Source organism: Corvus cornix, chromosome 2, assembly GCF_000738735.6.
Source record: "Corvus cornix cornix isolate S_Up_H32 chromosome 2, ASM73873v5, whole genome shotgun sequence".
Taxonomy (NCBI): Eukaryota; Metazoa; Chordata; class Aves; order Passeriformes; family Corvidae; genus Corvus; species Corvus cornix.
In genome coordinates this window covers 52,374,955-52,663,312 of record NC_046333.1, presented here as the reverse complement: position 1 = coordinate 52,663,312, position 288,358 = coordinate 52,374,955, and the positions used below count along the sequence as shown (strand labels likewise).

General features: G+C 37.0%; 3 protein-coding genes and 1 long non-coding RNA gene across 8 annotated transcripts; 1 reads left to right on the top strand and 3 right to left on the bottom strand.

The window, feature by feature from the left end:
- Positions 1–81,619: 81,619 nt before the first annotated feature.
- Positions 81,620–83,670, bottom strand: LOC120411721. Its single transcript, XM_039569415.1, has 2 exons — positions 83,626–83,670; positions 81,620–82,850 (listed from the first exon to the last, which is right to left on the bottom strand). The coding sequence occupies exon 2, from the start codon at positions 82,304–82,306 to the stop codon at positions 81,620–81,622; it is 687 nt and encodes a 228-aa protein (XP_039425349.1). The 5' UTR covers positions 82,307–82,850; positions 83,626–83,670.
- Positions 83,671–96,951: 13,281 nt separating this feature from the next.
- Positions 96,952–101,111, bottom strand: NDUFA4 (NDUFA4 mitochondrial complex associated). Its single transcript, XM_039549928.1, has 4 exons — positions 100,738–101,111; positions 100,022–100,110; positions 99,634–99,694; positions 96,952–97,171 (listed from the first exon to the last, which is right to left on the bottom strand). The coding sequence occupies exons 1-4, from the start codon at positions 100,780–100,782 to the stop codon at positions 97,115–97,117; spliced, it is 252 nt and encodes an 83-aa protein (XP_039405862.1). The 5' UTR covers positions 100,783–101,111; the 3' UTR covers positions 96,952–97,114.
- Positions 101,112–112,373: 11,262 nt separating this feature from the next.
- Positions 112,374–123,070, bottom strand: LOC120409641. The gene is made up of 3 exons (XR_005601367.1): positions 123,015–123,070; positions 115,547–115,764; positions 112,374–112,762 (listed from the first exon to the last, which is right to left on the bottom strand). It is a non-coding gene; the product is annotated as an uncharacterized LOC120409641 (long non-coding RNA).
- Positions 122,559–287,079, top strand: PHF14 (PHD finger protein 14). Of its 5 annotated transcripts, XM_039548155.1 has the most exons (20): positions 122,559–122,679; positions 123,180–123,290; positions 135,752–136,401; positions 140,711–140,855; positions 150,941–151,100; positions 156,455–156,566; positions 158,787–158,924; positions 160,796–160,942; positions 163,541–163,811; positions 164,368–164,474; positions 165,824–165,919; positions 167,465–167,568; positions 168,942–169,073; positions 177,310–177,478; positions 192,279–192,329; positions 192,483–192,604; positions 232,294–232,411; positions 253,196–253,309; positions 254,949–255,031; positions 286,260–286,332. In XM_039548155.1, coding segments are annotated over exons 1-19 (2,820 nt in total). In that variant the 5' UTR covers positions 122,559–122,678; the 3' UTR covers positions 255,021–255,031; positions 286,260–286,332. The 5 variants fall into 5 exon arrangements, with proteins under 5 accessions (XP_039404089.1, XP_039404088.1, XP_039404090.1 ...); XM_039548154.1 differs by lacking the exon at positions 254,949–255,031 and having other exon boundaries at positions 286,260–287,079; XM_039548156.1 differs by lacking the exons at positions 253,196–253,309; positions 254,949–255,031 and having other exon boundaries at positions 286,260–287,079.
- The last annotated feature ends 1,279 nt before the right edge of the window (positions 287,080–288,358 follow it).

The window sequence follows — 288,358 nt, the reverse complement described above, 5'->3', positions numbered from 1 at the left end:
TTCTTTTCTTTTTTCTTTCCTTTCCTTTCCTTTCCTTTCCTTTCCTTTCCTTTCCTTTCCTTTCCTTTCCTTTCCTTTCCTTTCCTTTCCTTTCCTTTCCTTTCCTTTCCTTTCCTTTCCTTTCCTTTCCTTTCCTTTCCTTCCTTTCCTTCCTTTCCTTTCCTTTCCTTTCCTTTCCTTCCTTTCCTTTCCTTTCCTTTCTTTTCTTTCCTTTCCTTTCCTTTCCTTTCCTTTCCTTTCCTTTCCTTTCCTTTCCGTTCCCCTTCCCCTTCCCCTTCCCCTTCCCTTTCCTTTTCTCTCCAGCAATTTGCAGTAGATTTAGTGCCTGACAGTAGTAAACTGACAATGCTGCCAGGCAAAATTATTCTGAGACTTTCAAGGGGCTTTGTTTATCACATTTTTCAATTAACCTCTGCATTTTAACTTCATCATAATGCCTGTGCCAATTCACACCAAAGAACAAACAAAAATTTTTGTTTCCTGTCATTATTTCCTAACGTCATAAAATCAAGGGGCTTGGGTATTTTTGCCTTTTCTCCCTCTTATTTAGCAAAGGGAGAAAAAGGACATAAATTTCAGATTACAGAAGACCACCATAAGCGGCAAAGGGTTTGATATAAATTACATTTCTACATTAACCTTTCTTTCCTTTTCTGCTTTTGAAGTGAGAAAAGTGATTTCCATACAAAAAGCATGTTCTACAAGTTTTGAAGTTTAACCTGAGGAACTTGAAGTAGATACACATTTCATTACTAAACTAAACTCAAGTTTTAGGAATGCAGTCCCAAAGAGAAAATCATAATTCTATAGCTCTAAACCTCTTTGCATGGCAAGAGAAGCACTACGTGTCTAAGAATTCTGGCATTGCATTCAGATCAGCCATAATTTTAAACATTAGCTACACAAGTCTAGTTGTAAGGTATTACTGAAATCTCATAGCTACAACTCAGATATGTTTAACTACATGGAATAATATTCCTTTTTTCTGCTTTGTCCCCTTTATCTCTTCCCAAATCGGTGCTGACCATCCATATCTAGAACAGAAAGGAATGTAACTGTGCCCGAACTCAAGCGCTTTGCATTGCATGTGTGATACTTTCTGTCCAAACTGGGATTACCGACCTGTTCACACAATAGGCCTGTTTGTAACAAATTCACAGACACTTTTCCACATCTGTTAAATAATACTATTTGTGTGGGATGGACTCAAATCATTTAATGCTTGATATCTGTCTGCTTACAAGGAAGCTTGGATGCTAGTCCCCCTCGGCTCCCTTTCAGGTCAATGGAGAGTAATGAGCACTTTCAAGGTTTGATTCATTTCACTTCTCTTAGACAGCTGCTTTAGGATGAGACAAATTGCACTTCAGACTCTACTCACTGTATTGACTACATCTCCACTGACTATGAATGGAGGCCAGGGCACAAATATTACCCTTGATGAATCCAATCTTTTCTATTTTTTTCCATCGTCTGCTCCGTGTACATCAACTAAGAGATCACTGACTATATTCAGCAAGTTAGTGATTATTAAACATGCAGTAAGACTGATAGACAATAAGCAAATTTTAGAGAAAGAGAACTGAGGTCAGAATTTGGAGTGAGATTTGGGGGACTGCACTGAACTTTTGTACACTGATTTTTATTTTTTTCCCCTTGCTAGCACCTCCCTCATGAGTGCTGAGTGCCAAACAAATTGTTAATTCTCAATAGCTTCTTTTTTTTTCCAAGCCACAGGTACATGAATTCTCACCTATTCACTAATAATAAATCATTTTAAAATCTGTGAGGTTTTCACTGCATGGGCAGGCATATGACAACTTGTAAAGTAGGAGCTAAGCATGACTGATACTGAGGAACACTGTTGTCCAATGTTTAATCTGGGCAGCAGCTGCATAAAAACTGAAGAAATTTGAAATAAGCCTATATCAAACTGAGAATGGGAGGAGGGGTTGGACTAGTGTTAGATTCATCAATTCAAGTATATTTACATAGTCTCCAAAGCCAGGAGAGAACTTGCCTTGCTGTACAGTCTTTAAAAGGCATAGCAAACATTAGGATCTGGACAACAGGGGACTTAAGTCCAGACTCAGAATTATGAGCATGAAGAGGACCAGGCCAAGGCATGTATTTTAGACCACGTCAGTAGTAGTGCATGTGCGTGCATGCCTCACTAAGCAGGAGAGCTGGCCGACAGTCAAGACTTTTAAGGTTGGTTGCAGTCCTATATAAAAATAAATATCTCATTTAGAGCATACAAGTATCTCAGAGTCACTCACTATGTGTACCAGGCGTGCTTGAACTACTCTATGTACCATGTTTACAAACTTTTTTGTTTGTAAACTTAGCACCTGGATAAAGCTAGATGTCCATCATTTTCCAAGAACCACAGCTATAAACCATCTCCTGAGGTTATTAAATGAAATCAGGTCAGACCTTTCAAGAAAGGAGAAAAAGTAAACAGCATCACTGCCCCATTTTCTTGCCTCTTTATTAACTCAATAAATACCCCTAAGTTAGTACAGCCTTTGGGGATTTGGGAGATCCAGGCTTAAACCCTTTTTTGTCTCCATTGACTATAAATCACACCTCTTGCCTACCAGCCCAAGTGTGCCCTAACCACAGAAGTATAGATTATTTATAAGTGACAACTCTGTTTCTCTCCTGTGAGGTAGATTAATACAGGCCAATACAGGGCTTGGCATAGAATGGGCTGCAAGTGTTTGTATAACCTGCTCTTAGAGCGTTCTTTTCCCAAAGCAGATGTGGATCTCAGAACCTGCTCCACATACTAGATAAGAGCATAGGTTCCACCAAACAGCAATTAAGGTTGGAAGGGAATGCTGATATAAAGCATATTGTGAGTCACTAAATTCCTTGTAGTAAACATAGGAGTATAGCTCTATTAAATACTTCAGGCCTCAAAAATAAATGAAGAGCAAAGGTAAAATTAGAAATGTTTATGTAAAGCAATATTCCATCAATACAGAAGATAGAAAGGCAGCTCCTTCAACTTCATAGGCAAATGCAAATGTTTCCCTCCTAAAAACCTGCAAGTTCGGTTTGCATTAGAACTTAAAAGCTTTAAAAGAGTGTAATCTTCACAGGGTACATATTAAGTAAATGATTCTGACAAGAATTGACTGAAAAATTTCTCCTGGCAGCATCTTTCTTTATATTCTCCTTGAATGTAGCAAATCCAAAGTGCTTGAAAATTCTGGTAGGACAAAGTTTTCAGCTAGTGGTAAAAGATCTATAATCTCTACTTTGTAGATTGTATCAACTTGATTGGAAGAAAAAGAGCCATAGTTAGCAGATCTAAAAACAAAGCTACGCATGGACTGGTGATCAAACAGGACAGAAAAAAGTACATAAAGGACAAAAAAAATTTCTCATACACAAAAAGAAATTTACATCAAAGTTCAGAAACTTGAATGAGTGGATTCATTCAGATATCTCAGAATTAGCATCACAAAGGAAAGTCTGAAGCAGAAATCAAAAGTAGAATTGCTTTTGCAATATCAGTATTTGCAAAGTTCAGCATAACCTGACGAGACAAGGATATCTCAAGTGCATCAAAGATAAAACTCAGAATAACAGAGAATGCCATAGGCTTAAAAATACATGAAACCTGGACTCCAGCAGCATGCATCAAATGACACATTCAGGTCTTTACATTCAAAGGCCTCCAAATAAACACACACTGCATAGGAATAACAACTCTATTAGAATGAACATTTCTGAAATAACTGCATCCCATGAGTCTGTGCAAGCAACTGAAAAAAGAGACAGCTGGTGGGCTGTGAGGAAAGCAACAGGCCTTGCAAACACAACACAACAGACAGAAGTCAAAAAGTAGAGAAAAAAAAAGGCTCCCAGTGGCCATACTCAGAGATGCCAGCATGAAAAATGTCCATTTGGACAAGGAAATTAAGACAATCAGACAGTTTCTCCACGCTAATAAGAATTACCTCAAAGGCCAGTAAGTACTTGAAAATAATAAATCTATGATAATGTAAGTCACAAAAAAAGGCTGCAGGTTTTTTCACTGGGCTAAAAGGAGCAGCTTCATGTGTAAATTCCACCAACTTTATCCTTAACACTTTGATGCAGAGGTCCAGCATATAAGGAGTGTACACTCTGGATGGCTTCATTGGTACTTTGTGGTGCGGCAGTGTTAGACTCTGTCCAGAAATGGGCTTAGCATTTCATCAGTAATGGTTTCTAAGGTCATATTTTAAGGTGATCCAGCATCAGTTATTACTTAAACACATTCGTTACACAAATAAACTTCTGTATTAGTTTAAACATATCTTGTAGCTTAACTGTTGCTATACCTAAATACATATTTCCCCCATAAATATTAAAGCCTGGGGGTCAACCGGCCTACCCCTGAGTTTGTGCAGAACAGTAAGTTGTGCATGATCTCAGTTTACTAAGTCGTGGAATTTTGCTTCTCTCTTAAGTTTCTGTAGCAGGGTCGGACCAGATGACCCCACCAGATGACCCCACCTTTGTCCCTTCCAACCTTACCCATTGCTGAGCAGTCATCTGTCCTGAAGGAGGTGGAACACTCCTTTGAAAAAGTGCAACTGTTAAAAATATTGTTTATTTTCTAACAATGGTTTTAAAAGAAAAACTTAGTGCAAAAACTTCAAGCACAAAGATAACAGAACAAAGATACTTTGCAAAAGCCAGACTTCACAGGTCCTGTTCGTAGTGTTCCTATTCATTTCCCTCAGAAGTTTTTGTCTGTAAACTGTTGAGTATTTTAAGAACAGACACATCCAGTGCTGAACCATATATGTTGCTCAGGACAGTGTGGGCCATAAATAAGCCGTTAGAAACCAGTGAAGGAATGTTTTCCCGAACTAAATACATAGTCCACATAATCAACTACAGAAGAAGGCATGGGCATGTTGTGCTTCAGTCAAATTAGACTCATTTGGGATAAGCTTTTCCCATGACTGAAGGAGTTTGCATAAATCTGAGCAGAAAGATTGAATGGAAAGAATATGTATGGCTTCAGGGTAGAATCCAAAAAAATCCAGTTTACCAGAGACAGAAAAAGATCTAGCTTATAACTGAATTAATTAATCTGGAAGTTGTGAGAATAAAGGAACATAATATATTTTTTCAATACTGTATTTTGACAGTCTTCTTTCCTTTGAAGAAAAAGAACTGAAGCCTTCCTGAATGGTAGGAAATATGTTTATTTAAAAAAAAAGAAAAACCTAAAAACTTTAAAAACCTTTTAATAACATATTCAAGGTATTTATTGAGTATAAATATTAATGGTATAAATTATATAAATTTAATTGCTGTATAAATTTAATTCAAAATATTTTAATCAGTTATAAACTTAAATACTTATGTCTTTTAGGGATTTTTATACTTTTTAAGGTCTTCGCAAAGGTAAGATGCTAGCAGTTCAGCAGTCTATTACACAATCTCTGTAAATAAGAAGATAACCAGACTTTCATGACCCAGATCTACCTTTCGATGTGAATACATGGACTAATTCTGTGGTGCATAGATGTTGCTTTAGTTATGTCAAAGGAAATCTACCTACTTTCCTTCGATACAGGCTTTTGGATGATTGCAGCAATAGGCTGAACATAACTATGATAATTTCTTTGTGTGTTGATTTTAGCGCACAAATTAAATCCTAGTGAATTATTCACTCAGTTCATAATGGAATAATTCTACTCAAATCAATGGAACTAAACAATATAACCCAACTGGGAATCTATCCAATGGTGTTCCTACAGTTATTTTAACTTGCTTTAGTAAAATAGCTTGTGATATCATTTTCCTTTTTTCTATTAGTGCAACATTATCATTCTGTTGTGTATCATATACGTTCAAAATGTTAGTTTTACAAAATCTTTCCGTTGGAGTATGAGGCCAGATTTTTTCCTTTTAAGTTAGTGCATTTTATATGAATACAGATTAGTGTGCATGTATTTTCCACACGTTTGTGCATCCATCTGGTAATCTACCAGGTCATAACAAGTGAAGCTCCACGGGCTTCTCAGGAAAGATACTGCAAGCTGCAATCATCGCAATAATTTATCTAGTATGCCCCTTCTCCCCACCCTACAGAGGAGAGTCTGGAAGGTTCTGTGCATTGGTTTGGTTACATGAGGCAGCCTGTGCCCAAGTCCCTCCTTCCATTGTCAAGGCATTCCACTGACCCTTCAGGTAGAATCTGGGGAGTGGAATGTGCTTTGTGTATGTACATGTACAGTGAAGTAAGTGATTTAGGCAGGTACAGTAAAGCCAACAATGCCAGCAAGCATGGACTTGATACATCTGTGCAGATGAGCTGAAACTTGAGATGGAGATATCATTGGTTTGGGGTTTTACTGCAGGTCAGACACCATTCAGTTAATGCCTTTTGGTATTTTTAAACCACACATGAGATGTCCAGTCTGTTCTCACCAGTTCCCTATGGTTTTTACCGTGTTACTGAGAGCAGCATTTGATAAAGGAAGAAAGATTTATTTCAACAGTGAAAATGGTTTCCCAGACTTGTCCTGCTATGTCTGAATTTCTGATGCTCTGGTAAGGAGTACTATGAATCTACATAACACTTTGAAAGAACAACTCTGTCCAACAATATTTCCCACTTAAATAGATTGGGTAAGTTATTTATGGCCTCACAGACTCCTGTCATGGGTAATGTCAGTGATTAGCTGAGATGATCCCTTGGTAGTCTAGCAACAGGTCTGACTGCTTAATAGGAAAGCATTCAAATCTGTGGCATGGACATTGATTCTGTCACTTCAGAACGAGCTTTCACAGCTTCAAAGTATTCCCCATTGCCAGAACACTGCCACTTTGTCCAGAAAATTGACTACCTCATGATTTACTCTTCTCAACAATGATCAGCTCCTTTGGGCCTGACCTGTACTGCCAACATATGTGAACAATATTAAAGATCATGTTATGGAGAAATAAGGACACAGATGCACTAGCTACAATGTTCTTTTTAGCATTCAACAGGGATTCCATGCTGGGCAGCTAAAAATCTCTGCAACATAGGTTCCAGAGGTTTGAGACTCAGCATCAAGCTCTCACACCACATTGTCTCATAACATCTCACATACAATCTACCCGTAATTCACAACGGTAGAAGCTTATAGGACTGTAGCCATCAACGCACAGAAAATCTGAGGAGGAAAATAGAGCTTTAAATAAACAAGAAATAAGTCATGCAAAACAAAGACTACATTCCCAATTTTTCCACTGTCACCTGGATACAGATATAAAGGCAAGGGATTTTCGTGTGAAATGCTAATGAATTTCCTAGGAACTTAGCTTCAACAAAGCTGAGAAGCATCTGTTCAGTTTCAGTGAGGCTTGAATACACCAGGTAACCTCTTGAGAACTCCCGATAACATCTTTGGTATGGCTAAAAGAGAAGAAAAGGAAACCTGAAGGACTCAGCTAGACTACTAAATATTTTTATGCACCTGTTTTAAAATCCCGAAACCTTTCTGAGTTATGAAAAAGACAATCTGTTAGTCTGACCTGCACTAAACTGATCATTTTTAGGGCTCATTGATATAAACATTCTCAAGTGTTAATTGGCATCCACATTGGACCTATTCAGTAGCTAGGGAATGCTGCACCATAGGACAATTCCCCATCATGTCTAATTTTATACAAGTCCACCATCTCACACCACAATTAAATATACAAAAATTACACAACTACATTGGGTAGAAGAACTTACATGTTTCCATTCCTAGAGAGGAAAAGTAACATTTTCTTCAGGGACAGACTACACGAAATAAAAACACTGCCAGAAAGTCAGAAAATAGAGCAGTGTATGCTCTCGAAGGACCTTGAGCTACCAAGGTTTTTGACAATATAAGAGTAGTCAGGTGCCAAGGCTCAGCAGGACTAGTCATATCTTGGATAAATTCCATCTGGCTCCAAGAAAAAGGCACTAAGACTCAAACATCTGTATGCATGAAAATGAAACTAAGCATTTGGCAATACTGAGAATATATCCAGTATAAAAAGTGATTTAATTAATTTCTAAACAAGTCAGTGAAAGTGTATGCATAAGCCAGAAGACCAAATATATGTCTGTAGCTTCCTGTTAATAACTCATGGTGAGGTACAACCACTTGACCCAAGGAAAAGCCTTTTGTAGATATGCTTGTTCCCATCGAAGGGCAGACTGACACATCACCTTCTGTGCATTATGACATCAGTTACTTTGCCAAAGGAAGTCCAAAGCAGCTATGTCCTATATATTTCTCTAGGAGAATTTTCATATGTGTAGAGCCTTGTCCCAGCTATTCAAATAATGGGAGTCTGTGCCAGTTATTGTGACATGGATAACACTTAATTCTTTAGGAAAATGCTGGACTCTTTTTTTTTTTGTTGGCCTTTTGACAGAGGACAAAAGGAAGTTAAAAAAAGCTGCTCTGTGTGAGCTCTCCTTCACCCAACTGGTTACAAATATAAGGGCATAATTGACACCTTACTTGCTTAATTTAGTAAGAATTGTGCTATACAGAAAAGAGGAGGAAGAATAGTATCAGTTGTAGTGATAGATTAAGGTATCATCCTTCATTTTAGACAGTCACAAGAAGCCATTTTCTGACATAAAGCAAATATAGCAAACAAAATGTCTGTTTATGTGACATGAACCGGCAGCAAGAGACGGGAAAGGCAGTTTTCTTCTTCATACCCTTACCAAACAACACATATAACATTAATTAAAGCAGTCTAGTTCAATAATATGGCTTGTGCCAGTATTGTTCCAGAGATTCTGAGATTCAGAACATATGAAAATATCAAGTGACCACTCATGCAGAAGCAAACCACCTCTCAGTATAACCAAAAAATCTCCACTGTTTGTGATCTGTTTGCCCAGTAGGACTGACAAGAACCCCAAAAACAGAGCACATGGCTTCCCAAAGAACAACTAAAGTCAATTGCATTGTGTCCCAAAACCTAACTCTGAAGGAGCCTCCCTAAGAAATGCCAGGAAAGATTATTCAGAGCGGGGGGCAATGGTAAGAAGGTGTTTTGAGAGAAACTCTGGTTCAAAGGATAAAAGCATGGGATTTTAGACAAGAGGTTAAGTAACTGAAAAGTTATCCAGCTACCAAGTACTTAAATTTTTGTTTCTAAAATTCTTTTCGGGTTTGTACACACAGCATTGTTACATAAACTTTAATTTTGTTTCAATGCTAAACCTAGATGATATTAGAGCAAGAAAATCATAGTGCAAAGATTTAAGCTCAAGATGCACTAACTCCACAGAGCTGGCACATATAAAATTATATGTTTAGAGCCCAGCAGTACAGAATCCAGCAGCATTATTCAAAAATCAGAGTCTCTTTCCTATAAAGCTGAAAGAAGGAAAACATCAGGACCCATTGTTTTTAGAAAGGGGATCTTTACAGCAACATTATCTAGAGCCTCTCCTGAAAAAAAAATCAGTAATGAGATAGCCTCAGGATTCAGGCAGTCACCCAAGCATCACAAGTAAGAGTTAAGTTTGCACAGGTCTCTATAAGAGAAACAGAAGGAAGGCAGGGGAAAAAAAAAAAAAAGAGCCAAGAAAGACCAGGAAAGCACATAAAAAAAATCACTAGAAAAAAACTTTAGAGAAAAACACAGATAGTTTCCTGTTTGAAACTTTCCAATTCAGAGAAACAATAGACTGTTTAAAAAACTCCTCTATCAATTTCTCCACCAAACTGAGACTATCAAGAGGCCAGATTAGTCAACTATCACAGGACAGAATGGACAGCTAAACAACATTGTTATTACTTGTAATACTGCTAATGCTGCCCAGTCATGATTCTGATTCATACGTGCTGTGAAAGAGACAGTTTCTCTCCCCAAGAAATTAACATCTAAGTTATCTCCAACTGATTGCTGGATGGCTGCATGGGACCATAGAAATATTTTCCAAACCTCACTTCCAACCCGCTCCCTCATCAACAATGATCCCAACAATCAATGTTTCCACAACATCTGAGCCAAATGTCATCTACTACTAGAAGATGTTTCAGCAACGTGATGGAACATATTTTGTATTTATCTTCAATGAAATTAGTTTCAATTTCTTCAATTTTCTTCAATTAATTTCTGAAAGGAAGTATACTTTTAATAGTGTACTCACACAGGCTTATAGCCACACATATTATTAAATTAAGGAAGAACAACTCTGAGATGCACAATTTTTCTCTTTCACATAGATGCTCAATAAAAATGCTTGCAGTTATCTTCCACCAGTTCTGCCCTCTCAGACAATCTTCTATCATCAGACAAAGCACTTCTAAATATTAGCAGGGACTACATCCTAGTGCCAAATCTGCCAGGACCTTCCTCACTCCATGGTCACAGTTGAGAACACTTCACCTACCCCAACCACTGCACTTTTGTCCACTGACCCTTTATTCTCTGATTATAAATGGGCAATAGAATACTTGAAAATAATCTGCAGTAAGTTCTCCTCTCCAAGCGTAAAAGAACTGGCTGAAGCATCCTTAATACCTGCCTCTGTGGGTGCAAGACCATGCAAAAGACTAGAGAAATAAAGGCAGTAACACTTCTTTCAGGAAGCACTAAATGGAGATGGTGTTTTGGTAGCCAAGCACTAAAAATTCCTATTTGTTCCAGAAATACAAATTTGTTCCTGATTTCCATGTTGCATAGGAATGGATAATACATGATCTCTGCAGCAGTTCAACCAGTTTAACAGAAAAAAGCTCTCAACCTACTGTGACCGCTGTAACATGCAGTATATCCTTCTGAAGTGCAGCTTATACCAATATGTCCACACTATTCTTCATTAAAATGTCCATTATGCCTCATTAAAAAAAGTGTTTTCTCACCCATGCACACTAAATAATAACAATTAACTAAATACCTAAATTTAATTTAAATATAATAAGAATCATTATGTCTGCAAATAGTCACTAGCAGTCATTTTCAAACAAAAAATAAAAAAAGTATAAAATAATGGAAATGAAGACCCAAAGAGACAGCATGATCTTAGGATGTTATCCTTACATTGACATCTTTTGTATATACAATTTTGTTGTACCTCATCCGTTACAGAAGCAAAGTAAATGTGATAGGAAAACATTCTGGTTATTGTTATTACAATTACAGTCACACCAGGGATGAGCTCTAACTGAAGTTAGTTGCATACTTGCTGTGTGTGACTTCTGTAAGGACATCAAACAAGCCAAAGTCATTCTACAAACTGGTAAAAATAGAAACACACCTAGTGCTGATGTTATTTTGCAACATGGTATTTTACTCCTATCCTTAACATCCCTCAATACATCTACTGACATCTATAGAAAAAAAAATAAATAAAAACAATTTTCTGTATTTAGTATTTATTGGCACTGAGACATATGCACTATACAACACTGAGGTCCCTACAGTGTTAATACTTGTTTCTTGGAGCAATAGAGTTCCTATCAGGGAAAAAAAAATCAACCCACACTACTTTTGATTAGAACAGTTTAATCCTAATCCCTTTTCTCTGATCTTGGCAGAGGATTTTAAGCAAGTAACTATATTTAAATAACTACCCAGAATTAATCCTTTTGGTTGCTCAAGGCATGAAGGGAAAGCAGTCAGAAACAAAGAATCCAGAAACATGTTGCAGCTGTTTCTTAGAATTCACTATTTATAATTGAAAACATTCTTTTTTTCTATTCTTTTTTTTCTTCTCTTTGTGTGTGTGTGTGTGTGCGGGTGGTGTCTTGTCCTTTCCTTTTCACAATAGCAAATATCAAGAGAGGAACAGAGCAGGTATAAAACATTTCAGCATGAACTTAAGTGTTTCTGACAGTTTACAGCATTCTGCACAAGGCTGTATATAGAAAGAAGATTCTTTCTTCCATATAGCTTCGGTTGATTTAATAAAACTGGGGGGAAATTCCCATTTTTAGTCTCAGGAATAATTGGTTGAAAGCATCAAGCTTATTCCTAGTTTTCAAAAACAGGAATTGTATGTACTGAAAAGGAATTTGATGTGTAGCTGTAGTCCCTCTGATCCTACCTTTCTTTCTTAATATTTGGTCCTTTCCAGATACAGTGGACAAATTTAACACAAGAACCCCATCTAAGGTGTAAATAAATCTTTTTAGACCCATTTTAAATAGCAAAAATTGAGCCCAAAAGTACATAATGCACATGAATATATGTTACAATGAAATACTGTTATACTGAGTAACTACTTTTTAGCACATGAGTGTATATGCTTTGTTCAGGGACTGAATCCTTATAGTAGGTTTTGTTTTACAGAGAGCTAGGAAGTGAGTCTGTTCTCAGAATCTCTTAATCTGCAGCACGTGTTTTAAAACATACAAAAGTACAATTCAAAACATACAAAATAGAATGAGGAGTGTTGGGAGGATGGACTATCTGGGCACTCCAACAATACCATTGACTTCTGTGAATCTGCCAATTTGTAGGTAGAAGAGAGAAGCTGGTTTTGTTTGGGGTTTTTTAGAGGGGTTACTTTTCTAAGACGGCATTAGCAAAGATGGTTAAAGAGTGGGAAGAACTAAAACATTGCATAAATTAACTTTCATCGTTAATAATGTTAACATTTTTAACAAGAGTTAAATAGTATTTTTTCATCCACCGAGTGAGCTGTATTGGCACATGTAACCCATTATTATAACATTTCAACAATTCACCAACAATCTTTACCTTACTACTAAGCATATGCCCCTTAGACCTTAGGAATCAGAATATTAAATCCAGAAAAAATTAAATTGTTCAAGGTCACACAAGCAGCTAGGGGCAACAGTAGACTTTTCCTAGCCTTAGGTCTGAAACCCCGCTTCTCGAACCAATATAAAAATTATTAGCTTAGTTAAGAATTTATGAAATAGGAAAGTTTTTAAAAATTATTCTAAAGAAGTTAAGTTTCCTTGTCTAAAAGAAATAGCAAGTTCCTATATCTTGGTGATTAATGAGACTTTAATAATTTTTTTCTACTGTGTTTTCTCATTTTTCTTGAAATGGATCTCTTTTATATGGACTAGTCCTCATTTGCCTTTCCTTGAACTGTTCCTTGAACACTTATGTAAATGTCTTAGATGTCAATAACACAGACCCCTTTATAAGAGATTCCATTATAATTCTTTCATCAGATCACTTTCATAGTCCTTGGGCCATAGTTCTTACATTTGCATTGTATATTCATATCTCTCTAATTGACAGATTTTCTATTTTGCACAGTTTTATATCCTTTGTCCTGATTACATTAGAAAAACTCCACATCCAATTTTAAAGCATTTCTTTAATTCAGAAGTAGGTCATTTTCTCAAATTTCCAAAGCACTTTCAAATGCTTGGACAGAGAAGAAGATCAGGATTCTTTAATTCTTCTGTGTTTTGAAGAAAGATATACAGTGAACTTGAGAATATGGTAATATCAGTTCAGAAACCAGTCTCACCTTTAACCTGTGGGTTAACAGTCTAGATGCAACATATCAGTAAAAGTAATAACACTGTTGCTCAGGGAAAAAACACTCATTTTGTGATATGCGCAAAATGCAAATATTTCAGATATTTTCAGTGTTATCAGCATGCTTCCAGTCTTCTGCTTACAATTTAGATGTAGAAGCTGAAAGCTCCTCCATCCCTCAATTTATATGATTTTTATATCATTAATAAGACTTCCAGTAGTGGCTAAAAGAAGTCAAAGAAGTACAGTCAGCAAGCGCATGAAGAGTATCCAAGGAAAATTCATGCTCTTCCCAAACCAAGCAATTACCAGAATCTTGCACTGTTAAACATAAATATTTTGCCAGATCAATTGTCACTGCAGGGAAGTTACACAATTTCTTTCACACATCATATAATCTGTGGGTCCCACAAACATGGCAGAGAGAGACCAGTGATGGCAGCAGCAAAGTAAACTTATACCTATGGTAGAGGGTTTAGAAAAATTATTAAAAAACCCCAGCTAATAATTGTGAATATAAAGCTGCTAACTGCTTTGTCTGCATGCATTATTTCAGAGTATACCACGAGTTTTAATCCATTATAGTTATAATAAAACATTGTCTCTATATAGTTAAAAATGACACTCAGAAATAGATCTCCTCTCTTTTTTTGCCTTCTGCAACCATGTGGCATTGCTAATGCAGAGGAGAAATAAAATCCAGATACCAAAGTCATGCTTTGTAGTCAATTAAAGCCCAGCTGTCGGCCAGAGTTAAGGAAATTATTGTGCTGTTTGTGCCATTTCTAATTAATAACTAAGGATTAATAAAGCAATTTGGAAAAAGAATGTACCAGGTAAGGATTTATAGGTAGATGAAAGTAATTTTATTGTAAATAATCATGGATAAAATTAAATGGGAGCTAAGACATTTTATGGTGCAGCAAAAAAAAAAAAAAGTTTCACATATTTTTCAAGCTCTGCTTTGCTTAGAAGCATATTAATAGAGGTGAAGGTACTGGAAAGTCACAATTTCATCCCTGACAAATAGTTAGCTCAGAGACATCTGCAATGTTTAACAGTTCTCTGCATTGTTGCAAAAAGCATGAAAACTGATCTTAAAGGGAGACTTGTCTCTGTTTATTGTGTATTAAGGGTCTTAGAGGCTTCACAGTTTGATGGGCGACTGACCACACTGCTGAGAGAGAAATTTTTTAGGCTTTACAGGAGCCAGCCCCAGGAACTGCACTCAGGAGCTGGACAAGACCTACTGCAGGTTTATTAGGTTTTCTAGCAGAAAAAAATAATAAAGTCCAGTTACACTGGTCATGAATTTTTCTGCCCATAAATGAAGGAAAGAGCAATTCCTCATTCACCTTCCAAGGCAGCTCAGCATGCACAAGTATGAAAATATTCAGTTCTAGGGCAGTGTGTGCCACTGTCTCCTGAAGCCCATCCCACCCCACAGACCTTGTGCAGGCTGCTGTTTCTGACATCCGTACTCCGAACATGGGTCTTAACACACCCTTGATCCACAGGGTGACGTGTCCTTATGGCTGACACACAGTACCAGCTCAGCCTGGGTGCCTGAATTAAACTCACCTCGCACTTGTCACCTGTGGAATCCTGCGGCTCCTCTCCAGGAGGGAAGCATCAGCTGCTTTCAAACCCCTGAGAATGGAGACTGTCCTCCCACAGCACTGGCACCCTGGCAGGCCGTGGTGGGGGGACTGGGGGAGTGGAGGGGAGTCCATGAACTGCCCCAGCTGCCAGAGGGGAACAGCTGTGGAGCAAGGAGTGACCACCCTGTTGTGGGGACCTGACCCCTCAGGTGCAGAGACTGAGGGCTTTGGGGCTGTGGGAGAGTAACACCTTCATGTTGGGTGCATCAGGAGCCTAATCTGATGATGAGTGTAACACTTTGAGCCCAGCCATGGGCACAGTCTGAGCTATGAACAAAGAGAACTTGGTAAATCCTTTGGTCTTGCTCTTAAATTCTCTTCAATCTCAGACCAGACAGAGCTCAAGTCTGCAGCCCCTGTCACACCCCAGTTTCTTCTCTTGCTCTGCCAGATAGTCTCTAGCTCTCCAAAATAGTTATGGAACAGTGGAGTCAGAAATTTCTTTGTAGTCACTGAAAAACATGTAAATTTTGATGGCAATTATGTGTACTGATCAGGGCTACTGTAGCCTAATAGTGCCCTCAGGAGCCTGACAGGTATATTGTGGCTGGGAGTTCAGGCTGCAAGAATCCCTCTATTGCAACTCTTACTCTGAGTTTCTCATTAGATATTGTCTTCTTTCATGGTATATACTGCCTTAATCATATATTGCCCTACTGGAAAAAAATCAGGCATGAATTTGGTGAAAAAAATACAAAACCAATAGAGCTTACAGAACAGAGTGCATGACAGTATGGAGCTACTTCTCAAAACCTTCCTAGTCTGTCTGTGCTAGGGCCCTAATTTCCTTCTGGATGTACAGTTCTATACCTTTCACTGGTACTTAGATAGCTTACAACAGCATCCGAGTGCCAAAAAAGAGGTTTTACAAGCATCTATGCATTTCTCTGCCACACCTTGGAAATGGGATCATATTCTCCAGACTGTGAAAATGTTTGTTTTTATACATCTCACTTCTTTAAAAAAACAAAAATTATATATTTTTTAAAAAGCACACACATCTGGCCTACTGACTGCCAAGGAGTTTTGGAACATTTAGTCTTTAGAACAGTGAGCCCTAGTTTCTTCTGTGGTTTATTTATATATTTATATATTTACATCCATACAAAAACATAAACATATGCACAGAATAAGAGACCCTTGTACCTAGGAGACTGAACAGTTCCAGTTTGAATAACAAAAATATAATGCTTCAGGAAGGATTAAGAGAAGAGTTCAGATTGGCTTTATCAGTGTATATTCATATGTCCACTGTGCAGAACTGGGACACAGGTATTCATTGCTACTACTCTCAGGTTTCTGGGATTATTTTCACTAGGGAGGGAAGTTTTATGTAACTTAAAGGTGAGTTTTTACATATGAGAAATGTTGGCCATGAACAAATAATAAAGAGCACTAATAAATCTGCTCAGATGTAAATTTTTTTTTTAAACCTTGAAACTTGAGGGAATACATTGCTGTTTAAGTTACTCCATTTTTCAGGGACAGTTGTAATTGTGTTATTGTGGTTTTTGTCTTTTTCCTTGATTTCCCCATTTACAAAGTAAATTCTCAGAGTGTCAGCTGCTTGCATTAATTCTTTACAGGGCAGCAGGATAAGAATCAAAGCAGTTTCTTTCTTTGATTTGCCATATACCAAACACAGCTGTAGTTCTACCTTCTGATTATCTCCCTGCTTCAATTTCATTTGGAGGATAACTTGTGTTAAAAAGAGAATAGATCACTTTATCTCGATACTGCACATTATTTTTGTCTTTTAGAAATAGATACTAATTCTTTGCATAAAACCACCCAAGTATCAAGTATAGGATTAAAGGATAGTTTGGAAGGGAATAGTGTGATCAGTTTAAGTAAGATTGATATTTGTCTTATTAAATTTATTATCCTGCATGCCATCTTGAGTATATTTCAAAATGTAGGTCAAGTAAACTCTTTCTTAATCTTTATATACCAGTTCACAGAATCTTAGAATTGTAGAATCAAAGAATGGCTGAAGTTGGAAGGGACATCTGGAGGCCATCTTATCTAATACCACTTCTTAAGCAGGACACATAGACTGTGTCTAGGTTCCTTTTGAATATCTTCAACAATGGAGATATTCATTTTCTCAGAGAAACCTGTTGCAGTGCCCAATCACCCTCACAGGACTTTCAGGTTAGCTTTGAATATGGAACCAACATTCTTGGGCCCCTGTTCCCTCCACAGCCTTATGCCATGGAAGCCTTCCAAGCACATCCTTAAAGAGGCCAAAGTCTGCTCTCTGAACTTTAGGGTTGTGAACTTGCTTTTTGCTCTACTCCCTCTTCTCTGAATCCCAAACTCCAACACCTCATGGTCACCACAGCCAAGGCTGCCTCCAACCTTTGCAATTCCAATGAGCCCTTGTTTGTGAGCATGAGATCCAGAAGAGCATCTCAACTCGTCAGCTTCTTTGTCACTTGGGTTAGGAAGCTGTCATGGATTCCCTCCAGAAGCATCCTTGATTGATGAGTTTTCCTTCAGCAGGTGCCAGGGTGGCTGAAGTCACCCGTGAGGTCCTGTGGTCTCGGCCACTTATTTTTTCTTATCAGGTGGCTTTAGCAGATATTACATCCATCTTGATCTTCTCTTTAATCCTTAACCATAAGCTTTCTGTTGGCCTATCAATCCTGAGGCAGAGCTCCATGCATTCCAGCTGTTCTCTCACATAAAGGCCCATTGCTCCTGAAAACCATATATCCCTCCATTGCAGCACTCCAGCCACAGAAGACATCCCACTAAGCTTCTGTGATCCAAACAGGATTGTACCCCTACAGCCGCACACAGATCCCCTCATATTTGTTCCCCATGCTGTACGCATTAGTGTGCAGGCACTTCAGAGGGGCACCCCAGCATGCTGGTTTGTTAGAAAGGGTTGGGACAGTAGTGGTGTTTGCCCCAGAACAGGCACTTCCTTGCTTGCATGGAAGTGCAGGAGGTGGCTCACTGGAGTTCGATCTTGGTGATTTCGTGTTCACCTCACTCCAATCCTTCGCTTGTCAGCCCAGTCACTCACCCCCTCACAGGTCTGCTGTTAACTCACTCTTGATTATCCTACCCTGTACATTTAGAGAAACAAATTTGCAAAATTACATACACAGACCAGTTAGAACTACCTGGATTTTATTTACTCATTTTACTATTTGTTTTCAATTTAATTAATTCTAATAGAAATTGTACTAATCTGTACAGAGTGACTTTTAAAAGCAGTTACTACTTTGAGCCTCATCTTGTTTCATAAAACACCAAGAAAACATAAATGGTAATAAGAGAAACACCATTAGTCTGTCACTTCTTTTACAAAGCAAAATCTTGGACCAGACATTCAGGTAGGCAAAGCAGAAGAACTATTCCGTTTATTTTATCTAGGGAATTATAACCATGGACAGCAGTAGAGTTCTACAAATTTAAACTAGCCAAAAAATCAGTCTGATTTTCATACCCCTTTCACCCTAAGATTCTCACTGTTTTTCTCTCACTATTTACAGAAAAATTTTCCAGCCCTTTAAAGAGTGAACAAAGTTAGGTGCTGATAGAATTATGCCTTGTGCAGGAAAATGAAGAGACATGCATGCAGTTTACTCCATTAGGAAAATGCACAGGCCAGTTTCCAGCTTTGGGATGATTCTTCAAGCAGCTGTAACAAGTAAGGTAGAAAGGGTCTCCCATTCAGTAGGACTTCATGGTAATTTCAGCTCAGGACGCAGGCTAACAAAATACCCCTTAAAACTGAAAGAGGGTAGATTCAGATTAGATGTTAGGAAGAAATTCTTTACTGTGATGGTGATCAGGCACTGGAACAGGTTGCCAGAGAAGCTGTGGATGCCCCATCCCTGGAAAAATTCAAGGCCAGGTTGGATGGGGCTTTGAGCAACCTGGTCTAGAGGAAGGTTCATGACTGCGGGGTTGGGACTAGATAATCTTTAATGTCTCTTCCCACAGAAACCATTCCATGATTCTTTTTCTGTGAATTCCACGTGTCTTTTGCTGACTTGCACGATGGGGAAACATTTCGCTTGGAATAAGAAAGTAAACAAAATATTATAGAAATTGGATATTTGTTTTTCACACTTTTCATTCTAAACTTGTCAGAACTTCCTTATCATCAATATGTTAAACAGATATACTACACACTGTAGAAAAGCAGCATTTCTGCAAGAATTCATCTGAATTGCAAATGATACTACACCAAGCCAATTTTTTTTAGCAGTAGAGAAGACATTTTGATAAAGAGTAAACGTGAAAGCCAAATACAAACCACATTTTTCTGTGAGAGAATCGGTTTCTATTCATACACAGGTAAATAAGGAGTGCATAATAACTCTCTTCATTTGGGATTTTTAAAATGTTATTATAGTTAATTGCTATGAACATGCATTTTAGTGTGAAAAAGGTAGAGCATTGTTTGCTATAAGACACAAGGGAAGAGGGAGCAGAAATTAAGAATTTGAACCTTAACAGTCTGTTCTTGAAGAAAATTCGATCTATATGATCTTTCCAAACTTGCCTATATTGGAAGTATCCCACTCATCTGAATAACAGCTATAGTTAAATAACAACTCTGGTACTTGTTGAAATGTTTGTAAGATCTACTTCATGTGACCAAAGGAAGTAAAATCATCATAATTTGCCAAGTACTGGATAATTTTCTTTCTTACTGAAAATAATATAACTCTACAAAAAATGTAATTTGAATTGTTAAAAATGAATTATTTTGTAACATAAATAAATTTCCCCAGAGCATCCTTTCATATATATGCTGTTATACTATATAAGTGGATTACCAAAAAAATTAATCCTTCCAGGTATTTCATGGCCTGTCTGTGGCATGCAGTATGCTTTCAAGATAAGCATTTCCCTGATAAAGCATTAGCAGTAAGGTCTGTGCTAAATTTATGCTGTTGGCCCAGTTTCCACAAAGGTTTATTTTACAAAAACTAGAACTCAGGTGCTGCTGCTCTACAACACTTCTATAACATTAATGTGGGTCACTGACATGATGACAGAAAACTATGATTTCATGTCAGTAGGGTTAAAATTTCAGACTTGGATAAAATGTTTCAGTCAGAAGGGACAATACTGTCAATGAACAAAAAGACATTTCCATTTATCTTATCTGATGGTAGAAAACATACAGAATAAGAAAGTACTACAGGAGCACTTGCTAGCACCATTACAGCTAAAGAAGACTTTCACACTGGGGAATGCTTTAAGTATTTTACTTCTTACATGGATTCATTTCCCTTGCAATTACCTTTAGGTGTTCTATTATTTGGGCTGCTTCCAGTAGCTGCTTCTACTAATGCATGCCCTCTGCTTCTCTTAGTCTACCTTGCAATTACATTAAAATATGTGTTTTAATAGCATCAGAGACATTACTTGATATATTCTGATGTCAAAATTAAGCCTTTGTTCTATTAAAAAAAACATATAAATAAGAAGTACTTGAACAGGTTTTTCATTCTGAATATTTTTAAAAGAAGTTAATAATATATCTTTGCTGAAGATACAAAACAGAAACAAATGAGATCTATAGGTAAGTTATCTATAACTTGCAAAATTTATTTTAAATTTTTAAATTTTTAAAATAAAATTTTGTTTTAAAATTTTGCTCAGTGAAATTATTCCTAACTAAATCTTTGTATATTCACCCTTAGCACCTAAATGACAATTTTTTTTACTGTATTATCTCTGCCCCAGCCCGATGGAGATGTTTATAGATTACTCAGTTGCTTCCAATTAAGAGTGGATATAAAGCTCAACTTTCTACTTTGTTACTCCTTATTTTCGCTCATAGATTCACAATCAGAAAAAGAAAAAACTCAGAAAATTTTGCAGAGGAGAATTATATATATAAAAAAAAATGATGGTAAAATTTAGGAATGCAAACCTTAAACTGTGTTTAGGTTTTCCAATGTAAAATAAGGATGGAAAAGTTTCCCGGAGTCTGTGTCTAGAACTCATATTTTTTCTCCTCTCATGTATGTATTGTAAGCTGCTATTTCACCTAAATCAATTTGCTTAGACACACTTCTAACCTTAATTAGAATGTCAGCATGAGCTGCTGAAAATATTAACAGCATTGCAAACCCAAGCCTTCACAAATCATATACAACTTGACCTAAAATTTGCTAGGTTTAAAAAGTATCACGTGTGGACTGATTTTTTTTTTCATTCATTGTTGGGTTTTGAGAATTAGTATAACTTTACAAATACTATTTATATTTTATCAGTTTGTTTTTGCTGTGCTTACCATGTCCTCTCCCACCAGAGAAAGTGTTCTTGGCTTATATGCAGACTCTAAATCTACAAAAGGAGAAGGACAGCCTGCTAAAACTAGATATTCTTCCTTCCTGGGTTTTGCAGGAGACATCAGTCCAGTTTGCTTTACTGCCTTAGGAGAAAACTTAGATTTGAACCCGACCTTCTGAAAAGTTGCAGTGATGATATTAATAAGATTGGTCTTGGTGATGTTGGTGACAATGGAAGGCAGAAGTCACTTTTGTCTCTTTTAACAGAGAGATGACAATGGCAGGCATGTAAGTTATCTTGGCCAAAGTGGAATCCGGCACATGCAATCTTCTGCGGCATTCCTTATTGGTAGTGGCAAACCGCTCGTGAGAAGGAATGTTCTTGCAGGCAGGAGAAGAAAGGCTGCAAAAATAGGGAAAGACAAGTTTTCAGCAGGACAGACTTTTTGCTGGCAAGATCTTGATCCTGCTGTCACCTACACTCAGAGACGTGTCTGTAGAGCTATCAGAGTATGACTGAAAGAGATTCACAATTCAGAACAAGTTCATTTTTGATACTTATGGTAGGTTACAAGAAATGCTGGGAATGCCTTATTAACAGATCTGTCTGATAGTTGACAGTGACACCATTAAATCTCTCTTGTACAAATGAAAAATTTGGTCTTAATTGCAGAAAGTTCAGGTATGAGCGGCAGTGAAGCCATTCAGACTTGGCTGTAAGCCATAGCAATTAGGGATTCAGCTTCTGGGTAAGTACAAGCAACATCTTGTGCCATGTCCACTGCAAATTCACTGGTGAAAGGAAAAATGCTGTCAAACATTGCCAAAAGAACTCCTGAAAAATTAGAACATTTCCCTGTGAAATGTTCTCAATTCAGCTGTTTTCAACTTTCTGTTGAACAGAATGTTACCAAATTTAAGATAACTAAATTCAAGATAGAGTTTTGGTTACCTTCAGATGACCGTATCTTTTCTAAAGGCCTTCAGAACAAGATGAAGCATTAAAGACTTAAAAAATTTTTAAAAATACCGCTTCCAAGGTCAGTTCTGTATGGCGATTTTTACTGCATTGGAGTCACACTTTAACAAACTCTCACTTTGTGAAAAAAGTCTTTAGCACATGCCACAGAGCAGGTAAGAGATATGGTCCAGCTGCTCTGACAAGGTTATGTATTCATGAATTGCTGAGTCACATTCAAAGATAAACTGCCATTCCCTGAAATCTGTAATTGGAAAGCTAACATGAGATCCATAGTAAGTGAGAAAAGACCAGTCTGAACAACAAAGAGATAAATTGTAAACCTAATGCCATTAAATGCAGCATAAATACTCAGATAATTTAAGACAGGTAAACCATCTTTTGTATGGTTTACAGTGCTATCAGTACTAACTATATGAATTCTGGAGAGCTTACACCGGCTACACCATGGTCATTACATCTGTAGCATCTTTATTTTTATGGCTTACCTCAAATACTATCATCACATTTTAGCTTCATGTGGCAATCTATTAACCATTTATATGCCTGATGATGTTGAATGATTATAGTCAAATTATCTGTCAAAACTGACTAAATTGAAGCCATTTGCTCCTTTGGTCTGAGAGGAAACTGAAGGAAACAGTCAAGGTAATTCCATGTTTGTTCTGGTAGAAATACTACCGGCAAAAAATAAGATCCTGTTGAGTCCTCTATTTCATAATAGACGTAAACAATTTCTGTCTTTGCAATTGTGAGTTTTTCAGCAAAAACATGAGTCAGGTTGCAAAATTTCAGCAATTTGTATTACTTTAAAAAATCAAGATTCTGGAAAAGGCACACTTTTCCACCACTGTTTCCAGGATGGAAATGTCCTATGCCTTGCATCACAGTGACAGTTATAAGATCTGGGGACTTTGGCCCCAGAATCTGTTCTCTGATTGCTTTGAACATACTCTGCAGGGCACCACAGCCTCTGTCACCCTGCAGCTGCTTGTGGCAGACTCAGCTGTGGCTGACAGCATTTAGCAGATGGGGGAAGTGAGATGGAAGCTGTGGGAGTGCAAGATAGTAGTTCTGTCTGATGACTCTTCTTGTGTAAGGTTTCCACACTGCTTGAGCAAGAGCGGGTTTTTTTCACACAAAACTCAGATGCTCTCAGATGGTGTCACTGACCATTGAGTATGCAATGGTAGTCTAAACAAAGTTTCAAGAATCTGAACAATTAATGGATGGGCTAATTAGAGACTACTCATTTGTGACACAGCCAATAAGTGGTTCATAGCTAGCTAGTAGAAATAAATGGATTTCTGAAGGGCTAATATTGTGTTTAGCAGAAGAGCAAACAACAAGAGAAAGAGCTCAAGAGCCTATAATTACAAGTGTCATAATGACAAAATACAAGAGTAAACAAAAATTGAGATCAGATATGTTTGCAATAAGCGTTGAAATAATCACAGCAGAAAATAAAGGTACAAGAGGTTCAGAGTTGTTTATTCAATAAAATTTCTTCTGATATACTTGAAAACATAAACACACAGATTAGTTGTAATGTACTCCAGTGCAGCTGTGCAGACCCACTTTGATTTTGCCACAGCCCCAGTATACATCACCAAATCATATTGAACCACCAAATCCTACTGTACTGATGAGCCTGGAGAGTGACTTATCAGCACTTTTTTATTCTTTCTTCTCCCATGATTATGAAAATTCACTCTGCTCAAGACTTTCACTCATGTTTCTCCCTCACACCTTTCCTCTCAGAACTACATTCTTATATGATTTATTCTACACATTTTCATGTTTATTCTGCTCCACTTAATTTCTTTCCAACATTCTCTGGTACTGCAGCCACTTCTCATTTTAAAGAGCCAGTTTTCCTCTCACACCTTGCCTCCTAAAGCTTCCAAATGATCTTGGTAAGGGTGGTTTCCTTAAAGGTTGTGTCAAATAGCCTCCAATTTAATAAGTCCAGCAGAACCTTTGTATTTAGAAATCTGTTTGAGTATGTGCTTTAAGATGCTAAGATTTTCCTTAGCAATAATTTTGTGTCAGACTTTGCATTAGTCTTATAATTAATACTTGCCTACATGATTGAGTAACTGTGCCTCCTCATGGCAGTAGCAGAGGCAAGGCCAGACCTTGGTCTGACAGAATGGCATGAGTGTTTTCTTTCCACAATTCAGTAGATAAGGGTCAGTTATCTTGAGATCTGAAGGGGCACAGCATATTTATTCCTTGTATTTCTATATGCAAGGTAGAAAGTTTGTATCCTTAATCTTCCAGTCTTATAAAAATATTTTTATTCCTTCTTTACCTTTCAAGTTTTTCCTTAGTTCTACTTACTTTCATTTTGATATGACAATAAGAGACAACATACTGTAAGTTTCAGCTCTCATTTTTTTCAGCGGGCTTAACCTTAAATGCATCTTAGTGACTAAATCCTCACTTTTGAGAGGGCAGAAGCATAAGCACTAATAACATACAGAAGATGCTGCTTCTCTTTACAGGGGCACAACTCAGTGGCTTCTCCCAAGTAAAGGAAGAAGTTTGGTCCATTTCATTCATTTCATACTTGTTGATTGAATTAATTTGTTAGGCCTATACATGGTGGTAGATTTTCCCTTTTCAGGAAGGACAAGTACATGCAGTAAGTGTGCTCTTCATTTAGTAAAACGGATCATTAACAATTGATGCAAAATGGCATAATAGATATTGCTGTTTTTCTTTTGCATCTAGTGCTGGTGCCAGCTGGGGATTAAATTGCCTCATATCCCACACATTAATAATTTCTAGGGTTGACATTTACGAGCATAGAATAAAGGATATTTGAGGCTTTCAGATTAATGTAATTTCAGAGATTCTGGATTAGATGTTTACATGCTCGTGTGGCTGCTCATAATTAAATTGAACTTTAGTTATTGGCTGTACAGATTTCAAAACTCCTTAGGTAAACATTAATAAGGTATACATAATACCCATGTCATGTATATATAGGATGTCCATAATATCTTTTAGGCTAGGTTTATCAGCAATAAACAAAATGTTTCTGTACTCTCTAGTGTAAATTCACATTAGACAAAAACATTATCTACTACTTATTTTAGTGTTTTTAAAAACCACAGTGGATCCCAGTTTCTTCCTGCAGAGGGGATACAGATTGTCTTCTTTCGTAATGGAATGGAAAGTAATGATGCATTCCAACAAAGGCATAATTCTTTCTTTTGGTTATTATGATCAACTTCCCTAAATAGAGCAAAGGACTAAGATCAGAGTATACTGCATGAATCCTCAAGTAGCTGAGATGGACATGATTTTGTCTAAAGAGATATCAGCAAGTGTAAAACTATTTCTGCAGGCCGTAAAGCTTTGTGTTACACTAATCAACTGCACAGTTTCTGCTGAGATCCACAATGCTATGTATCCATGTTGTAGGCTTTGGGTGAAGTATTGCCCTTTCTGCCACCACCTCATGAGACCACAGTTTCAAATTCTGTCTGGTTTAGGTTCATTTTCCAATTTCTTTGCTGCTTGGCATTGGCCTGTTCCTTGTATCTATCAAGCATGGCCTGGAACATTTACTTTTCCTTACAGCATCTGTGGTTTAGCTACTCAGCAAAAGAAGTTTTGATTCCAGAGCAGGTCAGTGTAAGTGATGTAGGTGTAATCTTGCCTGTGGGTGTGCTGGGATCAAGACTGAACCTCCTCAGTACTCAGATTCCCAGTTATGCATTGCAAAACTTTCATGGAAGCTGAGCTGCCATGTATTCATTTTCTACGCTTAAACAAACTAGATTAGAGCTACCTCTGGTGTAGCATTTCTTCTGGTATCTCTTAAAGATTGTGCACCTGTTTGATGGCAGCTGGGCAAGAAGCTACTCTCTTTAAATAGGAATTCTCTGGTTTACTGTAAATGATATAATATTGTTTTCATCACTATATGTTCTCTTTTTCCTTCTGGTTATTTATCTCTGGACTCACAATATTGAAGCTGTCTGAGGATACTCCATAGGAAGAGTGGCACTGCATTGCTGCAGACATTTGATCTGGAAAATAACTTGTAATTTCAGTATATTCATGTAGAGGAGAATCAGGGTAAACAAACCCTAAATGTGGTCAGTAAATTATATGTATATAGTAAGAACAATACCAATAACGTGTCATGAAAGAAAGGAGGACACTTGGGATTTTAAGAGGCTGTTGATAAAAGAACAACCCAACTAAAATAGTAGTTTTTAACACCCTCCGAGTGACAAATTGACAGATGTTGTGCAAAAAAAGGACAAGCAGGAACCAAAAAATGCCAGAATGAAATATGCTTTCAATTACAGGCTTACAACACCTAAAGTATACTCTTACTGCTCTAATTTAAGAGGTAACACCAAAATTCCTATAAAGATGGGCATAGCTATAGAGGAGGGAAATCTCTAACAGACCTCATTAAAACAATTTTTAAAAGTTTTTAGGAATTAACAGTGCCATCTTGAAATTATTCTACAAATATGGGCAGCAAATTTAGAGAGTGCTGGTAGGGGGTTGTGGTATCAGAGATGCTCAGATAAAGAAATGAACATGTTTCTGCATTCCAAGGAGCTGCAGGGAACAGAAAAGCCTGCATAATCTATTAGAGATTTATAGTAAACATGCCTTTTGATCACAAAGCACATATTGCTGTTGCAAGGTTAACAACCAGAGAAATAAAGTCAAGGTGTTTTCTTGGCATTTTTTTAAATTGGGTGGAGATGTTGCTTTTTTCTACTAGAACTGCTACATTGTTATACATGAGAGGAGTTTTTTTCTAAACAATGCTAGGGTTTTGGTGGTTTGGAGGATTTTTTCCCTGCCAAAAAAAAAAAAAAGAATTTCTCCTTCTACTTAATTTAACTAAATTAAAAGGAAGAAATTAGAAATTTCAGGAGTTGCTCAGTGGCTCTATGGCCATAGCCAGTTTGGAGCAGAGTACTTTCAACACATTTTTTCTGTGATAGCTGTTCTCAAAGGTGCCAAGGATGATATGGTCAGAGTATACGTGAGACATCATGAACATCAACAGTAAAGACTTCGTTAGAAATATAGTCACAGATAGTGGTTTTTTTACAGCCTTGATGTCTGAAGTTATGTGAAGGTGCAAGATCTTAATTTCTTTGAGAAAGAAATAATCTAAAATGAGTTTTCCATGCCTTTTTGCTACAGAGAAGAACTTCACAATCTAAAGATTCAAAAAACAGAGCATAAGTGCTAAAAAAAAAAAAAAAAAGGACAGATTTTTATCCTTATTTTTGCCTATACTTATTATTTTTTTAAAACTTGGGATTTGGCTATACTGTTAATGTGTAAACACATAAAAACTTGCAATTATTATCCAAAAGGTACAAAAAGGAAACAGAAGCCCAGGAAACAGAAGCCCAGGCAGTTCAATGGATTTGTTCAGATTTTCGCAGAAAGCTGTAGTTTGACTCTAAATCTCAATCCCCCAGACCATAAGCCAATCACTTATTCATGAGACTATCTTTACAATTTAGGTAATGCTTACATAGAAAGAAAACTAATAAAAACAACTGTGTGTCGAAACTAAAGCTTCTGGGAATATTTATTTTAGATAAAAAATACTTACAGTTATATATGCAGTAAAACAAAGAGTCAATAATAACCTGTTAATCCTCAGTGTTAGCAAGGGAAATTTAGAAAAGCTTGCAGAGGAAAGCTCAGGAACATGTCTCAAGATGTTATTTAATTTTAAAACACGAAGTATCTATCTACATTCACCCTCAAACTAAAACAAAGTGCTTTCCATTTTTTTAAGCCTCTCTATTCAGAAGGCAGATAGAAAAGAGATCATATTAACAGAAAGTTTGATTTTTTTTGATTTCAGTGAGTTTTGCACTGTTAACATCTACATTTGAAACACATGAGGGCAGTTAGGGGAAAATCAGTGTACAGAACATGGTGTGAAAATGTATTTCTTAATATTACCTACAAAAATCCAGAATGAAATGTAGCAGGAGGCAGACGAACTTGCAGAGATTATGTAAAGGTACTCAAAATCCCTATGTTAATGAATTCTTGCTAAGCCCTCTTTAATATCTCCTATCTGAATATCTTCACAAGGAATTGTCTTTTCTGATTACACGACCACAGCTACTACTGTAGGTAAACTGGTGAAAGGTATATTACAAACAAAGAGTATGGAAAGGGCTGAGTTCAGGAACAAAAGTAGGTTTACATAGCATGTACTCAGGATTTATAGCACAATTGTCTTTTCAGAGAGGGTCACTTTGCAATACAATAATTGTTTCATTTATCTTGTGCTGAGTTACAATAGAGAGCAGACTCAAAGTTGATTAAAAATTAAAATGCACTTTATTCAATATAATGGTAAAGTGATGCTGTGTAAATGGAATGGTCTTTTCCATTTCTCTCATCATAGTCTGCTCTCTGGTTTCTTTTCACATGCTGATATTCTTAAATGCCAGATATTTTCTGCAAATTTAAATGTTAAGGATTGAAAGAGATAATTGCTCCCCAGGCTAATGGCCACTATTACATGGAGCATGACTGGACCATTCTTCTGCTTCATTTGGTTCACTGATATTCCCTTCAGGAGGTCACCTGCTGTACTCTTATGGTATAGAAATACAATGAAATTATTTCTTACTCCATAGATTTCATAGAAATATATGATAGAGATATATTTGTATTGCATAGAAAATGTTGGGTCCCAGCACATGAAAATTTCCAGAGCCGGACTTCACAGGACTTCATCTTTAATGATAGTAATAATTTTATTTGTTACTAAAGAAGATTCCTTTTTTTGGTCCTCAGATTAATTCTTGACATTTCATAGTGTAACCACAGTTACACAAGATACAGCAAGTCATAGACAATTAATGACTACTAAGACCATTTTCTCACAGGATTATGTAATCAGCATAATTTCTCACATGCAAATTTCTCAAAAGCCCAGCTAATTTCTCAGTCCTATACTTACACTCAGGTTCTTTGATAATCCTATTCATTCTAAGTTACGTAAGTAAAGCACTTAACTGGTATTTTCACCCAGGACAAATGTAAATATCTACCTCCTCAGGTGATGGTTCTTTTACATAGTATAATTGCATTACCTAGATGTCCAGGTTCCCTGTCCAGGACACGGTTAGTTTTTGCAGTAGCCAGGGGTATGGCTAGGAATAGGAATTCTATACCGCCTCACATCATTTTCTAGGAGCGGGGTAAGGGGTCCCTTCCAGGTCAGGGTAGTGTGACAGCATTTGGCCATTGTCAGAGACAGTGGTGAGCACTTGCCTTTCTCGTACACTTTTGTTGTTAATATTGTTGCTGTTACTGTTCGTTTTCTTACCACACTGCTGTTTCCAGTAAATTGTTCTTATCTCCACCCATGATCTTTACCTTTTCTGTCTCTAATTCTCCTCTCCAGCTCACCACAGGGGAAGGCAGGGTGGGAGTGGGAAGTAAGCCAGCAGCACATGGTTTCACCGAATCCCAGCTTCACAAAGTACTCTGAATTGGACAGGACCTATTCTTAAATATTATCATCAAATCTACTGCCTGTAGCATCTTTTGACAAAAAACAGATTCCTGCTGGTCACAAATTTCACGTGCCTTGGATTTTTTGATCACTATTGTTTTTCATAATATGAATATCTACTTCCTACCTTCAGAATCATCTTATTAAACATAATTAAAATCTCACCATTTTGGTTTTTCTTCTACTCTACATTGTTGCTAGTTTTTTTAATATTGTATGGGAAATGAAGCTGTTAATTGATATTGATTAGTTGTTAATATTTATTTCTATATAAAAAAGAAAGATACTGTTAGGTGTTTTTATTGTTTTCTCATGAGACTATCACTAAAAAAGGTCATGACTTTTCCAGATAGCAAAGGAACTACGTAAGGCATATTACATTAACATGGACTAAGGCCACAGGATATCCAAGGTTAGCCCTCTTTCTATGTCCCCTTTACCAAAGCCTTGTTTTTCAGGTTGGCCATGGCACAATGTTTAAGGTCAGAACACTTGTTAGCTCATTAAGTGAAACCAACTTCAGTTTGGAAAGGCCTGTAAATCACACTTTTTCAGCACAGCCTCTGTTAAAAGTCAGAACTTTATAACAGAGTGGAGGAGAATCCTCACTTGATGAGGGTGGTAACAGTTCTGAAAATTAGCAATATCCACAAGTATTGATAATAAGCATAAGTATCAGAAAAGAATAAAATTAGTCTTGAGTCTAGTTAGAGTCAGTGGAAAACACAGATGACAAAACAACAAGCAAAAAAACCCCTAAACCCAACAATGTGTGTCCTTACACATTCTGCAGTCTCTCACATTATTCTCTCTCATATGTTATGGAGCTGAAAACTCAAGTTTTCATACTCTTTCCACTGAAGCTCATTTTCCATTTTTTTTTTTTTTTTTTTTTTTTTTTTTACTCCTCCCTCCTCCATGCAGTTATCCTTATGTACAATGAATTATGTATTGGAGTGACCTATCTTTGTCTTGCCTCTGGGATTGTCTTGGATGGGCTTATTTTACACCGTGCTTTGGCTTCTCAGTTGCTTTTACTGTTCACTTTACAGCTTAGCAGCCTGTGCCACCTGGGAGAACTCTTGTTTATTTGGACATATCTGTGTGGGAATAAAGTAGAGAATAGCCATTTATTATTAAATTTTTGTATATTTTCAAAATTTTACCTGTGGGCTCTCACATCCATCTGCCTAATGGTTCCATTGTGTCAAAGGCTTCATATAAGGATGTACTTCACTGTTTTATCCTCTTATTTAGGATCACAGTATTTATTAAGTCTTTGGCACTTTCTAGGGTGACTGTGCAAAATTTGTGCTGTTCATTTATTAACAATTCCACTTTTTTGCTCCTTTTGTATTGTAAATCTTGGTTTCTTTTTCTACATTCCTTTTTACCCCTTGATTTGTTCAGTAAACCAGTTCAGTTCTTAATTTCATCTTTAAAACCAAACCAACAATCCAGCTTTCTTAGTGACCATTGTATATGCCCCCTTAATCTCATTCCAAAAAAAGCAAGGACTGTGCACTGAAGCCACCAGCCTCTTCATTACTGTTTTTGCATTACATGGTCAAGGCCACACAGCCACTAAGCATCTACCTCCATCAAACTCTGTTCTCACTGGGGAAGAAGCGCCTTGTTTATGTTCAGTCTCACAGAGGAACATGAATTCAGACAACTGTGGGTACAACAGTGTGCAGACATCGGATGACACACAGCCACGGGATGGGTAGTGGTATACAATAAAGGAGGTGTTTACACCACAGAGCTGGTATTGGGCACAAATGCTGAGATCTGTGCAACAGAAGGCCAGGGAACAGTAAAGAATGAGACAGGACAAGGAGGAAAAGAAGAGAAAAAAGAAGATATGGAAGAAAAAGAAGAAAAAAGTATTCTGAAAATAGTCAGGAGACCTAGATGAGACAAAACACCTGGTGCTTAAGTCTCCAGAAAATGAGAATAGATTTCCCTAAAATGGACTTCAGCTTGGAGCTTCTCAGACCCCTTTATTTAATACCAATGGCTAACTAGTCTGGAACTATACTAAAGAAAATAAAGGAACTGATTTTTAGTCTTTCCAAAACCATGTTAACCTTCCCAAATTAATAAGCATGTGTTCTCTTTTGAGAGCTTTCTAAATAGTTCTCTGGCTAGGATGACTTAAACTACAGCACTATAAAATGGGATTTGCAGAGAGATCAGTGAATATAAATAAGAGTGGAAGGCAGTGCATATTGCATGGAGTGCTGCCATCTTTTGGTTATAACAAATTAGGATTATTTCAAGAGAGCTCTGAATATGTTTAAGAAAGATGAATACAGTCTGAAAGCATAATATGTAAACAAAGTATTATTAAATATAATTATTATTGTTACTGAAAAGACTAAATTTTTTATTACAGACAGTCCAAAATGTGAGATTGCTGCTTAAAAAAATGTGTCCTTTCATTTAGACTACTGTTTTAACTTTTTGCTCTTTCAGAGATCTGGGTAAGCAGAGTAATGAAATATTTCTTTTTCTCTTGTTGCGGAAATTGAGCATTTAAAGCGTATAACACATAAAGAATGTAAAAATTAGTAATTAATAAAAAAACCCCATCTTTTTGTAGGAGATTTCCATCAGTTTGGTTTTGCCTTTTTCTTTCCACATAAGGATGATATTTTTTCTTTCTGTGTGTAATGAATTGGAGTTGATCATATGCTCAAATTCCACCTTCATCAGAAACATGTCTGCATAAGTGACTATTATATTGCTCTTTTTCTTTCATATAATCTTTATAGATTGAAAAACTGCATGCATAGAGCATTTATTTAGCTTTAGTGGAGCCTAGAATTTGATGGGGGGCTGGGTATTCTTGTTTTGAAGGAAGAGAGTCATTGGCCCTTGAGCAGAATATTCTAATTTTGATTTTTCTTTAAATTTTTCAAATATTTCGTTACGGTCATGTTAAATTTCTGAATTCATGGCTAATAGTAAAAGTTTGAAAATGTGGTTTGAAAGGCAGGAAAGCCAATAGCCAATATCAGAGTTAAATACAGATTATTTTCTCTGGAGCCTTTTGAATACTGAGATTTATAAGTATACGATTTTAATTCTCTGAAAATGTATGTACTTGTCCTCAGATTTATTTGCTTCCTCACAGCTACAATGGCAAAAGAAACAAAATTTTTAAACATTTTAAAAACCCAAACCTACTACCTGCTGTAGTGGCTTTCTGTCATTTTCTGTGCAAAAAAGGTGCTTATGGTGCTAATAATGATATTCCTCACTTCTTCAAAGTGTTTTGTTTACCTAGTAAGAGAACCAGTGGAACATCTCATCTAAGGCTGTTTCTTCCATTGCCTTTACAAGACTCCAGCTGATTTAGGTTTCTTTTTCTTACATGAGTGTGTTTGCTTGGTGCAAAGACATTGGCATTCACTATTCCACATTGTGTATGTTTTGTCGTTTTCTGGTTCTGCTGATGCAGTAATATGTTTTCTGTCAAAAGCGTTTTACAGGCACATTACCCTGCTTGACAGAAACAGCGAGCTACAAGGATTTCCTGAGGAGAAACTTCCAGATGCAGTGTGTGAGATTTCTCATCTCCCAACTACATTAATTACATTATCTCCCTGAAACAACATTCTAAATGAAATCATTCCCTGAAAGTCTTACACACAGTCCAGCTGTCTGGACTTCTCTGATGTTTCTGTCATCTATAAATAAATCACAGAAAGCCAACTGGGAGACTGCATACTCATTTTCTGCTCTCTCAATATCTGCCAGTCATAGGTAAGGAAAGATTTTCAACCTGGAAGCTGTGGGGAGATAGAAGTTTACCAATTTCAAGTCTTCAAAAAAATCTCAAGTGTGGTTTTAATAAAAAATAAAATTGGCTTTAAAAAATGAAAGAATTTTAAAATAGATTTTTTAAATATTTTATCTCTTCTTATTTATTTTGAAGTTCACTGAGGTCCTATTTTCACACACTATTATAACCAAGAGGACAATAATTTTAGTTTGAAAGCAAAAAAAAAAAAAAAAAAAAGTGATTTCTACATAGCCATTCATTTTTGGAAGCTGGAGCTTCAAAAAAAAAAAAAAGGTAAGGAAAACCATGAGAGCTGGAATAAAATCATAACAACACTACTACAGAAAAGTTCTTAACTTGAAAAGATGGTGCAGTCTATGAGAACAGAACAATACAATTGCTTCCATAGGCAAAAAATCATATATACTGCTGTACTTAATAGTTAAATAACATGGATGAAGTGTGATATGTACAAACCCTGAGACTATAGCTAAGAGGACAGGTTATTTTGTTTTATATCTGCTTTTTTTTCACATTAATGGGGGGGGGGGGGCGGAATAAATATGTCATCGCTAATAATTCCAGCCAAAAGATTAAGAGGCTAAACTCAGATATGGCATAATTGAATTTGTACTTAATTTCACCAGTTACAGATTTGGCTCATTATTTGTATTTTCATGTTGCTTCAAGTGGCAAAAATACTTTTTGACCTTGTGATCAAAGGGAAAAATGCTCACAATTTGCCTTTGAAAGACAAACAGGATATGCAGCTTTCTGAGTCATCTTTTTTATAGTTACATCCTACAAACTTTGATTATAATAATGGGAATTTTGCCTGATGATTATAGTATTGGACCAATCATAGGCCTAATTTAGCTCAAAATTCATACAACTCCAATGAAAACAATTGGTTGAATCTGTTTACACTCAAACTGATTTTGGATCAGTTCCTTTGAGAGACTGTATTTCCCTTCAGCTATTAGAAACTTGTCTCCCAAAGGTAGAAACATTATCATATCATTTGCACAAAGGAACAACATCAAATGCTGCATACATAAGAACAGAAAATTAAGTTTTAAAAGAGCTGCGTGCCTCTTTCTTTAAGGACTTTGAGGAAGAAAGTATACAAGTGTGACCTTATACTCCAGTACCTATGGGATGCTTCATGGAATGAGTAGATTCCAGTTTTTCACATTTTTGTTCTCCTTACTGTAGTCAGCTAACATCGCTCCACACATTCTCACTTAAAACAGATCAAAAGTTGGTAGCACCTGCAATGATAGTAGTACTTCAACATGTTCTTAAAATTGCTGCAGAAAAAAAACAATCTTTTTGTAAAAAACACAATATCTGCTCTAACTGTCATGTCATGGTAGACATTTTTCTGCATCCTGAAATTGTGTTGGGATTTTTTCTCTCTTCTTCATTGTCTTGTTACAGGTATTGTTTTCCTGTTTCCTGTAGAGCTGAAATGAGTAGAGTGTACCAAAGAGCTGGTCGATGAGAGTGAGAATACAGCAATAATAGCAATAATAAAAGCTGAATGCCAGTTCAAAGAAAACAGAAGTATCTCATAGTATTCTTGAGAATAGAATTGAAGAAACAAGATTCATTTAGAGTCTTGACAGGATTAATTTGCTAACAAATATCACCTTTATCATCTCAATGCCGTTATGAGATAGTCTGAGAACCAGCCATTTGGTGCTTGAATCAGTGATCAGTTTCTGCATATACAGCAGTATTATTATTACTTTTTACTCTCACATGGTAAAGTCTCACAATCCATTCGAAGCTAAGATTTTAATTTTTTTAAATTATGATGATACTTTCAATTAGACACAATATGTCATGAATATGCCCCCAAATATGCCTTGATGGAACGTGATACTTTGTGGTGCATCCCTTTTAGAATATGAGGTCAGATTTGCATGTTTTATCTCTCCTGAAAGCATGAGTTACTCTTTAGAAGAAATATGTGTGATCAGTCATGATCATCTGTCCATAATTAAGTCTGAAGTTTGAAGAGTTGGATTAAAGGGATAACAATGGTCCCAGAAAATTCTTATCTGCATAGGTGCCATAGATATGCTTCCATCATTTTGATTTAAAGCCGTTACAAAGATTTTGATGAGTGGCCAGTATTGGGACTGGCACATTTTAACATTTTTGTTGGTGATATGGACAGTGGGACTGACAATATGAAGCTGTGCAGTGCTGACAACAAATTGAAGGGAAAGGTTGCCATCCAAACAGACCTTGACAGGCTTGAGTGGTGAGCCTGTGGGAGCGTCAAAAAGTTCAAAAAGGCCAAGTGCAAGGTCCTGCACCTGACTTGGCACAAGTACAGGCTGGGCAGAGAATAGATTGAGACTATCCCTGGGAAAAAGAACTTGTGGGTTTTCATGGACTCAACATGACTCATCAATGTGCTGTCACAGCCCAGAGAGCCAACTGCATCCTGGGCTGCACCAAAACCAGCAGGTCAGGGGAGGTGATTCTTCTCCCTCTACTCTGCTCTTGTGAGACTTCACCTGGAGTACTGCATCTAGCTCAGGGGCCCACAACACAAGAGGAACATGGACCTCTTGGATCGAGTGCAGAGGAGGGCCACTAAGTTGATCACAGGTCTGGACATTTGTCCTATAAGGAAAGGCTTAGAGTGTTAGGGCTGTTTTCACCCAGGAGCGGAGAAGGGTTTGGGGACACCTCAGAACAGCCTTCCAGAACTTAAAGGGGACTTACAAGGAGGCTGGAGAGGGATTTTTCACAAGGGCATATAGTGACAGAACAAGGGGGGATTACTTCAAACTGAAAGAGAGTATGTTTAGATTAGATACTAGGAAAAAAATTATTTACTGCGAGTGTGATGAGGCACCCAATCAAGTTGCCCAGAGAGTTAGTGGAGGCCCCACCCCTGGAAGTGCTCAAGACTAGGCTGGATGGAGCTCTCAACCTAGTTGAGTGAAAGGTTCCCTGCCTATGGCAAGGGGGTTGGAACTAGATGATCTTTAGGATCCCTTCCAATTCAAACCATTTTATGATTCTTTCATTTTGGCTGGAAAATAAATTTTATTTCCTTCTATTACTCTCAATGGCTAAACAAAATATGGCTTCAGTCAAAAAATCCACAAAGTAATAACAATTAAAAATCACAAGATTATAAGCAGTATTATGACACTTGATTGACAGAATTATTCTTAAAAATATAATTCTTATCATAAAATCTCTCAAATAACAAGTTTTTAGACTGTGCTGTTGAGCACTTGTCAAAATGGCATAGATCCTACATATAGTATTGTCTTTAAAGAATGTAAGTGTTGGGCTTCAGGAGGAAATAAAGATTTTTCTCCCAGTACTGGCAAGGTTAGCGTTTATGTAATATAAGATGAATTGTGGCATTCTTCCTTTCTCTGTCAGCGCTTATGGATCTCTTCTTTCTTCTTTTGTCTCTCTTTCAGTTAAAATTCTCAAAATCTATAATCACTTCCTGAAAGGAGCATTTTCCATTCTTTTTGATATGTGCTGTGTATTTAGGTATTTAGGTCAACCAGAACATGATGCACAGTGATCTCACATATGGAAAAAAATAGCAATCTTAAAAATTTCCATAAAAATTATAACAAACAAGTCTAGCATAGATGGTGAATGTTGCGGCAAAGCACGGCCAACACCAGGATCAGCCGAATTAAGTGGACCAAAAGGTCCATTGGTTTGATGCCTCCACAGCCCAAAAGCCTTGAACTCACAGGGAGTACCCAAAAGGCTGTGAAAAATATGTAGATCCATGCCTTACCATCGGCTGCTGCCCTCCCCTCCCCTTATTTCTCATATTTGGTTGTCTTTCCAGAGAGTTCCATGTTCCTCGGTAGTTGATTGGCCCTTGCTACTCCTCCCCCCCCACTCCTTCTTCTATTTGCAACAATTCCTTTTCCCCGCCTTTGTAGCGCCCCCTAGCTGGTGTATTATTGGTTACTGGGTGTTTTCCACGCCCACTCTGTAGGGGTATAAAACCCCATGTCAGTCCCATTTTCTCGGCTTCTCCATGGTTTTCCTGTGTTCTTGAATAAACCCTCTCCCCCACAAAGAAGTTCCTCCGCTTCTTTCCTGCCTCCTTCGCACACCTTGGCCCTCGGTGGGCAAGGCGAACCCAACCAGGAGCTTCACCTGCCCTCCTGCGCTGTGATCGGCCTCTGTCCTCCCCTTCGGAGCAGGCAGAAGATTGGCCGCTGCTCGGGGTAGTGCGCTAGCCAGCAACGGGCTCGTGGAAGTTGAACATAAAATGTCTTTCCTTTTGCTGTCTTATTCTTCATTTCCTTATCATTAAGAAAAGTTTCTTCAAAGAAATGCTTGTTAGGCATTGGAACAGGATGGCCAGAGAAATGGTCGAGTCACTATCCCTCTAGGGTTTCTTTAAAAGTGTAGCTGTATCACTTAGAGACATGGTTTAGTGGTGGATGTGTCAGTGCTCAGTAAATGATTAGCGATCTTTTCCAACTTAAATGATCCTATGATTCTATGATTCTGTTCTATCATGCTTAAATATCTAAAGCTGGACAATCAAGTCTATCAGATGCAATGTAACAAGGGACACTGGATGAATTTGTTTTTAACTTCTGAAACAAGTGATATGATTCCGTTCTATCATGCTTAAATATCTAAAGCTGTACAGTCAAGTCTATCAGATGCAATGTAACAAGGGACCCTGGACGAATTTGTTTTTAACTTCTGAAACAAGTGATCTAAAATGAAGACTTTGACACCAAAAATAGTCATAACATGCACTTCTTGCACCATGTGCCAAAAATATGTTTCTAAAGCCTTTGTTTAATATCTTTCCGTCTCAAATCATCCCCAAATCTCACTAAGCAACTGGTTAGATTAAAAAGTTCTCTGGACAGCAGGATTCTGCTTTTGTACTTGCACTAAATTATTCTAGTAATATATAATCATATATAATCTAGACATCTAGATCCTTTCAAAAAGCCAAAGCTGGAAGCTTCTCAGAAGGGCAGCAAAGTACTTAGCAGTTTCAAGCCCATGGAAATATTCAATGGAAACATACCACATAATGGGTAAGACCTATGCCAAAATGTAATAGTAGTAAAGCATTTGGTTAAAATACTTCTTTAAAAAAGAGAGTAAGAATAAATTCATATTTTTTTATTAATAGACAAGTTTATTTCAAGTTAACCCTCATGAATTGCATCAGCTCTAAATCTTTCCATCAAGATTTTGAAGTCTTAATGAAGCTAAATACTATTGTCTCATCTATTGCACTATTCAACTCTTTAATGAATATTATTTTAAAAATCAAACCTCAGACCAAGGACTAACTCTAGGACAACAGATGCTTTCTCATTTTGCTAAAAATGATCATTGAGCCTTACTCTTCTTTCTTGTCTGCCAAAAAAATCAGAATAATTTTTCCTTTTATCTCACATCATCAAACACAATGAATGTCTATATGGGGTCTCTTCAGTTCTATTTTCTCTCTTTTCTCTCCAATTTGTAAATTAACTTGAATAATTTAATTTACCTCACTCATTTTCTTTGTACCATTTGCTACTGATTTCTATAATTCCTCCTCTTTACAAGAGATTAATATCTCCCATTTTGAAAGCATCAGCCGAAGTTTCTATATAAGATTAGCAACAACAGGCTACATAGCTCATATGCAGATGAAATAATATGGTGCCCTAACTACATCCAAAAGTGAAAATTCATCTCCTCTGCATCAAATATATTTTTCTGAGTTCTTAATGCATCAGGATGTATCATAATGGTACTAGCTCTGTACCTGGACTGCTGCATTAAGTGTTCGGGCACAATGCAGCACCAACAGGGACACCTGTTTATGGCTCCAATCAAGGGCTTTGTGTCTGCCTATCATGTATGTCAAACACCCACAGCTGTGGGTGTAGCCAGATTTTGCTCCAAAGCTACTCCGAAGTAGAGTCTATTCTGTTCATCCTTTGTGATGCATCAATTAAAGCCAAATATGACTTGGATTATCTGGAAATGATCTAATGCTAAACTTTCTGTTACCACATTAATATTCCAACTTGAAATACCAGGATCTGCTACATATGTCAATATGCTGACATATTAATTTATATTAAACTAAATTATCATATGTGAACTAAAAGCCTTACTATGCTGTATTTCTCTCTTTCGAAAGACAAAATTAATAAAATTAACTTATATAGAGTCTTAACTAAATGGAGGTTAACAAACTTCAGAGATCTCAGAGGTAGTCTTAGAAATAGTTTCATTTCTTTTTCTCTTTAGAATCTGAAATTATGTTTTATGTCTTCTGAATCTTTTTTCTGCCTTTATCTGTCTGTTCATAATTTAGATGAAGTGAAATGCAGATCCAGAAAATATGTACATATGTAATCTATATCTTTCTCCTTTACTTCATCATCACTGACCTATTATATAGATCCTTTCCTTTTCTTCTTTTCCTTTGTTTCTGGCTTTGGATCTTGTGAATGGCTGTGCAATTTCCTTTGCTATATTAAAACTTGCCTTTTTTTTCCCCCCTTAGTACAGCACAACCAAACAAAGGACAGTACAAGGACACAGAAACCATCATGCAATGCCTTTTATTTCACAGCTCTTTTCATCTGCTTAACAAATAACAGAAACCACGGTTAATCGTTGCACACTTCTGGTTCCCTGGGCACTCATGGAGCTCTCCATATGGTCTGTTCAAAATGGAGGCACTTGCATATATCAGATCTAAATTATGCAAAAAAATATGATCATACAGTGGAACAGAGTAATAATAGAAAAGATATCTACTCAAGAAAAACAGAAACCTAGCTAATAATCACTCTACATTTCCAACTCCCAGGGTAGGAGAACGTTGTACTAAATACATAAATCTACATTCTGACATTAATTTCATAATATTTAAAACATATTCACTCTTTGTTTCTTCATGCAAGAAACCCAATAGCACAATTAATTATTTTGTTTTCTTCATTCCTCTCCTCTTTTTGCCTTTTATTTTTTCACCTTGCTCTTGATATGGCCAAGCTCTTTTAGGTCCTCTTCTTTTTATTTACCATTTATTTTGCTTTCCATTCTTATTATTTTCTTCATACTTTACTATTTTACCACTTTTTTTTTTTAACGAGCATGCCCTAGGATAAGCAAGGAGTCTAAGCAAAGAGAATAACGATTATTGTCTACAGAGAAAAGTTAAAAAAAAATTTACTCATGTGCTATAGGCCTTGCATTGAACAACCTCTGGGGAAGGTTACAGATGCACATTATTGGTGAGCAAAAGTGGTTACAATTAAATTTTTTTGCTTCAACTTTGCTTTGCTTCAGGTTTTGAGATGGTACATTGGTATTTTGAACCAGGGATACTATTAAGCAAAGAGGGCAGGACAGAACAAATACAGGAGTCCATTCCTAGTTGGCAGAAGGAGACCAGACTCTTAACTGGTGTAAAGAAGCATCCAGTCACTCTGAATGCAACTGCACAATTGGATACCAGGCATTGTTAACATGGGCAACTGACAGATGCAATCACTGCAATAGATTTGCCTGTTCAGGTGAAAGGAAAGTACTACAGAGAAAAGGAACATGGAAGAGTATTCTGACTAAAGATTCAGAAATCAAGAAATGACAAACTACGTTTTCCTTAGTTTTCTTAATTTAGCCTGCATGTGCTGTAGACTTAACACTTAGCCTGGTAAGTGTCAGTGCCTACCTCAGCTGCAGGACACTGTCAGCTGAAAAGGTGTGTAGAAATATTTTATGTACCTTAATCTGGAAAGTAGCATAGACTAAATTTTCCTATAGAGATGACAGACAACATGTGATATTACACAGTCTTAAATTGGGTAACCGCATTCGATTTTCCCATGGGAACTAAGCCTTATTCAAAATACGAGATGGACAGTTGCCTGCACATGAACCAGACCTGCGTAGTAGGAAGAAGAAAAAATAAGTGAATATGGCTAAGCCTTGTGCCAAATCCAGCAGATGAGCTGGTGCTTTCAGATTTAAAGGTCTAGAAAAAGCAAGGATAAAAACAGCAGTTGTTCAGCTACAGACTTACCATTGAATACCTACTCTACACTGACAAAGTGAATGCCAGAGCTGGCTGCTGACAAGATTCATTCTGATACATTTTGAAGATGTTATATATGTGTTTCAACAGGGTAGAATCTCCTATTGTATTAGAACCAGCAAGGTTAGCTTGTCACTTTTGCCAGTGGGTTGGACCAACTTTGTACTAAATGAGACTAGGCAAATTCCCTGTTTTTCATTCCTGTGGCCGTGTACGGAGACGCCAATCACCCGATGAGTGGTAATAGTTTATGCTGCTCTACCCACTTTCAAGAACTGGGAATGAAGTTTCTGAAACATCTCTCAAATTGGTTTTAATATTGCTTTAATAGAAAAGATACTAAATTGTGCATTCTTGTTTTGCAATACTCATAGATTTCCTTTTGTTTTAAAACTCCGTGTTAGAAAGGTAGACTTTATTTTAAATAAGTTGATTTTGGACTCAAAGCTCTAAATCATAGTGTAATTTTTTTCATCACCCAAGTTTCTTGATAATGGAAGATATGAACTTAGGGTTATGTATTATTAAATAGTAGATTCATTTAGTAGACTTATATAGTAGATTTGAGCCCTTATATAGGCTAGTACCTGTATTCAGGAAATACCCAGGTAATTTTCTTTCCCTTAGACAGCTTTTAATGTGAAACTTTTCTTGGTATTTCCAGATAAAGAATTACCTAATTGAATGCATGCATGCATTGGTCTGTGTTCTGATGGAAACTCATGATTTCAGGAATCTAGAATCAGTTTTGAGACTTATCTCTCACAGTATCCCCTCTTCCAATAGAGAATGGAAGAAAGACCTGTCCTGCTTCTATATTGGATGCATTCTGCAATTCAGACTCTTACTAGAAAACTCTATAGCCTTGCAATGCACTGGAATATACTATCATCAGCTGCACCTGTATGATGTGTTCTGTGTTTAACGTGTCCAAATAATTTAATACATGTTTAATTTTAAGCTTAATTATTATTGGCACTAAGCACAGATAAGACAATTCAGTTAAGACTTTAACAAAGTAGGTCTAAACATGCAAGGGACTTAATTTTTTTTCATTTGGATTTGGTTCTTCAGCATTCAAATGAAGATTTGAATTTTATATCCTCTGCTTGGTACAATGCATCTTTTCCTCTCAGGGAAGTTTATATTAACTTAATTAGACAAAAAACTGTATTCTCATGAACATGAAAGTAATGTTGTCACATTTTTCCAGTCCAAGAGTAACATATAAAGAACAAGCCTGCCTACTAGTACTGCTGGTTCTACCAAGTATACTATTAGTACAGTCTGCTAAATGCAATTATGTCTCCTGGACAAGGGATTGTCATATAGCTTAACCAGAAGCTAGCCCTTTTGCCTTAAAATATGACTAAATGAACTGTATCCAGTCTTTGTAAATTGTTTTCACTTCAATTTTCCCTATGTACAGCTACCGCCCTTTGTGTGTGAGCAGAGGAACACAGGAACCATGTTCCCATGAGTGACTGCACACACAGACACACAGGCACAAGCACATACATGCACACACCCTTCATAACACCTACAAGAATGTGGAAACAGAGAGACATCATGGCACTCCACAGTCATTCCTCACCTCTTCTCACTGGCTGGAGCTGAAGCCCACTTACAACACTATCTTTCCTCTCATCTTCCTTCTTTCTCACTTACAAGTCTCTATTTATCTATTTGAGGTTGATTGCTTCTAAGCCATTTTAGGAAATTACTTTTTATTCTTTTTCGAAAACTTCCTATGGGGATGTTCCTCTGACCCAACATGGTTAAAAAGTGGATATTGTTTCCCACCTGTTTTTAACCCTATGACTCTATTTTAGGGGTCCAGATGTTTCTCTGCATGAAAATAGTCTTGGAAAGACATTGATTTCCTAATTGCTCTGTGCATTTTGTTTCAAACTTCTGAACTGGACATGGCAATCCTAAAGAATCAGCATGGAGCTGAATTCATTAGAGATATGCTGATATATACTGTCAAGGACTGCAAATTGCTGCATTACAACTGAGTAGGCATTTTAGCCAAAAATTTACTTGGAAGGTGTTTTAAAGATATTTTTGTAATATTTTCTTTATTAACAGAAGGAAGTGTGTTTTATTAGCAAAAGAAATATAAGTCTAAGGTTCTCAGATATGAATTTTAAGAAAGGCTATGGCTAGGAGGGGAGAAAACACAAATGACTAATTCAAGGTGAAAAAACCCAGGCATACGGAGCCATATGGAGGATGGCCTAGATAAGAACAAGAGAAAAATTCAAAGCAATTAGTTGTGAAGCTCTGGGAGAACAGCATGGATATGAATTTATGAATGTTGCTTGTCTCAATCTCAATTTGAATTCAATTTATCCCTTATCCCCTTCTCTTCCTACTTGCTTTAGTAGTGCAGAATAATAAAAAGAAATAAATCTTCCCACTCTTTTTCTATTTTGAATAGGAATTAATCAAATCGACTGGTTGTTCTGCATAATACATTTTGTTGTGACTATTTTCGCCAACACATGCGGATTTGATGCATTGTGTGATTACTGGTTCTGCAAAACTCAGACACCTAATCATTTCTTTCCTTACATATAGTGAGAAGAGATAAGATTCAACTGGAGTCCTAAGAAAAGTATGTGAACTTGAGCACATTTGGTGCAATGCTTCAATAATGTACATACACATCCTATACATATGTGAGATGCTTCACTGGAAAAGGGGCCTGAAACTTCTTGTACTGTTAAATTGATGTCAGGGAAAGCTTTTGTTGAGCTGAATTTGAGAGAAGTGCCAAAACTTGCCTATAGGTTATCAAAATATTGTAGTGAAATGATACATATCCTAAGATAGAAGTTTTTCATATTGGCTTAAAAAACCTAATTTTGATTGAAAAAAAGCCCAAAACAGTGTATACACTTTTGCATTGAAACAATTAAATCAGTTTAAATTCACAACCTTTGCAATTTCCATCATGAGTTTGACAAGCTCTAAATCTAAACACAACAAAAACCAGGCTAAAGGAAGTGGAATACTACCAGGAAGGGTACAAGTTCAGTTTCCAGGTATCTTAAAAACTAACTGTGTGGTCTCAAAAATATGCATAACTATATGGTGCTTTCTCAGTCAGTCCTCTGTTACCCCAAGCAATTGTGTCATTTGATGCCTATGACACGCTAGGTGATGATTTTTGCCTCTCATTTTGTCTACAAATAAACCTAAATAACTATGTCTACAAACATGTCAAAAGGTTTAAATAAAATCTGAAAATGTTTTGAGGTCCAAGATTACAGATACTAAGGAAGTCCAGAACATTTAGGAGTTGTAATAATGTTGTATTTATCAGTGTTTTTCTCTTGTACTTTGATCTTCACAGTCACTTTCCATTTCAAAGCAATAAAATATTGAACAATTCCCTCAGATGGTGGTTTCTGCATAAGAATTCTCAGTTCTTTCTGAGACACCCTGCATGACAGCCAGCACTGGGATAAGAAATGGCAGATGGCTGAATTGTGAAGAATCAGAATTGTATAAATGAAATTAAAACTATGACAACTGAGTTCCTTATGTGCTCTGTATAAAGTCACAGTTAAGCAAATAGCTTGCATTTCTTCTTACCCAAAATGGGATTTGACCAGGGGTATAAAGCTAAATATCTGTTTAATTGCTTGGCTAAGCAAGACATTAGGTATATAGCACAATAAAAAACAATAAAGCTGTACAACAACATGCCTACATTTCCCTTTGTATTTATTAGCCTCCATATAAACTTACAGTTTACCAAAGACCTCTTGTTTTTGATTCCCAGACAATGGTTGTGAGGAATTCACTAAAAGACCAAATGTCACTCATTGTTATTACCTGTGTAGCTCCATTAATTTAAGTGGACCCACTTACATATGTAACGTAAGAAGCATTTGGCCCATAAACTGCTTACGTTCAGTACAATAAATCCTTAATTTTCCAGGAGTAGCTCTGCTAACACACAGAAAAGAGAGAGTTGTATTCAGATCTAATATTTGCATACTATGTAATATATTTGTATATGTTCATTTTTAGCTCCATAGATAGCAAAAATAAAGATGCATGTTGCCATAACAGTGGCAGTATTGGAATATTTCTCCAGCCTGCTACAATGTCTATATTAAAATGCAGAGGAGAAGTGTCATAAGTACACTTCTTGAAATAGAATGGCACATCAGTAACAGTGTTTAAAGAGCCTCTGTTCCAAAAATGAAATGTTCATTTCATTTACACTAAACCTGAGGTAGGTTTTTTTTTTTTGTTAGGAGGGAGGGGGAGAAGAGGGAATGTTGCCAAGTGAGAGAAGATGGGGATGGTTGCAAAGAAACATTTAGTCAGTAAAACACCATGCTTTCTCATAATGTCATGCATCTCACTCACAATAATTCTTTCTTATTAACTGCTTGGGAACAATTTATTTTCCTCTCAGGCTATGAAGGCAAGTGCAAGTGTAGCAGACTCTGGTTGGAGCTGATAAGCCATCCTATAGAAGCAACACTGCTGGCATGATGAGATTTGTTAAAAGGACAATATCCCATTGGCTCAGACAAACCATGCTGTGTATCAAACCTATCAACAATAATATCTGCAAAATAATGCCTTTATGTATCTGCCAACTGCCACAGAAGGCTCTCCGGCATTCCTTTGGAAATGTGGTTTGATTTTTTAATTTTTGTTTTGTTTGGGCCATTGACGTATACAACAGCTGAAGGCTCACCTAGTTTCACTTAAATTTTACAGTATTTTAAAACCCATCCTCTAAACACACTAAGCAGAAAACTGCACTAAATAAACCAGAAAATGATCTATCACTGATATAAAAAAAATCAGTGCTTATGATAAAAACATAAGCAAAATAAACCAAACATCTCTGCATTGTTAAATTATTGCTGTATCACTGTTTAGAATGTTTTTACTGAACTGCAGGATCTTAAAAGAGCATAAATAAAACAAATAACTTTTAACCTCATGATTAACACTCTATCTCCTTTTTCATCATCATTGGTTTTGAAATATTATTTTTTTCTTTTCAAGTGATTCTGTTTGCTATTTATAAAACTGTTTCAGATGTCAAATGTTCAAACACTGTCCTGTTTAGATTTTTTTATATTAAAAGAACATCCTCAAACTGTTTCTAATGAAAATTTGTGTTGGTCAAGGTCAGTGGGGAAATATAGTTTTATTTTGGGAAAACTACTATCAAAGACAGTAGAAGCTTGATGATAGGAAATAAATTTGCATCTCAAAGAGTTCTAAAAGACGGAAAATAAAACTTAAAGTTATCTAAAACTACAGGCAGAAGATTACTTTTATGTCCTCAATATTCACATTCTGGCAGGAAGAATAAAGATCTCATAAAACTTCCAAGAGAGTTTTTCCAGTTAAATCTGTTGGTAAGTCTCAAGTTGAACAGTTCAATAATTGTTTGAGTGGCAATGTCATGAACAATGCAGACGGAAATTCTATTTCTCCTCAACTCATTTCATTACAAATATTTCTAGGAGATCAGTACCTATCTGAGTGGACTGCTCAGCTTAGATCATAAATGCTGGACTCCCTGAAGAGATTAAATTGTGCAAAAATAAATTCCTTACTGCAAATTTTGCTTTCCAGTGTGAAGGGCAGCTTTCATATCTGTAAAAGGGCAACATGAGTATTTTTGCACTAGAGGATAGAGAGGGTGGATGTGAGAATTCAAGTATTGGATACAGGAAGAGTTTGTCTCATAAGAGCAATGTGCAGGCAGATGGACAAGCAGGCAGGTACCTCCTGTTGCAATGAAAATTAAATAATATTTCATTCTTCTTCAGACACAGTTTTCCTGGGGTGAGCTGAAGGTGTCTGTCATGACAATACCTAAATCCTTGTTACACTACTGTAGCCTCTCTCCATTCCCCAGATGTCCCCTGACAAAACTCATCAATCAGAGTGAATCTGCAACTACTTGGATTTATGTAAACAGGGCATGAGAAGGTGGGGATTACTGAGGAAGCAGGACTAAACCCACTCCTCAGCTGAAATCCCATGTTGCTGGAACAACTATTATCATGTCATCATTCACACATGGAACTATCTGTGCTCCTGTACTTCACCAGTCATCACTGTGGAAGTCAGCCACACGGACAAGGGCTCAACTAAACCAGGGCTCAGAGACTGTGTATGCAAGCTGCTCTTGCACCATGTGTGGAGAATACCCAAATACACACATGCACAGGAGTGGAAGATGGATTAGTTCCAGTAGACAGTCACTGCAACAATTTTCCTAGAAGATAAATACTTCCTTTTTTTCTTTTTTTTTTAATTTAAAAACTGGTAGACATCTCCATGGTTACAGTTCACTGTCAGTCATCTGCCTTTAGCCTTTTGATGCCAATCCTTTCAAACACTGGAAGCACCTCTAGCGCTTTCTTATTTTTCCTCCAGCTCCACGTATGCAGGGCTGTTTTATGCATGGAAGAGCAGCAGACATGTATACTATTGTCTCAGCCTTGCAGAACATGATGATAGCTGCTTGCATGGAGCCTGCATGCCCGCAGACTCAAGCAAAATATAGTCTGTTCTTTCCAGTTGTCACAGACAACAGGTTTTGACCACTGGCTCAAATGGATATGATCCATTTAATCATGATGCATAAGGCCTGAGGCACTCAGCTACACCCCCGAAGTGTGAAAAAGGAAAAAAGAAGAAACAATGCTCCATGAAGTTCAACAGTTATGCTGGTTCAAAAGCTGTTTGTTCTGCTTCTCCTCAGATATCCAACACTCAACACATAATGGAGCATTAGGCAGCTCCACCTCCTCCTAGTGAGATCTACTTGTTAGAAGCAGTTAAGAAGCTTTTAGCTCCTCTCTATATTTGGGCTGTGATCTGCCATCCTCTTTACATGGGCCACTCAGAGGGAATAGGTTTTTTTATTTAACTTAATAAATAAATGCAGTCTTTTCCAAAAATGAAGCTTAGCTACTAATTAACACTTTTTGATTAATGCAAGCAATTTATGAAGATTATACTCACAGTGTTCAGTTCAACAAAACACTTAAACTCATGCCAAACTTCAAATTCATCTCTAGTAAAACATCTTAAGAACATAATTTCCTTCCTGTAGCAAAGCTGATACCAAGAAGGGAAAGCAAAACTCCCTCTTTTAAAGGACACTCCACACTGCAGGAATATTATTGATAGCAAGAAAACAGTTTATGAGCAGATTGAAATTTATCTGTATAAAGAGATAACAAAAATGTTAACTAGCAAAATATTTTTTTGACAATCACAGCTTTGTGTCACTCGTTGCACTGCAGCCTAAGTTATCAGCTGGACAAAATGGCATTGGGAGCTGGTCTGGAATACTTGTAGCCGAAATAATGTACTGAATTCCTTTCATAAAAGTATAGCTCATGCATTTAGCTTCTGAAGAAAATATTATGAATATTCTTGGACCCCAAACTTGTGTTTTGAGTTGCTTGCACTCTCATAGAATGTTTCACACTGTCCACAAAATGCAAACTATCCTTCTGGCAACTACTGCTCCTAAAATCTTTCTTAGTTTTCACTACTTGTCCATAACGTCTTTGGCATTTATGTCAGTAAGTAAAAATCCCAAGAAGAGGCCGGCATTGACATCTTCATAACATCCAAGCAATGACTCCTGCAGAAGAAATTATATTTTAGTGTCATGCTCAAGCTGCCCACCTAATTGTATCTCCAGTTTATCCCAAGACCCAAAAAATTGGCATACAACACTGCTAACAGGCATACTGCCATACTGACAGATGAGTTAAAGCAGCCAAAAGATGGGATATGATCTCCAATGTTCATTTCAAGTGTTGCTTTCCCAACCAGGAATATCATATCTGCAGCTTGTTCACAGGGTTTACGCCTATGGCTGAGGGCATAAACCTGCACTAGGTCAGCTCTGAGGTATATTCATTCAGAAAATTAATGTCTGTTGTCCCTGGCATGAGACATGGTTTCAGAAATCTACTATTGGCTTTGTTGTTAAGTCTCTATCAGTGGGTTCCATTGATTTGTCTGGTAGAACCTACAGTACATTGACCAAGAGTGTGAGAAAGGTGTCCAGAAGCATTAACAACATAAAATTGAGTTTTGAAGCAAATGTTGTTATTGAGCCAAAGCTCTGAATGAATGGTGCAATCCAAAATCCTTAATATGCCATCAAATCACCAGGAATCACACAGAACGTTTTAGGATTGAACAGATATCTTGAGACCACCTAGTTCAACCCCCCTGCTTAAACAGAATTAAGTAGAGAAGGTAGCCTAGTACTATGTCCAGACAGCTTCTGACTGTCTCCACATTGTGTCTGGGCAAACTGTTCCAGTGTTTGACCAGACTCACAAAAAAAGCTTTTTCTAGTGTTCAGATGGAATTTCATGTTTCTTAATTTTGTCCATTGCTTCTTGTCCTCTTGCTGAGTGCTGCTGAGAAGAGTTTGGCTTCCTCCTCTACATTGTCTTATATCAGTTATTTTGCACATTGACAATATCCTTGAACCTTCCCTTCTCTAGGCTAAACAGTTCCAGCTCCCTCAGCCTTTCCTCACAGCAGAGATGCTGCAGTCCTGTCATCATCTTTGTGGCACTTCACTGGATTCTCTCCAGCATATCCATGTCTCTCTTGTACTAAGGAGAGCAGAACAGGAACCAGAGCTTGGTCTGTTTCCTCACCAGTGCTGAGTAGAGGGAAAGGATCACCTCCATCGACCAGCTGGCAACACTCCTACTAATGCAGCCCAGGATGCTGTTGGTTTTCTTTGCCATGAGTATGCAGTGCTGGCTCACAGACAGATTGTTTTCCACCATGATCCCAAGTTCCTTCTCTGCAGAGCTGCTTGCAAGCTGGTGGCCCCAACACACGATGGTACACATTCTACCACAGATGCAGAAATTGGCATTTCTCTCTGTTGAACTTCAAAAGGTTCCTGTCAGCCCAGTTCACCAGCCTGTTGAGGTCCCTCCAGATCACAGCACTACTTTCTGCTGTATTATCCACTCATCCCAGATTTGTTTTATATACTAACTTGCTGAGGGTTCACGCTGCCCCATCCTTCACATCACTGATGAAGACGTCCCACAGCACTGGTCCCAGTACCAATCCCTGTGGTACACCACTAGTGCCTGGCCTCCCCTGGCCTGACCGTTCAACCAGGTTTTATATCTAATGTCCACATATTTCCAGTGAAGTCTTTTAGAAGCATGTTCCTACACTCTCCATAGAAATTTATTTAGTTGTGGGTTTTTCTGGCTGCAGTGTATGCATCATCAGAATTCAAGCTTTACTACTGAGTCCAAGCAATGCATAATAACATAATTGTGCCAAGATGTATCTTTATAGAAATAATTAATTTAATTCCTAGTTTGTAGTTATGCTAATTCTGGTCTTTCTTTTCACATACAATTGTGCCAAAGTAGGTGGTAACTGGGTGTGATTTAACTTTTCATCCACACATGAGAGTAAACCAGAGCAACCAGTTTCATCCCACAGAATTTGGATTCAGCTGCCAAACACAAGTGGAAAATTGTGAAATGTGATTTACTAAAACAATTTCAGTAGAAAAAGATTAATTACATGCAAAATGAAATGTCTGATGGCTCCCACTAATTAAGTCTCAACCAAAGTGTTATTGTAGCTCCCATTAACTTGTCATCTTTCTCTTTCAAATTTAAACTGAAGTAGATAATTTAGGTGAATTTTAAGAAAATAAGGTTTTTTTCACCAAGCAAATCACAGTTTAATTAGAAGGATAATATGTACTCAGCAATGCTGCCATACATATCACTAATTTTTAAGTAACCCATCAAAATGTAAAATTTAATACTGCTACCTTATGCTTCGGCCATGAGTTGGTTTCTTGGGTACTTTTTTCCTGAAGCTGAATTCATGAATGCTCTCTGAAACAGCACTGTTTATTTTCAACTCTCTGCATCTCTGGATCACTAGTTTAATACTCTGCACTGCTTTAATAGGAATCCACATCAAAGTGGTAAGCTTCCTTCTGCTGCACCACACAATAGAGTTGCTAAACGTTAACAATGCCCCCTGGGAAGGAAGGGAAAACACATTCCTAAACCCTTGTAAGTCAGAGCAAAATTGTAACATTCTCTGTATTTGAAGGCAGAATAACATCAAGAAAAATTGTTGGAAAGGGACTTGTCAGATACCAAACACAAAATTCAAGTTATCAGGATAAGAAAAAGTTTTATTTCTATTTGTTACAATTTCAAAGTAAATAGCTCCACAGGGTTAAGAAAAACAGCAACTTTTAAGTGGGAGAAGAAGACCCTGTATTTGGCAAGTGAGGGTAATTCTTTTTTCACATTATCCTCTGTAACCCATTTGTATAAACAGTGTTGTAAACACATAGATTTGTCAAATTGTATCTATCAAAGCAGTCAAAATAGTCCTCCATATAGGTTTATAAAATGATAACACATTGTAGAGTTATAGTATTTCTTAAATATAGCAAAAGACACTTTTCAGTATTTTTTTCTGCTATACATTTTACTGAACGAACAGCTCTTAATATTGGAGGAAAGCCTTACAAAAGACAAAGCTGCAAGAGAAGCTATAGATTCCCAGAACCCTTTGTCCATCTTTTAAGCTTTCAACTTTCTATTTCTTTTTTTTTTTCTCAGATGAAATGAAATGTATCAAACCCAGTTCAGTTTCTGCCTTTTAAAATACTGAAGGTGAAAAACCTGTGGGAAGATGTGGATAATGTGGTAAGCAAAAAAAAAGCTCTGTGAGAAGGCAGTCTTTGTTCTGTATCAGCCATTGCCAGATTAGAGAAGCAGATGTTCAAAAAGAGAAATGAGAGACTACATTTTCCTTTTAAATATAAGGGACAATAAGGTCTACAAACATATATGTGTGATATGCAGATCTGCAGTGAAAATGTCTTGTAACAGAGGCAGGGAATAGAGGTGACAATGGTTATGGTGATAGAACAAAGGCAGAATATTGCTCAAGGATACACACATCAGTGTCAGTTGATTGGACAGTACCAAAAAATTACTTAGAAACGACATCCGAGGATGAAATATCATGGATATTTTGCCAAGCACCCAGCAGTATTTGAGTCACTGGCTAGATTTTTGCTAAGATCAGCTCTTCTGTGTTTGGCTGCTACCCTCACATTCATTTCCTCTCTCAAGGAAGCTCCCTTGCTAGAGAAGACTCCCCGTATGAATCTGGGCATTTGCTGCAGCCCCCTCCCTCATCAGCCTGACCTTTCTTACTGTTGGTCATTCACATTCACTGCTTTTAGATATTGTCCTGTTCTCCAGCCTACTCTTCAATGAACAATGTGTTCAATTACCCTCATAAGACCCTATCTAAAGTCACTTACCTAAACTCTCTTCAATATTCCAGCTAGGTTGGGTTCTGCTTTTTTTGGCTTTGTGTGGATTTGCATCGATTTCCTATCACTTCATATTAGAACTTTGTCTCCCCATATTGACTTAGCAGATGAAAAAATCAAGTCCCTTTTTTTTTCATGTACTTGCCTGTATTGTTTTTTCTTAGCAAAATGACCAAGTCCTGTTCATATGAAATACCTGGCCAGGCACAATTGAAATAGTGCCTTTCTTAGTATTTAAATAGAGCTATAATTCTCCACAGGCAGAGAATGAGAAGAATTCTAGGTCTTTATCCATGCTTAAACTTTCTGCCTCACCAATTTTTATAAGTAATTAATAGTAATTAATAGAAAACTATCTCAGTATTGAAAATGGCGGGCATGATCATATATTTAGGCTTGTCCATAATTTGACAACCAGCCATAAACCAGAAAGGTTTTTCCTTGCTTTTGCAGCCTTTTTCTGAGCCAAAAATGCACAACCATCTCAATTTAATCGCTTTATTACATGCCTCTAAATTATTTTTTTGTATGTCATGAGTCACTGCATGGAACCTCACCACCTGTTTCTGAAAATGATGTAATAATATGTGCAAATTCTGGTTATACTCACTGTTCTCAAGTAGTTACTGAGTTTGAACATCTTCTGCTGGAATTCAGATTAAATTTACAGTGTTATGACATGTTGCCTTTCTAGGATGAACTACTCAGTGTAAAAGGACCTCAGAGAATGGCTGTTATTGAGCATAAGCAGGAATTGAATACCTTCCCACTTCTTCCCTTTTATCTTCCCTTTTTCAAAACTGAGTGTATAGCCACTTCTTTTTGAAAAGTCCTCTGGTTTATTCTCAAACCTCCAAAAGGCATAAAATCAATGTGTAGAGAGTTTGTTTGACTTCTTCCTTTGTGTGTTTAATACTTTTGTGGCATTCAGTGGATTGATACCAGAAACTTTGTTGTTTGAACATCCCTGATGCCTCTTGGAATTTGTCAAAATTCGGTTCCTCAACACAGAGCTCAACAAATGGTTGTTCACCCTTACTGAGCTCTTCATTACAGCACTCGTTAAAATACTGCACCATCTATCTATCTAACACCATTCTGTGTAAATGTGTATTCTATTCATGTGATAATTCTATTTTTGTCCTTTATCAAGTTTTGTTATTTTTAATAGTCTTGCCTCCATACGGTGACATCCTCATAGAATGACCTTACCTTATTAGTGTTTCTGCTCCATCTGCTTTACCAAGCTAGGCAAGTGTTGTCGTTTGCATTGTTCTATCAGTCTCTTGGCATTTGTTTTATCTTGATCATATTCCTCAGCAGGAATCTGACTCCCATCCTGAACACATGCTGTTCTTACACTGTTGGCAGACAGTGTACATAATTAACCTTTTTGCCATTCAGTTTTGCCCACGAAAACGGTTTCAGAAGGCATTTACTCTGTTTTATTTTACACTTGCACAGAGCACAGAAATCACAGACTGGATCTCTCTGTTGACCTTCTCACAAGGAGGTACCAGTCACACTGGAATAAACCAAAGTTTCATCCATCAGCCTGATCACAGAGCAAAGGCTTGATGGGCTTCATGAGGGACCCAGAATCCAGGCAATGCTTAGTGTGAGTTTTATCCCTCCTTCTATTTTCAAATCTTAAGCAGAGAAGCAGCTGAGTAATTTTTGACCAACTGTACCTTCCACAGGTATCCTTCTGTTTAAGTACAGTGCAGTTTAAAGTAGACAATAAACCCTTCATCTGCTCATACATAGACCTATTAAGTAACACAATTTTCTGCTCTTCCACAGTATTTCCATGTAATTAGATTCTGGAACTAAGGATGCAACATGGTTTTCCCTAAGTAGAGAGTGATCTTCACATGGGATACTAAAGCAGCACAGTTCTGCTGACACCACTTACGTCAGCTGAGAATCTGGCCGCTGATTCTTTATTGAGACGTGAGTATAATCAGTGCCATTAATATCTTGCCAGAAGGCATTAAACCTTCTTTTACAGTTTATTGTTTTTGTAACTTTTTTCAATTGTCTTTACTGCTGATTGGAAGAGGATGTTTGCATTATTGATTGCAATAAGGCTTAGGGGAATAAGGATGCAACAAAACAGGCTCACATGTGGACATGCTTCTGAATTTATAGTATATTTGTTGGTTCATCTCATCTACATTTGGGAGGGTGAATTGGTCAGTAATTTGGGGTAGTTCTATCAGCCATTTTGTGCCATGAATGATTGTTCTATATAAAAGTAGAAAGCTCTTCTCCACTCATTTAATTTAATAGGCAAAAGTAGTCAAATGAGGAAAAAGTCCAAATGAAATAATTTTTTTAAAAAACAGGTTATTATTCAATAAACAAGTTAACAGATGAACATTATCTAAGCACAAATATTGTAGAGTAACACAAAGATGCTGCTGAGTAAGAAATACTTGTTTTATGGAGAGAGTTGTGTTCTGTGTTGTTCTGCAGTTCCCTGGCCTTAATTCTTCCCTTTTTCCTTCCTGTCTCTAATCTGACTTTCCTTATGTAAAGGGTGGATAAGACCCATGTTGCTTCTTTAGTTTTTTCTCTACTTTTCTTTTTCTTCCATCAAAACTGAGTATATAGCTCAATTTATCTTTCAAGTGTAAGCACTTTTTTAATGCCTACTTTTTATCCGTATGGTGACATTTTCAGTCTCAAACAAATGAGGTTACAGTTACACTACAAGGCTATTGTGTGAAGTAGGAAACTAAAGATGACAAGTCCTAAGAGCAAGATAGGAAAACCAGCAGGCTCTCATAGAATCTGTTGCACTCAGAAGAGATGAAATAGCTGAATTTACTGACTTTGTATAAAAGCAAGGTCCTGAGCACGCATATTTCCCTTCCCACATCCTACAGCGCCCATGCTTAGAAAACATGGCACACACATGTAATGAAAAGATGCATAATGTTCCTACTAACAAGGTCACCAGTTTCAATCAGTTTGAGCTCTGGATCTCCCAGATTTTATCCATGACATACAGACTGCTAGCCAGAATCAGGAAACATTTTTTCCCTACTGTGGACTATACCCAGTAATACCCAGCACAAACCCCTGGGCCAATGGCTACCTTGTTAAAGTACTAGGGAAAGCAACGTGTCACCCAGCCCACTTTCTTGAGGAATGCTGTGAATTCCTGCAGAAGCCAGTGAGGACCTTTCACTAGTATTTAATTAATTTCTCGGTTTGGTGAAATGGGGCAAACGGTCAACAATTTGATTCAGCTGTGATACCTTTGATGGATGCAGAGGCTGATACATGGGACACTACATTATTTCATGATTAATAGGTTTCTTCCTAGTCAGTGCGGTGCTGAGTGTGTCCAGCTCTGAAAGGAGAGAAAATGTATATCACCTCTGGGTACAGCTGAATTTTACTCCCAGCAGCGCCCTGGCAGTAGGACATCGGACGAGTTCTGTCAAAACATGTTTTCACAGAGATGCTGTGGGACTTAGAAGAAAGAAAGATTGTTGCATGCTATCAGTTGAGGCTCACTGAGAAAGCAGCTACCTAGACACCAGACAAATAAAAAACAAACTCTATATAAAATTTCCAGCTATTTTTATAGCCTAACTCAAAATGAGAAAAAACAGAGTTTAAACTGCCACTTCATCTTTAATTTATATTTTTCTCTGTCTTTCCCTAGAGGTCTGAAGAACAGTAGAGGAATGGAATAAACTAATGATATGGCATGAAAATAGGATGAGCATTTAAAAAAAAAACCAATCCCTGAACCCCAAAAAGCCACATGACACTTAAAATAAAACACAATATTTACTGACTTAAAGGTATTTCAAGGAGGCATTGAGATTTGCTGGGGGTTTTTACTTAAGGATGTAATAGTAGGGTCTTCAATATATTTTCAATGTCATTGTAAATTGAGAGACATATCCATTGATTTATCTCAGATGTTAACAATGTAAAATTGTGAAGGATTTTTTCAAAAATCATATACACAAATATATATGACACAATAAATGACACCTGCCTAATTCATCTTCTAAGTGCTCTGTTAGGAACACCGTGCCTCTCCCCTTTGATTTAATGGAAATTAGTTTCAGTGACGTACAGTGAAGTGGAGATGCCAGGTTCTTTCTTAAATTGGGGAAAATATGAGCCCCGTTACCTTTACATTTTATGAGTTCGTTGCTCTTTAGTGTTTGGCAAGACAAATAGAGTTACATACTGTGAGTGACTCAGAAAAGAACTTCACTATCAATCACCTGCCTGACTCTGCACAAATTCTGTAGGGCATTCAGGACATTTTGCTGCCTATGAATATTTCAGACAAGATGAATCCCTAACAGCTTCCTGATGGATTAATACTGGAAAGCAGGACTTTTTCTTGGTTTATAGCAGTTTGTCAAAATACTATTGCCACTAAAGCTCTGCAGTAGCATGTCTCTTTAAATGAAGAAACTAACCCAGGGGAGTATCATTGACTCCCTTTATCACAAGTCATTTGAAGAAATTACATTTAATATATTAATATTTCATGAACTGCAACAGCAGAAAATGGAGAGTTATTGCTCCATTGTTATGGAGTTTGTTTTAGCTTCTAAGTCTTTAATATGGCACTAATGAAAATGAACTACAGAGGGTGCTTTAATAAAGCCACCTCCCAGCCAGAGTCATCCAAAGGTGTAGGCTATGGGCCTGGATCTCTTCTAAACCTCCAAAGGTTCCCCAGTGCTGTGGGAGGAGAGTCTCTAACCCTGAGAAAACTGTGGTTCTTGACTGTTTTTTCATAATGACAAGCCATCTTTCACTGCCAGAAACTCTGGAAAGGGACTATTCTGTATAGAGGGCTGACTCTGATAACTACAACACACATGCTCATCATTCCAAATTGCATATTATGCAGAATTGCTCTGTGAACATATTTACCTGCCCAAAGATCTCCAGTCACTACTGCAAACAAGGCCTCCAAATTGTTTAAGGTACCTCTATCAGTAGTGATCTTATGATAGGAAATTACCTTATTTTTATTTTTTTATTGGCATCTTATTATTTAAGCACAAAGATGACAGCTTAATTTTAAATACATATTAATTCTGCTCCTCTAGGCATCTTTAAGAGACTTTTGTAAAACTAGTGGAATAGATTTGTTGTGATTTGTGGTTCTTATCTCACATTAGGGAAATCAGAAGTACCTATTAAGTGCACAATTTTTATCAAAATACAATTTCATTTGCATTTGTTTAATTAATTGTATGTCCATCGAAGTACATAGAAGGCATCTATTAGTTGTCTATTTTTCTAATCAACCTACAACAAAATACAGTTATCATAAGCCACGTATATGAAATCATGATACAGTCAAGAGAGGATTCAACCTAATGTCCACCTTCAACTAACCTTCAATTCCCTACTTTTATTACAGAAATTTCCTCTTGATTTTAGCTCATCTCCAGCCTTAATCTGTGCTTCCACCTCCTGTTAAACAGCTGCTACTTGCCAGTCCAAGGACAGCTGCATTTCAATTCATGTGAAAAAAATCTTTTATCTCCCATGACTACTTCTCCAGGTTGTAAGTATTAATTAAATTTTGCAGAAGGCTTTGAGACATTTGGATGCCTGCAAATTGTTATTAATTACAAAAAAATTAGAACCTCATGCTAAAAGCAGGTATCTTCAGACTTACACAAATAAAGTCATATGTGCCTAAGCATTCTTGAACTTTGCAGTATTCACAAAAAAGATATGAAATTTGGAGGTCGGGTTTACTTTGAGTCAGAACATGAGCCTCTGCAGAATGGAAAGAAAATATGCCAATTTTTCTCATTTCAGACTTTGTCAAAAGACAGAATATTTTTCTTTATTAGCACAAATATTAAACATGATCTGACTAATATCACTGCGGTACATCTGTTGTTGTAATGGATATGAATTTGCCAAGCTATTCTCTCATTTTGTTGTAGTAAGAATAAAAAGCCCAGCCCATTAACAAGAACAGGGTAAATGATCTCACTTCATCATTTTCTAAGGGACTGATGGAATATGAAATGAGTTTCATGGTAGTAAAGCATCACAGTATTACAGAATTGCTTGAAATTACATAGATAAATGGACAGATAGCTGCAAAGCAGTCTCTTGAATATTTTTATATATACATATTTACTTATGTCTGCATGTATGTACAAATGTGTGTTTATATTTACATTTTAATACAGAATTAGAAGAGTATTGTTTAACTTTTATTATTTATACTTGTGACACTGTATATATCCTTACCAGACACATACTCATCCTGTGACAAGCCAGGTTGGTATAATTTTGGTTTTAATCTGCTTAGGATCTGGCACTGCATGTGTGCATGTATGTATGTCTACATATAGATATAGGTGATATAGATACACATGCATCTACAGCTACATGTATACCAGAAGATAAGGAAACTTGGAGTGAGAGCAGCTTAGGTTATCTTTTTCCCTTATAAAGTATTCTATGCCCTTTTTATGCCTTCTAGCTCCTTTGATGCAACATGCAAACATCAAGAAAGCAAAGAGAAAATCCTTAAAAAAAAAAAAAAAGACGGAGATTGCTAAAAAATAACATGAATCTTTAGCTCGGTTTATTTCTTTATTTATTGAACATGGTTAAAATCAGGGTTTGCCCTGCAATGGCTAGATTCCTCATAAAAACTTTAGGCCATCTTCCCAAAAAATGTTCCAGAAATGGTCCCCTCATGATGTGCTATACCAGAGATGCCATGAACTGATGGAGGTTGTACAGTACTTCAGGACAAAAACCCAGGCTTGTTATCCTTTCAGAAAAATTTCATTTTTTTTAGATTTAAAGTGATAAAAGTGCCTATTTAGGTTCTGGGCATCCTAACATATTTCTTGCAAAAGTACAGTGAAATGCTAACTTTCCCTTGGCACATGGTTGAAATGCTGAAACTCAGCCCAAATGGGTCACAGCTTTCAAGCTCACAGCCAAATGAGGAAAAATAGGATTTTGGACTGCTTTGAAGTCTTTCCTTTTAGAAAACTAAAAAATAACACTTAAGTTCTGCTGTAAACAATGGAGGGTTAGTTTTAAAAATCACAGTTTCACGTGTAACAAGTGCTAAATGTGAACTTTCTTCTTTATGTAAAAATCTAGTGATGGCTTAATCAATTTTACATTATTTTTACATAATACTTTGTCGTTCTTCCATGCACAATTTGGTCACACAGGGAAGGGGAATGAGGCTTACAGAAGCAGCTAAATATCTTAGTGCATCCCAATTTCCATTAACATGATTCTGCAAACCTAAATAATTTTAAATAATTTTTCCCATAGCCTTACATGTTCCACAGCATAAATGCCTCTCACATCATGACTTTCTCCTGGCACCCTGTCCCTCAGGGAGCAGCTGGCCCTCGCTGTGCCCTGGAAAAAGGGTATTGATAGCTGTGAAACTGGGATGGATGCCTCTGGCAAAAGCCATCCTGAGCTATAAAGGTCATCAAAGAAGAATTACATTCAGATTCTCTTATTTGATAATCAGGCAAAAATACTTGTATTTGAGTAATAAAAGTACTTTTCAGTTAAATCTGTTATCTTTGTTCAACTCAGATTCCCATGGAACTCAATGAAAATATGGAGATTTTCAAGAAATATGGCCAAAGAAAGGAAAGGGAAAAAAATTGTTATTAATAACTAATTATAATTAACACTTTAATGTTAAGACAAGAAACTTAGTAAACATCTTCAGACTGATGGAAAATAATGTTAAAATTTTAGACAGGTATGCATCAATTTTCAAGATGCAGACTGTAATCTACCAGGTGTAAATGTGAAATGATCCCCTATTTCCTAAGAATCTTAGCTATTCATTGCAACATATTTCATCCCATGTAATATGTTTTCTAATATTTTGCAAAATAAATGTATGAATACATATCCCAAGTTGTACTGTTGAAGGTGTGAAATTATTCCTCTACACACACGTGGTTTTGATTGTTGGGGATTTAGAATATCCTGAAGCTTAGCTAGGAAAAAATTGCTACAGTTGAATATATTATTGTTGAAGTAATTATTCAACTGAATTTGAAGTAATCCATATAGAACAAGAATAAAATAAAACAGATTTTTTACAAAATCTACCATTTAAAAATAAACAGTGGATTTTTTTTAATGCTGTTTTGGGGATTTAATGGATTTTAAAAAAACCTTTGTTTTAGGCACTAAACATGGTAGTGCGTTTCAGTTCTCATAGCCTCTGAGCCTCCTTCACATTGCAGTTATCACAAATTCTCTATAATAACAAGATTATTTTGTTTACAAAACCACAATATTGCAAAATATTTGCATCACTAATGTAATTAAGTACTTGTGCACATGCTAATGTGTTCTACCTAATCTTAGGTTTGCAAATTTTCAATTCTGTGTAAGGGATAGAATTATAATTTTTTCCTTTTAGTAAATGCTTCAGGGTTTAATGACAAAAATTAACTGGATAGCATTAGTGTATTCCAGGAGACAAAGAAAACTATGCTGCAGGAAATTATCCCAAAATTTTCCCATGTAAATTTTATGTGACTAATACTAAGCATGCATTGAGCTTTCAAGCAATTAAAATGTTGTGCTATGTTATACCATCATTTCGTGCCCCAAACCCAGATAAAGAGAATAACTGCTGATCAAATACTCCTAATACAAAGCTGATTGATGTCACTGGAAACATTGTACATATCTGGCATCCTATGAAAGTGTAAAGAGCTCTCTAAATGCATAGGCTAAAACAGAACTCCATTTGAAATGCTCTTATTGAGACTAGGTGCTGTCTGTTAGAACAAATTACTTTTAGTCATCTGTGCTACACCCTAAGGTGGAATACCTACTCATTGTTATATTAAAAGCTCACGATTCCTAAATAGATCTTTCATTAATTACCGCCTAAGAAAACAATTGGCCTGAGCCAGAGAAAATGCAGATTAATTATCACTGCTCAGTCACTCATAGGACTGGATCCTCAATCTCAATATGGCTATATAATACACTGCTAATGAGGCTTCATTAGAAAGCACCCTCTCCCAGTCTAAATAATTCTTTTATCACATTTATTAGAAAATAAAACCCCATTTCTTTGTTTTTCAGAGTAAGTCCTTTCCACGATTTTACCTATGAAAATCCTAAATGTCCTGCTTATTTCTGCACATTTATTTATTTCTGCACACTTAAAATAGCTGTAATTTATCACACAGCGTCATTAAGAAGAAATTGATTACTTGTCCATATCTTCTTTGTCTTATAATCAAGAATTTCCAGAGTAGGTACAGCAGTCATATAACTAAAATATGATAAACATATTTGCAGAAAGTAGAAGAAAGGAGAAATCTTAACTCTTCCTCTATGGTCAAGCTCTAATCCATGCAAGGAGTGAAGAAACAGAATTTAAAATACAATAAACACAACTTCAGGCCACCTCTAACATTTCTTGTTTTACAACCTAATCAGAAATATGTCCCAGCGCTTAGCCCAGCTGGGCTGGAGATCAAATGACTGGGTTTACATCTCTTCAAGGTGCTCACAGTATCTGAGTAGCCAGAAGGTAACTTGGAAGTCCTATCTTCTCACGGACTTACGGTCTTCTATTCATGAAGTTACAGTGACAATTACTGCCACTTTTACTGTTTCTGAAGAATTTTAGTGCCAGGTCCTAGGCAAGCGAGCTCCTAGTGATTTAATGCTTCTGAAGATGAAAAGGTTATCTAATAGCTAGATTTAGAGATTAAATATTAAAAAGCCATATTCATAAGAATTTTTGAAAACTCTCACGGTCCTGAACATAACATTGATTTTTCATTAGTCGCTAGAAGTGAACACTTTGTGAACAGTTTTTTTCCTGGTGTGTTTGCTTGCTCCTGGTACAAAGCCTCAAATCCACATTCAGATGTCACTCATGAACCAGGATGGTCTCCTAATTACTGAATATTCATTACCTGAATCTATTTTCTTTCTTGTGGTTAAAGTGGTACCTAATTCACGTGCAAAACCACTATCACTTAACTTGAAAAATTGGCTAAAATTCTACAATGAATATTAGCAGTGCACATGACTGAACTGTGTTGAGTTTATTAGTCATTATTTTAATTTCCAGAGACTGCTGAAGCAATAGATCATAGTATCACTGCTCACTGATAGAAAAAGCAACTACTCAATTGCTGTTGGAACCCTGAGTTCTAAGAATTTCTGTCTTTCAGTGCTAACAGGCAATGATCTTCAAAAGCACACTGCATTTGACCTGAGGCCTTGGGAAAGGCTTCCCAAATTGTGTGATAACACTGAGGTTGTTGCTGTGTAATTAAAGTTATATCAATGGGTGGAATATATAGAGATGTAGAAATATTAGGTTTATGGGATACAGTAATAATATGGAGGATTTTGGGTGTGGATTAGTTCTTCTTCTTTCCTACTTCTTCTTCACAAATCTGGGTGTTCTGGTATTGCTTCAAAAACCCACAGTGTGGAACATGAATAATTAGTTATTGGATTATAAGTAAAAATAAATTAGTTGGCATTCCATAATTGGATAGATTGGGCTTTAAAAGACCTTGGAAGTTAGAACTTGGGGCCATTTTCCACCTTGTTAACTTAGAAGGCACACTCTGTGCAGCTATGCCATAGATAAGAATTAATAAACATCAATTAGGAGAAGAACCCTGTGTCTCTTGCGTTTTAATCCGAACTCTGAGTACAAGAACTCATGAAACAGAGGCAAAGAAGAAAAGAAATGAAACAGAGGAAATTTACAAATTGCTTAATAAGTGGCTAACAGCAGAAAGGGGGATAAATCCTGTTGCACACTGGAGTGTCTTTACTTTCAAGCACTTGGCTTTATAATCTCAGCATTGTTGTCTTAACATCTTTTTTTTTTCCTGTACTAAAACCTGATCTAAATATTCTTACTTAATATTTAGAGCTTGTCATATCCACTTAGAGCATACTTAGGTATACTTCAGGCCACAGTGAAGCTATATTCATCACACTCTAGAAGTGGAAGACAAGTACTTAAGATTCAGTAGAAGCAAAGCATTATAAAACTGCCACTTTTAAGAAGTCCATATGAAAGGAAAAAATTTTGATATCGTTTATATATTAGTAAAAGTTGTTCTAATAAAAGATGTATCTATTCTTATGAGCTTAATTTAAATAAAAATAAATTAGATAATATAATTATTTGATACGGAAGTAGGAAAGTAACCCTCAAATAAGACACCAAAAATATACTACTACACCAACATCAGCATTTCATTGTTCCACTTCCCCATGCAGTGACATTAATAAAGAATAGATTTGTGTTCATAAAATGAAGTTCAATGTTCCCTTAGTTTCTCTGATGCATGCAGTTAGCAATCAGTGCCAAATTAAGACATGCTTCCAGCCTGTTTTTTTCCATTGATTGCTGGAAACCAAGTACCACTGTTATCTTCTACTGCTTTGCGCTATTCACCATAGCTGCAATTTTCCTATATGTACCTTCACAAAAGGAAAAAGGAATGAAAATTTATAATGTTTCCAAAATGAAACTCCAGTGGCCAGTTCTTATTTGCTCTCCTCCCTCCTGTTGTTCTTGTTTACACTCTCTCTGTCACGCATGACTTTGGCAACCTGGTGAAAGATATCACTCCTCTTCAGCTTTCTGCCACAGCCCTTGGAAAAGTTTTCATCTCCCTGCAGAAAGGAAAAGGTCTCTAACTACAGCAGACAGAGAAAACCAGCAGGTTCAAACTGGATCTTGGGCAGGGAGAGAGCAACACAGAGAAAATGAAAGGCTGCATAGGAAAGCACTTGTGCAGACAGAGCAGGAGACATGTGCGTACACTGAGCATGGCTGGTGTGGGCTGACCATACACCGAGCCTGGACGTGTACATGAACAGCAACACGATAGGTCTTAAAAATGACAAATCCCCCTAATTAATGTTGTTTGCTTTATATTTTTTGATAACAGAAACATGTTAAAGAAACTAAGAGCTCTTGCTTTATGCCTCAGCTGTTATGTATGGCTTTAATTATTCACTGGAGCTTGAAATTCCTGTGCCAGCCCCTTCAGGATTGTCTCTGCCTTTTAGAGCAAAGAAAAAGCAATGCTAGTTGTAAAAAAACTTTGGTTATTCAGACATCCATGTAGAAGTTGATTTATTTTTAATAGAACTGCTGTACTTTAGGTTTAAATCATATTAATGTAAAAGCATGTTTCCTAGCCCATTAAAGCTTAAATTGTGCAGATTAATATACTACATCTACTGCTGCTCTGTTTTGGAAAGCAACCAAATTGAAAATGCAGTTCAGTCTGAAGCAAACATATTTTTATTATTATCTTTGATATAACTGGTCTTGCTACAAACTATATATTGTCAGTGTAATTTGAGGCAATTGAAACAAATGAGAGTATAGTTATGCCAGATAAAATATAAGACCATTTCATTTCCTCTGTGAAATGTCAAAGTTTATGATTCTGATGTCTAGAATAGAATAGAGTTGAGATAACCACAACCCACACACCAGTTTCATTTGTGGATTGCAGACACTTCTTGATCTGTGCCAATAGATTACAGTAGTATGTTTTTAAAGAGCTCATCATTTATATAAGAAGACAAGAGTTGAAATGAAAATGTGTAGACGAAAACAGCCTTCATAAAGTGAAAGAAGCCCAAGATAGCTGTAAGGTGACATAACATCTATCAGTGAAATAGAACAGCTGTCTCAGGCAAGACAGATAAAAGTAAATGACTTCAAAGCAGAGGAGGAAAGTCAGGACCAACCCTGGATTCCTCAATCCAGAGGGAGGTCCATAATGGAGAAGAATGTTTGAGTATTAAACATAGGATTTTAATACTTCTCCATATTTGGCAGTGGCAGGACAAGTATTGGAGTAGATTGTGCATTACAGGGATTCAACATGGTAATTTTTGTCATTCTTTGTGGGTTTGGTATGCATATGACAAATCAGATCAATTAGAGAGGAATTTGAAATTTTCTAAAGCATCACTCAATCACGTCAAAAATTTCTGAAAGTATGTTTTCACCTCAAAAAACCCTGTGTTAGAGACAGAACAATATGAAAAAAATATTCATTATCTGTCTTGAACAACATAAGTCATTATGAAAATTTGAAAATTACTGCTGAAATTTGAAATGTTTAAATACTACAGAGTTGCAAATATTGTCATTCCAATTAAATGAAAATTAGTGCCTGTTTCTGTAGAGACTCCCTTGAAATTAAGCAAGTGAACAAGAACTAATGCAGTCTAGCCTGGAAGGAAATACAATTTTTAATACCCTGCAGCTGATCAAGCAAAATATTCCTATTTCAAACATAATGTCATTTGAGTTGATTGGGATGATTAATTTTGATTGGGCAAAAAATTGCCTAACACCAAAGTTAATTATCTCTTCAGAAGGAATAAAAAGGAAAGAGATTTTAAATTGTTGTAGGGTGTTGGGTACTATTTTTATGTAAAATGAAAACTGTGCACTTAAAACCATATTTTATGTTTCTCATTATGCTAAGTCTTGCTTCCCTACATTTGCATGTGAACTCGAATTTCTGAACAAAGTTCTGAACACCCACAGATGAACAGGTCCATCACAGCATGTATTAATAAAAGTGAAGGTGCTTGAACTCTCCATAACGGTAAGAAAGATACAATTAGAACTGCTGTGTAATGCCCCAGCAGGAGTCTGATCGACTGTGAGGTAACAACACAAGTATTTTTCCTGTAAACAGGCCACCAGATCACTGGAAACAGTAGTTAAAATTGAAAGACTTTGTTTACTCTATTCTATTCTTGCATTTGTGCTGGAGGTGGGTTTTGCAAACTAAATTTGCTCGCCAGCTATTCATAAATACAAATGTAATTTGCAATTTTCAAGCAGTGTGATACATTCATATAAAGGAAAATTACTAAAATAATGCCAAGAGAAATACTTAAAAGGCAAGCTGCTGTAGCAGAATAGCCCATTTTGCTAAAAACTGTCTTGCACATGAAGAAATTATTATTTAAGACAAGACAACTGACACAGCAGTAGAAAATTGTGTCTACAAACCAAAGGCCCCATGCTTATGGACTAGTACATGCTAGTGCTGTGACATTGCCAGTGAGGTTCAAGGGCCTTCATCTGTGAGACTGGCAACAGACAATTACTGCTTTTTTTTCCAATCTCCACCCTTGACTGACTTGATTGGACCTTCACTCATGTGAGGAAGATAGTGATGATGATGATGATGATGATGATCATCATCATCATCATCATCATTAAAACACGACTGTTCGAAAAGAGGCAGCAAGAGAGCTCACTGTGGAAGGTTTACTTCAGGCAGTATGTTTCATAGACCAAGCAGCTGCTCTGTCTCCATGCAGCCAGCTTCCAAAAATCCTGTTGGCAATCCTGCTGATGCTCCTCCAGCCTTGCCATCTTCTGTGAGGAATACTGTCTCCATCAGATAAAAGACTGTATATTTGCCATCATCTTGCTTGCTAATGTCTTTGATATCCTGAAGGACAATTCATTGTTTTAATGTATGATGTAGTGCAATTCATCATGCAGAAGAACAATGCTAATCCCCCTTCCTGTTTGCATCAGCCCCTATTGTATCTGAATCAATCTGAGCTCATTTATATTAATCATGAGTTGTTCATATAGAAAAAAAGCCACTTGCAAATTGTATGCACAGGTACCATACAGATGAGAAATCGAGAGAGAGTATTAGAGAAGATAAAAAGAGGAAATGAAAAGTGTGTTTGATTTTTTATGTTTATAAAGCAAATAAAAAGGTTAAGCAAACAGCATATAAACAGACATTGCAGAAAAATAATATTCAGGAAATAGAATGTGGAAATGCAGATAAGCTCATTTAAAGGAGAATGAAGAAGAACTTTCAAACTGCCAGAAGACTTAAAATTCCCTTGCAGTTTGCACTCTCAAAGAACTGCCACACGAACACAACGTGGTGTTGCAGATACCTTGTTAAAGGTATAGTCTCTCAGGTACAGTTCTGTACCAAGTTGAATATTTTTGCACTGAGATTTATCAATCTCCTCTCCTAAGTATGCAAGCTGACATTGATTTATTGTCATTTCCATTATTAAGGGTTTCTTAGGTGGTGCATCAGCCACTAGAATGAATGCAGTATGCTATTACTTGTAAAAAAAGATTGGCTTTGAGTCTTCAGTTTACAGTTAAGCCTAAATATAATTGATTATTGCATTTGTTTTTTAAAAATGCATTTATTTGTTACAAATGTATGCCTAATTTTTGTAAAATAATATATAAAATAATTTTTCATCCAAAACAGTAACATTGAAGCTAGCTGTGCCGTCAGAATTGAACTATATTCTTAAGTAATTCTCTGACTCATACCTATCATGCTTTTCCATGGACATAATATGTCACAAACCAGTGTATTTTAAAGCTGAGAGTACAAAATAATCCTACATAGTATTTCATATTAATATTCTCAAGGCACAGTAAAAAGCCTTGGTGTAAGGATGCTATCTCATTTAGAATTTACTAAGTCAGAATTCTTATTTTTCTCTTTAGCTCTTAATATTTATTAACCTGTCAACTTGGACGCAAGCCAAAGATGATTTCCCTATTTCTAGTAATGACTAAAAAATTTTCTTTTCTGGTTTTAAACCATATAATTGAATATCTCATACAGAGCAGTTTCAGACAAATATTGGAGCAATCTAAAAGTACAGTTGAGCTACAGCCATGCTTTTTACATCATCGGTCCTGCTCCAAAGGATCAGTTCCCCCAGAGTATTCATAAAATTCCACATAAGGTTAATGTCCCTTAGAAAATAGGTAACTAATGGGGGAATATAAGCAATCTTGATATCCAGGCAATATTTTTCAGAAATCTAGTCCAATAAATGGCAAAATATTAGCATTAAAATAATTTCAAGGAACAGAAGAAAGAAAATGCACAATTTAAGTCATTGGCTGATGTTTTGGTAACCAGATCTGGTAATGGTGTCACTCTGAGTGCCATGAAGATGCCTTGATTCTTTGGTGGGGGGCGGGGTGGGTATTCACTAAATGGTCACAAGATACAGCTACTTCAAATATATTAAAATCTTAAAATTTTACCTGCTAATGCTCAAATACATGATGCAAGTAAGATAAGGACTCAGACTGGGTAAACAACCAGAACCCATTCATACTGAAAAATTCCTGGTACTGCAAGGATTGTACTTTTGTGTAAACTACTTTATGAATTATTCATGATGTGTTTGTTTGCTTTTTGGTGGTTTTTAATACAGAGAGAAAATAAGAGGCTGTTTCATTACTGTGGTACATGTGAAGCTGAAGAAATTATGTTGGCAACTGCCCTCAAAATGAAGTAAATAAGAGTGTTATCACCAACAGTGTGGTTACACTGGGCTTCATCAGGCTGAGAATTTCAAGAAAACAGTAATAAAGGCATTTAAGATGCAGCTATAGTCTCATCTACAGGTTTCCCAGCATGACTTACGGTATGTAACAGAGAATTAATTCACGCCCTGGACTTTTTCATAAAAACAAAATATCATAAATATTCAGGCAAAAAAGGCCTGGTCTGAGAGGTATTGGTATTGATAGGAATTATTTAACACACAGGCAAACCGCTAGATTATTACAAGATACAAGAAAGTCTTTAAAGGATTCATCCATCTGAAACAGGATCAGAAAAATATTGCTGAAGACATACTTTTTGAGCTGGATATATGTTCTGCAATATGATTTATGAAATAGGAATTCCATCATCCTCTTTATTGTACTGCTAGCTAAGAAAAAATACTTTAAAATGGCAGTTTTCTTCCAAAATTAAGATTTATTGAAGAGATAATCAGAAAGATTAGACTTGTCAATGTCTGCTGGATATATGGTTTAAGCAACTCATTTTTCATTTTGCTAAACAATGCTTTAAGATTATAACAAGTTTTCTAAAAAACACCCTTCTTTGCATGAAGCTTTATTTCAGTAACTTTTTTTAAGAGAGTAACGAGGCAACCACCAGGTTTCTAAGCCATCAGAAGCAATCCAAGACTCCTCAGTGTTCTTATGTTGCTTCTAGTATTATAATATGAAAACTTTGTCCCTTATTTCTAGCTACTCCTTTATTCAATAGCTTTATGTAAATATATATAAGAAGCCTTGATAAAAATACATGTTATATTTCTCAAGTAGAATGAAATTCTACTGGTATCCCCACTGTTTGATGCATTGCATTAATTAATAAGTCTTGTCACATAGTAGCAGCCCTGAAACATGACAGGAAAGTAAATTCCTCATTGTAATTAGTGGCAGGATATTTACATATTTATCCATTTTTTTTCCTCTCATCTACAAATATTAGTGGTTTACATGAATTTTTTAGTTTACAACTTGCACATAGTGTTTCTGCCTGAATATCAGATAAAAGCTTAAAGGAAGGCTTGGTCTTTTAAAGGAAATCTCTTTTCTCACTTCATTCATCCATTCATCATCTAAGCCTAGGGCCTCCTGAAAGCTGCTGCAAAGAAAAGGGTGGATGCTCTGTTTTTTCCCTTGCTTTCTGGCTGTCATTTATTTTATTAGCAACACTACAGGGGGCCAATTATACAAAAAATAAACAAGATATCTATTTGGGTTTTTCATTATTTGACTGCTGCAGCTCCTTTTCCTCTATTAGAGATTTTAAGGAGAAAACACCCCATGGTTTTTCCTATAAACAGGATTTTGCGAACATACTTAGAGTAATAGTATTCACTGGTGCAGAATAAACACAATCATAATGTTAAAATTATTAAAAATGTCTCTGGATTTGTTTCTGCACAATTGCAAGCTTCAGTGTGAATTTCAGTCTGGCTGCACCTTACACTACCTTTAAAAGAATAATAGCAATGCTGCCTTGTTTCAAAAACTTTGCCAGAAAAGAACAGCTTTAGCCAGTGGTCCCCTGCAGAGCATTCAGGAGATGTACTTGAGTTAAATAATAGCCGTGCCCATGTGTGTAGGTCAATGTTGTCAAATTTACAACCTCTGTCAAAGGCAAGGCCAAGTCTTGGCTTTGTTGGCCCATATGACTTACGACTTACCTTGTATATCCTTATGGCTTACAGTATTTGTCCTACTATAATAACCTTGGCAAAGAAGAAAACCACACAACGCACTCAAAGAAAGGAGTTTATACCACATTAAGCCACTAGCTAGTGATTGGACAGGAAAGTTTGGAGAACGGACCACAAAAATGAATTATTTGTTCCTTTGACACTCAAAACACATGCTGGATGCAATCCCAAGGTTTGCTCGTGCCAGATATATTTTTGATGATTGTGATTTCAGACACAATTTTCTATTAAAGCCCAAATATTTAATACCATACGGACAAGAACTGAAACTGAGGGCAACTACTCACACATCTATTCACACTAATTAACACTTACAAGATCTGTGAGACCCTTTGAGTAAAACTCTTCATTTTTACTTTCATCATTATTTTTAATTTTTTATTAAGTTTTCTTGCTTTTAATGCTTATAGGCTTCCTGAGTTAATTTGTCTCACAGCTGCCTCATGTTTCACTAAGTCTGTGAAATATCTTCCTTGCCTCTATATGTAGAATTATTTCTTCTAGAAGACCAAAGAAACACCAGCCTACTTATCACATGAGTATCAAAAAACAATAACAACATTCATATTAAATGTCAATAGTAATGTGAAGAGTAGGATAAGATACTGTCCTTGTTAAATGTAATTTCATATCCCTCATATGTATTTTATATAGATTATAAATCTTCTGGGCATGAACCCTTCCTCTGTCTGAAAAAGAGTGAAGAGTTGTAGCTGCATATTTTGGGTAAACGTAGGGCAAGGATAACAGTGAGAATGGTGCTGTGGATGTAGTCTGCACATCACATTTTTTGAGTATAACTTGAGAGCTGATGGTTTTGTTATGGTGTGTATGTCAGAGTGGACATATGCGTACACAATATTACCAGTGTAGGATGCCAGAATCTGTGCTGAAAATTGTGCATGGAATGATGATGGCCTTGAGGTATTTCAGAATATTTAGCTGCTATTGAGCTCTGCACTTGCTTGAAAATACCTGTTTCTTTCCAGCTTATTTTAGACTATTAAAATAATATTTTTTCATAGAAGCTTCAATACAAAGAAGCATTTCTATGTTACTTATTTTTTGTTAAGTAGACTTCACATTTATATTGCACAATCTCTACAATCGCTATACTTGGTGAAAAGCATGAAGGAGTACAACGATTCTGTTTCAAATCCATTTGAAATTCAATCCAGCATTGAATTTCACCCAATAGCTCTTAATAAGTTTATGAGTGGGCTTAGGGAGTTAAAAACTACCTGATCATGGTATTACCACACATATTGGTGAAGTCCTCTCTGTGACTACTTGAAGGGAGGTTGTAGCAAGGTAGGAGTCTAATTCCAGATCTAAATTGCACTTTTCCCTGATGTTTTTCATTATTTCTGTAAAGAAGAAGGAGGCTAGAAGGATCAAAAGCTCTTAGCTGCTTTGAGGATGACATTCTGCAGTCCTTCATCCTGAAAGATGCCACATTGGATATGTTTTATATTGTACTTAGAGAGAAGACCTTTGTACAAAAAATTAATCAAGGAATTCCCTGAACAATGACAACAAAAAAATCTCTATTTGTAGTTTGAGCACAGACTAAACACTGATATTTTGGTAAAGGAATTAAAATGATCAGAAGATCAATTATTTCAGTACCACTTTGACACGCAATAGAATGCTTGGTAGCAATGATCCATCAGAATACAATAAAGAACATTTTGCTGATGCAGGAAATGTATTTTTCTCTGATGTAACTCTTCAAAAATATGTTGGTCTGATGCCTCACGTATGGCATCGTGATTCAATTAAAATCAGGGATCTCCAGGAAAACAGCTAATAGATTATGAGCAGTATAATGCTACACCAATTTCTGAAAGCTGAATGAATGACAAATGACTCCAGGTAAAGGCCCATTGGGGAAAAAACTCTGTGAAATACCAAGTTATCCTCCCATAAAGCAAATCCCACACAGCAATATGTTCTTATTACTATTACTACTTTAAAATCTAAATCTAGTAGACTCTCCCCACTGCTGGGAAGCATTTTGTTATGCTTACAGTGCTTAAGAAGTACTATCATGCTTGATTCAACTTAAAATGTGCCTAAATAAATAAAATCTTTCTGGTAATCGCTTGTGCTTTTTTTCCTAACCAGCTTTTGGAATAAGTTAAGGGTTTTTTATGCAAAATAAATTAAGACTTTGTTTCCATCTCTTCTTCCCTACCAATATGTAGATCTGTTGATCCACTTTTACAAGACTGAACACTGGTTTAAGTTTCTGCAGTGATTAGATTACTAAAAACTTCATGAAAACCATCAGCTGGAAGGAGGAGACCCAAACAAGCATCTCTGATGTAAGGGAGACAGGAATTCAGACAGAAGGAGACAGTTATTGACTATGGCTGGAACCTGACAGATGGCCGCACAAGCACGCATCTAGGACCCTGGCTAGCCACAGTACGTGCTTCTGGTGCATGTCATGAGATGATGGAAAACTTGGGCTCACTTTTCTTGGAAGAGTTAGGGGACAGCATTAAAATCTGTAGGAAACAAGTTATTAATAATTCTACAACCCACAAAATAACTTGCTTTTATTTTGTTTATTCGTGCACTTGAAAGTTCAAAAACTTTAGGGAGCTTTTTATTTAAACATGAATATTTGTTTTAAATGTATAGTAAACAAATAAATTGTTCCTGGAATAAGTGGACTTCAATGGGATACTTTCAGAATCACAGAAAAAGTAATTTCTAACAGTGAGCAGAGAATTGTATTAGAGAACAGAAGATGTTATTTTGCCAGAAACTAATTCTCCATCTTCTTGTCTCACTGCAGAGCTTCTGATTGTAACTTTTCCCATACCTCCTTCTCTCTAGTTCCTTACAACAATCTTAACAGAGAGAGTCAGGCTGATCCTTTTGTTTGACATAAAAATCTTTTTATATAAACACTGAATTAAAGAAAAAAAGAGAAAACTTTTGAGTGGCAAGTTTTTTTGACTATTATTATTACTATTATTATTATTACTACTGTTACTGCTCTTATAGCTGCTTCGTGCTTTTTAAGAGCTAAATAAATAGTAAGGCAATTTCTGGGAAGAAAAAGTAGCATCCCCTATTAAATGGGGGCTTTTCCAAATTATTATACCATTTCTTATGTGGCTTTAATACCAATACATATGGAACATCTACCTACTCATATAGGACCAGGAAATTCATCTATATGTTGCAGCTCTGACTTATTTCCTTTCTTCCTTCCAAAATGCTGAGACTGGCGATGAAGCTACCGCTGTCTCCCTAATGTGTTCCAGTACAATCACCCCTCACGATGAGGATATCTCACATAATTGCTGAACTTCCAAGGAGTTGCTTGGGATTTAGAAACACTGCTCTCACTGACTTTAACAAGATTAGTGAGACTCTACTGCACACAAAGATTTGAAAATTTAGGTGGAACCACTAAACATTAATGATTACAATGGTTACACTCAAATAAATTAAAACAATTGAAATAATATTACTGTAGTGTGTCACCAGAATTTTATGACAGTTTTTCAAAAAATAATTCATCAAGGAATTTTACTTTTTCTTTTCTTCAAATATGCTTTTTGATGTCAGCCATGACATAAAATTCCTACAGTAGTGCTATTGACTCTATTAGTGCTGTGGAAATGGGTAAGAATTCTTTTGTTTTCTGTTGTTCATAGAGAAATGCAAGTGTTTTAGAGCTCTTATAAGCTATTGCTTAAGTGTTTGTCATTGTGGTATTCCAGTCAGTTCCAGAATATATATGTCTATATATATATATATATATATATATATATATACATACATATATCTTGAACTTTGAGGAGATAGAAAAATAATGAAGGAAAAATGAAAATTGGTGAATGAGTTCTAAAAACACAATATTTGTCTTAATGTTACAATGCATTATAGGGATGGTATTGGGAAAATTGGTGGAGAGAGAGTACTAATTTTTTTGATAAAAGGAAATAATGACAAAAAGAGTAAACTGGGGTGAAAAGCCACAGTGTAAAACATTGAAAAATAAATGTCAGCCTTTACCATGATAACTGAGAGAACAGAGCACCATAGCCACTAGGAAGTCTGGAATCAGAGATTTTGTATGCAGGGCAATGGGAATTCTGCAGCGAGATGCAGACCTCTGACTGCAACACGGAATGAAGTAATATGGACCTCAATACAGAGCTAGCGAGGGACACATAAAAACAAGGTCAGTGTCCATCTTCTTTTCTGCTCATCTCTGCCTGCTGAAACCAAAGCAACTGTGCTTTAATTTGGTCAGAAAACTAAGTGAAAAACAGTAACTTCACTATAGATTTTAATACAAGCTGCTAATTACAATTCCCAATGTTCCAGTGCAAGTCAGCTAACTTGAGTTAAGCAAATCCATTTAGAATGAATCATTATTATAGTTCTTTAAGTGCATCTGAGAGGCTGGAGTCCATTGGGCTCATCACCCCATTTTTAGGCTACTCATTCTCAGTTTACTTCATGCCAGAAGAATGTGCCTGCTCCGACTTGGCTTTAAACTTCAAGACAGGAGCCTTTTAAGGCTTTAAAGCACCTCCAAACCTTTAATGCTGACCCTTCAGAGCACTCGTATTCCTTCAGATCTGTGTTAGGCTTATCAGAGAAAGGTCTGAATGCATCTGAGCAGTGTGGGTATTTGGTGTGGTTGGCAAGGAGAGGAAATTGCACTGAGAAAAATCAAGATGCAGAAGGATGGGAAGTTGTGTTATCCCAAGTATGAAAGATAGAAAAGAAAAAAAATTCTCACTAAGGAGTCAGCAACTTGTTTTATTTAATGTCATCTTATCCCTTCAGACAAAATTCTACTAGTTCTATCCATTTCCAGAACAGAGGCTCACCTGAACCTCAGCTAACTGCACATATCCAGGGCCCCAAATGTTGTATGCACAATGTATTCATTGATGGCAATATATGTGTATATATTTTTTACCTAGTATTCTAAACAGAAGGTTAATAGAATACATTTGCCATTTTCATAAATGGTATTCCTAATATCAGAAGTGAAATTATAAAGTGAATTCCTTTCACTGACTGGATTGACCTTGGAGGTATTTAGTAGATCTGCAAGTTTCAAAATTTTAAGCTGAGTAATGTTTTATTGAGCCACACTAACCTGTGCAAACATAGAGTGAACTGAACACTGTTAAGGCATCCACACAAAAACTGACCCAGGCAACTACAGTTCACAGGATACTCATATAGCCAAGTAATAAACATCAGTAAGTTCTGGAAACTAAAAAGAACCAAAATTATTGAGTTCCTTAATAAATTTACTTACAGTAATTGGTTACATTTTAGTGCAACTACTATAAAAAAAGAGCACAATTACTTTTAGTATCTAACTATTTTGGTTTGAATCACAGTTAAAACAACACATTTCTGACAATTTTGTAAGTTTGTGCGCTAAAATTACCTTATTTCCTGTTTTGCCTAATGCATGGTATAAAATGGACTGCTTTAAAATACCAAAATAAATTATCAGAAGTGTAAGTTTTATATTCCCCTAAGTTTATCAGGAAGAAGTATATCTAAACTCACTGCTTAATTAGAATTCAATATATGATTCCTTGAGGTTTCACTTAAAGGAGTAAAAACTCACCATGAAGCTTTAAGTTTTTCCATTTCTCTCACAAAGAGTCATTGAACAAAAATTTATTGCACTTTTCCCCACCTTGACAGCCACTGGAGATGGAAAGCAAGCCCTTGAGCCTGGCCAGGTATCCAACAGCTCTGCTTATCATGCAGTTTTCTCCTCAGTTCCCCCTTCCAACAGTGGATAAGGGCAAAGACTATCCGCATGCAATTACAAATTTTTGGATGTCTCACAGTGACTTTGGTTTTATGTACCTTGTTTAAGGTACATAAGGCTAGTGGAAAAACAATCAACTTCCTGTTTCTATTGGACCCTTGATAAATGATTCTCAGCTTTACCCACAATTTATTAGCTACTCCAGTTTATACTTAGTAAGTGGTACAGTCACGACAAGAAATGTTTTGAATCTTTTTCTTAGCCAGAAGGCTTTTTTACAACTTCATATTCAAGGATGTTCCGGTTTGGCCAAATTTAGAAATATATATATACTCTGAGAGAAGGCACAACCACCCCTCCCCCCACCAGGTTCGGGAAAAAAAATAAATTTTCCTCGAAGGAAAGTGAAGAAGATAAAACTATTTATTTAACAAGCACACGGGAAAGGAAAATAATGTTAAATGGTAAAATCTTTCGCTGTAGAGGAAAAACCTGGGAAAGTGTTTCGAGTCCTCCCTTTGGTCTCCTCGGAGCTGGGGCTTGGGCCGGGGCCAGGCCCTCTGTGCCCGGTGGAAAGTCCTCCCGATGTGCTCTGATGTTACAGCAATCAGGCAGTCCAGTAGAAAAGGGAGAAAATCCGAAATTCCAGAGAAGGAAAAGTTCAGCTCTCAGCCTCTCTCCAGAGAACAAGGAACTGCCGAAAAAACTGGCCAAAGCTGACTGGAAAAAAACTGCCAGCCTGGGTGCTTCCTCGCTCCCCCCCCTGCCCCAGCTGGAAAAAAAACCTGCTATCTTTATGTGACCTTGAACAAGTTTCAAACTGCTTTGAGAAAGTTTTGCTCAGTTTTTTCTTCCCCCTCTCAGGCTCAGTTCAGAGGCATAGAAAGGCCAATAATTAATTTCTGGGCATAGGCAGCGATATGGGATACACATCATACGGTCACCCCAAGACATTCCACCCCTTATCCCATATTGTTGGCTCAATGTCCAAACTAAGATATTCTAATTCTCCACACACATTAATACATATGTAAATATATATATGCAGCTATGTACAAACAGTGACAGTGACAATCAGCAAGCAGGGGTATACTGGCATTTCACACTACGGGTGGTTTTCACACAACAATCAGATCTCCCTGTGGTACACAACGTGTTGTGCCATCTTTCTGCATTACCCACCATGTGCAACCAGGTCCCTGAGCAAAGACAACCCCACGGATGGGTTTGTCTGTACTCGAGGCAGAATTAATCCAAACAGTCTTTCCTAACAGACCTCTGACATGCACTACTGGGACCTTATCTCCATCTGTTGTATGCAGGGATTCAGATTGGGCTGGACCAGCTCTATTGGTGGAACCTCGGGTGTTAACTAACCAGGTGGCCTTTGCTAGATTCTGTTCCCAATTTTTGAAAGTTCCCCCACCCAGTGCCTTCAAAGTGGTTTTCAACAATCCATTGCACCGTTCCACTTTGCCTGCAGCTGGTGCATGGTAAGGGATGTGGTACACCCACTCTATGCCATGTTCTCTAGCCCAGGTATTAATAAGGCTATTCTTAAAATGAGTCCCATTGTCAGACTCAATTCTCTCAGGGGTGCCATGCCTCCAAAGGACTTGCTTTTCAAGGCCCAGGATGGTGTTCCGGGCAGTAGCATGAGGCACAGGATAGGTCTCCCAGCCATCCAGTGGTGGCTTCTACCATTGTGAGCACATAGCGCTTGCCTTGGCGGGTTTGAGGCAGTGTGATGTAATCAATCTGCCAGGCCTCCCCATACTTGTATTTGGACCATCGCCCACCGTACCACAGGGGCTTCACCCGCTTGGCCTGCTTGATCGCAGCGCATGTCTCACAGTCATGGATAACCTGGGAGATACTGTCCCATGGTTAGATCCACCCCTCGGTCTCGTGCCCATTTATAGGTGGCATCTCTGCCCTGATGGCCTGAGGCATCATGGGCCCATCGAGCTAAGAACAACTCTCCCTTGTGTTTCCAGTCCAAGTCTACCTGTGACACTTCTATCTTTGCAGCCTGATCTACCTGCTTGTTGTTTTGGTGTTCCTCATTAGCCCTACTCTTGGGGACGTGAGCATCTACATGGCGGACTTTCACAACCAGCTTTCTTACTCGGGCAGCGATGTTTTTCCACTCTGCAGCAGCCCAGATTGGTTTTCCCCTACGCTGCCAATTAGCTTTTTCCCACTTTTCCAGCCATCCCCACAGAGCATTGGCTACCATCCATGAATCAGTGTAGAGGTAGAGCTTTGGCCACTTCTCCCTTTCAGCAATGTCCAGGGCTAGTTGAACAGCTTTGAGTTCAGCGAGTTGGCTTGATCCACCTTCTCCTTCAGTAGCTTCTGCAACCCGTCGTGTGGGGCTCCATACGGCTGCTTTCCACTTTCGTTTCATCCCTATGATGCGACAAGAACCATCGTGAAAAGAGCGTAGCGTGTGTCTTCTGATGGCAGTTGGTTGTACGGTGGAGCTTCTTCAGCGCGTATCACTTGTTCTTCATCAGCAAGACCAAAGTTTCACCTTCAGGCCAGTTGGTAATTATTTCCAAAATCCCAGGGCGATTCAGTTTTCCGATTCGGGCGCGCTGTGTGATGAGAGCAATCCATTTGCTCCATGTGGCATTGGTGGCATGGTGGGTAGAGGGAACCTCTGCTTTGAACATCCACCCCAGCACCGGTAGTCGGGGTGCCAGGAGGAGTTGTGCCTCAGTGCCAATTACCTCTGAGACAGCTTGGATTCCTTCATAGGCTGCCAAGATCTCCTTTTCTGTTGGGGTGTAGTTGGCCTCAGACCCTCTGTAGCTTCGGCTCCAGAATCCCAGTGGTCGACCTCGAGTCTCACCAGGCACCTTCTGCCAGAGGCTCCAGGACAGGCCATGGCTTCCAGCTGCAGAATAGAGCACGTTCTTCACTTCGGGTCCTGTCCTAACTGGGCCAAGGGCTACCGCATGAGCGATTTCCTGCTTGATTTGGGCAAAAGCTTGTTGCTGTTCAGGGCCCCAATGGAAATCGTTCTTCTTGCGGGTAACCAGGTAAAGAGGACTCACAATCTGGCTGTACTCAGGAATGTGCATCCTCCAGAAACCTATAGCGCCTAGGAAAGCTTGTGTTTCCTTCTTGTTGGTTGGTGGAGACATTACTGTGATCTTATTGATGGACCCTCAGTGGGAATCTGACGCCGTCCATCTTGCCATTTCACTCCTAGGAACTGGATCTCTCGGGCAGGTCCCTTGACTTTGCTCTTCTTAATGGCGAAACCAGCTTCCAGGAGAATGTGGATAACTTTCTCTCCTTTCTCAAACACTTCTGTTGCAGTGTTCCCCCACACAATGATGTCATCAATGTACTGCAGATGTTCTGGAGCCTCACCCTTTTCCAGTGCAGCCTGGATCAGTCCATGGCAGATGGTGGGACTGTGCTTCCACCCCTGGGGCAGTCGGTTCCAGGTGTATTGCACACCCCTCCAGGTGAAAGCAAACTGAGGCCTGCACTCTGCTGCCAGAGGAATGGAGAAAAATGCATTGGCAATGTCAATAGTGGCATACCACTTTGCTGCTTTGGACTCCAGCTCATACTGGAGCTCCAACATGTCCGGCACAGCAAGCGCTCAGCGGTTGGAGTCACTTCATCCAGGGCACGATAGTCCACAGTCAATCTCCATTCTCCGTTCCGATTTGCGCACAGGCCAGATGGGGCTGTTGAAGGGTGAGTGGGTCTTGCTGACCACCCCTTGGGTCTCCAGCTTCACGGATCATCTTGTGGATGGGGAATCACAGCATCTCGAGTTGTCCGGTACTGTCGGCGATGCACTGTCGAGGTAGCAATTGGTACTCTTTGTTCTTCCACTTCAGAAGGCCGACTGCAAACGGGTTCTCTGATAGCCCAGGCAAAGTGTTCCAATTGCTTAATGCCCTCTGTCTCCACAGCAGCTATTCCAAAAGCCCACCTGAGTCCCTTTGGGTCTCTAAAATACCCGTTCCGGAGGAAGTCTAATGCCCAAAATGCACGGGGCCTCTGGGGCCAGTCACAATGAGATGTCTCTTCCACTCATTTCCAGTCAGGCTCACCTCAGCTTCCACCAAGGTCAAATTTTGTGAGTCCACCTGTTACACCAGAAATAGAAACAGATTCTACCCCCACATGCTGCGATGGAATATTGTACACTGCACACCAGTGTTCAACCAAGGCATCATATTTTTGTGGTTCTGATGTACCAGGCCAACGAATCCACACAGTCCAAAAAACACGGTTTTCCCCGACCTCTACCTGGCTAGAGGCAGGGCCCCTCTATGCCTGGTTATCCTTCTTTCCCTGGGCCTGTATCTTAGAAGTTCCTTCATGGGAATTGGACATGCCGTCGTCTTTTCCATCATTTCCGGCAATTTGGCTACAGGCAACTGGAGCTACTTCCTTTTTGGTAGATCCCCCTTTCTGAGACTTGCGCTCCTTCAATTCACTCACTCGTGCTGCCAGAGCAGAAGTGGGTGTCCACCCCACTTCCTCATGTTTTCCCCACTGTCACACAGGAAATTCCACAGCTCCACTTCGTGGGATGTACCTTCTCTCTGGGGAACGTCCGCGGAGAAGGCACTCTTTAATCTCCTGGAGACTCTTTTTCATTTCATCTTCCATTTTCTGCATATGTGTTTCCACAGCTGCGATTCTTGCATGTGTTGGGCCATGCACAGAGTCTGCATATGCTCTGAGCTTCACTGCCATATCCCACACGGTCTCATTCGCACCGTAGTCCGGTTTCATTATTGCTAAAGCAGAAGCGTATTCTGGTGGCCCAAGATGTATGAGTTTTCGCCACATGTATGGAATAACTCTGGCCCGGTCTGGACTCCTCAATCCTGGGTCATTGTTGAAGACAACCTCTACCACCCCTAGTTCTCTCAGGCGTTGGATCCCTTGTTCTATGGTCTTCCACGGGGTTTGCTGCATGTAGAGATCATCTCCACACATATATCTTTCCATCACGCCTGTCAAAACTCGTCTCCAGAGACTGGTAGAGTTAGCCTCCCTTTTCATCTCTTGGTCGATCACTGGATCTTGTGACAGGGATCCCAAATGCCTCGCTTCAGCACCATCCAGCATCACATCATCACGTGCCGCATCCCAAATACGGACCATCCAACTTATTATGGATTCATCGGACCGTCGGGTGTAATCCTTTCTTAGGCTGTGAAGGTCCTTTATGGACATGGACTCAGTAATGGTTTCTGTGCCTGAGTCCGCTGGTGGTTTTGAGGTTCCTTCCCCTGTATCTTTTGAGGTTCCTTCCCCTGCATCATCATCATCTTTCACTGGGCGATCAGTTTTGGTTGTGTGCTTTTTCCTCGTGACAGGAGCCACTGTCAGTGGCTTAGACTCTCCATCTGTTTTGGGCTGGCTGTCTGGTTTATCTGCAGCCTGAGTGACTGGGGTGTCTGCAGGCTTTGCTGATTGATCTTCTTGCCTCTCTACCTTTACTTGCTGCTGCAGTGTGCGATAGGCATATGCCAAAGCCCAACATATTGCAAGGAGCTTGTTCTCATTAGAATTGTCATTGTATCTCTCTTTCAGATATTTCCCACCTCAGCTGGTTTCTGAATTTTGTTCAGATGGGAAATCCCAAACTATCGGGTCAGAGAATTTCTTTAGGGTTTGGCCGATGTCCTCCCATTCCCCACACCACTCAGGATTTTCCACCTCTGGGTCAGGTGTCTCAGCAGTCACCCTGGAAATCTGAGCTCTTATTCTAGAGAAGCTGTGAATCATATAGAGGAAGATTACCAGATTAAATACCAGGAGGGTGGTCTCTTTAACATCCAGGGGATAGTGAACATTCTCAAAAGATAACCTATCAAATTTAAAGGCAAGGGGAAACCCCATCTCCTCCTCCTCTAACAATCTGTGTGCAATTACTAATAAATTCCCAAAACAGGCTACTGAAGCTAGGACTGGGGTTAGGACGGAGAAACCACTTATCATACACACCTCGAACAGCTACTTGTACCTCTATCAACTTCTTATAAATCATTATCACTGAGCACAGCAAAATAGAAATCCTGATTCGTCTCCCTTCTCTGTAAAATTTACATATCAAGGACAAGATTGGAGCAAGTTGTGGATAGGCAAACAACCCTAGGGACCAAAAAAGCACTAGTACCTCAATGAAGCCTAAGGACCAGAAAGACATGAGTACATCAAGCCAGAGAGACATTATGAACTCAGCCAGCATGGTGACTACTTTACTCCAACACAGAATAAGTAAATTCAACCCAAAATGTAATTAGCACAAGTTTTTTCACTTTCCTTCGAGCCCCACGTTGGGCGCCACTAAATTTGTTCCGGTTTGGCCAAATTTAGAAATATATATATACTCTGAGAGAAGGCACAACCACCCCTCCCCCCACCAGGTTCGGGAAAAAAAATAAATTTTCCTCGAAGGAAAGTGAAGAAGATAAAACTATTTATTTAACAAGCACACGGGAAAGGAAAATAATGTTAAATGGTAAAATCTTTCGCTGTAGAGGAAAAACCTGGGAAAGTGTTCGAGTCCTCCCTTTGGTCTCCTCGGAGCTGGGGCTTGGGCCGGGGCCAGGCCCTCTGTGCCCGGTGGAAAGTCCTCCCGATGTGCTCTGATGTTACAGCAATCAGGCAGTCCAGTAGAAAAGGGAGAAAATCCGAAATTCCAGAGAAGGAAAAGTTCAGCTCTCAGCCTCTCTCCAGAGAACAAGGAACTGCCGAAAAAACTGGCCAAAAGCTGACTGGAAAAAAACTGCCAGCCTGGGTGCTTCCTCGCTCCCCCCCCTGCCCCAGCTGGAAAAAAAAACCTGCTATCTTTATGTGACCTTGAACAAGTTTCAAACTGCTTTGAGAAAGTTTTGCTCAGTTTTTTCTTCCCCCTCTCAGGCTCAGTTCAGAGGCATAGAAAGGCCAATAATTAATTTCTGGGCATAGGCAGCGATATGGGATACACATCATACGGTCACCCCAAGACAAAGGACTATGTGTTTTTCCTGTTTCTGCAATAGTAACTAGATTTCTCTATAATATAACAATGCAGTTCTGGTTATTGCCTGAACATTTTGTGCTCAACTAGATACAATAGCTTACTTTTTCCTCCCAGAAAGAGTTGCTTGGGATAGGAAATAATGCAACACCAGAAGAGGAAGTCTATATGAGCCTTGTACAGGATTAAACACTGTGCAAGGGTAGTGCTGAGCATAATCTTCACAGAGAAGTGCTCTTCACAGCCCCAGTTTCTTGAATAGAGTCTCTTTTTATTCCTCGGCAGGTCTAGAAACCTTTTTTCAACATCTATGCTACCAGCTGGATTTTTGTTGTTCAGTAATTAAGAAACTGCTTAAAATCAAGTGCAAAATAATAAAATACTCATTTCTTCCTTCCCCCCACCCCTTCACTTCACTACACCTGCCTCTATATATAATCTATTTAATTTATCTTTCCTACTCTTTTTATTCACCCTATGTCCACAATGCTGAGTTTAGGATTGAGGTAATTTTACAAATGTTTATCAGTTCCAATGTTAAAAATAAATTGGACCAACTTGGTGTTTTGAGCTGTCAGAGTTCAAAAGTGAGAATTATAACCATCCATGCTGGAAACCAGAGATTTGGTGAACTCTAAGCTTTTCTTCAGGCAGAGGAAGCTACACTCATGCTTGTCAAGGAGATTAACGAGAAATCTGATTGAGTCTGGAAGACTATTGCTGCAGTGGATTACAAGTTTGATCTTCTCTTTTTTCAGGGATAAACAACCTCAAGGGCTAGGACACTGGCACAGAAAAGCAGATAATATCACTGGCTGTGAAGAAAAAGTGTGCCCATATGGCAGGCCCAATAAATGAAAGCAAATGAAAGTGAAGCAATCCATTCAACAAAAGTGTGGCTGTGTGCTGTTGTACAGAATTGTCACTTTTATTTTTGTACTTGTAGATTAACGTGCACTCTTTCTCCAGTTCCTTTCTATCTTATTTATTCAGACTGTATACTCTTTTGGAAAGGTCAGTCTAGTATTAGGACTGTGCATTGGATCCTGGAGCTGTCACAGTGCAAATGTTTAAAATTGAGTCTTTGAATAATAGATTGAATAAACACAGGGATAAAGATTTGTAGCTGCTGGTAGAGTGTGGAATTTCAAAAACTGCATAGTACACCACATAAAAAGGAGGGAAATTAAGGAGAATCTAGCAGCTGACAAAAAAGACATGCCCTCTAACTCTTTGATCTCAAGGACAACATGTGTATTCAAAGAACACTTAACAACTAAAAGAATCATCCAAAAATTGAGATTGAGATTGTCAGAACTGGACACTTCCTTGTAGACTGCATGTTTTTTAAACAGGTCTTATCTGTGAATATAAAAGTAAACAAAATTCCCACCAACCAAACAACAACAAAAAGATAATGATAAAAAAGCAGGATTTCAAAGTTCTCCTTTGTAGTATTTATTGTATTCAAAAGCTATGGCAAGATAAAACATCACACATACATGTATATATATGTATGTGCTATGTATATACTTATTTGCAAAAATAGGGCTATCCTAGAACAACCAATAAGTAAAGTAAACCACAGTAACACCCAACAGCATTAATTTCAGCGATAGCACATCTGCACTAAAAGCAGCTTTCTCACTTCTCAGTTTATGCTTTCTGAGCAAGATCAAGAAAGGATTCTGATGGTTTTAACTCTATCCTAAAGCAAGATGATCACTAAATCAGATAAACCATTAATCTGTTTAAAGCTTGTCACTCCTGTTTTGCCAAGGCTGAGATGCTTTGCTGCAAAAAAACCAGCCAGAACTCTTCCTGCCAAGAATCAGACATCTCATGCATGTTTCATAAATGTTTCTCCACTGAAAACTCAAGGATTAAGCAAACACTAATTCAGTTTGCAAAAGCTTCCACTAATGATTTTCAAATAACGCCAAAAGAAATCTTGGTCCCATTTAAAGCAACAGTAAATTTTACCTCTAACTTTTAGCCACAGTACAAACCCTTTCAATTTTAGATGTCATCCCAGTGCACTGAATATGCTGATTACTATTTTTTATACACTTCTTAGACTCCTAAATACCTAGATAGATGGCTTTTTACTATTAAGTAAAATCTCCTTAAAATTTATGTAGATAAATCCACACTTATGCCTGCTTTGACTGTTCATAGAAAATACGCACTTTAAGAAACTAGATTTCACAATAAAGCTTTGCCATTTATAACATAACATCACCACATCCCAAAATTTTGTGTGAAATAGATCAGTTCTCAAGTAAGAACCTTTTATAGGAAGATGAAAAACATTTCAACAGAATAGCAACATTGTGTCTAAAAGAATGTTGATAAAGAGTTCTCTTAGAAAATCATAAATTTTATGCAAGAATGAAGAAATTATAATAAACACCATCAAGATTTTCTTTTCAAGTATGCTGGAATACCAACATGGAATATTAAAACACGCTAAGAAATAGGCTTATCACCTGATATGCTTTATGAGCATAATCACTGTCATTGCACCTTACACACCTCACATAACTGGGAACTCAGTAGAGAGAAGATAAAGAGAAATTTTCCTTTCCAGGCAGTAAAATGGCAAGAGAGCTGCTCACAAACAGCCACTGGGTGACTGCAGTAGCCTCTGCTGCTCTAATGATGCACAGATGTAGGTGCAGCTGGAAGGGCTTGAAGGGCTGGCGCAACGCAGCGCTCGGTGGACCACTTCCAGCGCCGGAAACACAGAGCTCAACTGAGAAATCCTGCCTTCTGCTTCCCCAACATGAGTGACTCTCCTTTAAGAACTGATATCCCTATAGAGATTCAGCTGCAAAAGGACACACCACGCTCATGAAGGAGAGAAGACCATATGCCATTTAACTATCACAGGATATGTAAGCTCTGCACTGCTGTGTGAATGTCACCATATTAATGTGGAACATATCACCTGAAGTGCAAATATTAAAAAGTATTTCATGTGTGTGTACTATACTGATATATATCACGTACTGTGTGCATATATGTGCACACTTTGGTAGAAAGTATTTTGAACTCACAGATGTACAAAAGAATCACTCACTTTAATGTATGTTCTTTGTCCAAACAGGACATTTTGTAGTTTGCAAGCACAAAACCACAGAATTCCCATGGTTCTTTTTTCATTAAATGGTCTAAATCCCTCAGTCTTGCCTTTTAAAATCACAACTATGTTCCAGACCACATAAATTCACAAGACAGAGGGCAACGCTGCACTATAGTAATTGAGATGGCTCTTAGCAAGCCTGGACACCAGCAGCTGTGGTCTCACGGCAGTGTGAGGTACCTCTGCTAGCTTGAACAGATGCCACGTGCTATGGTCATGGCTGGACTGCTGCTAGTGTGAAAAAACAGGCTTGTTTTCCCAAAGTCACACTGCTGTGGGGCACAGGAGTCTGCTGAACAAGTTTCCTTAAGGCTTAGGGTGTACTTGAAAGTGGGCCGTATGGTCCTTTAACTGACAGCATTAGCCAGAACATCCAAGTACACCTCTCACTAGAAATCAGAAGTTAATTTTTCTTCTCTGTTGGAAGTTGCATGCATTAATTAGTCCCAAGAAAATTAATATAGTCAATTGCTTAAAAAAAGCAAGGTCTATTTGGCTTAGGAAACAGAGATAAAATGCAAAATAGTATGCATTCTACAGAATTAAAGTCACTGAGTCAAAAAATTGTGTGACAGCTGAACTTGCTAAATTTAAATGTATTTGTGTGCATGTACAAAATAGTAAGTATAAGAAGTAGCTTTAAGAGTTCTCTCTGACACCTTGGATTTGTAAAGCAGCTTTTATGAACCACCTCTACCTATCATGATTTAACCCCAGCTGGCAACCAAGTCCCACACATCTGCTCTCTCATTTTCCCTCGGTGGGACAGGGAGAGAATCAGAAGAGTAAAAATGAGAAAACTCATGGGTTGAGATACAGACAGTGTAACAGATAGAACAGAAGTCACAAACAAGGAATTCATTCACTGCTTCCTTGGGCAGGTAGGTATTCAACCATCCCACAAAAGCAGAGCTTGTCACACCTAACCATTACTTGGGAAAACAAACACCATCACTCCAAATGTCCCACTCTTTCTGCTTCTTCCCAAGCTTTACATGCTGGGTATGATGCCATATGGTGTGGAATATCCTTTTGGTCAGTTCAGATCAGCTGTCCCAGCTCTGTCCCCTCCCAGCTCCTTGTGCATCCCCCAGCTCACTGGTGGGATGAGGAGCAGAAAAGGCCTTGACCCTGTGCAAGCCCTGCTCAGCCACAGCTAAAACATCCCTGTTATCAACATTGTTTCCAGCACAGATTCAGCACACAGCTTCATTCTATCTACTATGAAGAAAACTGACTGTATCCCCACCAAACTCTACTGAAAATCCAGTCCTAAAGGGAAATGTTGATCTCATTATAAGCAATCACAAAATTTCACAGTGACATGAAAATATCATCATGGACATTCCTTCCTTCCCCACAGAACATAAAATAGGCAACAAGCTCTTAATACAAAGCCTGTTGTAGCTGATGGGGAACTCTTAATTTCAACAGGTACCTTGTACAGTAATATAGAATCTGGTTTGAAGCAAGTAACACCATATGTGTCCCTTCTGGATCTACAAAGATCTCTACCTGAAATATTAACAATATTTCAGTAGAAAACAAAACAATACAAAATACAAATACCTTTGTGTCCTTTACAGTTGCACTTTTAAGTTGAATATTCACTACATTCTTTCTGTATGTGGCACTAAATATATTTCATTTTATGCTACCAAATAACACACTCATACAGTCTTGAAAGAGGTAACAATATTTTATCTATTTAATGTACAGTGATATTGTTCTGCCCAGGATATGAGATCCTTTCTTTTTCAGAGAGATTGGGCTTCCATCAGATCATCTATTTGTTGGTAAACATTTTGATGCCAAGTGAGGTTTCTATTGCAAATTCTAAAAAGTTTTACTTGGATCAGTTAACTTTTCTGCTTACTTGGAAACCTGGTGACACAGCTGTAATGAGATGTTGATGGGGAAACATGTTATTTCTTTTTAACACGAAAGTACCAGTGATTCCAGCATGTCAGGAAATAGCATAGCCTCACAGAAGGAAAGCTCCTGACAAGAGGAAGATATATGAGTGAAGTGGATTTCTCAGGCTAGTAAGCAGAAACCCTGGCTATCTAGCTGAGGAGAGGATGAGAGAATAAAGTCTGAAGACAAGAAAAATGGAGACCTTAAGCAACATACCTATACACATTTATATACTGCTGTCACTGAGCTTTTCTCATTTTCAATAAATGCAACATACAAACAAACAAAAAAATCCATCCAATTTTCTGTGTCAGAATTCATGTACAAAAACATTTCCCTGTGACAATAATTTGTAAGGGAGGAATTCATTATACTTCCACTGCACATTTTACATCCTCTGCTTTCCTATGCCTGAGTGAGTAGGCTGCTTGTTTCTGTCTCTCCATTCTCCTTGCTTTGGATGTAACAAATCTCTTTTTCTGGGGTCTCCAAAAGCTCATTCTTCTTTCACATAAAAGCTCTCTGTAATGAGTGAAAAACAGTAAAACACATCCAAATAGAATTTCAGATACACTACTGGACTGTTTATTTTGCATTTAATGTGCACACAGGTAGATAATGGAATATTAAGCTCCATTCAGAAGAGCTCCACTCTTCCTGAAGCAGACTGTTCAAGCTCCATGAGCCAGTAAATGCAGCTACATGGCTCATTCGACTGCTGGGGCAAGCACCTACACTTCAGGATTAGGAGGTCTACTGCTATATACAATATAATCATGTCTACTGCCTGACCACTGCATACTGTGCTCTGTGGTGGAAATAGTTATTTGGCAAAATACTCTAAATTTGAGGATCTCATTTTACCTTTGCCCATGGTTTTCTATGCATTATCAGCCCAAGCGCAGCTTAATAAACTGTAGAATTTGTAAAAACTCAACTAATCTTTGCTCCAGCTACCAGGCCAGATGAGAAAGATTTGCTTTGATATGGGAAACAGGAAAGGTTTGAGTCATCTTTTTTATCCTCACTCTGTAAACACTGCATGGCAGTCTCGATCACTTTTAAGTACTCAGCTGTTGTAGTCTGGGCCATTAGTCAACTCCTGACTTTATTCCCCTTTGCCAGGGATTGACAAAAGCAAACATTCACCAGGGACCTGGATAAAAAGCAGGTCAGGTGGTGGTTCTTCATAATCCATCCATCTATCCAACCATGAAAAAAAGTTCTTTCATATTTAGGTGTTATGCCACCAGCATAAAACAGCTCCCAGAAATTTTGTCTCCCCTTATTTTGGGGAGAGTCATATCCAACTGCCTACTATGCTACACTTCATTACAGAAAAAGTGACAGGGTACCTGCTCCAATGCTTTGAGTAACAATCTGCTGAAAAACTCTTTCTGGTGACACAAGTGTTTAATTTTCATAGATAAAAATAAAATTAGATTTAAGATGAAAGATCTTCTAAAACCCTTTTCCAGTTTGAAAGCATAAGACAAGTTTTGTTCAGAGACAGTAACATAGGCTGAGACATAAAATACTATGAGCTTAAACTAATATAAATGGTTACTGACAATGAAGTCATTAAAAGAAAGCATAAATTAAAATACATGCAGTTCAAACACAGTTCACATGTTTATTTTACAATGTCGGAATGTTTTAGAAACTGTGCTGTTATGAGGCAATGCAGAAAGAAAGAATATTATTTTCAAAATTAGCCATAAAATTGTTTTTATTTTTATTTCACACTATGGCACTAATACAAACTTGTCATTAGTACTCTAAATTCAGAAGGCAATGCACCAGATCTTCTTCTGCAGTTATTCTGCTACTGCTTTTTTATTTTGCAGAGTAATTTAAAGCCATTGGAGTATCATGCTTTTGTCTTTACTCTCAGACTAATTCTCACTGCATCCTAATAGGCCAGGCAGTCATGGCAGGTGTAACAAACAACTTCTGCATTGCCAAATATATGCAGAAATTGAAGGACATAAACTAAGAAAGCTCCTGCACTAGATCCAAGAACTTACTGTAATTGGTGTAAAACCTGATGCAGCTCCATCTGCCTATTCCATCACATGTCTGTTGCTCTTTTTTTTTCTCCCAGTATACTTCCTGAACTTACCTGGACTTTCATAAAGGGGTAGGAGAGATGATTATCACATGCAAAAAAAAAAAAAAAAAGCTTCAATGATCCCTGGTCATTTTAAGCACATTATTGCTGGCCTGAATTTTCCTCCCCTAAGCTTCCAAAAAAGCTAGGAAGTTAAATTTGTTTGACACAACATGAAGATAAGAACATCTGAAGCAAATTATCCTCTTAACACTCTAACAAAATCCTAGAGATTATCATGAAGTGTAAGTGGAACTAGAGCAGGAAGTTTGAAACTGGGATGAAATTCCTCTTTCTTCGTGTTAATAATGAGTTCTGCTATCTTCCTGCGCTCAGTGTAGGGAAATAAAAAGCTATCAGTACTGAGGGAATCTTATTAGATTCAACTCTATTTTTAAACAGCTAGGATCAAAATCTTCATTCAGACACACTGGTGCCACTCCATTAAATTCCAGCAGTGGCACCACTGGTAGAAAAAGAATGGCACTCAGATTTTTCACCATTAAGTAATCTGTTTTCATTACCTTCTCAGCAGTTTGTTTCATTTGCCTGCAGTAGAGAAACTAAAATTAGAAAACATTTCATGTTCATAGTTAGCTTGCTTCCAACGTGAAAAAAACAAGTCTATAAATTTGTCTATTGGATTATGGCTTGTGCAGTTCTCTTGTAAAGTTGTCTTTACATTATAGTGATGAACTGTAAATGGTGTAGTGCATTATTTTGTCCAAAGTAATTCAAATTAATGACCCTAGAAATATTATTTTAGGTGACTGTTATAAAGCATTGACAATACCCATGAATATTGCCAGCAGAATTTCTTTTCTTCTTTGTAATGTAGGCATTGCCATGTGTTAATAAACAATTTTCTGATCATCTTCAGAACTTGCTGCTCTTGCAAGAGTTCCACTTGCCAGTCTTGTGTCTGTTCTAGTAGCAAATGAATGTCAGGTAAATGCTGATAGCAAATTATCAAAAGTCTGAGTACATTTGTCTTGCCTTTACTTGCATACACATATTCACATTTCACATTACCTAAAGCATCACTGATTCTGACTAAAAATAGAAAAAAAAATTGAACAAGTGTGGTGATCTCTTAGGTTCTTCACTTTGTACCTGTGAAAATAATGTTAGCTTAGAAAGTCTAAAAATTACTTTGTTGTTTCATTTAAATGAAACTTTCAAAAAGGAAAAAAAGAAAAAATGCAAATGATTGTCCTGGTTCAGATAAATGTTACTCTGGATGCTAAAAATGCATTTGCTTCTCAAGAATGGAAATGGTGTGTAATTTTTTTGCAGTGTACTGGTTCATGTCATCCTTACTAAGAAAGTGTTAAGCCTTACCAACCACAGACAGCAGCATTTTGAAATTATTTGAAAAAACCCCCAAATTTCTTCCAAACAGCACAGCACCAAAATTAGCACACATTTGGGAAATATGCCATCATAGCAGTGTCCAGAGGCACTCTTAAGAAGCTTAAAGATCAGAGGAGGATATGAAATGATTTGCGCTTCAGAGAAACTTCTCGTGACTAAATACTGATGTCAAGACCACATCTAAGGAAAAGTGAATGGATCACAACAGCATGGAGTCAACCAACTTCTGGATTTCAAAAGAGAGAACTGAAGAGTAAGTTTTCTATTAAGCAATATTAATAAAACCCTACTGTGGCAATGATGCTAGTGAACACCGGTTTTCTGTAGTTGTCACAGACCTGTTGTGCTTCACTTTGTCCTGAAGAAATGGTTCTGTAGCTCATCCAATCGCTTTCATAGTAAGGCTGGCCAGTCAGCAGAAACAATAACTTTGCCTGCACTTGCACATTTCTAATTATTTTCAATTAACTCATTCAAAACATATTTTTAAAATTCTTGTAATAACTTCTCAATCCTTCTTCCTGACAAAGTATTACAAGCAAATCAGCATCAAACATACATTTCCTTATTTTAGAGGTCATTCAATAGTCACACTCCAAACTAACTTTAAAGGTAAAGCAGCGCTTGAAAACAGATCTGAAATTCCTTCCTCAGATGACATTTGGCTACAAATCCCACAAAAAATTTTAATTATTCTTTTAATATCAGGCACACCCTTCTAATTTCTTAGAGGCAGATAGTTATTTTATACCCACAAGGAGCTTTTCTTACTGCAGGCAAACAACAAATTTTTCAACATGCTGCATGGAGTATGTGTTCATGTAACAGAACGACAGAAACCTGTAAATCTTTTTATCCTAGATGGGCAGAGTTAATTTCAAATTTAATCACCATGCTGCATGTAATAAATGAATCGGTTTCGGGGTGTGGATTGTTACTATTTGGACGAGATATAAAAGAGGGGAGTTCATAGTTGAATAAATGGGCATGTTAACTGAGGATATTTTGAGACTGTCCAGGTGTAATATCAGAGTGTTAGCACAAGGTGGAGACGCAATTGGGGATGTGATGATGTGATGGACTAGAAAATTACCTCATGCAGGCGATGTCAACATCTTGGGCCTCTACTGGGAAAAGGATTATCCAATCATTCGATGCCCTCAGGAAATGATTGGACAAAAATGCATCTTGATAAAGACCAATAGAACCCCTGGAAGCAAGCCAATGAGAAGAAGGATCCAAAATCCACCAATTGTGAATGGACAAAGGGCATAAGAACGGACCTGGGACTTTATCTGGGGTCCTCCTGCAGAACTTGGGGTCCAAGGGCGCACCCAGTGGGTCACACTGTCCTTTTTTGTGTGTTGGTTTACTCTAGCTTGTCGTGCAGAGCCTGGGCTTATCCTGGGTTCCCGCTCTCAGTCATTAATAAATAAACAAGTTGGCTTTTCTTTTTAAAAAAGTCTCAGCCTCGTTTACAACACTGCATATCAGGACCACTGATAAGGAGGCAGAGAATAACTGTTAAGGAAAATCTGACAGTGGCAGGCACAATGTTGCACTGCAAAAATAAGAGATGAATCTTCTGTATGTGGCTCGTGAAAAGGACATGAAGACCAGGTCCACACTAACCATTCCAAAAACATCTGCCACGAACAGGAATCGAGCGGCTATATCCATCTCAGTTGAAACCTAAGACAGCACAACATCAGTCTCTTCTCAGATAACACATCTGATCAAACAAAATGACAAGCCACGGCATTAATAAAGGATTTTGCTTTTCCTACTAATGATGGGATTTCCTTGTCTCATAAAAGTTAATAGCCAAAGATAAATGTAAGAAGATGGAATCCTAAGAATCCAAACTGCAGTCATTTCTTCATGCTGTCCTCAGGGAATAATACCATCTTTGGCTTCATGAAGAAAGAGGTAGATGATGGTTTTGAAGGAGCAGTTTTTAAGATTCTTGTCAAGAGTTTTAAGTTTGGCAAGTAATGGTGACTATTATCCCCTACATTTAACACAGGACAAAAGTATACCCCTAAAAGAAAAAGAAAGAAGTGTCCCCTCAGGATAATGACTTCTAGAATAAATAAACTTAGAAGACTTTAAGTTTGGTGTATTTTCAGGAGCAAGTATGCTGTAATGAGCAAAACCAAGTAGTATCACTAGCCCATGCTCTCTGCGGCTTCTGTGCCGTAGCTTGGGGTGCAGCGGTCTTCCAAGAGCATCTCCTTAGCAAAGCTGCTCGGCAGGATCAGCCACACACTCACACACGCGTGCATGCACAAACTCATGGGTAGCTTAGTAATGTGGATTGACAGCAAAGAGGCAGGAAGGATCTCTGCATAGTGTTCCACAGGAGCAGTGTATTGTTTCCACATGATGAAGGATTCCAGGGGCAAAGAGAGAGAGCAATGAAGAGTCCAGATTTAAGTAAGGGAGCGGCGAGAGCACCAGGGACCAAGGATCTGAGGGCACGGGGCAGTACAAAGACAGGACTAGGGAATGGGAGCCAATGGAGAGGCTCTGGGGGAGTGGCGAGGGGCAAAGGCCAATGGGGGGAACCTGGAGTGGAGAACTTTCTGGGACATGAAACATAAAAGGTAGCAAGGGGGCTAGGTGGCCAACAGCCAACCAGGAATGCAGAACTGGGGTACGTTACCATAACAGAACAAAGCATTCTGGGAGAGGCTTCCCTTCTCACCCTAACCTGACAGAAGTTTCTGGTGCTTGGAACTGTCTTAGCACAGAACTCTTCCTCCCTTGTACCACAGGCTGACCAGCCACCACAAAGTAACATTGAATTAATTGTCTTTTGTTTTCTAGTCAACCTGTATTTAAAGATTTAAATAGCTTAAGTGCTTGTTAAATATAATTGAAATATGCATTTAAGTGCCTTTATTAAGAAAGACATGATCCCATGCTTTAGTCAGCTGTGGACAAAAGGAATAATAACCTTGTGTCACCTAAGAACTGGGTTTACTTCCTGGTTATTGGTCCTTCTTAACGTCCAGAGAATCTGCATTTGAAGAGGTAAAATCCAAACAAAGTGCCAGCTTTCAAGTTATAACACACTCTTCCCATTTTTACACAACATACTTTTAAAACTGAATTAAAGTGTTGCAACAGAACATTCTGTTTGGATCCAGAGAGCAACCATTCCCCAAGGACACCTACAGGCTTTGCCCACCACTGTAACCATGTCTTTTGTAACACACATTCTCTTATTCAGACTTCTTGAGAACCTCTCAAACAAGCAAATAAAAACTGAGTGAATCCACCTGTTCAGTACATAATGAAGGGTTAATCTGAACTGCTACCAAATAAACATCATCCATGCACCTACAAGATTTTTCCATATAAAATACGAAGTCTTTGCAAATATCTGTTACTTTGCAATTACCACAGAATAGTCTTTCTTCTCCAATAAAAGTTCTTGCTGCTTGATTTATTACTTGTAATAGTTGCTCTAGTCATCTACATTCTTGGAGTCTACTTTAAGCAGAGTATCAAGTAAGAACAGCTGTACTCTGTCATGGTCCAGAATTAATGTCCCTTATCCAAGGAAATGCCAGATGTTCACAGTAAAGCACAAAGAACCTACCATAAGTTACAGACTTGCAAAAATATTTTCTTTTAGTCTTCCCATAGTAAGACTCAGCCAAGTACTAAAGTGTAAGATTTTGTCCTTTCTAAAAGGTATTTTTGTTCTTACATGAATAGCTAATTATGTCCCAAAACCTGTACCTTCTTCTATGTGCTTCCCTTCCTTAAAACTGTGATCCACAGGAAATGTTGAGAATGTTCATAGAATTTTATTTTTTAAATATTGAAACTTGTCTTTCTGTTTATTAAAAAAACCTGCTTGATTTGAAAAGAAAAAACAAAAGAACAGAAACAAAACCTTTTGGAGAGGTCAGTCTGGCTTTTTTTTTCCTTCTCTCCAGCAACATATGGCAACATCTGCTGCCTCCCTGATGGATAATGACTTGTTGGCATTGACTTTTCTGCAACCACTTAAAGTGGCAAGTAGATAAATTCAGGTGCAATTAAAAAAAATATACATGCACACATATAAATACATGCCTTCAAGTTCTTGAAGTTTGGTGTAACTGCATGTCGCAGTTTTACATTGCATGAGCATGTAGTTATTATTCTGAGATCAACACACTGAGCATAAAGCCCATCACAACTTTGTTTTCTTGTCCAGGAAACATAAACTGGCTTTTGCTAAGTGACAAACCATACAGCAGAAACTGTTAAAAGGAGGATATTGTCATTTTGCAAAATGAAGGAGCAGACACTTCAAGTTTTAAACATTTATTAAGCCTCATCAAAACAGTTTCGAACACATGACCTAGTGCTGTGTGAGGCAAATTTGAGTATTTCCTGGATGATTAAGCATGACACTTGTGCGGACGGCTTCTGGAAGATCTTTCTGTGCAGCTTATGGACATGAGTGTGTTTTCAGAAGTCAGGACGGTCCTTTTTCAGTCTACTGTAGTCCACATTAACCGAGTAGAACTAGGAAAGAGAAAGGAAAAAATATTAAGAAGCTTGACTACACATTTTCCCTGGTATTTACTAAAAATATGCATCATTCAACTCAGGAAACTGAAATAATATTTTGAGTCTGTGAACTGGACAATAATAAATTAAAACTTTTGATAAGCAGTAACTTTTTAATATTAATTCTACACCCAGTATTAGAAGCTCTGCACTTAAAATGAAGCAGTGCTCATGTCTTCCACTACAGAAAACCCACAGTTCCTCTTCTTAACCCTCAGAATTATAAGTCCATTCAGATGAACTTTTTACAGTACTGCTGAGTTTATCCATTTTTCTCAAAATCTATGGCTCCTGTATACTGAAGGCAAAAGCCAGCTTGCCGAGTGGCACAAAGCACAGTGTCTGTGAACAGACAGTGGCACAAAGGAACATTTTTACTGCAGTGCTGCAAAAGCCAAGTTTGGTTTAAGTAGTTGCATCTAGAACTGCGAAGGATGACAAGGAGGAATGAAAGCAAGAACAGATCCTCCAACACACTCAGTTTATATTATTATCATTGGATCCTGTTACAAGCAATCCAGAACAACCCGAAAAATGACTGAGGACAATGAGTTTACAGACTAACAGCATATTTTGGCATCCCAGCCTGACTTGACATCAAGCACATAGATGTTTTTCTTAAAAAAACAAAAGAAAGAAAAACACGTAACTATTAGCTTGATTATTTTTAGTTATACCCAATTTTTAATTTTTTTTAACTTTCTCAAAGGAAACAAAACAGCCTACAGCACATTCAAATTACAGCTTTCTGTGCAACTCCTACAGTAATGATCAGGTCTTCAACTCTTTCTTTGGAAAAAGACGTAGTTAATATGACAAAAAGAAGTTTACAATAGAAAAAACCTCATCAAAAGCTAAGACTAACAAGAACTTTTTACTAAAGAGTCATCCTCAAATTAGAGTATACATCCTTTTCATTTCCCACAGTGTAGATTTGGAAAAGAATGTCCCCAATGATACACACACCCAAATATGGCAAACCCCGAGGCTGTGCCTGCATGTTAAGGCAGAAGGGGAGTGCTACAGAAGTCATGCACTCTTTAAAAGAATTTGTGCTGTGCACTATGCTGGATTTGCCAAGTTTAGATATTTACAAACCAGCAACATTCCAGAATCGGCAATGAAAACAAAGAATGAAATGTTCTTCATGGACTCTTAAGGGAACTGCAACCTGTTTTACTTTGGAACTGTGGGGTTTTTCTACTTATTTTAAGGACTGGAATAGTAGCATATGGTACTGAACAAGACGCTAGCTTGCTTTCTTGTACGTTCCCTTCAGGTAGGCAAACATAGTAAGTTTGCCTTTTTTGTAGCTTGAGAATAATCTTAAAATATTCTTAACAGCAATTCACTAAAACAGCACTTCTGTAAAACATGATTAAAACATGATTCGTGTTCAGAGAAGGGCAATGAAGCTGGTGAAGGGTATTGAGAGTAAGTCATATGAGGCATGTCTGAGGGAGCTGTTGTTGTTCAGCCTCGAGAACAGGAAGCTCAGGGGAGACTATCACTCTCTACAACTCCCTGAAAGGAGGGTGTAGCCAGGTAGGGGTTGGCCTCTTCTCCCAGGCAACCAGCAACACGATGAGAGGACACAGCCTCAAGCTGCATCAGGGGAGGATCAGGTTGGACATCAGGAAGAATTTAATCACTGGAAGGACTGTCAAACATTGAAATAGATTGCCCTGGGTGAGGATGGAGCCACCATCACTGAAGCGTAGAAGAAATGACTGGACATGGCACTTAGTGCTGCGGTCTAGGTGACAACATGGTGTTCAGTCAAAGGTTGAAATCAATAATCTTGGAGGTCTTTGCCAACATAAATGATTCTACGATGCTAGGATTTCTGTAAACTATCCAATGTTTTAGACATCTTTGCATGCTTCCTCATTAGTTCAATGAAATTAGCTGAGTATCAGCTAAAGAACATTTCTATTGCATCCAGTTACTCACAATACTGTTTTGTGCTCAAAAAATCAACTGCAGAACTGAATTCATGGTTATGTTAAACACTGACATTTTCCTGCAGTGCTTCTCATGAGTATAGGCCACCAGCTTATAGAGCTTAGAAAACTGTAGTTCACAACTTTTGGGGTTTTGTCTTTCTCCCTTTAGTTTATTTCTGAGTATTATGAGCCAGTAAATTCTTCCTCTCATACATAGTTCCTCTTTTCCTTACAGTGCAGTAGATATGACTGTTTTCATATAGACTCCTTTCATCCCATTATCAAGCATCATTAGGAAAGTTTTAAATCTCGAACTCAGCCATCTCTGCTCAGGGTTCTAGATAGAAACAAATGCTGCACAGAACAAATACATCACTCATTCAACTACTTTCCCTATATAATCAAACATCCTAAAGCAGTAGGCTACACCTAATATTATGCTTCCTAAAAAATCTGTATTTCTCATTTTACCTTGTACTGGTCACTGGGAGACAATTTGTTCCAAGGTTCTGGGTTATTTTTCTTGTCCCAGCTATTGAGAGAAATGCAAGACGTGAGAGAATATTAACATTATCTTCAAAATTTTAAAAAAATATATTCATATACGTATTGTGGTTATTAGGTCATGGAGTGACCCATCCAAGAAGTTTTCACAGCAAAAGGCATCGTCCTTTGCCAGCAGTCTCGAAATATCATGGTAAACAAATCAACAAATCACCAAATCAAGGAAGATTCCACACACTTCATGTCAGGTGATACTGGATCAAGACATTAAGGCCTCCAGGAACATAAAAGCCAAGGCAGTGGAGTGTAACACATGCAGCAAGAGGACTGGCATTGGGGATTACTGTATACATACCAGACATCAGGGTTGAACATCGCCAAACGCATGAGATACAGGCCTGCACCAACACCTCCAGATCCAATGATCACAAACAGAGGGATCAACTGGAGTAACAACAAAAAAATTTAGTATCATACTATGATACAGCAAAATAGTATTCATACATAGCACTTCTGACTGCAGCTATGGCAAACCAAAAAACAATCTTACAGACTTTGAGCCACAAAAGCGTGGCCCTCTAAACCCCTGGCATGACCTTCCTGTTTGCAGGACATCCCTGGGGTCATTGAGGAACCAGCAGCTATGAAGAGGCAGATGTAAAAAACCACTACTGCTTCAAGAGAAAGCAAACCCAAACCAAAAATCCCGTCACCACGCGTTTCTGAGACACACATCCTTCCCTCCACTGCCAAAACAGCTCCTACCGTCCGTACTCAGATTACAAACCGAAAACATCAGAGTGGGACTGTGGGGGCAAATTGATGCGCAAGAAGAACAGAAGGGCCACCTCGAGCCTTGCAGCACAAGCAAGGCCGCAGAGACCAGAGGAAAAAGGGGACCGGACCGTGGCTGCTGAACCAGCTCTGGCCGGTCCAGGGGCCCGGCATGCACAGGAATGCCAAGGGACGGATGGGCGAGGACGAGGCGACCGGCGCGGCTGGGGGCACCGAGCGGCGGCAGGGGAGGGCGGGCGCGGGGCCGGGGCCGGGTACTCGCGCCCAGGTACTCACAGCCGGGTGCTTCTTCGCGTGGGTGAAGATAACGCGTAGCACCATGGCGGTGGTGGCGGTGCGGTGGTGGCGGGTTGGTGGCGGCGGGTGCGGGCGAAAGTCTCACTCTCTGCGGGCTCCGCAGCGCTGCCTCCCCCTTCAACCACCGAGCCCCAATGTCACCGAGGCCCCCGCCGCGGCAGGTGCCGCCGCCGCAGCCCGGATGTAGCAGCTCCGGCGTTCGCCTGCTCGCCCTCCGCCGATCTGCGCCGGCCGCCGCGCCGCCGCCCCGCCCCGCTCCCGTCCCGCCGCGCTCCCCGGCCTGCGTGGTCCCCGCACCAGCGCGGCCCCGTCCCGCCGGCAGCGCGGGCACCGGGAGCGGCAGCAGGCACCGGCCCGGGCACCCCGGGGCAGCCGGGCAGCCCCGCCCCGCCCGCTGCCGCGCGGGCAGCGCCTGCGCCCCGGCTGCCCGCGGCGAGCAGGGCCCGGCAGCCTCGGCCGCCCGGCCGTGGGGGCCGCCCGCCTGCCGTCCCTCGCACAGAACGGGTCAGGTTGGACGGGACCTCACTGGGTCATCTGGTCCAACCTCCGTGCCCAAACAGGGTCATCTTAAAGCACATGGCACAAGATTGCATCTCGACGGTTCTGGAGTATCTCCAGTGAGAGGGACTCCACAACCTCTCTGGACAGTCTGTTCCAGTGCGCGGTCAACTGCACAGTAAAGAAGTTTTTCCTCGCATTCAGGTGGAACTTCCTTGTGCATCAGTTTCTGCCCGTTGCTTCATATTCGACTGCACGGCACTACCAAGGAGAGCCTAACTGCATCCTCTTGACATCCGCCCACTTTAGATATTTATAGGTATCAATAAAGTCTGCTTTCAGTCGTTTTCTGTCGAGGCTGAACAGGCCCAGCTCCCCCAACCTTCCCTCTTAAGAGAGATGCTGCCCTAATTGTCCTCGTAACCCTCCACAGGGCCTGTTCCAGGAACTACCTGTCTTGTTCTGTGGAGTGTAGAACTGGACACAGCACTCCAGGTGCAGCCTCACCAGGGCTGAATAGAGGGGCAGGATCATCTTCCTCAACCTGCTGGCAATGCTCTTCTTAATGCACCCCAGGATACCACTGGCATCCTTGGGCACATGGGCATGCTGCTGGCTCATTGACAGCTTGTTGTCCACCAGGACTTTCTTGGCACGGCCCTCACACCGCCTGAGAGCTGCTGCCACAGAGACGTAGGGCAGAGCCTGCCACGGCCTTCCTGAGAGGCGCCTACTGCTCCCTGTGGCATCGGGACTGCTGGGAAGGTGTGTGGTGGTGGTGGGTACTGGGTACGTGCACACCCGTGTCTGCCTCTCAGCTGGGCTCCCCTCACAGGAGAGGCCTGAGCACTCACCAACCCGGGTTAAAAGTCGAAGGGATTTGTGGAATATGGGGTTATATCTGTTGAAGTGGTCGAGGCTCACCGCCACCAGAAGGCCCAGCAGGAAATGCACAGCTGCGGGCGGGACGAAGTCGGTTGAGGGCTGAGAGGCACTTGGGGCGAGGAGAGAGTCGGTTGAGTGACAGTTGGAAGTGAGACTGTGATTGGATGGCAGAACGCGTGGATGGCATGTGAGCGGGAAGCTGATTGGGTGATAGGACGCGTGGACAGCAGCACCGCAGCTGTGCCAGCCAATGGGTGCCCTTCTGCTATTAAGTTCTGTCAGGCTTCGCTTTGGTTCCGGTTGAGATCGAGGGTGGGAAGAGGGGGCGATTGTTGGCAATAAATGGATCTTCTTGGGACATGCGAGAGGGTCCGTCGTCTTTGTTCCCCATTGCTACAGGGGTTGTTTAAAGGTGAGGCAAAAGAGTTAAGAGTTTCATTGTCCTGAAAAGGATACAGGGAATGAAATCCATCATAAAACTGCCAACTTAATTATTCTGCTACGGTCAGGTTGGTAGAAGTTGGGTGCATACGTGGCACTGAGACAGCCCTTTGATTTTCAGAAGGGGTTTATAGTGATATATTACATACAGGTGATTCTCCCTGTCTACTCCACCTGGAGCACTGCATCCAACTCTGGGGTCCCCATTGCAGGAGAGACATGGATCTGCTGGAGCAAGCCCAGAAGAGGCCACAAAGGTGATCAGAGGGATGGAGGAAAGGCTGAGAGAGTGGGCGTTGTTCAGTGTGGAAAGGAGAAGGGTTATGGGGTGACCCGTTTGCAGCCTTCCAGTACCTGAAGGGAACGTACAAGAAAGCAAGAGGACTTTTTACAAGGACACGTAGTGACAGGACATGGGGGAATGGCTTTAAACTTACAGAGGGTAGGAAGAAATTCTTTACTTAGACGGTGGTGAGGCACTGGAACAGGTGGTGCAGAGAAACTGTAGATACCTCATCCCTGCAAGTGCTCAAGGCCAGGTTGGATGGGGCTCTGAGCGACCTGGTCTAGTGGAAGGTATCCCTGCCCATGGCAGGGGGTTGGATCTAGATGACCTTTGAGGTCCCTTCCAACCTGATCCATTCTATGATTCTATAATATTTTGGCCAAGGTTGCTTTAATTATTTAAATATGGCTTGAATTTAGTTACTTTTCTAGTTACATAATTTTAAATGAGCAGCATGGCTATTTATTGTATAGTACTGTGTCCAAGTGCTGCCCTATTTTTTTCTCCGTTACTGTGTATCTTGTATAGAATTGGGAATTTAATCCCTATTTTTGGATAGTATCACCAGCCACTTTGATGTGTGATTTCTTTCACAAAAGGTAGCCCAAAAAGTAGATTTGTCCCCCAGGCATTAAAAAATTCATTATTAGGTAAAAGGAATCATCATGCTACTAACCTAAGACAGAAGTAGTCCTTTTCCTAGGTTAGAAGCAAAACAACTTTTCATGAATGCTCTTAGTTTCTGTGGCCATATAACAAAGAAAAATTCTGAAGTAAAAAATAACAAAGTGGCAGAGAATACATGGATGGCTACTATTTCACTCACTAGTTCCACAGACTGGCTTCTGCTTATTTTCAAACATTGTCTCAAATTGTCTCTGTTATGATATATTCTTAAAAAAAAAAAAAAAAGTCATATTCCTTGCACATCATTCAAAAGTCCTTTTTTTTTTTCAGATTGCCAGAGCCAGTTTAACCTGGGTAATAGCTAAGTTTGGTAACTTGTACAGATGCATTTGACAAGTTATTGGGTGGCACAAGAAAAAAATTGTTACAACAATGTTTTCTTTGGAGCAATGCAATCCTATTGCTTGTCTCCCTCATTTGTTTCAGAGTTGATAAACTGAAAAAAAGCATAGTTATTGTGCTCCAGGAGTCTGTTAACTGTTCCAGTATTCACTATGTCATAAAGACACTAATTTTCCATTTTTTTTCAAAATGGAAAGAACAATTTCCCTGTGTTAAAAGTATGGAAAATAATAGCATTGCTGCTATTCTCCTATAAAAGAGAAACCTCTAAGAGTAATTTGGAAGGTTACAGTGCTCACCCTCTAGTACAGTAGTTGAACTTTTCACCATATACTTGGATTGCAGGAGATGCCAGTTGCCAAAGCAGCTTCAGGAAAACCAGGGAGCAACCGAAGGGTAGATAGCCACAAACCATGTGGGGCTGCTCAGCAAAACTCTGCTCAGACTGAAACAGTCTGCTTCCTTATGCACAGCCAACACACGGCTAAGTGCAAAAATTTGGAGACTTCAAGTATCCTGTTTCTACTAAGGAAAGATCATCTGAGATACATTATTTCCACTAGGCTATTTCTTGGGCACATATCTTTAGGAAAGATATCATGATTTTTGTATGTTTCTCAGTATAATTTTTTTCACAATGATTTATAGTTTTTGCTGTCATCGTACGCTTTTATGAATTTAAAGAGGCATAGTACCTGATCAATTTGCAAAATTTGTCACGCATTTCATGGGCTTTCATAAATTTTCATCGTGTACATCAGCTTTTATTGCCTGGATCTGTATGGCTCAGCTGCTTCATTGTTCATAAACCTGTCTTATTATTTATAATGCTTGGAATTTTGTGTATGGAAATGAATTTTGCAGACATAAAAAAATTAAAGTTTGAAAACAATCAGAAATCAGATTTTTTCATTCTAATTTTGAAAACTGCAAGTTAATATTTTTAAATTTCACACAATGCAGCATTGCAAAAAATGCAACCCCTCACTTGCGTCACTTGGCAAAATTCTGAGTATAAACTCAAGCCACCTCATGGCATCTTGATGATGGATCCGTGGTTCTGAGAAATACCTACTTAGCTGCCAAGTTTGAGTGCTTGTACTATGCTAGTTATATAAATTATATGTGTTAATTTATAGTAATACTGTCAATATATTGGCCATACTTGAAGACTAACCATTTTCTGTAACTTATCAACCCATTCCCAGGAAGACAGTAAACACTGGATAAAGGTAAATAATTTTGCTGCTCTTGTATCTGTTGCTTAGCTACTCAAGCTGAAGGTAAACACATTTATTCCCTCTTGAGGTTTGGTGTCTTTGTGTTCACACCTGACAATTACATTTATAAACCTTTAGTTAGACATGTCACTTCTTTTAATCTGAGGAAAGTTATTTTTGTGTAGGTTTCTGCTTTTTAAATAAGTGAATGCATAAATCCTTCAGGTATTTTGGCAAGTTTTTGTGATGAACCAGTCCATTAAGAACTAGGAGCTGGACTTGCAGTAGTGCTCAGCACTGCTGAAAAGTCAAGTCCTCAGATTATTCTGGTGCTTTGTCATTTATTTTTTCCTCCTGTCTTTTGTCGTCCTGTACAGCCTCACCTTATGGCCTCTGTCTCTCACTGTGCCTCTTTGATTGTTATTGTACCTTGTTCCTGTCCTTAGGCTCATTTGAGCTTTTGATTTCAGAAACTTTTCTTCTATTCCAGATGTTTTGTTTTAGTTTTTGGAGGCCTTCCTGTTTCTAAAGTCTTTATTCCTCAAATCTTACCTGTCAATATGAATTGATTCAAAGAAATCTGCAGATTTCTAATTTGTTCAACATCAATTATGGTGTACTTCATTTTTTTTTTATTTAAAGCAACTGATTTTAGCTACAGATATAATGAGGTCTGATCTCCTAAAGAACAAGAATCAGAAGTCATAATAAAATCAGGTTATTTGAAGAATTGCGCTCTTAAGGTTTCACAAAGTCAGTTCATTAAAAAAGAAAAAAAGAAACAGACAAAATTATAGTTAATTTGAAGTTACTTATTTTACTTGGAGGAAAATAGGAAGGAAAGATTACTAGATTTGGGGATGTTCCAACTGGTCACTGATCAAGAAACTAAATTAATTGTGAATTGTCCTATAGCATCAGGACATTTCTCTGTTAATCAGAAGAATGTGTAAACCGAGGATTTTCTGTAGGTGTCATCAGAGTTGGTGAAAAGGCAATGACTTTTAAAAATAATTCTTAGCAGAGAAAAAGAGGAGAGCAAAGGAGCTTTCCTTGCTGTCTCTAGAAGAGCAAAATATATGAAAAAACTTTAAAAAAAATATGTAAAAATGTAAAGCCCGGCTTACATGCAACAAATACATTGGGATTTTTTGTCATTTATTTTATTTTACTGTTTCTTGTTCCCATTTATAGGTCTGTTCCCTCTGTTGTACGTCCTTGTATTCCTTTCTCTGTACTTAGCAGGGGGCAACAGCAGAACAGGATATACGTGTGCAGACCTCTGCCATGCCCATTTGGAGTAGTTCACTTACATCTTCCTTAACATCTGACTTGTATTTGGCTCTAACTCTGTGAAATGGAGTGGCTGCAGATTCTATTCCTGCATCCCTGGTATAACGGCAGTAAGGAAACATGGGGATCTGAGGTGGACGGATAGGGACAGTAACATTTCAATATAGCAGCTTGTGATTAAGTGTAAACATCGTGGTTGTTCTGCAAAACAAAAAGCCTTAAGAATTTCATGATTAGTTAGAGTTAGTTAAGTCAAATGCTATGCTTATAGAGGAAAAAAAAAGTAGAAAGAAAAAAAATTAATGTTAGAAACCAGACTTTTTTTTTTAACTGCAACAAAAATATGTCTAGCATTTAAGAAAGTATGGTGAAAGGAAGTAAATGACTGGAAATTTGAAAACTAACAGCACAAGGGCTATAACAAAGAAGAAATTAAAAATTAATGGTACTGAAATGTATAGTATGGAAATATTCTACTTCTCTCATTTGTGTCTGTCAAAAATACACATTGATAAAGGTTCCTGTCTCAATATATCCATTAAAAGTACACAATAATTTTATACAATTCAGGGACATGTTAAGAAGCATAACTTGCTATCAGTCATAAAAGCAAAATTTTTGTTAAATAGGCCTCCTAGAGATTTGGAAATGAAAAAAAACCTTGGCAAAAGTGGCTGTATGTTCTATCCCTAAGGGAAGAATTGTTTTATAGCATTTATAATCTGCTCAGAAAGTCAAAGAAAAATACTCTATTGGGACAGAAAAGTTTTTTAGTTCACTTGCACTTAAGTATGTAACTTATAATTATTCATTTATATTGCAAATACAAATTGTGTCCTGGGTTTTTACAGTGCTATTTGTAAACTTCAAGTTATGAGCCCAAATGTGCAGATTTTCTGTAATATTATGCTTTTATTAAGCATACGGTTATACACACTGCTGTAGCATTAAAGTAATTATAATTGCTTTAAAGCAGATAAATCCTTACTGTAAAATAAAGGCTTTTATTTTAAAAAGAAGATAAATACACTCCAGACGAGAGTGACTGCATGAATATGTGCTATTTAGCAAAAGTGAAATTAGCAGTAATAAAATGAAGCATTAATTTTTCTTTCCTGAACTGAAGCATCTTCTGACAAAATGTTCATGTATTCGCAAGTATTTAAAATTTTGTCCTTGAATATGATTTTTATAAAATCCCTGTTCCTCAGCTTTCATATTTGTTATTATTGAATCTGCATAAAAGATCTAGAGGGAAGTTCTTTGTTTGTCCATACGGAATATAAAAAGAACCTGTTCCATGCATAGGAAACCTATTGAGGTGTATATTTCACAGTGACCCAGGTGGCTGTGTGAGTTGTTCATAATGGAAAATTGAGGGTTTGTATCTTCCAGTAAACAGATATAAATCTGGCTCAGTACATTTTCTCTAGAGATTTTGGAGCAGCATGGACTGAGACAGTGGGCAGAACCTCAGGTAACAGATCACCAGCAAGAGTTTCTCTTATTGACAGAAAATAAATGTTTTCATTTGAATGACTTCAGTAGTTATGGGAGAGAACCAGAAACAAAATATTAAGACATTCCAAATGGATGAAAATATTCAGGTTCAAATACTAATAATTATAAAGTATATGGGGGGGGTAGGGGGGGTGGGGTTAAATGCAGTATCATTCCATGACTAATAGGAAAAGAAAGTAAGAAGAATGACAGGGCAAAAGCATAACAGCTGAGGATCAAGTACTTAAAATGAAATTAATTGTGGTCCCTGTACGTGCTTCTGCATGCTTCCTTTCTAGGTTCAAAAGAGCAAATGAAAACTGCTGGTCTTTATATTTAAAATATAGTTTGTTCTAAGTTATATAATCTGCCAAAACGTAGGATGCAGAAATACAGCTTTCACCCAACTGGATGGCTTGAATCTGACCAGAAGACCACAAGAAGTTACTGGAATGATTCCCCCTAAGAACAATGCTGATCCAGTGCCCTTTAACAGATAAACTCTTTCATGGAATTGCATCCATAGCATCCCTGTAAGCTGCTCTTGTGTTTGATTTAAAAAACTATCTGAACTCCATAAATAAAAGATAAGTTTAATGGATCAATAGAAATTGAAAATATTCGCTAAAAATGTAAGCAGGACTGGTACCTGAAACTGTTTTTAACTAGATGCTGCTTCAGCTATTCAGCAACAACTTACTGGAGACAAATTAAAGGTGCTTCTGTTTCTATGCCGGTAATTGTCTCAAGGCTTTTGATCTTTCATCTTAATATAGAAGGTTAAAGTATGCTTTTTAGTTTCTGCTATGGAGTAAGGAGAAACACGCTTGAAAAATACTTCCAGGAGCATTCTGTGTCATTTCTTTTACATATGCTGGGGAAGAAATAGATAGTTCTTATCAGTCTTCTGCTCTGATGTTCAAATTTAAGCTAGCCTTTGGTTAATCTTTTGTTTGCACATGGTTTTAGCAAAATGTACTCACATCTCAGCTGATTTTTTTTTTTTTTTTTTTTTTTTTTTTTTTATGCTGGGAATTATACCAACTGAGACAAGTCATGGATTTCCAGGTCTGGCATGACAGTTGAAGTCACACTAGCAAAAACTATCATATTTCATCAGCTATTGGCTAATTATTTATAAAACTTGGCTGTCTGATTAAAGCTGTTCTCCTTTATCAGAAAATAATAGTTTGGTATTGACAGCCCTTTCCAGGACATATTGCTGCTTAGGAGAAACTGCCGCAGCTGCCACAGGAGTGACTCAAGCAGACAGTCTGGGAACAGAGCAAACTGCTCGTAGGCAGCTTCTGAAATGTAGAAACACACACACACACACACACACACACACACACATAGTATAATTGGCTGTGCAGCAGCTGTAAAGAATGATACACGAGATCTCACGTTCACTATGCATTCCAAATATTAAAGAGAACAATATAGTAATAACGAAGCAACATGAAAACTGTGCATGTTTATTAAGTATAGTCTTATTGCTGTGGCATTATCTGCAAAAGCTGTGCCAACAAAGGATTACTCAGAATAGTATAAATAGATTTTGTATTCTAATTTATTTTTCTGTATTTTTTAATTCCATGAAGAATGCCAGTATTTTAATAGAACCACAATTTGCAGAAAGAATAAGGCTTCCAAATCTAACAGTTTCAATAAGCCAAAACTTGTTCTCATTTAAGACAGTGATAGAGCCTTTAGAGGACAGGATGAGACATAATTCTGATCAAGCTATTTTCCACAAACCTAGGCTGGAGAAAAAACCTCATTTGTCTTCCCCTAACAAGAGCCGTATGCTTTTGTTTTCTTTATGGAAAAGGTAACAAGGGATTCTTGCGATTTATGAACAGGACAGATACAGCTATTTTGGAAGTAAGAGTGTTACTCATGTACTTTCCAGAGAAAATATTATTTGCCTTTCTAGTCTGCTGTAGTTTTTAGAGGAAGGTTAGTATTTGTGAAGAAGAAAGGACTACTGAATAGAAATTGCAAAAGAATGTTTTTAAGGTAGTTGAGAAATCCAGTATGTTTTATGCATCACAGAAAGAAGAGATACATCATTCCAGCTGCTAATACCAGATGACAGAATTATTATTGATTGTTTTAGGAGTCTTTGGATAATGTTGCAGATCCTGGCACTGTTGGGTAACATGGAGCCACCTGAAAAGGATAGGTGTGGAGTGTGTTTTGCATGTGTTTCAGTGAATGACGGTGCACTGGGGGCAATACATTCCACAGAAGTTTAGAAATGCGAAAGTTAGGAGTTTAGTTTATGCAAGTCTTGCTTCTGAAGTCTGTAGAAAGATATGGGTGGTTTGCAGAGGCAATCTAAGATATAGCTAGAATAAATCACTCTTTCAGGATGTCATATTTGGCCTTTGCCAAAATGACTGGAGATAAAAGCTGATGCACAGGGATAGACTTCGGTTGCATTTGAGAAGGTGTTTCTGGATAAATCCCATGCTTCAGAGCAAAACCAAGATATCTGCAGTATCCTGATATGAACCTGGTGAGACCTGGAGTGCTTGTGCAGAACATCTAATAATATCTGTTTCTTGCTATTTTCACATGGTTCATGCTGTGCAAAACCATTGATTTTGGGGTTCCTCCTACGAGGGCTATGACATCGCACACTGCAAGGGCTGATGAGTTTTGTAAGCAGCCTGATTTAACAGACAGTGGCACATAACTGGGGATATGAAATCGATATATTAGCAATGGTTTAAACATTTCCGGAGCTTTGCCAGATGAAGTATAATTCAGACATAAACAAAACTGACATGGGAGGGCAGTGACAGGTTCTTGTAAAGAACCTCTAAGCCACTGTCCTTTTGCAATATCTCAAATTACTACATTTGTTTGAATCATTAGTACTTTATGCAGATAATTTCTAGCATAGTGGAACATGAAATACAGCTTGTTTCCTTTCTGGGTAAATAATAAATAAATATGCTGTACTCTCTCTATTTGGGAGAAGAGAGCTAGACCATGTTTCAGCCTGGATGCAGATTAAAGTGCTTCATCTACACATTTTAAAGAACGACATTTTTTGTCTATGCTTTTGTCTAGATTAGTACAAAACTTAATGTTCTGTTCTTAAGAATACAAAGTATTAAAGATATCTGTCTTTAATAAATCACAAAAGCTTTATCGAAAAGTGCATGAAAGTAATTGTTTCGGTTACTCTTGAGTTTTACTAAGTCTTTTTTGAAATTTCTACTCGGTTAAAAATTTTGTGATGTACCACTTATCGAGAAGTAGCATTCCCATGCTATTCTTTCTTTAAATACAGCTTCATTTCAATGTAGGGAATTGTATTATTATATTTATGGGAAAAGGATAATAACGTGCTTTGATGTGGGACTGAGCTCATCCTTCTCCTTTGAATAATATATACAGCATATCTGTAAGATTCACATTGTGTGATTGCATGAAATACATAACGGTAGTCAGACTTCTGAGGAGGAATTTATTTTATTTGAACAGCAGACTCCTGACTGAAATAAAAATTATGTGAAGGGGAAAACTACAGCATGTCTTGATATTTCTTCTTGTATGTACTAAGACATCAAAATTTTTCTTTGAGAACTGGCATAACATAAGAGTTAGCACATTTAATTAAAAATGAGTTTCATAGCATACTTTCTTTTTTTTCTGTAGAAGGCTGTTTTCTCCTTACATTACACAAGAAACCAGATTAAAGACAACAGAATATTTTGTTTACTTGCTGGTTTCAGAACATACTTGGTCCAAAACAGTTGACTCCTGTCTTTCACTAACCTATTTGTCTAACTAACTTACAAGCTTGTATACTTTGAGATATTACTCCATTGATGCTGTCTTTGCCCATCTGTTTTTCCACTTTGGGACTTGCCCCTAAGAAACACCTCTTCAGGCTGCCATCCCTATTTATGGAGACATAAGCAGAACAGTAGCACTTGTGTGAAAGAGCTGTCTTAACAAACCCATGTAGTACTCCTAAAGTGTTCAAGCACCCAGTACTCTTGTCTTTGTGGAATGCAAAACAGATGCAGATGAAATGAATAAATTTTAAAACTGGTATCTTCTGCAAGCATAATTTAAAATGCTAGAGCTCTGATAAGTAACATCCTTGTCAAAAATATAGGGGGGTATATTTATACAACCTCTTCACAGCAGAAGCATTACGAATTAAAAAAAAAAGAATTTAAAAGTCCTGCAAGAGGCCAGTCTGGAGATGAACTAGCTTTTTTTTTAACTAAAACAAATACATCTTTACAAGAATGATCTGTCTAATCAAACTTGAAGTCAGTGTATTTGTGCAAAACAAGCTTTCATTAAAAGTTGGCCAAATTGAAATAACTTGCGATTTTAAAATCAGAACATTCTAGTGCAATGAGTTTTAAAAGAAGTAATCCACATTGCATGTTAAAAGAAAAAAATCAGTACAGTGGGAATTTTTGCTCCCTGTCTCTACCTCTCTGCTCTCTTATTTGATTTGGAAGGGGAGGTAGCATGATTTTCGAGGTTGTATTTTTTTTAGATTGATTTGTTCTGCAGTTTCACTACTGCAGAATCTGGAACAGAGAGAAGAGTCTTTTGAGGAGCAACAGAAAAGACTGTGCACTGTGGATTCCACAAATTTCTTTAGAGGCACCTTGAGTCACAGAATACAAATAAATAACAGTGAGAACACAGGTATGCTTTTATTACGTGGAACAGTAAAGGATGTAATGAATAGGTTAGGCCAAAATAGCACAGTCATTTTAATTCACAGTAAGCTTAAAGTGGTACTTGGAGATACAGTTTTATCCATCCTTCGACCTTGGGTACTCGTGATTCAGCACCAGTTCACATAAGGCTGTGCAAAAGAGATGAAAAAAAAGATTTTATATGGACCAGTTCCAGGTCAGTGCTAATTGCAAGGGTAAAGGATGTAATTGCAGAAAACATGCAGGAGAAGTGAATAGGAGAGGGGAGATGGGGTCATGCTGTCTCACTCCAGGCCCAGCTGATCTGACCATAGAGCCGCCAGCAGCTGTGTGTCACACCTGATCTGATATGGGCTGCTGTTGAGCTGGGCACTCATGCCTGCTTCCCTCTCTCCCTCATGTTCCTGACCCTGTGTCCCTGCCCCTGGCTTGCACTGGATCACTTGGCCTTAGAACCACAGGGCTTCTTGGTAGGGTAGGTTTCTGTCAGATCAGAAACTGGCTCAGTATGTGGTTTGATAATTGCACAATTTGGTATAAGTACTGAGAATGGAAGATGGCAGACTTCATATGAAAAGGCAGCCTGCCATCAGTGGGACTAAGATGACACCTTTGTGGCTGGACATCCTCATTAAAGAAAAAAAAAAATTATTAATCATGCCAGTGTAATTGAAAAGAACCTTTCTATTTTAATTTTTGCAGCATTTCTCAACTCTGAGAAATAATTAAAGCAATCTGGAAATCAATTCCATTCCCTATAATTGTCATGGGTACTAAATCTGTACAAGCATAGAAATGACCATTGCTATTTGCTAGAAGTCTTGTCCAAGTTTGGGACTGAAGACGTTCAAGTCTCTGCTTTATAAACCATCAAAATTACAGTAGATTCCCCCTCCATTCAATACGACTAAACCCTTCAAAACTGAGTACTGCCAAGCTAATTTCAAATAATGAAAAATAAGTCTATTTTTTACATCAAATGGGTCATCACTCTTAATGTCTGGTTCAACCAGTATGACAGTATGGAAGAAAATCTGGGTTTTTTTTCAGAAGTTCTGCAGGTGCACGACTTCATCCCAGTTCTCAAGAAAAACTTGAGACCAACCTGTAAAAATATTAAATTATTGTATTATTTATAATAAAATTGTTGCTATTATTATTATTATTCGAGTAGTAATTCTTAAACATTTGTCTGCATTTATATGCTATTGTTTCTTAAACATTTATACCTTGAGAGTTTTATTTCCCAGTAGTACATAAAACAGAATTACATAGAGAATTCTGAAGGTCCTGTTCTAGCATGGACTGTTCTGGGGGCTCTGCCATCACTTAGGAAGGTAAAATCTCTTTCTCTTTCACCTTCCCAGATCTGTTTTCAGGAACCTGTGCTTCTTGCCAAGCAACTGATGGTCGCAGGCTGTAAAAGAGTGGCCTTCACTGTAATCTATTTTCTCCCCAGCTACAGAATAAGATCAGATCTATCAGTTCTTGCTACATTTTCCAGGCAAGGTGCCAGTAACTTTGCCATATGCTGCCAGCAGGGAACCTTAACAAAGACATGTCTTGGCGATTGCTTTTCCTTTTTAAAAGACAAAGGAAACTGTATGTCTAGATGAAGGGGAGCTCTGGCATAACTGAATGTCTTTTCTTTTGCAATAAACTGGATCTTAAATCAGCTCAAATTCTTAAAATACAATTTTTCAAGAAAAAAAGACACAATTTGGCAAAACCAGATTAAAAACAGATTAGATGCTATAAAATCTGTTATAATAAAAGACATCTTCTGTGTCTTTGCTAAACATTGTGCTAATCAGTGATACAATGAATATTAGAAAAACCAGCAAATTGATTCCTAAATGTCACAATTACATTTTAACAGAGGACATTAAAAGCAGTTATTTCCTTTCTTGATTGCTCAGAGGTTTTATTATTTCATTATAATTTATCACACAAATCCAAACCAGGCCAGCTCAGCTTCTTTGTTTACAGATAATAAATAAATAGAACTTAAAAGGAAGCTATAGAAACCCCTTCAGTAGAATTTATTTTATAGCAATTCACAAAGATTTTTGTCAGAACAACTGAAGCATTTTTTGTCATCAAGACCAAAACAAAATTGTTTTGGAAAAGCTTTATGTGAGAAGGGCCATTGGCATTCACATTCAAAGTAATTATTCTTGTAAAATTAATTAACTTTTTTTTTTTTTTTAATCCAAGCCCTTAGAATACTTCCCATTAGTAACAGCAGGTCTGTGCTTTTTATGTTCATTGTGGCAGATGTTCTTTACATCCCAGATTTCCTCAGAACAACAGAATGGTTTGATGGATGAAAGACTACATCTGGAAAAAGTGTATCAGTCAGCGTCATTAAAATAAAAGCCTGAGCCAGAGCCCACTGAAATCAGTGGGAATTCCTGGCTTATGTTCACATTTTTCATATCTTGTTAAGAGGGAGTAAGTCTTGATTATTAAAAAATAATGGACTGACATTCTTTACTTGTACTGCATGTAATTTCTTTCTCCATCAGTGAGGAAGAGAAAGGTTGTATTGGCAGAAGAATATGTCATGGCACTTATGGATAGCTGGGCTTGGGGTCCCATGAGACTTTCAGGTTTGCACAGTGCTACCAGCTGGCACCCAAGACACCCTTGGGGAGTCTGCAAAGGCTCCTAAGAGATGCTGGGAAGGTGTAACTGGCTGTGGTGTACCAGTACTACTGACAAAAGGGAAGAGTATTTAAGCAAACAAGAAGCTAAAGACTCAGGTTTTTATGACAGCATTTTGGCCAGGCCAGGGCTAGTTTTTGCAGTAGCCAGGAGGAGGTATGGCTAGGACCTGAAGGTTATTCTATACCACCTCACTTCCGTGTTAGGGGAGTATGGCATGGTCAGGTTGGGTTCTGTGGTGAATGTTTTGCATGTGAATCACTCACCTCTCTCTTGTACACTTCTGTTACTGATATTGTTGCTGTTACTGTTCATTTTCTTATTTCGTTGTTGTTGCCAGTGAATTGTTCTTATCTCAACCCCGATCTTTACTTTTTGTGCCTCCAATTCCCCTCTCCAAGAATAGTCCAAGGAATTAAATTCTGATGGGCATGTGAGCTACTGGACAACACTATACCAGAATTGCAGCATTAGTGTTTATCACCTATGGAAATGGAAGAGAAAATACAAAAGGAATCTGAAATCACTTTTCAGCAAAGTTAGGGAGACTACCACAAACAGGAAGGAATCCTTCAAATTGTATTTAAAACAAGAAAATAAAAAGTATAATATGATTTAATTTATTAAATTTCATAATATGATCAATTTGGCAGCATGGAAAAAGAATTTGAGAATTGACAAAATAAAAGCATCAAAATTAGTAATAAGATATATTTGAAACAGAAAAAACATGCCAGCAGCCATTGGCCCAGCAGATCATTTGTATGGAATGTATTCAGAGAGATGCATTTTCTCCATCAGTATTTTCTATGAAAAATAAATGAAGATGCTCCCATGCTAAAGTACAGTTCTCTGGGGGGAGAGGGCTCAGTGGACACAATCTGTCTGAATTTGAAGTTATTGTGGAAGCAGCTACAGATAAAATATTAGAAAGATAAAATGGTCTGATAAAATACATAGAAACCAGCACTTTCCCAAAAATTCTAAAAGAGTTCAGGTATGAAACGGTTCAACTACTAATGGTGTAAATTCTTACTTGACTGGACAGTAAATAAAATAGCAGATGAAATTCAATAGAGATAAAGGCAAAGGAAGTGAAATGCAGTATAGATAAATGTAAAGAAATCTATGCTTCTGAAGGCAAGAAATCCTAGCTTTGTACATAAACCAATGGACTCTGAGTTGACTGCTTTGACTCGGAACAAGACCTTGGGATTATGATAGTTTTATGGAAGTGTTATTTCTGTACAGTCAATGTTCACTTCATGCCCCAAGAAAAAAAGAATCTTAAAAATCACATGAAAGAAATAGAGAATAAAAAATAGAGAACAAAAGAGAAAACAGTATTATTCAACTGAATAAATGCACTATTTGCCTGTACTTCAGTGCTGTCCTCTCACTACAGAAAGGCTGTCTATAAAAATGGGAAAAGTTCATTGAAGTGAAACAAGGGGCATTTGAGAAATTGAAGTCTATCTCAGGCACAGTATCAGAGCCCTGATAGTCATCTCTGTGATGATGACTGTGTCAGCTGGGATTCTTTAGCTTGGGAAACAGATGACTTGGGAGGTATAGCAGAACATAAGCCAGATTCAAAGCAAACAAAATAATGTTTTCCTACATAAGGTAGTAGATGTGTGGAATTCTGTGTAATAATATTGAGGTATTAAAGAACTCTACATGGGTTACAAGGGAGAATGGACAAATTCTTAGGAGAAAGACCCATTATAGGCCACTAAATGGACAAATGACAACAGGATCAAGAAACCCACAACACTGAAAATAACTGGAAGTTGGGAAATGACTGTATAATATCATATATACTTGCTCTGTTCCTCCTTTCCTTTGGCTGTCCTCTTAGGCTAGATATACCTTAATCTGAATAAGAAAAACACCTCTATAAGCTAAAATTTTCATAATATGTTGTTATTTAGTATTATAATTTCTTTGTACAGTGTCCCAAAGTATATGTATTTTTAAAACAAAATGGATGAGTTACTGGATGAGTTCATTGTCTGAAAGTCACATGATAAAATTATTAATATTCCTCTTGTAGCTTTAATGTCTGGGAGCTTTAATCACGACTCAAAATTCTGCCATGTCTGATATAAATCATAGAAAAACAATGCAAAAATGGAAATACTAAGTCTGCCCCAAATGGTTTGGTAATACATACATAGAACAAGAACCAAAACCAGAGACAGCTATAGCAGCATATACTTGCTATACTGCTATACTTGTATAACAGCTATACAAATAAACTATGAGACAACACAAGACAAAATATTCATTTGATTGTACAAAATTTTTAGGGAGCATGGTGGTAGAAGGGTATTTGTGAGGAAAAATGAACCCAGTTTGCAGGTATTTACATGAAATACATTTTAAGTATGAAGGATGCCTGGAAAAAAGCCCTCAAATTTGTCTGAAAATTCAACAGCAAACTAGAGGCCAATACATTGTGTTAAACAAATTTGTATGGCGAATTTCATCTGCTACAAAGAAATGGCAGATGAAAGAAAGAGTAATCTATGAAATGTACTGAAATCAAACTCAAGAAGTTTATGACTGATGCAGCAGACGCAAATTCACTGGAAAGATCAAAATGGAAAAGGAACATGGTAGAAGCTGAGGAGAATCATTACAATAGATATGGCAACATCAGAGCTGCATTTTTGAAAACCAGAGAAAGAGAAGATTGATGGAAATGAGAAGGGACATGAGCCTAGACAAGAATTTTAGCTGGATGGGGAGATAGGAAAGCTGCATGTGAGCTATGCTTTACATTGAATATTTTGGACATAACTTCAGTGGCAGAATCTGCAGTGAGGTTTGAGTTGAGGATGATGTCCTTTTCATGGTTATGAGTGACAGGGGGTGGTCTCATAGTGGCTAAGTAGGTAGGCATATACAGCCTGGGTAATGGTGGGAATAGATATGCAAATATATGTATATAGTTCAAAAAGCTCTTCTACTGAAGACACATACTGTTGTTTTTTACTGTTGTTTTTCACTTTTCCTGGACTCTTTTACAATATGTGTACCATGTAATCAAAAACCCCCCATAATTAATTGACTGAGGTTGAGCATGACCTTACGGATGCAAGAAATCTCTCAATGTCCGATGGGAACTTTCCCTGGCAGCATTTGACTGCACTAGCCCTTGTAGCAGTCTGCACTTTATTTCAAAGTCTTATTGTTCAGAGACCATTCATACTGAATTTTCTCCCCTTTGTATTTAAAAAAGCAAGGACATCTGATTCAGTCTTTTTCTCTTTATATTTTACCATATAATACTAGACAAGAGAGATCACTGAGAAGAGTTTGCTGTAATGGCACAATTAAAGAGTAAAAGCAGGAAGATTTCTCTTTGGAAAGTTATTTGAAGAGGTCAGTCTCCACACTAAGGATGGTGATGTTTGGATAGACAAAAAAAGAGTCTGCCATTTGGATTCAGAGAGGTAGGTCATAGCTTTAACTGTCTGCTCACTGACAGGAAAAAAAGTAGATACGAGATTTCATACTATTATTCTCCATTTACAGTTGGCAGATAAGTTAGAAACATACTCTTGAGTTTATTCCTTACTTAAGGAAATATTGCACTTCTTCCTTTGAAAACTCACCAGTTTCATTAAACTAAGAATGATATTTTTAAGGCAATTTATTTGAGTGTGACTATATTCTCTGCTGCTTTGCTATTGTTTAAGTCCTTCTAAAATGGTCTTTACAGAGCCACAATGAAGATTTTTTTTTCTTAGGGCAAAAGTACAGGCAGAAGATATTGTTTTCTCTGCTTCTCCAGCAGTTGAAGAGCAGCACTGAAATGGAGATTCACACACCTCTAATCTTGCAGTTAGGCTGTGTACTGAAGGCTTAGCCTGAGGAGAACCGAGAATGGAACCGAGAACCGAGAATGGAATGCCGAGATAATTCAAAGACCTGATGTGCTTGACATGACCTGAAATACTGAAATATTTCTAGGCAGTTTTTTAGGTATTATGTTAGTGATGGAGCTGCCATGACATTTTCGTACTAGATGTACTATTTCAGCTCTTCACAATTTTTCTCCAAAAATGACCTTTCAGGATGATTTTTTGTATGTGCATGAGGGTAGTACTTAAAGGTGCTAAACTGACAACACTTAGAATCTATTTAATGGCTATAGCAAATACAGTACAGTGCCCAGCTCCCAACAGTGTGCCAGTAATACCACCTTTCTTCTACCAAAAAGGCAACTGAACATTTCAACATTCTTGGTTTTCCGCTGAGACTGGCAAAGGCCTTGCAGAAATAAGGGGATCAGACATTCTGAAGGTTTCTTTCATTTGGAGCATGAATTCTCCTTTCTTTTCCCCTTACTTGAAATAATCTGACTCTACTGGAAGAGGTTAGCAACTACTAAGGGGGAAATACCTTTTAACAGATGTTTTAGTAGCCAGAAACTTCCAAAGAATGATGATCAAAAGATAAACTGGTAGTTCTACTTAATTTCTGTGTTGTTATGTTTTATTTACTTCTATTTACTACATTTGGAGGATTTGTTTGTAAGCACTATCTTTGCAGTGCCTAGAAGGTTAGAGAAACAGTGAATAAATTTCAGGCACTTCACAGTTCTTTTCATTTTATTGATGTGGGGTTTTTTCCTGTTGAGGAATGAGGGCAAAGTATGCAAACTGAGTACAGAAGATAACAGAATGTGTGCATGTTATTTTCAGAAATGAAAGTGTGAATATTCCTTTGGAGAGGGGAAAAAAGGAGAGGGAAAATAAAAGATTTGGGACAAGAAAGAATAAGACAGAAGGGCTAAGAGGGCTTGAGTCATGGGACAGAGTACAAAAGAGAAAAGGAGGAAGGAGCAGTTGAGGAATGTGAAGTGCTAATGAGGAGCAGGGGCAGGCAGCCATTAATTAACTTCTGTTTGATCACCTATTCCTTCCAGGACTATGTAGGTAGAGACAATCCTAGCATTGCAGCCTGTCCCAGAGGGCTGAACTGCAAGTCAGACAGTCCATACATCTGCCTTGGCATTCTTATTTAAAGGATTCATAAATTCCTCTATTGTTCTACAGGGTGCTCCTCTCCCCTTGTCTGTGCTGAAAGCTCTCATTCTTCGAAGCTGTCTGCGCCGCTCAGCCTGACCTTCTATTTGGGCCAAACTTGGGGGCAGTTCTTTTTACTGTTCCTTCCTGTTATATATGATTTGGGCTGTCCTGACAATCACTGTGTATGGGACAAGATCAGGGACTTGCCCATTGGCAGGGAGAAGGTTTGGCAGAACCTGTTCCTGCACGTTATCATGGATCTGCAGTCTCAACGAAGGGATCTGAGCCCTGCCACTTGTCTTTTAAGACTGAAATAGTGTGTGAATGGAAAGTAGGATGGGGATTGCCAGTCAAAAGGAAAAAGTGAAAAGCTGACATACACAATTCCTCATTGAACAGGGAAGCTGATCAGAATTTGGAAGAAAACACTAGAGTACATGAGCTGATAGCATATTTGGGTAGGGCTGGCAAAAACAGATTCAGGAAAAGAATTCACTTTGCAGTCACACCACCTGTGTAGCCAAAGAATTGATGGAGGAAACAGGAGCAGTCAGCATGAACACATCAACTATGGATGTGATAACATGCTACAAAAACCCTAGGAAATTCAAGCACAGAATTAAAACAGAATTCACACTTACCTTTGGAATTTTCTGTCCTTCCAAAATACTCAAAATCAGAAACACAGAAAATTATTGTTGAAAGTGTTTCAGCTGTGTAATTATATACCAACCAGCCATCTCTGTGCTCTATTTATAAACATACATGCCAATAACTACCTATCTATCTTTGCAATGCCAGGAGGAGTTTTGGCTCTGGGAAGGTCTGTGTGGGTGCTACATGCAGCACTATGCTAAATGTAGCACAGGCTCTGGCCACAGTATGTAGACTTGCCAAACTTTATTTCTCCTCCACACTTCACCATGATACTGAAGATGAGTTCTAATGTCTTTACAAACAATTCCGTCGTTGAAGATATGGGTTTTAATGTCTTTGAAATGGGTCTTAATAGCTCTAGTAACTTTGGGCAGCAGGTTTGTTACAGAGCCCAGACAGCCTGACTCCTGAAACAGGCAAGTGAATCTGCACAAGTCTGAGTTTCTGAACTTTGGGGTAAAATGACAAGTTCAAGGGGGGGAAATATATGGTAGGCGGTTTGGGAAGGCTGTACCTTTCTAGTACCTCAGCCAATGGGGAAAGGAAGAGGGCAACAGGAGGAGGGATAAAAGGAGGCTGTGCACTCAGGACCCTCAAGAGAGCAAGTTCTACGGGCATGTGCCCCAGTGGACTCTCCCTTTATTCAAATCAAGTTGCAGGATTCCTCTGTCTCCTTTTTGGACACTGGCTTTTCATAGCGTGATTTTCTGTACAACCATAGAACAAGTTTGGCCCTACACTTATCCATCATTAAACACATATTTTCCAGTTTTAAAGCCCTTACAATCCTGTTGGAAGCTTTCATGTTTAGCATTATTCTCAAGCTCTTAAAGCCGTCCCTTTTAAAGATTTTGTGCAGGTGGCCGATTTTGGTGGTGTGGGGACGAGATGAGAAGAGACTCTGGTAAAACAGCCCAGGCAACCGAGGCAAAGCTGGGACTCTTGCAAAGGCAATGGCCCAGCATTGCTCTCCTTCTCTGTCCATCTGTCACCATTGGGTTTTGTGCTTTTGAGCTCCCAGACTTGTGTGATGTGGTCAAACAATAACCCCTGGGATTTGTACTATCACAGACTGGTGCGGGGTTGAAGGGCACGTTGAAGGTCACCTAGTTCCAACCCCTGGCCGTGGGCTGGGACACCTTCAATTAAGACCAGGTTGCTCAGTGCCCCATCCCACCTGGCCTTGAACATCTCTTCCCAAATTTCTTCTTTTTTTTTTTTTTTTTTCCTCCAATGCTATGGGTTACGGTTCCTCAGAACTGCAGGAATGAGCTTGACAATCCAACAGAATCCACGAGAAACGCATCTCTTCGAGCAGGGGTTAAATGAGAACAGCTTTGTAACGCTTTCTCGCTTCCACCCGGGGAAATGGAAAAGTGCCAGGGTGGTTTTTTAAGCTGCTCTTTACCAGCAGTCCCCTGAGAATGAGCGGTTCTGCGCTGAGAGTTTGCGACCAGCGCCGGTCACGGCAGGAGCCTCCCCGCCGGGCCCTGCAGGGCCGCGGGCAGCGCCGCTCCCCGGCTTCCCCTCGCCGTGCGCACGCGCGCGGCCGGCGCCTGCGCGGCGGGGCGGGCGGAGGGGCGGGCGCGGGTCTGCATCCGGGTCGCCGCCGTGCCCATTGTCTGGGGAAGGGGCCCGGGGCTCGGCGGCGCTGCACCCGAGGGCCCCTGCCCGCCCGCCGCCCACCCGCGCAGGCTTTAGTAAGTGATCCGCAGCGGTTCTGCCGGTCCTGCTCCGCGGGGGTGCCGCTGTGCCCGCGGAGCGCCCCCGCCCCCGGCGAGCGGGCGCATCGCTGTCCCTTGGGCGTCCCACGGTCCCGGCTGCGCGTCCCCCCTGCGTCTGGTCGCTGGCGGATCACGCCAGGGCGCGTCCTCGGGGGATGCTGGCTGCTCCGGGGATGTCTGGCGGCCCCAGTGCCCACCCAGCCCTCCCGGGGCTGCGGGCAGCCCGCGGTGCGCAGTGCCGTGCGGTTCCCGGCGCCTGCAGGGAGCACCAGCGCTCCGCCGGGCGGGCGTCGGACCCTGCCCTGCCTCACCTGTGGGAGCGGGTGTGCCCCGGATCCCGATGCGGCTGCATCTGCCGGCTGCTCTCGGGACTGCCCCTGCCTGTCACGCCCGTTCTGCCTTGTAATTTGAATGCCCTTAGCGATGCTGAATTCTCTTTATGCTACCCAGTAACAACACTGTTTTTTTTCCTGCAGTGGACCGCAGTTCGAAGAGGAGACAGGTGAAGCCTTTGGCAGCTTCGCTGCTGGAAGCTTTAGATTATGATAGCTCTGATGACAGTGATTTTAAAGTTGGAGATGCTTCAGGTAAATATGCTTTCTCATCTCCTCAGTTCAGAATTATCTCATTTTTGGTTTATGGTTGCTCATTTGATATCATATAGGAGGCAGAATGCTTGTAGCGAGTCTGCTGGGACTTGGAGCCCCTTGAAGGGAGTGACTTGATTGGATAACTGGGAATCAGTACTTAAAATTGTGATTATTCTTTTTTCAACAGAAATCTCATGACTGTGAAACAAGTTTTGGTAGAAACATTTGAGTACCTTTTGTGCAGACTGCCTTAACTGTATTTATTGCTTTTGAGTTCTTCAGTGTAGAGATAATTTTTGGAATATTCACTGTATTTAGTATTGAAATAAGAAGAATCTAAAGCCATTTTGTTTTGAACAAGTCTGGATAATAGTTTGTTGTGGACTTATGAACTTGCCTTTTTCTCAAGGTTAATTGTACTTGGTGAGTAAGAACCTAAAGCAAAAAGATAATCTGTTCAGGTTTTTATTGTTTTTTACAGCAGACAAACTTAAGGTGTCCATTCAGATAGAAATATGCAGAGAAGTGTACACACTTCATACTAGAAGGAAGTCCTTGCCACAGAGTTTTGTTGCTTTGCAGTCTTTTCTATATATGCAGATTCCTTTATCTGCAGTGAACATCCACAGAAACTGAAAATAGACAAGATGGCCAAAATAAAATTAGTGAATTCAAGTATATTGAAGGAAAGGGAAAGAAGGGATAGGACCATGTTGGTCAATAAACTGCATGTTGGATGTTCTGTGGCATATGCTGAGGGAAATAAACAGAAGATGCAGGATGTATAAGATGTGAGGGAAGCATTATGGCAGCTTATCAAATAACTTGGCTTTGTTATTTCTGTACTGGGGATGCTGGTGTATGTTCTGTGTGAATGTATAGTGCAAAAATATTCCCATTTAAAGGTTTATTCTTTAACATTTGGCAAGTTCCTCTGTATTGATGAACTTAAAAATGCTTAAGAATATTTTACCCAGTGCCAGTTTTAAGATATGCCCTAGTGCTCCGTGTTTGTGGTTTGGTTTGGTTGGTTAGTTTTGTTCTTCTCACCACCTCTTCCCCTAGGCTTAGACATACTTCCCTTGGCTGTTCTGGTAGAGCAGGCTGCAGTGGCTTAAGAGAGTAAAACTGATGTCATCTTACCAATTTCATGTTAAGACTTTTGGGAGCTGGTTTCATCTATTCTTTTAATTGTGTTCTGAGGCTTTTGATCCTTTCTTTTGAGTAAGGATATAATTTGCCATAAAAGGAAATGATTTTTAATTACCAGAGAAAAATCTCCCTGTTTTGGAACAGTAGCGTAGGCAGGATTTAAGGGAAAATGAGAATTGGAAAGGGAGTATGGGTGATGAACACTTAATTCAGAGAAGTATATTAGTTGGTCAAAAGACAGTCATTTATTAAAAAAATGAATATAGCTTCCTGACTCAACAATGTGTGAGTGCAGATTAATTTTTAATTACTATCCTTTTTGAGTTTCAGGATACTGTATATATACTAGAGGGGGCTGGTCAGTATCTAGCCTTGGGTGTATTTCAAAATCAATTTCATTTTGAGGAAGTTGAATGGATTTTCCTTTTAATATGCAACACTGAATTGAAGCAAGCATATGAGAAAAAATTCTACTTAATTTTTTTTTCTAATTGCTGTTTTGTGTTCATATATGTCATGAAGTGTTGTTTTAGCATTTCTGAACCTATATCTATCGTTTGTAGGAGAAATAATTGTTCTGTTTAATAAAATTTAAAATTTTGTGAAAACACTTTGAAACAGCAAGAGAATTTGACATCTTATACTTTATTCAAAGATTTTCAGGATGGAAAAAGAAATCAGTGAGGGTTTGGAGAAGTTGGGGAATAGAAAGTTTTTACAAATAAGTGTTTCTTACATGTAATACAAGTTTAAATGAATAGTTGCAGGATACCTGAAGCACAACATCTGTACTGATTTAAAATGAAGCTGGTACAACATATGTTAAATTTGGTTGCACTTAGTCCATTTAGATTTGGCTGGAAGAAGTGATTAAATAAAGGGACTTTTTTACACACACACACACATGCATACATAGGGCTCTTCATGAGCAGCCTGTTGCAAATCAGTATTTAGTATTTGCTTGAATTCAGAATGACATTGTTTAGTTTGCTTACAAAAGGCAATAAGTGTGTCAGAAATAAGACCCAGTCTGCATTGAATATGAGCATAAATTCTAGTATGGTAATTCCACAGCTCCACAACACATACTTGCATTTACTTCATTCACAAATGCACATATAGGTGTTTAAAATAACAAAACAAATTCGAAAATTTAAGTTAAGGGATTACTTAAATTAAAAGAATTCTGAAGTAATTTTCTCCCTGATGATTGTGTTGTGTCCATATGTGTGAGCTTTAGGATCTCCAGTGATACGTACTAGTAGATGACACTGTGCAAATATATGGGGACTGAACCCTGAACACCTAAACTTTTACACACCTTCATTGTTCTGCCAGATTTCTGGAAATATGCAATGCAGTAAGGATTTGAGAAGTTGTTACTAAGTACTTTTAGGAAGCAGTTTGGCATTTCTGAATTTTTGTTTTCAGAGTCTTGGTGCCTTGGTAAAATTTTTCATTACAAAAAATATTTCAAATTACCCAACTTCTATTTCCACCAAAAAAATCTATGTGGACTTTTACTTACAGTGTAGCTAATTTATTTTCTTGGATTTAGGTCATACCAACTGTCAGTTGGCCTTTTCCACTTAAAAGTTCTCAATATTCTGACATCTCTTTAGAGAAACTGATTATAGAATCGTTACATTCTTTTAAGTTTACTTAATGTAAATAGTTTTCAGGCCTCCAGGCTTTTCGTTATGCTTATACTGAACAAAGTAATTTTTAATGGCTTCTCTGTTTCTTTTGGTAATGCCATATTCTAAAGTACTGTGTTCTTCTGGTTTTTGTAAATATCTTGAAAAATTTGTTCCATAAGAAAGAATGTCATATTTAATCTTAATGCAGGATCAATCAAAAAAAATGTCCCTTTGGAATCAGAGTGTACAAACATGTGACTTGAAATAATGGTGCTGTAATATACTCAACTGAAGGCTTTTAATAGTATCTTTCACAATACCCATCAGTTATTTCAAGTTTTGCTTTTAAGTTAATTAAGCATGCTTTGGGGAGTCCTTTTGTTCATTTTTTTTTTCTGCAGTGGGAGCAGCTGGAGATACACTGATGTCAGAAATCAGAGTACAGGTGTAGAGTAATTCCCAGTAGGGCTCCAAAGCAAGCATTTACTACTTTTCTTGTCTCTCATCAGTGAACTCAGTTTTGTCAGTGCATATACTGAAATTGAAATCATGCAGAGGAATGTAGTGTGGTCCCTGAACAAGAATCATGTGTGAATTTAAGGACTGGTTCTCTATCACAGTGTAGCTAAGAAGAAAATAACTGAATGCTGCCTTTGAAGAACTCAATCCTGTTACTACTTCTGCTACTAGTCAGTCTTGTTGACTCAAATTTTTAGATGCATTCATAATTTTTTTTTTGGTGTTGAGTGTGGAGCCTGACTTGCATATATATCATGTACTATTCTTGCAGCTGAGGTCAGTAGAAGATCTGTTTAAAACAAGTAATGATCTACAAAAATGCATATATATATAGCTATTCTTAAAAACCTGTGTCTTGATTTAGAAATAAAAAGTTGCAAATATTATTATCTTTATGTAACTTCTTTCCTCTTAGCACAACGAAGATTACACTTTTGCTTTCCTATACAGGATATTGTAATATAAAGAAATGTTTGTGAACGATCAAAATACTGTAGTGTTTAACAGTACTGAAATCTTGATAAAGAAACAAATGTTTGTTTTTGAGACTAAACTTAAATGATAGGAAACACTAAAGTAAGGTGTTTCAGTAGACAGTGAAGATAAAAGAAAATATTGATGAATTAATCATTAGTAAATTATCATGTATTTCCATATTAATGTATAGTTCCTGAGACTGGAAGTCACAAGGGCTTTTTCTAATTGAGGAAAATGGAAAATACCAGCATTATGTACCTCTTCATCCCAGGTAAAACTTTTGTCTGCCACCCTAAGTAAAACTTGGGAGTGACTGACAAGATTGTCAACTTCGTTCTCTTTGGAAACACTGGGATTTCTGTTATTCCAGGGGCTTGCTGACAAGGCATTGGTAGGGCACCCAATTTCATCAGTGTTGTAACATTGTAAATGAGGCACTTCCTAATGACTCAAGTCAAAATTGGCAATCTTCAGTTTTGAGTGGTTTTGCAACTTGAATAGACATCTACTGAAATGTCATGACATAATTATTGCTTGTGAAGAAGTGAGTAAGCTGCTTACCAAATGACTTTCCCTTGTTCCCTTTCCATCGTTTTTTCTATTAAATACTTGTTTTCTGAAATGTGTAATCATGGATCAGTGGTCAGTTTCATCTCCTGCTCCGCCCAGTCTACATCTGCAGTTAATACATGTTAGATACTTCTTTTCAAAGCATTATTTGAGAAGACAGTTTCTCTCCATGGAGCTGTAGCATCTTAATCTATATTGGTTTGGTTTTACGTGTTCTTAATCATGTTGCTTTGGACAGTTCCATTTTTTTAACTGCCAGCACTGCCAATGTCGAGTTGCCGGTAGTCTGCCAGTGTTTAATCATCGTATGAAGCAAAATAGCATAGAAAGCCAGGGGCATATATCTAACTGGTATGTTAGATTCTCTTTCTTGAAATTATGTTGCAATGAAGTATTAAGCCTTTTTAGTTCTTGCTTATAGTTACATTGATCATTGCGTAATGGACTTCTGTGTCTAATAGACAGATATGGTCACAATTTTACCGGTTACACAACTCTGCCTTTGGTAATTTAAAAATTTTTATTTTACACACATAATCTAGGTTTTCCTGCCTCGTTTTTACATCCAGTTATTAATATTGTAGCTTCCTAGTTAGTTTAAGGAGTTCCTTAAGGTATTACGGAGTCTTTATTGCGATACCTTGATCAGATGTGTAGGAAGTACAGCTGCTTTTGGATGCTTGGTATAGCACGTGTGCTGAGGATTTTTTGTGATACTGGAGCAGTTCTTCTGTAAGGAAGTTTATGGCCAGAGGCTGTTGACAAACACAATTAGTAGTGCTTTCCATGTTTCCCATCCATCAGGATGCAGGCACCGTGGGTGAGGGATTGTACATGGTGTTTCAGCAGAGATAGCTAGGTAACTTCACATAATCATGTCAAAGGCTAGTTGTTTGCCTCGTGATGGGGCAAAAAGAGGGTAAAGGACCAATAGATCAGATGGTGGTGATTGAGTGACATTAACCTCACCTGCATCCTGGTTTTTGTTACTGCCCTCAAAAAGAGGGTATTGTAAAAGCCACTGTAGGCTCTTTGTCATGTGATTGCTAGATTATTATTGAATATTATTTAGCAGTGATAACTTCGTAGTTGCTTTCTGTATTGCATGCTCAGTTTTTCAGTTTTTTTACTCCTTTTCAACGTTCCAGGATCCTTGATTGCATTCGTTTTAGATAGCTTTGAGCACTTTGGAAAGACTCAACCAGATAGGATTCAGTGTGAATAAAAGAATATTCTGAAATGATTCCAAATGCTTTTTGTCTACTATTTGGAGTTTGTTAAGCTTTGTTAGTGGAAGAGGCAAGTCCAAAATCGAGTCCATGATTGCCTTTAACTAGCTTATCCTTTGGAGTTCACTTGAAACAATCAATAAATCTGTTTTTTACAGAGCTGCTTATTAAGCTAAATACTGCATTTAAGAACCAGAATGTCTCCTGTGAGTGGTTGGCCAGGTACTTTTGTAGTGCAGCACTTGCTCACTGTATATATGAACTTTCTTAGAATGTTGAAAAAAAAGTAAAAATTATGGAGTGTCATATTTAAAATTGTTTGTAAAATGGTCCTGCAAACCCTGGGAGGATTTTTTTTTTGTTGACTCATGTAATGATTTCAGTAGGCTTACCCTGAAGTCTTGTGCATCATACATATTATACAAGACTCCACGGCTGAGTGGAGTGTTTCTTTATTACACTTTTCTGTGTATGTTAATTCTGTAGTATAATGTTCTGTTCTTGGAATTCCTTTCAGAATTGTCCTCTTGGATTTGACTGCCACCTGCTGTTGTGCTTAGTAGAGCTAAAGATACAAGGTGTAGAGGAATAAATGATGTCTTTCTCCCAACTGTTATCTCTCATATTTGTTCTCAATGGAACTCTATATTCTTCACTATTTGATGGTGTATCTGGCCCCATCTTTCACTTAGAGTAGCTTTGCTTCTCTCCTATAGGGAATGACATGATATGGTTGCCAATTTGAAAGAGCCATTCTTTAAGCATTTCTGTCAAGGAGAAAATTGTATATTGCAGCCTTTTGCTCAGTAAAAGTGCAGCTGACAGAAGAAGACCTGCAAAAATTGCTGTTATCACCGAATAGCTCTTTCTAGAAAAGCACCTCTCACAGTGGATGCATTCAGATCAAGGAGAGATATCTCTTACTATAGGTATCTCTGGTGTGTATATGAATGTATAAAGGAGAGTAGAAAGCAAAATGTGCAGGCAGAAGGCAAAGAGAAACTGAAGGAGAGAAGTGAGTGAAAATAGTGTTTATTTGTTCTCTGCTTTAAATTATTTGCGTGGTGTAGTATTGATGAACAAGAATCAGTCTTAGTAATTCAGAGTGCTGTTAAAGATCAAACTACACCAAGACTTAAGATTCCCTGCAAAACATAAAATTGGCAAGGGGTCTAAGACTATTTATAATTGCAACAGCACAGTTAAAGCATCAAAACAAATGTCTGTCATAGATTTATGGTGGGGAAATAAAGCAAGAGAAAATAATGAAATCTAACTTAAAAATTTCAGTTAATTTTTACGTGGCAAAATCCTGTATTACCATATTTACAGTGAGACAAATAGTGCACGTAGGCACTCAGCACCTGTGAAATGAGATACAAAAATACATTTTGCTTTGAGCATACATGTGGCATTTAATCTGTGATATGTCTAGTATGAGAGTATAGCTTTAGGAGTTTCTTGTAAAGTGTTTATGGGAGCTGGCAAGTATCACAGAATTGTCGAATTGTTTAGGTTTGAAAAGACCTCTAAGAGTCGAGTCTAACCATTAATCTAGCACTGCCAAGCCTACCACTAAACCATGTCCATAAGTGCCACATCTACACATCTTTTAAAAATCTCTAGGGATGGTGACTCAACTACTTCCCTGAGGAGCAACCTTTTCTGTGAAGTTTTTCCTAATACTCAACCTAATCCACCCTTGTTGCAACTTGAAGCCATTTCACCTAGTTCTATCACTTGTTACATGGGAGAAGACCCACCTCCTTTCAGGCAGTTCAGAGTGATAAGGTCTCTCCTGAGCCTCCTTTTCTCCATGCTGAACATCCCCAGCTCACTCAGCTGCTTCTCGTCAGACTTCTGCTCCAGATCTTTCACCAGCTCCATTGTCCTTCTCTGGACATGGTCCAGCACCTCAGTGTTTTTCTTGAATTGAGGGGCCCAAAGCTTTACACAGGATTTGAGGTGTGGCCTCACCAGTGCTGAGTACAGGGGACAATCACTGCACTCGTTCTGCTGGCCACACTATTGCTGGTACAGGCAAGGACACATTGGCCTTCTTGGCCGCCTGGGCACATGCTGGGTCTTGTTCAGCCAGATGTCATCCAGCACCCCCAGCTCCTTTTCCACTGGACAGCTCTCCAGCCACTCTGCCCCCAACCTGTGATGCTCCATGGGGTTGTTGTGACCCAAGTTCACACACCAGGCCTTGTTGAACATTGTCAAATTGGCCTTGGCCCATCAATCCAGCCTGTCCAGATCGCTTTGCAGAGCCTTCCTTCCCTCCAGCAGATTAACATTCCTACCCAACTTGGTGTTGTCTGCAAACTGTTTGAGTGAGGGTACACACGATCCCCTTGTCCAGGCTGTCAGTGAAGATATTAAACAGGGCTGGCCCCAGTACTGAGCTGTGGGCAACTCAGTTGTGACCTGCCACCAGCTGGGTGTAACTCTTCACCACCACTCTCTGGCCATTCAGCCTCTAGACAGTTTTGTACCCAGCAAACAGTGCACCCATCCAAGCCATGAGCAGCCATTTTTTCCAGGAAATGCTGTGGGAAGTGGCATCAAAGGCTTTACTAAAATCCATGTAGACAACATCAACAGCCTTTCCCTGTTTATTAAGAAGGTGATCTTGTCATAGAAAGAAGAGGTTGGTCAAGCAGGACCTGCCTTCACAAACCAGTGCTCGCTGGGTCTGCTTGCCTGGTTGTCCTGCACACGCTGTGTGATGGCATCCAAGATGATCTGCTTCATGACCTTCCAGAGAGTTCCATGGATGCTCCTTCTGACCTGACTGGAGTTCCATGGATACTCCTTCTGACCCTTCTTGCAGATAGGTATCACGTTTTTTTAACTTCTAGTCATCTGGGACCTTCCTGGTTAGCCAGGATTGCTGGTAAATGATAGAAAGTGGCTCATCTGGGCCCACAGACCTGTGTGTTTCTGAGATGCAGCAGATCACTGACCATTTCCCCTTGGATTATGGGTGCTTCATTGTGCTCCCTGTGTCTGTCTTCTAGTTTAGGGGGATGGATACCCAGAGAACACCAGGTCTTGCTGTTAAAGACTGAGGCAAAAAAGGTATTAAGTACCTCAGCCTTTTCCTCATCTTTTGTCACTGTTTTCCTTTTAATGCAGTAAGGGGTAGAGATTGTCTTTAGCCTTCCTTTTGTTGATTATGTATTTATTATCTTTTATGGCAGTAGTCAGATTAAGTTCTAGTTGGTCTTTGGCCCTTCTGATTTTCTCCCTGCAAACCCTCATGTCATCCCTGTAGTCCTCTTGCCTCTTCTTCCAAAAGCCTTAAATTCTCTTTTTTCTTCTGAGTTCCAGTCAAAGCTCTTGGCTCTCTGTTCAGCCACATCAGTCTTTTTCACTGCTGGCTTGTCTATCAGCACATAGGGATGGCCTGCTCCTGTGCTTTTTAAGATTTCCTTGAAGAATGTCCAGCCTTCCTGGACTTCCTCCCAAGAGACTTCTCAACCAAGCCTCTCAACAGGGCATCATCTCTCTGAAAGCCCAGGATCTGCTGATTGCTTGCTTCTCTGAGAATTGAAAACTATCATTTCACATTTGCTCTGCCCAGAACAGCCTCCAGTCATCACGTAACCCACAAGTCCTTCTCTGTTTGCAAATAACAGGTCTGGCAGGGAGTCTTCCCTAGTAGGCTCCCTCACTGGCTGTTCTCAGGCAGTTACCTTCCACATGCTCCAGGAACATTCTGGACCAGTTCCTCTCTGCTGTATTGTGTTTTCTGCAGACATCTGGTAAGTTGAAGTCCACTGTGAGAATGAGGGATAGTGATTGTGAGACCTCTCCCAACTGCTTATAAACTATTTAGCTTTTCTCTTCATCCTGGTTGGGTGGTCTTTAACAGACTCCCACCAGTATTGCCTTGTTAGACTTTCCCCTGAGTTTTACCCTTAACCATGTCATCATTATGCCCTAGACTCCCTAAGATATGGGGCTGCTCCACCACCTCTCCTTCCTTGCCTGTTTCTTCTGAAGAGTTTATAGCCATCCATTGCAGCCGCTCTCACTGTCTGTGTCATCTCTTGCCTACATGGTGGCAGCTATTGTCATAGTTTTAATGCTGTGCAGTGACTTTCAGCTCCTCGTGGTTGTTGCCTGTGCTGTGTACATTGGTGTAGAGGCACTTCAGCTGGGCTATTGATCTCACTAACTTTCTGGGGGAGCAAGCCCTAAGTCTTACATGACCGTTTTCAGTCACTTCCGTGTTTTCTCACATATAATAACCCTTGTGTCCTTACTGCAGCATGGATCTCCATTCCCTACCCCCACTGAGGCAACAGACCAAAGGACCTTTCTAACATGTTGTCCCCCAGTGGTGTGCTGCCCTGAAGTATACCTCTAGTGAATGTGGGTTTATCCCTTCCCCCCTTCAAATCTAGTTTAGTCTTTCAGTAAGCCCTGCTAACTCCTGTGCAGAGATCCTTTTCCTCCCCCACTTTGTATCTGGTGTGCCGTGTCTGTTGCCAGCAGGCCTGGTATCCTATAAACCAACCCATGATCAAAAAACCTTTAAAGATAATCTAAACCAACCCCCTGCCTTTGTCAGGAGTATCTTTCACTAGACCAGGTAGTTTAAAGCCCCGTCCCACCTGGCCTCGAGTATTTTCAGTGATGGTGCATCTACCAGTTCCCTGGGCAACCTGCTCCAACATTTCACCATGCTCATTGAAAAGTTTCTCATGTCCAGTTGAAACTCTACCCTCTTTCAGTTTGAAACTGGTTCCCCTTTTCCTGTCACCACAGGCCTTGGTAAAAAATCTCACTTACAAGCCCTGTTCTCCTTGGAGCCTTCTCTTCTCCAAGATGAACCACACCAACTCTTTAAGCTTGTCATGGAGTGTGGCCTTCTCACCATTTTTGTGGCCCTTCTGTGGAGGTACTCTTAACAAGGAAAGGCTGAGAATACTAGGCCTGTTCATCCTTGAGAAGAGACATCTGAGAGGGGACCTCATCCGTGTCTATAAGTATGTGAAGGGAGCGTTTTGAGGATGGAGCCAGGCTCTTCTCGGTGGTGCCAAGCAATAGGACAAGAGGCAATGGGCAGAAACTGATGTACAGGAAGTTCCTCCTGAATCTGTGGAAGAGCTTTACCCTGCAGGTGACTGTGCACTGGGACAGAATTGCCCAGAGATGTTGTGCAGTCTCCCTCACTGGAGATATTCAAGAAATGTCTGGATGCAATCCTGGGGAGTGTACTCTAGAATGGACCACCATGGTCCTTTCCAGCCTTACCTGTCCCGTGATTCTGCATCCAAACAAAGTTACTGTAACTTGAAAATAATTTTTTTGGATTGTATGTTAGTTATTTCTGTTTTTTTTTTCTTGTGTATTATGTTGTACTTTGATTACTACAATTAAGGCTAATAGGTGTAGAAAAATGTCTGAATTACACTTTTCTCAAAAGACTGTAAAAAATGTGGGTTTTTTGGATCTCTACATGTTAGAACATGTTGGAAACTTTCAGTTTCTATTAGCTTGTAAGGGGATGGATAGCTTTAATGTCCTAATCAGTAATAGTAGCACTTACAGACTTTTTTGTCAATAGTTTTATAATCTTCTCACTGAGCAGTTCCACATGCAGGTATATGCAGAAGAAGGCAAAATTGACCATTATATTGAAGTAACAACTGGCTAATCATTGGCAGTGTTCTTTGGGGTGGAAATAAATGCCATATGAAATGTGTAGCACACTGACCTCAGTGTCTGTTTATTTGGATTTATACAGAGATGAGTGTGCACAGAAATTCTCTGTGTAAGGTGATACTGAGTGGTGGAGATTTTTGGGTTGTAGCTAAAGCAATTAAGATTTTTTTTTTTTAATTTGTGAGCATTGACATGTTTCATCTTTGCATCTATATGACAGTGGGTCAAGAACTTGGTGATGGCTTTGAGCAAACTGAAAATGGTGGCCACTGCCTAATTGATCCCTGCATTGGATCAAGAAACTGCATTTTCTTTTTAGAATTTGAAGAAAAATATTTTCTGAATTTTCTTTCATTAAAACTATGAATGAAAAGCAGTAGGTGGATATAAGATGAGAGATAGCAAAGTGGATGTTGTTTATAAAATTTAACAAGTTCACCTGTCATTTTTCAATAGTTTTTACATGTACTTTATAGTAAAAATGTCTTTTTTTAAAAAAATAAAGATCCTTCTGTTTTCTGTTGCTCATATTGGCATGTGTTAATTAATGGAAATAGTGAGTACACACAGAACAGTACCATATGAATGGTATAAGGTTAATGCATTGTTGTGCAGCTGCAATGCTGAGTAAGACATGGTTTATGTGGGTTTAATAAGTGAACTAACCTTGGAAATTGAAAGAGCCCTCAAACCCAGAAAAAAAACCCCCGTGTACTAAAAATGAAGGCGTGGGATTATCCATATTATTTTTAGGAATAGTTATGTAAGCTCTTCATTTTGTAATTCCAAACCTCTTCTATTGGATAGCTATTTTGTTTTGAAGATGTAGAAAACAACTCCAGAAATTAAAAACTGGAATGCTCTTTCTTTAAGATGTGACTTCACATGGAAATTACTCTGTGCTACTGCTTTTTGTTAATATGAGCTGCAGTTCAAAGGAACATATAACGCTCATTTAATAAGTTCTACCATCTTTTTTTTTTTTGGCATCTTAAAATGCACTCATGTTTAACCGATTCTCAACATAGCACTCGAAATAGCAGTATTTGGACACCAGCTGAAAAAATAGGTGGAATACCTTATGAGGGAGGAACATGCATCATTCTTTTGTTTAACAACTTGCTTCAAGAGATTTTATTTTTGGGGGTACATTTGTGTCGGAACTTTTTTTAAATTTTCATCTGCTCAACAGATTCTGAAGGAAGTGGTCATGGGAGTGAAGATGCATCTAAGGACAGTGGTGAAGGTTCCTGTACTGAATCAGAAGAAAATATCTTGGAGGAGGAACCGGCAGAAGAGAAAGTAGAACAGCAACAGCCAAAAACCTCCACTGAAGAAGAGGTGCCAACAGCAGACAAAGAGGTAATTAAAACTGAAAAGAAAGAGCAAGAAGATGAAGAAGAAAAGCCAAAAAAGAAGAAAGAGAAGGAGAAAGCAGCTGAACCTGATGCTGTGGCTGATGAGCAAACAAATGAACCAAAAAAATGGAATTTGCGCAGGAACCGACCTCTGCTGGATTTTGTATCGATGGAAGAACTAAATGACATGGATGACTATGATAGTGAAGATGACAATGACTGGCGGCCTACTGCTGAGAAAAAAAAAGGAAAGAATGCACTGCGGAAAGAGGGGAGTGATGGAGATAATGAAGATGATGAAGATGACGGGAGTGGAAGTGATGAGGATGACAATGATGAGGAAGGTAATGAAGAAGATAATAGCAGCACCGCTAGCGATGGAGGCTCCAAGAAGAAGAAGAGTAAAGTTCTTAACAGGAATAATGCAGATGATGAGGAATTGACAAATGATAGCCTGGCTCTTTCACAAAGCAAGAGTAATGAGGTAGTGCAACCAACTTTCTATAATATATCTGTTGACAAGTGGAATCTACTCCCCAGTAGCTAGCTATTCTGTTAATATTAAAAGTTAAACTGATTGGCTGGAGTTGTGTTTACACAATAATAAGTGAATAAGTGAAGCAGGAAAAATTATGCTAAATAGGCACTGCATATTAAATAACCTTGCTTGGACCATTTGACCAATCTAATGCCACTAAAGTCAATAAAGGGACTTCTCTTGGCTTTAAGGAGATTGGATTTAGTACTAAAACAAATAGGAGGTCCAGTATGCAAACCAACGTGTTAACGAGACTTCTAGTTCTGTTTTAATGTAAGTGTTGTATACTTGTAATGTTCTGAAGGTTAAATGCATCTGTGATATAATCATAAAACAGATAAATGAGACATTACTCCTTGCCCTTTTTTGTGACAAACATCAGAGTCTGAACACAAAGTTCACTTATAGAAGAATTTTAAGTAAAGAAATATGCACACTAGGTTTAAAATCAAATAGAATAATTATGATCATTTATGTTGGATTTGCTTATATAGTCACAAATGAACTAACTTCTTACCATACTAAAAACATTTGGGTACTATGATTATTATATTAAATATCTTCTGATGACAGAATCTGAAAATTACATATATAAGTGTTTAATAAAGTAACCTTTTTTTTCCCTATGCACAATTACAGTTGCCTTGAAGATTGTGCCTGTGGAAAAATTAGGATACCAGGTTGTCACTGTGGATGACTTCATGTTCTGCTGTAGCAAAATTCTGAACAAAATAAACAGAATTGCTGTAAAATCTACATGCAGTTTTCAGGAAATAGTCACAATGTCAACATAACATTTGGTAAATGGTAGTAATACGACATTTTTTAAAGTTCTGCTGTTCCCTTTAAACTTTATTTAAATGTGTAAAATGACAGGGAACTAAACAGTATTTGAAAGAATTAGCTGTGTCCATTTCAGATACTTTGATAGGTATTATATATATATATATATATTTGTGTATAGTGAGATATATATATTTGTGTATATATATGTTATTGCACGTGAGCTGTGCTGTTTTTATTACTAGTAATAATTGAGATTGAAAAAATAGCATGATTCGTTTGGGTTTTTTTCTTTTTATAACTTTTTGTATAGGCATCTTCTTTCCTTGTCAGGCTCTGTGATTCTAGTATTATTATCTTCATTTTCCTGGCTCAGGAGCTGAAAGTGCTGTACCAATACTAATGATCTGAACTTGAAACAGAGAGAGGCAGTTTTTTTTCAGACTTGCTTCCCATATCAAAATGGAGATGTGAGGCTACATTCTTAGTGATACATTCTTCAGTATAATTTCTGTTGGCTTGGAAAAATAGACCTGTTTCGGAAACCCAGAGCTGTCTCTGGTATGTCTTCTGTCAAGTTTCTTAGTATGCATGGATATCAGATTCTATTCTTGACTTAGATTTGGAACAGTGATCAGAACATAAAATTTGAAGTTCAAATTATAGTTTTGTAAGTAACAATTTATCTTTATTGCATGTAAAGTGCTGTACTGTTTCTGAGTATGTCTTTATCAAGAAGTCTTGCAAAAGTGAGTATCTATAGACTGAATTACAGACTGTAATTTTCAGATTTCTCTGATACTCAATATACTGTATTATAACAGTATACTCTCCACTGCTGCAGTATTTTGAATTAGTAAAAAAGAAAAAGGGTAAAGAAAAATCTTGTCTAGCAGACACATCTAGCAAAATCTCATTGCACTGCAGAAAGTGAGTTCTTAGAAAAAGAGATGTTCAAATGCGCAATTAATTTAGGGAAGAATGTTCAGGTAATTAATTCTGAACATATTGTAGTCCTTTATATGCATTCTTTCTTCTTTCTTTCCTTTGCTTATTTTTGGAGGATGGAAACTGGGGAGGGTGTTGGGAAGGGGTTGTTTGGTTCTTGTTTCCCTGTGATTTTTATTTCTTTACATTTTATAAAAATATTTTGAGGTCTGCGTATACATTATTTTAACATGTGCTGTAATTAAATACCACATGCTTTTCCATTGTATTATGCACAGAATACAAGCTTAGCTTTCTTTCCTGAGGTCAAGCATCATTAGTAGGTAAATGGTGTTTTTCTGTTTTTATAATTACTACCACTTTATAGGACTCTTCTATTCTCAGTGAGATGGTTATTGTATTTTGAATTTTTTTTTCCCCTGTGAAGTTTAAATTCTATGGGCATATAGATTGAAATGCTCACTTTCTTCATTAACACCACAGAAATGGGAATTACATGGTGATCCAGCTGAAATAGTATCTCCCACTTCAGTAGGGAGCAGGACTTGTTCAGGAGTTGCAGCAGTTACTGTTGTATGGAAAAGTTCTCATGTTTTAGACAAGTGGGGTCTCTCAGGTGCTTACATAGACTAAGAGCAGAGGGGAGCAGCACACTTTCCAGATCGCTCCCTCTCTGTGCCTGCCTAAAAACAGTAAGTTGCTCAGCTGCCTTTTTTGACCGGTTGGCTGTCTTCACATGAGGTGAACCTTAATGGATGGGGATCCTAACATTAGAAGAAAAATTTGATGTCCTTTCATCATTGCTTGTTTGTTTGGGTCTTTTGGTCCACGTTTGCATAGGTTCTCACTGCCTAGACAACCAGTGTTATTTCACTCTTGTTTTTACAATACAATTCTGTTTCTTAATTTGAAGTAATACTTTGGTGGTTTTTTTTAATTACCAGACCTTGGGCTTCTATAACAGTAGAGATTACAAATTTCTTTTAAGCTTCTTTCAGTGAAGCCAAATAACAGTTTAAGTCGAAGGTACTGTCTGAAAAAGCTGATTTCTGTGGAGTTGTCACAGGCATCAGAGAAATCTATGCCATAGCACAGTTAATCTGCCAAAGTTAGGGAGCATCTGCTGCCATTTTCCTATCTGTAATGTGAATGGTAAGCTAAACGTGGGTATTTTGAGTAATGATGGGCTGCAGGAATGTCCCAAGCTTATTGCTTTCCTCAAAATGCTTCATCCTAAAAGGAGGATGTTGGAAGAGATGCTCCGTAAGTCTGAGCTCTGTTTAAGAGAATCTTCTGTTGTTCACAATTAATTGCCCTCCTGTAAGCAGTGTGACTCTGTGAATGTTCCTTTCTACTTCTACATGAGCTCATGTTCCCTTAGGCATAGTATTGGTGCTGTATTTTATAAATGGGGGACTGGAATTTAAAAAAAAAAAAAGAGTTTGAGAGGGCATCTTCCACCCTAATTTTTTTTTTTTTTTTTTTTTTGGATGCCACAGCAGTTTTGGAATATTTTTGCATCTTTGACATTTTGAATGGTACCATTGAACTCTCGGGCTCTGCTTTGAAACTATTGCTGTTTCTTTGTATTGCAATGGTTATTTTTCACTATTGTGAAAAATATTTTAGCCTATTTTAGCATCCTTATATGCCTTCGTATTACCAGTGAAGGTAGTTCAAGCTCAAGTATAAAAAATAAATGAATATGTATGGAGGCCATGAAACTACAGAAGAGACAGTGGCTCTGTCACACAATGATAATAATAAGAAGACAGTTTTACTAAGTAAATTAATTTTACATACAACTTTGGTTTATGAAGCACTTCTCTGTGTTTCCTTAGAAAAATTCCCCGTTAAAACCCACATTCACTTTAAGAGCACTGGTTCATATTGCAGGTCGGAAGAACAGGGCAGTGTGCATGTTCTGCAAATCCTTACTCCTGTGTATAATCAGAAGAACATACAGTTTTTATAAATCATACAATTTTGCATAGAGATGCATAAATTTGCATTACAACAAACTCATACAGAGTTGATAATTTTTTACATTTTATGTAAATGAAAACTTGGCAGGCTTGTATTAGCAGTGTATTCTTGGATTTCTCAGATGCATGAGATTTTTTTAATTTTAACAAGATGAAGCAGTTTTTCTGAATGCTGGAACATTTGAATGTCACCTTTGGCCTTTTTTTAAATTTTGATTTTAAATGGTGTCTTAGGTATTCCTTTTTGTAGAATATAAATGGTTCAAAGACATATGTTTCTGTCTGAGGAAATAGCTCTCCTCTGACCTTTGGATCTTAACAGGTCTATAGGTTGCATTGAGATCCATGCATCCCAGCTCTTGCATTCAGGGATGAAATGTTTGAGCATTTTGACCACAAAGAAGCTTTTAGCCTTGTGAAAATAATGTTCCATGGTTTTTTGATTGTTGAAAAATTGAGCAATTAACAGATCTTCTGTTTGCTTTAAATAAAATTGAAGTTCCTGGCATAATCAATGTGTCTTCATTTTTCAATATTAGGACTCACTGATCCTTGAGAAGTCTCAAAATTGGAGTTCCCAGAAAATGGACCATATTTTGATTTGTTGCGTTTGTCTTGGAGATAACAGTGAAGATGCTGATGAAATAATCCAGTGTGACAACTGTGGAATAACAGTGCATGAAGGTAATACAACCCTTCATTCTCATTGCAGGAGGAAGGCATATGCTTTGCTTTTAATAACATTTTGACTCGTGTTCTTCTAACAAAACCTTTCAATGCTGGGGGTATGTTTTTATAATGCTACATTGATCTTTTTTAGTGGTGTAACACCCATCTTCTGCTTTAGCAAAGCAAATACAAGAACCTGTGGGATGGGATGTAGTCTACAGATACTAATACAGTGAATGACAGTCTGCAAATATTGGAGCTATACACCATATTTTCAGGGCTTTAGGATATTCTATATCTTACCTATATCTTACCTAGTTCAGTATATTAATTTGATTGCCTAATTGGGATATAAGATAATGAGAATAGGATACCTTCTAAAAGGGAAGGTTATTTCACCTATATTTTTGTTGTACCAAAATGGCAGAGAGACGGGGAAGAAGAAAGGTATACTCCATGGCATTTATTTATAAGTGAAATAGGCTTTCATTCTTCAGAAGTGTACAAGGCATTTATTTAAGTTATGTGACTCCCTTAATTTAAAAATTTTTTGAGCTGTTTAGCATGTCCTTCTAGGTAGGAAGTGATTTTATAAATTCCATGCTCACGCGTCAGATTTCTCATACTAGATTGAAAACTGTTTCAAAACAGTATTTTTCATGCACTAGGATGTATTCAGTTCTTCCCTTGAAATCACTTAGGAAACTAAGGATAGAATTTCTATCCTGTGGGTCAGGTGCCTTATATTATGTGTCCATGTGTACTTTCAACTCTTGAACCTGTTGTGGTCTTTTGAAGAACTGATCCATAATGTCTGTCAATTGTTGCTTAGAGAGCAGTTTAGTTGACCTAATTTATGATGAGCTGAATCACACTCCACGTGCCTTTGAGGGCATTAGACAGGTCTTATTGCCTACTATAACTGTTAGGCTGCTAAATTTATGTGTCTCGCAGATCTCCTTCCTCTGTATCCATGAAGTTTTTGAAAAGTAATGTGCAGAATATATCTGATTTGGGGTGCAGTAACTATCTAAAAGTTTTATAGAATCTTGATAGATCTTCTTCTTTCCCTAGCATAGTCTAATATTAACTCATGAGGAACAAAAAAAGTGTCTTTTGCTGATAGTTATAAATGCATGTTTGAGAATTCCCCGAACATTACATCCAGTCAAAACATCCAAATTCTAAACCTCTGGAGCTCCCTGAAGATTCTTCTGGAAGATTTATTTAATGATTGTAATGATTGCTAAAGTGAAGAATGATTGTGATAGGAAAATGATCATCTGCCACTTTGGAATGAAATGATGGCAAATCTGTTTTTTATTTAAGAGGAGTGCTTTAAAAATCCCCAAAAGATCACTTCCTCACTTCGCTTAGTTTACTAAACTTTTGTCCCTACAAAAGGAAGGTTATAGCTGGCTTTCCTCTACAGGAAAGTAGTTCCATAGTTCAAAAGTCACTTGAATTTTAGTAATTCTAAATCTGTTTAAAAGTAATGGCTGCTATTCTTTTTACAGTGTTCCCAGCAAAGATTCCCTGTAGTCCCACTGATACAAAGAGTACAGTGTGTATGTTTCTTTTGTTGTCATTGCGACAAAGTAAAATAGATTAATTCAGAAGATTTAATTTGTTAGTTTCTTCTGGTAAGTTCTACAGTGTGTACCAGGTAATTGACTATAGATGTTGGTTAATTTTTCACACTTGTGGTTGAGTGTTTAGTTAGCTCTTTGCAATTAATTTTAATAATAAATACTTGGAAGTGTATATAAAGCAGTTGTGAGGTTCTGTTTGAATAGGTGAATTCTTAGAGGAAAATAAGCAAGCTGTGTATGTGAAAGTAATTGATGACTGTGATAAAAATGCAAATTTCCACAGCAACAATTTGAAGCTGAACAATTCGGAGTTTTACTTGACATTTTATGTGTATGTTTCATTACTAGATATGTATGAATATAGTTTCAAGTAGAAATGGACATTTATTTTGCTGTGTTTGTTTCTGTACTTTGATATTTTCTAATGATAAGGAAGGGCAGGTGCTATTTTAAATCTGAGCTTTTTTCAGTAATTTGTTTAAATAATTGCTTGCAGCAAATAAAAATATTATTGCTGTGGTTTAACCCCTGCCAGCCACCAAGCCAAACATGGCCACTCGTTCACTTACCTACCAGCAGGATGGGGAGAAAATGAGAAGGGAAAAAGCTGGAAAACTTGTGAGTTGAGTTAAAGACAGTTTAATAGGGAAAGCAAAAACCACACACGCAAGCAAAGCAAAGAATTAATTCGTAGCTTCCCATAGTCAGGAAGGTGTTCAGCCATCTCCAGGAGAACAGGGCTCCATCACGTGTAACGATTGCTTGGGAAGTCAAATGCCATCACCCTAAGCATTTCCCTGTTCCTCCATCTTCCCCTCAAATTTGTATATTGAGCATGATGTCAGATGGTCTGGAATATTCCTATGGTCAGTTGGGGTCACTTGTCCTGGCTGTGTCTTCTCCCAGCCTCCCATGCACCCCCAACTTCCTCACTGCTGTGGTAGTAGGGAAAATAGAAGAGGCCTTGACTCTGTGTATGCCCCGCTCAGCAATAATAAAAACATCTCTTTATTATCATCACTGTGTTTAGCACAAATCCAAAACATAGCCACACACTAGCCACTATGAAGAAAATTAACTCCACCCAAGCCAAAACCTGAAGAGCTATAAAAGAATTGTAACCTTTGAAGCTTTAGTTTGATTCACTGATCTTATATATGCACATACATATATGTGACTTGGAGATTTCTGCACTCCTGCCCAGTGCTCACTGACTGACTATTTACTTCTGAATGCACAAGTAATACATGAAGACAACCTATCATTAGAAGTTGCAGTCAAAACCAAAATGCAGTGCAACAGTTACCTTTTGGTCCTGTTTGCTTAATCATTCAACTTGGCTGATTTCCAAAATAGATTGAAAAGTAGTTGAAAAGGTAATTACTGTCTAATCATATAAACATGGCTTGCAACCTTGAGAATTATTTTTTTAATGTTAATAGAAGCAAGATTTACTCTTAATGGCATTGGCTTTGATCTGTACTTTGTAAATGTATACCCAGATCATAGACATAGACTGTATTTATAGTCCTTTGTACTCTTATACATAGCTGCTTGGTAGTTTGAAAAATAAGTTCCAGTAATGAGTGAGTCTGTTTTGTAAATACAGTGAAATCCAAGAATTTGTTTTATTTTTTCATGTTTCCTTTAGTAGGTAGGTTGCCGTGGCTGTGGATATCATGCTGTGTCCTGAAATTTGTTCTAATATTTGAGCTTTTGAATTTTTCAGAACACAGTATTGAATGAAGAGGCTCCTATTTATGAATTGGATAGAATTCATAAATATGCAGTGACGTTTACCTGCATTTAGTAGTATGCCCATTTCCTGCAGTCTGATTTTGATTCTTAACAGTTGCCTTTTCCCTAGAATCAAAGCCAGTTATTCCGAAATGCCCAAAGCAAGCTGCTGGAATATCACAGAGGTTTCCTTCCTAGTTTTTATATGCAATATCAAGTGGTATTATGAATGAGCATGTTTTCTCTTCTTCTCTGTAGCAAGGTAAACAATTATTTGGAAGGAGTGCACTCCTTTCACACCCTACTGGTGTCCCACCCAGGGTCCCACATAATGATGATACTGACAATTTGATTGTTCTTCCCCTGAAGACCTTGTTTTCTCCTTCTCCTTGTTGATTATTACAGAAACTGTTTTGCTTCACAGGGAGGGGGTCTTACACCCTTGACTTATGCCTTGGTGTTCTGTTCAAGTGGAAGTTTCTGTCTACCACAGAACCTTTCTGGTGACTGGAACAGATTTTTCTATGACAGCCACCTCTGTTTTAATGTGAAGTTATTCATTAGCTGAGAAAATAGTGTTCTGAGTCAAACCTACTTCTTCTACCACCTTTTCCTTTTGAGGACCTGGTACAGCAGCTGCTTGTTCAGTTGTGACTTGTCTTCCTGTTGGATTGCTTGCTTGCATTAATGAGCTGTTACATAAGGTCTTCCATGGAAAAAAGGAGGTGATAACTCATCTAGGAGCAAGTCTGCCGGAGCTCATGTGGAAACAGCAACATGGCCAAGAGTTAGAGGGGAATTTTCATTCAGACCTAAAGTCATGGGCCCTTAATAAATACCTTTACTTGACTTATTGATGAGTTTTGAGATTGTGAGAAATTAATTTTACTTTCTAATACAACTGTTTGCTGTGTGATGTTCATATCACCTATACAGCCTGCATCACTTGTCCAAAAGCTGTCTTTGCACTGCAGATATGTGTCCAAAAATCTATTCTTAGGGGTGTAAATAACTGGTTCAAATTTTAACTGCCTTTAAACTGCATAAGTAGCGTACATGTAATGCTAATTTAATACCCACTCTTACACAATGCATTCATCTACTAGTTTGAAAAGCCTGTAATTAGTTCATGTCCATCAATTAAAAGTGTGTTCTCATTTTGCATATCAACCTATCCTGTCACATCGTCTCTTTTCCCCCCCCAAAAAAAGAGAAAAAATTATTTCTTACTGAATTTGTACTGTTGCTTTTTAGAATTTTTACTTCTGTATGAAGATAATTGTCATTTCTTTTTATAAAAGTCTTCTTTAGACACCAGTCTGTCATTTTGGATAAATGCGTTTGTGCTAAGATCTTGTAATAGCAGAACACCCCCAACTGTGTTGTCAGTTTTTTTGACATCTTGATTTCAGTGTGTCTGAAGAAAATGTCTGGCACACATCCTATCATTTGCCACAAGTGCAGGTAGTCCGCTTGCCAGTTGTTGCCCTTGGGTTAGTTGCTGTGAGTTAAATGGGAAAATTCTGCATTTTTTGAGCAGTTTCTTTTCCATCTCCTGTCTTTGTTTCTTACTGTACTTTGATGTGTATATCAGAGAATAAAACTTCTCTTGCTAAAAGCAATAGTGTAGTTGCCATATGCTCTACAGTGTAGGAAAACACTTTTGCATTTTAATTTTGCCCCTTACTGTGGTCTGCTGCTGTCTGGTATAAAAATCCATTTTTCAAAATCATGTACTTTAGTACTCTCCATTTACTAAATAAAAATACTGTTCTGAATTTATGATGCATGAAATTATTAATGTATTTATTTTAAACTGTTGGTCCAATGAAGAATTGAATGAAGCATAGTTTAAATACTGTGATCTCACAGCATTTAATTTTGCAGACACAGAGTTTACCAGAAAGTTCATGTTTCAAAGTATATGTAGATGTAGTTGGTGTATGCAGATATCCTCTTTGGCAAAAAATTACCTTCCCAGAGAAACAGAGGACCGGATGCAGCCAAGACAAAAATTAGGTCTCTATTCCTGTTTCTGTCAGTGGTATGCATTTCAGAACAATTATTTTAATGGCATTATTTTGAAGTGTGTACAATTTCTTTTTATTGACAATCACATGAAAATATAAGCTGTTGACAGAGTAAAATGACTTCAAAATCAGGGAATAAAAAGGTTGTCTTCTGTATATAATGACATACATTCAACAGATAACTTGGCTGTAATTGTAATATACAGATGCCATTGATGGAACAGTAAGTGTTGTGAAAATTTTACCTTCTGGAATTTCATGTGTTTAAATTCATAGGTTAGTATTACTGTCGCAGTCCGGCTCTGTGCTCACATGCACGCAGCACACGGCCAGCTTCAGTAAACGTCGGTCGCCAAGAGATGGGAAGGGCCTTTGCACGAGTTCCAGCAGGAGCGTTTACTGCTTCTACTCTGCTGGAGATTCAGGGGCAAAGACAAGAGAACAGTGGCAAACCAGGGTTTTATCCGGGGCCGGGGAAAAGGCAGGACTAGGGACCGGAGACCAATGGGGAAGCTCTGGGGGAGTGAGGAGGGGTAGAGGCTGACAGCCAACCGGGGAACCCAAACTGGGGTAGATGAACATGACAGAACAAGCATCCTGGGAGAAGCCTTTCTGGTCACCCTAACCTAAGTGGTTCTTGTGGTACGAGGGACTTGCCTTACTGAGCACTCTCTGTCCCTTGTAATGTAGGTTTACTGGCCACCACAGGTTAGTATTATACTAAACTATTTTTATTGTTTAGTGTTAATGGTGTTGAAGGTGGTGTCAGAAGTGGAGTTACGATGTAGTAGTCTAAGAATATACAAGCATGAGGATTTAATGAACTTTAGTTCATGTAGGTTCTGGGTGTGGGTTCGGCGATCACGAGGGGCGCCAGACTGTAGGTACTTTGGTGGGCTGGACGGTCGGGACGGACGGTGACGAGAGATCTCTATAGTCAGATCTTGGAACATGCGGTTTATTGCAAAGGGCGTGGGTATAGGGGCACTGCTTAGAGCTGCAGCTGGCAGCTCTGAGCAGGCCCAAGAGAGCAAGAGAGTAAGCGGGTAAGAGAGAGAGAGAAAGCAAGAGGAATGAGAGTGAAGAAGTGTGTGTGAAGAGAGAGTAAGAGTGTGTAAGAGTAAGAGAGAGAGTGAGAGTGTGTGAAGAGTAAGAGAGGAATGGTGAAGTCTTGGTTACAATACAATAAATCATCTTCTGTACTGAATATTCTAATTGTCACTAACCAATCTAATACAAGATACAAATCCTATGGCATTTACATACAGCCTATAAGAGTTCTTATATTACCATAGAGTGTTACATCTTAACTTCTAAAAACTACTCTTTGGACCCCTTCTGCTGAGCTAGTAGGGTCTGCTCTGACCCTTGGACCTGCCTGCAAGCAGAGGGTATTGTTCAATCAAGAGGGGATTACCTTCAGTCGGACATACCATTGTTTTCCAGTTGTTCAGTAACTAAGATTTGGTATTTCAAAAGTGGCTTTCATTTCGATGTTGCCTGTAGTTTTCATATTCCCAAAATCTTTTGTCAGGCAATCATATTTATAAGGCTTTCCTGTTTCATCTTCCCCAACAAGTTCAAAAGGCGTTCTTACGGGTATTCTGAAGACCCAGACTTCAGAATTTTTGTGAATGTTAAGGAAAGGCAGCGTGCTTTTTCAGGAAAGTGTTTAAAAGTTATTTTATTTTCTTCAGTGTGTTTTCCAGTCAAAGGGGCAGATGGTTGACTTAATGCCAAATAGGTTAGTAATAATAGCTGGAGCCAAACATGTCCTTTACAGGTTCTGTATCCTTCCCCCTGTTGTCCTTTCAGGCCTTAAGTAGTCACACTATCTGTGCACTTGTACTTTTAGAGGGAACCTAAAGATTACCTCCTGATGCTTTTACTAAATGAGCCCTTAGGTTGCTTTCTGTTCCAACACCAGCAATTCCCAATAATTCATACAGAACAGTTGGATTGAGCAACTTTAAATTGATCTTCAGTGTAGCCACTTAATACTAGGATGGAATGGTTTACCAAGTAGCAGCTTTGTATTTGCATATCTATGCATTTTGAAGTCCTAAAGATAAGGGGTTTTAAAATTTTTGTTAACTGGAACAAAAAAATTCTTTCAGCATAGCAAAAGAAGGCAGGTAGTAATAGGTTGAACCTTTGTTGTACGCAGCATTTTTAAGGATGCTAAAATGATATCTTTAAAGAGGTAATTGTTTTAGACTTTGGAGCATACTGAAATTGGCCCTTCTCTGAAACCTGGCTTCATAGCCAGCAAGGTTTTGTATTGCAGCTTTGATTCAGTAGCTTTATTTGGCAGTGTACACCAGGTCAGCAGCAGTCTTACAGTCTTACAGGCTGGATTTCTTCAGCTCTGTGGTGGACCAGATTGTTTTGATGTTTTTGTCAGCAATGATTAATAATAATCTGGTCTGTTTTCTCCAGCTAAAGACCACCCCTTCTGCTGGGTGTCACAGTGTGGTGTTTAGCTTTTGCTAAATGCCAGTTGAGGAAAAGAGTGAATGCCTCCTTGTCTGTCAGAGATCTTAAACTCTTTAAAGCTGTCATTAAGATTTATATACAAATTGCGGTAAAAAATTGGGTTAAAAATATGGACCTCTTTTTTTTTTTTTTTTTTTTTTTCCCCCCACTTTGGAAAAGGAGCTATATTTGTATTGTTACAGAAATAATGTTTAATGCCAACACATGTGATAAGGATGGAAATAATTGCAGCGCATTTGTGTCATTTTCTGGGAGGAAGGATAAAAAACAATCAGGTATATATGAGTGATAAGTATAATAAAGCAACTATTTCAGAATGAAGGTAGGACAGTTTGGGAAAGTCATTATTCTTATTTTAGTATACTGGTGGCACTTAGGCTAGAAAAGCAAGTCTAATTACTTTCAATTGGTGAAGAAGCATCAGTGTTTGAAAGAAACTGATTTTATTTTGCCATGTGGATTGAGAGCAGTATTACAGCATCTGTAATGTTAAGAAACTTTTGGTAAGTACTTTTAAGAAAGTGTTAATATGTTTAGAAGTCTGAAGGAATTACCAAAAGGTTAATAATTCATCAGCTCTATGATATCAATGGGCCATGTGTTTGTACATTAGTGCTATTGCTGAAAATGAGATTTGCTGGCAAGTATTCAAAATCATGTTATTAGAATTAAGAAAAAATTACTCTGTGGAGTGCTGCCTTAAAGCTGGTACCGCATTATAAGGAAGATGAAGTTACCCTATGCATGAGCTATATGATCTTGTATATCCCTAATGAAATTTGTCTGTGAGTGTGCTTCTGCACATTACTTGTCCTTTCATTCTAAGATGCTTTTTATAATGAAAAGAAACATTTTGCCATCTTATTTTAATTCTTATTGATAAGGTTCATTCTGTAATGGAAGACTACATTTCTTAAGTGGTTCCTGCAGCGTTGCTTATTTCCTGAATGTAGTTTCAGTGTGTTATGCAGACCTCTGCTTCTGTCGCAAGGGGAGTTGGAGTACTGTTGTTATTTTATTACAGCCAGTGGGTAATGAAACAAAGTAAAAGATGATGTTGCTATTTAATTGCAGAATTAAGTAATTTTACTGCTCTGGAAGCACAAATTTTGACTTGATTGCTGTATTTGATAAATAGATGAATTTAATTTTTTAGTAAAGTCTCTACTGCGTTTTAAGTGTTGACAATTAAATATTTTTTCTCTTACTAAATAGCAGCTAAATGTTCAAAGTGTGGTGGGATATGAAAAAAAACACTTTTGTGGTGATTAGTGTTAGGATTTTCCTTTTTTTCATTTGCAGTAGTAACCAGTACAATTCTTGCTCTTGTGCAAAATTTAAATAACAAATCACTTTAAAGACACTGTTTCCTAAATTTGTGGTAATTAAGCATGCATAGGCACCTATCAGTCATAAAGAATACCCTTAGTTGTACTGAAGAGGAATGGAGAAACTGAATGATTGAGCCTAGCCATTACTTCAAAGCAGGTACAAATGAGAGTGCTTAAAAAATATATGTATATTTCATCAATCACCAATGTGGTGTCTCAGAATTGTCAGTTTGTGCTCCACAAATTATACTTTGGTTTTGGAGTTGCACAAGGGTTCTTAAGGTCAGTCCTGCAACTCAAAAAGTAGGTAAATAGTGTTTTTTATTTCGTGTGTATATTCTTTTGTAGTTGATTTGCATGCTGAATGCAAAGTAGAAAAGTGGAGTGCGTATTTGTTGACTGGATTCTACTGAGATAATGAACCTCTAGAAGAAAACCCAAACACTCTCCCCTTCCCTCCAAAAAATGTTCATTTTCAGGGAGAAGAGCTTGTTGCATTTATCTTGAAATACATTTCTTGAAAAAAAAAATGCATAATGCATTGAGGTTTTTTTTAATCTTTGGTTGCTTCAAGTCTTGTTTTCTTACTTCCCTTCCTAACGGATAGTCTGAAAGAACACCAAGTGTGGCTAGAAAAATAAAGTAAAACAGTCTTTTTTTTCTTGTTTTACAGTTGTAATCTAAGACAATCACATAAAACAGATGACTTTTTAGAATAAAACTCTTTAAAATGTGAATTTTGCACTAACAATAATAGTTTCAAAAATGTAAGCTTTCTTGGGTATCTCAGTATTTCTCTCATATTGTTCCCCTGAATCTGTATGTGTGTGTGTTTCCTTCTAAACTCAACTGAGAAGTGTCTGCTGCTACACTTGTCTCTTCTTATATTGATCTCGCATTTATCCTGTGTGTAGGTTGCTATGGTGTTGATGGAGAGAGTGACTCTATCATGAGTTCAGCTTCAGAAAATTCCACAGAGCCTTGGTTTTGTGATGCATGCAAATGTGGTGTCACTCCTAGCTGTGAATTGTGTCCCAACCAGGATGGGATCTTCAAGGAGACTGATGCAGGCAGGTAAGACTGAATAAGTGATGTTTTAAATTTGACATCCTTTTACATTTAAAAGATTAGGTTTTTTCCTATACTTTGTAAAGACTCTGCTCAAGTCTATTGACTTTCAAGTATGGTGTAAGTGGAAGGAAAACTACAAGTTTTTTAGTTCTTTACTGGGTCAGTAATGCCAGGTAATAGGAAAAAGTAGCATAACAAAATTATATTGAAGGTGTGCTAAAGGTATTCAGACAGACCTGGTATATTATGAGTATTTTGAATTATAAAGATTATATTATTGATTTTTGAGAATATTCTTCGCTTCTTTTTAGGATTGCATTCAGGTCTAATTTGAGAATAAGCAGATTAATTCTCGTGATGTCTTCAATTCCTGTCACATTTGGAAAATAAATTAAGATGTAAATATTAATGATAACTAATTATCTATACAAAAGGCAAAAACTAGATTATCAGTGATGTCTGATTTGTGCTTAATTTTACTGGTTTTTGCTGCATAGGGTTTTTTTTTTGTTGTTTGGTTTTTTTTTTTAAATAGACCATGAAAATTAAGGTTTTTCCCCTACACCCTATGGTTGTATAAATTGCAGGTGTGTGGTAATAAGCAAAGCTTTCATGTGCTGGGCTTGTCATAAGCTTTTAAAAAACAAGTTACACAAGTGAGTCAAGATTTGTAGTGAATAATTTTGACCATTGGAGGTAGCAGTGCTCTTTTAATACTTCTAGGGTTCAGTCCTTGTGTCGGGTCTGTTGTAGATTCAAGAGTGTATGTGCATCTTCCTTATAAAGCTTTTACAAAGCTAAGCAACTTGTGCTTTTTCAGTTGTTTTCTGTTTTAATGATAATGCTTCTATATGCAAGAAAAACACTTTTTTTAAAGAGTAAAAGTCAATTGTGTAACAAGAAATGTGAGACTTGATATCACCTGACAAATTTTATTTCAACCTTTTTTTTCTTGTGTTCTACAAACAATTTAAGCCCTATATATATGACTTCCCCTTTATCCTAGTAGAAACTATAGTCAACATTTTAATAATTGTTTAAAATTCTTCTTGTAAAATGGTGGTACGCTTTTGGTTAACCTGGAGGTATTTTCTTTGTTACATAGGTTGTCTGTGCAGAGGCATATGCCTGCCTTGCTGACAGTGGGCGCTATCACAATAATTTATTACTGTTGTTGTGTCTTTACTTGCTAGACAATGTGATATTGCTGTCCTGGATAAGTTTGTTCTCCCAGATGAAGAGATTATGTACTAGAAAAAAACAAATACTAATTGCAATTTACTAATTCACATTACTAATATGTGAAAATTCCTGTGCTCTCTTTTTATTATTTGTTTATGAATTTGAATTCTCAGGGGTAGGGAGGCACTGTAGAGTCTTGGGGCAGTGTCTATTATGTTTTCATTATACTCAGTAAACTGCAATCCAATTCAGTGCTTTTCTTGACATATTAGCAGGAGGAGACTACTGAGTAACAGATTCCTTTAATTCACCATTGCTCTTCATGCCCTTACCACCTTTTAAAAATAAATTCTTCATATACATCAGTTCTAGAAATTACACAAGCCAAACCTAGTCAGTTTCTCTTCATAATCAAATTGGAATAATTTCTTTCTACATGAAAGGTGAATCATTAGAATAATGAGGTGCTTAATTTCTCAGCAGAAGCCTTTTCACATTAATCTCTCAGTTTCACAAGTATAAATGTGAATTTATGAAATTTTACTTCTCAAAATGCTATTATCCAAAAATACACATTCTGTCCTTGTTTCAGTATGGAGTTTTTCTTCTTTCCTAATCAACATCTGTCATCATTGCTGCAAGCTAAATGGATGGTAGAGTAACAAGGAAGATTATTCTTCTTTGATTACCCAATTTGTCTTAATTACAAGCTTCTAAAACATGTGCAGCTAAATAAATGAGCAGGAAAATATTTAGAGCTGGTACTAAAAGCAGCTGAAGCTGCTTCAGCTGTGAACTTGACTGACTTGTGTATGTTTTTTAATAACGATTCAGGTCTGAGTTCGCATATAGGTGGTTCAAGAAATGAGGCACTTGTGTGCCAATCACACTGAAATGGCAGTTTAAATCTGTGATACTGCAATACTTGGGTGACATGTACTAAAACATTTTGAGAAGGTCAGTATGAAGCAAGCAGCCAGCTGTTGGGTTTATCATAGATAAACTCCTACAGAGTGCAGCAGCATTAAATACACCAGTGGAGCATGAAAAAACTGTGCAAATTAAATTGAGAAAGCAGCTGCTTGTAGAAGATGTGTATCGTTATAGTGAACTTTGGAGGGTACGTTTAGTAGGCTGTATTAAAACTTACTATCAAAAATCTCCAACCAGAACCTTGGATTTTTGTTACGAATAATTATGAAGATATGTAGCTTCTGTTTATAAAGATTTGTTCTATATTACACACCTTAAATTAAAGGAAGAGTATGGAAAAGAAGCCTTACAGAATTCAGATGTTTTTTATTTACAAACAAGCAGTCTATTTATCTCAAGGTTACAGGTCTCATTTATTTTGTGTGGTATTTTTCTTCTAAAAATTTTTTAAATTTCCTTTTGAAAACAAGTACAATATGCTTATGTCAATGAGGTATTTACTTTAGTAAATCATAATGTTTACCAAAATGCATATTTAAGCACATACCTATGCTTTTTTTAGTAGAGGAACATTTTATTCAAGTGTGGTAGTGATTTAGGCCAAGCTATTGCCACTCCCGGATACAGCATGGAAGGGCAGAGGTGGTACCTGGTGCTCCATTGCTTCCCTGCAGGGATATCTTGTTCCTCCACTGGTTTTGTGGGGATGTACTTTTCACATACTAATGAAAATAGTCTTTTTTTTTTTTTCACATTGTATTAAGTTAGGGGGTTGTGCTGGCATACTAGAGTGTTTATGCTGTAATAAAACCAGTGATGAGCTTTACTCCCTTTCTGAGTAGCAAGAAGTTTGGCAGAACACTTGAGTATCTCAGCTTGTTCTCTGGCAACTAACAGGCTGTCTTATTTGTACTACATTATTTAAAGACAAAGTTGTAACTCATCTTTAAATTTTCTTTACATCTTCCAATAGTTACAGTGCTGGGACCAAATAATTTTGTGGATGTGAAGAGCAGTAGTAAAATTTGTGGAGGCAAAGCAATGCAGTTCTTGCATATAAATGTGTATTTGGGATATACATTATTCTGATTGTTTTAAATTTATATGTTTTAAAGGGAATTTACTACCTAGCGTCTCAAACCTGAGTGATTTAACCATAGGATAAAAACTTGTTTTTAAATACAGAAGTGAAAGGAGTCTTATCAGATACGACACAATGGGTCAGTCAGTGTTGTGGCTTGTTAGATTTACTGAGAAATTTCTTACGGAGTGAAGTGATTTAATGGCTTTTAAGTAGTTTCTTACTGTTACTGGGATTTTTCTGTTACCCACTTAATGTCTTGGACTGTTTTGGGGGAAAATGGTAAGTAAATAGTCTGTCCACCAATTTTGTTTATTGAAAGATCATTGTTTTCTTTGTAAAGGCTGAAATACAGATGTATTTTTGAGCTTGCTACTGAACCTTTGGTATTTTCCTTTTTTGGAATTTCTGTTTGGATATATGATCCATTAATAACATGAAACTTAATAAATCTGAGTGATAAAGCATTGTAGGTCTAAAGGACCATTGATGAGAAGTGTGCTGCTTTGGGAAACCAGGACTACATGGAGCTCCTGAATAGCATAACCATGAGCTTCAGTATTTCTCTCATCTGTAAGGAGCTAGTTAATAACAGTAGCTGTTCTAAGTGCACTTGAACCCAGGATGTTATTGCTCTGAATTTTTTTAATTGACCTAAAAAGGAAAGAGGAGGGAGAAGAGATAGGCTGAACAGTGGTAGAAGATTGGAAAAAAGAGCACAGCAGCATGCATGCAGATTTAAGCAAGTGGTAACAGGTCTGTACTGAATCCCTGGTAAAAGAGACAAGGGAAGAAGTGTTTCTCACATCATCATGAGTCATCTTGAATGCAGGGAGTAGATTCTATTATTTGATTAGAACAGAAGAGAGTTTTAGTCTTCACTAGAGATACATTTACTGTTAAAACAGTAATGACTGGGAAGATTGTAAAGTGCTGAATTAACACACTGGCTGAGGCTCAAACAGGATATTTCAGCTCAGTTATGTCTGACATCCCTAGTTGTATTACATGTCATGTGGGACTTTCTAGGTTCAAAGTGTTAGCTACAGTCTCTGCAACTGAAAGGCCATTTTCTTGAATATTTTAAGTTAACAAAAAAAGAACAGTCTTGACCCTCCGTCTATCACAGTTTTCTCCCATCTGGTGATTTAGCAAGGAGTAGCAAATACTTCCTGAATTTTGATAAAATCGTAAGATTATTTGGAGTAGTTTGTCTCAGTTAATTTGGGTCATACATGCTGTGCAGAACAGATTTTGAGTTTGTCACTAACTGATGGTTTGTGACAATGAGCATTGGATCTTTTAGAAAATGTTCATTACATAAGAAGAAAAGGAAAATTTGTCTTCTGCTCCAAGGCTGTTTGGGTAGCTGAGAGTTTCAGGAGGTTAGGAAGATGCCTGTCAAAAGCAGACTTGAGGTTGAAGCCTTTACCATTGTGTAAATTACTATACGTTATTTAATTACTGTACATTAAGGTCCACATTAATTTTCTGCCCCTCAGGGCTGAAGATTACTCCCCCGTTTGTTCATGGCCAGTGAGGAAGGGAACAGCTAAGTAACAGTCTGTTCATCTGAGTTTCAGATAGGCCTTTCTATAATACTATTCAGATGTGTTTATTACTGAATGCAAGTCCTATCTGTTTGCTTAAAACTAGCTAGTTCTGGTGATACTAACAGGTGTCACTAACAGTGCAAAGTCTGAGTGATGCTGTGTTTATGCTACATGCTCAGAGCTCAGTGTTGGTGTGACTACCTGTATAATTTTGTTCCTCCCTTTCCTACCCCTTACGACATCATTAAAGTGTCTGTCTGCCTTAGCTTTATAAGTAATACCAAAATCTTCATACACCTTTCATGTTCCTTGAAAAGTGTGTGGAGCCCTTGTAAGAGCCATCAGAACATAAAGGTGATGGTTAGCCCAGCCCTTGATCCATGCAGGCAGAGCAATCCCAGTGGCTTTGAAAGGCCTTGCTCTATGGCTCAGTGTCTGAGCTCCTGAATTCCAAATAGGCACTCTATCCCTGCTTTTAATGTACTTTCCTTCAAACGTTTCATCTAGCATCTGCAACATTTACAAGGCACTTTGAAACCTGAAAATGGTGAGTATAATATAGGATCAAAATGTTGATAACAGTAACCTGATTTTGTCTGCTGTTTTAGGTGGGTCCACATTGTTTGTGCCCTCTATGTTCCAGGAGTGGCATTTGGAGATATTGACAAGTTGCGGCCAGTAACACTAACAGAAATGAATTATTCAAAGTACGGTGCAAAGGTAAGTTTAGAAGAGATGTAGTGCCAATGAGTAGCTGTATTTTATGTTTTTGCATGTAATAGAATAAAATGCATCTTCTCAATTTTTCTTCTTTATAGCAATTTTGTAGTGAGGTTCAGAACTAAAAATGAGATAAAGTTTGTTAATTGTTGTTATACCATTGTTATTCCCTCCATCCTTCTATCTGTTCCCTTGCCACTGTTCTACATAATTTCTGTCACTGTTTTCCCCCAATTTCTCTGATTTTTTACACAGGTGCTAATTTCTTTTGAAGTCAGTTAGTGGCAGATTGACAAAATGTGACTGGAAAGTGAGGAGGATTTGTGAGATGAGAAATGGGAGGTTAAGTTGGTTAAGAAAGGGGCAGATGTACATTCAGTAAGAATTACTTTAGAGTTTATATGTAAGCTAGTATGCGTACAAAAAGGCTGTTCCGAAGCAGTGTTTACAAAAATCCATAGCAACATAGGATCCTCAACTTGAGCTGAAAAATGGTTCTAAAGTTAAAATTGTTTTGTATATGCAAATGGTTTCAATCCAGATCAGAAGCAGTCAGGAACAAACCATGCAGAAAACCATTGCAATGGGTGGAGGACAGTGCTCATTAGTTTGCTGACTACTATTTGTATGGCTAATGGAGACAGTGTGGAGAAGCCATGTCTATCAGGTTAATATGAGGGAAGGTGGTTGGTTGTAAGCCTGCAGCTCTAAAGCTTCATTTCTGCCAAGTCACTTTTGTTTTCTTGAATGTCAGTTTGTTAAGTTCAATGCTAAATGAAAATATGTAGTGCAGTTTTAAAAACACATGCAATATATAAAACAGATTAAAACACTTTGGATTGCCCATGTTCAACATACCTGTGTCAGGAGCCTGGGCCTGCTGAGGCATTTAGCCTTGTTTAGAAATATTTGTATAAAAAAATGTTGGGGCAAGCACGCCAGACCCTGCAAACTGTTGTTGAAATAAGTCATGCTCTTTTTTTAATAACATGAGTGATGCATAGGAGCCAGGCAAAGAATTTGGGCATCTTTTCTTGCTGTGGTAAGGTGAAAGTGAACTGTACAGGTGAAGAAGACTCATTACTGCTGCAAAGCTGTAAATGCTGTTTTCTGTATCAAGTGTGGAAGTTACAGCTTACTTTGCTAAATTCCTCCCTGCAAAACCACCTTAATATAATAGTGCTTTTAATTTAATTTCTTATCTGTTATGTGTTGCAGCTACACAGCTAAAGGGTGCCCTTCTAGTGTAGCATATGTGATGTTTTGAGATTCATCAGTCACTGAGTTTTCCTTACCATTCCTTTCTGTTGTTTAACTTTCTGTGTGGAGATATTTTCTCTAGGTGATAGACACCTTTGCTCTCTATTCAGCAAGTAGGAGGCTAGGAAATGCATGCCTGTATAATTTTAGATCATTTTTATGCACTGGATAGCAGCACTGCTTAAGCAATGCATGTTCCCATTTCCTGCTTATGTGCTCATCACTCTAGATTGCTGGCACAGGGATTTGGTTTGAAATTGTGGCGAAACAGACTGAGGAATTGATCTGACTGAAAAATAAGTTCATTGGTTTTTTTTAGGTCATATTAGGGGATGTCAGTTTGTTGTTTTGCAAGTGACTGTGCCTAGAATGCCATAATTCCTTAATTAATAATCTGAAGCCATAATTCCTTAATTAAGTGAATCAGAACCTTCTCTACTGATAATTATGATTTTTGAGTATTTGTTTCTGCATTGTCATGTGTTTACTCTTCAGTCATTGCTTATCGAAGGACATGTACATAATTACCTATGGTGTTCAGTCATTCAGAGCACTGTTCTTTTGTTGTTTGTCCTCTGAACTTGTTGAACATTTACTGAGGAGTGGTGGTTTTTTTATACCATACTTATACAACTAATTGTGCTTGAATTGCTTGGATGGTTTTTAGTTGTTTTGCTGAAGGGGAATGCAAAACATGGAGGTTCATATAAAAATTCATCCAACATGCTGTTTAGATTAATTAAGCACTTTACCATTGCTTGTTGAAAATGAAATTAATAGTGGGAGTTGAGAAAGCATGGAGCTTTAAGTAGTGTCAACTGTTGGGAACATACTTGGTTTCTGTACCACACAGGAGTAACCTACTGGTTCGCTTTTTATATATAAGACATAAATTATGAAATACTAGGCAAAACTCACCTGAAGTATTTACTGTGGCATTTTCCATTCTTCTTTATGAAGGAGTGCAGTTTTTGCGAAGATCCTCGTTTTGCCAGAACTGGTGTATGCATTAGTTGTGATGCTGGGATGTGCAGAGCTTATTTCCATGTGACCTGTGCTCAGAAGGAAGGCCTCCTCTCAGAAGCAGCAGCGGAAGAGGTAGCTATGGAAAGGATAGAATAAAAAACCTCTGTTGAAAGCTTATGAAGATGACCTGAAATGGTGGCTTTTTTGTTCACGGACACTGAACTAAGTTTTTTACAGTAGGTAACAAGGCCTGGGCTGAGTAAAGGAACTGTACAGGGAGAGTGCTTCACCAAATTGGCCAACTCTGAGCACCTTTTGAAACTGACTGGAAAAAAGGATAGAGAAAGTTAACACAGAAGTTGGCTTAATAGACTATCAGTCAATATAGACATGAATTCTAGCTGTATTTCCTGAACTTCACAGAGGGTGACGTACTAACCTAGCTGTTTGTGTAGTATAGTCATCTCTGTTACATACCAAATAGGAGACTTGAGAAATTAACTACACTTCTGATGCCACTTTTTCATGCCTGTTTTCCAGTATTTTCTTCAAATTGTAGTACATATATATGACTTCCCTTGTGGTAACATTAATCTTTGGAATCAGAATGAAAAGCAAGTATTTATAGCCTCCTGATAACTTCTTAATATCTTTTCTTAACAGTTTTTTCTCTGTAATATGATCTAAAGCAATTTAGATTTGAAGTTCCTACTTCCCAATTCATTTTTATGGTATAGGTACTTTTAGGTTGCCCAATTCCATCCTGATATGTATCATTTGGATTAAGCCTGTCGTGTTCATAGCTTCACGATTTAACTTTTTGCCTTAGGAAGTAGCACAGGTAACACAAAAACAAGCATTACTTTCACTGTTGATCTTGACAATTCTGTTTCTGAAAACAGTGGATCACTAAGGAATTCATGAAGGAATCACAAAATACTTCCTGCTGTTGGACCGATAAATAGGAAGATAGCACATTGCCTCATTGTTGTTGTCCTAAATAGATTATGTGTAAGGTTGAGTCTTCAAATGCTTTATGTGGATTCTCTCTGGACATATGTATCTGCTTGCCTTTCCACCTTAAAATTTTATTACATGTGTTCTGTAATCAAATTTTTAATCAAGGTCTCACACAATCTCATTTTAGGGCGCTGCTAATTTTTGAAGTAAGCTGTTGCATAGTGTGAAAATCTAAATTAAAAGAAAATGTGCTTGTAAGGAAAGTCTGAGTAAATTTTATTGGTCTATATTTTATAGATGGAGTGAAGGAAAATTTGATAGGCAGATAATTTATTAATATTTGTATTACTTTATGAAGGAAGACTGCTTTAAGTTTTTCTTAGTCTGTAGATTCATGATGTTGTTTGTACACTTTTGAAAATACAAAATGAATGTGTTTCTTAAAGGATGTCTCCTCATGGCTCACATATTTGTAGTCTGCTTACAAAGTTTGCAGGTGCTAAAAGTTGCTATAAACCTAGCCATGATAATGTGCAGATACAGTGGAATGAAAAATGGAAAAAAAAAAGATCATTTGAGAGATGATAAATCATGTGAGGGTATAGCCTCCAGAACAGTTGGAAAAACATTAGAGAAACCAAATATATTGCCTTTGATAGTATTCAGAATTGTTTTGCACTTGTAGGATTTAGTTTATAAGGCACAGTGAATCAACAAGAAGTTAATGCATGTTATATGTTAAAGGGATTTTTACTTAGGAATTTATTTTGCTGGATTTTTTTTCCTGGGAGTGCAAATATAGTGCAGATATTGACTAGTAGAGAGTTAAATAGTTAATGCATTTAAAAACATACACCTTATATTGTAGATGGCATCAAAGTGACAAAATTGATTTAGAAACATACTTTTTAGTTGTTTTTAAAAACATGTCCATTCGAACATGGGAACTGATTGCCAGAATGTTTGTGCTGTTCAGAGCCCTTTGGCCTTACTTTATGTCTTACTTTATTTTCGTTCCTTCCCCTTTGTTTTTTCTGAAACAGGATATAGCTGACCCTTTTTTTGCTTATTGTAAACAGCATGCGGACAGGTTAGACAGAAAATGGAAGCGGAAGAACTACTTGGCTTTACAATCTTACTGTAAAATGTCCTTGCAGGAAAGAGAAAAGCAGCTTTCGCCAGAAGCTCAGGTATTGTATTCGTGACACAAATGCCTCTGCATTAATCATCCATGTTGAACAAGACAGAAATTAAGAGAACCTAAAAATGTAATTATTGTAGGAAATTAAATGGGTAATATATTGATAGTGCATGGTCATTTAACAGTACAGTGAACTATTTGTAGGGTTTGGTCTCTAAGAACAATTCTCTGTGTGTATATATATATAGATATATGTCTTATATAGTTATATCTCATATATATATTTCAATAAATATCAAATATTAATATCTATGCTTGTCCGAATTGAAAAATATTACTTAGGTTTTGAGACAAAAAATTGATAATTACTTTTTCATTGTAATCCATAGATTTTCTTTAACATTTTCTTCAAGATTCTGAAGAAAAAAAAGACAGACAAAAAATCAGGCATTTTTCTATTTCTGAATTTCCATTTTTGTAGGTCTAAGTGGAATTCTGTGTGCCAGGTGTTTTCATACTAAAGATTTCCAAGGGAAAAAAATAATGTATGCAAAGAAGTGAGTCTGTGCTACAGCGTGGGCGTTGTCTGAAAGCCTTAGGCAAGTCTGTATCTCTGTCTAGTGGCAGATCCATTTAAAACTGTTAGTTACTGCATAAGCTCAACTGATAAATGTCCTGTTGATGTAAAGGTTTCAATCCCTCTGAGGGAATCTGCATACTTTCATATGCTTCAATGTGTGTCCTTTAGGGAATTTCTAGCATAGTTTGCTTCACTGCTTAGACTGAACTGCATTCCATGGAAAAATCACACCTGTGCAGAAAAGCAGCTTGTTACCTGAACGAAACTTGCCTAATTTATTTGTAGCAAGTAGCAGATGCTGTAAATAGTGGAAATCATTTATGGGAGAGGACTGGTTTTTTTCTGAAGTGAGAATTATAGTGTAATGATAAGAAATACAGTTTCATATTGTCAAACTTCGTATTTTAAAAAATCTTACCTTTCTAGTTCTTCAGAGATCTTTGAACAGGAGAAGAGAATATTAATTTAAACTGACCTATGCTGTTGAGAATGAGCATGAGCAAACTCGTACTGTAGAAGAATTTTGAGTGCAAGATTTCTATGGGGTATTGAATTTCATGTAGCTTGATGTAAAACTGATTTAATACTTCTTGCTGAATATACTCAGCTCTGAGTTATATGAAATGCACCTGTGTAGTGGAGGCATTACAATGAGTACTACCCAAGATAATGGTAAGTGCTGGTTGTGCAGTATCAGTTTGGATCCAACAGGCCTTATTAGCTCTGTTTTCAGGCATGTGTTACTCAGTGCTGATAATGCTGGTAAGTTCCCAGCATTTTCCTTTCTCCCTCCTCTTTTCCCCACATCCAAGACCTTGCAATTTTTTAATCTAAATTATTTGGATTACTTTTTTGGAAACTGAAAGAATGACTGCTGAAAACTGCAGGTGGAGTTACTTGACATATTGTTATAGGCACCTTGATATAGGTATGATAACTTGCATACATTTTGTACAACCACGTGTTTTCACTATTGGTGGCTTTGGTATTGAACAGTGGTGGCTGTAGGTGGACCTGTTGCCTGCTGCTATGGTTCCAAGAAAAAAGCCACTGAGGTCAGAGCTGACCTGTAAGCCATGTTTCCTGTGTTTCTTGGTCACTAATGTTCAAGACCTAGTCCGTACTATAATGTGTTAAACTGTCTGCAATACTACCTTCAATGATTCTGTTTGAAGTCAGAGATGTTCCTTCACCACAGTGTGTATGTATATGCACACTTTTTGCTTTTGTCTCAGGAGTATCTCACACCATATGGTGGGGCAGTCACATCAGTTTAGTTTCTTCTTTGTGCAGGCAAGTAAACAGCTTCTAACTGATAGTCAGCTGGAGTTTTGCCTCTGAAGGTTTGTATGTTGATGTCATTTTCTGCCAGAATTGCCACTTCATAGAGTTCCCTCAAGACAGTGTTTTCCAACTGTCAGTAATAGCGCGATCTTTTGGGGTAGGTCTCCCAGATGGTCACAAATATACAGATGTCACCAGCAATATATATTGTGAGCTTCTCTTGTCTGCTTCACTTCTGTTTGGATTGTGTTTTTGACAAATTATAATCAGCAAGTTTAACATTAATAAAGAGAAGTGGCATTGTGAAAGGAGTTCTTACAAAAGTATGTCAAATATGGTAATAATGCTCTTCATCAACTTTTTTTTGCTCACATGGATACCAATTTTAAGTATATCTAAATGCATATGTGGTAGGGCAACCAAAGCTTTTACCAGTAGTGAGTTTTCACAGTCCAGTCAAATTATCGTTATCAGAAGGGGTTGTCTCAAAGCCAGCAATCATCTGTTGCTTTCATCAATAGGGAAATCTCATCAAGAAATGTGTACATAGCTCCAAAACCTAGTGAAAGGATAGTGTCGTTTGTGTGTGTGCTTTGAAGTAAAATGGAATGTCTGTAGCAATGTCTGTTTTTTGAGATGTGGAGTTCTGGAGTGAAAATGACCTTGATTAGATTGTGCAGCTTTTAAAATGAAAACAAAATGCAGATGTGTTCCAAATTACAACTCACAACTAATTTTGAATTGTTCCTTGATGTGTTTAATTTGTGGAATTCTTCATTGCAGGCTCGCATCAATGCCAGGCTGCAGCAGTACCGTGCCAAGGCGGAGCTGGCCCGCACCACCAGGCCACAGGCCTGGGTTCCCAGGGAGAAGCTGCCGCGGCCGCTCACGAGCAGTGCTTCGGCCATACGCAAGCTTATGCGCAAAGCCGAACTGATGGGAATCAGCACAGACATCTTTCCAGTGGATACTTCGGATACGAGTTCCAGTGTTGATGGAAGAAGAAAACATAAACAACCAGCTCTCACTGCTGACTTTGTGAATTATTACCTTGGTAAGGGTGAAAATGCCTTATTTTTCTCAATGGAAAGGTACCACTTTGCTGCATTGTGCTATGTTATTTAATTGGCTTTTTTATTTTCGTTGTATTTAATTGTTTATAGTAGATAAATGTGGATTATGACTTCATTTTAGGTCAGGTATTATTTCTTGGAGTCTCTGTGTACACAAAGTTTTTTTTTTTAAAGACATTTCAGAAAAGAATAAAATCTTTCAAGTATAAAGAGGAGACTAAACTGTCTTTAAGAAGGGAGTAAGTAACTTTTGGTATAATATTTTTTCCTTAAATTCTCCTCCATTTCTATGTGGAATAGCATGACTTTTTGACTGTGTGCTAGATCCTGATCAAAGTTCATCATTTTAACTACAATATTTATGCAGCAAAACAAAAATGTTTTGACTGTTCATTCTACTCTGTGTAATAAACCTATAGGCCATAGTTTTGTATTGTTACGGTTTTTCATTTTCGATTGCTTCACTTTTTTTTTAGTGCATAAAACTTGAAAATGTATATTCCAGAACAGAAAATGACGTGATTTTCTTTTAAATAGAGAGAAATATGCGCATGATTCAAATCCAGGAGAATATGGCTGAACAGAAGAATATCAAGGATAAGTTAGAAAATGAGCAAGAAAAGCTTCATGTGGAGTATAATAAGGTAAAAAAAATGGGCTGATAAACCATTGTACCATTTTAGTATTGCTGCTGTTTACTTTGATAGAATTTTTCTTTCCCTGGAAAAAGATTAGGATGAAAGTGAAAGATGCAAACTATTGATCTGTTAAAAGTAATATTTAAAAACATACTTCTTCTTTTAAAAATACTCAGTAGTCTTTCTTCTCCCATACAAGTAGTATCAATTTCTAAAATGTGATACTTCAACTGGACACAAGTTCTTTGACTGACCCCACTGAGAGGTCCGCTAACAAATTGCACATGGACTTGTTTGAACCTGCATGATTCTCTACTTGGAGCCCTGCTTGATAATTGGCAATCTAGGATACTCAGACTGTTATTTATTTATTTATTTATGTCAACTACAGCTTCAGTTGGGCTTAGATTTAATGACTATTTTTTTAGACAGAAATTATCAGTATTCACACCTCCATAGTGTCCTCTGCATGCTTTTTAGGGTATAACAAATTTGATGCCCATAAATTATGGCATTGCTCCCCCAAAATGTTGCTAATATATTTTTTTATTAACTCATCATTATGACTAAAAAAGAATTTTGTGCATTTTTATCAAATGAATGTTTATTTTAATAATTAAATATTTTGAAACATTGATATACTGTACCTTTTGTGACGGATGACATGCTGCAATTCTTGCTGAATTCAGGGGCCTATTAAGTGTTAGTTAATGATGACAAAAAATGGTGTTGCTACTAATTCCTAAACTGTTTGGTGTGTGTTTTAAGTGAGAACATATGGAAAATGTAGCAGCAGATCCTTGTGAACTTCCCAAAGATGATAAAGGGAAAGGAAGTTGTGCCTGGGGCTTTTAACCAAATTAATAGTTACCTCCCAAAATATACAACCTAACAGTTAGTGCCAGGAGAAAAAAAACCCCCTTTTTTTTGCTTGCATCCTTTAATTTCAAATTTTCTTTTTCTGTGAGTGTGGCAAAAGAGGTTTTAATTCATTTATATGTTTGCGTGCTATAATCTTGCTGCCTACAAGATTATATATGTTGTATGGACAACACATAGAAAATATTGTTGTATTTTAGTTTTCCTTTCCATATGACTTTATGAAACCTTATATCCATGCTGAAATTCTTTAGGTCTTTACAAAACAAGTGGCTGCTCTGGTTTTTGTCTTAGTTCTGTTAAATTACTGAATGGTTGTACTGATCTCAGCTATATTGATACCAGTTTCACTGTTTTTCTATTCCCACAATAAACTAATGCACCCTTGATAAGTAAGAGGTTGAGTAAATTTTATTGAATTACTGTTAATGGCTTTTCATTCCTGTTGCCTTTTTTTTTTTTTTTAAACTTTTCAGCTGTGTGAGTCCTTGGAAGAGCTACAAAATATGAATGGAAAACTGCGAAATGAAGGGCAAGGCATTTGGGCTCTGCTGGGTAGAATCATTGGACAGGTTGGTTGGTTCCTTGCCCCCCTTTACAGAAAAAACCAGCAGAACAGGTTTTCCAAGAATAGGCCGTTTTGTTTCTCTCTGCCACTTCTATGGCCGAATAAATTGATTTGATTTGATCAGACCCAGGCTTTACTTCGGGGATAATGCTTCCTGATTGAAGTACCTAGACTTCTGCAAACCACCTACTGGGAATGTGTAGCTTCATTTTGTTGTTGCAATAGTGTTCTTGTTTGCAAAATTCTTTCATTTGGTATAAGTGATTGACCTGTCATTTGTGATGAATCTCAGCATGAGGCATGAGTTAATCCTACTGTTTTTGTCTCCAGTTGTCTTTAGTTACTGTAGGCTTCAAATGATAAGTTAACTCTTTATGGGTTTTATAAGATACAAATCCTTTTAAATGCAGTATTTACGTAATGGTGTGTAACTAGACAGAGGAGAATATTTTGATCAAATGAATATAAATATCTAGGACAACAGAAGATTTGGGTTACTTCCTGTTGCCAGCAATTATCTTTGTTCCCACTGATATGGGAAAAAAGAGAAATGTAGATTTTTGCAGTGTTTTCAATATATGTTTTATGTCAGAGGTATTAAATGTCAATGGACATTTTGGATGTGAGAGGGAGATTGCAATAATTTCCAGTTATGATTTGATATTGAAGAAACTGTTCATTGTGAAAATGCAGAAATACAATTATTCACAATTTTGGCATGCCCTTTGTTACTGCTGAGCTTGTGCTGCTGTTCAGAAAACGAACCTTACACTTTCTTTATGCAGTAATAGTTCCTAAGATATGCAACCTTTTACTAGTTCTATTTGTCTGCCTACCTCTCCTACTTGCAAAGAAGAATTCTTGCATAACGTATCTTTTAAACCAAGATTATTTTTCCTTCCTTTGAGTAAGTATTTGCAGAGATATTTCCTGATGCAAATGTTACGAAATTTGAAAAAAAAAAGAATGAAAAGCTGAGTAGAATTCATTTACACAGCTTGCATGACATTTTTTTTCCAGTTGGTTGAACAGATGCAGACCCATGGGGCTGCTGAGAAATGACTTTGATAGATGGTTGCTGTCTGAGAAGCCAGCATACGGCAGATAGTAGAAACCCAACGAGAGTCTTGTCTGCTTTGTGAAGGGCTTGGTCCAATAAGATAATTTTTCTAATTAACCTGTCGAGCACCAGTGTAGCTGCAATGCTGGGGAAAATAAACTGCCTCAGTGTTCTGTCACTTTCATGAATTTGCCTTTGCTTGTTTCAGCTTCCTAGAGAAATGCATCCTTGTCCATCCCTATATTGGAAGCTTGAAGAAAGATTCTAAAAGCCAGTCTTTCCGTGTGTTTCTTACTGAATTGAAAAAAATTCTCTAAGATTACTTTATATTACAGAATCATATTGGAGTAAATGTGTAGTCTGTAAAATAGCTAGCTAAGCAATTTCCCACTCATTATTATGTGTCTCGTTCTTCATGCATTGAGATTAGTGGAATGTTCTTTAAAAGTGTCAAGACTCATGTGTACTGCATTTGTTCAAATCCAATAGAAATTGAACATACCAGCAATTTTACGGGCTCCAAAGGAAAGGAAACCAAGTAAAAAGGAAGGAGGAACACAAAAGGCATCTACACTTCCGGCAGTACTTTATAGGCAAGTAATTAAACTTTGACAGAATAGATAACAGTATCCAGCAAGTTACAGTTTCAGAATTGTTTGCTTCAGTGTTTAATTAACAAAATGCTTTACTGTTTTCTGTACGTTTGAATGCTAAGTTGAACAGTGGTCAATTCTTCACCCTACCACACATGAGTAAAACTTGGGTGTTTTTGCTAATTTGACAGCAGTGCTTTAAGGACAAAGCTAACTCCTTGCATCTGAAGTTTTTTTGATGTCAAAACTAACTGGTCACTTTGTTCTTTGAATGCAGTCCTCTGAGTGCATGATTTTGAGAACAGTGATGATGCTGTTCAGTCACGATTCCTTTATGCACAAAACACTTGTCATATAAGAATTCTCACTTTTTGCTCATGCTAAATTTCCCTACTTCTCTTTTTATTAACTCCCAAGGTTATAAAATGTATTCACTTACTCTGTCATACATAGTTCCACCTTTTCCCCTCTTCTGTAAGCTGTGAAGCTACTGACTGGGTTTTTATTAAGCCTAATAGTGGGACATAAACTAGAATCCCAGATGCAAAACACATCATCTAGGATCTTTTTTTCTCACCACAGCTGAGAAGTGACATGGTCTGTTGTTTATCTAGAGAGCAGCAGCCAGGCATCCAGCCACAGCAAGTAGTGTCTTGCCCAGCTAGCATGCTAACTGAAGAGAATGATTTACATAAGGAAAAGTTAATTTTAGTGTTGCAAGAGGTAGAAATCTTGAAAACGTGGCAGTGATCTGAGGATTTGGCAATTTAGATGTACACAGATAATTGGAGTCATGCTTCACTAGTTTTGTTTCATTCAAATGCACTCAGTTCCGTGTTATAGTGCAATCAGTGAACACCTATCTTTTCAAAATAACTAAGATTTCAATTCCACTAAAATAATAATAAAAAGGAGATATAATTTCTGATGAGTTACATTGCCCAGCGTAATAGCAGCACAGACCTATTTCAGGGTAATTAATAAGTGTATGATTGATTGTTCAGAATGATATTAGCAGTATAATTTTCTGTTTACGTATTTGTTGTATTTTTTTTCCACTTGCTACTGGTACATTTTGCTGAAGTATTGAGTGATTACTAACTTGTTAGAAGCCCTCAAAAATTTAAATTGAAAGCCATTTTTTGCTAAATCTTATTAGGAGCCTTTTATGCTTTTATTGGACTTAGATAGAAGCTCCTTAAACCCTTCCAAAATTACTCCACAATTACTTCAAAAAGTAATTATGCACGTAAATGATACATCAGTTTGAAGTTGCCACATGTTTGTATTGAAACTGGGGAGTGTGCTGGGGTGTATTGTTTATTCTTTATGAATATGTAATTATAATGCTTTTCTGCTACGTACATGAAAAGTTGTGGAATTTGCAAGAAGAACCATGATCAACACCTACTGCTGCTGTGTGACACTTGTAAACTCCATTATCATCTTGGTTGCCTGGATCCACCTCTTACAAGGATGCCAAGGAAGACCAAGAACAGTTACTGGTAAGAATGCAGTTGATGTGTTCTTGTGCTGTCTCTGTACTTAAAGTAGGATGTAAATATGAATAGATTTGAAAATTCTGAGTGGATTAGACATTGCTTTAATGCAGTTTGAACAGAAATTTTTTATTTTCAGGTTATTAGCAGTGATGTTTCAAGGTTAAAAAAAAAAAAAGTTGTAAAGATTTTCTCATTATTAGCCACTATGTAAAAATAGGTTATAGTTGTAATTTTGGTTGGGTTTTGAGTTCATTTGCGATTGTTATTGCTGCAATATAATAGTGGTAGCAAATTATAGGTGAATACTTTTGGGAAATGGAAGACTCGGTTTTCTGTTTATGTTAGGACTCAGATAAGCAACTCTCTGTCTGGATTTTCAGGCAAATACTTGTAATATTTTTAAATAAAAGTAATAGATCTGTTTCTTGCAAAATGGGAAGTGTTGGGTTTACTGCTGTCTTATGACTCAAATGTACAATGGCAGAAGTATGTTCATAACTGTACTTACTGCAGTTACATTTCCATGAATTAAAGTTCTTTCATGCCTGCAGAGCAGAACAAAAGCTAAGTGGTACAATGGAGAAATGGTAAGGTGGCAAAAATGCTGATTTCCAAACTGTCATAAAATTAGCTTGCTCTGCTCTGTAGTGTTAGCAACCTCCATGTTTAAACTGCTCTGAAATGTGTTAGAACAAACTCAGAAACAGTTTGTAGCTGGCAAGAGGTTAGTGTACAGCATCTCAAGGAGTCATTCATCACCTTGTCTGAATGTTAAGGTACCAAATCAGAATAGTATAAGAATTGCTTCTAAAAATACAGTAAAACTATTTTAATAGAAAAAGATTATCTTCTGTTTTTCTTCATATATCTCTAAATTTTTGTTCTTAAAGAACTTGCATAAAACATTTACTTCAGCCATCTCTTTGGTTAGTTTTGAAGACTGTGTGCAGAACAAGATGGCCAGTACATAAAATGGGAGGCCTCTCTTTTTTATATCTTAATGTGACAAAACCTGTATTTACCTCAATAAATTTCCTTAGTAAATTAATAGAGATTTTTTTTTAAAGATGAAAGTCTCAAAAAGGTTTTCACCATCACTAATACTTTCCTGAACCTAATATTCCTTTAATTATTTAATGTAGTGTGTGATGTGAGACTTTAGATCTCTTTTGTCAAATTTGCCAAGTAGTTATTTTACGTGGAAGCTTTTTTTTTTTTTAATTTTTAGATAGCTTCTTCATTTGCACAGGGGATTTGATTTTTGTTCTGCTTTTAACAAAGTTGAAAAGGCTCACTAAAAGCTATCAGTCCAATAGATGTAAGACTATAATTCCCAGTAGCTGTTAAAGGCAAGATAGGTCAGGTTAGGTAGTAAAGCTCTTTCATTTCAAAGCTATAACTTATCTTTGTTGTGAATTTCATGCTTCAGTGATATCTCAGATCACAAACTTGGCTTTTACTTCTAATTAGCTCAGGCATATTCTGGGGTGTGAGATGATAGCAGACAAATTGAGCTTCATTGATTGCATCCTTTTCATCATTGAACATTCCTTTATGTATTCTTTTCAGGATCAGTAGAGAGCATACAGAACAGACCCTTAATCCAAGTTCGAGTTCAGCAGGTTTTTCCTCCCCTGCTGTTTTGAATACAGTTTTTCTCTTTTGATTAAGATATGAATAAAAGTGCATTTTTTTTAGATGGGGGCCATGTACTTTTTAGATATTTGTATAGGATATAATAGGAACTTAGCAAAAAGATAAAAGAAAATTGGTATAGTAGGAAATTCCTTGAAACACTAGGCAGGTTGAAAGACTTCATTTGTGAGTGGTTAAAAACACTGAGTTTAGTTCTCTTTTAAAATAATAATCAAGAAACAATTAAAAATGATTGTTTGGGTTTTTCTTCTATTCCATTATCATTGCTAATAATTTACTCAGAATAGCTAACTTGAGCCCTTGCCAAAGTTTTGATGATTGCAGTCATGTACTTTACCAGTATATGTTTGTTTAAACAATGAATATTTTAACATGAATTTATTCCATAAATTTCATCCTTTTTATTGTGTTTGAGGATGTCAGGTGATTCAGGTTATGTGTGTGATGCTACATAGGTATAGTTATACTTTTTGTCTGTTTCATGCTCAGCATTTAATAATTTAAATTACAGTTTACCAAAAAGGGTTTTGAAATTGTTAAATTAAATCCAGTATTATATGTTAATAGTAAGAGAAAAGAATTAAATATATTGTGTATTTAAAAGCTAAATTGTTAAAGAAAGCACAAATTATATTTTGTTATCTCAGTGTTTCTAAAATTTAAAATGAGTTAACAGTTTTAGTCTTAGCAAAATCATAGTAAGACTCTAGACCTGGTGAGCACCGGTGTTTCACAGCTTACTAGTTTAACTGGTTTAAAACACTTAACACTAAGAAGTTTCCTTGTTTGGAGGCCTGACAGTTTTCTTCAAGGTAACAGTTACAACATCTTACACATCAGTTTGTACCAAGTAGGTTCAAAGCCTGTCCTCATTTCAAATGGATTTGAGATGAAGAGCATAGGAACTATTTTATGTAATAATACATTAAAGCATTAATTTATGCCTGTTTTGATGCTGTGCTTTCAAAGTAGAAGCATAAAATATCCTGAGTTCAAAGAGTCGAGTCCAACTCCTAGATCAGGAGTTTTAACCATACACAGAAATGCTGTGGTTTACTTTCATTTAAAAATTTGAAATTCTCGGTTTCCTAGAAATCCTATTGATTAAACAGTTGAATATCATTTTGAATCACATGTTATCATAATACTAAGTCTTATCATTCTTGCTGGCAACTTGTGTGCTTTTATGCTCCTGGCCATTCTGGATGGACTGGGAACTGTGCATTTTCCTGGTAGAGAATGATCTTAACTGGTACTAAGGCAATGCACAAGTGTTGGCAGACTATATAATGAATCTAATTGTAAAATATTGACATTTTCTTTAAAAAAAATACTTGGGAGGTACCAACAAGGATTAGCTCTTTCTACTGGAATGAGATTGCTGACAGACAGTGATAACTTCTGGTAGCATATGAAATACTAGGAACTGAGATGGACAAAACAAGGACTAATGGTTGTATTATGCTTGGTTGTTTTTATTTTTGTTTTAGAAGGCCAAGTTATTTTAGTGGTGACTGCTGTAGGGAGTACTGGCCACAGGACAGTATGAGCTGTAGAATTCCTGACCAGTAGTCCCATGAACATTCATGCAGTATCTGGATATTCATTCATAGTCCTGGCCTCATTCATTCAGTACTGATCCAGCACCTCTTCAAATGTTTTTTCATCCTGGGTCACTGGATACTGATATAAAATTATTAACTTACATAAACATGAGTGGAATGTGACATACGTATTTTTATGTTTTGTAACTTGTCCTAATTGAAGGATGTTTGGGTCATTGCAAATGGCAATTTTTTTTGTTACGCTCTGTAACTTCACACTCTGTAAGGTGCTCTTTGAAGCTTTTTGACAACTATATTTGGTTCAAATATACTGTCTTCTGTCTCCAGAGTGTGTCATCTTAAAGCTGTGGTCCATGTTTCTTGAGCTCAAAGTGGCTTAATTCTTTGTAAACATTGCGAGAGGTGGTTTGTCAGAGAGTATATCCATGAGACCTGCATCTTCCTTATTGAAAACAAGCCCCACTCTAAGTAACTGTACAGTTTTCCTTTTTAAATACCGAGGACAGAACTGTTTTCTGGAAGCATGGTAGTGGTATTTGCTGAGCCATGTAAATACGCTCTTTCCCAACTCACTACTACTGAGTTGATAAGATGTTTGTGACATGGGAAGTTATCTCTGATTCTTGTACCAAGTTAGATTGAAAACGCAACAAAATCACACAATTTCTTTTTTCTTCTGTAGGTTGTTAGTGCTTAATCAAAGACTTTCTGCATGATTAAAAGATTTCAAATCAGTACTGAGATTTCTTTATGGAACAAACACTTCCAATAATTCTAGCAGTAGGCACATTTTAGAAGTAGGCATATTATTGCCTGCTACCGATTTTCTCTGTGGGTCAGATTAGGCAAGTCCAGACTAAAAGCAAAACAAAACCTGTGTGCTGAAAGTTGATTCTTTGGCACCATTTCTTCTGTAATTTTGTTTATGTTGCATAGCAATGCTTGCTGATGTAGAGGTAGTCGAAGATTGTTTCAGTAGTTCTAAAGGTGACCTGCTGTGACAGGTTCTCTGTTCACTGCTTGTGCTTGAAGAGCTGAAATGAAGTGAGCATGACTGTGGCATAGCCAAACAGAAGTGATAGGCTGTTTTCTATGACTATATTGGGATTAAACAGCAGAATGGGAAGAGTGCTTCAAATTCAAGAACCAAGTTGAAATAAACTATAAGAAGAGCTGAAAGGAGATTGTTTCCAAGTCAGAGGAGTGTGTGTCTGTAACAGCTTTTCTGTGGCTCTGTGGGAGCTAATAGCCAAACTGCTTTGTAGTTGAAGCTTGTCTGTTTTGTAATAGGGATGATGAGACATGGTTGACTATGATAGTAGAGCCTATTCTGGTAAATCAAGAGGCTGCTTGTAAGTTCATGTTTATAACTCCTTTCCTGCTTTACCTTTGGTATATTTGTGAAGTTTTGTTCTGTGATTCACACAACACCCTCACCCCCATCATAGTATGATTTTGCCTTTCTTTTCTAGATCTACCTTTTTTGTAATTTTGATTGCTCTCACATTTGCACAACCTGTTTCAGAGCAAGCTTGTTCCTAAAAACGAAATTTAAGGAACTTGCATGCAGTGCCTCATCTTTTGGTTGAGATGTTTCATGTCTTCCTCAGTAACATTGAAGTTAAAGTGCTTCACTTATATATATTTAAATAGGATAATAGTGAAAATTCAGGACTTTACTGATCTGCATGGGTATTTTCTGTGGAACTGTCTGAACAAAGGTAGCAGAAATATGGTGTCTTTCCCTTGTAATAACACAGAGAGAAACAGGAATGATTTAAATCATACATGCAGGGTGGTATATCCAAGAAACTGGTTCCCAATTCCAAATATTGTTGTAAAACCCTATGACTATTTGTTTCTCTTATAAAAGCTTTATTTTTAGTGCAGCTCTTTAGTTATTGAAGCTTTTTTTTTTTTACTTTATATATAGCGCATATTTTTGCCATAATAATGGGCAAAATAAACGAATTATAAGAACTGCTCATCATAGAATTTTTGAACATTTTCATAGGTCTTGGTTACATCTGCATAAGCAGATCATAGTAATTACTTTCAATTGTGCTTTCCAGTACATAAATTAATGACATGACTGGTGCTGCAGTGTTATGGAGGGCCGTGCTCTCTGATGCTTACCAAATAGAAATTCACCTTAAAGCTTTGGGTTGCACGACTTGAAGACAATGTATCCTATAAAAATAAAGATCTCAAAGTAACTTTTAGCTAAGCAGATATGCAAGATTTTGAGGGAATATTGTTACTTAAAGCTTCTCTCTGCTTCATCATTGGAGTGCCTTTCTCCAAAAATCTTAAAGCAGTAGTAGTTTGGTCTGTGTGCCTTTATTTACTTAAGTGCTTGTGAATACGTATTTGTGTGTGTATACACAAATTTATGTAAACATATGACCGTACAAAGTAGCATTGTGAAAGCTATTATACCTTATATTTTTCTGTATTCTAGTGTCTTAAGGCCTAGAGGTGTTAACAAGTACTCTGTGTGTGGCAAACCGAGGCTTGTAAAGAGGAGTGTGCTCATTTTAACAAGCGCAGGGAACAAAACTCCAATTAAGCTACTCCTTTTTCCCCCACCCTTTCTGATAATGGAGGAACAATAGGGAGAGATTTACTAAAATCAGTAACCACAGCAGTATTAATAGCAAAATGTATACGAGAGAGAGTATTTTACCCACAAAAGGGTATTCACCCCCGGGAGCAAACAAAAATGTTTCCCAAAAATAGTGCTGCCAGTATGGTCTCTGGACAAAGGCTTTAAGCTGAGGAGAGCCCTTGCAGCTTAACATTCCCTTGCCCCAGTCTGAAGAAACCAGCAAAGAACTGGGATGAAACTTAGAAGCCAGATCACTGGCATTGTGCTTCCCGCTGTTTCTCCAGACTGCTGCGCCCGGCTGTGTTTGGCAGCGTTTGCCCTACTCAGTTGCTCTACTCAGTCCCCCACGGCCGGCACTGGCACCACACCACCAGCTCTGGAGACAGGGTTTTGGGCTCTGTCTGGCTGTGCCAGCTCAGGTGGGGGTTTGGAATGGAAAGGGGACCACCAGTGGTGGAGAGGGGGCTGGGGCTGACTGATCCCAGCACCTTCTCTCTGGAGAGATCCAATCAAGATGGCAAGTTTTTAGTTTCTGGCACTCAGCTCATGCTGCCGAACCCACGCCCCCAGTGATGATGTCTGTGGTACAGAATTAAACAGTGCTAAAAACTCCATCCTCCTTTTCTCTGTAACCCGGACAAGAAGGAAGAATACAGAAATATACTCTTGTATGCTGGCCCAAAACTGTTTGAAAAGTATGTAAACTGACTTCCTTGTGTTTTGGCTACTCATAAAGACTCCATACTTCCATGAGAGAGGGGAGAAACTGTTACCTTTCCTGCAATCTACCCTATTCTGCTTTTCTAGACCAGCAAATATTCCAAGTACTTTCATGTGTCCTATTTACAGTGGTCTTAAGTGCTTTTGAGATAAAGATGATGAACCTTCATAACATTATAATGTAGCCAGAATTATCTAAAACTGACATATGGAAAAGTTAAAGGAGAAAGGTCTTGAGTTAGTCAGGGTTACACTGATCTGTTACCCAATCCATGACTAGTTTCCCTGTATTCTGACTTGGTAGCCACTGGTCTGTCTAGCAAACCATGTTGCCTCCTGGTGTCTTTTGGTATAGCCAGGAGAGATCTGAGGTTATACTGCTTGGATTACTCTGAAAGAATTAGAAAGCATGGAAGGTTAATGGACTTGATATTGTTTTATCCCTCACTGAACTTCACAGGAGAACTATTCCTGTTGAACGTGCAAATTGGAAGAAATGGACTCAAACACAACGTGTGTATCTGACTTTGTGCTTTTGATTATACAGGATGGATATGCCTTCTTGTCATAAGTGTGTACTAAAATTTAACCTCAAATAATTAAATACATGTTTTTTTTGTTTTGTCTCCATCCAAAGCAAATTTTCTCCATCGTTTAGATAATTTTAATGTGCTTATTATCCCTGTTAATGCCAGTTAATAGCAGAACATAATGTTGATTTTTTTTTTTAGTTTGTATTATTAAAAAAAACCATGTTTAATAGGAGAACAGTGGTGGATTGGAATTCATTTGAATAGACTTGTAGTGTTTTGAACTGGAAGTGTAGTGTGAGAAGTAATTAAAACTGACTCTTACCAGTGAGTATAATTTTTATGTTTTCATTAATGAACATCCGCATTTATGACTTTGCATAAGATGACTTTTTGCAAATAAAAACATATCTTAATGAATTCCTATTTTCTTAGTTCTTTTATGGAGCATATTAATAGCATTACTTTAGCATCTGTTCAATTTTGAAGTTCTGATGGTGATTTTGTACTTTTTTCAGAAACTTTTTTCAATTTAGTGTTCAAAGTTTGTTAATATATGTCTCTAGCTTCTGTATTTTTAATTTTCTCCTAACTATTTTTTTCAGATTTAAAACCCACTCCCTTAGGAAATACATATTAAAATTAATTTTCATAACAAACATGTCCTCCAAATCCCTGCCACTAAAGCATGCTCTCATCAGAATGAATTCAGCAGCATGTCAATGTAAAGATTAACAATCTTGTCCAGTGGAGGGTGCCCCTGCCCATGGCAGGGGGGTGGGAGTGAGATGATCTTTAAGATCCCTTCCAATCCAAACCACTGAATAATAATGTAATTAAACTGCAGCAGCAGTAATTAATAGATTACAGATCAGTGGGCAGCTTTAAAAATGAGGATGTGGTAGAATGAAAATGATTAAATAGGGTGCATATTTCTTGAAGATTAATTCCTACTTTCAAAATCTTGGTTTTCAAAGTTAAATACTGTCAGGAATATAAGAACATCTTACTTGTGTTTTGCTTGGTTGCGTAAAGTGTACGTTTTAGGTGTTCATTTGATTTCTCGACTTTTGAATTTATCTTAAACACAAACACTTCAATATGTTTCTTTTTCTGCTCGTGTGACTGCAGTCTTAAAAAGAAAATCTTCCACTTTGCAGGCAATGCTCAGAGTGTGACCAGGCAGGTAGCAGTGATATGGAGGCTGATATCGCCATGGAAACCTTACCAGATGGGACCAAAAGATCAAGGAGGCAAATTAAGGAACCAGTGAAATTTGTTCCTCAGGATGTGCCTACAGAACCGAAGAAAATTCCAATCAGGAACACGGTAAATGATGGTGGAGCTGATGTTTTGAGGCTCATATTCATAATAATATTGTTTCAGATGACTTACATTGTGGATATTTTGAACTGAGTTATTTCAGTTAGATTGATGTTCTGTTTTTGTTACTTATTCCATTTTCTCATTTTAGTGCTTTATTAGTTGTGGTAAATACAGTTTTGCTAAAGTAGAAAGCTGGGAAACATGGTAATTAACTGAAGAGCTGTACAAGCTTAAGAAGAAATTCAGTTTGCACTTAAACTTAGCCTTTACAGTTCTTCTTCGCTGTAGTAGTAAGGACACTTACTAGGGAAGATTTAAATATATTGAATTATAGCTGTAAAGTAATTAGTCATTTCCTTATCTACAGGCAACCTGCTGACTAACTGCACATTTTGTGACCATCACAGCACCCTGTTATTTCAGTTTGTTTGCCTTCCTAGTCTTACTAGTCATTGTATGTTTTCTTAAACTTTCTTGGTTGATAGAATTTTGAGAAGACAAGCAAAAGCTCATGCTTTCTGTACTGATGAAATATTTGGCATCTTTCCTTCCTTTGAAAGTAGAATTTTTTTATTAATCACTGTGCACTTTTACTTAAATTTGGCTCTCTTACTTATTCATAAAACAAGGCTTTTCATGTGTGATGTGTCATATCACCTATAAAAAGTACATAAAAATATCAAAGGGCATTTAGGTCCAGTTTACGGGATGAGTAGTGTTCCCATATCCCTTCAGACGTAAGTGGTTCATCTTCCAATATATTCCTTATTATCAAGAAATACTTACAATGTCTCACATTGTAGTTAAATAAACTTCATCTCTCATGCAGCACAACTTTATTTTCTTCACAAAGCTTTCCAGACATTTTATGATTATACTAGCACATACCATACTTAACATATACTGATAGAATTAAGCAAGTATTTTCCTGACCCAATGTTAAATGTTTGCTTTAATTTTGGGCCACAGCTTTGATTTACCTAATGGCTTCCCTTTCCTGGTCTGTGACTCAGAACTTTAAGAATGACTCAAGCCAAGCTGATGAATTTAGCTCAAACTATGAGGAGTGTGAGAAATCCAAAATTAAATTTTGAGAAACTACTACTTCTTTCTTTTCCTTGTTGAGGGAAAGTACCATTCTTCCTTCTGCTTAAGAGCTTGTAGAATCTTACAGCTGCCTGGGTAGGTTGAACTTACTGTTGTTATGCTGTTATTCATACAGAAAGAAGACTTACCTGGTGTTCTGCTTACTGAACTCTTTGTCTCTCATTTCTCCTGTTTCTTCTTTCTTTCTCTTCTCTCTTTTTATACCTAATGTAGTGCTATTAGGGTGTGGAGAATCATGATTCTGCGACTAAAGAGAACTGAAATTATTGCAGGAAAGACCTTCGTAGTTGTAATGAAAAAAGGAGTGGTATAAGGCATTGTTCAGAAATCAATAGGAATGCAAGACTGGTTTGTTCTAAAGCTCATGTAATAACTGCCAAGGTTCTTCTGTGCAAAATGGAGAGAAGTCTGATTGCTCTGAAGTGTTCCCCTCATGCCATGATGCTGTGATGTGCTGAACTGGTGCTACATTGGTGATTTGGCACCTCATGTGCCAAATCAAATCTATACACATTGTAGTATGTAATACAGAATTAATTGATTTTCAGCGGACTGATGTGTTGTGTCACTGTATGGCACTGCACTGTGGAAAAATCACTGCTGCCAGTCTAAGAAAGATTTTGTTCTTTTGCTTGAATTTTCAGTCTCTCTTTCAGTTCTCTCCAGTTCTCTACTTTTGTACAACATACAGATTTGCAAGATAGCGTCTTTGCTGCCTTGTGGGCAGGGCTTCTCTGTCAAAGAGGAGCATCAACCACTGACTGATTGGCCTCCTTCTGGGTAACTCCCCTAGTATATGTTCTATGGTGTGGAATATCCCTTTGGCCAGTTTGGTCAGCTCCCTCCCAGCTTTTTATGCAGCTCCTCCCTGGCAGAGCATGAGACACCGAAAAGTCCTTGATTTGAAGTATGCATAACTTAGCAACAGCCAAAACATCTGTGTGTTACCAGCATTATTCTATCTGCATTAGGCCAGATTAGCTCAGTTGGTCAGAGCATGGTGCTAATAATGCCAGGATTGTGGGTTTGATCCTTGTATGGGCCATTCACTTGAGAGCTGGACTTTGATGATCGTTGTGCGTCCCTTCCCACTCAGAATATTCTGTGATTCTCATACGAAGTCCAAAAACCACAGCACTATACCAGCTACTCAGAAGAAAATTAACTCTATCCCAGACAAAACCAGAATGTCCAGAGACCTGTGACAATTGGAGCACACTAGTGTTCACAGCTTCTACATGACATTGGAGACTCAGTTTCCTTCTGTAATTTGGAAGTGTGAGGGAACTAACACTGAAGTAGGTTATTCAGTCAGGATAATGCTTCTTCCTTGTACAATTCTCCGCATTAATTGTGTGCCAGGACAGTGTTTTATAAAACACCATATAAGTGTTTTATAAAAAGCTACATAAGCTTTTTAAAGAACCCTGTGAGTGCTCTCTAGTATTTCTATCTCTTAGCTTTCAAATATTTCACTGCATATTTATATAGAATCGTAGAGTCACAGAATATTCTGAGTTGGAAGGGGCCCACAAGGATCACTGAAGTCCAACTCCTGGCCCTGCATGGGACACCTCCAAGAACCATACCATGTGCCTGAGAGCATTGTCCAAATGCTTCTTGAACTCTGCAAGCCTTGGTGCTGTGACCACTTCCCTGGGGATCCTGTTCCAGTGCCCAACCACCCTCTGAGTGAAAAACCTTTTCCTGATATCCAACCTAAACCTCCCCTGATGCAATATCAGGCCATTCCCTCAGGTTGTGTCACTGGTCACCAGAGAGAAGAGATCAGTGCCTGCCCCTCCTCTTCCCCTCATGAGGAGGCTGGAGACTGCAATGAGGTCTCCCCTCAGTCTCCTCTTCTCCAGGCTGAACTAGCCACTCCTTGCATGTCTTTCCCTCTAGGTGCTTCACCATCTTTATAGTCCTCCTTTGAACTCTTTCTGAGTTCAGATACAATAGCTGTAATAGCTTTATATCTTTTTCACATTGTGGCACCCTAAACTGAACACAATATTCAAGGTGAGGCCGCCCCAGTGCAGAGCAGAGTGGGACAATCCCCTCCCTTGCTCAGCTGGCGATGCTGTCCCTGATGCCTCCCAGGACATGGTTGGCCCTCCTGGGTGCCAGGGCACTGCTGACTCATGTTCAACCTCCCATCGACCAGGACTCCCATGTTCCTTTCTGTGGTACTGCTCTCCAGCCTCTCATTCCCCAGTCTGTCCATGCACTGAGGGTTGCATCATCCCACCTGCACATTCTGGCACCTGCCCTTGTTAAGCTTGATACTATTGGTGATTTCCCAGCCGTCTCATTTAGGACCTTTGCAGGGCCTCTCTGCCTTTCAGGGAGTCAGCAGCTCCTCACAATTTAGTATCATTGGCAAACCTACTTAGTGTATCTTCAGGTCCTGTGTCCGAGTGGTTTATGAAGATGTTGAAGAAAATTGGGCCTAGTATGGAGTGCTGCAGAACCCCAGTAGTGACAGGTTGCCAGTCTGATGTCACCCTATTCACTATAACCTAAGGAAATCAAGTTTGACAAGATGGACTTTCCCCTCATGAAGCTATGATGGCTCTGATTGGTGACTTTGTTGTCCTTCAAGAGTTTTTCAGTATCTCCCAGAATAATCTTCTCCATGATTTTACCTCTCACTGAAGTGAGACTGACAGGCCTGTAGTTTCCAGGGTCCCCGTTGCCCTTCTTGAAAACTGGGACATTTGCCAGCTTCCAGTCAACTGGGACCTCTTGGATTCCCAGGACCACTCAAAAATCATCAAAAGAGGTTTTGTAATGACATCAGACAGTTGAGTATTCTCTGATCAATCCCATCAGGCCCCACAGACTTCAAGGGGTCCAGCTGGAGCAGTAAATCCCACATAAATTCAGGGTTGACTGGGAATTTATCATTCTCACAGCCATGGTCTTCCAGCTGAGGGCACTGGGACCCCTTAGCCTATCGTTGCTGTTGAAGGTAGAGGCAAAGAAAGCATTAAACATCTCTGCCTTGTCTGTGTCCTTGTTTGTGAGGTGACCATCCTCAACCTGTAACAGGCCAATGTCATTTCTGCATTGTAGAGCAGCTGTTTCAAAGAATTGGGAAGACAGAGAGAAAGTCCAGCTGTTTGGACTCCATTGTTTTGGAGACAGCAACTATCATATTGTACATTAAAATGTAACAAGTTTACAAGAAGACTTTTCTGATTTTAAACTTCCTAAGACCATGTAAGTGGATATATGAGGGTGAATTTAAACATACCATACTTTTACTCTGAGCCAGAGTCTGTACAAATTATAAATGAATGTAAATAAACAAGACATTAGGTCTTTATACTTAATTTTGTTATATGACGGCTGTATTTACAGACAGAATTTAATGAATTGTTTATGCTTTATACATTTCAAGCCATATGTAGTGACCTTTTAAAGATTTCTTGCATTTCAGTGCATAACTTTTTAAACTTTGTTTAACATCTATTATTTTTATAATTCCAATTTCACACTTTTATAATCATTGCAAATCATTATTTCTGCTTCCAATTTATTTCATAGAAATTAATAGCTAATGATTAGCAAAGAGCTAATAGAAACCAATAGCTAATTGCCTAAACCAGATATCTATAAACACCTTCCTTATATTTACTATAAATCTGAATATGTTTTTTAGCATTTGCTTTTCAAAACTGTACAATTTTTTTCACCTTTTTTTATTATAAAGATTAAAAGTATAGAATAGATTGTTTCTTTGGAAAATACTTTAAAGAGATACAAATAGCATTTTTCAGCAGTAAATTGAGAGATTAATGATTTTACTCAGCTATGTATGTTCAGATTTTCAGAGTCTTTTTGAGGTGATCCATATTATAAAAACACAGCTTTTAACAGTCTGTTGACTTCATTTGCTGTCCTAGAATAAAAAGGAATACACAGATTTTTTTTTTTTTATCAAACATGTAATTGCTAAAATAGTTTTGTTAGTCTGGTTTAACATTTTTGCAAAATAAGGGTTTTTCTTCTGTCCTTTTAAAAAAATGATCCTAAGGAAGTTTCAGTGAACTTTTAAAAATTTGGTAAACTGTACTTTGCCTACTATATATGCTATTGTCCGGAAGTGTAACCGAGTTCCTGTATGTCACGTACATACACATCTTCTAAAGTAAGTTTGTGCAGCTGGGGCTAGCTGTGATGCAGGTGTATCCTTTGAATTTAGGTAGTGTTTGTGTTGTTGAATATTCCATCTTCCAATAAATTCTGTCAGATCCTGGTACTCTTAATGAACATATTAGAGGAGGTTTTTTGTGTGTGGTTTGTTTTTGTGGAAATTCCATTTTTTATTCCTTTTTCTTGAGAAGCAGCTATCTACCCAGTGTTATAAAGGTGAAATTAAAGAATTTTGGGAGCTTAATAGTTGAAGCCTGTAAATAAATAAAGTATTCTAATACTCTGATACCAAACCTATTTTACCTATTTTTTTAATTTGAAACCTGAAAATCTTTTTTCTGTAATTGCATTGTGTGTAATCAAGAGGAACAGACAGTAAATTTCTGTTTAACAGTAAAAAGTCTGTGTTAGTTAGTTATGGTTTTGACATACAGAATTGAAAGATTAATTTCTGTCAACTGATAAATGCTCTAGAAAAAAAACCAGTAGTCAGTCAACTTTCTAAAACTTAAGGATTTCATTATAATGAACTTTGTAAAATACTTCGTTTTCTTCATTAATTAATAGAAAAGTTCAACTGAGTCTATGACATGTTGTAATGTCACAAATGTTAAAAGTAATTAATTTAGCTTGCCAAATACATGGATACACGATACTCTTCTGGCTTCAGATCAAATTCAGAATGGAGTGAAGTAAGATCAAGCTCTTCCACAATGCTTGAAGCAAATGGAATGTATCAGAGTTTTACATTTTCTTTTTTAATTTGTTTTGTTTGGAGTTTGGGGATTGTTTTGGTTGGTTGGTTTGATTTTTAAGAAAGCAAGAAGGAAAAAAACCTTGCAGGTGAAAGATCACTACTTTTTCATGCTGCAGTGGCATGGAGAGATGGACATATTCCAAATAGTATTCCAATGGTGTCAATACTGATATCTTTGTAAGTAAAGGTAACTGGCCTATCTATTACTTCTGCAAATAAGTACTCTTAAATTGAGTTTTCCAGGAAAGAATCACTTGTTTTAGCAACACTTGAAAATTGAGGTCTTTTGGCCTCTTTGTCCTCATTCTTCTGTTTCAGTTCTCTGTGTGTGTGCTTTGGAGGAAATTAGTGTTAAAAAGGATAGAAGTCAATCCTGCTCTTTATCAAATTCTGTTACTTGTTTAAGCCTGAGAAACAGTAGTTACAAGTTAATTGATCGACTCAGTGATAGTTTTGCTTGACAGCAGGAATGTTGCAAAATTTTTGGTTTTCTAGAAGAAAAAGTTCTGAAGACAATGGAAACAAAAAATAGAGAAAAATCGTAATTCTATGTAATTAAGCTTTATGGTTGACTTGGTTTTTTTTGTAATCATATTTTGATTCATTACTGTTTCTTTTTGTCTGACAGTTCCCTTTTTATTACTGTCATTTTTCTGGACAATTTAATAGTTATTTCAGAGATATATTTTGAATAGTAGTGATATGTACCATTTAAGATACTCGCTTTGATCTGTATTGAACGAGTGTGCCATCTGGTGTCTACATGGCAGTCCTTACCTTTATTTAAAATAATTTTATGCCTATGTGGTGCCATCAATTGAACACTTCTTCTGTCTTTTAACAAAGCAGAGAGTGTCAGAAGGATTTTTTTCTGCAGTTGGTTTCATCATAACTTTTTCATTGGCAAAAGGAAGTTTGTAATTTCTAACTTTTCATAAGGGGTGGGTGACGTCATGGATTATTAAAAATTGCTATCTTGGCAGAATGGTTATGGTTAATGTGTAACAGGATAGAGAACACGTTATTTGTGCAGTTTCAACCTGTGTGGCTTTTTTCACAGGCTTTTGTGGTTTGTTTTATGCATGCTATTGATAGTTAGTGCAGTGATTTCTTTAAGTCGCTTTTTTGGTATAGTGAAGGTTTTCCCAGTTCTGTTTTCTGAGTGTGTTCTGTTTTGCTTGTGTTTCATACCAGAGTTATCCTCTGTTCTGTAGTAATGAAGTTCTCCTTGCCATGACCTCTTTGTTTGGAATGATTACATAGGCTTCTAATGCTTACTGATTCCTTTTATTTTTTTTTGTCTTTAGATTATCCTTATCAGTATATGAGAAAGGCTGCATAAGTGAGAGTTGAGGTTTGGAGGTTTTTGATGTGTGTGATATGTATCTATGAACCATAGTTTGAGAAAAGGTAAAACTGTGAAAGTATATCGTTAGTGTGTCAGCTACAACTTGATATAAGATAGAAATGAAAATGTCTGAAGAATTTGCATAGGATCCAGAATTAAAACATGGTTGTAATCTTATACTGATCCTCTTCCCTGTGCATTTCCGCGTGTGTAAAAGACAGCTATGTGTCTTTTTCAAGTAGTTACTGTAGCCACAGGTCTGTCGGGGAAACATAAACAGTATGTGCTATTATTTCTAACAAGAAATGGGAGGTTTATAGATCTCCAAAAATCAACACATCTAAAGTTATTCACATTTTTCCCTCTTAAAATTAGAACACACACACAAAACAACAGCTACAGACTTTTTTGCAGAGGAAAGAAATTATCATAGTACCAGTAGTTCTGAAAGCCAGGTATGTCTTCAGTAATTTCATTAATTTTTTAAACAGGAAATCTGAGACTAGTTTTGAATTATTTATATGAAATGGTCAAATGAAAATGCATGTTTTCGTAATGATATCCCGTGCCTCCAAACTCCAGGAGCACTTGGAGTACCAACTAAATTTCCTGTGCTCAGCTTTGCAAATAAAAGTAATACTTACTTTGTAGTACCAGCACTGTTAGGGGTATCAGAAACTCAGTGCTGGAAAGAAGAGCCCTGTGAATATGACCATATTGTTTCTGTGGCATCCAAGAGGTTTAGAAGCATGAGCGTAATAAGGATCGCCATCTTTTCTGTCTGCAAGCAGAAGCATGCATGCTAATGTAGTGAAATCCCTGAATTACCTAAAATACCCAGCTAGAATGGCATGAGCAGGTGTGCTGGGCCTCTTTGCTGCCTTTGTGTGCGTGTGTAAACAGTTAAAGGAAATTCTAACCAGTTAGCATAGTAAGCAAAGGAGGAACTGGAAACAGTGCTTTTTTGGTTGTGGTGTGTGAAATAGTTGGCAGAATTAATACAATTTTTGCAAATGACTGGGAATGACTTACATGGTCTTAAATGTCATTGCGGTCTAACCCCTTCTTTGTTTATATTTTTTTCCTCAAGTAACTTTTTGAAATTACCATGCAGAAATCACCATTGACCTTTTGAAAAACTGCGACTGAAGAGATCAAATCCAGAACCATGCTAGTTTACTTTATGTGGAGTGGATTTGAACCCTTGCCACTGACCACAGATGCTTTCAGTATTTCATGCTCTTTTCCATGTATTGTTAACATTGTTAACTCCTCTGTATCTTCTTGTGTAAACCAAGAAATTAAATAGGTGACAGTATACACTTTTATCCTCTAGGACCATTTCAGAAAAAGCTCACAAAGAGCATATACTTCTGACTTTTGGGAATCGCCTCTCCTGTTTTGGTCAGTTCACAAGTTCTGGATCAATCATGTTGTGTTTTTTTCTTCCAACTGGCAAAGCAAAAGTGCTCCAAGGGAAGAGTCAGCCTTCTACTGCTGTCTTTGGATGAACTGGTTTAAAGCATAAACAATGAAACATAACAATGAGGTTTGGTGACAGCCATAGGGCTTTTGGGTTATGTTGGCACCTATTCTGTCCTGTTCAGCACTGTGCTTTCCCACCTGGAAGCTAACGTATCAACTCGTTGCATCTGTTAGTGATGGCAAACAGACTGTTTCCTTTGCAGCTTTGCTTTGCTGCTTTGTTTCCTTTTGCAAACAGTCTGTTTCCTTTCAAAGACTACAGGGTTCATCCTAGACTTTATTTGTTCCTTTATAGATGTCTTTCATTTGTCTCATGTATGGAATTCATTTTTCTGAGAATATTCAAAATCTTACAGTCAATGCATTATCTAATCTTCTTCATTTTGTGTGTTTCATATTGTTGTCCAGTTGCTTATAAACAAAAATATGAAATGTAAGCATTCACTTCAAGCTTTTCCAGGTTCAAAATGGAGAATTCTACTTCAATCTTTCTTCTTCTCCTACAGTTGGGTTTGAACCCATTGTTGATCACATTTTCCCTCAGCATATTTTCATTCCATTTTGGACAGGTTTTTTTAATGTTCTGATTTTTTTAAAGTGTCTTGAGTTCACCATTTCCTCTCATGCATCACCCCATACCCTCATGCATTTGATCTGTGTCACATTATATCATTTATGATTTCATCATTCATTATTAATTTCTTGTGTCAGTATTCTACTTTTTAGCCATTTAAGTCCTGATTCTTCTAATTCCCTAAGCTAACATGCAAGTTTCCACTCCGTAACAGCAGAATGCTGCACAGCACAGATGGATACTTCTGTGACACAAAACGTGATGGCTGAAAGAAGCCAATTTTTTATTTATCTTTCCCTTGGCTGTGGAAGTGTATGCTCTAGTTCTCCTATTTTTTTTCTTTTTTTTTTTTCCTAGGCTTTCTCTAACATTCTTTCTTAATTGTGTTTCATTACTTGCATTTTATATTATAAAATGAAATGTATTTTATGGGATATTGTAGTAACTGTCAACCTAGATCATTGCAAATTAGATTAGAGAGGAGCAAACCAATGTTGGGTGTTTTGCTACTTCTCTTTCTTTCCAGATTTGATAACTGTTTGCATGTGATGCCTACCACTGCTTCTCTGTAGGGACTCTTGTAATGTTTTATGGGAATTTTTAGAACAATAGGCAAGAGGTAGGATTTTCTCTTTTGCAACTATTAAATGAAAAATCAGAAGTTAATGAAATAACTGAAATAAGTGAAATGGGGTATACCTTAATAGTGTGGGATGGTTCTCCAACCTCCACAGATGGTAAGCCTTGAAATAAAAAACAAAAAAGGACATTGTTGATCTTTAGGTTTCATTTATTCAGAGCATTGCTCTTTTTAGAGAAAGGGCATTAAAATTGCTATGAAGGCTAAACCTTTGGTGAGATATGGTCAGGAAAAGATGTCTTGCCTTCACCTTGATGATTTCATGGAATCAAATGGCTCAGTTTCTTTACCCAAGGAACATAATTGTACAGGATTTTAAAGAGAGTAATTAGCAGTTTATTTGATGAGGTATGTCTTTCTCCTCAAAATGTTATGCTAAAAGAGACTAATAAGAAGAATTTAATCTATTTTCTCTTTCATAATTTTTAACTTTTTTATCAAAGTGTTTCTTTTGTTCTTGTTTAAAAATATTTCTATTTTATGCTGGAATCTTAATTTTAATTCGTTGACCTTTCTTGGGCTGCTCAGATTATTTTGGGATGCATTGCTATTGAAATAAAATACTCTTTCTCTTTCAGTTCAATGTAAGGTATGTTCTTTGTGATGCAGCAGCTAAATCTTTGGCCTGTTTATTTTAAAAAATAATAGCTTTTAACTGGATTTCCTAATGAAAATAAGTTAGTTGCCCACTACTATAGTAGCATTGCCTTTAGTAACTGGTAGACCCATTATTACACTATTTGACTGAGAGCTATGTATGCCTAGGGTAACTAAGTGTTGGAGTATTTATTAGAGCAGCTGAATGGGAAGGAAGAGGCCTGAGTACGCAAAAGGTTCTCACTTTAGTTGGGGAACACAGGGAGAACTTTGGAATATGGTGGGAGGTGTGTTTTGGATGCACTAGAGAAGAAGAGGTTAAGAAGTCACTAGAGAAGGGGAGGAATAGAAATATGGTATAGTATCAGGAGGTCAGATTTTACTAATTCGACTGATTTTAGCATCAATTCATTCTTTTATTTGTATTATTTCACTGCCATAATTGTGAAAGGAATGAAACGAAAAACGGAGTTTGCACTTGTTATGAGCTTGGCATGTTCGTCCGAGTTTTTGGGGCAGCTAAGGTTATACAGAATCAGCCCTTAGCTATAGATATCTGATTTAAATCTTCAGCTGCCTATGTAGTAAACAGAGCTGCATGGTGATTCCACTCTGATGCTGTGGGCTTCAGAGCTCAGTCTCACTCTCAGAGTCTCACTGTTACTAGTAGGGAAGTATCTGAGCACATAGCACACCTTGCCCTTACTGGAGTGCCCACTGAATGAATTCCAAAGCTGTGCAAGTGGACAACTTAGGATGAAACACAGCCAAACACTTGCCAAAGTGGTCATTAAATGTCAACATTTGAAATAATTTTTCACAGAAATCTTTTATTTCTACATGTAGAAAATTTTATAGGTGCATATTTTGAACCACTTTCCATTGTTCAGTACTCTTTAAAAAATTATTCTTGTCCTAAAGTGTCACCTTGTCACAGTTGCTGTGTATGGGTTGCATCTCTCTTATCCATACCTTGCTCTGTTTTGATCTGGACTGAGTTGTCCATCCCAAATGGTAGAAGTTTTACAGCATTTCTACCGTCTGCAGTAAAATAAAAAAGCTGCTGGGACAGCAGTGGCATTAATTGGGATTTTGCTTGAGTGCTGATAACATGTCTTTGCTTCCCTGACTTACTGTTCGAACACTTTGGAAATGCAGGGACAAATTTCTCAAAACTGTCTTGCTCCATTTTATGTTACAGGGAAATCCTCAACTGAAGGTATCTCTGTAGTATTGAATTGCCAGGTATTTCGAGTAAAAAAAATCACTGTTTTTATATGCATCTTTTATGGGATTAGCATAATAAGTTTTGAATATGAACAAGTTTATCTCAGTTGTAATATATGCCATTTAATAACAAGGTTCCTTTAGCTACTTTTAAATACCAAATCTTAAATTTTAAATTGTTTACGGAGAGTACATGCAGCTCTAATATTTTATATTTTTAATCTCTGATGTTTTCATTCTGAGCCTGCTAATGACAGAAATTATTCAAAGCAATTTAAAATGCAGTACTTTGAGGCAAACAGCAGTGAATAATATTGAACATAGTAATCCAGATTTACCTGATTATTTCCAGTTAACCTGTAAGGTAACTTTAGTGACAACATATGTAAAATGACAAATGTCAAATTACTGGAGGGCTGTTGCTGAAAATCAAAGAATATTCAATTTTCAGTTGCAAATTTGATCTTATTTTCCGTGTTGAATGCTGGCAACAGTAAAATGATCTGAGCAGAAACATTGCAAATATATTTAACTGTGGAGGTCTCTTTGGAAAAAAAAGTGTAAAATTGTTATTTTCAAAGCATATAAAATATCCTACAAGTATGTGTGCTAAAGGTGTTGATTTTAATTTTTGTTTTCTAGTGATTATCGAACAAACTCAAGTATGTTTGAAGATTTAGAAAGCTAACAAAATGATCATGAAAGTGTAATTTAGTGTGACATTCCTGGTCATATACAGCACTTTATACAGGTCAAAACCAATATTTTCTTGGCAAAAGTGACTAAATTATTTATAAATCTTACATCTCCATTTTGCTGAAGTTTAAATATGTTTCATTATTCCTTAAAATGGAGTTATTAACTTGTAATACTTTCTATTTAGAGTCAAAAGTAATGTCTTTGTTGCCTAGATGTCCAAATTATGTATCAGTTTTCAAGATAGCATTACTCTGATGTTACAAGGCCTACGCTCTTTTCTCTTGCTGCTTAAACATGAAGAGTGAGGACCGTAACACTGCCTTTATTGGCAGTGCACCATTATACCTACTTCTTTATAATCTGTACACAGCTGCATTCAGGAGGGCCTACACAACTTAAAATTATTTAACTTTGTAAATGTTCTTAGGACTAATTCCAGAGGCTGAAAGTAGTAAAATTGGCAGTCAGTATGCTGGTGTCTGATCAAACTTTTCTTTTGTCTCGTTTTAATTTGCAGTGACCTTGGATTGTTTAACATGTAGTTGACATGTAGCCCATGTTACATTAATACCTCTAATATTACACTGATAAATTCAGTTACCTGTAGTAAACCACTTTTTCCAGATTTGGGCAATTGGGTGTCTACTGTGTGGCTTGTGGAATGTAGCACACCTCAATGATTAAATGTACAGTAAATATTGGTATGTATTAAATAGATAAGGTTTTACATTTTTTAATAAATCACCCTTAGGGAAATGTGAAAGAGAATCCTAATGGTAATTAAAGTATTTTAAAGAGCCATGAAGTAGACTAGCATTTTCCATTCAACTACATTCATTGCTAGTGTAGTGTTAACTCTGGTCTAAAAAAGGGAAGTCTTCCCAAACAGAGCATTTTTAATGTATAGAGATCAAAATCTGCATAAGTATAAAGTTGTAGATGTGTTGAAGTGGCAGGTTTATTTGCAGTGTAGCTGTATTTAAATCTGCAAAACTGTTTAAAATAGGGAACTGTCTTGAATTTGAAGCTAGTATAAATCACCTTCAAAGAGGACCCAAGCAGGAGAAGCATGATATTATTAGCTTCTTTGCAATTGGATTTATGACTGCTTGTGCTTCTAAACTGGTCTAAGATTTTTCTGATGAGCTGGTTTTTTTACTTTTTCTGAAGTGAACACTAGCTGCTTCAAAAGTTTTTAAGAAATCATAAAGTAGTCAGTGCTTTCCTTTATCATATGATAAATTACTTCCTACTGTGATGATTTCCTCCCAGAAAAACAAGCATTTTCATGATTTTTTAATATATTTTTGTTATTAATGTCAGTATGTCTGACATTTTGGGTTACTGGAATAGTCTCTGATGTTTCTTACTTCCTTCCACATCCCTTCTAATATACTTCCCTTATTAAACCAGAAGGAAAGTGTGCGATACTGTCAGCTTGTGGCACTCATATAACATAATGCTGCTGTTTTAAAGATAAAATGTAGTGACTGAACCTGAACTCAGTCAAGTTGTGTGTAGCAACTTAAGAGATGCTTGTAAACCCTTGGTACTTGCTGTTAGAGTCTATGGACACCTCTTGTCCTCTACACTGTTGGTATTTATATTTTTTTATATTTTTTTTGCCATCTGAAATACTGAAATAATTTCTGCTTTTTGTGTAGAATCATCAGAAACATCTATTGTGTACCAGTCATATGTTGGTATATGCTACAGCTTTATAAACATTTGCCATATACCCATTATAGTAAGCTCCAGTTTGAAAGCTTTAATTCTTGTTACTCCTCAAAATCTATGAGTTTTCTGTTTTGATAAACTTTTTAATTTTGATTTTTTTTAAATCTTATCACTTGGCTTACAAACAGAGCACATTTTACTGCTCAATGAATTTATTTTAATTCACTGGTCATATCAATTTTCAAATTACTAGTTTTGGGAAGTTTGTGCAAAGTCTGTAAGATATTTGTAATTCTAGTGGCAATCTTTTTAAGAACAAGACTTAGCATGCTCAAGTGTTTATATTTACTTTCTGGCTAATTCTATAGATTTATATCCAGAATGTGATTAGTGTAGTTGTTTGGCAATCGTTCTGTAGGTGATGCTTTAAATTATTTCTTGCAGTATGTTTTTGTTGTTGTTAGGAGTAATAGGTAAATAGCAATACAATTCTGTTGCCTAACACTGAATTTTAAATATATTCTCTTCTAGAGAACTAGAGGACGAAAACGAAGCTTTGTGCCTGAAGAAGAAAAACCTGAGGTTGGAATATAGTGTTTTGTTGTTTGTTTTTTTAACGGTTTCACAAAAAATTAAACTTTGGGCTGAAGTGTTACTTCCAAGCCATAATTGAAAATATTTGCTTTCCTTCCCTCCTTTCCCCCATTCCTTTCTTTTTGCCTTGTGCTGTGACAGGAGCGTATTCCCAGAGAAAGAAGGCAACGGCAGTCTGTGCTGCAAAAGAAGCCCAAGTCAGAGGATTTAAGGACTGAGTGTGCTACCTGCAAAGGCACTGGAGACAATGAAAATCTAGTCAGGTAGGTTTGATACTCTGACCTTACGAGGAGTTAAAGTCCCATCTTTATCACTCTGTCATGATTAAAATGAAGAAAGTGAATTTTTTAAAAACAAAATAAATTTCCTCTCCTTATCTAGGGGAAACATTGCATCAGAAATACTGACTAGATTCACTTATTGATCTGCCAAAAATATTTATATTTTAAATAACCAAGATAATCTGTTTTTCTAACACAGGAGAATTAACTTTTTCCCCTCAGGGTGAATTGTCAATGTTTTAGAGCAGGTCAGAATGGTAAACCAGCATTTTAATGATATTAAAGCTACATGAGCATCCTAAAAGTAATTGAATTAAAATAATCAACAATTTTATGAGCTGAAATGTGGATTATGAGGAATTTAAGTTTTTAAAAAGGTATTAATGCTACCTCCATTAATGCAGATCATGAAAGGGTTGGATGATCATGTTTCTTATCAGAAACAGAAATGAAAAAAAGACCGTTGAATGATATTTTAGTAGGTGCAGAAATCTAATTAAAGTGTAGAATAGCTGCTATTAAATAGCTACCATTGACCGCAACTTCTGCCGATTTTGACTTTATAGCTCACATTGTAGCCTCTTTACAAAGCTGTAGAAACTGTTTGCAATTCTTGAAAGAAGAATCATGGACCTTATCAATCAGAAGGTGGATTTTAATTGAATCTACAGAGATTTCATTAAAATGATCTGATAAGTTCAGATTAAAAGAAGTGTGTTGTATTTAGGTCCTGTATGTTTCGACCAGATTTTTCTAGACAAGTTCTTCTCTTTAGGTCACATATAATTGTTGCTTTTAACTGGAAGGATTACTCCAAAATAAGTATTTTAGTTTATTTCTGGGAGTCAGAGTTATGAGAGAAGTCAGAATCACTGATGACATAGGCAAGCAACACATAGGCAAGAATCAGGATGTGTCACAGGTACAGATACAGTCTTGTACATACTCAGAATAGCTGGTTTTAGTATCAATCACAGCATATGATTTCCATAGAAGTTGATAAAATTTCAAGGTTGTGTGCCAGAGTGCAGTTGTATTTCCAAATTGGAGGCAGAGTGCCTGTTACAAGCTCATCAGTAACTGTGTGACTCTCATATATAGACAAGCTGCTACTGCTGGGTAATCCTAGATCCTACTCAGAACCAGACTGTGAAATAGAGGGGGGCGTTACAGGGATTGCTCGTGCAGTTACACTGATGAGAACTGGTGGCAGCAGGTTTTTATCTGCCCATGACAAGATAAAGGGCTTTCTTAAGCCCTATAGTCTGCAAGAAATAAAAGATGCAGGAAGGCTATTTTGTGGTGGGAAGGAATCCTGGTAAAACATATTTAGTTTTTTTCTTCAGGCTTTTTCTAGAAGTCTTAAATACCACATTGGAGGACATAAAGGATAAGATGAGTAAATGCCATGAGGAGCTGTATATTTAAGTTGCAGTTAAAAAATAATGGTAGAAAATTAGTGTTATGTTTTGTTTACTACAGGAAAAGATTTTAGTAGTGATTTAGATGGGCCAAAAATAAACATATTACATCCGAAAATCCAACAGGTTCTCTTAAAAATCATCCTCATAATTAGGCCAAGAACAGTACTCCTGCATAGGAGAAGGAGTTTGTTATGTTCTAATCCTTTGTTCGTAATTTTCTGACAAATATTTCCTTAAATCTTATTTTCCATATTACTTTTTAAAAAATATTTAAATTTATAACTTGCTATTCTTCAGATAATTCCTATAAATAGCTTCAACTTTATCCAGTTTAGATTACCACTGCTTCTAAAGAGCTGTGGAGGCTTACTTTTGATAATTACTAAATTGTGGTAACTCTGCAGCCTAAGATGTGTAGGGGAGTGATCCACAGAGTGTTCTATGTCAGAGAAAGTTTTCAGAAGCTTATTTTCTTTTGTGTTGTCACAAAGTGGTAGAAGTGACCCTCTGCCTGCCCTGTTGCTTTCTTCTCCCTGTACCATCATGCAGGAATCCTTTGTGGTGGTAGAAATAGTGTTTTAAATGCAAGGTTGTAGGGTTCCTTGCAAGCAAGATATGTTTAGGAGGGAAAACAAAGTATACAAAGTATTTTTTCAATATCTGTTTGTTTGGTACTATCTGTTAGTAAAGCCCAAAATTTCTCAGATCTTTTTTAATGTCTTTGGTCTTACGAAAATTCCTGGATTTAATTTTCTGCCTTGCCAACCCATCTGTAACTGAGAAAAGGGCGGTTGTGGTGATGTTATACAAGAGATTTTTCTGACTAGAGAAGTTCATCACTAAGTTAAATAGAAATATGTAACTGGTGAAACCGCAGATTTAAGGAATAATTTTGAAGGGCCTTCTGTCTTTTTCTGCCATGTTACCACAGACAGGGCTAGTTACATGATACTTGGACAAACTGCTTTTAAAAACTGTAAGTTTTTCTAAAATTTATTTGGCCCTGACTCCAGAGTTGCTATCTGAGTAAGAATTAGAGGAAGATAAGCAATTTTTTCCTATTTCAAATAGTGCAGCAGAAATTCATAATTTATAATAGTAATCTATTTAGCAATGAATCTGGAGCAAAAAAAGTATAATTTAACTAGTTATTACTGTGTGACTATTGGAATGGTTTTTTTTAGTCTCCATTTTAGCTGCTTCTGGGTAGCATTGGATGGTTAAGGGATTATTTGTTATATGTTCAGTGGCTTTACTTAACCTGTTGTTCATATGGTTTAAAATCAGTAAATGACTATGGAAGGATTTTTCATTAAAAAGCACATTTCATTCTGATGAATTGTAATACTTTACTGACTGAACTATGCCTTAGTGACTGTAGTAACAAAAATTAGGATATCTTTAATTATTAGCTTTTGTCTAAAACTTACTGACATGTTGCTTTTATATATGCTAATAGTTTGCCATATGTATGTATTACAGACATGTCAAGATAGTGCTTATTTAATCAGGGATGTCAGATAATATAGATAGGCTCTTTCAGTATAGTAGCATGCACTAGAACTGAAAGTTCAGATTTTGTGGTTTTGTCCACTAGAAAAGATCAGTCTTGTGATCCTTATGTGATGGCTTTTTTTTTTTTTAAGAAATTACAGTGAATTTATTTTATAAATTCTTCTATACATGTCTGTGTACATTCTGTTGAACTAATTAATTCTGCAATTTTTACCATTTACAAGAAGAGTGAGTGGCACAGTCAAGATTTACAGATCTAACAGTGAAAAGTTAATTGAAACCATGTACTCAAATGAGGCAAAGTTGGATCTGTAACTGTCATTATAAATAAGTGAGAAAGCTATAGCTGTAATTAGAGAAAAGTGTGGATTTTGAGTATCTTTTACTCAAATGACCTGTCACTGAGTTTTGAGAGAAATAGTAATAAAAGATGGAGTTTTTAAAATATTTTGTATTTGACACAGATAGGTTTGATATAGGGCATGAAGACACAGAACTTTTTAAAAAGAGAGAGGAGTTAAAAGAGCTATACTGTGTGCTTGAAACTAAAGTATTGTGAAACCAGAGGGTACCTATAAAAATACACTGCTCAGTCTTAACCAGTTATCAAATATTGGCAACATTTGCATGAAATTAAAGACATACATTGAAATACGGGAGTTTCTAAAGCTTGATGTGAAAGGTGAATTTTCTAAGAAACTCAGAAAATAATTTTAAAGGTTTTGTTTGTTTTTAGAGCTGACCTCTGCTGTATGTTTCAGAAAGAATTCAGATGCGATGCTTTTCTTTTCATTTTGTGAATCTTTTGAAGTCATATATAGTTTAGACATTTAATAGGTTTCCTGAGTGCTTAATTACAGTCTCACATGAATTGCCTAGAAGTATAGATCTTGCAGAGGAACTGCTTGATTCATAAGTACCTCCTGTTTTGGTTTTTTGGGGTTTTTTTAATGCAGCTGTAATTCACTCATGCAGATCTTTAAAAATAGCTCCCCAATAATTCTCTTTAGAACATCCCAATATTTAGTAGAAACATGGATAAAGAAATGTCTTTCCGGTGGCTGAATATGTAATAGGTAAAACCTGCCCTCCATATTGTAGCACTGTACAGATGACTGCTTCTAGCACAATATTACTGTAAAATCTGCTTTAGTAATATAAAAAATTAAGATGAATTAAAGTAGTTTTAATATACAGAACAGTTCTTTAAAGAAGAATACAAAAGCTAATCCAGTTCAAAAACTTTCAAGGGAAGACTTCTAAATGACTTCCCTTCTAAAGAAGTGGTCTTTTCTCAAAAATAATCCAGTTTTCAACTGCTGCTATTAAAAAAAAGAATTAAGTATAGCTTCTATTGTTGGCTTTAAGATGTGCTTGGGTAATATTTTGGAATGTAGTGAATTAGATAAAACTGGCATCTCAATAGTAGATTTTGAAAAAGCTGAATAGAATTTGAGTATCATTCTTGTATGGGCCAAAACCAGGTAAAACACTTGATTTCTTCATCCAACAACTTAGAGCAAGCATATAGTACATTCTTTTGTAGTTTTATGTATTGAGTTTTTCTGCTGTATTGTCAGTTAAGTTAGAATTTTCCATTTCATTTGATTAGCAGTAACTGAGGCAAAATTGTGACTTCAGCATTACAGAGAGGGTAAAAAATATGAAGGTCATGTATTTGAAAGAATAGAGAACAGAATTTGTCGAAAGCATTGATTTGAATGCTGGTTATAAAGTATTCAAAAAACATAGATCTGCAAAGCAAATTATTAAGCATGTAAGTAGTATTTATTTTAATGGATATATTTACTAGGAAATAAGCTAAATGTAAAAGTACTTATTTTTCCCAATATACTCTCTCACTTTTCAAGCAAGTCTAATGTGCTGCACGTACAGTCACTGTATCAAGGCAGGGAAGGTGAGGAGTAGGAAAGGAGAAATAATAAAATATATACAGTGTCATATTTACTAAACGAAGAAGTGATTGAGTAAAATTAACTATAAGGTTGGCTATAGTATGAGTTATCCAATCATACTGTAACTGAAAATCTTCAAGAGGTGTGCAGCATCTGTGATTCTGGTGCTACAAACGTATGTATCAAGTTTAGGATGATAATTTATACTGTATAAAAGATTGCATGCTTAGTTGCACACAGTGGTCAGCTTTAATTCTGCTTTTGACAGAAAGTGTGTTCTAGACAGTCTCTTTTGAATCCTCTGGAGATCTTCTCTCCAAAAATGTCTCTCACCAGATTTCCTTAATTGTATTTGTCTTGTATAGGTTTACCTTTGCATTTTTATTTCTTAAATTTCCATGCAAAGGGGCATGCCAAACTTCAAGTAAAGGATTTCTTCCTTATTTGTTTAGCTGTTAGTTTTGAATCTCTTCATGAGCCGAAGTTTATTCCAGAACAAGTACATTAATTATTCATTACTTTAAATGCACTGCAACAAAATTCACAGTCTGTCAGAGTGATTGAAAGCCTGTTAGTTACCATAGAAGTTCAAGACCACTAATGTAGGGATTAATCACAAGGAAAATGTTAGTTAAGCCACAATTTGCAGCAATCTTGTGTGTTACAGCGGATTAAAAATGCATTATTTTATTGGAATGAACTAAGAGAATGAAAGGAAATGTAACATTCAGTTGTGTAGTTTATTTCTGCTATAAAATTTACAGGGATTAAATCTGTGAGTTAACTTTTCTAATTGCTTGAGTTACCTGTTAGATCATTTTTTGCATAATTCTTTATTGTATTGCCTTCTGAAAAGTGTTTCTTTTTTATTCTAGATTTCAGGATAGTACGTATGATGACAAATGCGCATTTTCATCACAGAGGGCTTTATTCAAACTGAATTTGCACTGCATTTTACTTTCTGTAAATTCATGTGCTAGGGCAGACATTACAAAAAAACCTGTAGGCATTGTGCAGCTCTCTTGCCAAGTACCTAGGAGTCAGGCATAGGTCTGGTAATAAGAATTACACTGCTGTCATTCAGGGCTTCTCTAGAAGCAGACTGCTCGGTGCATTTGGATTTGGGCTTCCAGCTACCTGAAGCTGCTCATGCCTGGAGCATTTGCTAAAAGTGCATGGCAGACCCTTGGGTTTTCTGTTAATTAGGCATCAATCTATTTACCTGGTACCTAGTGGATTTCTTCAGTAGACTTGTCTGTTATTTTCCTGGAATGAGACAGCAAAATGGGAATTGAAGCCCAGGTTACCTTTCTCAGTTGATTGTTTTGCTGCTTTATTTTGGGGAAATTTAAACCATCTAAATAATAGAAGCTCAGATCGTTGGCTACTGATTTTGTGTTCCATCTCTGGTTTGATTCTTGATACTGTGTAGTCTTGAAGGAACTATCTTAGGGGTAGTCTATATAGGAGTGGCCCAAAACTGAAATTTTGGAGGTATTTCCATGTTTAAAAGACTTTTTTACCATTCAATTCTGTTACCAGAATTAAGAATTTCAGGCTGAAAAATATGTACAGGACAATCTGATGTAATTTTTCTGTAAAGTTTAACATTGAGCCTTCGTTTTGCAAAAGAGAGCAAAACTGCATGAGAAATTATCTGGCCTACTGTGCTTTCTGATCAAACGCAGGAACGGCAAAGCATGATTCCCCCTGCACGCTCCACAAAAATGTTTCTTTGATTTTTTGGGGGTTATTTAATTACATTTCCTATTAATACACTGGGAAGAAGTATGCATCCTTAAAGTACCTAGAATAGAGGAAAAATGCATATTTGTCTGTCTTCAATGTTATGGAAGTACTAAAACCCTGTTGGAGTATTATTGTGATAGTTGATAAGGTTTGTTAGTGTTCCTCTTACAAGTGAATAGGGGAGAGCAGTGCGAGCATTCCCCAATTGTTTTTCTTCACATTATTTTTTGGGCTGTTTAGTGACCTGTCAGTCAAACCTTCTTGAAGTTCATACTGGGCTTTAATCTGTAGAAGCTTAGTGAACAGTAGAAGTTTATACTCTTCATTAGTTGTCAGAAGTTCTTAGTATTGATATTTGAAGTATGCTGATCCAAAAAGCTTCTGTAGCAGTGTCATGAACTTCAGAAATAGGCAACAAGATAACCACTTGTAAATAAGAGGATCTTTCTATGGGGTTACTTTGTTTTCCACTAACAAGAAATATTTTGCCATTTTTTTGTTACTGAATTTTTAATATATAGTTTTCCCTTTTTCCCCTTCAGTTACAGCTGCTTGATCAAGTCTGTGCTGCAATCGTGGGTTTGTAAATAACAGCTTGAAACTGTATTTCGCAGCTGTAATCTGTTCTCTGGACAGCTATGTACCTCAGAATTTATTTATGATTTTTCTGATTGCCCTAGGAAATATATGTATCAGAGACCTTTGCTCCTTTTTTTGTATTCTATAACTACTAGGATTTATAATAATTTATAAAATGAAAAAATACGATATAGAGGTTCTTTGCTATAAGTAGTGAGTGGCCTCTTTAGATAAAGCAGTCACTGAATGAGGTGCTCCATTGGAAGATTAAAAGTATTTAATGAAACAAGATGCAGATCTTGAAATTGCAGTTTGTGATGGAAGACGGGAGACTCATGACATAGCAAATTATTTCTCAGTCTGGTTACCAGTAATAGGCTATGACTGCAAAAATATCATAGGAATGGAGTCAGTAGCTTATTTTTTTTGTGGGCATTCTTGAGATTTTTTTCTTACATCAAATTGCATCAAATAATTCAATTCAGTTGGCATTTGAATGTGTCACTTACTCCTTCATTCGGGCCAAGCTGGTTCAGTCACTTTGAGTGCAGCGAGCTTATCACATCAGAAAATTTCATAGTACAGCACACTCAGAAAGCAAATGTCAAATTCATTACCAATTCAGTTGTTTTGCATTGTTAAGCTGAGCCATTGCTACATGGGCCACAAGACTGAAATTTATAGTTATGAAATTTATGACCTGAGAATGTTCATGTCCAGGTATTAAAATGATGTGATAGAAGACCACACCAGTCATCAATAACCATTTAAATGCTATGTTGCAGCATCAGTTTTGACTTGTCACAATTAGTGTCAAGTGCACATCTGTGCAGTCAGTTTTCTGAATTAAATCTCTCTTCATAGAACTGTAGTGTGAGTTATGGGCTATTTGAATAAGAAATCTTAGTATGTAGAAGGGTGATGCTTACTGTTCCACATGCATTTTTTCTCATTTTTGTTACTACTGCCCAATACTTTTAAAAGTCTTTGATCTGTAGTTAGTTAATCTGTGTGGGGTTTTGGTAGGTAATCTGAAGTTTGGGTGCAAAACTTCATCTACACTATTCAAAACTAATTTTGTCTTGGAACAGTGTGAGAGTATGGGGTTTGTGTGTTTTGGGATTTTTTGCATTACCAAAGAAGCTTGTACATGAAAAGTATAGTACCATTATATAGTATTAATTGCACTAATGGCATTCATTTCATTAATAAATAAATGGAGCAAAGTTGCATGCAAGTTTTTGCTAATTTGGCTCTAAATCAAGAATTTTGCATACAGTATTATTCCCTGAGAGGCTGTAGATAATCTACATGTATTTGGGATATTATTGTTCTTTTTAGCTTAATTGTGCTATCGGCTGAGTGATAGGCAAAGCTTCTTACTGGAGAACATACTTTTAAACAGATAAAAAAACTAAAAAGAACAATAAAAAAAACCATTTAATTGTAATGCTTCTTCAGCGTTACAATGTATTTGGTAAACATTGCTTTTTTGGCAGTTTATCTAAGAATAGAAGTCAGGTTTTAATATTGAACTTTATTTTGAAGTAGTTGAAATAATTTGCATGTAATCCCATCTAAATGGACAATTTGAGAATTGTGACATTAATATCAATCTTCTTATAAAATATCTTTGTTTTTTGGGAAAAGGAATAGAATTGTAGGGTTTATTTCTTGTACTTCAGCATGATTTTGATGTCGACTAGATTTGGTCTACTTGTCTTACTGTAGTTCCCTGCTAGTGTGGTCATTGCAATTACAGATCGAATAATCTAGACTAATGTCTATTACAAAAGTAATATTTTTCTGCATGCAAAATTTAGGAATTTGTAAAATAGAGTTATATATTTTTCATTTATTTTTCTGCCTTGTTATTAGTTTTCTTCCTTTCTTTTGCACAATTTTGAATTTTTTGATTTTTTTTTTTCCAAATAATTTTTGGTTTTTTTCATCTGTGCCATATCCAAGGGTTGGATTCAGATTTTGCTGATTGCCTTGCTGATTGTAAAACTGGATTGCCTTTACAATGGCTGAGACTATTAGTATTACTTCCACTTTGTGTCATTGCTTAACATTCTCATCTCAGTGAAATTAAATTTTTGTGTCTGATTTGCTTCAAGCCACTTAAAATGCCAAAGACAAGATTCTGTATTAGGACAGGAATTCAGTATCACTGAATGTTCCAGGTAGGACTTCAATACTTTGTAACAACCTCATTCTTCTTCTTGAGATTTTTTCTGAACATTTACCCTTGAATGGATTTTTAAGTTATAAAGTTACAAATAAATATTTAAGCCTATCTCCGATTTAATCTTGAAAAAGGCCTAATAAATTTGCTTAGTTCTGAGAGGAAAGGATGTGGAAAGGATATGCAAGAAAAAAAAAAGAAAAAAGGAAAAGCTTATGTTTTCTTCAAGAATATCAAAAAACTCTTAGCGAAGACTAGTATGTTTCTCTTTTTCATATTGGTGGTTGTAACAATGCAAAGGTCGAGCGTAAATTAATGTGCAGTGTGCTTTGATTAACTAGCTGAATTTGGCCCATTCCCTCCTGCTCCTCTCCTTACCCAACTGTCAGTTAAACTAAATACAGCAGTGTTACTGTACTGCATGGGCACTTACTGCTTAGGAACACTAAATCCCTCTAATTCTGGCTTTGACATCGGATGTGATGTTGTATTAGGGAAATAGTCAGGAAAGTGTAAACTGACATTGGAATATGATGTGGTAACTGACTTTTACCATTGCACATAAACAGAGCAATTATTCTAAATCATAGCATCACTTTCAGATGGATAACCACTAAAATCACTGCACTGTGGTTTCCTGAAAATGCCACAATCCTTCAACTGCCAAATTAAGCCCAGGGAGAGCAACCATCGGTTGTGCCTGCACAGTTATGTAGAGGGATGAGTCCTGAACCAAATGAAAAGATGTTCTGGAAGAACAGTAACATTTCCCGTGATGTGCACATTTTCCATTACGTTTCTGACACAAAATGCTGTGAAATGATTTAATGTTGACATTTTGTTTTGCTGACTTTTTCATTTCTTATTAAAAACAAAACAAAAGTTAGGTTAGGAAGGTTGGGGGAGGGTGGCCAAGCATTTGAATTCTAATACAGAAATCTCTGCTTTAAGTGAAAACTGAAGCCATTCTAAATATACATTGTTTCTGACATTTGATTGTACAGATTTTGGGGGAAAAGAAATGCGCATATCTCCAGCATCAATATTGAACACCTTGCTCTGTAAGGTTAACTTACGTTGCTGCTGTGCAGTAATTACGTACAAAGTATGATAATTCAGTAAAGTATCCTTTCTAATTAACAATCACAGAAACCTTACACATCAGCTATACAACACAGCACATGCAGTACACTTACTTCTGCTTGTCATTTTTGATGTATATTGCTAGAAGTGATTGTAGAAGGGAGCAGACCATGAGCAGACATGATACAATGAAAGGTCAGCACTTGTCACTTGGAAAAGGATTAAATTTTATGGAGTGAGGAAACAGAAAGCGGCTCTCCATTCATGCTGTACGGGAGCTTGTCTGTATCTAAAGTAATGCATGTAAGAATACTTGGACAGAAGAATTACTTAAGTGTAAGTCTAAAGAGTAGTTCATGCATCCTTTGGCAGCTTTCAATTTTGTGTTTCAGAACTGATGAAAAGCTTTGCTTGTTTCTAGCACAGTATACAATTTTATCTTTGAAAAACACAGTTCTTGCTTTTGTTTTCTTAAGGATGTGTGAACTTTTCTTGGCACCTCATCTATTTTATCCTTCTCTCATCGAATTTCAATGTGTTGGATGATGGTTGTTGTCATTGTAAGTTATTCTGTTTCCCTCGGGGAGGTCTAAATATGAATAAAATATTTTACTTTGCAGTCACTGAAAATAAACATAGAATTTTGGTTACACAGTAACTTACTTGAAAGAAAATGTATGTGTTGCAATATGTTTTGTCACGTTATTTAATGGTTGACCAAAAAGGCATGCTGGCTTTGGCAAATTCAATATAATCTTAACTTCTGGGAAGAGGACCTCAGTTTATTGTAATTTAAATATTTGTAGCTAAATGTGAAACACTAGCAACTAACTCTCTCATTTTCCTGAAAACTAATGCGTAAAATTGGGTTTTAAAAGTTGGGTGTGTCTTGGAAAAACTGTGTGGCATCTGAGAGCTTCAGGACTTTATAAAAGTTTCAGCATCCTACATATGCTAAACCAGTTTGGAGGAGGTATCTTTGTTTTAGAGAGGAAGCCGAAATGGCAGTGATAGCTAAAGGTGAAAATGGTACCAATAATTAAAAGTCGAAGAATCACTCAGTTTTAGTGTGAGAGGATTGAAGTAAAACCAGTATAATTCAGTGATAGTGGTGGACTGGTAGTTAAATTATTAAATTCTAAAAAATAATGTTGTAATAAAGACTAAAATAATTGCAAACATCCTTATGGCAGTAAGCTAAACAATAGAATTTGTTGGCATTTATTTGACCATAATATGTAAACAATAATTTCAGAGCTGTTTCGTACAAAGGACTATTAAAAAGGAAATAGATGTTATGAAATTGTTCTGGCAGCCTTTAGCTGTTTGCTAACAATTTAATACAGCAATAAAAGCTAGCGATAGCAGCACCAAAATTGCATAGCAGAAACTTGATTATAATTTGGTAAGAAAATATTGTATGGATTAAAGTGCTCGCTTCAGTGTAAACTGTGGCCAGGGTTTATCCTTGGGTTTAAAAATCTCATAAATTTGAATAGCTTTTTAAAGTGTTCTTGTCACTAAAAGTCAGAGACAAATTATGCCTGGTGCTGATGGTGCTGCCTAGGGAAATAGAGGAGAGGAGTTAAATCTTCTATTCTTTAAGTATCCCTGTGTTGAGCCTTCCCAGGACTCAAAATGGAAGTCTCTTTGGACCTTGAGATACGGACTTCCTATTTAAGTATTCCCACCTCTGTTCAATAAGATCCACGTGAATAAAACTTAAAAGATAATGGATGGGACTCATGCCTGGATTTTTGCATCTAACTGAGAGCATGCTCATTAGCACAACCAAGTGTGAGCACAGACTTCTGGCTTATGCCTGGAGAAAGGCAAATGAAATAAAAAATTTAATCTCTGAACTCTGTCTTTATGAAATTGTGAAGTCTATTGTAATTGTGAATTTGACTCTCATTTCCTTTGTAGGGTTATTTTTGAGGGAGCAGAATCTATACATTTCTAAGTTGTCTGTCCTTTAACTTGTATAGAAACTCTGACTACACAAGGAGGTTTGTGGAAGAATTTTCTGGAAGTGAAGTGTGCTTTATAAATGCTTATTGAACTTGACACTAAGTAGATGGAACAGAATATATAGCTGGTTTAATTGCCACGAATCTGTGCAAGTCCAGAGAAATTCTTATTTGAGAACATCAACTGGTTTTGAGACGTTTAGGATATTTAAATTATATTTCTATTTGAATTATTTATATTTCTTAAAGTAATCTGAGTAAAAGGTGAAAATATGGAAATGCTGCTGAAGACAGAGCTTCTGGGAAAGTGAGAAAAGGAAATGACACAAAAGAAGGGCTAAGTAGGCAGATAGTAGTGAGTAATGAATAGAGGAGAAACCAGTTTTCAAATTCTGTAAACCCTGAAGTAGTGAATAAAGATCTGAAATTTCACATGAAAGCTAGAAGGGATCCAGTCTACACACTGCTGGGGACAGCTTCCTGGCAGTGAATGTTCTGTGTTAACATTTCATGATGCAAGAATTGAGAAGAGAAAAAAATAAGTTACTTGAGAATATGCAAAATGTGACCAAAAAAATCAGACTGGAAAAATAATAGTTGATTTTTGAAGATGTTCATAAGGAATAACGAACAGGATTCAGTCACAGCATGAGAAATTGTGACAAGGATTACCTTATTTATTGAGCTGTTTGCTTCAGAATTGAAGACCATTTCTTAATAAATGCAGAAGAGAGGAGCTTTTAGATTTTTTTTCCCTTGATGAAACCTGTAGCTGCCACAGCATAAGAGTTTATGAAAGGATGTTAAGAAAAGCACTTGAGGAAAAAATACTTAAAATGACCTCTTTAGAAAGAAAATGTAATATCATTTAAGATTTTAAGTTTGCATGAGTAAAATCAGTAGTGCTAGCTTTAGTAGTCCTATTGAGTGATGTGAACAGTAATATTTATTTGAAGTTTCTCTACATTTTGGAGAGAATGTGCAACTATGGGTATGTAAAAACTGCAAAAGCAGCAGTTTAATATCTGAAAACACAGAGCAAATGAAAAGAGGAAAAATAAAAGTGTTACTTTGTCATAGCAAAAATTGTTTAAATTTACATAAAAACAGCCTGTCTGCTGGTACCTACTGACAGTTCTTTTAATAACACTTGCTGTGAAAAAGAGATAAGAAAACCAGTGGACTTTTAAAACTCTAGTGGTAATCTTAGTTTTTCACATTAAAGAACAATAAGTAAACTGCAGGACTTTAATTTTCTTTAATTTTGGAAGGTTTTCTAAATAATTTCTGCTTTTATTAAAAATAGAATCACAGAATGCTTGAGATTGTAAAAGACCTCTAGAGCTCCTCTAGTCCCAGCCTGCTAAATCAAAACAAGTCAGATAGAGCATGTTACTCAGGGCAGTGTCTGGTTGGGTTTTGAATATATCCAAGGATGGAGTCTCTGCAACCTCTGTGAACAGCTTGTTCTGTTGCTTGTTCCTCCTCAGAGTGAAAAAAACCCTATTCTTATATTTAACAATCTCCTGTCTTTCAGTTTTTCCCTGTTGCCTCTTGTCCTTTCATTGGGCACCACTTAGAAGTCTGGCTCTCTTTCCTTTATTTATACACTGAGAAGATTCTCACTGAGCCTTCTCTTCTCCAGACTAAATAATCTCAGGCATTAGCCTATTCTTGCATGACAGGTACTCACTCCAGCCAATCATCTTCATAGTCCCTTTGCTGGACTTACTCTCATAACTCCATTATGTTTTTTGTACTGGGGAGCCCAGAATTGGATACAATGTTCTCCGTGTGGTTCCACCAGTGCTGAGTCAAAAGAAAAAGTGTATTTATTGTTCTTAAAAGTAAACCATGAAAACAAAAAATCTTCTATTGTATATAACAGGTAAAATTTAGTTTGTTGTAAAAGAAACATCTTTCTGTAGTCAATATAGCGAGTCATTAAGAACACTAATTAAGAACGAGAAAGTAATTATGCTTATGAAATACATGTCTTGGGAAAGTCATGTCAGTTGTAGTTTGTAGTTGTACAACATTACGGAGGATTATCAGTGCTAATGCTTGCAGTTTTCCACTGGAAGTTGTATCTTAGTGGGAGGTTCCACTATGTAAGTTCAGATAAGACATCCACAGTTCTGAATCCCTTCCTCTGCTCTCTCTGAAAAGTGCATTTTCAAATGCATTTCTAAATTCACTACATTAGAATATCACCCCAACAATAGCTTTCAGGGGTCACCTTTCAAATTGCATTAAAAGAGCTGTATCACCTAACTTGGCAGCAGACTGAGATACCTAAAAACTCACAAAACTCAACTGTGAAGGGGCTCTTTGCCAATTCTTCCAGCCCCAGAAAATAATAAATAATGTCATAGCTAAAACTCCACACTTAGCTACAAGGGAGTTACAACTGCGAGGAGGGAAGGTCTAGTGGTGCTGCACTAGAAGGGTAGGGTCCTTTGTGAGGGATGGAGAACATGAGGGCAGGAGGATTGCCTTTTAGTTATCCTTTGCATCCCTTGTGGTGGGTACTGGAGTACCCCACAAAGTAGGGTAGTGGATGCAGTTTTTACACACACTACGAGTTAAGATTCCCACTCCCTTAATTCCAAGCAAAACTAGGAATACAGGAGCTGGCTTTCTGTGGAGTGATGGAAGATTACTAACAGCAAGGATTTTTCTTCTACAGATCCTAGTTCCTTGGAGACCTGATCTGAACAGTTTGTGCCATTGATTTCTAATATGCACCAAAAACTATTGTGGCCTCTTTTTTCACACTGTAGGTAGTAGCTTATATCTCTGTATAGCATTTTGACAAGTATCTATGTGCACACGTGCCTGTATTTGGAGTAGTCAGTGTAAGTGCTAGCAAACATATTAGGCATGTCCTCTGTTCCTGTTCACTGTCATTTCATAGAACCATAGAATATCCTGAGTTAGAAGGGACTCACAAGGATCATCAAAGTCCTGTTCCAGGTCTTGCACAGGATAGCCCCCAGAGTCACACCATGTGACTGAGAGTGTTGTCCAAATGCTTCTTGAATTCTGTAAGCCTTGGTTTTGTGACCACTTCCCTGGGAAGCCTGTTCCAGAGCCCAGCCAACCTCTGAGTGAAGAACCTTTTTTTAATATGCAGCCTAAGCCCTGACACAGCTTCAGGCCATTCCCTTGGGTCCTGTCACTGGTCATCACAGAGAAGAGATCAGTGCCTGCCCACCTCTTCCCCTCATGAGGAAGTTGTAACTGCAGTGAGGTCTCCCCTCCCGCTCCTCTTCTCCAGGCTGAACAGACCAAGTGACCTCAGCCACTGCTCATATGGCTTCTCTTCTAGACCCTTCACCATCCTTATTGCCCTCCTTTGGATTCTTTCTCACAACTTTATATCTTTCTCACAGTGTGGTTCTTCACTTAAAAAATCCACTACATCAGCTTGTAGTGGCCCAGTGTGATTTCTGGGGATCTCTTAACAGTGTACATTTTGCATCTTGTGAGAAAGAAAAACATAGATTGTGTTTATAGTATATAATAATTATTAGTTAAGCTGTTGGTCCTTCTTACTAATGAAAACTCAGGAGGTTTTAGCTTAAAAACTTTTATATTGAAAACTTTAAAAGACTTTTATTTTGAAACTTCATTTAATATTATATGTACTTAATTCTATTTAAATCTTATTGTCTCATTCCCATTATGAAAATACCTTAATATTTCATTCAAAACTAGTTTCACTGTTTGATGAGTTGTCTCAGTAAAATTACCATGCTTCCTTCATTTTGTTTGCATTTAAATTTTGTATTAAACCGTATCTGTGAGTGGATGATTGATAGTGAGGATTGATAAAATTCTGAAATTAAGCAGCACAGTATTTTCAGTATAGATTAATCCGTGTTACAAATTTTTGAAGTAGATTTCCTCTGACAGTTACATGAAGAAAAGTTTATGTGAAGCTGGTGGGTTTTATAAGTTAAAGTGATAAGGTTGAAAACATAACTTTTGTCACCATAAGCAAAATTTATCAGTTGACAATGAGCTTGATACATATGTTTAATGAGTTAGTTGAAGAAAAGGAAAAATATTTAATATTGCTGCAGTTGCCTGCAGTTACTTGAATATATTTATGTTTTCTGCCAGCCCCAGAATTATGAACATTTTTAGAGTGTTATGTGTTAATTTTAATTTTGCTATTTTGTGAGATATATGCACAATTTTCACTGTTCAAACAGGCAAAAGAATTCCTTCTGTCCTTGGCACCAGACCTTTGGGAAAAATAGTACTTCAGCTTCTGTTGGTCATTTTATTTGAGGCTTCCTGTGTCTTTGTCAACAAGGGAAAAAAAATCTGGAATTAATTAGAGAAGTCATTGGCGAACGACCTAAAAAGTGTTTGTTTTTTTTTCAGGAGCACTTTCTTATGAAAGTTTGGTTCTTCTTTTAGAACTTCATTTATTTCAAATTCATACTATGATTTTTGTTTCTGAATTAGGGAAATCTGACCACTCAATGTCATCAAGAATGATGTATTATTTGTATTCTATACAGTATTCTGTACAATGACTATGTTATGAAATACTGACTCATAGCAAAAGGAGAAATGGGGAAATGACCAAGCAAAATGTCTGTGACTGGAACTTAGCAAAGCTTACTCTCTGGAATTTTTTAACTAGCATTAATACAGATGAAAGTTTGCTATGCTGGGCAGTAGTAATAATTGTGGTACCAGACCCCATTTTCAGTTTGTTATTACTTGCAAAATTTTAATCACTTGGGCTCAGAATTCTTAATGTCTCTTGTGCATCTTTTAGGCTGGATGTTTTCAGGCAAAATTTTTAAGGTGAGATTTGAGCAAGTGTACTGTCTTGCCCAGATGTTCTTCACCCCATTCCTTTAAGAAGAAAAGTGAATTGAAGTCTTTGATCAGTAAATTGAATTTTGGCAAAGACCTCCCTTTCCCAAGGACAGAGGAGAAATATATTCATGTCAATTTGATGAAATCTGGGGAAAGGGAAGCCTTAAAGGATATTGTGAGAGAAGTAGTTTCCTCATAACTATTAGAGTCATGGTATGGCAGGTTTTAGATCTTTCGTCATTGTGCTTAGAGTGTGCTGTGGGCCATTTGAGTGTGCTTTTCCCTACAGTTGGAGTTGCTACAGAACTTGGAAGGAACAGAAATGTGGATTGAGAAGAAAGATGTTAAGGACAGTATCAATGACTGGTAATTTGAAGCCTCTTTGATCCAGATGCAGGGTGGACAAGTGCTGCTCTAGATGAGAATAGTAAAATGGGGCAGTGAGTGTGGAGAGGTGTGTGACTCCTCTTCTTCTGGGTCATCTTTTGTCATTCATAGAGAGATGTGAGCAGGATGTGCAGAATTCAAGAATTCACAGCAATCACATTGTGTCGAGGACTAGCATTTTGCTAGGCTAAGCTTCAGTATGAATAACTCACCCAGTGCTGATGTCTAATGTATCTTTGCTGGTGGGGCAGTCTTTGGTAAGGTAGAGATGTTTTGCTGCTCCTTGGACCAGGCTGATCCTTATCTAGCTGAATTGGCTTCCTTGGATTCTCCAGTGTATTCTCAGATGGTTTAATTTTCATGGGTTTTTAGTTTTGTTTTTTTCCTCGAGTCACTACTCTGTACCTTTTCATATCAGCAGACATGAATTTTACTCATCTACCAGAGTTTAGCATTTGTACTATATACTTGTTTCCTCAGTAAAGCTAAGCCAAAAATCATGCAGATGTGCTGTATGAAACAGGGCCTTGATTTACAGACAGAGAGACCTTAGAGTTGTGGTTGTCTGGTACAACCCAGTACACAGATCATGGTGGGACTAGGACTGGAGAAGGACCTGAGTTTGGATGGTAAATGTGAAGAAATAGGATTTAAATGGTGTGCAGAGGCAGCTAAATCCGGTCTATTCAAGCTTCAGGAATTGAACAAAGTTGGACTGATTAGAGAAAGACACTGAAACAAGAAAACCCCGTGGATAATAGAGGAGGGGGGATACTGAAACTGTTTAAAGAGCCGGGGAGGGGTAGTTGTGGATAGGAAGCCTATATGAAATGGAGAAGTTTTCTGTGGTCATGACAAGTCAGTGATGCTGACATGGGGAGTGGCTGACTGGAAAATGACACCGTAGTAAGTTTTCAGCTACTTCATCGTTAGAGGTAGCGGAAGATACTTATTTATTATGATTGCAAAATTACAATTTTTTTTTACTGATTAATCAAAACATTTACAAAAGTAGCAAAGAAGTATTTATTAAGAAAGAAAAAAGTACAAATTGTAAGGTTAATGAAAAAAACTATGCTAAAGGATACTTAGCATTACTTATACAGTTACAGTTCCAATGTATTTGTTTTGCATACTTAGAAACTCTTTATTCTTAATGCAGAAAAATGTTGGTATATGATTTAACTAAATATATATAAATACAAATATATATTGATCAGCAACCCTTTATAAAAAAGGGGATTTTTTTCTGAAGTTCCATGTTTTATTCAATGTTTTCTTTGATGTTACGTGCTGTCGTTCATCTATCTTGACCTGTTAATTAAAAAATAGATGAAGTAGTCAAGTAATTTGGAATAGTTTCATTTTTCTCTGTTTTCCTCTATTCTCCAAAAATAAGTAGGGAAGGAGAGATTTCAGAAATCGGTTAATCACAGTCACAGATTCAAGCACTTTGCAGTATTCTGAAATCAAGTTCTTCAACTTGGTATCCATCATTTTTACGTTTTGTCTGCCTGCCATTCTAATGGGTTGATAGATTAATATTCTGTGTTGTTTTCTTCTAGAGGGGAAAAAATAGTGAAAAGGAATATGGGGGAACAAGGGCATTTCAGAATGTCTATGACCACTAATAAGGCAAAAGGCTAAATCTACTCTGTAGTTCCAGTCATGCAGGATGATATACAATATTCTTCTAATTCCTATATTTCTCCCAAATTCAAGTTCTGAAGAGAGAAATTGATATAGATGTATGGTTTGAAATGCATTTAAGCCTGCTTTTAATTGCTTTGAAAAGTTGTTTCATTTCTGCCTGGGCTAAAGATCTGATGTATTGCAGGGAACCAGTGTTACTGTGGAACCAATCTAAACAAAGTGCCCAACATGAAAATAACAAAAGTCTAGGAAAATGGTAAAATTGAGTATCAGATGGAATAATTTGATTCACCTTACACCCAGGATGGTACAGGGTGAGACATCCCTTGTTCCTACTGGTTTCATTTGGTTTACGTTTGTTTCATATAGATTTTACTGCCAAGATGTAATATAATGAGAATATGTATGTACAAATGAATTACTAGTTTCCTATCTACATAGGTAGTTTCATCTCTTGATTCAGTTGAAACAAACTTCATGCTTTATCTAGACTAGGTTATTGATGTACCTGCTGAAAGTAATCAAGAATACAGTTGTGTGGTAATGACATTGCAAAAAATCTGCATGATCTTTTACTTGAATTCCATTTTTGTCGTGATGAAATAATTTTCTTGAGGGTCCTTCTTAATATTTTTTGAGAAAAGTCTTAAATAAGCATGTTACAAGGGACATTGTGGTATTATTTCACTGAACTTTTTTAGTTCTTTTGGAAGGGATTTATTTAATATCTAGGACAGCGTTTCACAAATAAAACATCTTCATAGTACACTGGTCCCAAACTTTTGGAGTGGTCTTAAATGCTATTAATGGATAGATTTTTATATATAATACAATTTATCTTTGTTATTGCTTTTAAGATTTATTTATTATGTCTGACTTTTATTTGCATGCATGCATTCAGCCATGGTATAGATGAGCTGTGTTATAACAAATGTTGTTCTAAGTATATTGTCTAAATAGTCCTTGTCAGGAGTGCTGTACAATGCTTTTAGTATATAGCTTGATTATTATATAATACAAATGTATCCACTGTTTATAAATACTAGTTAACTTCTGGCTTATTTTGAAAAAAACTGTCACTAAATTTTGCTTGCTTCAGGACTACTTTCAAAGAAAATCATAATTCCTTTTTGTGTATTTCAGAAATAGTCCATTTCCACTTAGAGACCTGTTATCTTTTTAGAAAGTTTTAATACCGAAGACTGAAAATTAACTATGGAATTATAATGGAATATATGAAATGTTTGCTTTGTAAGTTAAGCTTTTCTACATCTGTCAATCAACTTGAGAAACCTTATGGCCATTAAAAAAAGAGTCCAGTGTTAAAAAGATTATTTTAAAATACAGGTATTTGTATGAACTGTTCAAGTGAATGCATTGCATTTTCCCTACTTTTATTTTCTTACCCTTTATTTTGTTTGTAAATACATATGGGAAATTTTTCTGTCGTCCACTTTATGTGTAAAGTTTTTTTATTGTGGAGTTGTAAATATAAATGAATAATACTAGTTTTCTGTGAGTTTTTTTGCTTTTTGTTTGGTTGGGTTTTTTGCTTTGTTTTAGTTTTGGTTGTTTGGGTTTTTTTTGATAGCTACCAAAATGCTTTAGATATGCTCCCACTTATAAAACTTACATGTATAACATTTTCTGGCTTTTATTTGGTGAAATGTTTATAGTGTCTAGGTTTCAGTAGAATATGAAATCACCTTGCAGTCTTAAGAAAAGAGCCTTTAATATGCCTAGTACCACTGAATTTTAAGACTGCATCAAGGGCACAATATTATACTATTCGTGCACAACAAGACTGATTATAATCAGTCTCAGATACCTCTTAAATACACTATTGGCTTATGTACAGTCAGATACTGTCTATAAGAGGGCTGGGAGGGAAATTTCTTAACCCTTCTAACTGACAGAAATCCACTGCTGACCCAGGCACTGGGCATCACAGGTGGCTTCCCATCCTGACCACAGGAATTGGTAATGCTTTCTAATACTGGAAATGAAAGCTTTTAGAATATCAAGAACAAATTATCATAGCTTCTTACTTGTTTGTTCCCGTAGCACTGAGGCATAAGTACCCCTGAGCTCACTGCACAATTCCTTGTACAGAAAAGGCATCTGTGTCCCCTCTAAACCTCCTAAGCTTCAGGTTGTGGCTGTGAGCCTTGTGGTGAGAGTCCTCCCTCTCTCAATGGAGGAGAGTTTGGTTTTGCTGTCAGCCCCAAAATCAAAGAATCACAGAATATGCTGAGTTGGAAGGGACCCACAAGGATCATTGAGTCCAATCCCACCCTGCATGGGACCATCTCCAAGAATCACGCCATGGACCCGAGAGTATTGTCTACGCTTTATGAGCTCCGCCAGCCTTGGTGCTGTGACCACCTCCCTGGGGAGCCTATTCCAGTGCCCAGCCATCCTCTGGGTGAAAAATCTTTTTCTAATATCCAACCTAAACCTTCCCTGACACAACTTCAGGCCATTCCCTTGGATCCTGTCAATGGTCACCACAGAGAGGAGATCAGTATCTGCTCTTCCTCTTCCCCTCATGAGGAAGTTGTAATTGCAATGAGGTCTCAGTGCCCTCAGTATCCTCTTCTCCAGGCTGAACAGACAAAGTGACCTCGGCCACTCCTCATACAAGCTTCCCCTCAAGGCCTTTCACCACCTTTGTTGCCCTCCTTTGGTCACTCTCTAATAGTTTCATGTCTTATATTGAGGCACCCAGAACTGCCCAGGACTCTAGGTGAGGCCATCCCAGTGCAGAGCAGAGTGGGTCAATCCCCTCCCTTGCCCAGCTGCTGATGCTGTTTCTGATGCACCAGTTCTCTTCTCCCTGGCTCCCTGGGGTACTTTTTTACTGGACAGCATCTAGAGCTCAAGGTATTGCCTTCTGCCCTTTGAGTCCAGTTGGCTTTCAACCCATTCATCCAGCCTTGTTCTTGATAAGGAAAATGCTGTACCAGACTGATTGAAAAGCCTTATGCTGGGCACCTTTTGGTGTGTTACAACCATTGCTCTTCCCCCATTCACAGAGCACATCATTTGTCATTTCAAATACGACCAACTCTTCTACCCTTATTAACTGCTCTCAGTTACTTTCATGTGTTTGACAATGGATCCCTCGATCTTTCCCTGTGCAGGGACAAGGCTGACCAAGTCAGCCCATGATTTCCTAGGTACTACTCACTATTGTTTTTTATTGTGCATGTCTCACCTCTTTAAGATGGGCTCATCTTAGCATTTTTCAGTTTTCAGTGTCCTGCCTTGACTTTAGTAATGGTGTTTTTTAGATCTTACACGGGATCCTGACAGAGATAACAAACATCTCTTCCAGAAACTTTGAATAATTCCTGTGGACTGGAATATATCCAAATGGACTAGATCCTGACTTGCTGCTTTCCTGCTGTTGGCTGTCCTTCTCTTTCCCATGTCACTCTGGTAGGCATGGAAGTCTGAGGCCAAGTTTTCACCATGCATGCTGATGCATTGAGCTCAAACGCATCACATACATAGCCCCTTCTGCTTTATTTCTCTGAGTTCTGAGTAAATTTTCTTTTAAAAATCATAGCCCTTTTGCTTGACAACCCTCCCTTTCATGGCAGCTTCCTGCAGGATTCTGCCTAGCAGTGCCTTTGACAAGTCAAGGTTTCCTCTTCTAAAGCCATGATACAGCTTTTTGTGGTCTTCCTTATCGAGAAGTAGTAAATTCTTTTGTAATTTTTAAACCATAGCAGTGGTAAGAGATTGTGCTTACACCTCACTTTGTTCTCTGGACTCAAGGTTCCAATAAGCCGTAAAGTGTCACTAGTGCCATTAATATTTTCAACCTAATTTATAAATAAAATTGGATCAGAATTGATTTCTTAATCATAGCAGCAGGTGCTTCACAGGTTTTGACCTGGACTGTGATATACAGCAGCTTGATGAAGAGGTTCCCTGTGATCCTATAGAGACTTCTGAATGGCTCACAGTAGAACTGTTACAGTTTTAAGTTTTCTGGGAGTGGGAGTTTTGAGAGGAAAAACCCTTATAAATATCTTGAAGAACAAGTTACTTTAAAAGGAGGAAAAAAATGCCCATCTCGGAGCTCTGAATCTTGTTTTAGACTTGTGCTTAGTAGAGCAGCAGAGTGAGAAACTGGAATTCCTGCTTTGACTTGTTTTGTAGTGCTTGTGGTAGTCATGCTTGGATTTTAACATATTGAAGTCGCGCAGAATGTTCTAAATGCTTCACAGATATCAATAAACTATCAATAGCTGATGGCTAACTTAATGGGTTAGGCCTGTATTTTCACTGCAAGCAGTATGAAAACTGTGCAGTCCAGTGACTTTGCAACTCTGTTAGTCCCTGGTGTTTACTGTCGAGTATTGAAACTGAAACAGTGAAGTGAAATACAGATTTTCCTATCAGAATTCATCTATCTCCACTGATAAAGAAGCAGTCCAATACATTACTTCATCTACTTTTCTATAAAAATAAATAATTATAATAGCATCATATAATAATAACAACTTTAGGCTTTATTTTATCTATTGAAATGGAAAAAAATATCCTTCACACCACTTTTTTTATTTTAAAAGACTATTCAGGTTTTTTATCTCAAATCAATATTCTAATCTAATTTATTGTATTGTAGGGCTCTGCTAGTTAAAATATTGCTCACAGTATGCTCTACACGTAATAGCAGTAACATGCAGGTTCTGTATTTAAAAAAGTTTAGATTTTTATTTCCAATAAAATGTTTGCTCTGTAAGATTAATGGTATGTTAATGTATTTGTATAGTACTTATGAAGGAGTACACAGTTCTCACATTAACAGAAACAATTACAGTGAGTGACAGTACTCATAATAAAAAGCTGTCTAATATATAAAATGTACATATTTTTATTGAGTTTATGCTTTTGAGTTAACTGATAGATGAAATCCTAATTACTTACCATTTTTGGAAGACATCATTTTACAGGGAAGATACTCTGTAACAATTACTGTCAACAGAACTGAAGCCCTGGGATCAGGCAGGCAAAGTGGTTGGTACTGAGGGTCAGTCATGTTTTCTCTGGAAGAGTTTTTGCAGGCTTGTCTGGTGTGCACGTTGCTTCAGAGTGACCTGACTGTTCCTGCTAGTATAGACACTTAAAAGCTCTTAAAACTTGGAAGTATATAGATTACACATAAAAAGTGAAATTGAGCAGAACTCATATCATCTCCTGTGATACAAGAAGTTGGGAAGGCAGTGAAGGAGTGGCAGTTGATCTTTAACTCCATTTTCATTGGTAACTAGATTATCATTTATATCTAATTCAGCAAGTCACATGTTTTGTTGGTCAAGCATGTTTTGTGTGCGCAGACAGCATAAGACTAAAGCTGGGTGAATGAAGGGCAACTTAGTTGACCTGTCAGCTACATATTGCTGGCAACATCTATTGCCACATCCTGTTTCCTTAGCATATAGTGATGATTACATTATTCATCAATACTCCTCTCAAGCTTTGTAACTCCCTGTATATGTGGGGGTTTTTTCCCCCCCAGGTTTTATGCAGTTTAAAATAACCTTGAATTGTGAGGTTTCTAATGGTACACTTATTTTCTGTTAAAACTGTAGAAAACCATACTTGTATAGGAAGATACGATTTCATATATACCATAACCATTTATTAAGTATTATGCCTGTTGCATACCAAGCAGGGTCTTTTTCTTTTGAATTTAAGTACTCAACTGAAAAGAGTCTAATACAGTGTAGATTATGTGATATTGTGCAGTTGGGATTGAGAATTATTTTGTACTGCCATATGCCCTTGTGTGATACAAACCCTAACTCATTATTTTCAGTTCATAATAATAATGATGATAAACATAATGCTTTATGATCTGTTTTTCTACTTACATATGCTAGCAGTCACAAGACTCAATTGAATTCATGGGCTGGTATTCAGTTGAATGTATTTTTCTTTTTCAGTGAGTACAGAAATTGAACTTGAAAATGGGCTCCTCATGCTCATTTAAAATAATAGCAGGAGGAAGGAAGAGTTTCTCTTTAAGTGGGAAGGGGTAGTCACTCCTTGCAGTTAAGCACTGAATCAGATAGAGACAGCTGCAGAGACAAGATACGCATTGCAAAAAACAGATCAATTGGAATCAGTCCGATCCAAATGAAATTACATCACTCAATAACCTTCCTTTTAAGCCATTGAAATCTTCTGGCCCAAATTTCTCTTGTCAAGTCACTGAGTTTAGCCAATGATTAAAGTATCTTGAAATTGCTTCGATAACATCAGGGACCTTGTTGTGACAAGGTCTGTAAATGCAGTCATTTAAAAGAGAAAACTGGGTTTCATGTAGAGTATTGAGTGTATTGACTGGATATTTTTTCATGGGTTCTCAGAAGCTTGTATTCACAAAGACAGTACAGCATGAAGGAAAATTACATATCCTCTACAAAAGATTAAATAAAATGTTGGTTTCATATAAGTGAAATGGTTTCATTCAGTAATGAAAGTGTAATTTTCCTTTGAAGTAGTTCAAAATTGTGTTATTGTTTTGAAGTGGGCATAGAAGTACTTGGAGAACAGAATTCCGTAAATCAAGACAGTCAACATGTTTATGCAGTGACCAGTTCTGTCATTATTTATGCTCCCGTGTGACAGTTATTAAAATAAAGCAGAGCTCTTCTATTCTAGTGGTACCTCAGATGCCATGATCTTTTGTCCTGCAGATAACTTTTGTACAGGCTAATCAGTCTTTATATTAGCAGATATAAATCTGTAACCTTTCAGGAAGCATTTGCTAATATTTATAACGATCAATACTGAGAAGATTGAAGTAATTAGCAATGCGTAGGAGACACATTGCTCATCATTGTTTTGTGGGTCTGGTTTGTTTTTTTTTTTCCCCTCTGAAGTGCTCAGTAACTCTCATCCACTTAATAGAGCTGTTGGGTACAGATTAATTTCTGAGGTGAGGTGTACCTTGAGCAGCCTGACTTTTAAAAATGCATATTACTTGTAATCTTTACCTCATTAAAGTTATTTGTAAATACCCCAAATTCCTCTTTAGGTTTAACAGACTTAACCTGGTGGGAGAATCCTAATTTTTCAGAGTTGGTAAGGTACGCTGAAGCAGCTTCTTGCCTTCAGACCCTTGAAGATAAACTGATTTTACATTGTGGTTGCAAATATATTTTTACTTGTGCCCAGTTAGCAGCCAGAAACATTGCTCTTACAACAGGTATTTAACCTAATGAAGCCAGGGATTAAAATGGCTAGAAAAGAACCCGGATCAAAACTGCTGAGATAAGCATTATGTTTGTCTGCAGTGTGCACTTTTCAGTGCCTGTTACACAAATGAAGAGTAGAAAGCATTGAAATAATTTGTGGGGTTTCTTGTCCTACAAAGTCTTTTGAAAAAGAAATCTGCACATACTTTTAGACACCTGCCTTCTACATAATATTTACTTAAGGGAGGAAGCAGATGACAGCCATGTGTGATTAGGGAGGGGAGTGAGAGAGGTTGGTGTGTTTCTCCCTCTTTGTACCAAAATTTGAAGGAAAGTGCTTTTATAATTACTTCTGTCCTGGATTAAGGAGAGCTGGGAGAGAGCAACTCTTCTAAAGGGCCAAATATGCAATTGAGAACCTTCCTGTTGGAAGCATCTGTTACAGCATTATCTGTGATGCTTTTTTCTATCTTCATATTTGTTGCATCTCCTGGTAAGAGAGGAAGGTTCAGTTTTGCTCACTGTCCTTATTTCAGATTTTTGTGCTCATTTCATCCTTTTCCTAAGTGAGGCTGAAAATACAAGTTCAGCTGTTGCAGACAACTGGGTACTTCAGTCAGTAGAAATTTGAATGGATGTACGGAATGGGAGCAGTTCTTTGGTTGAGGAAGGGTTGGCAAATGGTATGTAGGGATGGAAGAAGAGCAAAAGGAGAGACTAGAACAGGAGAAATGTCATCACTGTGGGAGGTCTCAGGACAATAGTCAGTTATCAGATGAGTTTGCTATTGTATTACAATACAATAACTACAATAATTGCACGCTATTGTATTTATACATTCATATTCCTTTGTCTTTTACCAATCTTTTACTTGCTAGAACTGTGTTTAAACAAAGTCAGTAGTGATTCCTTAATTTGTATTATTTCAAACATGAGAGGGGTGAAGATAACTGTAGAACATGTAAAATAAATGATGTCAAGGTAAATTTTTAATAGAGCAGAAATGGAAAAATTGTCCAACCATTTAAAAAATAATTTCACTTTATTAAATGAGTAAATATTATAATATCCTTTAAAATTCTTTGACACGTTGTTACCAATAAAAATGTAATACAAAGAAATACTATAGGAATAACTAGTGCAGGTATAGGTTACCTACACTTCCTACTGGATGTCTGCGTTCTTACAGCCTTACCTAAAGTACTACAAAATATTAGGATCTCAGTAGTTACAAGCTTCCTCTGAGAACCTTGCTTGTACTTAATTATTTTATTTGTGAGCTTATTAAACTTTAACTGATTATTTTATTGGTTCAGCTGTGAAGTTGGTTTCATATATAAAAAAATTTACATAGATAAAATTTTTATATAAAAATAATTTATAAATAGAAATTTATATGTAAGTACACACATGTATGTGTGTGTATACACATGTTCACATACTCATTTACTTATTTTGAGAAACCAAAATAAAACCCCTTGTATTTAAAGTATAGATTGCTGTATTCCTGCCCAAACCTTACTAGCCCAGATGGGACAGCCTGTCACATTCTGATGACCTGACTCAAATGGTACAGTTGCAGCTACTGACATTGCTGCTGAGAAGGTAGAGGTAGAGAAATAGACCTTCAGTTTATCTTGAATTGTTTCTGATGCTACCCTTCAAGTTTCTGCATTTCACTGTGCACCCATGTCAACCTTACCCACTGAGGCTGTCAGAACAAAACTAGTTGCACTCAGTGAAAGATGAGGATTGTAATAAGATGACTATGAAGAGTATTTCTATTTTACAGCTAAGCTTTTCTTCAGTTTTCGTAAGAAGTTCAAAGTTGCACTGTAGAATTGCAGTTCAGGACACCCAATTTAAAATTGTAATTGTGTCTCAAGTAAGAGATGAAGAGAGGATTGGGAGTGGATTTACATGTGGTACTTCTTGTTGTCCCTCTAATTCTTAGACTCAAAATCCTTATAATCAAACTAAAATTTGGTTGCAAAGAATTTTTGTTTAAACATGTGGCAACAAGATGGCTCCTGTTCATCAGACTGTTATATTTCATCAAAGTATGACAGCAGTTTCTTTTTTATTTAAAACCCACCAGATGTGGTGATGGAGACTTTATATCGGTCTTTCTTTCAAAATGTATCTGCTTAGCTTAAAGACAACATTGATGCTTTCCTGCTTAAAATCTCACAATGCTATAAGATACATTAATTTGCTGTTTGGCAAGTAGTTTAAGGAGTTTAAGTGTAGAGAATCAGCACTTTAAAATTGTATTGATTTTTAAAAAAGCATTCTTTAAAAGTATGTATGTCATGAGTGTCAAAAGACAGGAAGTACAAGTAGGAAAAGAAAAAGCTTTGAAGACTTTGGAATTATTGGCTCAAAGAGATTTTTTCAGAAGTGACTAAAGCTTTTTATGTACTGAATTATTACAATGTCTTTTGAAAGAAACCCTTCCTTACTTAGTCTTTCCTAAATCCTAAGACTTGTTTTCTTGCAAATGCTATTCTATAAAACAAGCATTTTTTAAGGTTATAACATAGTACCCGTGTTATTTGTGCTTGTAGTCAATCCCGTAGCTGCATTTCTGTGGGTTTCAAATCTGAGTAAAAATGCTAGTTTCACTATCAAGCCTACTTGTATTAAATTGTTGCTCTTATGATTAAAAAAAAAAAAAAGAAAATTTCCTTCTCTGTCTTGTGGTGGACTGCCTTTGTTCTTTGAGCTGTATTGAGAAAAAGTTACAAGGATGCTATACTTAACTCAGTTTAATGTTTTGACACTTAGAGACTCTTGAAATTTGGTGTGGGTGTCTAAGTATTTGGATCTGAGCATACACATTGCTTAAATTTAGTGTGATGTTAAAATGTTTCATAAGACAGAGGAGAGCTGCTATGATCTTTCAATGTTAATATTTTTTTCTTATCACTTTACTGTGTAGATACCCTTCATGAGACACAACTCTGCCACAACTCATCCTCGGAGGCAATCGTGGAAACCTTTTATAATAGGATTTTTAAATGTGGATAAAGCTCTCAATAGAATACCTAAAGTAAAGGAGAACAGCTACCTTGTCTCAACTATAAGCTTATTATGACAAAACACTGAGTTTGCTTGTCAGGCTTGGATAGAATGTAATTGATTGGTTTGTTATTTGGACTGACAAGGTAGTTAATTTGCCTGCATTTTTTTGCACTAATCAGGAACATTTTGTATGTGCATCATTGAAAAATCCCGGATAAATGTCTTGTCAGGATTGTCCTATTAAGTAATGTCTCTTTCCCCTGTGCTTCGTTGGCAAATGATGTTATACGATGCTTGGATTCACTGAAGAGTGACAGAAGCCTGTGGGACTTAAATATTGTGTGTTCCTCTATGGTGATACTGAAAGAAATAAGCAATGGTTTGCCATCTGCCTGCCACTCTTCTTATATACAGTTTAATAAGAACATTCCTATATAGAACACTGTGTTGTACATAGACCTTACTGTAAAAAGGATTGTTTCGTAAAAAAAATAAATGTTCAGTGATAATGAGACCTGTAAAACACTTGAGACTTACTATTCTGAAGGAATAGATTCGCCATGGAAAAATTGATTTTATGCTTATTAGTATGAACAAATTGTTTCTGACTCCAGACACTCGAGTGAACAGAACTACACCTATACTTCTTTCTGAATTTTTTTTTTTTAAATAAGAAAAAATTGAGTATATGCAGACATTTGTTTTATTTGGTTTATTTCTCTGGCAGTGTTCAGGACAAGCTTATCTCCTCCCAATGCAAACACGAAATTGTTTTGTAAGTTGGGAAAGGAATGAAGAACTGATCACACAGCGTGACAGCTGAGATCTTCGTCTCCGTCCGTATATATCCTGGTAGATGCACACATAGTATTTTGATCTTCAAATGGTACAGATACAGTTCTTAAATCTACAGTATCAGAGTGTTGACATCTTCATCGTTTTCATCTTGAACTTGCTCGGAAAAATTCTGCTCAAATGCAATCACACTTGTAACTTTATGATCTATAATCTTTGAATTTTTTGAGATATGGTGGGTTTTGTCATCTATCAAGGCACGTTTCCATTTGAAAGTATTTTTTAAACTTAAGAAAGAAATTAAATGCTGTAATAAGTAATAGGAGAATATACAAATTTATGTACACTTATCTACAAGTCATATCTTACTAGGGCATTTCATGTTTGACTATTATATTAAATAAAATTAACCTGATGTCTAACACGTCGTTTTATTTTAAAAAGGGGGTGGGAGAATCTCAGAGTTAAGATTTTTGTTGGAACTATTAGAAATGCTTTTCATTCTGTATCGGCAAGGAACACAAAGACACCTTAAAAATAAAGAAATTTGCACTAGGAAGTAGATGCTAATGCAGGAATTTGATCTTTAAGGATCAATGAATCCTTTTTAGGAAGAAAGGACCCAAGTTTATTGACCACTTCTGCAGTATTCTGAAAGTAAAAAGTTGTGTCCAAGTGCTGTGTGAGCAAGGGGAAAAAGAAATGTTTGCCCATACATCATGCTGAGTTTAGGAAAAAAAAGAAAAAGTAAAGTTTGCTATGATTTATGATCATTTATTAAACTAAAGCGGTCTAGATATTGTGGATAGGAGAGAATGATAAATGTAGCTTATCTTGGCTTTAGTAGGTCTTTCAAAATACTTCTGTGTGTGACATTCCTTTAAGTTAGAGATTTTGTTAATTATTACTGTCATGCTAAACCATGACAAGCTGCAATAAAATATGTAGCTGATTAGGAAAGTAACCCAGCTACCATGGACTCGCTGTCCAGTGATATTCAGCTCACTGGGTTCCACTCAAGCTCTCCTGGTTTCAGTATTACGATATTTTTGTTAATTTTTGCTTTAGTGTATTAGATACTGAAGTAAAGCTTTGGTTACATTTGCAGGTGATGACAGTAGGATGTGAGGGACTATAGTGTTAAAATTAAAAATGAAATTTTAAGAAAGCCTTCAGAAAAAGCGTGCAGTGCAGGAAGGAAAAGGCAAATCACTGTTGACTGTGTGATTATGATATCAAGAGTAACTTCAAAAAAAAAGAAAGGGTGGGGGACTCTGGATCACAGATCACAGAACGTGGGTCAAACTTATCAAACCTGACACATACAAAGAGAGGTGTTACATTTAACGCATTGGAGTACTCCTCCTGAATATTCAGAAGACCAGTATCTCACCCTTTGCAAAGTCTCAGCTAATGCATCCTGTCCACTTTGGTAAACAGAGAAGGTCCAGTGCAAACTGAATTGGATGATAAGAAGACCACAGGAGACATTAATTGAAACAGCTTAAAATATTAATATTTCTTTAATTTAGTGAAGGTGGAAAATCTGCAAAAAGCCTAAATTAATATAAAGATGATAAAGACAGAAGTTGATACAAAGAAGGAAAAAAAAATTCTTCAAAGCTGGTCAGACCAAAAAAAGCAACATTGTATCAAGATGATTTAGCCAATAGAAAGTTTTTTTCTAATAACAAGAATACTTGCACTAGAGATGTTTGTTAGGGAAGTTCAGTAATCTCTGCTATTGGAGGATTTTAAGGACAGACTAATTAGTGTTAAATACTGTTACAAGTATTGTTGATATTTTCCTGGGCATGCTTGAAGTCCTGAGATGAATTCCTGCTGTATTTTCTATGTTTTTCCCCAGTACAGCTTCCTTGTAGAATTTCGTTCTCTCTCTGTCTCTTCCTCTCTTTCTCTCTCTCCCCCCATATCATTATGTTGAAAGCCAGATGCTAACACTTGACGTTTCACCTTTTGAAAGATGTTTGAAGGGAATATTCAAAACTATAATGGACTTCTCTAGTAGTTCATAAGCAGTACACCATTCAGTAGAGTTAATAGTCTGAACACCTGAGAGTGGCACTATAGATGCAATCATGTATTACAACTAGAATGTACTCCAGAAAAACAAATGCAGCATTTGGTGATAGTTTCCTAAATTTTACACTTTTCAATTTGTCAAAGGACTTTTTCAGTGTCTGTAATTGGTGTTTTATTACCTTCATGCATGTCATAGAGTCATCATCTTCACAGAAATTCTTAGTTTAAACATTAAAATGCTGTAGATAGAAGCTCTGGACTGTTGCTGTGTATTAACAAAAGCAACCACATCTGAAATAGTGTTCTTATCATTATATTTCACTTGTATATGTGGGCCATTAGTGAATTTTGCGAACTAATTTAACAAAGCCATGTGTTGTATAGTTTGGCAGTCCTGTGAGAGAGAAAAGTGAACACTTCTTGCTGAAAGAAAGCTGTTCACATGCAGGTATAGTAAATAAAGTTTCTTCTCAGCATTCTTAGAATTCATTTTGTACACACAAACTTAATTTTCTTAAAGCAAATGATGTGTAGACCGTTCAGAAAAAATCCAGATTACATAGGAGTGACATATAACGATAGCCCTTTCAAATTCTTCTTTACCCATGAATAATCAGTGTTAGGTTTTTGGATATGAGGGGGTGTTTGATTTAGTATTAACATCATGAGTTAAATCAGTTAGGCAGCACTTTTGGGTTTAACGTAATAAATTTAGCTACACAGATGTCTGCCAGATTAATGCTTTTTTTTTTTCACAGTTTTGTGATATAATTGATAGACGCTATTTGTTTTTATTAATGCCCTTGAGATTGGACAGAAATTTAAGTAAACAGGAGATTAGACAGTTTCCCATATCCAAAAGCACATAGGTACCTTATAATGAAACTACTGTTAGTTGATGATCAGTAAGCTCATCATGCTCTGTCAGGCTGTGTGTCCATCTTGCCCATACACTGTCTTCATCAGTAGTAGGTAAAAATAAAAACCAGAATGCAATAATCATCCCTCATCTGGTAACTCTCACCTTTCAACAGTAGCCATGCCCTCTCTTTTCCAGGCATAACAGAAGAGAGTGATAGTCTACTCTGTCATCTACCATTATAAACTATGTAAATGAGAGACCTCCTTTTGTGTACTTGCATTGTACCTGATAAAATAGAAATTAGAATGTGACTTTTAATTACTTAGTGTAATACCGTAGCATTATCCTTCCCAGAAAGAGTATTTCATTTACCTAAATCAAAATTATGAGAATATTATAATCCAGAAAGATGTAGGTTGGAGAAGTCTCTGAAGGACATCAGTTCCAGCCACCCACTCGACACAGGACTGACTGCAAAGTTAGCTCTAACTTAGAAATTAGGTGAAGTTCCTTAACGTTTTATGTGGTTGAACTTTTAGCATCTGTGAAGGTAGAGAGCTGTTCAGGATAACAAGTACCTGTGTGTGAAGAGGCTGTATAGTTGGGCTATATCCTGGTTTATAATCAACAATTTATGCATATGCAGTCACATAAGAATTTTAGTGTTGAAATGTTGTCATACTCCTGGTGGTAAAGTCACCTAAAGCTTGACTGGCCTATGTGAATAGACTTCTTAAAACTGTTCTGTAGAACAAGGAACTGCAAGATGACCATCCATTTTTAATTGTTATACCACTTATAGGCAAAGGCAAAAGTGTAGCAATCAGGAAGAAGAGAACTAGCTTCTTTCATTTTATACTTAAATAGAGTTTTATTATTTTGACAATTTTTTGCCTAAAAACAAAGGAGTTGATAAGAATCTAGATCTTCTATTTCAGAGTCTAAATATAGTACAGCATCACTTCTGGTTTGTGTTTGACCTGTGACATATCACAGCAAAATGAAAGTAATTTGTTTTGGAATTAATGGGCCTGAATTGAAGAGTTTTGGTGTAGAATGGTAGGGTAAGATATTAAGTCATACCGTTGCTTATTTTCACTTTGTTTCAAGAAATGTCAGAAGCAAAAGATGAGTGTTATCCACATATTCTGTAATGAAAACATGCTACAGTTTTGGGCTCCTCCCTCAGTAACTAGAATAAATCTACTTCTTGGACAGCATTAATAATAGTGCACTAAATAGATGACTATACATTTATTTCACCATTAGCTCTTGAATTTTACTGTTTAAATAAGGGCACAGGAAAGTACCTTCTTTGATGTGACACGTAAGAGTTGCTGCTGCAACCCACTCCATATTATTCATTCCTGTCATCCAGAATTTATCACTCCTGTGGTCTGGTTGCAGTAAGGTATCCCAGGAGCACTCCTCAGCTGCTCCAGGCTGAAGTCAGTCATTTTGGTTCTACAGTTTGAATTCACTTGAGCTGCATTGATTTATTCTGGGTTTTTGAGAATGCTTATGTGCTTCTTTCTATTGGGTATATCATACAGCTGCTAATAAGAATCTAAGTGTTGACAGTGACTTACACAGTCATGGCTGTTTTTAAGTTGCTCATCTGAAATTGAGAACGGGCTGCAATTTAAAATGAACCCCCAAGCACGTCTCCGTCTGTTCGCAGTTTTGGAGTGACTCAGCACTTGGACACTGAGGGATTAAAGGGGAGAGAGATCCGTGCCTGAGAAGAACCTATGTTCTTCTTCAGGTGCTAAGAGCATTTAGTCAGAAATGGGGTCCAAAACAAGCCAGCAAGGGATGATGCTTATCAGTAGTTAAATCTGCGCAGGTGCCGGAGTAGCCATTGTGTTGCATCTTCCCAGCAAGTGGGTGCATGTACACACACCCATCCCACTGCATTTCCCTTAGAGTTTAAAAATTCTGGGTTGGCTTACTTCTAATTTTTTTCTAACTAATTCTAAGTTTGTCAGAGTAAGGCTTATGTGACAAATTCTCTACTTTCAATGGTGATGATATGTATCAATGTTTTATATTATATGTATCAATATTTTTTTTCCATTAAAGTAAATCTTCCCAAGCTCTTGTGATGAATCGAGAGTAGTATATCTATTTTGCAATTTTGTATTTGGTTCACCATGGTACCTTTTGGCATGACACTGCAGGCAGTGTGCAATGATGCGTACATAAGTGAGATTTTCTGTAGTCTCTGAAGCATATTTGGAAAGTTGTATTTAAAGATTAGCTTATTAATGTTGTGTTTCAGGGACATGTAGGTAATTACTTTTACAGCTATAGATGGGTGATGCTGTCTCGTGAATGCAAAATAGGTTTCTTCGCTCTGGCTGAATCAGCTCCTCGTGGTTTCCGATGATATTAACCAGTGGCTTACAAATGTGCCAGTGACGGGTGGGTTTTGCATTCACTGCTCCTCTGTAAAAGCACAGGTCTTTTTCCCCAGTGCTTGCAGGAGGACTTCTGGAGGCCAACTGATAAGACTCCCTCCTGTGCACGTAGATGCAATGTAATGAAATTGGATGTGTGTGCTGAGCTTTGTAAATAAAATGAGATTGACCCCAGCCATTATCTCATTTATCTCATTTACATTGTAAAATCAGTATCTACACTATTGATTAGTGGATAATTAGTTAATTATGAACACGAAAATGCAGTTATGTAGAGCTTGAGGACAGCCAGCTGTACTGCTAAAAAAACTAATAAAAACAATCCAAGGGCAAGAGCAGATGGAGATCTCTTTTAAAGAACAAAGCAAACATATTTCAGGTATGGAAATGCCTAATCAAGCTTTCTTGCTGTGAAGATGTAGCTGACCTGCTTTCTATATTTCTGTAAGTAAAACATGTTTGTTTGGGATTTTTAAAAACTTTTTTATCATAACTATGTCAGAATTCGCCTTTCTTCTTCACACTCCATTTTCTCTGTATTTAGTGGGCATATATCTATCCTCATTAATTGCTGGAATGAGGAACACAGTGATTTTTAATTTTGATGCATAAAGTAATTTCAGGCTTGTTGCAACATTGATAGTTAGCAATTACCTGTCAGTTAGAGGTAATTTAGGAGGTTAGGTTAGCTTGTCTTCGTGTGGAGCTCTGCTTTTATTTCCACAAAGTTTTCAGTACAGCAGCTAACCAGGCCACTGAAGAGGGCCCACCACTTAATTGCATTTGTAAGTCCTGTGCTTCACCACAAAAATAGTTATCCATAAATAGCAGCAAGATAAAATATTGGCTAGTTTAAGGACTGTTTTGAACATTTGACCTTGAATGCACAAGGGTAAAAATTTCAACAACCTGTAATATGGAGGAAGTGGCTTCTTTCCCTTTCCCCCCCTCCCCATCCCAACAGTTTTGTTTGTCGTATTAGGCCATCTTCAGGATGGAAGTGGATAATACTTGTAAATGATGGTGCCATGTGACTCCTGTGCTCAGTGAGTGTTTGGACTGTGATTGATCTGTGAGTGCATTTACCGACAGGCTGCCAGACTGTCAGCGTGACATCTTTTGTGACCCAACAATTTCATTCTCTATAACTAAGTCGAAAGTACTCTGTATTTTGTGTCGCTTTCTTATTTTCTGAATGTGACAGTGGGATTTTTATCATTTTTATGTTGCTAGACAAAAGAACACAACTAATAGTATACACTTGAGGGATTAATCTTGTTTTATTAGTGCCATTTTAACTTAGGTGTAAGGTTTTCTTTTGGAATTAAGAATTAAGAATCCCAATTTTTTTTTTCTGCACTGTGATGTGTGTAAGCTTCACATTTTGTCCCCAGTCAGTCTCAGCAGACAATGATTGCCAGACAGCTAGAGCATCATCTTTAACCAAGGTACAGTGTGTATTCATCCATTTTTTCAGCATCATTCTCTGGGAACTTCAGAATTGCGGAATTTCTGTTTTCTGATACAGAATTCATATTCCAATAAAAAGCAGTAGGAAGCAAGCATTTAAAAATATTTGGTATAGTTACATTTTATCACCATGCAGCTTTTTATGTTTTGATATATGAAAATACTCATTTGCATTTCCTCAGCTGTACAGATGAGGATAGAAGCTATTAGTATCTGAAAACTTTCATGCAGATGTTTTTAACTCATTCTAGCAAAATGCAGTTTTTCTTCTACGAAACTAAACACTCTGAAGTGATCAAAACTAATGACAATAAATATTAAAAACATCGAGCTTTAGAATGGTGCCTTGAGGTCCATATTTAATTTCACAATGTCATGGTTATTTCAACCTGGCTTTGCGAATTCTCTCAGTGTATTCTGAGGAAACGTGGCTGAAAGTACAGTCAGGAAGTACCACATTCTAGATACAAAATGGTAAAAATGTAAGAAGAGATGCCAAAGTGTAATTTTAAAGGGGAAACATTTTCTTTTGAACATAGAAACATATAAAGCAATTGCTTCATAAAAAAGTCTAAATTGACACTGTTTAAATCAAATGTAGATTTTAGGATTAAACTCTGAAAATACTCTAAATCAGTCAGAAATAGTATGTTTCTTTATTTTCTGTTACTTAAGAGGATCCTTAAGTTTACATGAAGGGAGTTCTGATAAGCACTGCTCAAGTGCAAGCCCTTACATGCATAAGATTCCAGATAGTTAGGTTAATGGGTTAGTAAAAATATACTCCTTTACAGATGAGAACATTGAGGCTCAAAGGAGGCTTAATCTTTTGCTGAAGGTCACATACACTGTTGGGATTTAGGAGTGTGACCTATCCCATCTCCCATTCTCAACCTTTTTATTATTTTAATATACCTTTCACAGGAAATAAAACCGCATGTATTCCTGATTTTAAGTAATATATTCTGACATTACAACTCTTCTGTTCTTTAAAGAATGAGAATGGTTTTCTATTTTAAGTGTTTGCTTTGTGCTGGAGTTAAGAGTCACTGCTAAGCAGTCCTATCATTTTAAAAAAAAAATCAAAACCATGTCAGTCCAGTGTTGCATCCTGTGGATAGTCAGATTATTGCTTTTAATTTCTATTCAGTGGAAAACAGTACATGCCACACCCTTACCAGTGCTCATGTGACTCCTAGAAAGCACAGCCTTGGCAGTGAGGACAGAAGTATTTACTTAGCTTAAGCAATCATAATTGCAAAACAGTTACTTCTTTTTATTTGGAGACTAATCCTTGGAGAAGTCACATGAACATTTTGTTCTATTAACGCAGCAGTATGTTCTGTTAGTTGAATCCTCTTTCTGCAGTGCACTGTCTGTTCTGTTGGTAAATTATATTCCTCTGTCTTTGACCTGATGATGCCTGTGCCATGCTATTACTGCAATTTTTTTGGCATTTTTGTGTTTGTGCATACTGTAGAGGAGAAAATGAGTGGCCAGGAAAGCAGAGAGTGTGGTGGATTTCTTTAAAAATTTGATTTTTAAACATTTGCTCTTTCTTATTTTTCACTCATTTATATTGGCTTTAATTCAGAGTTTAAGAGTGTTTAATGAAGAGACTGTGGCAAAGTAAATTTGAAAAAAGCTTTCCTTTTCATACAAAGGAATACAGGGGGATATGCAAATAAAGAGAAATTCAGTAGGGTATATGAAAATCTCTGTTATTTGCTTTGAAAAAATCTTTTTCTCATTTTGAGCCTATTATTGTACTGATTTAAAAATCCCTTAATGAAACACTTGTTCTACTGTAGCATCTTTTCTATGGTGGTACATTAAAAGTAGGTTAACAATAGCTATGCTGTATTTTTTGAGCTTTTGCTGTGGACTATGCATAGTATAAAACACTGATGAAAGGTTTATTAAAGAAGAATGTAAATTTGTTGTGTGTACACGGAGCACTTTTATAAGTGAAAGATCACAGTGAAATCCTTTTAAATTAATGCCTCTTTCCAGAAAATTCAGTGTGAATGAGAAAATATTTTGTGCATTTGTTTATCAACCACATAGTCCTGGTGTAAAAAATATAATTCATAGCTGTAAATTATACCTGAGTTATTGAATATGAGTGAATTTTTCACAAAGCTACATGTGCAAAATATTGTCTTAAAACTGTGAAAAATAAATATTGTCACTGTCTAAAAAAGTCAAAATTTCTGATGAAAAAGGGCAGTGAATGACACTGAAGTATCTAAAAATTTAAGCTTTTTTTTTTCATTAATTTTCAGGTCTTTGAAATGTTGTCATTTATATAAGATGATGACAAAGGTGATACATGAGTGTCTGCATCAGAATATTCCAGATTAAGCAGAACCTACTTGAAGTGGCTGTTTAAAATTACCGCTTATAGAAAATTGATTTTCTTTATTATGATAATGGATCAGGAAATCTTCTGCTGAGAATTGCAGGGAAGCTCAATCTAAAATAGTACAGAAGTGCCATTTAATATAAATATATATTTTGTTTTTCTCTTGCAGGTGTGATGAATGCAGGCTTTGCTACCATTTTGGCTGTCTAGACCCTCCCTTGAAAAAGTCTCCTAAACAGACTGGCTATGGATGGATTTGTCAGGAATGTGACTCTACATCCTCCAAAGTAAGTTAATGCACCCTAAAAATAGTTGAAGTATTCTGGTTTTAGGAGTTTTGCTTAGTGTCTGCAGTTTTTTTATGAAATGCTATGCATAGGATTGCTCTGGAAAACAGCAGAAGGTCATAAAATAAAGATTTCAGATTCTCTTTAAAATAGGTATTAAAAAAACCCAGAGTGTATGCAAAATGGAATTAATAAAGAGAATTTTACTATCCCCTGTATTTACTAAATGCCTGTTTTTGACATTGTGGTCTCTCTGAGAAGGGTGTGAGTACAGATACTGTATCAGCATTGGTAATATTGACAAGAAAAAGTATTTCAGGCATACTACAGAATACAAACCTCTACGGACACAGATAGAAAAGGCATGTGTTTTCTAAACAAAGTAAGGTGATTTAAATTGCTAAACCTTTTTCTTTCACTGAAAATTCATATGAAGGTTACTTTGTATTTATTGGCATGCCTTGTTCAAATATAACATTGTAAAACTAGAACTATATTTTTGACATGGATTAGCTGTTTAATAATACTGAAAGTAATAGTATTCTATTGTAGTACTGACTTTTCAAAAAATAAAGATTTTGATTCTTTGTTTGTCTGCACAGAAGCTTCTTTAGCACTGGCATTCTTTTCTATCATCACCATAATCTCTGAAGAGACACTTTCTAATTGATTTTCAAAATTGGATTTATAAATGCATCTGATACCTCAGTGTAAAAATAAAAGAGTGTTTTACAAGTCTTCAAGATTTTACAGGCTACTGCCACTTTCTTTGTATTTCACAGAATCTTTTACCTAGTAAGTGCCTCAGTGTTTGGATACACAGGGACACAGCTGTGATGAGATGTTCTCATATGTTACTTGTCAGCATACTTGGATACTTAAACTCTTTCATGCATTTATTTTTAAGATTGGCAGATACAAAACGTTCAGGGAGTGGTATCATTTTTTGGCTTGCTAGTGTCCCTTTCCAGTTGCAAAAATATACTGCTCAGTTACCCCCTGGGGGATTAACCAAATTGTTCTTTTGTAAGGAGGTACAGAGACAGACATCAGAAATTACCTGTCCACTGCAGTTTGGACATCAAGCAATCTTTCTTGAATACCACTTACATGCAAGAGACATTCCAAGAGTGAATTAAAATTGTTATTGAATTTCTGTCACCTGCTTAAACTAAAATGGGGTTCTGATAACATCAGTTAAAATCTTGTGTCTCTTGTATTTTTGACTTCCAAGTAAACAAAAAAATTCAAGGGTTTGTAATTTCTAGTTGTGTTTTCCTGAAGATCAGTACACCGTGTATCAGGTACAATTTTTTAGCTACTTTATCAGGTAAATTAATTATGATGGACTTCTTGCGGGGTGTGTATTAGTTTTAAGGTGTGTTGAAGAATTGAATGTTTTCAAGAGATAACAAAATTTATCAGTAGAATGATTATATATTTTGTGTTATCTTAGTGATCATTAGAAATTTTTAAAATGTTCTTTTGTCCGATTTTCATTCATAAAGATTTTTAGTGAGTAAATTTAAAGTTTCTTGTGCTTTCAAGTACAGGCAATTAGAATTGCATTTGAGTGAATATGTAATGAATATGAAAGATACTGAAAAACTTGTCTTATGGGGACTCCTTGTGGTTTTGTTTAGTCACTTTCACATAACTTTTCCAGACAGCTATGCAGAAAAATTTCTCTGATAACACTAAATTGCCCTGTATGTTCCTCAAAACCTTTCTTGGTAGCTTTTTTCTGTTTTGTATTATGCAGTGTAATAAATTCAAGAAACATGGTATCAAGTTAAACTCCTTTCAGCCTTTATGTGAACCTATTTTTTAAAGGATTAGGACTTTGTTTTGTACTTCATAATTTTCAAATTCTTTGTTCTACGTGGCTTTAGGGTTCTGTATTATATATCTGTGATTTTTCACAGCCTGAAGGAGCTGACATGATAAGGCTTTTTCTACCCCTCCTCAGAGGGGGTGGTCTCTCAGATATGTGCTTGGGAGTTCAGAAGAGAACAAGTGTAGAGAACGTTGGGTCATTTGCTGCACTCTGCCTGACCTGTGGATGAATTGCAAGCCTGAGCTATCAGTGATTTCAGGCTCTCAGTCACTCACTGCATCCAATTTTTGATGTGTCACAGGGAAGTTTCTAGTATGGATTATAGCAGCAAAATGTGATTGGATTTCCTGCTTTGGCTGAGGAGACTATTGTTTAGTTTTCATTCTTTTGACTTAGTTCATTTGTTTTGGTCCAGTTTAAATCACTGATATAATACACATTTTTAAATTCCCCAACCATATATCTTCATTAGCACTATAGGGCCTTGAAAATAATTGGTAGGTAAATGACACTATTTCAATGACAAGAGAGACCATAGTGCTGAGCATATAATGGCTGTTAGTTTTTACTTCTAATTATGAAATTCAATTTTAGATGTTCAGGAAAAGTTGCATTCTGCTGACAGCAATAATGCTATTTTATTTTCAGATTTTGCCAAGCACTTGCAGGTGTCAGCAGTACAAGGGATGTAATCTAGCAGTAATAAACATATGATTTAAATTGTTGTCTAGCACAAACATTGGACATGCTACTTCCATTTTGCTCATCCTCGTCACAGGACTCTCCAGCAATTGTGTCAGTTTTTCCACCAGCGGGACATATTCCCTTATTACCCTGCCTGTCAAATAATAGACAGACAGTGACTTTGCTGTAGGGCATGAGGGCAACAGCTTCTCTGCTGGTAATACTTGCTGTCACTTCTTTGGAATGGGTGATGCTCACCACTAAGGTCTGACAAGCTCTTTCATCTCAAAAACATTGTAGATTTTGTTATATCACATGAAAGCTGAAATAAACTTATAAGGTCTCCATTTCTATAGCACTGTCCATCCACCTTGCAAAAGGATTGCAGTGCACTTTCAGGAGTGCCAAACACCACTATAAATCATGACTTTCTTGATAGTTCTTACTAGTGGTATTCAGGCTTAATGTAGATACTTGATTCAAGTTGTTCTAGTTGAATTTAAGAGAGATAAATAAAATGTAAACTAAATTATTCAATATCATGACATGGTAATATTTAGTAGGAATAAATGTGGCCTGACCATTTTTTCATTATGTACAGTAAGATCTCACTATGAGGTGTCTTTATTATTAGATGTAGGCTTCTTTCTCTTGCCTTCCAGTGAAAAAGTACTGTTTGAAATATCTCCTCCAATTTTAAAATTTTGCGAGGACCAAGGCAATAAGGAGTTTAAACATATTATCATGGTGGTTACACTGACCATGCTAGTTAGGTTTCTATCTGCTCATCTTTGCACGTAATCTATTTTGAAAAACAGTGCTGAGTGTACATGTCAGGTCATTATTTGAGTGCTGCAAGATCAGCTGCCTCATCTCTAGACTTCTGTTTAGCTTCCTTTTATTTAATCTCTTTACTGTACTGCATTTTTTCAGTGGAAGTAAGCTGTCAGTATATATGTCAGCATCTCATCTAAACCACCCAGGAAATACTTTCTGGAACTACAAATACACAACACACCAACCCTGGCAAGTAATATATTTCTGTACACATTTGGTGTTGGAAAAAAATCATGGATTTTGCTTATTAGCCAAGTAGAAGCATTTCTTTGGGTATGTTTTGCTTTCACGTGGTGAAAATGCAAATGTATTTGGACACTGTAATATTGCATTATTGAATATAATGTTTGAAATAATATTTTAAGTTTAAAAGAATTTTAATATGCAAAATATATTTCAAACCTTTAGATTTGGTCAGATGAAAAGAAAGAAGTGCACGATTCAATTCCTGTAGTCCATGGAATTTTATTCTAATCAAAAATAAAGTTGGTGATTAAAAAGGTCTGTGAGGGGTACAGAAGTGTCTGATCTTCTCCTGAGTTGGGCAGGCGACAATCTCATTATGGTTTATGGAATTTCATCTTTTTCCTTATGACTTTTCTCCAAATGCAGGAAGCATTTCCTCACACATATAGTTTCACAAGTGTGTTAAAAATTAAACAATGAACCCAAAATTCCTAATGTTAACCTCCCAAAATTTAAGAAATACCAAAGTTGCGGTGTCATGCAGTGCTTTAAGTGCTTTTTTGGCTATGTGTGACTTTGCAGCCTTTAATCACTTCATGCTATGATTTTTTAATTTTCTTTCTTAGGACCCCTGCCTTCTCTGATTTAGCTGTCGAGGGTTACTAAAAAGGATTAATTTGGGTTGAGAATTAGGAAAAAGTATTGTTTTTAGGGTTTGCAAGGCATGAGAACTGAAGTGATGATTTCAGAAATGGGCAAAAAAGGAATTTTGACCTTATATTTGAAGTAGTTGATAGCAATAAATTGAATTTTATCTTTGTCTCACCATAGAGCTCCTGCAAGTACTAGACAAAATTAACATTTTCAAATGTTTAGTAATTTTTTTCTCCTTGTTTGGTCTTGCCCAACTTGGATCCATTGGCCCAACCTGTAAAATTGCTGAATTCTCTGAGCTGAAGAGGGAGAAAATGTGTATACATACAAGGAACCCCTATTTGAATGTAACATATGAGGTTGGCACACAGTAGTAATATAGTGCTTAATCTTGCCTTAAATATGTTTTACATGTGCTTATTTTATCATTCAATACAATGCAATTTTACATAGTTATATCTAAAATCATTTTTAAAACAGTATGCAAAAAAGAAAAAAATCCCTATTTAGAATTAATTCAAACTTGCTTCATTTACATATTCTGACAAAGGATGACCCTTACTTAGTCACCTTAAATCACAGAGATTGTTGCACCTTCTTTTGAGGACAGAACATAGAAGCAAATGTACAGCCATCATGGCACCCAGCACTGCAGCTGAAAAATGATAGAAGAACACTGCTAATAAATCTGCTTGCTGGTTCAAGCAGAACGTAGTATAATGGGAAAAAATGTTCAGTTTCTATGCAACATTTTTCAGCCAGAACTTAGGAGTATTTTAAGGTAAAGAAAAACAAATTACGTAGTGCAATTCACTAACTACATTTGTCTTCCACAGGTGTGAATATTATAATCTGTGTTATTATATGGCCATAGAGAATGATAGAGTTAAACATTTTTGTGTTTATTTATTTTAAAGTTTCTTGAGGAGAGTTTAACTAGCACTTTGGTTTCTTGTGTGACATGGAAAGAAAGATGTTTTTTAATACAGCAACTGGAAAATATTTGCTGGTTTTGAAATCACTGTTGCCTTCCTAGGTTTGTGAAGAGCAGTAGAAGTTTGGTACTGGAGTGATTTCCTTAGAATTGAACAAGAGAAAATAAACCAAATTTGTCAGGCCATGTGAAAATCTAACACAAGTCCTTACACCACTTATTCACTGTTTTAAGAACTTCAGTAATGCCAAACCTTGGCACAGAAATGGATTTCACTACCAAGATGGTAAAAAAAAAGGGTGAAGTCGTAGTGTGTGGTAATATCACTTGGCTGAAGTATTGCCAAATGTGTTTTAATATTTGCTCCCCAGGTATCATATTTTTAAAAAATGAGTTGGCACAGCCTCTCTTATTTTCTGGCAAACAAGTTTATTACATCTATGTAATGAATAATTTATACCATACTATGTTCCAAAAATAATCAGCCTTGAAATTAACTTAAGATGGGACTTGATTTATGAATAGTGGATAAGTTAGTTGGTAGTAAATCCCCAAATTAATCCAAAAATTCAGATACACTTAGTTGGCAGAAGATTCTCATAGTCTAGGTGGGAGGCTTAGGTTTTAATTAAAAAAAAAAAAAAAGGAAAAGGTTAAGCACTAGAAAGTATTTGTGGAACACGTGCTTACTTGTAATATTTTGATTCTTCTTCACATCAAAATCAATTTTACCAGTTCAAATATTCTCTCGTGCTGACTGTCAGATCCTCATCATGGGCTTCTAGTTCTTGTACTTTTTGGGTGCAGCTTAACTGTATTTAAAAAAAAGTAGCAGGAAATGAGCAATACAATATAGCATTGTCTTTCACATGAAAAATCATTGCCTGAGATAGTCTCTCTTTGACAGATAGTGCAACTAATACCAGCCAGATTAAAGAAATTGGAATATAGGGCTATTTTTTTCAAATGTATTATTGTTGTTTCTAATGCAAAACCAGATTTCTGATTCTGAAAGATAACATTGAGATCGATCAAAAAGTATTACAAAAATAAATTACCGATTAGGAGTGCAAAGTGAAATACATAATTTTTTTTTGCATTAAACTTTGACAAAAACCAGCAGTTAAAATAAACCTGCTAAGAGTCTCTTTTCCCAGTGGTATATTCTTAGAAAGTTGAGATTTAAATATGCGCTGCAGTTTTAAATGAGGCTTTTTTTGTCAAAAAAAAAAAAGAAAAGAGCCATATTAATGACACTTGGTCCAAAAATTTTTTTGGTTTACAAGTTCATTTTCTTCCCCGTATTTTTTGTTGTGCAGAAGAAGGAAGAAATCCCTTGCTGCTTACCTTTATTTGCTCTTTTTCATAAACAACCCAACAACATAGAGTTTTTTCCAAAGCTGAAACTTTGTACCCTGTTCTTTGTGTGAGAGCAGTAGTTCTTCACAAGCTGCTCCATCCAACTTGTGTCCCTTTCCACAGAGTGCAGTCCTTCAGGATCAGACTGCTCCAGTGGGGTCATAAGTCCTGCCTACAGACCTGCTCCAGAGCGGGCTCTCTCTCCACAGGGGACAGGAGCCTGCTCCAGCACGGGCTTCCTGCAGGATCACAACCTTCTTTGGGCATCCACCTGCTCCAGTGTGGGTCTTCTCCACAGGCTGAGGGTGGATCTCTGCAACCCTGTGATCCTCCATGGGCTGCAGGGGCACAGCTGCCTCACCATGGGCTGCAGGGGAATCCAGCTCTGGCACCGGGAGCTCCTCCTTCTGCACTGACCTTGGTGTCTGCAGAGCTGTTCCTCTCACTCCTTTCTCCAGGTGCTGTTGCACAGGTTTTTCCTGCTTCCTAGGTACGTTATCCTTGAGGCACCACCACTGTTGCTGATGGGCCCAGCCTTGACCAGCAGTGGTCCCTGTTGGAGCCACGTGGCATTGGCTCCATCAGATGGAGGAGAAGCTTCTGGCAGCTTCTCACAGAAGCCACCCCTGCAGCCCCCCACCCTGCTGCCAAAACTTTGCCACACAAACACAATACAAAAATGAAGCAAATCAATTTTTACAAGGCTTTGTGAGTATCACACAAATCAAATTATTACTGAGTTAGTCCTGCTTTTCATAAGTTCTCTTGATCATTTTGCTTTTTTGTGATGAAAAGTATGTTACTGACGTAAAAAGCTGGATGGCTGAAATTAGAAACAAGCTTGGTCAACAACTATCCCTTTGGTTAAAGTACATAGCCATGTCCAATTGCCAGTGGAACATTTAAGAGGTACCTGATTAATATAATACTGGGAACAAATCATAAACAGCATAGTAGTTGTACATTTTTAATGCATGTAATCTAAACATACACAATCTAATATTTAAACGACTGAACCTCTAGTTAATGTATAATAAATATTACTTACTCTAAGGTAGTGGCTAAGGAAGCAAAATCTCTTCATGGGCAGGTGTTCAAAATGCTGCTGCTACTCTGTACCTTCTTTAGGTTATGCTTCTAACAAAATCTGCTTACAATTATGGTTTATCTGGGTAATAGCTCTGCTACTGAATCGTGACTTACTCTTCCTAAGCCATGACAAAATGAATTTACAGCCTATGTTGCCTGCTGCTGTAGTACTGAGTGGCAAGAAATCTCTGCTGGGAGCTAGCTGCAATTGGAAAAAATCCAGAAATCAGCTGGTGTCATGACTGAAATAAAGCCACTGAATGTGGTTTTACACTAACACAGCATGAGAGAATAAAAAAACAAAATCAGTTTTTGAGTTCTGAGCAGTGCACCACAACAGGAAGATTTTGTACATCCTCTTTGGTATGCAGCTATGCATATTCTCAAAGAATTTGAGAAGGTCGAAAGAGGAATAGTGTCTAGGAAGGACAGAGGAAACAAGGTTGACTGCACCTTACAGAACTGGAGACTTTCTTCTGTGCTTTTGAAAATTGATTCCTAGATATGTACAGTATTGGGAAGCATCGTGACAGTGAATTTTGCATATTGAAGATGCTACATTGAAATGTAAGACACAGAAATACTGGTTTTAATGCAGATTTTCTCAATTTCACATTCCTTTTCAAGTGAAGCCACAAAAGGAAGATACACACGTGTCACCGTTACTACATGGTAGCTTCCAAAGAGTCATAGCTTACAGCACTGATGTATGTTCAGATCTACTTTGGCCATCTTCCTGCTTCTAGAATTCCTAAAATAAGGAGCTCTTTGGGTATTGGTAATTAGGGACTTCATGCTGACAGTGGAGCCATAAACAAATTTAGCAATAAATTATAATTGACCATCACTACTTGCAGTTAATAATCTGTTAGGAAATTTTGGTTGTTATTTACTTAGGTAGCAGAATGTGTTGATTTTGGAAACGCCTGAAAAAAAAGTGTGAATGAAAAGCTTGTAACTGACTTGAATTTTTAAACCTTTTGAGTCTTGATTAAATTCTTGGGTTAGGTGATACAGGCTTCCAGGAGGGCAATATTAAAAAAACCCCCACTTTTCCATTCTGCATAATCTTTTTTTGATTTCAATATTCATAGAGAAATAAGTAGTCAACAGAAAATTGCAAGGTGTATGCTTTGTAGTGACATAAGCAGGGACTCCTGTTGTGCAAAGGTGTGTCTGGAGACTGGTGACATCCTGTTCCACCCTCATGTTGCAAAGTGCTGTTCTGATGCTACCAGATTTCTGAGATAAATTTTTTACCTAGAAATATATTTCTTGTCTTATGTTTTACATAGAACTAGAAGGTATGTAATTAAAGAAGAATTATATATTTTAATTCCTCATTCGTCCAGCTTTATTACCCTGCAAATTATTTTAGCACATCACCTGTAAGCATATTCTATATGACAGAAGAAGAATTAGATCTTCAATTGTTAGTCTCTGTATAAGATCTGAACACATTATCATAGTTACCCAATTAAGTGCTCATGTGTACTCTCAAGGTTGATTTTATTTTCAAGTCTTTCAAAGAAATGCAGCCCTATATGTCACTTTAAGTAATGTGTTACTCATCAGTATAAATTGCTAATGCTGCCTGGGCAAAATCTAATCATATTGAATGAGGAGAGAGAAAGGGGTGGGGGAAGGAGGAAACCAAAAAAAGTGCCATTTTATGAAGTGCTGGGCAAGTAATGAATTTTAGTACAGTCAAGATTTGCTTTTCATCGTCATGTTAGATAGTGGAAGTGAGGTTCAGTTGCCATTCTGGGATAGAAATGCTCTTAGTGCCAGCCACATTTAATCACATTTTGCAGAAGACAGCTGGGCATTGCCAGTTTGTGCTGTGTCAGCCACTTTCTCTGGAAAGGAGTGTCTCATCGCTTGGATTTTAGCATTCTGTAGCAGAAAAGTTCCATCCTCTTAAAATTGGCTCAGCTTGTGTGAGAATATAACTGCAAGAGCATTACAATCAGTTCTACCAAGAAAATGCACAACTATTACATGGAATTTTAAGATGGCTTTTGAAAAGATATTCACAAAACCTTTAAAATGTATGGTGCATTGTTAAATTCTGGTAGCAATTAAGTTTATCTCAGATTTTTTAGTAAATGTGGCTTTGGTAACAGTTGAAAATTATTATCTGGTTCAGTGGTTTGAAACATCTTTGTGTGTGTTTGAAAAGTCTTAAATATATTTCAGCTGTGACAAACATTACCAAAAGATTTTATATGTGGAAAACCTTGGAATCTGTAGATATCAAGATTTTTTCTAGCTACTAATCTTATGAAGACTGAAGGGCAGATGGTATCCTTTCAGATGTGATATAAATAGCCAAAGAAAAGTGTCAAAAAGGAAACAGCAAGATAACTCAATATTTACAGAAGGTACACACAAGTGTACTTCAAGGGAGTTAATCACATCACATATTTATTTTTGGAAGTAGAAGAGTGTCAGCAGATTGATACAGTGATTGACATAGTGAATATTAAATCTGTAACCAGTCTCATGCAATAAATAAGGATATATAACAGATACTAATATTTACAAGCATATTTTCTATCATATGGATATGCATTTGCCCTACCATTTTCTCCTACTGCATAGTATCTTCACTGCTTGTTTAGGCTAAATATATTGCACAAGACAGAGGGATTTCCGAACACAATTATGTTCTAAATACTTTGTTTTGTAACTTGCTGGTGGTAAGGAACTTATTGAAGGTCTTTAAATGTATGATTTCATGTAATGATAACTTCAAGAATCTTACATTTAAAGGTAATTACAAGAAAATACAAAAAGATTGAGATTTGGGAGCTGTGATTTATTAATCTGTTATTTATTCTCTTACTTAATGAGCTATTGACCTACTGTTGTTGTTCATGTGATTTCTGGCTATATCATAAAGAGAGACTGAAAAGCTCCTTTACATAAAAATAGTAACATAGTCACAAGACAATAGATACCCTGGCTAATACAGAATGAATCTTTTTTCTTACTGACTCATCCCTCCATGCAAAACAACCTGCTTCAGCTAAAGAATAGTAAAACGGTTTAAGCATTCCCTTGGGAACATTATTTTGAACCCGCTTAAGAAGAGGAAGAGAGAAGCAAACTGAGATCTTCCCTATGATATTATGATATGGAATGTGTTCACCAGTTAATTCAGGGCAGCAGTCAAACCATTGTCTGAAAGTACGGCATAAATTATGTTTGTCTCTCTTATGTTCTCTTTTTTGTTTTTAATTTGGGAAAAAAAGGGAAAATGTAGGGACAGCTGTTAAAACCCAGAGAGCTTCCAGTGAATCTCAGGAGGAGATGGTCCAGGATAACACTGCTGAACTCTGAATAAAGGTGGTATTTAAAATACCCTGTTATTTTGCAAATTCCTATTACTAGCTTAAATGGTTCTACATTCTGGTATGCTGATTTTAATGGATTTTAATCTGAGGTGTTTCAGTGTATATTTACCTTAGCATTTTGGTTAAGGTCGGAAATGCATTTTTGAAATGAATCACCCAGTTGCCACCAGTGGCTATGCTTTGGTTCACATTATGGAGTGTTTTTAGGAGTGTGCAAAGTGAGTTTCTGTCAAGGGGCACTAAAACCTAGGATGTATTCTTGACTGCTAATGGGCATGCTGTGTTCATGACCAAACTAGCTGCATCTTTGAAATACGTATTCTGCGTCTGGCTGGTCCTCAACACCAACTGCTTTGCTCTAAAGAGCTGTTCCTGTCACACCTCAGTTTCCTGGTATGAAGTGACTCTTGCCTTTACTGTATCAAAAGTATATTGTGTCTTAGTTTCATCTACTAAAAAAGTTGTTTCATTCCTATTTTGATAAGATAATTTGTGGAAATCTTGTATTAGTAGTCTCAAGATCAAAAGCCTAAGAATTAATACAGAGATCTATATTGCTAGAGTATTAAATTTTATCATTTGTCTGTTTGTATAAGCACTGTATACTTTTAACTGAAAGCATCTGATCTGCAGTGTTAAGCAACTATATTTAAGAGTAAGGGACTTGCTGTATGTTTTCTAGTACAGATGAGAAACATAAAAAGGAATTTTCGTCTGGTAGAAATAATCTTAAGAAAAAAAAACACCACAGGGAAAATATAAATACGCTTCTTGGAACAAGGCAGTAAAGTTGACATTTTGTGTGAATTTAGCCTCACCATTCCATGTACCATTTGCAGTGTTCTTAATTAGGGAAGAAGGGAATTTCCAGGCCTTTATGAGGATGTTTTAAAGCTGCAGCAGTAGTTGTAACCTTTCATTTCCTATGAGCTCAGCAAAAGGTGGCTGATTAATGTCACATCTTAAACTGTGTCAACTGGGCTCTTCATTCCCTTTTTAGTAAACATCCCATTGTCAGTGCAGCTCAGTGTGCCAGCATAAAATATCCTAGTGTTTAAGCTGGCTACTTTAATTAATAAGAGTATGTATCTCTATTTAGTAATATAAAGTTACATGGAAATTTAAAAAAAAGTTATCCTAGTGCCTAGTGTGAATGAATGAATCAAGGGCAGCCACAAAATAGTGTTCCTGACATTTGTTTGTTACAAAGGATGTAAAAGATACTTTTGGCACATTCAGATATCAGAGAGATCTTAGAAGGAAGGAAACATTTTTATAGAAAGCTTTTCTACAGATAATTCATTCTTTAAAAAAATATTTTTCTAGCTTTGAATTAATGTTTTGCTTTTTTGCTTTATCAGTTGAAAATAAATGATGGTAGTTTTTCAGAAGAGAGAGAGACAGGAAGAATGGGAGTGAGAAAAGCACAATGGCAAAAACAATGGGACTGCAAGAAGCGCCCTTGGTGTAAAAGGAGAGGTGTAAGCACACACACATTCATAAGAATGAGAAAATTCCACTCAGAGAGTACACAGAAACCCTTATTGGGAGAATGGGGTGAATTAAGAAATAGGATTGCAGCAAAGTGGAAAGGAGGATTTAGAGGACACACTAAAAGCCTTCCCCCAGAGAAGGGTAGAGCACTTACAGAAAACATCTGAAAAAACAGGTGGGTCACATGTAAGGATATTATAGAAAGCTATAAAACTTGTGTAATAAACTTAGACTGCAAAAAAGGATGTACTGAACAATCCGTTTCTTTTCCATTAATTTCTATACTATTCCCTTTCCTTTTCTATTTCATCTTGTTATTGGAAGAAAATTCTGGAACTGGGGAGAGATGAAAACAAGTAGTGATTTAAGAAGTAGCCTTTGACGATTTTTTGATGCTTTTGGTGATCACACATTTTAATATAACCCTGTTTTGCATTATGTTGGGAAAATCTGGACTTCAAGGAGTTGAAAAGCAAGAATCAGTGCTGATGAAGATGTAAGGAGCTAAATAAATATTACTTAAAGGACTTCTCAAAGATGAAAAAAATCCCCCACAACCCTATGAATGTGCTGACCCTGTCTTGAGAATTAAGTTAGATGGTACAATTTAAAGCTTTGTTCCAACATCTGACAGACAACACTCTGCATGCTGATGCGTAATATCTGAAGATTGTGTGGTTGAAAGAAAGTCTTTTCTGAGCTACATTCTATTTTTGTTAGAATAAAGCAGCTGCTTTTTGGAGCAGAGATCTTCTCAAGTGTTCAATCTTCTCATTCAAGTTAAGAATTAGCTAAATATTGTGAGCAAATTTTGTGTATGTGTTCTCCCAGGCTGCTGAAGTGGACTAAAGCAAACTGTTTTGACCATAAATAGTGCAAATGTGCAGCTTGACCCTAAGAGATGAAAGTAAGTTTGCTGGTGTACCTTACTCCCAAGTTGTCACTGCCTCAGTAATCCAAAGGCATGGAAAGTTTGGAGCATTTTAAACATGGCTTGAAAAGAAATACAGCGGGTTAAAACTTTCTTCTAGAGAGACTATATGAATGGATGCTGTGATCTGCCCCTGATCATTTCTGAAGGAATAAAACGTTGCTTAAGGAAGGAGGCAACTGCAAATGTAGCCTTACTAATGGAGCTATTGTAGCTGCAGCCCTGCCCTTCAGGAGTGAATCCAGATGACTTTGTACATCTGTTGTTTAGAAAATCTTGTTTTAAATGTTGGGTGTAAGGTGCCCATGTAATTTTGTAAATATGTTGAAGTCAGTAATTGCTATGCAACATGCATACAGCTACACAATAAAGATGTACCCAGAGTACCAGATTAATATTACATAGATCCATAGTCCGTGAACTGCACATCGCCTGTGTGAGAGACAACAGCGGCAACGTCGGAATCCACACTTACTGTGGCTGTAGATGCTTGTGCTGTGCTTGAGAATTTGTTTTGCAGCTCCTGAGGTTTGGGTTTGGGTTTTTGGTTTGGTTTTTTTTTTTTGGGTGGTGGAAAAAAGGATTGGAGAGATCAGAGCTGTACCAAACAGGCATAGGGGAAATGAAATATCCTGATCCAGCTGTAATAAATTATGTGTGCACTGTCATAAGAGGCTTTTTGAACTAAATAAAATAACTTCTATAAACTCTGTAAAGAATAAAATTAGGATAAAAATAACTTTTTAGGCTACAGTATCTGCCTGAACCCTAATTCATAATACAAAAAAAAAAAAAAAAAAAAAGCAGAAAAATATATAGGAAGGAAGCAGTGTGGACAAAAAAAGGGAGAAAATTGCCCTTACATGCACTGATAATGGCATAGTACAGCCGTCTTGCCAGTATATTAATATCCTGCAAAAGGATATTCATATAAAATCTGTTGCTCTGGTGCACCAGATAATTATCAAATTATGCGAGACATAGGACATTTAACACACACAAAGCAAAAAAGATGGATATTGGGTTTTTCCCTTTAGTGAAGAAATTCTAAAAATTCCTGGTGATGATATACATGTTCATACAGAAATTTTTGCCAATAGTTTAAGCCGTACCATATCTGTGATCAGTAGTTTTAATCCATGACAGTAACAGAAAACTTGTATTCCTTATTTTATGCATACAGGATCAGTTTAGTGTGTTCAGTGGCTATAACTTGAAGTTTAATTCCCTTTTTTGTATTCTAATGTAGTTTTATTAATTACCGCATTTTAAGAGATGATTTTTAGTACAGTTCAAAGAATTCTGGGGACTGAAAAGGCAGCTATTGAAAGGGTAGCTAAAAGAATAGCTATTGAATGTTGGGAAATAGTGAATGGTGAGAAAGTAAAAGGGAAATACAATAATCCAGGAGACTTTAATTGAGAAGGTGGAGAATTGAGTCCCAAGAGAGGTAGGATTAGTACACTGAGTAATGGAAATGTAGAAAATATGTGAGTTAGAAAGGGGAAACTAATTCAGGTTCCAGAGGTCAGTGAATGATAATACCTTCAAGAAGTAAAATGTTCTTCTGTTTGCTGTTTCTATTTGCATGTGATAAAGTTAGAAGAATAGATATGAAAAGCGTTTTGAAAGTGCTCTTTCCAGTTTTAAATATATGTAAATGATTTTTTTTCCATTGAAGAAGGCGTCCAGAGAAAATAGATGACCCTATTTCCTTTTGTACTTTAATCAAACACTTCCAGTAAAATACTAACAATAGTAGTATGTTTATTCTAAAACAACAGTAAAGGTGGGAATTCCCCCTTTGCATGTGGAAATCTGGGTAGATTTCAAAGATGCAAGCATACTTCATCAGTGCTGTAGTTTATTGGAAGATAAGGGGATAATAAATTGGAACAAGTGGGTATTTATTGGAAACTTGTACCTTTATGAGTTCCTTCATATTGCACAAGGTATTTGAAAGAAAAGAGCAAAACTAGTGTGAGGCTAAAAATGTAATTTAGTTTCTATATTTGGAAAACAGAGAATTATAAAAGGTTTTAGTTTTGTTTCTGTTTCTAAAAGAAGGCAGAGGTTTTAGAGATAGCTTAAGGTTTATTGCTTGAACTGAAGTAGTTTCAGAGTGAGCTGAGAAAGAGACCTTTTTGTGTTAACAATGCATAAACATAGAAGTCATCGTCGCCTTCTCCAGAGAGAGAAAAAATAGGCAAGGACATAACAACAGTGTTGCCTCTGTGAGTGGCAGCGTAGGAGGTTAGCACATGGATGTTAGAGGTTGCATTTGTAATTTCCTATCTTTGGAGAGGGCAGATGAAGAGAGGAGATTGTCAGATGTTGAATAAAATCCCCATGAAGAGAATGACAAAGACATAATAAAAGAGGGAGGGAAATTTTACAACTGTGGAGCATGACTTGAAAGTCTAAAGCCCATATTCTTGCTTCATTAACTAACACAGGGTAAAATCTGAGGAATGGCAAAGTGATTGATCTCACTTGTGAGTAGATTGAGATAAACTCTACATTTCTCCCTGGGGATTTACTTTGGCCACCTGTGAACTGTGGAGAGCTACAGATATCTTGTCTGCAGCAGATTTTCTGAAATTCTGACTAAGATGTTGCGAATACTTTCAAAGTATGCCCCTGGGGTGTAAGAGAGAAGAAGAACAGTAGGAGTGGTTGCTCAGCTGCTGGAGAGGTGTTCTGTGGTCTGGGCTGGAGAGGCACTGTGTGTCTGACCCAGGAAGGCTTTTTCAGTGCAGCACTGGAAATGACACTCTGTGAGGCTACAAGCGCTTTCAGCACTTCAATAAAAATGGGCTAATTTCATCCCATAGTGCTTCAGCTGTAAGAAGCTGTCTTCATGTTTCAGAAAGGCCTTCCCCCCCCCCCCCCCCCCCCACTTTTGGAAGTGTAAAGGGGGACAAATATTTCTACTTTGTTACTGTTAGAAGTCTTTGTTAGTAACTTTGGCTTCCAATTCATTACTGCAGTCATGTTTTTGCAGCCTGGTGTGAGAGATAAACCCTTTGCAAATGAAGACAGCATCCATTTTCTTTCTACCTCAGGCCACACAGAATTGATTGGGGTAATAAAATGACAGTACGATGTAATATACTGACGGCTCTTTAATTTGAAAACTAGTTCCAGGCTGATTCAAAACTTGTTTAAAGCTAATTTATGACTTGTGTAATTTTCAACTGGACCAAGGTAAAGGATGATATGTGAAAAATGATGCAGAGTTAACATAATATATTCAAACCTGTCAGCTTGAAATCATCTATAAAGGATTTGTTTCAATCCTTTTTTAGTTTTGTTTTAAAGAGGCAATAGAAGAAGGCTGTTAGGCTGGTATGAACACCATTTTAAGACACTATTTTTCCATCATTGCGTTTCAAATGGAAATTCTTGTGCTTTCGAGGAAAATATTTTATGCATATTTTAAAAAAATAAAAATATATGTCAGTTCTCCATTTTCTTCAAAATAAGAAGCAATGTCGGGTTTCTATTTTGTTGAGTCAGTATCTGTGCTGACAGTAACATGGTCTGGTAAATACAGCATTTTGCTACTGTGATGTTCACAGTGTGCCTTGCCTGTGACTACACATCTCTATAAACATATCTGTATCCTATTTACATATACCATGCATATCTGTATATGTCTCTCAGTCTTGGATTAAAGGTCTGGTTTTTGAAAAGCAAAATATGAGAATAGTGAAATTCTTAAATTAAGCCACAACATAAGCATAGCATAAAACACAAACATCTCCCTTTGAAATCTATCACTTTCATGTGGCTTGCAAATGAAATCCACATCTGTTCTGTATGCACTGTTGATTTTTCAGCATACTGTGTCAGTGCTGCTTCTGCACAGAAAAGGACAAAACTAAAAGCACAATGTGTGCTCCTGTACGGTAGATGTAAAGAGCAAATACACCAACTGGAATGATGGGAGGAAGAGAACTGAATATTGACAAATCTAGTAAGAAGATTCCATCCCAGGACTATAATATCTGATTTGTTATGTATTTGTGTCAACATATAATTAAAATATTATTTTTTGCAGAAAAGAAAATGATCAAGCCTATGCAGTTTTGGTATCTTAAACTGCATGAACATTTAGGTCACAGGACAAGAGCCATAGTTAAAAGCAGGGCTGTCTTTCTTGCATAAACATAGCAGAATGTCTACACCTTTCATGTTTCCTCTTCAAGGTTTTGTAAGTCCAAGACGGACCATGTTCTGAGGAGCTTTGATCAAAATCTGCAAAAATATATTACTGAGCATTTGGATTTATTTGTTTAAAGGGCACTTATATTTTCACAACGTATTTCTACATTTTAAGGAAGCTGGAAGTACCATTTAGTGACCTTCCCCCATAATTTAATAATTAATATAACTAAATACTGTGATGCATTATAAAGCTATGTGTTGATTTGTCTGACTTGAAAATGCAGATTTGTGATTTTTCCTGTGTATTTTAGAAAATTTAATAATAATTTAATGAAGTGGGAAGGGCTTAAGCACCAGAAAAGACGTGTACCAAAACACTTACTGTGTAAATTATATGTCCGTAAACCACCACTTCCATCACTTCTACAGCTGAGGCTTACAGATCCATGATAATGCCATTGCCATTGTTTTCATTATGCAGGACCTTGAAAAAATAATAAAGTGACTTTAGGACAATAAATTTTAATTTTTTTTAAAGTACATTTTTCCTTTTAACACCTCTTTGGTAAAAATACTGATTCAGGTCAGTGGTACATATTTTTTGCCTTTCCTTTACAAGTGTAAATTATGCTCATACTTTTTCAGGTTGTTTTACTTGCCAGACTACAACTAAAACTACCAGGATTTCTAACCAGAACTGTTGCTGACTTGGCCACATACTCATAACACACCTAGAAGCAGCTCTGTAAAAGTTCTCATTTGCACCTTGCAGCATTTTTATTGTGGTACCTTCCATGAAAGGATCTTATTCCACTTACTGAATATGTCTGTTTCTGAAAGCGGTATTTCACATGTTGCCAAACTAGTTCAGAACAACAAAGATTGCCTGTGTTACTTATTTAGATCAGAGAACAGTCTGGATTGGAAGGGACCCACAAGGATCATCAAGTCCTACTCTTTAAGTGCACGTCCCATACTGGGATCGAACCCATGACCTTGGTGTTATTAGCTCTGTGCTTTGACCAACTGAACAATGTGAAAAGAGATAATAAAACCAGTGCAATTGGAAAGGGAAGCATATTTTCTTGGATTGGTTTCTGAATAATAAAGTAAATTTGGTTTCCATCCATCTCCCTAAAAATGGAAGTGTTAAATTAGCCAGCTGGTTCTTAAGAGAACTATCGAGAAGCACGGCCAAGCTGCTGGCGAAGATGATGTTTAAGATTTGATGTGAAAAAGAATCCATGGACCTGTTGACGCAAAGGAATGTAACAGGAATGTAAACTTACCAGATTGTAGTTGCTCAGATAATTTTTGGAAAACGCTTTCTATTACTTTAAAAAAGCAAGTAACAGAAAAGTGTTACCAGTATTATCTGGCCACAGGTAATAACAGCATAACAAAAACTTGTTGAGGCACAAAATACAAGCAGAATTCAAAGAGAGAAATCACTGAACCAACAGATTCAGACAAGTATATAATTTTCTTCCAGCAGATGTGTTTGTTACTTTTGTTTTTGTAAGTAGCACAGAAGAGCTTCTGGAAACATACTGAGCTGATAAATTGCATGGCATTGATTTAACTTTCTCAAGGAGAAAACAGTACTGTTCTATACTCAAGAGTTAGTTCATGGCTAATTGGCTCAACAAGAAGAAAGATTCTTATCATCACAGTTCACTAGGACCAAACAAAAGTGGCCTTTGAGAGAGAAGGTGTTTGCTTGTACAAGTCCAGGGAAACTAGTGAGCTGTCAGGACGAACATGGTTCAAAGTTCCTTTTGATGGCATGTACAGCATGGGGAAAATCAGACTTTTATTATCAGAATGCTAGGGATGTTTCTCCTTGCAGCTCACTGTGTTTGGCTGGTATTCTTCCAAGATATCTCATTTTTCCTCTTGTTCTATAGATCCAGCATGGGCATATGCCCATAAAACAGTTCAGTGCAATGGCAGTTGGACTTCACTGTTAACATTTTAATTGATGGTATTCTTTAGTCTTCAATAAAAGCTATTTTTTTACTGAAAGCTGTTTTTTTTTCCTAAAATGTCTTCCTCATACCACACCTTAAATTTAAGGTGGCAAGCCACACAATGGGCCAGAATATCCTTTTTCTAAGTCACAAAGAGGTGATGCAACAAGAAAGGTGTAAAAAAGTTTTATTAGACATATTTAAGCTCAGAAGGTATTTTTTCCCCTTTACAGTCTCTGGGAACTGCCTCCATGTGTTAATTCTTTTACAGTATCTGGTCTTACCTGTGATTCTCTGTGTGATTCAGTAATGGTTGTTGGACCAGGGATCACTTTCCCTTTCCATACATTGGGCTAAACTGCAATTGCTGAATATTATCATTACAAAATTTTAATTTACTTTTTAGAGGTTGTTATGTTTGAAAACTTAATAATGAGCTTTGCAGCTTGCAGTTTCAGAGAGTATAATCTTGATTTCCTTGCAATTAATGAATGTAGAAAGAAAGTGATATATCAAAAGCACATATTCTGCGTGCTAAGCAAGGACATCTAACATATCTTCTGTAATGAGCATTATGACAAGCACAGTAGAGATTGTACCAACTAATGGATTTTTTTCTCTGCATTAAAATGTCTCAATCTATGCAGTTATCAAAACCTCCATGTGAAGCAGTGAAGGTATTAAAGTGGGTTTTATTCTGAATGATGTAGTCATGCTGCATGGCAAAATCAAGGCAATCTGGAAAATAGAATGTAAATTACTTAAGAATTTTTATATATTTTACTGTAATGTTAAATTTACTAAAAGATAGCAAACTCTGCTAACTTCTTTAACTTTACCAGGTTGTATGCTATATTGGTTTGCAGTGATTGGTAAAATATAGTTGTTGGGGATTGTTCTAGCATGGCTCCAGCTGTTTTGCAGAAACATCCATCTGCCATAAGTAGATGAAATGTAATATTCCCTTCCTTCAGGGGCAGGGGTAGGTATGGGCAAAAAACCATGCTTATTCAGAACTTCGCAATTCTGAAATGCCATAGCTATTTAAAAAGTCTTAAAATGCTCTCTTGAAGAAAATATTATTTTAAGAGAAAATATGTGACAGATGTTTTTGACTCGGGCAGAAGAAGTTGCCCAGGGTAAAAAGAGTGTAGTGTCAGACCTCGAGTATTTTTTATTTCTCTCTCTGTGCTTAAAGCACAGTACCTCTGAAAAGTCTCATTTTCTTGGCGTGCCACATCAACATGCTGCTGAGGGGTCTGTTTGTGTCTTGCCCTCAGGACTCCGAGCCGTCAAATGAGGTGGTCTCAGAGGCCCCAGGTAACGTGGTACCCTCTACCTCAAGAAGTAGCTCTGAAGAGCTGATATCGGTGGCACAGAAACGTCCAGAAGAGGTAGGACATTCTGTGTCTATTCTTTTCCAAGATTAACTGTTGGGGAATACACATTTGGCTCTGTTTTTCATGCCTAGTGTTGTACTACTAGTAACAGAGACTTTTTAAAGCTAGAGCTCAATCTTATCCTCCCATATAAACAGCACGCAAGACCAAGGTAAAACTCAGGACTATTATTAATGGTACCTACAAGTATATTCCATAACATACACTACTTTTTAAATGCTGTTTCTTACTGTCAGTAATTAGGATTTTTTTTTTCTCGTTCCTGTCTTTTACACCGTGACAGTAACAGGAGCCCTTTTAGATTCCGGCTAAATAAACGTTATTACACTGAAGAGTCTGAAAGAGAATCTGTACATAGGTATATAGGTAGATATAAACCTTTTATCATCCTTCACAAAATTTAAATATGTCTAACTTCTGGCTTGTGCAAGGGAAAGACTCTCCCTGATACTGGGCCTTTCTTTGTTCTCTTGGTTTCGAAAAAGTGATGTGGTATGATCATAAGTTCATACTTCCTGTTGTGTTAATCAAAGGTGCTTGTAAGGTAGTTCCATAGGATAGCCAATGAATTAAGATGTTTTCTGTCCCTGCTATGCATCCTTGTCACAGTACACTATAGCTGGAGGAGAGGTTGTAGAATTCAGGATCATAAATTCATTTCATGGTAGCAATTATCTTTCCATAGAACCATTATTATCCTTAAATTAACCCTTCCTGTGAGAAGTAAGTCTTTCCTTTATAGTAGCCTTAACACTTAATTTTGGCCTATTCAAACAGTTTAGTTGATATTATTACTATTAAAAATATGTCAAGTACCAGGTAATATAAAGACTAGTCTTTCCTGCTTTTTTCCTGAGATTTCTTTTGACTGTAATCTTCACACCAAAGGACAGCATGAAATGCTAGTCATAGGAGATATAATGTCATTTATTATTTTAGTGCAGCCTTTAGATAAACATCTTCATTTCTCTGATAGTCTTGTCACTTTGTCTGAAGAGGGAGGGTCCAGAGTACAAGGCCAGGAGAATTCTGAAGATTGTCTCCTGGATTAAGACCAAGTAGATTGACTTATTTTGGGCTATCAACTACATATTCCAAGATAGAAAGTCAGGTTATCACATCTAAGCAGTCTTGAGGATGGAGTAATACGAGCTTTTAGTAATGCTTTTTTATGTATTCTTGAGTAGCAAAGGGACCTCTAGTCCGTGGAGACACATAGGATCTGCCTCTTAATTCTCAATTGTCAATTTGTCAATTTACCTCACTCCACCGGAGAAATGAAAATTGAGAGCACAGATAATGTTTAAAAATAAAAAGAGAAGAAAAGTGCTGCAGAAAGAGGAATGAAACGGGGTTAGTTAGTAAAAGGTGATTAAGAGAAGGATGGGTATACAGTTTTTGCTTTTTAAAAGCTGCTCAGCTGTGGGGGAGAGGAAACTGCAGAGAATCAAAAGATGGAAATACACCTTTCAAATTTTATTAAATAGTTCAGTAATAGTTTATGTTGAGGCTGTTTTACTGTATGTGGGGTCATGCGTTATATAAGGGAATGAGACTTTCTCCAATCATATTTACTGCAGTTTGTACAAGAGAGAGAGGTGAGTCAGAAAGAGTTTTGTGGTTGGATTTGCAGGGAACCTTGAGAGGAGAGCACCAGTATGCTGAATTTCCAAATTCAGAACCCACTACGAAACAACCCATCTAAGTTACTCATGGGTAAGTCAGCATGATAAACATTTGTGAATTACACCCTAAAAAACAGGTCCAAGAAGTGTTTGCAGAGCTTGGCTTCAACTAATGCCTTTTTTTTTTTTTAATTTTGTTTGAAGTCTTCTCTTATATCTTTCAGTATCTGCTTAATGAGTTAATATTTGGAATTGACTACTGACTGGTGCATTATTTGTGTAATTTATGTCTCATCTGAATTCAAACTATCAGTATTGGTGAGAGTTGTTAAAGAAAAGCTCAAATACAGCCATGGAAAAGAGAATATGAGGAAAGATTAAAGAAGGCGAGGTGGCTAACAGCAAAGGGTTTCAGGAAGGTGGAGAAAAATTGAGAAGGTTGTGGAAAGTGGTGCTCAAAAAGAGTCTTGGGCTTGCAAATGTGAGGACACACAGCTTCTAGTGGAAGAAAGCGTGGAAAATCCCACAAGCTGCCACATTAATTTTAATAAAGCACATGTTTTCCTGCTTACAATTTGTGTTCCTCTTAGGTAGGACAGTCTGAATCTAACATTCCATTACTCATGTCATCAGTAGGATGGTATTTGTGGGATGTAATTTGATCTCCCAAATGAGGCTTTGTTTTGCTTGTCTAGTCATTCCTCCTAATAGAAATGATGGTCGAATGTTGAGTTCTACTCTACAGGAGGGCAGGATGGTATCCACTCCTCTTACTGCTGCCCTTGTTCCCAGTCTCTTTTGATGCTCTAAAATTAGATTTAACTCTGTGTAGCATCAGGACAGCGTCCAGCTATGGGGCATAGGACAAAAGCCACTGCAGAAATAATTAGCATATTGATTGTTTAGATCACAACTGTGAACTTTTTGTGAATTTCACTGGTGTCCTGAATCACCTGTTAGTGGTTCAGGAAAGTATATGTATTCATCGGTGTATTTCAGATGCAGAAACATTTTGGGTTATAAAGTAACTGAACTAACTTTAGAGTTAGAAAGATACTTTATTGTCAGTTTCCAAAAGCTGTGCAAGCCTTCATAAAATTTAAGTTGTATAGATTTGAATGCTTGAATAATTCTAATTTGTGTCCATCCTAAAATAAGGATGTTTTCTCTGTGATTGATAAGTTAATGTTGTATATATTTCATGGGGTTTTTTAAGAATTGGAATTGAAAAGTGGCATTGAGAGCAGAATTCATGCATTTGGAAGGGGATAGATGTGTGTCATCCTAAATTCAGTGTAGTTTCGTTAGACCTTCCAAGTTTATATCGTTTTGGCAGTTTTTCTCCCATAATAATGCTTGAGATAGGATTTTTGTTCCCACAAGCCTTTCAAAATTCAGAACTACATCACTATTAGTATGCCCTTTTTTCTCTGATACTACACATTCTTTACCATGAATGGATGAAAGGAAAGTCTCTGGATGTCATGATTATTTAAGATGCAGAGCTTCCAAAATGTTTTAAATGTACAGATACACTTGCTTGAATAACACTGCAGTTGTTCAATAAAGTTGAAAGGCTGGTGAATCTGCTTTTATGACCCTTACTTCTGTTTTCTCTGGTCAGCTTCACTGTGCATCTGGCAGTTGCAGCCTATTTGGTACATATGTTTAAGTAGGTTTTTGAGGGATATACAGAGATGCTGAAGAAAATGAAGATTTGTTGTTAAAGTAGTTTTACTTTCCCTTTTTCATGTTTCTAAAGAGCAACATGGGTGGGATTTATCTTGATACCATTTCTCATATGCAGCACTTTAATCCATGGGGAAGGATGATGTCAGTGGTTTGTTGTCTAAGAAAATACTGGTTCTGACAGCTCCCTTAAATGGGAGTCTCATAAGAGGCATATTCTCTTGCTTAATTAGAAGTAAAATAGAAGTACATGAGTTATGTGTATTAATTTCCTTTGCCAATCCTGTGGCATATTAATTAATCATGTTTTAATAGTGTAAGCCTAGAGGCTAACAGAGCTGTTCTTTCTTAGTGTCTGCATTGCCAGAACAGTACAGACACAGAGGAAAAGCTATGCTATCCTTTCTCTTGGATAGAAAAATGAATTCAACAACCAGCAAACCCTTACTTTTCCCTACAAAAGAAAGTACTTCAGGGTAAAATGTGAGTGATGTGTTGGTAGCATATGAACCTGAATAGCATGTGTCTGTGGTGCTTTTTGGGTGCTGTATTTAAACTATAAAAGCTGTGCAAAGCGTTGTGTTTCTCAGCTAAAGAAGGATTAAGATAGATACCCCCTAACCTGTTTCTGAACTATAAGACATCCAGTTGCAGCTTGCAGTTTATCTGGATAGAGCACAGATGTTTTTCCATAAGTAATGTGCAGCTAAGGGATAGTGATTTGTTTGATAGAAAAAGATGTGTCCCACACTTCAGTCATCTGCCATTAGTTGTAAGTATGGTACAAGCATCGTAAAAAGATTATAGAATTCAGTTTTAACTGCATTATTTCCTATACAAGTGAAGGAAACGTTGCTTAATTTCTATTAATACGATTGGCAGCTTATATTGTCTTTTGTTTATTGATTTATCCTCCTTCCTTGATCTCCCAACAAGTCCCTTTAGCATTTCAAGTTAGTACAAAAGGAGTTCTTTTTTTTAAAACCCAAACCTATAAACTTCATCAGCAGTGAATCCAATCCATTCTTATGCTATTTTATTACACTGAGGTTTTTGCTTTTTAAACAAGGTATGATGTAGCATGTTCTGAAGTGATTGAATTGAAAGTAATTTCATAGGAAAGTTTGTAATAATGTTCATGTGATATTTTTTTCCATCTGCTATTATTAGACTATGAAATAAGTGAATTTCCATCACTGACATAATTCATTTCAGAGAATAATCATCGTGAAGAATAAACACCATTAAGAAGTTGACAGATGATTCTCACTCTTAAAGAACACAAGAATATATTAGATAAAATATATATTTGTGTATCTATCTGTATGTATAAATGCACAGCTTTTATGCTTGCACTTGTGAAAAGCCTGTGCATTCTTTTCTAAACTTCATAGGCATAACAATATATTCCTTCTATTCTGTGTAGCTGCTGGCTTGAATGCCTTTAATGGAATATTTGTGTCAGACAGTTGTTGCTATAAATGCATTCTTTCTGACCCATTGCTAATTAAAAAAATACACAGTTACTGACATAGGGTGAGTTGGACTCATATTTAGTCTTGAACACTAATTTTTTTTGTTTAATTTCTGAGGAACTTTCCCACTCAGAAAAGTAACTGTAAATGTTCATGCTGTATGGACCTAGAAGTCTGTTTTCTGATGAAAAATCATAAGTGGTAACTTACTAGTTATTTTTTATCGTAGGTAGATAATTCCCCTTCATTTCCAGTAGTATTTCCAGTAGTGATACTGGATTGTGATTTTGGAACACAGGTTGATTTGTACTCTGAACCTGCTGCTATACTGAGATCTGCAAACAGACAAAACACCACAAAAAACCACCACAAACACTAAATTACATACTTTAACAAAGAGAAGAAAACATATAGAATCATCTGTGTCATCCATATCCTGGAAGACATAGGCTGGATCTCCCTAGTGCATTTGTTAGTACTTTTTTCTGGTTTTAAAACTTCTGAGCAGTGGTGGTTTTCATACTTCCAGAGTCTTTTCCTTCACACTCCTTTACAATAAAAATTCTCTAAGGTGTTTATTGCATAGTGTTTGTTGCACTCCTCCACTTTGTTTTCTCTCAGTGACAGTGGAAGAGTTGCAGCATGTTACAGATCTGGAATTGGAATGCATTTCGAGTATTTTCTGGACCTAAGTCAGATTCGATGTAGAAAAGACTGATATTTGGTTCCTTTCAGAATTACTTATGGGTGATTTGGCCCATAATCCAACTCTTCTTGTCAGAGTGTGTCTTCCAGCCATCAGACTCATTTATCTAAATAACGGAGTTGGGTCACCTATTCAGATTATTTGGCACACGAGAGATTTGTCTGATTTTACTTTTCATGCTTCTACAAGTAATTATTATTATTATTACTGCAGTTCCCATTAATATTCCAGAACAGAAGTGGTAAGCCACATGCCTAAAGAGCCTTAGACTCTAACTGTGTTAAAAGTGAATTTATAATGAACTGAGAAAAGGAACATAATACCTTTGACTACTGAAGTGGTTCCTCTGTAAAATAAACTGGGAAATACAGTTAAGCATGTAAATGGTCTGGAGTTAGAAATTCATATTTTCCCTCTAATCTCTTCACATGACTGTTTTATGTAATCTTCTTAATAACTAAATAAAAAGGGTGCAAGATGGCTGGAAAATGCTGTCATGCAGTTCTGCTTTTGAAGTCAAAATTTATTTATGTATATTTAAGCTGTAAATGGCCTTATGAAATGAGGGTCCCTCTTAGAAGAACATTATTAATTTAAAAAATGAATTAGATCTGTTCAAAATTTCCACAAATCCAAGACATTTTTCTTTATTTAACCTTTTCACAGTCTCTGCCCTTCTTTAAAGTACATTTAGTCCTATATCATCTGTTATTCAGGAAGGTATTTAATACATGACTGGGCATCATTTGCATTATACAAGAAGATTAACTTTACAAGCTCTGCTATTAATCTGAGTAGCTCTACATATTGACCTATGAAAGAACATAATTAAGTTAGCTTAATTAAGTTAGTTAATTGTTACACTCTGATGAACTTACTATTGAGAGGAAATTAAAGGCAAATAGAAAGTGGCATTCATTGGTTTGAAATCATATTTTAAAGGATTTCACAAAGATACTTTATATATAGATGACGAAAATATCTACTGTGTAATAGCCAAAGCAGAGACAATTAAAATCTCTGCAGTTTTCTCCTTTATTGCCTGACATTCATCCATATTTCTAAAAGAAATTTTAAAAGCATGCTAAAAATTGAGAAAATAACTGTTGTTTTTTCCCCCAGTACCCAAATGATTGAATTCAGAAATCCTGTCTACACATGGACTACAGAGAAAAGCACACCATCAAAGTTCATTAAGTGTTATAATCTGTTATCACACTCTCCTTTTGGGTAGAGGAAAAGATTGGAAGACCCCACAGGGCAGCAAGCACTATCCCATCATGTGTGCATACTCACACATCAGCATAAGAATCTTTCTCATGCAGTGATAGAGGGGAAAGGAGAGGCACTCCTGGAATTTACTCTGTCAGCTGCATTTCCGTTGTCAGGAGAGCCTGCAAGTTCACTGCAGGAAAACATTCAGGATTTCAGCACAGATCCTGTGCATGGATAGACCCTCCACATGACTCCAACATCTGGGATGCATTCATCAGTCTTGATAAGCAATGATAAGTACCCTGGAGATCATCAATTCCAAATAGCTGCAATTAATAAACAGTAAGAAAAAAATGGCCAAACATGCAAAAATGTGCTACAGTGAATGCTGCCAAATGAGCAGTTTATTAATCTGTGAGATTCATTAATATTACTATGGCTTTGGTTCAGAATTATTTCCTGTGAACAATTATTAGTTCTCTATTACTTCTTTTTTTATTATTTGCCAGGTCTATACATTTTCTGGATGGCATTCTCGAAGATTTTAGGATTTCTGCTTGCTTTCTGTTGTAAAAATTAATATTTTAACTCAAGTGAAAACAGTATTTTCCCTGAGGTATTATTCTTTGGCATTTCCAGATCACATGAAAGGGTCATTGATCTGTGGATATATTCTCTGGAAAAATAGCAGCATTGAAAGCAGGAAGGCAGTGGCATTTAGGATGACTTGTGTACAAATTGGTATTCATATTCTGAAGACAGATAAGTTGGAATTGTGTTCCTCCAAAGAGAAAAAAGTCTTTCCTTAAATGATACTTGATACTTTTTTATTTAGAAAAAAAACGGAAACAATTTTTTAAATGGATAGGATAGGAAGAAGCAGTTAAATTACAGCTACTGTATATTTTATAAGACATGTTGTTTTTCTTTAACACCTTGCCTACAAAAAAAAATTAATTTTTGTAAATTCAATTTGAAATGAGCATGTTGTTATATTTGTCCCCCTTTAAAATGTTATGGAGCATTAAACAGCTTGTTATATTCTAAGAGGAAGGAACAGCTTTGTTTTCAGCTTCAATGACATGCTTTAAATCATAATTTTTTTTTTTGATAGAGGAAGAGAGTGGAAATTTGATCAGAAAATTAGAATTAAGCAAGCTTTAGGCTGGAAAATAGCAAGGAGCTCAAGTTTAGAGATGTTTCCACCTGCTGAGGATTTTGATGGTTGTACTGGTGTCAGTGAGCTTCAGTGTACCTGAAGTACACTTCAGTGCACTATGTGGTCAGCTTTGACTGTGCTCCTTGGAGATATCCATGATGTGGCATGGTGCAATGCCATATAAGCTGCTATTGTCATTTCCTGTGTGGCACGTGTGGTACACAATGGAAGTTCTTTCCTGGAGGAAAGTAAATGGAGCTTCTTTCTTCAATATATTATGTGCACACTCTTAATGTTCTATTTTTTGTTTCTTTCCTGAGGGATTTGTTGTCTTCTCTCTTACCTGTAATATTTAAGTGAAAAATTAAGCTAATACATTCTCTGGTCATTGCATGCAGTGTAAATATTAGGGCTCACACTGCACTACATGAACAAAGCAATGATCCTTTTTGTAGATGATACATAGTATCAGAAATTTCCTATTTTAATATGACAGGTTGAAAATATCGTCAGAACCCTTTTAAGTTATTACAGGCTAGATTTGAGGTAATGAGGCTCGAACAGAGTTAAAGATTCCAATGTCATCCTTAAGGTAGTGAAGATAAGCAGAGGTCAGTCAGTAGTCATTAATAACATAGGTTATATAGATTTCCCCTACCCAGTTGCTTCAGGGTTATCTCTAAACTGCAGTGCAATCCCAATAGTGTCCCAATGCTGCTTTGCCAAAGCATTGTTACTTTACATTTCTCTGTAATTCTGTTAAACAGAATATTTAGACATATTTAGAAGAGTTCATATTGCCTAAATATTTCAGTGCAGTAGGATAAGTGATTTGTTATTTGTTAGAATAGCTCTTTTTACTATTAGTGTGTATTTTTATGATAGTCATATATACATTAATCTACCTGAATTAACAGTATTTTAAAACTAAATTTATATTAACTTCAAGCATGTATTTTCTAAAGACTATCAAGTAGGTTAACACACACTATTATCTTTAATAGCCCTCATTGACCTGCTGAATCCTTCTTAAGTGAACAGTTTTCCTATAATTAATTTTTAAGTGTGGCTATGTAGCTATCCTAGTCTCTCAAAATCTCTAGATGACCTGGAATACCCAGAACGACATATTCTGTGCTGTAGCTATGGTCTTTGTTTTATTTAGAAACAGGGAGTGTTCCTGAAAATATAGTTACATTCAGAGCGACTTAGGCTGCAATGAGGAGCGGTGTCTGTGGAAAGCTGGTTTTCCATTATCCAGTCCTAGGGTGTAGGTGAATCTGCTCTGGTAAGATTCTTGTTTAAATTGGTTGGAATCATCACAGGGAATTAGCATGCACCTCCTATCAATTAAGATACTTCTGTGTCCTCTCATAATGACTGCTTTGTATTATTCTGTAGTTCTGCATATGCACAGTAGAGGTGGAGATATGCCTACTGCATGACTTAGCTGGCTAAAACTATTGGCCTAAAACTCCACAGATTCTGCCAGTGTTTACCAAGGAAGATACTTGCAGAGGACTTCCCAGGGCACCTGGAGGAGGCTTTGACCTAGGAGGATGGCTGAGATGGGCTCTGGAGATGCTCTGCAATTCATTGGCTGCCAGACCAAGCCCACACTGCTGCTGAAAGGGCAGTCTGTGTTGGACTAGCAGATAACTGAGCTGGGTCAGTGGGCTACTCTGGCAGACCATGGAGTGAGATCCATGGGGGTGAAGGACATGCATAGCTGTGGACCTTGACTTCCCTCTTCAGTGTCAGCATGAAGTTAAATGATCCAGGGCTGACACTGAGATTGCATTGTCATTTGCGTGCTCTAGAAAAAATAAATGAAAATAATCTTCAAAACACTCGCTAGTGTTTCTGGATTTAATGTATTAGCCAGTTCTTCCATGTTTGTCCATTCAAAAGGAGCACTTTTTTCCTATTTTACAGCCATATTCTCAGTTTACCCCACAAAAGTAGGCTTGTCATATTTGGGTTGTTCAGGAGATTGACTAAAATTAAGAGCTAATGTTGTAATTAATGAAAAACCTGCTTCTTTCTGCAAATTAGGATCAATTTTTGCTTTTAAGGTGATTAGTTACACAAAATTTAGACTCCTATTTGGTATCAAGGACCACAAGCATTGGAATTCACACATAGTGGTGTGCATCTGCTTTCATCCTTGTGAAGTTTTTTTTTGATCTTTATCAGGAGAAATCTTTTCAGACTATTAGTGGACAGAGGCATATCCACACCTTGCTTGTTGGAAAACTACCAGTGTTCATTTGGATTCATCGAGGTGCAGGGAACCATGTGTGTCCTGCTCTTGGTCACAACGCAATGCAACGGTACAGGCTGGGTGCAGAGAGGCTGGAAAGCTGCCCAGCTAAAAAGTCTCAGGGTACTGGTGACAGCAGCTGAACATGAGCCAACAGAGTGCCCAGGTGGCCAAAAGGCCAGTGACATCCTGAATTGTAGCTGCGTTACTGTGGCCAGCAGGACCAGGGCAGTGACTATCCCCCTGTACTTGACACTGGTGAGGCCACACCTTGAATCATGTGTCCAGTTTTGGGCTTTCCATTACAAGAAATACACTGAGGTGCTGGAGTGAGTCCAGAGAAGGCAATGGCATTGCAAGGGTCTGGAGCACAAGTCTTGTCAGGAGCAGCTGAAAGAGTTGGCGATCTTTAGCCTGGGGAAAAGGAAGCTGAGGGGGACTTTAACACTCTCTACAACTGCCTGAAAGGAGGCTGCACTGAGGTGGGGGTCGGTCTCTTCGCCGAGGTAACAAGTGACAGGACCAGAAGTGGCCTCAAGTTGTGCCAGGGGAAGTTTAGATAGGATATTAGGAAAAAATATTGAAGGAAAGGGTTATCCAACATTGCAGCAGGCTCCTCAGGGAAACAATCGAGTTTCTATCTCTCTGGAGATATTTGGAAGACTTGAAGGTCTTGCACTTAGGGACATGGTTTACTGGTGAATTTGGCATTGGTAGGGTAATGGTTGGGCTTGGTGATCTTAGAGATTTTTTCCACTTAAAGGGTTCCATAATTCCATGATTCTGAGTTCAAATCTAGGATTCTAACCTGAGAATTCTATCTGAAAGCAGAAAAAAATTCAAGTAGTAGCTTCTAATATTGAGGAGACTTACAATCTAAATTCGAAAACAAGCTGCCAGTGGAGAAACTTGCCTTAAATCTGTACAACTGACAATAGAATCATTCCCTGTATGTTTTCCAATCCTTTGATTGTACTTGACTACTGTTTCCCCCAAATTTTCAGTAGACTTTTTGTCTACTACTTATAGGCACTTGCTATAGGTAAACTCAGTTAATCCAGCGTTGGTCACATAGGGTCACATGGGTATTACAAAAATAGATGTCCAGAGTTCAGAAGGATAAAGACAGCCCTTTAGAAAATACCCATTACAAAAGTGTAAAAAATTAGTCAAATAAAGGCATATTTGTTCTAAAAAATCTCTAAATCTGGGAGGTAAAATACTCAAAATGGAAGACAAGTTACTAAGTGCATGAAGAAAGAGAATCTGAGGAAGGGAGCAGAGATTTTTTAATGCATTTTAGATACTTATTTTTATTCTCATTTTTTGAGAGTCTTTTTTTATATATTTAGCTCTGGGAAAAAAATCTCAGTAAGTCAGCATTTAAAAATGGATTCACCCACAGAATATAATTTGTGTGCATGTGTGCATGCTGTGCAAAATTTTAGATGTTTGTTTCTGCAAAATGTTGCTTGTTTCAACAGTCTCTTTGTAGTTTCAAGGGTGATATCTGAAATGGGGATTGAGGCAAAAATGATGGTTTTATTCAGTGTGTAGATAATCCTAAAGTCACCATTTTTCATATTGTAGCCTGATAAGCAGCAGAGTAAAAATAACCCAATTTTGAAGTTATGGTGTTACTTGAGAAAGCTTTTAGTGTCTGCAGAGGCACCAAGTTATTCAAAAAGGGGAAGCACATTAAAACCTTACCAAAGACATAAATCTAATCCCTGCTCCTGTAAGGAAAGATGAAGTGGAGGAAACTTCCTTCTTCACCACAAGCATGACTCTGCAAGGTCTTTCTTATGCCGTGGAGTGAAATACATTTGATCCCTCCATCCTTGCCTCAAGATCTCATGCAGAGGCACTGAAAACTCAAAGAAAATTTGAAATCAACATTTATTTCAATTATTTTATCTAAGATCAAAAGGTGGAAGAGCTTGGAGTGTTCTTGAAAATACTATTTCTAAAGCCTGTGTTTTCTAAATTCTTCATATGATACTAAGTGTTTCAGGTGGAATTTCTTTATCTCTAAAGTAATTGTATTTAATAATATTTAATTTGGGAAACTAATATGGGTAAATTTGATTTGTTCTTGCTTTCATCTTGCAGTCTTCTCTGGGTGTCTGCCTGTGGCCATTTTACGTGGCAAGAAACTGGACTAGAGAAATATTTGCTCCTGTCCATTGTAGCTCCTTATTTCTTTCTGTCACAAGCTGCCAATGCCCATGTGTAGTGATGAAGCCAAGAAATTGTGCCAAAAATTAAAACTTCTCAGATGCAGTATTGTGGATATGCTGTGGTTCCAGGTTGGAATTTTTTTTCAGCTAAGTAAGCATCTATGAGTTGTGATTTCTAGTTCACTGTTTAATACAAACATAGCCCTTTAAGAAAATGTCTTAGCCAATTTTCCAGAGTACTATAACTTTAGAACTTTCTTATTTTTTATTTACTGGATTAATACTACTTTATTTTCATTTGAATCAATATGTACTGAATTTAGTAAGTACAGGGTCTCTACATTAGTCTGTGAAGCTCCCATAACAAAAATTAGCAAATAATTCTGTGCAATTAAATAGTATGCTTTTCTTGTGTCAATCTTACCCCAAAAACTTGGAATTTTGGGTATTTGTTTTTAGCTCCATAATTTGTATCATGAATGCATTTCAGTGTTGCAGTCAGGGCTATATGGTTAAAATCACTGAATCAAAAAAAAAAAAAAAAAAAAAAGGAAGATAATTACCTCAAAGAGCTTTCATTTCTAGTATAAAACCAGACATTGTGGATTAAAAGAAAAAGAATAAATAACATTGTATTAGTTCTTTTTACTGTGTTTTGGCTAGAGTTTACACTTAATAGGAGAAATCTTTTTTTTTTTTAAAGGAAAGACTTATGAGAAGGCTGATAATATTGTTTTAAATATTTGGAAATTTCACATTCTTGTCCTATGGTGTTTATTATTAAGCAGGTTATAATAGCCTCTACTTCTCTACATAATGTAGAAACTTAAGTTAGTAGTAGAAACAAGATTAAAGACAATGAGCAGATCACAGAATGGAACAAGTGAATTCCTAGTTTTATTAATTGGTAAACTTAAGCTAGAGAGGTATTGCGCATATCAACCAGGAAAATGGAAGGTTGTTTGCATAAATACTTTTCCACTGTTAAAGCACGTCATTAATAGGCTATGTCAAATCAGACCAAGGATCTGTATCAAGCAGCTTCATCATCCATAGAGTCATGAAGTGAATGGCATCAAAAATCACTGGGCCGAACACTTATCAGCTCACTATGATAAAATGACTGCATTTTTATTTGCACAATAACCTCAAATCCTCATATTAAAAAGTGGCAAATTTTTTTGCCCTTTACTGTTCTAAGTGTGACACATGTAACAATTATTCATCACTCCATAATGGATCGTTTTTATCAGAGTCCTGTGTCTTTTCTGTATACATAGAATAAATATTTATGTTTTCTCATTTTTCTGAACTAGAAGATACTGATAGAATAGGTTTGAAGTGTCAACTATAATTCATTGCATGCAAAGAAAAGCTTTATACAGATACTGTGTGAAAGGAAAAGAATATCTAAATCATTTCAGCAGCGAGCTTATAACCAAGATAATATCAGCATTTTCCTTCTTGAAAATATATATGCCATAAATTAAAGGAGGTTTTCAGTATTTTATTAAAGTGCTTCGGACAAGTTTAACCCCATCTTCAAAGGGATTATATGTATGAATACAAAAACCTTGTTTTTTTAAAAAAAAAAGTGAAGGTCAAGTCAAAGTTAAAACAAGCTTGCAGTAAACTTCCTACTAATCCTGCAAATATTTTGTTTAGAAGACATTAGAAAACTATGGCACATGTTTAGTGTCAATTTAAAGGTACCCATTTTATTCTTACAGAAAACTTAAGATATATCTAGCACTTTACTGTTTTGTACAATAGTAATGTAGTCTGGGAAAAAAATACAATATACATGTATACTGAGTGTATCTGAATGAACTCTTAATTTAGTTAAAATCAGTCTTAGCAGTAAATATAATAGTGGAGAGGTACATATCACAGTATATAATTATGTTTTAATATATACATAGCAAAGTAATTGGGTTAATAAGACTGTAATTATAATCCAAAATACACTTGTAATGAAGCATTTTATACACAAATACTACAGTTCATATAAATACTATGGTATCTCAACACCTTTTCAGCTCTGCTTCCAGCTTCTCTAACAAGAAAATGCAGGGAAGTGTTGGTACTGTTTGTAAGGAAATAATAACAGAAGAGGAAAGTTGTAGAATCTGTTTTGCAGAATTCGCATCTGTCTTGCAGAATTCGCAGCTGTCCCTTTACTACTGTTTTAAAACCATTGGATTTGTAGTGCTTTAAAGTGTCATGTCCCATACTTCTCTAATCTGTTGAAGGATGAATGGTTAAGTTTTGTGTTTTCTTTGTGAATGCTCCTTTCCTAAGCCCTGCAGCAGCAACGCCACATTTGTGGCTACTAGCTCCCTAATTCCAGCTGCAGCTTTGCAGTCTTCTGAGAGAGGTGCTCTCTGAGGTACCTGGTCAGAAGAGACACTGCTTTTTTTTGGAGCCAGTCCCATCACAAAAGACCCAAGGCATCCATCACGGCTTTTTGCAAACAAGCAGAAAGCTGAAATGAAGTCTTATTGTTTCTGATGTATGTGAGAATTTTACTTTGAACTCCAAGTGTTTTCTTCCAGCAATAAATATAACTTTAATCACTCATTAGTATCACATCACATTGATGATAAAGTGGGAAATAAACTGGGAGATTTAGTAAGGTCATGTATTTAATAAGAAACATCAAAATATAATTTTGTGGGGGTATACCCAGTGTTTTGGTTTAGAAGTGCTGCCTAGAAATGTGATAATTGTTTTCTTTAAAAATCAGATATTAAAGGACAATGTGAGAATGAATCTTTCTATAACAAAATCACAAAAGCAGTCCATTTTGGGAGGAGTTAGTATGTTTGGAAGGTCATTAATGTAAAGCTGTGAATTTGTCCCCACAAGTGACATGGATAAGCTAAGTGATGTTACGGTATTTGCTGTTGTCACATTGCATTAGCATCTCAGGCATGATAAGAATGTCATTAATGTGAAACAAAAATTAATTGCTATGATAAGGCAATAAAGCTTGTTTAATACCGTATGATCAGTGGCTTGAAAGAAACTTGCAATTTCAATTTTAATTCTTTCTGTAAACATTTCCAGTTCCTACAGACTCTGAATCTTTACCTTTTGTGATTATTTGCAGACAGAGTGGAATTTACTCTTGGATGGGCACTCCGTAGAACAGCTTGCCAACTGTTCTTGCCAGAATGTTTTTAGCATATGTATTAGGGAATTTTTGCATTGTTGCATCCTAAAATCAATGTGGAACATAAGGATGATGAGTTATGTTCTAGGCATTCCTTCTACTGTCCATCAAATGCATCTTGTGCAAGCAAATTTCCTAATTTTCAGAGAGCTCAACAAAGGAAAGAATAATTTGAGTCACAATCACTGAAATTAATAGTGGTTCTATATCCAACTGCAGAGAAATGAATTGATTACCTTTGGTTATGCTTTGTTCAGGTCTTAGGAAGCTTTTGTAACATTATGCTTTTTATGTACACGGAACTGTGGTCAGCCATGTCAGAGGGCTCAGAATAACACAGTACTTCAATCGAACAGCTGCCTACATACAGGATAAGAACCTGCTTTAACTGGTAGGTTCCACTGCATTGTGGTTCAGAATAAAGGAGATTCTGTATGAGGATAATGTCTGTATCAAAGTATGGGATCATACCTCTTGGAAATCAGGCACTTATTTAGGCCACCACATTTCGCTTTTGGCTATGAAGATGCAGGCTGGCAAATTTGCATTCACAGTGCATTTTTCAAAATATTGGTTCAAAATAGTGTGGGACAAGTTCATCAGACAAAACCTGCATTAGGCTACCAATATGTATAATTGCACATAGCAGAGGCTTTTCTCACTGTGGTAAACTCAGTATCTTCAGACGTCAGAAGAACTGATTTCATTACAAGTCAGCTTTTTGTGCTTTGAAATGAAAGTACTGAGAAGTCCTTGGTTGTCTTCATCCCTTCCAGAGCCACAGGAGCCTGTCTGCTTTGCAGAACAACTGTGATGTCTTCATGGCAGATGGAACAGGCACGCTGACTGCTAGTACCTCATACTTTTCAAACATACATCAATCCTTCTGAGGCAAGCAAACTCCAGAATCATATAATATGTTAGACTTTGATTGACTGGTGGCGGCTTCTGAATTCCAGCATGAGAATTCCTATCTTCAGAATGTTTTCAGAGGAGATCATTTCACATCTTCTAGCACCAAATAACTTCATTAAGGAAGGCTGTCACTTGTCAGAAGTGAGGTCATATTGGTCTTTTCATAGCATTCCAGTTAGCTGTAAGTGCATGGCTTAGAAATTTCAGCAAGTCAGCCAGTCTTGCATTTGAAAATGGTATTTCAGTGACACATTCAGGAGAGATACACCTAGGGCTTTCTGAAGGGAAAGTTTCTTAAGCAGCATATCCTTGACAGTGCCTCTCAGAGTATGAAAAAAATTAACTGCAGAGTATCTACTACTTGATTTTGAAGGGCTTGATAGAGCATTCGTTCATGAACATTAATGTAGAAAGCACAAGCCAAGCTTTTTTTGAGGTCTGGCCTTTTGTTTGTTTGGACAGGCATTTTGTTGTTGATTGACTCTTCTCATCCTTTCCTGCCATGGGTTATGAAATCATATGCCCTAAGGAAATGAAATTCAATTATGCATTTAATATTTTTGGATTAGTGGGGCACATGCATCTGGCATGGTGAAAGCAGGATGATTTTACGTATAGAAGTTAGTTAGGAAAATTATCTCAGTTGATTTGAATATGATCACAACCTGCTGTATTCCTCAGAAAATCTCTAACACTTGAGACAGAAGCTGCTGTTATCACAGTTAGAATCTGTTGCATTAAGAGTATAGAAATTTGGCAGAACATAAACACCCTTGCTTTCCAGCTAGTCCTCAGAGATCAGAGGGTTTGGGTGTGACACATCTCATGGAAATCCCTTCACTACATATCTCATGGCATATCTCATAGCTATAGGCCTCATTCCTATGGAATCTGAATATTCTTCCAAGTGGTGAAACATTAATGTGATGGGACTTCTAAAATATTTTAAAATTTGATTTATGAAAGTGATAACAAAGATATGTCACTGTGTCCACATAGGTGTGGTTGTCTGGTTGGAACATAATCCCAGAATATGTTTTAGATCTTTAGAGAGAGGGAAAGACTGGTGCCTGTTTCAGTTTCTTCACTTTCATTCTCTTAATGTAAGATTAGAGGAAAAATTATGACTCCAAATTTTAAAAAAGCGAAACAACTGCCAGAAATTTCCTTTCTAGGGAAATGAAATCTACTCAGTTCCCCCACCTTGAACATATCTGTAAGTGTAAGTGGTAAGCGGTTATGTCTACCTTATCCTTCTTCCAATAGATGTTCTTTTAAGGAAGTAGATGAAGAACAGCAACAAAGAAAGAAAGAAGAGCTTGTATCCAAAGGAAATTATACTGAGAAGATTTTAAGCATCATCCTAAGGATCTCCAGGAACTTTCCTGGATAAAATATGAGAATTCTGTGAAGTAGGCTGTGAAAGCTAGAAGGAAACAAGCCTGAAGGTGGTGAAATATGCACCTAAATATGAAGTTCTACACACGTTAAGAAAGCAGTTTGTGGGAGGAAAGCGGAGCAACTTTGAGACGTGTTGTTTTCATTAGCTTTTGTCTAGTTATCAGGTCAAAATAAAACAACCAATTGGGCACAGAGAAAATTCTCTTTTAGTCTCTGTATCAGTGGATAAGACCTTGAAAATGAAAAAAAAATATGTTGGGGACTTTACCCAAGGAGTAGGGGAGGGCTGTATTGCATTTATTGAACTATTCAGACAAAATAAAGATCTTAGCTGTCACCTCAGTCACTCAGAGAAACAGGAAAAAGAGAATCACAGATACAGCCTGTATTTTTACATAGGCCAGAAATGCAAATCCTTTTCATTAAGCAAGAAGGCTGATTTATTGACCCAGTGCAGGAAAACTGCAGTTCAAATCACGTTGAAAAGAATATTGCCAGGGAATGTATTTTCTGGGGTTTTGGGTATTCTTTCTCTTTCCTGCACATTTTTTTGCTTCTACCAGCCTAACCTTGAAATATCCTATATAAAAAAAACCTTATATTTTGTGAAGAATTACAGAAATTATTAAGGAACAAATTTACCATTCTGTGAAGAAGAGTATAAAACTGACAAATTTGAAAGAAACTACATTAAGAAAATGTTAGCTTCACAAATTTTTGTGAAGCATTTGATAGAAATTTTTAATATGGGTGTACACCATTTTCTTTCTCCTCCTTCTGCTCAAGACAGGTTAAAGACAACCACCTCTGTGAATAGATAGTTGTTTGGCTAGGATAAAAAGGTGTGTGGCACTGCATGTTGTGATGGGAATATCTTAATTCTATGCTTTCATCATGTTTAAGTTTCTTAAAAACTGTTTGGTTTGTATTTTTTTATTTAAATGCCTGGTGAATCTCATTGTGCTGACAGAAAGTCTGACCTCATATTCACAAGCAATGAGCAGCAACCTTGTGTTGCCTTTGGGACACAAATGGACCCATGGCTTTTACAAGGAGAACACGGGGATGCTGCTTTTCTGGCCAGGACACATACATGACAAGCTGCTGGCATCTGCAAGTGCCTGTCCTTTCCAGGAAAGAATCAGTTCAAGAAATAAAAGACAAAAGTAGCAATGTCCATTGGCTAGGACATTGTTGTTTTCTGTGATGGTAAAATATTAATAAGGTTTTTCTGAATGGGCTCCTGTCTGCTGTGGGGTGGCTGTTTAAGGTACTTGTGGTGCTTTCACCCGAGAGGAGACAGTACCTAATGATGAAGCTCTTGCTGAATAGGCGGGCTTATATTCTCATGGGCTGCATCAGCCAAGTACCTATGGCTGTAATAACCTACAAATCGGAGCTATTCAACCTGGGATGAGTGTTACAATCAATTATCGTAGCTTTCAGTAGAGTGACTGTTCCTCTTCTTGTCAGACTTAGCCTCTTACCTGCCTTGTTGAGTCATGTCTTGATGTGTGAGGATTATTTCCAGTCATAGCTAGAGCAGAATGCTAGTTTGTATAAAGCCATCTGTGGGTTGAACATCTCAGTTAATGAGAAATCTGCTGTGTGGGATTGGATTACCACCTGGATTAGATTTCTAATGCAATAAATTTCCAGGCATCCTCTTTCAGTATTTTCACGACACTTCAGTCTATATTATGGTGGAAATTGGATTAAAAGGACAAAGCGTGAAGTCATTTGCTGAAGCAAACAGGGTGTTAGTGCCAAATTTTGTATAAAAGGATGCTGCTGAAAGGACTGCATGTGTCTCTTCTAATCCAAAGAGAATCCTCTGCCTCTGAATTTAAGGACTTCATTTCCAAATACAATGCACAAGGGGTACATAAACCCCTGTTAAACAGTTCATTTTGTACATTCATCTCTTGTTTGTTTATGGTACTTAAAATGTTGTTTTCAGCCTGGAACAATCGCATTCATGTGGAAATCACTTTGTAAATTTAAATACTGTATTAGTGACAGTTCTGTTCAGAGAAAGTATTTTATCATGTTGGACAGTATCAGTAGCCATCTTCCTGTAATTAAAGTTTTAAATATATTAAAGAAAATTCTGCCTTTTATTTTTCTCAATGAAATAAAGATTTTCAAGAGAAAAAATTGGTTATATGTAGAGACAATGCTGACCATGTCTGAAAATGTGATGTTGCTAGGACAAATGAGTGATTGCTGTTCTTGGATGAAAGGAATATTGTGTGTGACAGTTCCACTGTCCACTGAATGGACAGTAAAGTTTGAATTCTAGGCACAAGACAGGACATAAATGATACTATTTAAAAATCCAAAATCAGAAGATAAATATCCAAAAGTTTCTATACCCAAAGATGTAATTCTTGAACACAGTCTTAACAATTATCTTCAAATGATGCAAGATGGCCTAAACGTGAAAGTACATTCATATAAAAAAACTTTACCTAACTCCAGATGACCGCTGCAGTTTTCACAGAGAGAAGATGGACCACCACTTAAAATCCATTAGGATGTGGTCTTCCTTGGAGAGCAGGTGCTTCTTCTTCTGAGAAAAAGGAATAGACACATCAATTTCATTTGATCCCTCTGGATGATGTACTAGCACTGACTTGGTAGTTACTTCCTTATTACATTATATTTTAAAAATTGACTCCATTCTTTATTCATCATTCCAAACCAGACATCTTTTTTTATGCATTGCTTTCTGATTGCTCTCAAAGCATCTTTCCAATTAAATAATTTCCTGACAAAAAGCAAGTTTATATCAAGTAAAACTGTTTTTCATATATTTTATAGGTTGCTGCATATTATACAATGTCATGTATCATAAAATTCCTGCTATTAATGGTTGTTTACCTTTTCTAGAGACAAAAAATACGCATCAGAACTTAAAACCAGACAATTTCTTGCCATAACTACACTCATTTTATGTCTTCTTTTCTGGCTTCAGAAAGAATGGGTGATGTTCTGTGCTAGAAAAGTTAATGCTTTTAAAGTCTTCTGTACTTTCTGAATGTAATAACAATGACAGCACTTAGCACTTATATAAATCTTTTCATGCATAGAACTCCCATCCTGACATTGAAAGTATTACTATTCACATTTTACAGATACGTTCTTTAATGTAGCAGTGAGTTCAATCTCCACACCCTCCAGGCCAAATAAGCATTATAGTAGGGGTACAAATGTCAGAGATTTTAGCTGAGAAATTCCTCATCTCAGTCTCAGACCTTGCTTTACTATTGGCACATTCATTAGCTTTATGTTGGTTTCTGTTAGTGACTCTCCTTTAGATTAGAAAACCTGTTAAGTACCACTTCTCCATTTCTTCCTCTTCTTCAATGACATGTTCCAGAAATCCAGAGGTTTCCTCAGCTTTTCCTACACAGGGAGTTGTCCCCTTGACCTCAGCTCAGTTTCCCCTGCAGAAGGACACATCTACAGACTGACTCAAGCCTTAGTATTGTTCTGATAAAATATCTGCAATAACTGTCTGATTTTTTCTGTCTGTCCTGTACAATCAGTTTATTTGTTTTATTAAACAAAAAAAATCTGTTTGAAGCAGTTTTATTGGCTACATTTTTGCATTTAATGGCTACATTTTGATGATAGCCACTTTTTAATCTTTCTTCATTTATTAGGCATACCAAAATGTGATTAATGTGCATGGCCATTCTCCTGACCCCCTTAGCTTCTCTGATGTTTTACTTCTTGTTCTTCTCTTCTTTCATTTTTTTTCATAGCTGATTTTAGACTCTACATGATCAAACTCCCCAGATGTGTTTATATAGCCTGTGGTATGATACGACTTGGCCAGATTTGGATTATTTATTAATATAATAGATAAATAAATATTATATCTATGTATTTATCAATTTGAACAGCAAATCTTCGAAGGACCTAGAGGCCTTTCTGTATCTAGGTCTTAAAAAGCATCATTTGGTGGACTTTTCAGTGGACAGGGGAAGCAACAGCTAACAAAATTTTTCATTATTTGGTCTTTTGAAAACTTATCTCCTGAAAGGTTTCCTTAAGTGCAAATGAATTGAAAATACCTAAGTCCAATTCAAGTAACAAGTAACTAATGCTAATAACTTTCAGTGACATTAAGGAGAGCACTGACAGACAAAGAGAAACATCAATTAATGCAGGAAAAGTATGATTTGTTGTCTGCCAAAATAGATGGCATTTGCTGTATTTTCTTCACAGTCTTATATATCGTTAATAATCGTATTTAAAAATTACTTTGGCAGAAGTAGTAGTAAAGTTATCTTTTTTTCTAAATTTAAGTGCTGATTTAAATGGGAGTGCTACAAGCTTCTGTGGTTCTGGATGTGTTGGTTGTCTAACTTACATGTAGAGGAGAGGAAGCAGCAAAATGGGTTGTCTCAAATACTAAGTGGTATTTGCCAAGGAAGAACATGAACCTGTTTTTTCTACATAACCTTTTTTTATATACTACCCGTTCAGTTTTGTGAGTGAAGGAAACATGGCCAGTTTATCTTAAATCATCAGTAAACAGAAAATAATGAAAGAGCTACTGTCTGTTAGTTCTTAGAATCATGATATCCAATTCCTGGAGCTCCTGTATATGCAGAAAAAGAAAAGCCAATGAATAAAACCAAATAGATTGCAACTAAGTAAAATGAATGAAGATAGAAGGTTTTGCTTGATGTTATTAGGTAACACAGACAGATACAAAAGCAGCTGTTGAGCAAGAGCAGAGAGCAGCAAGTACCAAACATCATCGTGGGGCCGTAGCTGACCCATCCTAAGGTGACGGACAGAAACTCTGTAGAGGCAGTTGAGTGGCAGCACTAGGATTTCGGGAGAACATAGCCCTCTGAAAATAGCCTCAATTTCCTCTTAAATACCCATAATGAAAATGCCCTGCTTGATTCAGGGGCTGTTTAAACTTGGTGTCCATTCCAGAGAAGCGTTGTTCTACAGTGTAGCTCATACGTAGCCCCAGTCAATGGTACTGCTCAGTTCAGTAATCAGATGAGCTGAATGTAACAATGCATGTATACATGTTTGCAAGTTGTGGCTCCTTAATGGTACAGAATATTATGGTGAAGAGTATTATGTCTTGGAAGCACTGTGGTATAATGTAATGGGAGACAAAAAGCCTTCTGAGGCATAGAGTTTAGTGAGCTTCAAAAGGAGTTTCAATGAATGATATTGAGTGACTTCAGAGTGTTAAGGAAAAAGTACATAAACAACAATTTATAATGTAAGCTCTGTAATGAGCTCTTCTAGCATAAATATGCAAAACACTAATTAGTTATAGCCAAATTTCCCTAGCCTTGGGAATCTTTTAGAATATAGCTTTTCAGTAATTCAATCACATCAAAGTATTTTTTCTCCCACTCTTCTAAGAAAGCTGTGTGTGATTTGTTGGAGAGTAGGCAGAGATAGGAAGCAAGCTGTTGACAAACCAAAAGATGACTTTGATGAGGTTTAGTGAAACAGTGACTTACAAATTTATCAGAAAGAAATGCACAATGAACGTTTAAGAAGCCCTGTTTGCAGTGACTACCATTATTGAGATGAGGTCTGTCAATTAATTTGATTCTAATTTTCCAAAAGGCAAGTAATTTTTTTTTTTTTTTCCCACAAAGGGTATAAATATTGTTAGATACAAGGTTTTGGAAGGATTTCAGAGTATGTTTGAGGGCAGATGCTGATTACACAGGGCACGCTTTTTGGAAAGTTATTTTTGATGATATTTGAAACATTAAATGGTTGGACATCACATTATTTGCAGTTGAAAGAATTTAATCTGATTCTGACTTCAGAAAACTACAGTGAAGCAACCTTCCTATCATGACAAATTACCAAAACATCCTCAGTATACCCACTGAATTAAATGACATTTGGCTTTAGATCCTTGCTTGGAAATGCAAAGAGGAATGGAGTTCGAAGAGATCTACTGTTAAATCTGATACGTTGTTTTTTTTTCTTTTTTTTTTTTTAATTTAGAAGCTGATCAGCCTGAAATTATTAAAACCTTGGTATACTAAATGTTACAATTTTGATTCCATATTGGCTACATGTTAATTACCAATACACCCTTGGTGCTTCAAAGGCAACTGATTTAATCTATTGTATGAAACAGGATTGTTCAGGCATCATTATAGGGTCAGAACATGATCCTTCAAAAGAGCAATAAAGTCAAAATACAGAAACAAATCTACAACACTTCCTCTGCCATCAAACCAACTGAAGTCCAGCCTTTAAAGCCATGGATTTCTTGTCTTCTTAGGTTTCAAGTCCCTAGCCAAATGGATGAAGGGAATCATTCTGATTATATAGTCAAATTAAAAGTATGTTTCTACAGCTTGGAAAGCAATGATTTTGACTTCTGTGTAGGTCTGCAATGCTTGTGTTAATTCAGATTAAATGAATGATAACAGTAGGGAAAGAGTAGATCTTCCATCAGAGATGGAAGGGACTGCTAATACAACACTATGGATCTGGTCCTAGCCTAAAATGCTCTTTTGGGGATTTTATTTAATTGATGTTGTTGAATTAATTGAAATGTTTGCTTAGTTATGGTTGTCGGATTCTGAATTTAAATATCATTATGTGTTTTGGGGGACCTGCTGAAAGGAATTTTGGGGGGGTTTGGTGGGTTTTTTAAAGCAAAAGTATTTTTATTCTCTAATTTCTTCAGCAGTAGTACAGATTCTATTTGCTCTCACAGTCTATCCTTCATCTACTTCTCCAGCTTCATTCATTTCTATCTGTTTTGTTGGCAACTTTATGGATTGTGACTAAATATAGGAGTTCAGCATTACAGCAAATATAAAGTCATTTCTACAACATTTTCTTATATCACATTTTGGAAAATAAGTGACAAAATAAAGGCCTTTGCTGTTGTTCAGACTCCTACGTCATCATATTAACGCCATTGAAAGTTCCAGCTTTTATGCCTTGAGCCTGAACAGAATTTCATGGCTGTGCTCAGGTGAAATGTTCTGATGAAATAAGAAGAAAAAAGCTTTCTGAATTCTCACATTATAGCAATATTTTCATGAATTCTAAAATTATTAAATTTATAATACTACAGTAGGCTTTTTCCAATTAAATGTGCATTTTCTTTTGTCATAAGAAAGGGAAAAACTTTAGTTATGCTTTTTAGAGTAATTTAATTAAGCATTTCCTGTAAGTTCATTTCAGTATCTATCATGGCTCACTAAAGTTGAAATTCTATATAGAATGGTAGATTAATTGCCCTTTGTCTTCAATGAAATAAGAAGCCTAAATATGCAGAGTCATGAAATTTGTGTTCCTCAATTGCTTATTCAATGCTTTGGAAACCTGAATCAAGAAATACAGAAGAAGAGGGCCAAAGGTTGTTAAATGTAGCGAGTAACACAGATTTTGAACTTTACTTAATGAACCGAATGTTTATTACTATGAAATAAATCCACCATTTAAAGAATTATGGTGGAAATGTAAAACATTAAAACTGTAATTAATTTTGGTCAGAAGCATGCAATGCACTCATTTTTCCTAAAACATTTCCATTAGGGTCCATATTTTCTCTGTTATTGAGATGAATTTATTCCTTTCATATGGTAGTGCTGTCTTTTTCTGTCGTAAACATGTCCTTCAGTGATGTTTACAGTGAAGTCTTTCAGCTGCCTTCAACTTTGGGCAGCATGTCTTGCTAGTAGCTTACAGATGCATTTTTCTATAACTCAGTTGTGCCTACTTTTCCATTTAATGTTGTTAATCATTTCTGAAGCAAAGAATATTCAGACTTCTTGATAAAGGGCTATAGATATTAGATATTAGATATAGATTAATACATTATATGCAGATTATATTTCACAAACTTATTTGAGAAAGCAGTTAAAGCCTGAAAAAATCTTCAGCTGTCATTTAGTACCTACCAAGATACATGTATCTTGGTAACGTAACAATTGAGCACTTAAAAATTAAACTTTTTCTTCTTGGTTTGTTTTGTTTTTTTCATGAAATAGTACTAAGAAATAGATCTATTAATTCCTTACTGTTGGCCTGAGCACCTTTTGTTCTCCTGTATTGTAAAAAGAAGCCATTTTATTTCCTAGTATAAAGAAAACAAACATGAATAAGATTTGCTTCTTAAAATTTTGTAAATGTATAGTGTAAATATGGTGAAAGTATAACCATAAATGTTTAAAATTATCTTCATTATAATATGCTTTTCTAGGCTATGAAATATTATTCTGTAGTAGTATTACGAGAATATATAAAGTGGAACTTTCTGTTTTAAATTTACAAATCATAAAAATAATTATTATGTTGCTGCATAAGTAGAAAATGCTATTTAGTTTCCATATATGTGTTTATATATGCACAGATGTAATTATTATAACTGAAGGACAAATTTGCGTTAAAAATAATCTTTTTCAGGGCCATTTCAGATTTGAAAACTAGAGTGCCCTCTCACACTGGAGTGGAAATTAAGAAGGCTTGTCCCATATGGGCGCAGTACAATCCCGTTAAAGCTGCTTTTCATCTCTTTCTTAGTTGATGTTTCAGGTTTGTGATATCTAAGCATTTATAGGTGCAGTCAAATGTTCATAAACCTGAACCTTTAGAGACTAAAATTCTTAAAGAGGAAACATTTTCCTCTACTTTCTTCAAGGAGAACCAGCTGAACTCATAAAACAATGGTTGGGTTTCAAGCACCACCTGCCCTGAAGAGGATCCCAACTGTAGTGGCAGTCAGCCAAAGGGACCACTCAGTGGAATGGTTTCCTCCTAAAAAGGAGAGGAACAGATGGAAGATTCGAAATCTGGCATGAAATTCCACTTCTGTACTAAGCGTTAAATGAAATTTGACTGTAAGGGCTCTTGCGATGGTACATTTATCTGTATAATCAGAATTAGAAACAAGGAAATAGAAAATACAGAACACTGACAAACATTTCAAAAAGACTTTGAAGTTCTTGTAGCAGTGCGAGTTAAAGGAAAGAGTTTGTGATAAACATGCAGCTGCTTAGAGCTTCTTAAAGAGGAGCTTTAGTGTAAAAGTAGTTCTGCTGGCCTTGCATTGCCACCTAGAGCTCGGCAGCACGTACTGCTCGGTAAGGAAACACTCCAGCCTTGCTCTTTTCACTGAACGAAGTGGGGTGGAGAGCTGCTTCCAGTTAATTGATGTCATGTTTGCTTACATTGTAATGGTTAGTCCCTTCATAGCCTCCATTTCATAGTGTCCCAGATCAGCAGAGATTGCGCTGCAGGGCTTTGGTGGGCTTTGACAGAAAGAATTAATGGCGATGCGCATTAAAAGGTACAACTGTCAGATATCCAGTGGTCCCAGAGGGGGCATTTTCTTGATGGCTGCTTTAGAATACTTCATGAAGCAAATGTCAAACTTGTCAAGGCTGTCACTATGAAAATGATCCATGTAGCAAGGGTCTCCTTTTCTTGGGAAACAAACAGCTGCCTTATCACTGCAGAGCTGTGGTGACAGAAAACTGTCATCTATCGCAAGAAATTTATATTTGCTTCTAATATCCATTGGTAAAGAACTGTTCCATTTGTACTCTGTATTTTTGCACCATTCGTCATTATAAGGGCTGTCAGTAATACATTCAAGAAGATAGCATAGGCTTTGGAATTAAAATAGGTTTTGAATTTTACTGCTGGATGCTTTCCTTTTGGGGATTTAACAGAGTGACTGTTCCCTGACACTCATTTTCCTCCAAATTTGGCCTGTGACTTTGGAAGCTAGACTTTCACCACATACACAAACAAAAGCTCTATTATTTAGTAAAATCCTTTTTTTTTCTGATATATTTTAAGAGTATTAAAAGTATTTTTACCTGCTTCCAACTTGTGTTTTCCTAGCTAGATTTTGGGAGGCAAGAGATGAAATGCCAGCTGGACATCCTTAATACCTTAGTCTGTTAGTCATATTACAGGTCTTTTGTGTTAAGATACTCTAGAAAGTAACGGGATCAGAATGTAGTCCTGAGTGCTTTTGAGATGGTATTTCTAGATTATATAATAACAGAGACAACCCTTTAGTCATTCCTCATTATAGCAGGGCATTTTTGTGTTTCACATACTTTCTTATTATTCAGATGATCCCTTACATCATTCTGTAATATATAGCTGTTTATTAAGTTTATTAAGGTTACAGTTGGCAAAATATGCAACATTCTAATGCAACTCTAGATATTACAGGTGGGCTGCAATGAACAGAACTGGGAATTGATGCATTTCCCAGCACAGTTAATTAATGAGTGATTTGTTCTATATGCAGAAGAGTGTCAGATTTCCTGTGGAGTTAAGAATTGTCAGAGTCTCTGTGATTTTCCAGATTTCATTTCATTAACTAATGGAGGAAAAATAAATTCTCAGACTTTTTGAAGGAAATTGGTTTGAGGGAGAAAAAAAGGGAAAGGAACACTCAAGCCCCTATTTCTAGGCTATTTTTTTTTTTCTTTTTTCATTCCAAAATTTGTCTACAGGGGAATATTCTGGAATAATTACTACAAAATTAACTTTCTCTGTTAGACCCGTTATTCTTTGGTCAGAGAATAGTGTGGTTGACCTTAAACATTCTTTCAAAGGGGATGAAATTATGTCACAGTCTTTCTCAACTGTCAGCTCAAAACTTTAGAAACAGAATCTTATAGTCAAGACTCTTACCTTTAGTTTTTGTCACCTAAAGATATATAAATATCGAAGCGTTCTCATTGACTTCAGTAAATCACAACACTTAATTATGTGGCAGATTTCAGGGTCTCAGTTCTAAATTCCTGACCCCATTCTGTTTCTGTGACCCTTAAATGCCCAGCTACCAAGTACAGACTAAGCAGTGGGAAGGAAGAGATGTCTGTAGGACATTTGAAAACACCTGTAGAGCACCCAAAGGACCCTTTAATCCAGTACCTTGTTTCCATCAGAGAAAAAGTGGGATGCCAGGGCAAAGGATGTAGGAGAGCTAATGTGGAAGCTCCATCTCTCCATCAGTGTCATCAGGATACAGATGAGGTGTCCAGTCACTGGTGGCTTAAGGAGCTCCTGAGCTGGCATTTCAGTTCAGAGCGTTGGGTTTAGCAGCACTTTGTAATGTTCTTTATACTTTTCTGTATCACTGTTGGTTTTGGAAATCCGTAATAATGTCAGTTCCAGATTAGTGAACTTTATTAATTTCAATATTAATCTTTTGGCTGTTAAGTGCACTTTTTCAGTAGAAGTAGTGGTACAGTCTTGAGGGATTCACTTCCCTTGGTTATTCTTACAAGTCACCAAATCTGTGCTGAGGCATCTTTTAGGTGAGTGTATTCACTATATTTGAGTCTATTCGCTATATTTGAGTCTATGGTTGTCTGTAGTCAGAAAAGATACTGAGATAAGTTTTATTTTTGGCATCCAAGGGCAGGAACTACTTTAAAAGTTGGACTTGTAACATCTGCTAGGAAAAGCTACTTTGATTTTAGGATTTTTAGAACAGAAAACACTAGATGTTGGAGTCTTAGGTGGCTGGAAGAAAAATAAATAATAATATAAAAAAGAGATGTGAGGTATTAATAAAAATAACATGAACTGAATTTCTGTGGACAGAAACCAGAATTCAGTATTTCATCTCTGTGTAGCTGCTGGTAATAGAAACTTTGAACACTGCCGTCATGGACTGGTTTTTAACAGATAACATGAAAATAAAAGGTTTTCATTTGCTATTAATCAGAATTAAAAGCACTATAATGATAATGATAGGTGGTAATTACTAAAACAAATATATTAAATATATTTAATCTGCAGCCTGTTTCGCATAATTTCTTGATAATTAGGCTATATAGGCTGTGTAGCTGAAAAGTCAAACATTATTAATGACATTAGAAACTCCAGCCATTTCAGTATTCTATGTGCAGGCATTGGGCTGCCTCTTGGGCTACTAAAAAAAAGGTAAAGCATTTCATAGATATCCTGCATTGTCAGCAAACTGAAATAATAGTGAGTCTTCACATCTTGTAGTATGGTTAATATGTGCTCTAAATTGCCAGTTCAGATCTTCCCCAAGCATACTGGCAGTGATAGAACATTCCTTATAATTTATAGAGGTTCATGTCCCAAATTTTTCTGACATTGTCATTCTGAGGCCTCTGCTGTCACTTCTTTTCTGGCAGAAAACTGCATGAGTGCCAAAACTGGTGGTTCATACTTTCCAGTGTTCCCCAAAAATCCTTTCTGCTATCTTGTTTGTGCTGGCACTGTTGTTCATGTGGCAGTGCACCGGCCTGGGAGCTGAGCTGGCTCAAGGCATTTCTGACAAAGGAAGAGTTTTCTCCCCTTGCTAATTCATTCTATAAGAAAGGTCAAACATCATTACTCTGAGCTTTGCACAGCAGTCACCTGTGTTCAGAGATACCAAACTCCAATTTCTGTTTCCAAATGAGGTGTGAGTTTCTGTTCTTGGAAAACAGAGATGGAGTAAAAGTGCTTGTAGAAAATTAAGATGTTCTATGTGGAGCATGGTTTAATGCAAGCTAGTCAGAAAGATTTTGTGCATAAAAATGCAAAAATAACAATACATTTAAAGAACAGTCAGGCATCTGGATGAATTGTGCGCTGGAATCTACCCATAAAAGTCCAATTTATGCTCTGCTGGTAGTTTTTACCTGTTTGAATGTTTTACTTGGTTGAAGCAACAGGAAATCAACAAAGGAAAGAGTATTAGTTCTGCAAAATACCCCAAGGTGGATGCTTTCATCTTGAGTATTCAACCCAAGCAAATCCTGGAGCTGCCATCACCAATAGCCATCGTTTCTGCATCTCAGAATATACTGATCACTGCAGCTGCTGCTGTAACCTAGGAAATCTGTCAGAGTGCAAGTATGACCTTTTGAGCACAGAATTAAAACATTTCAAATTTACACAAAGACAGAAGATTCTGTAAAAAAACCTCATTCACTAGACAAAAACTTTTTTGCCATTAAAAAACTCAGGAAGCCAATGTTCAGTATTGAGCCTAATGTGCCTTCACCCCCTTGCAGTCCTCAGTGACAGTATGGCCCCATTGTCTCTGAAATTTCTGCATGCTCCATCCATTAGGAGAAGCAGCCCTAAGCAATATGTGAAGAGTTCTGGGAAAAGAACAATAGTGTAGGGTTTATGTTCCTGTATGAGGGAGCACAAGTCAGGGCATCAGAATAATGTCAAGTTGTGTGCTAGGGAGGTGGATTAGTTGGTATTGAGGTCAGTTGGGATACAACTTCTGTAGGTAGAGACCTTCAGAAACTTGCAGATTTTCTGTTCTTTTATTAACATGTTCTTCATTAAATAACCTGGCTGTTTTTCTGTAGCAGCCAAAAGTTTCTGTGAGTGTTTTTTTATTCCACAGTATTCTTTTGTCACCTGTAAGCAGTAAGCTCAGTAACAGCTCACTCCTTTGTTTCCAATTCTGCCCTGTGCTTGTTTTCATTTGAAGTTTGACCTCTGTGACCTCTACTATACATTGCACTCTCTTTACTCACTGCCAGTATGCTTGGGGAAGATCTGATTCTACACTTCTGATTTCAATGAATCTGCAGTGTTTGGTTTCACACACATGCACAGACATGTTTTCTTACCTAAACGAAAAGAGCCACAGGGAGCACTACATGTTTTAAAGGTAATTGAAGAGATGACGGTCCAGAAATTTTAGCTTTTAGTGGTCAGTTATGTAAATATTTCTCAGTGCCTGTGCTGTCCCCAGAAGGGGGAGGATTCAGAGGCATAATGGCTTGGAGCATCTGCTACTTTAATAGAACAACTAGCTTTTCCATTTTATTATAGTTGGGCGTGACATATTACAAGATCAGATTTTTAAATGAGATTTTCTACTGCTGTTCTATTTTGTGCTGCCCATTTGTGCTTCCTATATATTTTCTGCCTCTAAATATTATAGTTATCCTTACAAAGCATGCTTTGATAGTGAAAGAAGGGCTAGGATACAAAAGGATAAAGTTATTTTCCTACAAGAATGAAAATGTTCTTTTAAATCAGGAAAATACATCTCAGGTTACTGGGTCCCACCTAAATGTCCCTGGTGTTTCCTTTCTCTCAACTGTTGGCTTGTAATGAGAAGGGTTACAGCAGCCAGAATGCTTCTTCATTCCAAAATGTCTGTTTATTTCTTTTTTGTGTTATTGCAATATGGAAGATTCTCTGTACATTGAATTAAAATGCAGATTGGAAAACTGGCCTTACTTTGAAATTGTGGTAAGGACTGTTCGTGATGTGATGGGTTGTAAGTTGCCTTATAAAACAGTTTTCTCACTCTTCCATAATTTTTACTTTGGAGGTCACGATTTTGTACTGGACACAAAATAGTATCCATTCCTATGGAAACAGGCATTATGATGTCACTTCATTTTTTCAGTGAGATCCAGAGGAACCCATAGTGAATTATGAGCCCAACTCTTGGAGCTGAAGCTGTAGAATATTGTAAGCATGCTGCTGCCTGACATGCTCATGTTTCCTATTTTAGACCTGACTGATCTTCAGATAACATATGGTGGTACAAGTAATTGGAAAATTGGCAGACCTGTCAAAAAAATATGCTAGATGGGACAAAAATACGATGCTGCAGCACATAAAGTGTCTCTGAAGTTAAATTTATTGTCTTTTATCAAATGGTGAAGTAAACGCATCTGGTCGCAAAAAAATGAAACATTTTTCAATGGCAGATGCTTTTCAAAAGTAATTTTTAGTACAATGATGGAATTTCTTGCATTCAAAAGTAATTTAGTGGAAACCTCTGGTCAAGAACAAAGTAAAGGTGTGTAATACTGTCTGCTGTAGGTGTTTGAATATCTTGTTATCCGTGTGTGATTTAATAATTTCTTTATGTAACCATCCAGTAAAATGGTCAGTAAAATATTTACTCATTAAATTATTCTTCCACTATAAATGTAGGCAATTAGACTTGTTTAAATTTCTTATCATTTTTATTTCAACTCTGGAGCAAAATCAATCACTTGAATAAATTACTTTTTTTTTGCTTATTTTTATGCTTATTGGTCAGGCAAAAGACTGTACAGAATTCCATACATCTACATAAGCAGAAAAAGTGTACTTCTTCAATAAGTTGATTAATGTTCAGGTTTTCATTTTCTTTTACAGGAAGATGAAAATGAAGCTGAAGCAGAAAATCCATCTCAGGAGCTGAATTTGGAACAGAAAAAATCAAAAAAATAGGAGGTTGCTGTCTTGTTTGAAATATTTGCAAGTTGTGTAACAGTGGTTATAGTTTCTCATTGTAAAATTAACAAAAAAGTTCTCAATAAAGTCATTGAAAATTAAATTCATGGTGCACTGGGGAATTAATTAAGTAGCTCCTGGTGATATTCTTGATTACATTAAAGCTGAATTATCAGAACTGAGTACCATACCAATAAAATTCTGAAAGCTTTTTGAACACGTTATGGAAAGCTGATGGGTTATTCATCACTTATAGCATTTACTAAGCAAATAGGGCAATTTTATGTTTTACTCTGCAAAGCAGTGTTATCCTTAAAGGATAGTTATAACTCAGACATATTTTGGTATTTCTGAGCAAGAGCTTTGATTCTTAAAAGTTAGGTAAATATGTTCTATTAAAGGAGTTCTGAAATTTCTTCTGATCAGTGATTAAAATAAATGTTTCTGAGGAGTAGGTAGAGGCAAGAATTTTTTTATATGTATGGTACGTTTTTAAAGTAATTAGTTTTACATTTGTATTGTGATTTTTAATTGGTTTCTTGTTGCATTATACTTTTCTTTATGTAAACCTTTTCCATCTTCATGTGATCATTGTCTTTTAATGAATGTCAAGCTTTTGTCTTGATTAGGCCATCCTACCCAGGTCTAATTCCCTCATGCCAATCTTTCCATTCTAACAAAATAAAATAACGTCTTTCTGTGTCATTAGACCTTCAAGTGAGTAATAAATATCTTAAAAGAACTTTTCTTCCTATAGTCCTAATTTTGTTTTCCAATTTACCTCTGCTTTTTAGTCTGTGCTGGTCAGTAAATGGGAAAGTACAAGAAACTCAGAGGTAGATTTACAGCCTGATAGTTTCACAGATTGCAATGAAGAAACAAAATTCTCACTGATTCTCTTTTAGGTTTAAAACAACACTCACTGAAGTCCCTTCAGTGAAGTTTATCTTGCTCTAGAGAAATTAAAGTACACTTCTTTTCCCACTCTTCTATACTTTTACTCTTTGCATTGAGTGTTAAATCAGATGGTAAATAGTATCCCTCCTCAATTTTATCCTCTCTGTGTAAATTACATTTTCAGATATTTTAAAAACAACATGCCTGTGCTTAAGCAATATATTTTATGAATTCTTTTCTGGTTCATGAGGTTCAAATGTGTCTAGCTCATGGACAAATTTCAATCACAATTACTCTACAGGAGTTCAATAACACTAGACCTCATTTTAACGAATGCAGCTATCATGTAAATTAACGGATAAAATAAATTCAGCATTGGTCCGTTTGGTGCAGATCAACCACTGTAGCCATCTCAGAGTGGAGGGGGAATATGATTTTCTCTTCACTGCAGTGGAAGAGACAGATTTAGGAAAGACAGAAGCAGAGTTTTACCATGCAGGACCTTAGGGACCATTCTCTGTGCAGCGATGTGAAGGATCACAGGGTAGGTGAAACAAATGGAATGCTTTTCATTTTTTCAGACTAACCCAGAAAACCATAGTTCTCAGAGCTTAGTTATCCACAAGGTCTGAGGAAGGGGCAGGATGTCCAGTGGAACAGGCTGAAAGACCTCTGAATTTTGAAGGACAGAACTAGCAATTTTTAAAAAAAAGGTAAGAGAATGAAGTTTTACGTAGGGCTTACACGAAGGAAATGTAATGTCAGGGGGAGCTACTGACTGGGATGAACTGGCCTGGACATGCCTTGGCCTTTCAGCCTGCACTTGATGCACTTGATGTTTGGGTTTATCCTGTCTGAAATTAACAGGTAGGGCCTCAGTTGTGCAAAATATTTATATCTTTATATAATCTTATTTCCTTTTAGTCCATGGCAGCACATTTGTACTTTTGCTGTGAGTCAAAGCTCTGTGACAGCCCAGGACTGTACAGGTGCATGAGAAGAGAGGAGTGTTTATTCGGTGTTCAAGTTTTGTATGAACATGCATCACTTGGCTCTGGAAAACCTAAGTGAGAAAAATAGTTCAGTCATTGAAAGATACCATTTGCTTCCATGTGATGCATAAC

Coding starts and splice junctions, on each gene's coding strand:
- NDUFA4 (XM_039549928.1), bottom strand. CDS start 100,782: ATGGTGCTACGCGTTATCTTCACCCACGCGAAGAAGCACCCGGCT. Junction 100,111..100,737: donor ACGCGAAGAAGCACCCGGCT/GTGAGTACCTGG, acceptor TTGTTACTCCAG/TTGATCCCTCTGTTTGTGAT. Junction 97,172..99,633: donor CTCCCAGTGACCAGTACAAG/GTAAAATGAGAA, acceptor TCTCTTTCCTAG/TTCTACTCGGTTAATGTGGA.
- PHF14 (XM_039548154.1), top strand. Junction 158,925..160,795: donor CAGAAGCAGCAGCGGAAGAG/GTAGCTATGGAA, acceptor TTTCTGAAACAG/GATATAGCTGACCCTTTTTT. Junction 163,812..164,367: donor CTTTGTGAATTATTACCTTG/GTAAGGGTGAAA, acceptor TCTTTTAAATAG/AGAGAAATATGCGCATGATT.
- LOC120411721 (XM_039569415.1), bottom strand. CDS start 82,306: ATGTCCATAAAGGACCTTCACAGCCTAAGAAAGGATTACACCCGACGG.